This window comes from Prionailurus bengalensis, chromosome A1, assembly GCF_016509475.1.
Source record: "Prionailurus bengalensis isolate Pbe53 chromosome A1, Fcat_Pben_1.1_paternal_pri, whole genome shotgun sequence".
Lineage (NCBI taxonomy): Eukaryota > Metazoa > Chordata > Mammalia > Carnivora > Felidae > Prionailurus > Prionailurus bengalensis.
This window is the reverse complement of record NC_057343.1, coordinates 47,630,269-47,899,688: the sequence shown is the minus strand read 5'-3', so window position 1 is coordinate 47,899,688 and position 269,420 is coordinate 47,630,269. Positions and strand designations below refer to the sequence as shown.

Genomic DNA, 269,420 nt, shown 5'->3' with positions numbered 1-269,420 from the left:
GTGAACTCAACTTTATTCATTACAGATATGAAAGGTAACATTAAGAATAAAATTTTGGTAGAATGCCTTCTAAAATGTAGAAGAAAAAAGAGAAACATCACCATTTACAATCAACATCATACTAATTGATTCATGCAAGAATTAATGAAGGCTAAAACAATTGGATACAATTCTGATGAGCAATAAGATATTTACATAGTTGTAAAGTATTCCGCATAGATGAAGTATTAGTTACCATGGGAAAAACGGTAACTGACCAATGGCAAAACTTGGCAGACATTACCTTAAGCAAATTAACAAAATTAGCATCATTAGGAGCATTTGGCTGGCTCAGTCTGTCGAACACGTGACTCTAGATATCACGGTCATGAGTTCAAGCCCCACTTTGGGGGTAGAGTTTACCTAAAACAATTACATCATCATTAATGGGACAAACTGACTTCATGTCCTTCCTGATGTGATGAACTGAGAAGGATGCAACATTACTTACCTTGTATGCCTACCCAAAATTCATACCGTGACTCCGGCCATGAGGAAAGATCAGACAAACTCAAACTCAGGAACTTTCTACAAGCCCACACGTCTGTACTCTTCAGAAATGTAAATATCGTGAAAAACTAAGAAAGGTTCAGCCACAGTTTATTTTTTAAGTAATAGATAATCCTGATTGATCTCGGTGTGGTGGGGGAGATTGTCATAATAAACATTGTTGGGGTAACTACCAAAATTTGAATATGGACTGTAAATTAGCAAAATTTCAATGTGGGCTATAAATCAAATTGTCCTACACTTTGAAATTCTACTTTTAGGAATTCATTCCTTAAAATCACTTAAATGTGCACAAAGACTTACTAGAATCTTTATTGCAGCATTGTTTGTAATGAACATTATTGGGGAAATGAGCAAAATGTGAATATGGACAATGGTACATTTTTCAACTTTATAATGTAACTCTATAGAAGAGAATATCCTTAGGGTGCCTGACTGGCTCAGTCAGTAGAGCATGCAACTCTTCATCTCAGGTTTGTAAGTTTGAGCCCCATGCTGGGTGTAGAGATTACTTAAAAATAAAATCTTTTAAAAGTAGAGAATATCCTTCTTCTTCTTTTTTTTTATGTCCATTCATTTTTGAGAGGGAAAAGGGGACAGAGGATGTGAAGCAGGCACCGAGCTGAGAGCAGTGAGCCTGGTATGGGGCTTGAACTCATGAACTGCAAGATCTTGACCTGACCAAAGTCGGACCCTCAACCAACTGAGCCACCCAGATACCCTGAGAATTTTCTTGTTCTTAGAACATGCATTCTAAATATTTTCAGATAAAGGGCCATGATGTTTGCGGGGCACCTGGGTGGCTCAGTTGGTTAAGCGTCCACCTTCAGCTCAGGTCATGATCTCGCAGTTTGTGAGTTCAAGCTCCACATCAGGCTCAGTGCTGACAGCTCGGAGCCTGGAGCCTGCTTCAGATTCTGTGTCTCCCTCTCTTTCTGCCCCTCTCCTGCTCATGCTCTGTCTCTCTGTCTCTCAAAAAAAAAAAAAACCTTTAAAAAAAAGGGGAGCCATGATGTTTGCAACTAACAGAGGAATTAATCAATGCCCCCCCCCATAAAAATGTGTGTGGGGTGGGGGAAGAGAGAGAGAAACATAAAGCAGATGTGGCAAAATGGTGGGATTGGTGAATCTGAAGTAAAAGGTACATGGCAATTCTTTGTTTATTCTTGCAACGTTTTACGTAAGTTTGAAATCCTTTTGAAATAAGAATAAAAGTTTGGGAACTATTTGATTTACTTCAAAAGATGAGATCCTACTTTCTGGGACTGGTTTTCACAGACATTTATTTGTAGCCGACTTACAGTTAATTCCAGGAGAATCCATCACAAACCCACAAAGAAATTCCATCATAGCTAAAACACATCCCTTCCCTCAGCCTTTATGGACCTATCACTTCTCTGTCATGGTGGTCTTGATGTCCCGGGTACCATCACCACCATTGCACTTATCAAATTTATTTTCATTATATTCCATGTTGTGTTCATCTGTGTTTCCCCAGCCTGGTCTCTGCTGAGTAGAGCACTAAAAGAAAATATATGTCTGAATGAAGAGCACATACATGTGTATGTGCTCACACACAGGGTGAGCATTGAGTGAAGGTATGCATGAAACAAGATTGACCATGAATTAATAGTGGTTGAAGCAGGGGAACCTGGGTAGCTCAGTTAGTTAAGCAACTGTCTCTTGATTTCCACTCAGGTCATGATCTCATGGTTCGTGAGTTCAAGTCCCATGTCGGGCTCTGTGCTGACAGTGTGGAGCCTGCTTAGGATTCTCTCTCTCCCTCACTGTCTGCCCCTCTTCTGCTTGTGCTTTGCCTCTCTCTCTCTCTCAAAATAAATAAATAACCATGAAAAAAAAAGATGGTTGAAGCAATGAAATATCAATCTCATTTTAATGTTGTTTAGGTTTTGCCTTTTCATTTTGAAAAACAAAGAAATAAATCAAAAACTGCTGCTAACCAAAAGCTGCCAGAGTTCCTCTTCACTTGGCCCGTGTTACATCCCAACAAGCACCATGATTGTGTTTGAGAAGACAGAGCTCAGGTAACATGAAATAAAGACTTATACCAGGCAATTAGTTGGACTTTAGAGATGTGTCTTTCAAACTTGAAAACGACTAGATTCTTCTTTGTGCTACTAGAGAATTTTGAGGAAATCAATTCCTTAACATTGTTCACAATTTTATTGCTGAGGATTTGAAACCTAGACATTAAGAGAAGGTGTGACCTAATGACAAATTGTAACAAAAGACCAATCACACAAAGAAAATGAAGAAATGCATGGGCCCGTAGTATGTATGTAAGGGAGTAGAGAGCAGATTAAATATTTCCTTATTAAGTTTAAAAAAAGTTTTTTAATGTTTATTTATGTTTGAGAGAGAGAGAGGGAGAGAGACAGAACACGAGGTGGGGAGGGTCAGAGAGAGAGACACACACACACAGCATCCAAAACAGGCTCCAGGCTCTGAGCTGTCAGCACAGAGCCCAACACAGGACTCAAACTTGTGAACTGCAAGATCATGACCTGAGACAAAGTTGGATGCTTAACCAATTGAGCTACCCAGGCACCCCCCCCCCAACATTTTTTAAAGCAACCAACGAATATTTACTAGATTCCTACTATGTGTAAAACATGGAAGCTGTGGGGAAAACGAGGTCCTTAAGTAGAATAGCTTCCTACCTGGTTGAAATTACAATAAATGCACACATAAATACAAAATAACTTCACCATGTACAAATGAATAGTAAATAAGGAAGAGAGAGATCACTGTGGAAGTTGATTCTTGGATTGACCCTTAAAGAAAAGACGAGGTTCTGTAAAACCGTGGCTAGCAGGAAGGGGGAGGGAATCCCACACAAGAGCTGCATGGTGTTTAGGATCTAAATCACACACTGGATAGACTGGTGAGAGCAGTGAGCACATGGACTGATCAAATCCAATTTTTATTCGTTGTATAAAGAATTTATGTAATATAGTCTAACAGCCAAATCATGGAAAGAGCCTAAATGTCCATCAACTGATGAATGGGTAAAGAAGATATACAATGGAATACACATATGTGTGTGTGTGTGTGTGTGTGTGTGTGTATATGTATATATATACACAATGGAATTTACATATACAACGGAATACTACTTGACAATGAGAAAGAATGAAATCCTGCCATTTATAGCAACATGGATGGAACTGGAGGGTATTTGCTGAGTGAAATAAATCAGGCAGAGAAAGACAGATATCATATGTTTTCACTCTTATGTGGAACTTGAAACGCTTAACAGAAGACCATGGGGGAAGGGAAGGGGAAAATAAATAGTTACAGAGAGGGAGGAAGGCAAACCACAAGAGACTTTTAAATACAGAGAACAGGGGCGCCTGGGTGGCTCAGTCGGTTGGGCGTCTGACTTCAGCTCAGGTCATGATCTCACAGTCTGTGAGTTCAAGCCTTGCGTCAGGCTCTGGGCTGACAGCTCAGAGTTTGGAGCCTGCTCCAGATTCTGTGTCTCCCTCTCTCTCTGCCCCTCCCCTGCTCATGTTCTGTCTCTCTCTGTCTCAAAAAAAAAATAAAAACATTAAAAAAAATGTAAATATAGAGAACAAACTGAGGGTTGATGGGGCGAGGGAGAGGGTAAAATGGGTGATGGGCACTGAAGAGGGCTCATTGTTGGGATGAGCACTGGGTGTTATATGTAAGTGATGAATCACGGGAATCTACCCCCCGAACCAAAAGCACACTGTATACACTATATGTTAGCCAACTTGACAATAAATTATATTAAAAAAAAGAATTTATGTGATACAGTGTAGGAGAATGTCTAACAAAATGGAGAGTGTCATGAATCAATGTGACCATAATGATAAAAGACATATATATATATATATATATATGAAACTAAGTGTAGTTTCTCAATATACTGCATATATACTACAAGATATAATGCTAGTTGGAAAGAGTTCCCGAAAATAAATCAGCAGAGTCATCAGTATCATGCTTGCTTGAGACTTTTGCTAAGTCAATTTAGGGGATCCAATCCTTCCAATTTTCCTGTTTAATTATTTTAGGTTTATACTATCCCTGGACAATCTGTCTCTTTCCCAATACAGATATTTCTTTCCATATAGTCACTTTTTCCCCCACCAAACAATCTGTTATACTTCTCTTGGTTTAGTTAGTGAACTGGTGAAATGTGCTTAATTGTATGCCCCTGGTAATATGTCATCATTGGAGTTATTTGGCTCCTTTTAGGGGGCTTCATGAAAAATAAGTAGGGGGGTGCCTGGGTGGCGCAGTCGGTTAGGCGTCCGACTTCAGCCAGGTCACGATCTCGCAGTCCGGGAGTTCGAGCCCCGCGTCGGGCTCTGGGCTGATGGCTCAGAGCCTGGAGCCTGTTTCGGATTCTGTGTCTCCCTCTCTCTCTGCCCCACCCCCGTTCATGCTCTGTCTCTCTCTGTCCCCCAAAAAATAAATAAACGTTGAAAAAAAAATTAAAAAAAAAAAATAAGTAGGGAATAATTAATACCAGTGTCATGTCAACCCTGTGACATTCGATATACACGGGTTATCCTAACATGTAGCAACACAAATGTCGCACTAGTATGGGATTCTAAACCGCAGTCCGGTTCGTTTAATCAAGGAGGTAAGCCACTTCTTAGAAGTTCATGTTTTGCAAAGAAAGAGCCATAATACATTTTTATGATAGCTTGGTAAATCTCTTAAAGAAAAGGGAGAGGTTTATGATAGAAGTGGTGATAAAGCTTTAATTACATGTGTGTGGTTAACTCTGTTTCAGCGATTCGAGTTAACTTGTACCTATATTTATGGGCTTGATTGCATAATATATGAAGTTTGCAGGAAGTACCCGGAAGATAAGGTTACATGGACAAGTTATTTAAGTTTGAGAGCAAACCACAGCTCATGCTGGGAAACTAGTTTATAGACAGTTTTGTAACACAAGTGCATATGCCATTCGTTTTCTTTTAATTTTTGTCTTAAAGTTAACAGTAGGCGATTAATCATTATTTGTGCAGCACAGTAACTTAACAGAAGAATGCAGCTTCAGGGATTGATTAGCTGAAAAGTTAGTAAATTATATTGTAAAAATGAAGACAAACACTAGATGATGTTCAAACCAAGCAAAGGGATGATTTGTACATATCATGCTGTCCCACTAGACAATGGTTTCCTTCATGAACTTCATTCCGTAATGAGGCTCATTTCTACTGACAAATATTACTTGATCAATAGACCTTGCATTTGCCACACGTAATGACCTTTTGCGGTTAATGTATAACTGATTATTGTTCGTCCTCTGTAGTAGCCTACATTTTACAGTAGAAAAATACACCGTGCGCTAAGTACACTAAACCACTAAAACATGTCGAATGCTGGTGGTATACCTTCCTAGCGTTATTACGTTTGGCATCGTACAATGCTGATGATACATTTACGCTGCGCTCACCTACTGTTTCAGTCCGTGCTGAATGCAGTAAAACTTTTGCCATGTTATTTAGACACTTAGAAAAAATCAAGGATATTCTTCTTACACATTTGCAGGGCGGTGGGGGGGGATCTCTAATGGTGACAATAGAGGTGTTGAGTGATAATGTATGTAGGAGAGAAACGACTCCATTCTAATAAAAGCAAATTACCCTAAAATCTTTGTTGTGGAAAATTAAAACTAATGACCTGTTCATGTTGCAACGCAGAATTGCCTGTAACCCGATTTCCCAGTGTGAGATGCAGTTTATTTTCAAACGTAAATAACTTGTCCATTTAATAATTTGCTTTTCCCCATTACTGCGAGAGAGCCATTTACAACAGCCACCTTTCTATTCCATTAATTGTCAGCAACAATTTGAAGGAGTTCCATTATTTTCCCTCTGATAATTTTAACAGATTAAACGATTTTTAAAAAGGGATCCTATATCTGTGGGCTCTACCTCTGAAAGAAATGTCAACAAATGTGCCACCTTATGAAGTTTGAGATGGCCTGTTACCTGTTTTTCCTTGACCTTGTAGAGGTTTTCAGTGACAACTGAACTAACCAGGAGAGGGAGGTTCTTTGTGTGGGGGGGGGGGGGAGTCACACTCTATTGTGTGGGATGGCATCTAGCAAAGCATTTAGATTAGGCTGTGGAGGGAACAAAGCCAGGTATACCGTCTCCGGCTTCGGGTAAACAAGATTATTGTTCTCCATCCCTGCTGCGTGGAATGAATGAAATGCTGCAAAGCTAATTGCTGCCATAATTAGGAAACACACACACAAACACACACACACACACACGCATACATGCGCATGACTTGGAATGTGCTAATTCAGTGTGGCTTAAACTTCAGAGATATTTCCGCTGGTATACAGGTGTGCTTGGCTCTATCCACAGTTTTTAAGTGATAAGTTTAAATGTTAACACGATACTGAGACAAATCCTCTGTGTTGAAAGGTAGCAGCTAGTACCAGGGATAAGTGCTTAATTGTTGTGAGCCTTCTAGTCAGGTGAGGAGAAAAGCCCATTTTGGGATTCAATACGACATAAGATAACAAACCAATCAATGGAAAGGTTCTCTTAGACCAGGCCCTGCTTGGCACACAGGCTTTTGCCTCACACCATTTCATAAAATATGCAACTTTCAAACCACCTACGCGTAAGGAGATTTCGCTCTGTTGTTGAGAAACTCTTCCTCATATCTAGCTAAATCGCCCCATCTGCACTGTAGTAATCCCATTTCCTCACACCTTCAGCAACATCTAACATTCTATATCAACATATATTTTCTTGCAACGACAATGCAAAACTAAGCCTAATGCCATAAAGTTAAAATAGAACAACTTAACAAAATTCTTTCCTTTTCTCTATGCTGTACTCGTATACTGTGATGGGATTATTTAGTTGGTTTCAAATGAAAACAGCACAGTTTAGGAATTAACCATTGTTTAAGTTGTGGATTCCCATGGGGTGCTTTTAAATGTAAAGACTGGAGAAAACAAGACTCCTGAGCTGCCGGCAAAATTATGGTTAACAACGTTAGCAAGTACATCTCAGTTAAGGCTTTACCTTTTGTTCCGTGCTTTATAGGAAAAATAGGACATTTTACAGATTTAAATCTTTCTCTTCAGTAAGATAACTATTTTGACCGATGTGAACATTAATCAAAACACTAATAATTATAGCTTTTTACTGCTTGGCCTAAAATAATCTTTCTACTATAATTAGATTTGAAGGAGAACTAGAAAAGACCTTCAGTAAAATGCTGTCACAAATTCCCTCCAAAACTGCTTGCCTGTAATTAAGGTGCATTTACAGATCTGATATTCCTTAAAAGAAGTATTAACATTACAAAGGCCAATTATTCATGGTCAAACAAAGGAGATTCAGATTCTCTGATCAAAGCAGTAATCTCTTTTACAATTGTTATTTTTGAAGTATCTTCAAACAGAGCAAACACACATTGACTATGTAAACAGGGATAGCTGTGGGCTAATCTGCTGTTTCCAGGATCCCACCGTGTTCCCACAGGGCTCAGACTTGGTAGAGTATACCTTGCTTTCCATTCCCAGCCCCAGCCTGCCAATGCTAAGGAACCGTAACTTTATGGGTAACTTTATATGAATGAGGAAGGTTCATATAAATAAGAATATATGTTTAAAAATTTTTTTTTAATGTTTATTTTTCACAGAGAGAAAGAGAGAGAGACAGAGCATGAGTGGGGGAGGGCAGAGAGAGGGAGACACAGAATCAGAAGCAGGCTCCAGGCTCTGAGCTGTCAGCACAGAGCCCAACACGGGGCTCGAACTCACAAACCGTGAGATCATGACCTGAGCTGAAGTCGGTCGCTCAACCGACTGAGCCACCCAGGCGCCCCAAGAATATATGTTTTTAAACCTCATTGTATCTTTGGATAGACATCCTTGGAGTTCCAAAGAGTAAAAATTAAACACACACACGCGCGCGCACACACACACACACACACTAACACCTATAACAGTTTAAGCCATATTTGCTTCATGAAACTAGCTCTGTGGTCCAAGAGAGTTAGATGAGTTCTTTTCTAAAGGGCTCCTTGGAACCCTTTGAATCTCCAGGAGAATCACAGTTGCAAGAGCCGTATGCCCAACACTGGAAAGGACTGCTTTATCCTAAGGCTGTTGGAGGGACCAAGTGTTCCTTTGAAAAACACTTGGGGAATTGTTGCCTTCTGGTGTGCTGCTGATTTAGTTGGGTAGGGAGTGCTTACATGCTCAAGCAAATCTACTTTTTAGTCTATACCATTTGGTACGAATGAACAGTTAGTAGCAGAGCAGCAGACCGTCCTAAAATAAATCACAGCATAAGGAGTTTGCAACAATCTGGCACTTTGAGACAAGGTACCTCGCAGCTCCACCATTTATAACCTGAGTGACTTTAGGTAAGTTTGAAAATTTCTTCGAGTCTTACTAGTCTCATCTGTCAAACAGAGGTAACATTTACTGCATACGTTGTGCCCAAATCAAATACATGTAGTTAGCACAGTGAGCTTAATAAATGGTAGGTTTAATGTTCTCATTCTTTAAGAGTGACCTTCTCCAGGTCATATAGCAACTCAGTGACATTGTTAGACAGGGACCAGAATTTTGGAAACTGCTATTGTTTGGATTCACTTCCGCAAAATTCTAGAATAGTTTATTAAAGAGAAGATTTGTAAGAAGAAAAGGAACAGTCACTAGGGACCAATATTATTTCAATATAAACAAGTTGGGCCAAACTAAGACAAGCATTTTTTCTTTCCCAGAGGTGCTATTAGATTCATAGCCGGGGGAAGCCAGGGGCATGAGAAAAAAATATCTTTAGTTGTTCTTGTGCATAAGATGGTTATAGGTAAAGCAGCCTACAATCCAGCAAGATTTATTTATAATTGTTTGAAAAAACTATATCCAGAGAGTGACTTATTTCAACCTAGAAGGAAATGTTAGCATTTATCACAGGGTTCTCTCTTGAACAACATTTTAATCAATGACTTGCGGGAAAACACGTAAGAGCTAAGTTGGGAAGAAAAGCTTATACACGTTGATGGCAAAACCAGGAATCAGAAAAGTTCCAAAAGCCTAGGACGATGAGTAGAAATTAAAAATGATACTTCATACAGAAATTTAAAAAAGGCTATACTTATGTTCTGAAAAAATCCATTTGGGACTAAATCCCAGCGCTTCTATAAGGCCTGTGATGTAAGCAATTTAAATCTGATTTCTTACATCAAAAATGCAGGTAATAGCTACCTCATGAGTTGGGAGAATTACATCATAGAAAGGGGCCCATTTAAGGGCGCGTCCCAGTGCTGATCCTGACACATACAGGTGGTCGGGTCAATAAGTACTGACATTGGTAGTGGTATCAATAATGAGACTAATACTACTAAGAAGAGTAAAAAGTTTACGCAGAAAAAATTTAGGGCTTTTAACTGACTACAGGTTCAATAGTAGTGAATAGTCTTATGAGGATGACAATTATTTAGGTGAGTTCTATGTAGTTCTGGAACCCCATTATTATTATTATTATTATTAGTTATTTTATTTTATGTGTCCTTTAAAAAATTATTGTCAAGTTAGCTAACGTACCATGTACACACTGTAGTCTTGGCTTCCGGAGTAGATTCCCATGATTCATCACTTACATACAACACCCAGGGGCTCATCCCAACAAGTGCCCTTCTAGAACGTTTTTAGAGACACACAGGGAAATTAGAATACATTTATGTAAGGGTGGCCAGATGATAAAGAGCTGCGAAATCAAATCACATGAAAAGCAAATGACTTTGTAACACGCCTTGGGTAAATTTCTTAAAAACAAAACCAAAACAAACACTTTAGGGGTGCCTGGGTGGCTCGGTCGGTTAAGCATCCAACTCTTGACTTTGGCTCAGGTTGTGATCTCATTGTTCGTGAGTTCGAGCCCCGCATCCGGCACTGCACTGACAGGGCAGAGCCTGCTTGGGGTTCTGTCTCCTTCTCTCTCTTCTCCTCCCCCACTTGCTCTCTCTCTCTCTCTCAAAATAAATAAAAATAAACCTAACGAACAAACAAACACTTTATCAAAGTATGATTGGTGTACAAAAAGTTGTATATATTTAATACATACAACTTGATGAGTTTGGAGGGTAAACTCTTTAAATATATCACTTCCTTTAATCATCTCTATAACTCATTAGGCATGTATAATTATCCCAGTTTAAAGATGAAGACCTAAGACTCGGAGAGGTTAAGTGATCATCATCTAGTAAGAAGTGTTGCTGGAATATGAACACAGAAAATATTCATAAGGAGTGCCTGGGTAAGTGTCCGACTCTCGACTTCGGCTCAGGTCATGATCTCACTGTTTGTGAGATCAAGCCCTGCATCCAGCTCTGTGCTGAGCACGGAGCTTGCTTGGGATTCTGTCTCTCCTTCCCTCCCTGTTCCTCCCCGGCTCACATACTCTCTCTTCCTCAAAATAAATAAATAAACATCTTTTAAAAATGTTCATAAAATGTCCAAGGACACATTAAAGCAAATGGGGAAGATCAAAGTAGCATTTAATTGAAGGACAGTCTACAAAATAACTGCTGTGTACTCTTCAGAAACATCAGTGTTGTAAAAGACCAAGAATGACTGAGGAACTATTCCAGATTAAAGGAGATTTAAAAGATAGGACAATGGAATGCAGTGAATAATCAAGAGATTTTCTTGCCATCAAGGTCATGATTGGGACAATTGGTGAGATCTGAATAAGGTCTTTAGATTAGATAATTGTATTGTATCAATGTTAATTTCCTGATTTTGATCATTGTCCTGTGCTTATGTGAAAGAATGTTCTTGCTCTTACGAGATGCTCATTGAAACATTTGGCAGTGAAAGGAAATCGTATCTTCAAAGTATTCTCAAAGGTTCAGAACAACACTAACAAAAAAGGGGGGAGGGAGATAAAGCAAATGTGATAAAATGTTGACATTTGGAGAATATGGCCAAGGGATACATGAGAATTATTTGCATTATTCTTACAACTTCTATTTAAACTCAAAAAGTTTCAAAGAATTTAAAAATGTGTAGGGCAATGAAAAAAATAAAGAAAGAATATTCTGTAGACAATTGGTAACATGGGACTGAAAGCAGAGGAGGCTCCAAGTATCCTTTGGGCTACAGAGAGAATTTGAAAGTCACGTGACAATAGTTGACTCATTCCTTTCATCCATTTTCTGAGAAAAATACTTGTCATCATTTAGAATGTTAAAAAAAAAAATACAGTTGTACTAACAAATATATTTTACCGACACCTTTTTCCCAAAGTGATGAAGGCTTTTTGGTCTATTTATTTATTTATTTATTTTATTTATTTTTTATTTTATTATTATTAAAACCTTTTTTTTTACTGTTTATTTTTTTAATTATTATTTTTTTTTAACGTTTATTTATTTTTGAGACAGAGAGAGACAGAGCATGAACGGGGGAGGGTCAGAGAGAGAGGGAGACACAGAATCCGAAACAGGCTCCTGGCTCTGAGCTCTCAGCACAGAGCCTGACGCGGGGCTCGGACTCCCGGACCGCGAGATCATGACCTGAGCCCAAGTCGGCCACCCAACTGACTGAGTCACCCAGGCGCCCCTTACTGTTTATTTTTTAGAGAGGTACAGAGCATGAGTGGGGGAGGGGCAGAGACCGAGGGAAACACAGAATCTGAAGCAGGTTCCAGGCTCTGAGTTGTCAGCACAGAGACCAAAGTAGAGCTTGAACTCAGGAACCGCCAGATCCTGACCTGAGCTGAAGTCAGAGGCTTAACCAACTGAGCCACCCACGCGTGCCTATTTTATTATTTTATTATTATTATTATTTTTAATTTTTTTTTCAACGTTTATTTATTTTTGGGACAGAGAGAGACAGAGCATGAACGGGGGAGGGGCAGAGAGAGAGGGAGACACAGAATCGGAAACAGGCTCCAGGCTCCGAGCCATCAGCCCAGAGCCTGATGCGGGGCTCGAACTCACGGACCGCGAGATCGTGACCTGGCTGAGTAGGACGCTTAACCGACTGTGCCACCCAGGCGCCCCTATTTTATTATTTTTTTAAAGTAGGCTCCGTATCCAACATGGGGCTTGAGCTCACAACCCCAAGATCAAGAGTCACACGTTCTACTGACCGAGCCATCTAGGAGCCCCTTGTATTCTTCACTGACTCTTTTGGGAGAAACAAGTTCTGTATGTTTGAACAGAGACCAGATAGTTATCTCAGGAGGAGAAAGGGTGAAAAAGGCATTTTACACTATATCACAATATGAGTATACAGATCTCTTTCAAAGGAAAAAAAAATTCTGGAGTTCCTGGCTGGCTCAGTTGGTAGAGCATGTGATTCTTGATGTAGGGGGTTGAGAGTTCAAGCCCCATGCTGGGCATAGAGCTTACTTAAAATAAATAAAATAAAATAAATAAACAAATCTTTAATGTTGTGGAGATGTGTGGGGCTCAATAAATAGCTTCTTTCTGCCCAGGCAGGGTCTGAACAAATAGGTTAGGGGAAGAAAAGGCTAAGATTTAAAATACCATCTTTCTTATGGATAAATGCTATCTATATTGGAGGACATAGTTTAATGTGAAGGCCAAGTGAGCCCTTAGCCCTTACCTCTCTCCCACCATGTCTGACTTATCCCTCAGCCACACGGTGATGACTGTGACTTAGAATAAGACGGGCAGGGAACTGTCCCAGGAGTAGAATGGGCTGGTTCTTTTGTGGGCAAAATGAACAGGAAAAGGAAAGCAATACAAGCACAGCTCCTTAAATAAGACATACCAGGGGTGCCTGGGTGGTTCATTCGGTTGGGCCACCTGATGCTGGCTCAGGTCATGATCCCACGGTGGGCCGTGGGGTCGAGACCCACATCAGGCTCTGTGCAGACAGCTCAGAGTCTGCTTCAGATTCTGTGTCTCCCTCTCTCTCTGTCCCTCCCCCGCTTTTACTTTCTCTATCAAAAATAAATACACATTAAAAAAAAAAAGTACCAATTAGGAGGTGGAAAGAGGTAGGAATGTTTGGGGAAATTCCTCCTTGTAAAAGATGTGGAAGTGGGTGGGAGGAAGGCAAGGGAGGATACATTTATTTCTCTGTAATGCTTTTTTTCCTCAAAGAAGAATAGAGAAAAATAAAACACAGCACTCATGATTGAACATTGAGGAATGACTATTCAAGGGGCCAGCAGGTTGAGACAGGAAGTAGTGAGAGATGAAAACTTAGAAGTTAAGTAATAGGAGGTGTACTAAGCACTTTTTGGGAGAAGAGTCTTAATTTGGTGGTTTAGGCAGAAACCAGATTGTAAGGGGTAAATGAGAGTGAATAGGTTCTGCTTCCTATGTTTTTCCTTCCTTTGTCCTATCCTCACATGTCGGTATTTGTTGGCATTTTGTCCGTGGCCCTCTGCATTTCTTATTTTCCTGTCTTCCAGGATCCTCACATGTCCACCCATGGACTTCAGGATAAAGTAAAGAAGTACCAGTATAATGGTGTTAAGCTTGGAAGGGAGAAACACCTCTTCTTTTGAGATCAGGGGAAAAAGAAGATGTAAAGATAAAGAGATGAAAAATGACCTTGTTTTTCTGAGTAACATGGGAGGAGGGGTTAATTAATTCGTTACTAAATTTTTTCTGTGGAGCCTCTTGGTGGCTCAGTTGGTTAAGTATCCAACTCTTAATTCCGGCTCAGGTCATGATCTCACAGTTCATGAGTTCAAGCCTGCATCTGCTAACAGCACAGAGCCTGCTTGGGATTCTCAGTCTCCCTCTCTCTCTGCCCCTGACCCCCCACTTGCTCTCTCTCTCTCTTTCTCTCTGTTTCTCTCTCTCTTTCAAAAATAAATAAACTTAAAAAAATTTTTTTCCTGCTACAGCTGTTTGTTTTCCCCCAGAATTCATATGTTCAAATCTAATTCCCAATGGGCTGGTGGTATTTAGAGGTGGCACTTTGAGGAGGTGACTAGGTCATGAGGGTCAAGATCTCATGAATATGGTTAGTGCCTTTATAAAACAGACCCCAGAGAGCTCCCTAACGCCTTCTGCAGGTGAAGACACAGCAATAAGACACAGCTACCCAGGAACCAAGAGGTAGAACTTCACCAGACATTGAATTTTTTGTGCCTTGATCTTGGACCACGTAGCAGTCAGAATGGAGAAATAAATTTCTGATATTTGTAGGCCACTCAGTCTATGGTATTTGGACTAAGGCATTTTTTTAAACCAAAATTCAATATGAAAAAAAAAAATCAGAAAACAAGTGCCATTTTCCTTCTTTCCTTCCTTTCTTCATACCCTTCAACGCAATTTCCAGGAGCAATTTTTATGTGCTGGGGATATGGTAGGGTCAGATAAGATGGTCTGCTTTCATGGTATGTATGTCCTATTTAGGAGGGACAGCCTATGAACAAATAAAAGAAATAAGAATTTCAGATATTGCTCTAAATAAAAGAAAACAGACATGGAATACAGAGGGGCCATTGTGTATGTGACAAGGAAGGAAATGAACCCTAAGCTTCAAAATAGGAATTTAAGGAGTCTACATTTTGAATAGGTTAAAAAAGAACTTTGTATTTAAAAATTAAATTCAAGACTATTTGTGAGGTCAAAGAAAATCATATCAACATCTGTACAGTTCTGCTGAAACCACTTACTCCTGATCCTATAAAATCAAAACAAATAAGTATGCTTTAAAAAAACAAACAAACTTTTGGGGCGCCTGGGTGGCTCAGTCGGTTGGGCAGCCGACTTCGGCTCAGGTCATGATCTCGCGGTCCGTGAGTTCGAGCCCTGCATCGGGCTCTGTGCTGACCGCTCAGAGCCTGGAGCCTGTTTCGGATTCTGTGTCTCCCTCTCGCTGACCCTCCCCTGTTCATGCTCTGTCTCTCTCTGTCTCAAAAATAAATAAAAACGTTAAAAAAAAATTTTAAAAAACAAACTTTTTAAAATGTTTTTATTTTTGAGAGAGGGAGACAGAGCACAAGCAGGAGAGGAATAGAGAGAGAGGGAGATGCAGAATCTGAAACAGGCTCCAGGCTCCGAGATGTCAGCACAGAGCCCGATGCGGGGCTTGAACTCATAAACCGTGAGATCATGACCTGAGCCAAAGTTGGACGCTCAACTGACTGAGCCACCCAGGTGCCCCGTGTTTTTTCTTTAATACTCAATTCACCCGTCTGCATGAATAGTTGCTAGAATAATCACATGCTAAATTTTATTTCACCTTTATTGAAACAACAGGTACATAAAGAACTTGTGACTGAAGATCCCACATGGAGATGTGGTGTCTTTGGCCATACAATTTATTTTGATCAATGCATACACCTTGATCCTGGATGGAAAACTGGACCTGTTAAGTCTACAACTAATTAAAATACATATATATTTGGGGCACCTGGCTGGCTCAGTCAGTAGAACACGCAGCTCTTCACCCCCAAGGGGTTGTGAATCCAAGCCCCGCGATGGATGTCAAGATTACTTAAAAATAAAATGTTAGAAAAAAAAGAAATACATACATATTTGTGGGCATTCAGTGCCACACAAGGAAAGACATGGGTGTCCTCCCTCCCTGTCCCCAGATTCATTGATTCAACCATCCTTTATTAACCATTCAGCATGTGTAAGGCGTTGTTCTAAGCTCTGAGGATACCAGTGACTATGCCGGGAAGTTCTTTACCTTCCTAGCGTTTTCTCTAATGGGCATAGCATAGTCACCAAAGGTAACTGGAATTAGATACAGGTTTTTATTATTTGTTCCAGGTCCTTAGGATGATAACTTTGTAGTAGCTCCAAGGAAAAGCATCTTGAGGAAAAGCGCTTTTTACAATTTATAGAATACTAGAAGTAAGAAAATAAAAGTGGAAGTAACATTTTACAGAGCAGGTAGTATGATCCTGGAACTGTACAAGTAAGTAATCAGTAATGACGATCCAATCATACCAATAACAGTAAATCAAGATGATCATATCAGAAATAAATGGAAGGAACTGGAAGTAAAAGAGGCAGAAGATTTATGACTGTGGGTGCAGTACTGCAGATAAGTGAGGAGAGTAATGAGAGAGAAGTCATCAGTAGTTTAGAATGTCTAAACACATTTTAGAGCACAATTCTTTAATGTTAGTGACATTTCTGCTATATAAATTAACAACTTGCTTACTAAAAGCACTAACAGATGGTGTTTAAGGAATTACAAATGCTACGAACTTTTAAGGTTTAGGGGATAGGTATTTAATTTTAGATTCTCAGTAAATGTTTTCATTGTCCTATAGTTACTAAACAGAGAATCAAGTGTGATTAGATATAGAAAATACATATTCAATAAATACCTGATACAACAGGTCAAAGAAGATACAAAAACAGATCAAAGAAGATACAAAAGCAGACTCATTCTCATTCAGGTACCAATATTAACTAAAGGAAATTAAAAGAAGAAAGCTTCTTTTAATTTTAATTTTTTTTTAATGTTTATTTTTGAGAGAGAGAGAGACAGAGTGTGGGCAGGAGAGGGGCAGAGAGAGAGGGATGCACAGAATCCGAAGCAGGCTCCAGGCTCTGAACTGTCAGCACAAAGACCGCCTGATACGGGGCTCCAACCCACAAACCATGAGATCATGACCTGAGCCCAAGTCAGACGCTTAACCAACTGAGCCACTCAGGCGCCCCAGAAAGTTTTTTTTTTTGTTGTTTTTTTGTTTTGTTTTGTTTTGTTTTGTTGTAAAAGAAAGGCAAGATAAAGGAGGGAAGAAGGAATGGAGGGAGAGAGAGAAGACTTAATAAGTATATGACCATGGAGAATCTCATAGTACTTTCTTGAAAATGATGTCAGTGGAAATATATAACAGTGATATAAATAAATCCTATCACTTAAAGACAGTGTTGGGATGCCTGAGTGGCTCTGTTGGTTAAGCAATGGATTCTTGATTTTGCCTCAGGGCTTGATGTCACGGTTGGTGAGTTCAAGCCTCACAACAGGTTCTGCGCTGACAGTGCGAAGCCTGCTTGGGATTCTCTCTCTCTCTCTCTCTCTCTCTCTCTCTCTCTCTCCATCCCCCATTCATGCCTGCACACGTTCTCGGTCTCAAAATAAACATTAAAAATATTCTCTTAAAAAAAATAAAGACAATGTTTCTAAGATGACTAAAATGACTCACATTTCCATTGTATTAAGCGACATAGGTAAGAGGCACCTGCGTGGCTCAGTCGGTTGGGCATCCAATTTCAACCCAGGTCATGATCTCCTAGTTGGTGGGATCCAGCAGAGCGTGGAACCTGCTTCAGCTTCTGTGTCTCCCTCTCTCTCTCTGCCCCTCCCCCGCTCACACTCTGTCTCTCAAAAATAAATAAACACTAAAAAAATGACACAGGTAAGATATGAGGTACACTCTTCTTTTTTACGAGGGATGTTGAAACATTCGAAGTCTGAACGAGGACTTCGAAATCACATTACAACAGGAACATTCAACAACAGAAATGAAATAATCTGTGTGGCTGCTACGGAGGGGAGGTATCGCGGCACATGAGAATAAAGTAGTCCTCTGCCGGGGAAACGATAGACTCACCATTTCCTGCGTTAGAGCAGATATGCAACTGGAAGGCAGGTTCACGGGCCCCCAGAACGGAAGGACTGGACCGTAACCTGAGGGAAGAAATTAGCCTACAATGGCCGGGGTGGGGTCAGGACTGGCGATCGGAGACCTAGAAAATGAGAATCCGCTGGCAGTGCCCATCCTAGTGTTGTCTAGGGCAGTGGTTTGGAAAACTTTTGTTTAAAGAACTACATTAACACAGAACCCAAACCATTTTGTATCATGATCCCAGTTCTCCGGTAGTGCGAGAGCATGGGAAGCCGGAGATCTAACCGGAAAGGAGGGTGCGGTTTTCCAGGCGGAGGAAGAAGCCTGTGGTGAAAACCCTGAGAAAAGAAAGAGCCGCGGAGTCTAAGGAACTGTAAAAAGTAAGAGTAACGTAAGGAGTAGCTCAAGAGGAGTTGGAAGGCGCGCGCAGAGCTGCGCTCTCAGGGCCCCAGGAGTGTGTGGGTTCCAACCCATCAGCTTCCGCCAAGCAGCTCCGCAGGCACCTGTGCCCAGAGCCACGGTCGTGGTTTGATGCTGGCCACGGGGGAGGTATTTATGGCATCTCACCATGGAAATCTGGTCTTACCAGATCTGGGTCTTTTTTTCCTGGAAGCCGCTTGTTAAACATTCACGAGCACACCGTTCCCTAAGAGGGTAAACTTCTGTTCCTGTTTTTTACAATTACAGACAACGTGTCAAAGACCAGGCCGAGGTTTTACGAATCAACATGCTAAGTACAGGGTGATAGAGTAAAATTATAGTGTATAATAAATAAACAGTAATAGTATAATACGAGGTTTTACAAATATTTAGAAGTCACGACAAACAGTCCTCCCACCATCCCTGGCTTTACTAGGAAGGAAACTATAATGATAAATTAACTGAAAGGTGTTCGAAACGTTTCCCTAAAACGGCAAAGCTGATACTCAAGTTTTTTGATCAGCTTCTACGATTTATCCTCATCTTTGGGGGCTTACGTTTTGATTATTTGAAGGACAAAATTGCAATTAATTTTTTTTTCTCTGCTCTGAATCCATTTATTCCACAGGACAGGGCATTTTAGAAAAAAAAAATTCCTATACTTTCACTCTTTTTCTATGCTTGAAACTACACGTTATTAGTTTTTATGAAGTTGTCAGCAATAGAAACAACTGTTATATTATGTGCTGTGGAATTGAATGATTTAAAATGTTTAGAGCTTAACCCCCCCCCCCATAAGTGATATATAAGCATTTCCATTATTAGAAGAAAAGAAACATTTTATATTGTATCTGGGTTAAGAGGACAGTCATTTTTATTCTACTCCATCTCATTCCATTCGGGGCAATATGTTAGATTCTAAACTGCTTCTTACAGTTTAGAGCCTGTTTCATTAGTCACAGAATTAAATGTATTAGGTAGTGTTATGTTTTTGAATCGGAAAGTGCTCAACTATAAAATAAGAAAAATAAAAGTAAAGCCCAAAAGACAAAATAATGTATCAAAAATTTGTTTAAAAGATGTATGAAGATTTTTCTCATCTAAACTATATTCTCCTTGAAAATAAAGGAAGCATAACATACTTCTACTACAATAACTAAAAACACTGGCTAAATTTAGGATACTTTGGGGATCTATAGAGTGGGGGTAATGAAATACATGTTTTTGTCCATCTGTTTAGAAGCATTTACCTTAATATTATGCCAACACAGCAATCTTTTTAATTTGATTTTTATTTATTATTGAAGTATAATTTGCATACAATGTTATATTAGTTTCCGGCATACAACATGGTGAGTTGACAATTCTGTTCATTACTCAATGCTCAACATCTGTCACCATACAATGTTATTATAATTGTAACTATATTCCCTTTGCTGAACTTTTCCTTGCCATGATTTACTAATTTCATAACTGGAAATGTGTACCTCTTAATCCCCTTCATCTATTTTGCCCATACCCCAACCTACCTCACCTCTGGCAACTACTAGTTTGTTCCTTGTATGTAAAAGTCTGTTTCTGTGTTGGTTCACTTGTTTTGCTTTTTATATTCGACATATAAGAGAAATCATATGGTATTTGCCTTTCTCTGTCTGACTTATTTCACTTAGCATAATACCCCCTAGGTCCATCCATGTTGTTGCAAATGGCAAGATTTCATTTCTTTTTATGGCTGAGTAGTATTCCCTTGTTATGTATATACCACATCTTTATCCATTCATTTATCAATGGACACTTGGGTTGCTTTCATATCTTGGCTATTTTAAATAATTCTGCAATAAACATAGGGGTTCATATATCTATTCTAATTAGAATTTTTGTTTTTTGGGGGGTAAAAACCCAGTAGTGGAGTTACTGAATCAAATGGTATTTCTATTTTAAATTAATTAAGTTTTTACTTTTTTTTTTTTTTTTAACATTTATTTCCTTTTGAGAGATAGAACATGAGTGGGGATGGGACAGAGAAACAGGGAGGCACAGAATCTGAAGCAGGCTCCAGGTTCTGAGCTGCCAGCACATGGGGCTCAAACCCACGAACCGTGAGATCATGACCTGAGCTGAAGTTGTGTGCTTAACTGACTGAGCCACCCAGGTGTCCCTTAATTAATTAAATTATTAATTAAATTAAATTAATTCTTTGGTATTTCTACTTTTAAAGAGCTGCCATACCATTTCCCACGGTTGTTGCACCAATTTATATTCCCACCAACAGTGCATGATGGTTCCCATTTCTCTACAATCTCACCAACAGTTGTTATTTCTTGTTTTTTTGATGACTGCCATTCTGACATGTGTGAGGTGACATCTCATTGTGGTTTTGATTTGCATTTCCCTGATGATGAGAAGTGTTGAGCATCTTTTCATGTGTCTGTTGGCCATCTTATGTCTTTTTTTTTTTTTTGGAAAAATGTCTATTTGGGTCCTTTGCCTGATTTTTAATTGCATTATTATTATTATTATTATTATTATTATTGGTGTTGAGTTGTGTAAGTTCTTTATATTAAAAAATAACCCCTTATACAGTAGTTTTTAAAGTTAATTCTGGGAACTTGCTTATGGTTCACCATAGTTTTCTAGTTCCAAGTCACAATTTATCTGCTATTCCAGAACAAACTCATTTTGCTAGTACAAATCAAAAACAAAAACAAAAACAAAAACAAAAACAAAAAACATAGTTCTGAACTTCTAGTCTGTGAAGGTAGCAAGTGAAATACCTTTGGCAACTATTGAGAAATAAGTGTTACATTATGATCAACATAGTTAAGAATTTTAAAAATTGCCAATGATGTACAATATTATGATTAAAATTGCCATGATTGCATTAAATGAAAAATAAAATTATTCTCTATCTTATATGAAATCAATATTTATTATTTGTTTATTTATTTATTTGTTTGTTTGTTTGTTTATTTCAATCAATATTTAACATGGGTTTAGTAAAAATCAAGGCTCATCTATCTGGTCATTTACAATTTTGAATTAAATTTACTGAAACATGGCACTGTGCTCTTAACTTCTACCTCAGTTGCATTTTGTTCTGTTTTTCAAGTTCATGACTTATAAGTACTTATATAAACTGTAGATTAAACTTTAAATAAAAATTGTCGTATAAAAAAAGAAAAGATTGTTCTGTGGAGAATGGTTTGGAGAGAGGCATGAGTAGATTTATGGAGATCAGGTAGAATACTACTGATATAATTTAGGGAAGAGGACATAAGGGCTTGAATTAAGTTGGTGACAGAAATTCATAAACAGTAAATGAAATACAAAATATAAAAATCAAGAAGTTGAAATCTCTACAAAAATCTTAACTTAGATTGGATGTATCAATAGGAGCTTATGATTTCCCCCCTCCATTTAAGAACGTTAATTTCACAGCTCTATCAAAGAGGCTACAAATAAGGCCTGGAAACATTGAACATTCCAATACCCATAACGTCCTACATTCTGGATTTAGTCAGTTCCTTCTTCATAGTGTTATTCAGCTTGATCTATTTCTTGCTTTGCCTTTAGATTGAAGTTAGATCTGAAGACTTGATTTGATTCAGGGTAAGTTTGTTTTTCCCAAGGATACTGCATAGGTATTGTTTTATATTTCACATTATATCACATCAAGAGGCACATAATTTCTGCTTGCCCCACTTTTAGTGATAATAAGGTTGATCAGAAAATTTAGGTGATTATGGCCTGATGTAAAGTTCCCTATTATCCTTGTATCTCATTGCTTCAGCATTCACTGGTGATTGATGCCCGAATCATTTATTTCATTAGGGGTTACTAAGTAGTGATTTCCTCCTTTTCTTTTCAAACATTTTTAAGGTACAACTGACATATAATAAACTGCACATTTAAAAAAATGTACAATTTTATAAACCGTAAACACTCACGAAACCATTACCACAAACAGCATATCTGTCTCCCCCCGCTGCCCTGCCAATGTTTATGCTGCCCTTTTGTTTACTTGGAAATTCTCATAATCAAAATTTTTTTAAAAAGGGGAAATATTTATGAGGCAGATCAACAAGGCTGGGTGCTTGGGAGTTAATAAGAGAAGGGTCTAGAATGACTCCTACAATCATGCTATGAGCCATTTAGAGTACATAGATGGTGGTACCATTTATTGAGGGACTGGAAAAGAAACTTGGTGAGTTCAGTTTTGTTTTGGTTTTTTGTTTTTGTTTTGTTTTGGTTCAAGTTAGGTTTGAGGTCACAATGGGACATCCAAGTAGACACATCAAGTAGTCAGGTGTTAAAAGAAACAGTTTGACCTAGAGATATACATTTGGGAATATTGGCATATAGTAACTAAAGCCAGGGAGTAGAAATTATCAAGAGATTCAATACAGAACAGGAAAAAGATTTAAGGGGAAAAAGAAACTGAAATGTTCTCGTGTTTCATGATCAGCTAAAAGAGGAGGAAGGAGGAAAATGATGAGTTTACAGTATTGCAGAAGCCAAGGGAAAATAGGGAATGTTCCATCTGTGCCGATCATGGAGTTGTATTCTGTAGAATAGTTTTACTTCTTGCTCAAAATACATGATTAATACACCAGTGAGTGGGGGCATACTCTTGAAAGATGTCACCTTCAGTACCTTAAGTAATAAAATTAAGTTTCTGAGCCTGTAGAGCTGAGGCCTGGACTATGGACTGTTGTAAATCAACCAAAAGAAACGATACCTAGTGAGGACTCTTGATAGCTAGCCGCCGAGCTTTGTCTGGTGACCTCTAAGCCTCAGGAAATCTTTCTTTGAAGCATTTATAGTACTAATTACTTTCTAAACTAAGTAACATTAAAATAAATTATTTTCCCTGCCCCCTTTTTTGCATATTCTTAGCTTCGCAAGATCTTAGAATGAATGAAAGGGAATCTGACTCATTAATAGCTTCAACCTTCTCTAAGGGGTTGGGAATCCTGCTTTAAACTTTCTAACCACTGTCAGTATAATATGGTGAATTTGGAGTACTCATGGTCACTGGGTGATAGTTCTTTTCAGAAATTCTTACATTGAGGATAAGATAAAATCTCTTCTCTGGTGTTTGAGACATCATAGAATTCTTTTTCAAAGCCCTTTGGAAAAGGAAGAGAACAAACACTTCAAAGTTTGAATGCCTTACACATTTTAAGTGTTTCACGTTTGTCGAATGAATGCATGAATTAATTAATGCATGGATGATTTAGTTGGTTCTGAAAAGCTTATTATATACTATTAACTTAGTAAGAACTGTGAGAACACGGAATTCCTTAGTGTCAGAATCCTTTAACACTGGAACATTATCTTTAGGAATAGATCCGATACCTATAAATTTTTCTTGAATAAAAATTCAGCTATGCTACATCTTATCCATTTTTTTTTTCCCTCCAAAGAAAGCTGATAAATCAAGATTTTTCCCCCTCCTTTCTGTCCCACTGGGGTGGGGGTGGGGATAGGGAGTGAGGCATGAGAAGCAGTAGAGTATACTGGAAAGAGCATGGCCATTAGAATTAGACAGTCTTGGTTCAGATCCACTTCTATTTATTACGTGTCTGATCTTGGGCCATTAAGTTACTCTGAGTCTTAGTTTCTTCATTTTAAAAATGAAGATAATGCTTACTTGGCAAAGTTACTGTTTAGATTAAGTAAATTAAGGAATAGAAAGCATGTAACACAGCAACTGGCTGACAGAATGAGCTTGATAATGGTAGCCATTACTCTTACATTTGGGCAACGTTTCATAAAACATTTACCAGGAAAAAAAAGAATCTTATGCTAATTTTGTTTTATTTACGTTTTAATAAGAAAATGCCAAAGCCAGGAAAGGATTATGATAAAGTTAGGAAATAAGGAGATTTGTAATAGTCAAGAGGTGAAAGCAACCCAGATGTCCATCAAGGGATAAATGGATTAAAAAAAAACTGTGTTATATACAAACAGTAGAATATTATTCAGCAATAAATAAGGAAATTTTGACATATGCTACAATGTGGATGAACCTTGAGGACATTTTGCTGCGTGTAATAAGCCAGTCATAAAAAGACAAATACTGTATGATTCCACTTATATGAAATCTAAAGTAGTCAAATTCATAGAAACAGAAGTATGGTGGGTTGCTGGGGAGGGAAAAAGGGGAAATGAGAGGCTGTTTAATGAGTATTTCAGATTTGAGAGATGAGAAAGTCTGGAGGTTTGCTGTACAACTATGTGAATAGAGTCAATACTACTGAACTGTACATTTAAAAATTAAATGTACATTAAAAAAACTGTACATTAAAAATTTTGTTATGTGTTTTTTACCATAATAATAATAATAATAATAATAAAGAAATGGTAAGGAGGAAAAAGTGAAGAAGTGAAGGTCTAGAAATTTGGAGAAAAGGCAAGGGTTGTAGTGACATTAAGAAATGAGCTACAATAGATTTCATGATACTAAAAAAAAAAAACCTCTAGTTTTTAAGACACTAGTAAAATAAAAATTTACATCACTGTATCTCATCTCTGCTCAAATTCATCAAATAAACATTTCCTATTTAAGTTCAAGGCACAGTGCTAAATTACCGAGGACCAAAAAAGCCTAAGAAATAATTCTTGCCTTCAAGGAAATGGACAAGCATAAACAATTATTATAAAACATGGTAGGCAGAATTAAAGATAGATAAAGTACAGAGAATTTAATACAGATTATTATGGCAGAACAGATAAGACTTTCTGATAGGAGTGGCATCTGAATTAGAAATCCACAAAGGTCTTCCAAGAAGCTTTCATATCACAATCAAGCAGGAAGTTAAGGAATGGGTGAAATAGGTAATAGGGATTAAGAGGTACAATCTTCAAGTTATACAATAATATAAGTCATGGGGATATAATGTACAACTAAGGAATATAGTCAATAACATTGTAATAACTTTGGTGACATAGGGTAACTAGACCTATTGTGGTGGTCATTTCATAATGTATAAAAATATCAACTCCCTATGTTGTGCATCTGAAACTAAAAATTATAGTATGTCAAATATAATTCAATAAAAAACAAAACATTCTAACCCTGAGATTTATTAATAGATATTATGGTAAGAAATGATACTAGGAACTTTTCTTCCCCAAGGAATTATATCTAGTAATGAAAGGAAAGAAAGAGGGAAGAATATTAAGGATCTGGAGACAGAAAGACTTCCTCAATTTCTTCATCACTGCAGTTTCTATTTCTTAAATGAGCTCCTAATTTTCCTACTTCTGTGCCCTTGTTCACATCACTACTTTATTATTTGTTTATTTTTTAAAACATTTTTAACCATTTATTTTTTCCTATACAGCTTTGATTTTATTATTTACTTATTTATTTATTTTTTAAATTTACATTCAAGTTAGCTATCGTATAGTGCAACAATGATTTCAGGAGTAGATTCCTTAATGCCCCTTACCCATTTAGCCCATCCCCTCTCCCACAGCCCCTCCCCGTAACCCTTTGTTTGTTTTCCATATTTAAGAGTCTCTTATGTTTTGTCCCCCTCCATTTTTATTTTTGCTTCTGTTCCCTTATGTTCATCTGTTTTGTCTCTTAAAGTCCTCATATGAGTGAAGTCATATGATATTGGTCTTTCTCTAATTTCGCTTGACATAATACCCTCTAGTTCCATCCACGTAGTTGAAAATGGCAAGATTTCATTCTTTTTGATTGCTGAGTAATACTCCATTGTATATATATACATCTTCTTTATCCATTCATCCATCGATGGACATTTGGGCTCTTTCCATACTTTGGCTATTGTTGACAGTGCTGTAATAAATATTGGGGTGCATGTGTCCCTTCAAACAGCACACCTGTATCCCTTGGATAAATACCTAGTAGTGCAATTGCTGGGTTGTAGGGTAGTTCTTTTTTTAATTTTCTGAGGAACCTCCATTCTGTTTTCCAGAGTGGCTGCACCAATTTGCATTCCCACCAGCAGTACAAAAGAGATCCTCTTTCTCGGCATCCTTGCCAACACCTGTTGCTGCCTGAATTGTTACTGTTAGCCATTCTGACAGGTGTGAGGTGATATCTCATTGTGGTTTTGATTTGTATTTTCCTGATGATGAATGATGTTGAGCATTTTTTCATGTGTTGGCTGGCCATCTGGATGTCTTCTTTGGAGAAGGGTCTATTCATGTCTTTTGCCCATTTCTTCACTGGAATATTTATTTTTTGGGTGGTGAGTTTGAGAAGTTCTTTAGATTTTGGATACTAACCCTTTATCTGATATGTCGTTTGCAAATACCTTCTCCCATTCTGCCAGTTGCCTTTCAGTTTGCTGATTCTTTCCTTCGCTGTGCAGAAGCTTTTTATTTTGATGAGGTCCCAACAGTTCATTTTTACTCCTGTTTTTCTTGCCTCCAGAGGTGTGTTGAGTAAGAAGTTGCTGTGGGCAAGATCAAAGAGGTTTTTGCCTGCTTTCTCCTCGAAGATTTTGATGGCTTCCTGTCTTACATATATATATGTATATTTATATTTATAATAATATAAATATTATATATTTATATATTTATAAAATATATTTATATATTTAGAAAAAGTTGAAGTCTTTCATCCATTTTGAGTTTATTTTTGCGAATGGTTTAAGAAAGTGGTCCAAGCTCATTCTTCTGCATGTCACTGTCCAGTCTTGCCAGCATCACTTGCTGAAGAGACTGTCTTTATTTCATTGGATATTCTTTCCTGCTTTGTCAAAGATTAGCTGGCCATTCGTTTGTGGGCCCATTTCTCGGTTTTCTATTCGGTTCCATTGATCTGAGTGTCTGTTTTTGTGCCATCGCATCATTACTTTAACTTGGGTAATCAATCAGTATCCCTTTATATTAAAATATCATATAATAATGGATTGACTAAAATAAATTATAAAATGCTTTTAGATTAATAATTAGAATTGAACATAAGACATTTTCTATCATTTTAGAAGGAAACAAATTATGTCTACGAATTTAGTTTTAATGAATCATGTAAGTACTCTGGATTTTACATGCACGCCTAAGAAAGGTCATATTCACAAACCTTTGTTGCAGAAAGTAGTATATTAGAAGATGTTTAACTAAATGAAACAAAGAGGGGAGATGAGATTAGGGTCTTCAGGCCGATGATAGATTTGTAAGTATATACTATCATCAAAGGCTTTTTCTGTTCTCTCACTCACCTAACAGTCTGCACTATTGTGATTTTCAAAGAACACATTGAACAGATGGTACTTGTGTTTCACATCTACAGAAATCAACTTCCGTATCACTGGTTCCTCACTAGGAAATAGGGAGGGACTTTGCTACCCCCAGGACAGAGACGGTTCTGCTTAACACAACTGGGGGTGGTGGTGCTACTGTCATCTAGTGGCGGAGGCCAGAGATGCTGCTGAACATCTCACAATGCAGAGAACTGCCCCCACCAACTCCACCCGGAACGAAGAATTATCCAGCCACTATGTTCAACACTGGTTGAGAAAACCTGATTTATAAAAACATATTTTTCTTTTCTTTCACTATTTCCCTCCTTCCCCTTCTTCTTTACGTCTTATCTCTTGAATGAGAAATGGGACATATTTTGTATCAAGAAAAAGAGAAAGTATTATTCATCATTTTTTTTCTCACTGACTAGAAATGGGGTCCATACTGCATCTGAATCAGCACTGTTTAGACCAATGTACCAAGAGACTTTCTACCAAATTCTTACTTGACCAACGGAGTAACAGATTTTCTACTAGACTTTATTGATTAATGATCATATTATAAGGAAAAACAGAGCCCAAAGAAATAGTCGGCAATTCATATTCGCCTACATGATATTTGACCACCGTCACTGGGCATTTGAAGTGTCTTCTAATAGATTTCACAAATGATTCTTAATTTTAAAAACGTAATGTGTCTTGGTATTTGTGCTATGACATTTAAGCCTAGTATTTATATATTTAGAAAAAAGCTCCAAAATGTAAATCATAAGAGTATATGATATTTATTTTGTAACACAATAGATAAAACCAAATACAAAGTGGACTACTGTCTGCACGTTATACATTTTGATTCTTGGGCTGAAATCTCTTAATTTAACATTTGGTTAAAATAAGCTTTGGTTATTAAAAAAAAAAATGTCAAGTCCATGATTAAGATAAACTTTTTGCTCATCAGAGAAAGAACTTCAGAAGTAAATAATGATACAGCAAATCCATCCAAAACACTAGGTCTTCATCTTTTGTTTCTTAGACCACTCAGGTGCTTCTTTTTTGGTCTGTTAAAAACAAAAAAACAAAAATCAAGTAAAATGCTTATAAGGAAAATAAGAGAGGCCATTCAGAGAACCAAGTACCTATATATACTGGGGCTTTGTGTGTAAAATTGCAGGAAATAATTGCTTTTCTTAATTCGGAAGGATACTCAAAGGCAAAGGTTCAGAAATAATTTCTCATCTGGTAGGTCTGTAGAAAAAACACACATCTGTGTTTTCTGGCTCAAGGCTTGTACATAACACACACATAGGTAAGTATTTATGAATTGATTTTATTTTCAAAGAGAATTACAAAAAATCAAGGACATGGCTCTTTTCATTTGTCTTATGCATCTATATATGGGTATTTATCCACTCAATGGATATTTACTGAAGGATTAGTGGGGCCAAATCACTGTACTTTGAGCTTCTGAATTGCAAAGTATTTGCCAGAGTACTTCTTAAGCTTTACTGCTCAATTGTTTCAATCTAAAAAGTGTCTGGCTGTACAGAGTAGTAACAAAAAAGCAAGGGAGGTTGACCGTTACAGAATAAAGCACTCAGAACCCTGTATACATAAGGCACTGATTCCGATCAAAACATCCTATTTTATACAATATTACAATAAGTATACAGTGTACTTCTTTCCCACTTAGATCTGCTTCAAAGTAAGAAGGACCATATTCCTAAATATAGATACATATATGTATACATATGTGTAGGCACATAGATTAGTATGATAGCTTATGATTTTATCTTTTTTATATTGTTTTATGTTCCATAGCAGATGTACACAATGTTGGAAGTGACATCAATGATCAACTCCTCTTGACCTTATCTATGCCATTGGCCAGGTTCAATGACCACCAAATAAATCGGTGGACCCTCCTCCACCCCCGTTTTACACTGTGGCTCTAATGAGCTATAGACACTTTCACAGGATGGTTCCTACAGGTGACTAAAATTCAGTCTGTCAAAATGAACTCCCCCATCCCTCCATCGTCTCTGTCTTGGTGAACAGTATCATACTTTGCTCAATCATTGAAACCAGAAATATTTGATTCCTCTTCATCCTAGATTTCTCCTTTTCACTGACTACACCCATTATAAACAGGCTAAAACTTAACTTTTATTGAATACCTTTTTAACTTATTCTGTTCCTATCTTGACCTCACTGGGCCGTCATTGTTTCTAGCTTAATTCCTGTATGACCTCCTAATTCTGATTTGGCTCTCTCTTGTGTTCAATTAATTGTCCACAATCCTTCTAACCTTAGCTTTCTAAAATGTAAATCTGTATTAAAACACTTCAGTATTTCCTTCATTAAAACAAAGTTCAAAGTCCTTAGTACTAAAGGTGAAAGAGGGGTTCCTGGCTGGCTCAGTTGGTAGAGCATGTAACTCTTGATCTCAGGGTCTTGAGTTCAAGCCCCACGTTGGCCATGGAGCCTACTAAAAAAAAAAAAAAAAAGAATAAGGGGATCCTGGATGGCTCAGTTGGTTAAGTATCTGATGTTGGCTCCGGTCATGATCTCCAGTCCTCGAGTTCGAGCCCACATTGGGCTCTCTGCTCTCAGCAAAGAGCCAACTTCAAATAGCCAACTTCGGATCCTCTGTCCCCCTCTTTCTCTGCCCCTCTCCAGCTCTCTTGCATGCTCTCTCTTTCAAAAATAAATAAATAAAAAACATCAAAAGAAAAGAAGAATACAATGCACAATATTTAAAAAAAAAAAAAAAAGGTGAAAGAAGCTTCCATGGCCAAATCAGGAAATCATAGGGAAGGGCAGGTGCTATCTGCTAAGAGATTTAAAAAGTGGCAGAGGCTGGGGTACCTGGTGAGTTCAGTTGGTAGAGCATGTGACTCCTGATGTCAGGGTTGTGAGTTCAAGACACATGTTGGGTGTAGAGATTACTTAAAAAAAAATAAGATCTTTAAAAGCAAAAGCAAAAAAAAAAAAAAAAAAATGTGGCAGATGCCAACTAAATCCAAAAGAATCAGAATGCTAGTTTATTAACTGGTAATAAGAAATACAATTGTTGGAGCACTGGGGTGGCTCAGTCGATTAAGCGTCTGACTTAGGCTCAGGGCGTGATCTCACAGTTTGTGAGTTCAAGTCCCACACTGGGTGAGCCCCGCTTCTCTCTCTCTCTTCCTCTCTTTCTGCCCCTTCTGGGATTCTCTCTTTCTCTGCCCCTTGCTCACTTGTGCCCCCTCTCACTCCAAGAAAAAGAGAATAAAAATTAAAAAATTAAAAATATTTTAAATACCTCATTTAGCTTTAAATGCTTTACAGGAGGAATTCAGATATGCAAAAATAAAATCCACTTAAAAAAACCCCAACAGACTAGAATAGAAAAGGTCAGAGTACGTGCCACAGCTGGGGCAAATTCTGTTTTGACAAAGTGTGTGACGGTCACTAAGTCACAATGTGAACTGTTTTGTTTTGTTTTTTTTTTTTTAACTGTGGCTCCTTGACAAAAAAAATCTCTAAGCGGCTTCTGTAGACTAAGCTACAGCTTATAGCAAAGGGTAGATAATTTGTACACCTGTGTTTTTTTCAATCAACTGATACAAAAAATATTACTACTATGTGTGTATGGGAAGAAAGTAAATAAAACTCTTGATATTGAAAAGGAATCTTAAGACCCAAAAAGGACAATATAAGAATTTCAGTAGTAGACAGTTTTCCTGACTCCTTTTATCTGTCTGGTCCACTGCAGACCAAGTCCCTTCCATCCCCTCCCCATCAGTACTTCCTTTTAACAGATGTGCTAATGAAGTAGATTTGCCATAATCAAATGTACCTCTTTCCAGGCATTAGTGGCTTTTCCTCTTTATAAATTGACTTTCGAGATATTTGATCTCTCACAGTTTCCATTACATGAAATCTTTTTTCTATGTGTATATGGAACACAGCTTTAATTCTTATGTGCTGGTTTAGGCTAATTATATTTGCAATTTTATAAAGAAACCATACAAATCAGTGAAAATTTTGGATTATGAGTAGAGTGTTAACAAACGCTAAAGTAAGCTATACTCCAGACGTAGGGAGAGCTCAGAGGGCTGTGCTACACACAAATGACAGGATTAACTGGAAACCTATCAGGAGTAATCTACCACTACAATGTGAGTCTGGAGATAAATAACTGATAAGATAGGTACCTACTGTCACGGAGAAGCAGTCAACTAAAACATCAGTATATTACTCTGGGGGGCTTGGGTGGCTCAGTCTATTAAGCAGATTAAAAGTCTGACTCTTGATTTCAGCTCAGGTCATGACCTCATGGTTGGTGAGTTCAAGCCCTGCATCTGTGCTCTGCACAGACAGTGTGGAACCTGCTTGGGAGTCTCTCTCTCTCTGCTCCTCTGCTGCTCATGCTATCTCAAAAAAATTAGTATGTTACTTGGAGATTACAACAGATTGAGAAAGTATTTAAAATAAGAAAGAATGATGATAATGCAGGCATAATACACCTGGTAGATTATTCCTGGAATCTAGAAAAAGAGCTAGAAACTAAGAATCTATTAGTGCTCAACCAGTGCCACTTTTCTAAAGGAAAAAAAAAAAAGATGATGTCTATTACATATCATTACTTTGTTTTCCAAAAAAGATATAATCTTGGAATCACAGAAATAAATATTTAGAGTCTTCACAGGCAGGGCCCAATTTAAGTGAGTCTATCTAGGCAGCAGACCTGGCTTTCTTACCAACCAAATGAGAGATTCCCCAGATCGTTCAACCTTCACCACCCTCCTTCCATGTTCACAAAGAAATTCCTGACTTCAAAATTACCTTACCAGCTAAAGTACAACAGGAAGAAGCTGCCATTAGAATTCACAATGTTAGAATCAAAAAGTTACTTTTTAATTTTTTTGATTACGTAGGCTCCATGCCCAGTGTGGGGTTTGAACTCATGACCCTGACATCAAGGGTCGCACACTCTACTGACTGAGCCAGTCAGATGACCCCAAAAGTTATATTTTTTGAAATGTAAATGTTGCATTCACTCAATTACTATTTTATAAATAACTGCTAAACTCACTTTTGATGAATGAGGAGAAAAATTGTTTTTATAACCTATATACCTAGAAACAATTTTAAACTGTGGCAAAATACACATAACATCGTTATCATTTTTAAGCGTACAGGTCAGTAGTATTAAGTATATTCATGTTGTTGTGTGACTATCACCACCATCCATTCACCTTGTGTAACTGAAACTCTGTCCCCATTAAACAATAACTCCTCACTCCCCCCAGTCCCTGGCAGCCACCGTTCCCCTTTCTGCCTCTATGACTCTGACTACTCTAGGTATATCCTATCTACTTTTATTTCTCTTTTGTCCTAAGGAAAGTGTTAATGGATCATGAAGTGACTGAAGTGAGGGACAAGAATGTAGTAAGAAAGGAATAAAGTCAAGGTATAAAAAAACATGTAATAGACATCTTAATATTAAATATGGAAAGGAGCACAAATTTGAAAATACTTTGTCAATACTGTACTTTTTCGGCCTTTGGAATTTCTCTCTCTAACCCTACCTGTCACCTGTCAAAATCTTAGACATTCTTCAAGGCCAACCTCAAACACTTTCTGCGGGAACCCATCAACATCACAGTATCTATTCTTTTTTTTAAATTCCCATAGAACTTAGTATTTTCTTTACTTTAAAGTAGTCCACCCGATTTCATCTGTATCAAAATGATCAAATCTTCTATAATGTTAAGCATGGGTTCTTGCATATAGTCAGGATGAACTTGTTGAACTGAATTGTACTTATTCGAACATTTTTTTTGTCTTCCAGGTGACCACATGTAGCCTTCTAAATCACTTCTACGGAGAGAGTCATGTGCTCATATAAGCATTATGTATAAATTATATAAACTTACCTTACCATTCAGCAGATGCTAGCCATTGAGATAACCAATCTAAGTTAAGATCTGAACCCTACCACAAACTCATAATTTGGAAACTTCATACACTATGTACTGGTGCTACCCATTTTTTTTTTTAAGTTATTTATTTATTTTGAGAGAGACAGAAAGAGAGAGAAATAGAGAGTGAGTGGGGGAGGGGCACAGAGAAGGAGAGAGAATCCCAGTCAGGTTCCAAACTATCGGTGCAGAGCCTGATGTGGGACTCAAACTCATGAACCGTGAGATCATAAACTGAGCCAAAGTCGGACGCTTAACTGACTGAGCCACCCAGGTGCCCCTGGTGCTACCCATTCTTATTATGTTCCCTGCCCTCCCTAGAGCCTAAGGCTCTTTATTGTTTCAATGCTTACAATCCGTGTGGAGAAAAGACTAAGAACAGGATTGCTCATATCTGCATTTTTATTGAGAAAATAGTGACAATGATATGAATCCTGAGTAAAGATGCTGGTTTGGAAAAGGACGGTAGCAGAAAACTAGCAAAAGGTAGTCCCGTGCGTCTCTGGAAGGAAAAAAGAAAGTTGCTTCAAAGAGGATTAGAATAGCTCCAGTTTTCTTCTAGAAAGGAGATAGGTAAGGCTAGAGAAAAGGGGTAGCACAGCTAAAAGCTACATTGAGAGAGCAAGTAGATGATTAGTGGGAATGAATGGGGTGTTTGTGAATGACAGGGACTGAAATGGTGCCGCCTGTTGCAGAAGTGGCACTAACCACAGTGTGGGGACTAACCACAGACTTGGGAGCTGCCTCTTTCACTCTCCCTGTCCTTTTAGTTTTAACACTGAAGTTTCCCACCCAGTAGAGTTTTAACAGCAAAGAAGATAAGTAAATCAGGAAGGCACATAACCGTTTTTTTTTGTTTGTTTGTTTGTTTTTAAGTCCTCAATGAGCAAATATTTGAGAGTATCAGCTCTGTTCATGAGCTGTGCAAGGCAATGGAAACACAGCTCCTATCCTTAAAGCATTTATTGCTTCTCGGCCTTTTGGCTAAGATCAAGTGTACTATCCTTAAAGCATTTACATTCTGTGGTTCAGTCTAGTCTTTGTTAGTGCATTAAATGCCTGAAAAACAACTTTGCCATATCTGCGATTTCGATGGCCAGCACTTGTCCATAAAATGCACCTTTTGGGGCTGTCTTCTTATGTATCACGTGAGCACTGCAAAACATTCATTTGAATATAATAGCATACAAAGAAAAATGTTGCAAGCTCTTATTCTTCCTTCTCTTCTGTATCACAGCTGTACCTCCATCCCATTGCCCAGGCAAAAGTAGTTTTGTGTGTTTTCCTCATACAAAAATATGCGTGTATGAACACACATCCATCCATCTATCCAGCATTAAATCTGGTATCAGGGAAAAATACCAATAGCAAATAATTTCAGCCAAAGGATCTAGAAGCAAGTTAGAAATGTTTCCATTTTTGAGGACACCTGGATGGCTCAGTCAGTCAAGTGTCCCACTTCGGCTCAGGTCATGATCTCACGGTTCATGAGTTTGAGCCACACTTTGGGCTCTGTGTGGACAGCTCAGAGCCTAGAGCCTGGAGCCTGCTTCAGATTCTGTGTCTCCCTCTCTCTCTGCCCCTCCCCTGCTCACACTGTGTCTCTCTGTCAAAAATAAATAAACATTAAAAAAAATTAAAAAAGAAAAAAGAAATGTTTCCAATTTTATGGGCCGCTTGGGTGGCTCAGTCAGGTAAGCATCCGACTCTTGATTTCAGCTCAGGTCATGATCTTACAGTATGTGAGATCGAGCCCCACGTCAGCTCCACACAGAGCCTGCCTGGGATTTCCTCTTTGCCCCTCCCGTGTGTGTGTGTGCATGTTCTCTATCAAATTAGATAAGTAAACATTAAAAGAAAGAAACATTTCCATTTTTGCTATAAAACTAAGATTATTAAATAATTAAAACTTATTTTCAAATATTTGCATCATAAATTCCTTATTAACAATATCAGAGAAGATACAAGAAAAATATTGGTATGGAAAATTAAAAATATTCAAATAGAAACTGTAAAAATTATAATGCCAAAAAAGAATCATAGCATGTTGGTATACAAGATGTCCAGGGGTGCCCAAGTGGCTTAGTCGGTTCAGTGTCCGACTCCTGGTTTTGGCTCAGGTCAAGATCTCACGGTTTGTGAGTTTGAGCCCCATGTCAGGCTCCACACTGGGTATGGAGCCTGGTTAAAATTCTCTCTCTCCCTCTCTCTCTGCCCCTCTCCCCTGTTCACATTCTCTCTCTCAAAATAAATAAACATTAAAAAAAAAAATGTCCAGACTTCATCTCATATGATCTCCTCCCTAATTTTACAGACAAGAACCAGCTCAGAGTGTTTAAATGGTTTGCTCCCAGTTACCCAGTCAATTCACGTGAACAATTTTGCATTAGCACAAGGCCTTGATGCGACTGGTTTACAGTATTAGCTTTCAGTTTTCATTAGGGTATAGCTGAGGTCATACCTTGTTTTTGTTTTTGTTTTAAACTCATGGCCCTGAGATCAAGAGTTATATGCTTTATGGACTGAGTCAGCCAGGCACCCCTGAGCTATACTTCTGACAATTTTTCCCTTATTATAAAAGAAATTAAGTTTATCATAACCCCCCTAGAAAACACAGATAGGGAAAAAGAAGGAAATAAAACTCACCCAATTAATACTTTATATTTTGAATCTTCTTAATTTTGTTCTCATTGCATAACCTTATTTTGAGGTACTGGAGAAATTTTACTGTTAATTATACAATGGGTACAGTCAAGATATCAGAATCAGTTATCATCCAAAGTGAGAAATATAGGAGATCAGGGTTAGAAGGAATAGTTCATTGCTTGGAACAGAGAAGGGTCAGAAAAGCAGATCAGAGGGCGTGATAGGCTTTAACTATTTGGCTGTACCTCGTGGTTTTCATCTGACCTTACTTTTCCCATCAACATCTATGCAGTCAGTTTGTTCTTTTCTTATAGATTATAATATAATAGACATATCATATCGTCTGCCATAATCTTAGCCCACTTTCGGAGCCACGGTGCTTTGGAATAAATAGCTGTAGGCAGCTTTATTTGGTACCATGTGATCCCTGCTCACTAGTACGAGTGGCCATTCAATAGGCTGACTAATAACCTTAACAAGTCTCACCACAAAGGGGTATTACCCAACAAAAATAAGTTGCACCAATCAGATTCTTGTTTTTGGAACTTACAGAGAGAACTAGGTTATAACAGAGTAGATCTGAGAAGGAAACATGTCTCAAGACAAGGGGCCAAGTGCAAGTTGATGAGGAAGTGGAAACTATGAGTAAGCAGAAATTGGGAGAGAAACAAAGAGAAGCTGGTGTGCTACCAGAGGAAAAGATCCCAGGACACAGCTGCGGAAATCCGGAAATCCGTATAGCTGTCTCGTTTCCTGGCTGGTCAATCTAGGCTTCCTGTTTTCTCTCTCCTGTTAGCACAGCCTCCATTACTGCCACATGAATCCTTACAGTAATTATCCCTTATTTTGTCTAAATTGTAACTCTGTCATTTTTTTTTAAAAGGATGTTGCACCAAGTAATCACCAGATCTCATTGATCTTGAGCATTATCTGAATGTATACAGAAGTAGCTTAGATCAGAAACTCCTATACTTGACTAATTCTTACAATCATCTAGTTTTAAGTTTTAAAAAATGAAATTCTGGGGACTCACTAAATCAGAATATCATACAGAAATCTGTCTGGTTTTTAGTTTCTGTTCCGATGGTAAAAATCACATTTCTTCTGAGAAATTAAAGGATGGGAAATGATGTTGAAGTGTAATATTTAATAATGTTAATCCTGTTTGATTCTGTTGTCTTTTTATTCTTATTTTTATTTGTTAAAACACCATTTTCAGTATTTTCTGTATTATCAATCCAAAGTTTTCTGATTTTTTGTTCTCTGAATGATTTCTGTGCCTGTACATTTCTACCTAATAATGTATTTCAGTTTATATTAATATGATTGGTTTTATACTTTACGAAGAACCTCTTAGAGCAAAATATACTAATTTACAAATAAGAGGGGGCAGGTGATATTCTGCATTCCTTTTTATTCTTAAATAAATTAAAAAATTATACAAAATGTCTTCCTGATTCCCCTAGAAGTCCTGGAGGCTGAAGGAGGTAAATGCTACATTAAGGCTAATTTCTGGGCAAGTCTAATATATTAACTAAAAATATAAAACCCCACTATCAGCTGTAAGGTAGGTAACACATACATTCAGAAGCGGGATTAATACAGCTCTCTCGAGGCCTTTTAATAAAACGATTAAAAGTAGTTTAAAACCAATATGAATAAGAGGCAAGAAATTTAAAATATATTTATGAAAATCAGAGATATTAAAATTCTAAGTTAATTTCGATTGTACTTACAAAGAGTGTTGGTTTGGGTATAAATATATTGTCTTCATGTTCTCTAGGCACATTTAAAATCTTTGATTTATGATCTTCTGTCATATTTTTTGCTTCTGTTTTAGTAAGAAGTAACTGGTCCTCAGAACGCTTACTGCGCATATTGGTGACAATCTGTTTCATTGCCGCCAATTCCTGTTGATAAATGAAGATAGAACATAATGGCAAGAATGATTTTAGCAAGCAGACTAATCATGACTGATGTTAAAACATAACATGCCCATGTACAATGATGCACATAATAATCGATTAGTATCAATATTTTTAGTATAGTGAGTGATAAATCGGTAATTCCATACTCTAGTGGGTTCCTGATATTTCTGCATATTGGAAAAACCTGTGGCACTTCAAAAACTATTGATTCCTGTGCCCCACTCCCCCAGAGATTGTGAGTAACTGGGCTGGGATATGGCCTCAGCTTTGGAATTTTCTAAAGCTCGCCAAGTGATTCTAACAGACAAATTTGGGAACCGCTTACATTGCCATGTTCCACTGCAGTTTTTCTATACCTGTTTGGTGAGTAGATGAGTTAGGTACTTAAGTTTTTCTCTTCTGCCTCTTCAATTATCCCATTTCCTTTTGATGCCTTATATGAAGAAGGTAAAGGAAAAAGAATGCAAAACTTTTTTTCTTGCCTACTAATCACCAGTTCAAACCTTAAGTTCCATACAATTTCAGGATTTTTTAAACCGTACCATTCCCTCTTCTTTTACAAATGAAAACTGGGGTTGGCTTTAGCAGTGGCTGCTTGAACTATGAATTAATTATGCTGAACATCTTAAATAAGAGCACAGATCACAATTTTCAGTCATTTCCTCTTCCAAGTCTATTTTGTCTTTTATTTCTCCCCACACTCAAGCCTTCAGCATCTAACACTAATTAGTGGATATTTATGATTAATTACTAAATTCATTCAATGAAACACAAGCATTTGGAGGACAGACTAAACTTTTCTTTACCTTACTTCCGTAGAATAATGGTGGGCTGTGCTGGAAATAATTTTTTCCTATTATTTTATTTCATTTTCATGCCAAGACATAAGAGTTATGGAGGTAGAGAGATGTTCTGCTCCCTTCTACTAATCTGTTTATAGACATCAGCTCTGTGTCAGAGCAAGTTCCTACAGGCCTTTCCCCCCCCCTGGCTGTCATTAGTTCTATTTAGAACCATCTAGCTTGAGTGAGTATTTTAAAACATAGCTGTTGAGTTCAAGCCACCGAGCCTTAATAAATCTTAGGGCCAACAGAGGAGCTGGAAGAAATGGTGCCAGAATCCTTTTTCTCCTTTCTGCAGTACTGGGGTTGGCTTGGCCGCTGCACATGAAATGTGTATACCTTCAGACACTGCCAATCTGATAGAATATTATTTGAGCCTTTGGAGGGCTCTTTTTGCTTTCAAGATTATTTCATTTATATGTTCCCTAGAGTGAAGTACCTAATCACTGATTTGATGTTAAACATGTCTGGTATTATGGTAGATTTTAGCTCGTGTTCTACTTTCCATGGTAAGTAGAAGGGAAAGGGGAGATGATGGACTCTCAGACTATCAAAAGAAAACTTTCTATCTGAAAGAACCTAAATTTACTTGCCATAACTTTTGTATCATAGCATGAAGGTAAAATAATAGGAAAAAATAAGCTTTAATACAGCCTAGTACTAGTCTCCAGATTAACACAGTAAAGAGGATCATTCATATTTGCTGGGGAAGGGGACAGGGAGGGCAACGAGGATGAGGAGGGAGAACAGGAAGGAGTTGCAGGTACACTAGGCAGAGGGCTTTGGCTCCTAGGTGCCCTAGAGGAGCCATAATTTGGTTTCTCTTGGGCTTCCTTCTGCCGCCGGTATAGGAGCAGTTACAGGAAGCAGCTCATTCCTGATGCTGGTCAAGAGACAGAAGGGAAATCATATGTCGTTGCTTTATCCACACAAGGACCACTCAATTTATGGTGCTGTCATAGTCTACCTTTGTTCATCTGATTGCATTAAACAATGTTAGCATGGTTTCTGAAATCTAGATAAAGAACACTTTTTAAGCAACACAGTTCTGTAAAAATCCTATTAAGATGATATAGCTACAATGGATACCAAAAGAACATGTAGAAAAATTTTGTTCCGTTTTATTATGCTTGGTCATAAATGATCCACCCCCTTTTATACCAATGGTAAATTTGGGGAAAGAAAATTCCACTTTAACATCACATACGATCTAGAATAACATCATCTACTGAACACATAGAAAAGCAAGCACATGTACTGGAAATATTTTAGTTAGGTTAGAAGTCAAAGACATCTATTCCTGACTCTGTTATTAACTATGTAAATTTAGGCAATCTGTTCATTCTGTTCAATGAACTTCAGTTTCCTAATTGATAATATCTATGCTTGTGTTACTTTTTTGGATATTTGCCAGTCGGATAAGTGAATGTGTTTATTTAGCATTTCTTCTGTTGGGAGGTTAAGCAGCTTCTCCTATATTTAAAGATATTTCCTTTTCTGTTGATATCCTTGGCCCATTTTTCTCCCAGATGATTGGTCATTTTCTTCTGCATTTCAAGGAGCTCTCTATATGTTAGACCCCTTTGTAGTATGAGTGGCAGTTTTTCTTCCCCCTTGTTTATATTTTATTTGACTATGTTTACACTTAAAAATTTTTTTTTTTTGCTATGCAGAACTTTCTGATTCTGATGTAGCTGAATATATCAATCTCTCATTGTACAGCCTTCTCTGTGTTTTCTTCTTCCATTTTCCTCAAGATAGTTTTATGGTTTTTCTTTTCCTTTTCAAACATTTAGACCTCTAATCTGTTTGAAGTTTATCCTAGCTTATGGTGAAGGGTGTGGATTCAACATCTTTCCCCCATAGCTATTCTATAATAACATTATATGTTCACCCACTTCAGATGCTTGTCTTTATCATATACTAAATTTTCATATAAGTATATGATTTATTTCTGGACTTTTAAACTCTATACCAATAGTCTGTCAATTCATGCCCCCATGTCACACTGTTATAATGTTTAATGATTCAAGTATTTTTAGGGCTATATTCATAGAAATAGGGGTGGAATTATGTTAAATTACAAGAAAAACTTAGAACGGACTTATATAATACTGAGTCTTCCTAACCATGGCAATATTTTAATATATTTTTCACCTACATTTTTGGCATAAATTGTCATACCTTATTTGGTTGTTACTATTACAAATAAATGGTTATAGTTGTGAGATTCCAATTCTTAGACTGACAAAACGAAAACGAAAATAAACAAACCAACATAACGTACACGAGCTAGAAAACTTGCTTGTCACTATAAAACAGAATCCTTTGGTGAGATGAAGTCACCTTGAGATCTTCTGGTTTGTTCCTGATCTGGTTTGATTCTCACCATGTTCCTGCCTGGCTCCTGATCACTGGCTCCATCTCCTATTTAAGATTCTGCTCTTATTGTTTGGACTTGACTTTTGCATTTCATTTCTCTAGCTTTTGATTCTGCTTTTCTCTGCTCTACAACTGTCCTTTTTTGACTGGTCAGTAGGGTTATTTGTACTACTATGTAATGATTTACAAATACTGTTCACTGTAGAGCAGAGCGTATGATTAGATCCACAGGAAGGGAACCTCTGATGTTCAAAGGAGAATGTTTCAAGTATCATGTTCAACTGAATTATTTTTTCTTATACTGCATCTATTGCTCAAAATCATATCATTTACTTGTCCTGTTTGGACTCTGACGTTTTTTACAGATATTTCCCTCCCTCTTCTAGAGTTCCTGCCTTCTATTTTTTTTCCTCATTGATGGAAACAATATATGTGTTTTTCCATCTTTCCTAAGATTATCTAGTTTCTTAATAATGCTATTAACTGGACTCAATTTTGTACTGACCGCTTTTAAGACTGATGCACAGTTGTTATCCTGAAATTTCTTTTTATTACTTTATTTCTTTATTATTTATCTTGGCAAGTTCCAGTATTTCTTGTACTTCTCTCTCTCTTTGTTATTTGATGGCACACAATCTGGTAATTTTCTGAGAAGTTACTGTGGAATAAAATATTGTACTTTTCTTTAGGACTTGCATGGTATTGCTTCTTTGTTTCCTCAAGTCAAGTTTCTGGGGCACCTGGGTGCCTCAGTCAGTTAAGCATCCAACTTCAGCTCAGGTCATAATCTTGTGGTTCGTGGGTTCGGGCCCTGTGTTGGGCTCTGTGCTGACAGCTCAGAGCCTGGAGCCCCTCTGGATTCTGTGTCTCCCTCTCTCTCTCTCCCTCCCTGACTTGCTCTCTTTCTCTCTCAAAAATAATAAATATTTTAAAAAATTGAAAAAAAAATAAAGTCGAGTTTCTGAGAACTATGATGCCAAGCTGATTCCTATTTCTTTGTAGGTATTTTCTTTCTCTGGAATATTCTATGTTGTTTAACTTTTCTCTGCTAGTTTCCATCTTTTTTCCTTTTTCTAAATTTTAGGAGAGCTCGTTGACTTTTCCTCACATCCTGTCCTGGCATTTTTACTTACTTATAATAATTTCATGACTTTTAATTTAGCAATTTTGAAAATATCACCGTTTTTTTTTTGTTCACTGTTTCTTATTTTATGGAAATACTACTTTCTCAAATCTTTCTGAAAAAACTAATTATAGCTACTTTGTAAGTTCTTTTCTGCTATGGAATTTTGTTTTTGTTTTCTTTGGAGAACAGGGTCAGTTTCTCTGTTGATTGTGATTTTTTTTGTATTAAAAATTTTTAAATAAATGTTTTATATTGTTTTTGAGAGAGAGACAGAGCGCAAGCAGGGTAGGGACAGAGAGAGAGGGAGACAAAGATTTCAAAGAAGGCTCCAGGTTCTGACTGTCAGCACAGAGCCCAACACAGGGCCCAAACCCATGAATCGTGAGATCATGACCTGAGCCAAAGTCTGAAGCTTAACCAACTGAGCCACCCAGGAGCCCCTGTTCATTGTAATTTTTCCCCTCTTATGCTAATTATTTTCTTTCTGTTTCTGACAGTCTTTGGTGTATGTTCCAATTTATGAACAAAGAACCACATTAAAAGTTTTCTTTTTGTTTTTTTTGTTTCACTCATATGAATGAGACAGTTGAGTACAATCTCTATGTGGATGAGAGAAACTGTTTAGTAAGCTTCACTTGAAGGTCCTCTTGCAGAAAGTAGGCGCTCTTCTCCAAAATGACAAAACGTAGAGTGCCCTAATCCAGAGTCCCTTATTTTGGCAGGTTTAGCCTCTTCTTGGCAAATGTTCCATTAATTTAGAAAGCCATTTCTCAAAATATTTTTAAAAAATTCCTGTTTTTAAAAATGCTATTACTTGTTCATGGAAAAATTAAAATACTGTAAAAGTGCCATGCCCCAGTCCTCTTTCCCTTAAATCACTAGTTTGAGACCTTTAAATACTAATCTATAACATGGTCTGATTTATAATAATATTCATTAATTCTGATATACTCTTATACTGATTTCCAAAAAGTGAACAGTATTTATGTTACAATCTAGTATATCAAATACATAAAAAAATTACAGTAACTTCAGAATGAATGAACCATTCTTTAAAATTAACAACTCCAGAACTGCATCTGGCTGAACAATTGAGACTTAGGGTAAAACTGAAATAAAATGAAACAATACAAACCACATTGAAGTGAAATAATTAGTGTTCAAAATGGAAGAATTAAGGGCAAGGACATTCTTATAAAACTTCTAGATGATGATGATGAGGACGATGACGATTGTTACTGCAGAAATAATCTCTACAAACGTGATAAACTGCTCTCGTAAATCCAGAATCGTATATCTTGGCCATTTAGTAGAAACTATGCACAGAGAGTGGTGGTATATTAAAACAGCTCAACTACACAGCAGCTGCTTAACAGAATTGCGTAGTTGATGCCAATAAATTGCTGAAAGTTGTAAACTCTGCAAAGATGTTGGCAAGGGGACACATAGATGGCATTTCTTGATGAAAATAGCTCTGACAAGTATAATGCAAAGTATGTGCTCCACTAGAGGTCAAATGTAAGTGTTTTTACATACGAATAACAATGTGTCATGGCTACTAAGTCAGATAATTCTGTGCATCTTTCCTACTTGAGGTAAACACAAGGTAAAAACCAACCTTGTTTTAAACCAAGTACATACATATTTTGGATATTTAAATTTCATCTGAAAGGGTATTTAAAAAACATTTTATTATGGAAATTTTCAAACATACAAAGACGAGAGCATATGAAGCTCTCAATTTCTATTGGCTAACTATACCAATGATAAACATTTTGCCAGATTTGTTTTGTCAAACAGCTTTAATGAGATACAATTCACCACCATACAGTCATCCATTTAAACTATATAATCCAATGTTTTTTAGTATATTCGCAGACATTACGATTACCCACTATTACTATAGTCCATTATGAAACTTTTACTTCAAAAAGAAACCTGGACTCCTTTAGGAATCACTCTGCTATCCCACCTTACTCTCAACTTCTCAGCCTTAAGTAACCACTAATCTTTTTTCTGCCTGTGTAGATTTTCCTGTTCTAGACATTTCATATGAATGGAATCATAAAATATGTGATCTTTTGTTACTGGCTTCTTCCATTTAGCATAACATTTTCAAGGGTCATCCATGTTGTAACATACCACTACTTAATTCCTTCTAATGGCCAAATAAAACTCTATTATCTGATTATTCTGTATTTTGTTTATCCATTCATCAGCGGATGGACATTTAGGTTGTTTCCACTTTTTAAAAAAAAAATTTTTTTTTAACATTTATTTATTTTTGAGACAGAGCATGAACGGGGGAGGGTCAGAGAGAGAGGGAGACACAGAATCTGAAACAGGCTCCAGGCTCTGAGCTGTCAGCACAGAGCCCGATGCGGGGCTCGAACCCACGGACCGTGAGATCATGACCTGAAGTCAGCCGCTTAACCGACTGAGCCACCCAGGCGCCCCAGGTTGTTTCCACTTTTTGACTGCTGTGAATAATGTTGCTATAAAGATTCATGCACAAGTTTTTGTGTGGACCTGTTTTCATTTCTCCTAGGTATATACCTAGGAGTGGATTGCTGGGTCATATGGTATTTCTACATTTCTGTGTTTAGTTGTTTGAGGAAGTGCCAGATTGTTCTGTCAACAATGTTTTATCTATTCCCTTACCAGTTTTTTTTGAAACATTTCAAAGCAGATTTCAGACCTCAAATCATTTCAACTTGAAAATACTTCAGTGGAGATATTTTTTAAATATTCTTTTTTTTTTTAAGTTCATTTCTTTATTTTGGGAGAGAGAGAATGTGTATGTGAGCAGGAGAGGGGCAAGGAGAGAGGGAGAGAGAGGATCCCAAGAAGGTTCCGTGCTGTCAGCACAGAGTCCAACTCGGGGCTCAAGCTCAAGAACTGTGAGATCATGACCTGAGCCGAAGACTCAGATACTTAACCGACTGAGCCACCCAGGCACCCCAGGAGAGATTTTTAATATGTGATTTTTGAGGAATTTAAAATATACCTTGAATGCCAATGCCACTACACTCTAAACAACAGATAAAGCAGATTTTGTATGGCAGAACTGTTAGAGAACAGTAGCAGTATCTACGACTGCAAACCCCTCTTTTCCAGTCCCTCAGTCTTCCCATCAAAATACTTGTTCCCATTTGTAGGCTAACGTCTCCCTAGAGTGCAGGTCTTTCTGGGTTCAAAGCTGTCATTATTTACACAATAGAACATCTATCTTCTATCAAAGCCTTCGATACACACACTTTCAGGTTTGGAAGTGATCTTCAAGTTATTTAACCCAGACTCTATACAAAACAAAACAACACAACAACAACAAAGCAACAAAGCAACAAAGCAAAGGAAAACAAACAAAACATGTCTCCTTATGAGGTCTATCCTTAGGTTTTAATTCTAGCCTTTGGAGACATGTATAACAAGTCTATTACTGCTTCTTTCACATGCTTACTTTGAATTTCTTACATCTCTCTGAATCATTTCTTCTGTAAATACCCCCAGTTCATTCATCCCTTTTATGACTAAAAAGAATTCTTGAATTCTTTCACTATCCTGATTGTTTTCCTCAGATTATCTTCTAGTATTTAAAAGTTTTGGGCCTAGAACAGAACAAAGAAAAAAGTCTTGGCCAGCGAAGAGTAGAGTAAGGCTTATCTACTTCTTATTCTAATGTATTTAAGACGACATTCACATTTTTGGAACCATACCTTATCTATGACTGAAAGCTTAGCAAGAGCTCAAGTATTTACTTGAATGAGAGACTACTGTGCTGTCATAGCCTAAGGGATGTAACTAATCACCTGGTACATTCTTTCCTGAACTTGGATATAATCTTAAGGTCAGGCAGAAGAAGCTAGTGTTAATACAGTAGAGTAGGCCCCTGAGTTGAAATCACTGCCATTGTTGAACTTACAACAGAAGTATGGGCACTTTGATTCTGCTGATTGGTTTGTACATACCTTTATCTCGCCTGATTGCTGGGTTATACATCTTGGACTTCTAACTGCTCTGCTTTCTGGTATTCATGCTCTCTTGGTGCCCATCTTTCCCTCTGAAACAGTATTCATCTAGTTGCTGTCTAGTTTCTGGCCTTTACTCTCTTAGTATAATCTGATAGGTTTTTATGCATGTTCTAGCTGAAGTCCATCATCGACTTCAGTCTCTAAACACTGTGCTCTATTTTGAGGGCTGGTTTCCCGAGTGTGGCTCACTCCAGTGCCTATACTTTCTCAATGTTTTATTCTTAGTCTTCTTTGTGTTAGCTCCTTGATATGTGATCAGTGACTTGTTAAGTTACATCAAAATAGTGCTAATATGGTACCTAACAGGATTATGATCATAATTATCTCACATCATTGTTCACAATCTCTTGGTCACCACATATTTCCAGGGACTTATCTTATAGCTTTGCATTTTGTGCATCTCCTCATGTCCTAGAATTGTGTGGTTTGTTACAAACTGCTACAGTTCTAAGTCATAAAAACACAGGGTTAGAAATGATAGTAGGAGGTCATTTACTTGTCCCTTACTGATTAAAAAAAAGGTCAGAGAAATGAACTTACTATTTAAAAGAAAATATGCCAAACTTCTGAAATATAGTGGAAATAAAACATATTTCATTCTAAAATATTTAAAAAACTAGAAAATAACAGGTCTATATGATACCTAGTAGATATGAAAATATGATGTGAAAAAAGTTAAAAGGACATATATACGCAGATAAAATATTTTTATTTATTTTTCTTTTTTCAGATAAAATATTTTTATGATGAGATATATTGCTTCACACAAGACATAGTTTTGCTTGTAATATACAACAAAGATATTTGTAATTTTAAAGATGATGAAAGATTGAAGCCAAAATACTTATGAAAATCAAAATAAATTAAAAAAAATTTTTAATGTTTATTTATTTTTGAGAGAGAGAGAGAGAGAGAGAGACAGAGTATGAGTGGGGGAGGGGCAGAGAGAGAGGGAGACACAGAATCCAAAGCAAGCTCCAGGCTCTGAGCTGTAAGCACAGAGCCCGACGCGGGGCTCAAACTCATGAACCGTGAGATCATGACCTGAGCCAAAGGTGGACACTCAACTGACTGAGCCACTCAGGCACCCCAAAAATCAAAATAATTTGACCTAGTATTACTGAGTTCTGTACAAGTCCACATAAACACAGAGGTCCACCAGAGTACAATCTAAAAGAAATTCACATGTCTTTTATGCAATTCAAAACTGAGAAGAGTTATTAATTTTCTACAAAATGGATAACTGAGATTCAGTTGTTATTTCTGTGAAATGGGTAAAAGACCATTATAGGGTTCCTGTGAGGCTTAAATAAAGTAAATGAGTATAAAAAACTCTAAAGTAATATACAAATATTAAGCATTCTTATTATTAACTGAAAAGCACCTATTTTGGGAAAAAGTTCAATGCTCTTGAATTCTATTAAAAAATTTTTTTTTAACGTTTATTTATTTATTTATTTTTAGAGAGAGAGAGCTGTGGAGGGGCAGAGAGAGAGGGAGAGAGAGCATCCCACGCAGGCTCTTTGCTGTCAGCACAGCCCAATGTGGGGTTTGAACTCATGAAATGTGAGATTATGACCTGAGCTGAAGTCAAGAGTTGGACACTTAACTGACTGAGCCACCTAGGTGCTCCAGTGCTCTTGAATTCTAGAAGGCACAAGCAAAAGACCAGGTCTCTCAATATGAAGGAATAATTTAAAACGTTTGCTTTCTTTGATTCCATATTTCCAAACACACTTGGTTGAAAGCAATCTATAACTGATCCGTATGTATATTAGTATAACACAATCTGAAAATGTTGTAAACATTTTGGTAAAAAGAAGCTATAAAAATTCAAGATATTATTATTACTGATATGTAATAGGTTTGGTTCTGGCATACTTTTAAAAGTATATGTAAATTCGAGATTATCAATGAGTATTTTTTGCAATATTTTACTCCCTGAATTTCCTTGGACCTGAGTTCACATACCCTTATATGGAAAAAATAAGCATTCTAAAACTTTATAGAAAAAATATGACTTCCTTTGTATGTGTGCTTTAGGTTTTCACTATAATAATTGTCTTTCTTTAAAATACTCACTTAAACCCAGCAAATCAAAGCAAATTTTAACTGGAAGAGTACCACTAAGATGAGAAATGTATAAATCTGAGAAATAATTGCATTTTCATTTAAAGAAAAATTAACTTCTGCACTCGGTGTTTTTTTTTTTTAGGATGATGTAAAATGTAACTACAGAAGTATATAAAAAAAACATGTAAAAAAGGTACTCTTAAGAAAATGTCAAAACAGTGAAGTAGGAACCAAAAGGAATGACACACATATAGAAATATGTAATTTATTTGAACCCTTTATGAAGTGGATTGCCTAAGGGGCACTTGTGGTGCTGAAATGTCCCTGAAACTTTCCGAGAAATCACAAAGAACATAACGAGTTAGAATCCGGGAACATAAACATACCATAAAAGAATGATAATTATACTGTGACTTCACTTTTAAGAAACCTGGCTAACTGCAGGTTTGTTTTCTTTTTGTTAGGTGATACACACTGCAGTAAGGGGTAAGTTATCTGGGCTAATGGGACTACAACATTTAGGCAAGTATGGGGCTTTGCATATTCTATGTACCGTAGTAAGGAGTGGTTGGTTAATTCTGGTTAAATACAAACTGAAATGCCTGTACACCCTGAAAGATATTATTGGTAGAGGCACTAAGTGAAGGGGTAGAAGAACCTTACTTAAGTCTTAGAAATAGATACCGCCCATGAACATATACCATTCCTTAAAGGCTGGATACCCATAGAGGTTGCTGCATCCAGGGTTTTAGGAATAGCTTTACTGTAGACAAACTTTTCAAAGCTTTTTTTTTTTTTTTTAATTTTATTTTAGAGAGACAGAGAGCATGCGGGTGGGGGAGAGGCACAGAGGGGGAGAGAGAGAATCCCAAGCAGGCTCCACACTTAGCACGGAGCCTGACATGGGGCTCAATCCCACGACCCTAGGATCGTGAACTTAGCCAAAATTAAGAGTCAGACGCTCAACCGACTGAGCCACCCACGCGCCCCTAGACAAACTTTTCAGATAGGACTTCCTAGTGGCTACTTTCAGATAAATCTCTGAAATTGTTCTTGGGTGTAAGAGACCTTCCGTACTTCTTCAGTTAAAATGTTATCAGTTGTCAGAGTGTATTTTACTATCTGAGGGAAGGGGATGAGGATATATTAAAGGCTAGTTTCTAAAGCTTTCTATTTGACTATTCTGTTTGACAGCTTCAAGTGCAATTATAGTGGAAGACTGTAAAGGGCCATAACAAACATTCAACTGAGTACTTATTATGTGCTAAATACTGTGCTAAAAGGGTAATATACAAGGAAGAATGAAGTACTTTACTGGGAAAGACACATGCATAATTATGACATATAGTGATGTGAACATTAATAGAAATATTTAAAAAACTATTGGAAAGAGGTAGAAAAAAAAGATAAGTTTTTCTTTGTCAAGTTACAGAGAACTTCAAAGCATACATAACATATGAATTGAATTTTGAAACAGAAGGGAAAAAGAAAAAGGAACCACCTTCATAGAGTTAGGTGCCTGTGACATGCCAGGAATGTTACTACAGTATTTCATTCTCATATAGTCCTGCAAAGTAGATATTACTTTCACACACGAGGAAACTAAGTTTAGAGGGGTTCAATTCTCATCACAAGAATCCATGGCTGTCAAGTAGCAAAGCTGTGATATGAACTCATCTTGTCTGTTTAACTTTTGGCTTTTTCCACAGTATTCCAAATGTAGGTGACATAAAGAATATAAAGGTAATTCCAACCTTACAATTTAACAAGAGATCTGAACATGTATAATATGCATACCTAAGAGAAGGTGGAATGTAATTCTGGGCCAGTCCACCTGTCCATCTTCCCCATGTTGACACCTGGCATGCTGAATGCTACTGGAGAAAAATTACATAGAATGGTGGTACTACTAGAAACACATGGTGTTTCAACTTGGCAATTATTTGATGTTTCCATAATATATATCACTCATTTACTGTGTGGCTATTTTAAAATTCTATTTCCTCAAAACTGTGACATTAGCACATCTCCTGCCATTATAGTATAGCCATTAGACAGGAACTACCTAAATTCTTACCACCAAACCTACAAACTCACTTTTATCTTAACATAATCTTTATTTCTATCTTCAAAATGGAAAAGGTACAGCCCTCCTGTCTAAAGTTAAATCCCATCACTGAGCTCTGATCTTCTCCTTCCCTAACACTTTGCTCAGCTGATTATTTTCTCATTTGTATCTGCAACATCTATGTGCCTCCTTCCCATCACCATTTAAACTGGATACTCTCATCCAATGGAAAAAAAGACAGTCTCTTTAGCAAATGGTGCTGGGAGAACTGGATAGCAACATGCACAAGAATGAAACTAGACCACTTTCTTACACCATACACAAAAATAAACTCAAAATGGATCAAAGACCTAAATGTGAGACAGGAAACAATCAAATTCCTAGAGGAGAAAACAGGCAACAACCTCTTTGACCTCAGCCGCAGCAATTTCTTGCTCGACATGTCTCCAAAGGCAAAGGATTTAAAAGCAAAAATGAACTACTGGGACCTCATCAAGATAAAAAGCTTCTGTACTACAAAGGAAACAATCAACAAAACTAAAAGGCAACCAACAGAATGGGAAAAGATATTTGCAAATGACATATCGGATAAAGGACTAGTATCTGAAACCTATAAAGAACTTACCAAATTCAACACCTAAAAAACAAACAATCCAGTGAAGAAATGGGCAGAAGACATGAATAGACACTATTCCAAAGAAGACATCCAGATGGCCAACAGACACATGAAAAGATGCTCAACGTCACTCATCATCAGGGAAATAGAAATCAAAGCCACACTGAGATACCACCTCACACTGGTCAGAGTGGCTAAAATTAACAACTCAGGAAACAACAGATACTGGTGAGGATGTGGAGAAATGGGAACCCTCTTGTACTATTGATGGGAATGCAAACTGGTGCAGCCCTTTGGAAAGCAGTGTGGAAGTTCCTCAAAAAATTAAAAATAGAAATACCCTATGACCCAGCAAAAGCACTACTAGGAATTTATCCAAAGGATACAAGAGTGATGATTCATAGGGGATCATGTACCCCAATGTTTATAGAAGCACTTTCAACAATAGCCAAATTATGGAAAGAGCCTAAAAGTCCATCAACTGATGAATGGATAAAGAAGATGTGGTTTATATATACAATGGAATACTACTTGGCAATGAGAAAGAATGAAATCATGCCATTTGCAGCAACATGGATGGAACTAGAGGGTATTATGCTAAGTGAAATAAGTCAGTCCGAGAAAGATACCATATGTTTTCACTCATATGTGGAACTTGAGAAACTTAACAGAAGACCATGAGAGAAGGGGGAAAAAATAGTTACAGAGAGGGAGGGAGGCAAACCATAAAATACTCTTAAATACAGATAACAAACTGAGGGTTGATGGGCGGTGGGGGAGGGTGGCGGAGGAGAGGGGAAAATGGATGATGGGCATTGAGGAGGGCACTTGTTGGGATGAGCACTGGGTGTTGTATGCAAGTGATGAATCATGGGAATCTACCCCCAAAACCAAGAGCACACTGTATACACTGTATGTTAGCCAATTTGACATTAAGTTATATTAAAAAAAAAACAACACAACTGGATACTCTCTAGCTGTGGGAGGTAAAAGCACTCGACTTCATGCCTCCTGCCTGATCATGCTATATTCTCTGATTTAAATATCTTAAGGGCTGTCTATTTTTCCCACAGCCCACTTTTCAACTTCCGCTCACTCATCAATTCTCTGTCGTCTGCTTTTTAGCTCCACTGAAAGTGCTGTACCATCTTGTTAAATTCAATCGATGGTTGCTTTTTTATCTTTGTCTGACTTGTCTCGACAGTCCATGTCACTGGCCAGATTCTATTCTCCTTCTAAAGTTCCTGCTATCTTTATTGTCACCCTGCACTCTAATTTGTGTATGTACTTTTTCCTCTGCCCATCCTTTAAATGTTGGTACTCTTCAAGAGTATGGCCTCTGCCTTTTTCTGCTCACTCTATGTACTTCATTTATCAGTTCATTTAATGACTTCCATGTAAAGCACTATCTTTATGCTGTGACCCCCAAATCTCTACCTCTAGATGAGTTCTCTTTCTTAGGCTCCAGAACCTACATTTTAAAAAAATACATATTTTAAGCTTATTTATTTATTTTTGAGAAAGATAGAGACAGCGTGACCAGGAGAAGGGCAGAGAGAGGGAGAGAGAGAATCCCAACCAGGCTTGTAGCTGTGAGCACAGAGCCCAGTGTGGGGCTCGAACTCAAGAAACTGTTAGATCACGACCTGAGCTGAAACTAAGAGTCGGAAGCTTAACCAACTGAGCCACCCAGACGCCCCTCCAGAATCTACATTTTTAACTCTCTACTGGTTATCTCTACTTAGGTATTTCCTTGAGATTTTCTTCTCCAAATCTATTCCTCCCATGTGCTGTGTAGCACGACCATAAACCCAGGCCACAAGCCAAAACCCAGGCCATCAATTCTCATTCCTCCTCTCTTCAAAAGTTTCTGGATCTAATCACCACACTCTATGATTCTGCTTTCTAAATAGCTTTCAAATTAGTCCATTCTTGGGGCACCTGCATGGCTTAGTCAGTTAAGTGTATGACTTTGGCTCAGATCATGATCTCATGGCTCATGGGTTTGAGCCCTGCATCAGGCTCTGTGCTGACAGCTCAGAGCCTGGAGCCTACTTTGGATTCTAGGTCTCCCTCTCTCTCTGCCCCTCCCCAACTCACTCACAAGAGTGCGTTCTCTCTCTCTCTCAGAAATAAACATTAAAAAAATTCAAATTAGTCCATTTTTGCTTGACACCATCATCACTAGTCAAGTTCAAGATACCACCATCACTCACTGAAATACTGGAATAGCTTCTTAAGTGGAGCTCTTACCACTACCCTTAATATAGCTGCAAAAGAAATTAAAAAAGAGCTTTTACATCAGCTTTTTTTATTTTTTAAATGTTTATTCATTTTTGAGAGACAGAGAGACAGGGCGTGAGCAAAGGAGGGGCAGAGAGAGAGGGAGACACAGAATCCGAAGCAGGCTCCAGGCTCCGAGCTGTCAGCACATAGCCCTACGCAGGGCTCGAACTCATGAACTGTGAGATCATGACCTGAGCTGAGGTCAGACGCTTAACCGACCGAGCCACCCAGGTGCCCCTTTTACATCAGCTTTTTAAAATTATGCTCAGTATTCTATTAGACATTTGGCTGATTAAATATGATTTTCCAACTCTTGAAAACTTATATTCTAAGGGCGTATGATGAAATATACACACAGAAGCGCAGAATTAGAATTTCCAAATCAGCAAATCTTGTTTCAATGAGGCAAAGATGAGTGGATAAAAATGGATGAAACATGAAAAAGCCATTAAAGAAGATTCCTGATAGGGGCCTGGGTGGGTCATGATCTCACAGTTTGTGGGTTCAAGCCTCACATTCGGCTCTGCACTGGCAGTACAGAGCCTGCTTGGGATTCTCTCTGATGCCTCTCCCTGACTCGTGTTCTCTCTCTCTCTCTCTCTCAAAATAAATACATAAATTAAAAAAAAAAAAAAAAGAGTCCTGAGAGGTACACTCAACAAGAAAGAAGACATTCCAAGTCATCACATTTCTTTTACTCAAAACTGAATTATTTAGCTTGAAGCCCTGCTATGCTATCCAACAGTGGGGTCCTAGGAGTTGATCTTTTCCTTGACCTCCTTTTTACCTCATTATTTAAGATTGAATTATTTTATATTTTTACACCTCAGAGGTCTCAGTATATAAGTAAAGGCATTTAAGGGTAAAAAAGATCGCAACCTATTGAAAGAAACAGAGAAAGTTATTCTGAGGCATCAAAAGTGAAAGAGGAAAAAAAGATTATAACACCTGGATAAGATATTCAGCTCTGAGAGTTTTGGCAACTAAGACAAAAAGGAAACACATTAAATTACATAGTTTTCACTTTCTGACAAAAAAGAAAGAATATAACTTCATCTACAGTGGCAAAAATATTTCCTGGAACTAATGCAAGCAATAATTCATCATGAGGTTTTTGTCTAAATGGAACTAAGGAAAAAGATCATAAGCTTTTGTTTCAGGAAAAAAAAAAGGATTTTCTTTTAGTTTTGACAGTAAGTATATAATCATGGTTTAGTTTTTTTTAACTCTTATCAGCCTCAGTTTTGTCTGTAAAAGTGGGGACAATGATATTTAACTCTGTGATATTTAACTTAGCTACTTTTAAGCAAGTAATTTTGATCTAACACTAATTAATATAGAAAATAAAAACCCTCTATGGTCATGCCCCAATGTCTTAGAATTGTCAACCTAGAATTATCTCATCTGTTTTCTTTTTTCATTTAACGCATACTTGGATAATTATGTAAAGGAGTGGGCGATCTCATTTCATAATACAGGACCATCTAAAGTCTTTTTATTTTGGGGCACCTGAGTGGCTCAGTTGGTTGAATGTCTGACTTCAGCTCTGGTCATGATCTCAGTTCATGGGTTTGAGCCCCATGTCAGACTCTGCTGACAGCTCAGAGCCTGGAGCCTGTTTCAGATTCTATTTTTCTCTCTCTCTCTCTGCTCTCCCTAGTTTGCACTTTGTCTCTCTAGCCCTCAAAAATAAACATTAGGGGCACCTGGGTGGCTCTGTCGGTTAAGTGTCCAACTTTGGCTTAGGTCATGATCTCACGTTCCGTGAGTTCAAGCCCCGTGTCGGGCTCTGTGCTGACAGCTCAGAGCCTGGAGCCTGCTTCAGGTTCTGTGTCTCCCTCTCTCTCTGACCCTCTCCCGTTCATGGTCTGTCTCTCTCTGTCTCAAAAATAAACATTAAAAAAAATAATAAAAATAAAATAAAATAAAAATAAACATTAAAAAATTAAAAAAAAGTCTTTTTATTTTATTAAGTGTATTTATTTACTTTGAGAGGAGAGAGAGAGAGAGAGACAGAGAGACAGACAGAGAGAGAGAGAGGGAGAGAGAGAAAATGGGTGAGGGAGACAGCGAGAGAATCCTAACCAGGCTCTGCACTGTCAGCATGGAGCCCAATGCAGGGCTTGAACTCACAAACCATGAGATCATGACCTGAGCTGAAACCAAGAGTCGGATGCTTAACCCACTGAGCCACCCAGGCACCTCAGGACCACCTAAAGTCTTATTGGAACTAAGTGACACTTAAAAAGTTAAATTGTCCAGTGCAAAAAAGGCAATGAAAAACTTTAAAATGTGCATTTGATCACATGTGGATTTAAACAGAAAATTTAGCTGGGATTAAAGCAGTGACTCATACTAGACAATTTTCCCAGGGTCCTGCCTAGGGTGGGGCAAGCTCTCAGGTGCACTGTGCATGATCCTCAGAGTGGGCACGTCCTATATTTTGTGCCCTAGGTGGTTTGTTTGCCTCACCTTAGTCTCAGCCCCGATTTTCTTTCTTTCTTTTTTTATTAAAAAAAAATAATATTTATTTATTTGACAGAGGAAGAGAGAGACAGAGCACAAGCAGGGGAAGGGCAGAGAGAGAGGGAGACACAGAATCTGAAACATGCTCCAGCTTTGAGCTGTCAGCACAGAGCCCGATGCGGGGCTCGAACTCACTAGCTGTAAGATCATGACCTGGGCTGAAGTTGGACACTCAACTGACTGAGCCACCCAGGAGCCCCCTCAGCCCTGATTTTCACTTTCAAAAAATTACATTTATCAGAGGTATTCTTATCTGACTGTTATCTATTGGCTATTCTAAGCACTTGACCCATCAGAGCCATAAAATGAATAAATCAATTCTGTAGACTCTCTGTTTCATCAGGTAAATATTCAAGTGAATGGTCAAGCATTGCCCTGAGTCACCTGCCATTCCCTTCCATATAAGCAGTTTACACTTGCTTTTGTATCTGCATGTTCTATGCAAGTTGGCATTAAACTGTTTCTTAGAAAAAGATGAAAAATTGGTATCGTTTATTTTATTAAGCTTCAATTTTTATTTTGCTTTGAAAAGAAATAAAGCTCCTTTTCTTTAGATGTTTGGCATTAAGAAAAGTTATAATGTTGGATTATTAAACTGTGATTGCCAAAATGAAGATCCTATCAAATGCATGAAAATTAACTGATAATTAGACATGTATCCACGCACATTTCGTTGGTGTCATATAGCAGGAGTTTCATTTTGCTAGTATTTAATTTCCATGTTTAAACATATTTTCTTCTAAACTTACTCAATTCTCAACCCACTAAGTAGAACTTTGAGTTTTTATTTGGACTCATGAATAATGTGATTCCAAGCATGATGTATAAAATATATAAAGTTGCTCCTATCTTTTTCAGAGTGTAGCATAATCTTCTAAAAACAAATGAGAATCGCCATTCCAAAAACATACTTGTTATGCAGCTTTATGGAAAAAAAGGAGCTGGTATCGCTGAATGGACATCTGCAGTTACTATTTCCTAAATAGTCAATTTTGGAAAACATTTGTGAAAATTCACATAGTGAATGAATCAGGCTTCCACAGTGAAGAAACAACTATTTGAAGGCAGAATCTTAGGACACAAGTGGTAGTAGATGAGGCCTGAAAGCCAGAAAAAAAAGAGTAAGTATCTTCAGAGAAGCTCTTCCTAATCTATATCACCTGTTGTTAGATCTAGTTAGCTACACAAAAGTCATCTCTAAAATCTAGTCCAGGGACACCTTATCCCTTTCACCCAACATATAAAATACACCTTTAAGAGAACCTACTCCAAAGGCCATTTCTAAGACAGAGACAACCCTGCAATTCCCCTGACACCACTTCTAGGATATGCACTTCTGAACTGCTTCCAGTAATATTCCCCACTTCATCTCTCTCAATAATATCTTTCCAATAATTTCTTCCCAAATACCTGATATAGCTTTCCCAGACTAGGAAACAATGTCTTCAGGATACTTATAAACCAACGATCTGTTTTGAGCATTTCTTTCTCTGTTAGGATAACAAAATGGCAAAAACATGGCCAAGACAAGGCAGTGATAGTTCAATGGAAAAAATGCACTGGATTAAAAAACTAGGCTTCATAATACCAACTGTTGGCGAGGATGCGGAACAACTGGAACACGCATTCATTGCTGACGGGAATGCAAAAGGTGCAGTCACTGTGGAAAATAGTTTGGCAGTCTCTTATAAAGTTAAACATATACTTTCCATAGGACCCATAAATCCTGCTCCTGGGGTATCTACCAAGAGAAAAGGAAACTGACATTCACACCAAAACACGTACACAATCGTTTACAGCAGCTGTATTATTTACAGACGCCTCCAAATGGAAACAAGTCAAATGATCATCAACTGGTGAATGGAGTAACAAACTCTGGTATATCCATACAATAGAATATGCCTCAGCAACAAAAAGGAATAAATGACTAATATTTGCAGCAACATAGGTATATCCCTTTTTAAATTTTTGAGAGAGAAAGGGAGAGAGAGAGAGGGAGAATGAGTGGGGGAGGGGCAAAGAGCAAGGGAGACACAGAATCTGAAGCGGGCTCCAGGCTCCAAGCTGTCGGCACAGAGCCTGACAACGCAGGGCCCAGACTCACGACCCATGAGATCATGACCTGAGCCAAAGCTCAACTGATTAAGCCACCCAGGCGCCCCCTCGGTGTATCTTTTTTATGGTAAGTGAAAAAAGTCCAACCTGAAAAGACTGATAATTCATTTATTCAACATTCTGGGGAAATGTAAAATCTTTTGTTGGAAAAGGTAAAACTATAGGGACAGAAAATAGATAAGGGGTTGCTAGGACTGAAGCTGGGGAGAAGGGTCGACACAAAAAGGGCATGAAGGAATTTCCTGAAGTGACAAAACTATTTTCTTTATTGATTATGGTAATGGTTATGAAACTGGGTGTGTCAGTCAAAAATCATAGAAATGTATGCTTAAACAGGGCATGAATTTTACTGTGGGTATACTGTACTTCAATAAGTCTGAGTCAAAAAAACAAGAAAGAAAAATGGGGTTATCTCTTAGTTACTAACTGGCTTTGGGCAAGCCACTCAAAACTCATTTCTCCTTTGGGCAAGCCACTAGACATTCATTTGTCCTTTTATAAAATGAGGAAATTTTATTAGCTCTAAAGGATTTTTGGTGAGGAATAACAACAAAAAATCCTTTATGGACTCTAAAGTTCAACACAAATATTACACACTAGACATACATACAGTATATGGGCAATACAATGATGAATGAGACAGAGGTATGCTAAGGAAATATACTGTCTAGTGAGAAAGAGATAAAACAATTATTAAATAATGTGGAAATTCAATTCCAGATATATGAACAAGGCAATAAGGGGTCAATAACAAGGAGTATTCCAGGAATAAGAATTAACCCAAGAATAAAGTATAAATTAATTCACAACGAATAAAGTGTATCACATATTCAATATAAAGGACCAGATCACAATGAGACACAAACATGAGAAGTCATTAATGCACACGGACAACTGGGATCCAGTAATCATAACACAACACGGACTTTGAAAAAGCCTAAAGTAAAAATTATGACAACATAGAAAAAGTACCTCACGATGATTTAGAAGTTGTTCTAAATCTAATGCCATTTGATTCTTCATCTGTAGTAAAGCTGACTTTTCTTTATTCAAATTGCTGAAAAAAAAACCACCCAAGTTTTAAAAAGTCATCATATTGGTGTAAATCAAATTAATAAATAGAAAAAAGCAAAAGGCTAAAGACAAATATGATGGCTTGAATTAAAGAGAAATTAAATTTATACTCTATAAAGATATCTATCAGACCATCCACTATAATGTTTGATTTAACCAACAGCTAGCTATTTTCTAAGAAGACTTTTTCTTTTAATAATCATTTGACAGTGCAAATGAGATGTTTTCTGAGAATCTTTCCTGCCTAGTAGGGGTATAAAATTTGTGTTTTAAAGGTGACTATTTAATCCTGCAATGTAAAAAGATGAAGTGGGATTTATATAAAAGGTAACGTATGTATGGGCAAAATAGTAAAACTCAAGATACTAGAAGTCAAATTAAAAATTTAACCTTGGGGCGCCTGGGTGGCGCAGTCGGTTAAGCATCCGACTTCAGCCAGGTCATGATCTCGCGGTCCGGGAGTTCGAGCCCCGCGTCAGGCTCTGGGCTGATGGCTCAGAGCCTGGAGCCTGTTTCTGATTCTGTGTCTCCCTCTCTCTCTCTGCCCCTCCCCCGTTCATGCTCTGTCTCTCTCTGTCCCAAAAATAAATAAACTTTGAAAAAAAAAAATTAACCTTAAAACTAAAAGTAACATTTTATAATTTACTGCACACTAAATTACCAGGGATATAATTGAATCAGATAAATGAATCAGATATTCAGTATGTGGTAAACTTGGGAAAACAATTTTTGTCTCTATATTCTTAGTTCAATCTTTAATTTCCAAGTTTGCCTTGTGAATTTCCCTTAGATAGGACCTGTTTTCTGATACGAAAGGGTGAAAAAAGCCTAAATAGAAGAATATATTAATGTTTTAAAAGATAAATATTTGAGGCATGATTTATATTGTCTGGAGTTTTATTATTCAACATATAAAAACTAATTAGAACCGTTAAATGAAATACTCTTTGAAAGCCCCTGGAATGAATCTACTCAGCACTACAACGAGAATAAGAAAAGCCAACAGTGAATTAAAATACCGTAATTCCATAAATGTCAAAACAAAATCTGTGAAGGTAAAACCAGTGAGGATTATTTTGCTGAACAGGTAACATGTTTTAAGTTATCCTTTAACAAAATGGAAAGCCATCAATTTTTAAATTAGGCAGAAGTTTTTGTTTTTGTTTTTAAATTCAGGGAATAGTAGCAGGTATTCTGGAAGAACTGGTAATTCCAAGGTTTAAGAGGAAAAAGCTCACATTCTCTTTTTTCCTAGTAACCATGAACTTCCCCAAGGAAGCACCACAGTTTGTCCTCTGAGAGAAAACACAAGATGCAATTCTGACTTTTGTTTCCAACTGTGCCACTGACACAAGTGTGTGGCATAAATCACACCACATGACTAAGCCTCAGTTTTCACATCTGTAAAAGTGGAAAATAATACTCATGTATGTCAAAGCGATATATGAATTATCTAGTGAAATGATTATATAAAGAATTGAACACATAAAACCTGACATAAATGTATATGGTATTACTACTTTAGATGAAAAACAAGTATCACAGAAAAACAGTAATTAAATGCCATACAGGTTAGCAACTTAGCAGAAAAACAGATTTGACTTTCAGAATTAAGCATCAGAGATCTTACTGAGCCTTGGAGTTGAAAAGAACTAAATAATATAATGTAACTGAACGCCAGATTCTGCCAGAGTCTTCCAAAGCCTGGTAAAGATCAGATGTTTCTGTAACTGTTGAATTCGAATCTATCTTTAGCTAGAATCATCATGAAGAAGATAAACATTTTTCGAAATTAAAATAAACATCCAGTAACATAGGACTAGGATTTACGAGGAATAGAAATGTATTAATGTTCACACGCATGTTAATGTTCATATACATGTTACATACACATCGTATGTAAACATACACTCACATACAGTACACATATGCACACACACATACATACTCTCAAATACCAACAGGCCCTTAAAATGCAGTGCAACAGGAATGGAGGAATGTTGAGGTGATAAAGGATTTTGACTGGATAATTCATTAGAAATCCTTTATATGTAGTGTTCAGTGTTTTCCAGAATAAAGTAAATATTCCATATTTAAATAGCAAAAATGGGGAGCCTGGGTGGCTCACTTAGTTGAGCATCTGACTTCGGCTTAGGCCCTGAACTCACTGCTTGTGAGTTCGGACCATGTGTTGGGCTCTGTGCTGACAGCTCAAAGCCAATCCTGCTTGGGATTCTGTGTTTCTCTCTGCCTCCGCCACTTGTGCTTGCTCGCGTGCACACTCTCTCTCTCTCTCTCTCTCTCTCTCTCTCTCACACACACACACACACACACACACACACAAACATTAAAAAAAGTAAAAAAAATAAATAGCAAAAGTAACTGTATAATACAGAATAAAAGCTAGGTGTATAAATTGGTTTACAGAGCAACTCTGTTCTATCTGCAAGATGTGGGTTTATGACAAACAGTACAGACTCCTCAGACAATACTTGGGCATATATTTTCTAAGTCTCAGCCTTCTCTATAATATACTCTTAAACCACAAAGGAGGCCATCTTCAACACATGGGTCTCTAAAACTGAATATGACGATTATTATACTCTGTTTTCTTCCAGTATGTATGTAATTACTCAAACGAAGTTTAGTCTCCTTAAGACACATTTCACAACAGTGGAAATTTACCTTTAAAAATACAAAGCTTCCATGCGTGACTCATAAAGCAACTACAAAACAAATCTCCTTATAAGCACATCTATCGTGAATGGCTTATTACACCCATAATTGTTTAATTCACTGTTAATTATTACTCAGAAATTCATGTTTATGGCTCTGTGTCACCTGCTATATGAAAACATATTCCTGATATACTCTTCTTTAACTTCCTGGATCAGTATACCCTGACTTAGCTTTACAAGGCTAAGTAGTTTTTTCTTCTTAAACTACTAGTAAAGAATAAACTGAGAACTGACAACCGGGAAAGGAAATTTATGCTAATTATTCTCTTTCCATGCTTCGTTCAGTTGTGAACTATAGATCAAACAAACTATATAACCCAGACTGTCTCTTGTGGTTTGGTAGAAAGTTTACCAGTACTACTTTTAGAAGGGATTATTACTTTAATGATAGGGGGATTTAAAGTAGTTAATAGTGATATCTCATATGTTAGCTTTTAATGTGTTTATAATGATTTCATTTTAGTACATATTTAATCTTTCTACACATTGAATATGTATAGCTAAATTTGCAAGTCATGGGTGTGGTATAGTGGTATTGTTTTATTTTCTAAGAAAATGATAAAATTACTCAGTTCTTTAAAGAGCTTTTACTGAATAGAGAAATATTTAAAAGGTAATAATTTAACTGAAACCATAAAACTCTTAAAAGAAAGCATATGCAATAAACCCTTGGACATTGGTCTTAGCAATTATTTTTTTGGATCTGTCTCCTTAGGCAAGGGCAACAAAAGCAGATATAAACAACTGGGACTATATCAAACTAAAAAGCTTTGAAACTACAAAGGAAACCATCAACAGCACACAAAAAGGTAACCTACAGATAGATGAATGGATAAAGATGTAGTGTGTATACACACATGCACACACATGGGAATATTAGTCTGTTATAAAAAAGAATGAAATCTTGCTATCTGCAATAACATGGATAGACCTAGAGGGTATTATGCTAAATGAAGTAAGTCAGATAGAGAAAAACAAATACTGCATGATTTCACTTACATGTGGAATCTATAAAACAAAACAAATGAACAAACAAAATAAAACAGGAAGACTCATAAAAACTGGTGAAAATAGTCATAAGAACTGGTGGTTGCCAGAGGGGAGGGGGCCGGGATTTGGATAAAATAGGTGAAGGGGATTAGGTGGTACAAACTTCCAGCTATAAAATAAGTAAGTCACGGGGATGAAACGTATGGCATAGGGAATATAGTCAATAATACTGTAATAAGTTTGTATGGTGACAGATGGCAGCCACACCATGGTGAGCATTTTGTAACGTATCTAAATGTCTAATCCCTATGTTGTACACCTAAAACTAATATAATATGGCATGCCAACTATACTTCAATTAAAAAAAATAATCAATTAATATAAATATTCCTTACAATTAAAATCAACATGCAGCAAAAAGGAATAGGCATTTTCAAGGAACAACCACTCAGTAATCTTTTTGAATGGGTCATTTAATGTTTACATTTCAAATTAATGAAGGACAAACGGAAGGGAAGTAATATTTACCAAGTTTCCTCATGTGCCAGAAGCTTTATATAGGTCATTTCATTTCATTTTCACTTCTAACCCTTGATGTTCACGCTAAGATCTGTATTTTACAGGCACATTTACTATGACAAAAGAAAGCAGGCTGATGTGTGCTCAAAGCCCAGGATAATTCCACTACATCTGAAATGTCATCAGCTCAGAGTAGGAGTGATGGTAGATAGACTGCTGTATCTGACTCGTTGATTGGGCTATTTTTATGGTATTTCATTCATGTCATTAAGGTACATTTAACAGCATCTCAAAGGTCATAATTAACCTACTGAAAGCACCTTAATTTTTCACATTACAAGGTAGCATAGCTACTTCAACTAAGAGCAAGGTTTCATATCCTATGAAATACTAGTTCAGAATCTATTAAAATATACAGTAAATTTATGAAACAGCTTTAAAGGACTCAGATTTAAGCACAAAAATATTTTTATGTATTTATATTTTATGCCAATTTTTGTAATTGGCATAGTTTTTATGATTATTGTTGCTGTTACTAATATTGTTGCTGAAGCCCATTGCCCCAATCATAGGAGAGACGTGGAGATGAGGAGAACAGTGAAGTGAGGCTTTAATCAACATTCTTGCAAGAGCTGGTGTCTGATGGACAGATCCACTCAGAGGGGTTATAGCAGGCAATTTATCTCCTTGCAGGAAGTCCCTCCCCTGATTCCTCATTGGCTGAGTACTACAGAGGTTACAGCCTTACCCAGAAGTCACTTATGCCCATGTAAGGCCAAAAAGTAGCCTGACTGGAACAAATGTACATTCCTTGAGGTGACGCAGAGACTTCAGTTCTTTGGCACATGCTCATTGCAAAGCTGGTGAAAAATAAGCCCATGAAATGGAGAGGGGAAGAAGAACCAGGAAGTGAAGTGTCTAAGGGTTTGGGACTCGACTGTGTGTGTGTGCGGGGGGGGGGGGGGGGGGGGGGGGGAGGGTTTGTACATATTTCCAATAGGTTGTAAACCTATTGTTAACTAGACAGCACAGCTTTTATTTGGTATTCCTGAAAATGAATCATCTCACTTCTCACATTAAGGGAGTCCTAATTTTTGTCAAAATTCAAGATATTTTGAGAAATGTTACTTCTTATTTTTAAGGTAATTCTCAACATGAAAATTTGTTACATGTCAGACCAATACTCAAAAGAGCAAACAGTTATATAGCATTCATAATGTGTAGGCACAGTCCTATATATATCACCGAGATTATATCATTTAATCCTCAAAATGACTATATGAATTAGGTACTGCTAGTGCTAGAGTACTACTCTCAGTTCACAAATGAGAAAACTGGCTGTACTGTCCAATAACATAGCCATTAGCTGGCCATACGTGGTAATTAAGATGAAAAGGAATTTAATTAAAATTAAAAATTTAGTTCTTCATGTGGGTAGTGGCTACCATACTGGACAGTGCAGATATGGAATATATTTACCATTACAGAGAGTTCTATTGGAGACTAGAGGTTTCGAGAGTTTAACTGACTTGTTCTAATTCAAAGCTGAGTACTGAGCTAGATATGAACCCAGGAAACCTATCTGTAGAGCCTGTATTCCCTTTTAAACTCTGTTTTTTAAAAACAAGTTTATGTGGAATATTTTGAAAGAGAGAAAATATAACAAACCCACATGCATCCATCACCTAGCTTCAACAACTGTCAATTCATTAAAGCTCCAATTTTAACTACTCTTTTACACTTTTTTTTTTTTTTTTGGCTTCTCTTCCTTAATTACATTAGTTAACGAAAAATTACCCCTTATTCAGAATAGAACATAGGGAGGCAGTATAACATAATGTTAAGAGTATAGAATTGGAAAGCAGACAGATCTGAATTCAAATTTTGGCCCTACAACCAAACGGTATGTTCTTAGATAACAAGTTACTTAATTTCTCTAGGGCTGAATTTGTTCATCTTTATAGTTTCCTCCTACAGCTAACTATTTAATAATTAATATTATTATTTAATCTGTATCAAAGATTTTCAGCTCTCTTAATTCTTAGTTAAATAAATATTCAAATAAACTTACTCGAAGGTAACTGTGAAAGGTAATTTTTCCACAGGACTTTTATGTTTTCACTCCAAGATTAAAAAGGTAAAAAAAAGATTCTGCACAAAATTTCAAATATAACAGATGTATATAATATAGGAAGAAAAAGTTCTTCCCTCAATTTCCCTAAGATAACCAAGTACCCAGTGAGTGATGACATAATTTCTATTGCCCCTAGTAGCTATTTATAGAACTGATTAATTGATTGAATTATTTAACAGTTTCTTAATTTGGTTTATTTATTATTCAGTAAATTTAATGAATACTGGCTATACATATTCTAAATGTAATTAACTTCAAAATCAATCCAAAAATAAATTCTTACTTATATTGACATTTTAAAGCATAAGTGCGATTTAAAATTATTTTAACCTATCATTTTAAGATTAAAAAGATCAGGAATAAAGTTTTGGACCAATTATTTTGGTGGGATAGAAACAAGAGAAGGTGGTTATTCTGATTCATCAAAAAGAATACCCTCCCATACTTTACAGTTAATTACCAGTAGCTTTATACTTTGATTATATACCTTAGGAAATCTGAATTTAATATATTCTCCTTATTGTTTTCCAATTCCTTAATTTAACAATTTCTATTCCCATCTAATTCTTTGCTTCTATATTTATGAATTGGCTAATAATTTATCTAAATTATTCTAACAACCTTAAAATCCAAGAACTAAGCCAACTAATCAACCATCCATGAGTTAAAATCTTTCTTTCTATATAACATCACTCTTTTACTCCAATTTAAAAAGACTAAAATGATTGTATAGATGAACAGGTAAAGAATGTGAATGGTTATTAAGTGGAGCAAGTCCTTTGGATAAGGTGTCATGTAAGAAAACAATTTAAATTTAAGGAAGTGAAAGGGGTTTATTTATATTTAGGTGATTCATGGGTTACTTCATGTAAAGAGTCAGGGGAAGAAAACCCTAAAAAATTCCTTGGCAAAGTCAACAGAATCTAAGCAAATGTGTATATTTTATCTGTTTAAAAAGTTATTTTGTCTCCACATATGGCATCTGGTTATGTTCTCCCTCGCTTTGGTTAAACCCCATCCCACTAAAGAATTGTAGGGGAACAAGGACAGGATAGCTTTTTGCTTCCTAGGGTGGGGGGAGTGCTGTTAGTAAGCATAGCACTGTTAGGTCCAGGCTAAGACTTCTGATCACAAGGTGGAATGTGAGCACCTAACGTGACGTGACCTAAGTTTCTCTAAGATAATTACATTTAAAACCATGTTCATTATTTACCATATTATTTAAACCATTATTTAAAACCATATTCATTATTTTTTCTTCCCAATTTACAACCTTAGTTCATGGATAGCACTATTATGTTTACGTTGCCTTTATAATTAAAAAAAAAAAAAAAAAAGAACAGATGATTTTACCTGACATCTTTCTCAAGTTGTGTAACATGCTCTTTCAGCGAATCAATCTTAGAGTCTCTCTGACGCACTGATTCAATGAGATATCTGTAAGGTTGCTGAGTCTGGTTTAACAGAGAATTGGCCCTGTCAAGCTAAAGAAAAACAGATTTCATGAAAATCTACAACATTTTATAAGAAACTGAAGATTATTATTCTAGCATAGGTACAGTATGCCAAAACTCCCTTGCATGAGTTACTCAGAAGAGCTTTTCCTATGTAACTTTGAAGGTTTTCAAAATTATTAATCAATAGAACTATTCTTTATAATATAATAATAACAATATGTAAACACAAAGAAAAGTGTTAAATAAAATATGAATTATTACCAGTTTCAGGGACGGGTCACCTAAATGTTTTTGCCATTTGTTGGTTTGAGAAGATATGTGACAAAATTTATCTCCTTTTAATAAACATCCATTTGGGGCGCCTGGGTGGTGCAGTCGGTTAAGCGTCCGACTTCAGCCAGGTCACGATCTCGCGGTCCGTGAGTTCGAGCCCCGCGTCGGGCTCTGGGCTGATGGCTCAGAGCCTGGAGCCTGTTTCCGATTCTGTGTCTCCTCTCTCTCTGCCCCTCCCCCATTCATGCTCTGTGTCTCTGTGTCCCAAAAATAAATGTTGAAGAAAAAAAATTAAAAAAAAAATAAAAAATAAAAAATAAACATCCATTAGCTAAAAATAAAAACCTTTTATTTGAGCTTTATTTCTATTAAAAATAATATGACATTGCAATTTAGCATTTTTCTACATCTTCATATTTCCTTCCATCTTTATTTCTAAAACTGATAATTTATGAAACTAAATCACTAGGTATAATGAAGTTTCTTTTTAACAAAAATTGTAGGGGCACCTGTCTGGCTCAGTTGGTTGAGTGTACCACTCTTGATTTTGGCTCAGATCATGATCCTAGGGTTGTGGGATAGACCTCCTCAGTGTGGAGCTTAAGATTCTCTTTCTCGGGGTGCCTGAGTGGCTCAGTCAGTTAAGCATCTGACTTCGTGACCTCAGGTCATGACCTCACGGTTTGTGGACTGGAGCCCTGCACTCGCTCTGTGCTGACAGCTCAGAGCCTGGAGACTGCTTTGGATTCTCTCTCCCTCTCTCTGCCCCTCCCTGGCTTGTGCTCTATCTTTCAAAAATAAATAAATGTTAACAAAAGTTAAAAAAAACAAAGATTCTCTCTCTCTCTACTACCCTGTCCCCACTCTCACTCTCTAAAAAAAAAAAAAAAAAAAAAAATTACAGTTACAATATAAAGAATATAAAAGTCACCAGCTTAAACCATTGTATAGCACACAATTCAGTGGCATTACATATATTCACAATGTTGTATAACCATAACTAATCTCTATTCCTGGAACGTTTTTATCAATCCCAATGGAAAACTCTGTATCCATTAAACAAAAACACTCTCTGCAACCCCCCAGCCATTAGAAAACCTCTACTATCTGTCTCTATGAATTTGCCTATTCTAGATCTATAAGGGGAATCATATAATATTTGTCATTTTGTGTCTGCTTATTCCACTTAATGTAATGTTTTCAAGGTTCACCCATGCTGTACAATGTATCAGAACTTCATTCCTTTCTATGGCTAAATAATATTCCATTGTGTGTTTATAGTACATCTTATTTATTTATTCATCTGTTGATGAATACTTGGGTTGTTTTCACTTTTTTGGCTATTTTAATTAATGTTGCTACAAACAGTGGTATATAAATATCTGCTTGAGTCCCCATTTTCAATTCCTTTGAATATCTGCTAGAAGTGGAGTGAAATTGCTAGGTCGTATGGTAATTCTATATTTAACTTTTTAAAAAGTTAAAAAAAATTTTTTTTCTATAGTTAACTTTTTGAGGAACAGGCAACTGTTTTGCACAGCGGCTGCATCATTTTACATTCCTATTAACGATGCACTTGGTTCTACTTTCTCCACATCCTCACCAACACTATTATTTCATGTGCCTATCGGTCACTGTGTATCTTTGGACAAATGTCTATTCAAGTCATTTTTCCATAATTTCAATTATGTTGTCCGCTTTTTGTTGTGGAGTTATGGGAGTTTTTTTTTTTTTTAATTTTTAAAATGTTTATTTATTTTTGTGAGAGAGCGAGAGCGAGAGAGACAGAGCACAAGCCAGGGAGGGGCAGAGAGAGAGAGAGAGAGACAGAGAGAGAGAGAGAGAGAGAGACAGAGAGTCTGAAGCAGGCTCCAGGCTCTGAGATGTCAGCACAGAGCTGATGTGGGGCTCAAACTCACAAACTGTGAGATCATGACCTGAGCCGAAGTCGGATGTTTAACGGACTGATCTACCCACGTGCCCCTGGGAGTTAAGTTCTGGATATTAAACCCATATTAGACATATGACTTGCAAGTATTTTCTCCCATTCTGTGGGTTGTCTTTTCACTCTCTTGATTATGTCCTTTGATCACAAAAGTCTTTAATTTTGATGATGTCCAACTTACCTAGTTTTTTCTTTTGTTGCTTATACTTTTGGTATCGTTTTATTTTTTAACATTTATTTTGAGAGACAGATAGAGAGCGGCAGGGGAGGGGCAGAGAAAGAGGGAGACAGAGAATCCTAAGTTGGTATCATTTTTAAGAAACAACTGCCAAGCCCAAGATCATGCAAATTTTCTATGTTTTCTTCTATAGTGTTACATTCTTAGCTCTGAAATTTATGTCTTTGACCCAGTTTGAATTAATTTTTGTAGACAGTAGGATAAGGATTCTATTTCAATGTTTGACATGCAGATATCCAGTTTTACCAGCACCATTTGTTGAAAAGACCATTGAATGGTCTTAGCAATCTTACTGAAAACCTTTTGACCATATATGAAGGGTTTATTTCCAGACTCTCTATTTTATTCCATTAGTCTTATCTATCTATCCTTATGCTAGTACAACACTGTTCTTAATTTTTTTTCAACGTTTTTAATTTATTTTTGGGACAGAGAGAGACAGAGCATGAACGGGGGAGGGGCAGAGAGAGAGGGAGACACAGAATCGGAAACAGGCTCCAGGCTCTGAGCCATCAGCCTAGAGCCTGACGCGGGGCTCGAACTCCCGGACCGCGAGATGGTGACCTGGCTGAAGTCGGACGCTTAACCGACTGCGCCACCCAGGCGCCTCATTACAACACTGTTTTGACTACTGTAGCTTTGTGGTACATTTTAAAACTTGGAAGTGTGTCTTCCAACTTTGATTTTCCTTTTCAAGATTGTTTTGGCCATTCAGGGTCCCTTAAAATTGCATAGGAATTTTAGGATGGGTTTTTCTATTTCTTCAAAAAATGCTGTTGGGGATTTTGATAGGGATTATACTGAATCTATAAATTGTTTTGGGCAGTATTGTGATCTTAGCAATATTAAGTCTTCTAATCTATAAACATGAGATGTCTTTCCATGTATTAGGTCTTTTAAAGTTTCTTCAGCAAAGTTGTGCAGTTTTCAGTGTACAAATCCTTCTCTTGTTTGATTAAATTTATTCCTAAGCTTAGATTTTATTCTTTTTGATGCTATCATAAGTGGATTTGTTTTTGTAATTTCCTTTTGGATTGCTTTTTCTTAGTACATTATGTACAATCTTATATTAGACCTTTTCACTTTACCTTTATTATTTTTCCAAGCTCTCAGAGTAACTTAATTTACGATTTTTTAAAAAATTTTTTTTTTTCAACTTTTTATTTATTTTTGGGACAGAGAGAGAGAGAGAGAGACCATGAACGGGGGAGGGGCAGAGAGAGAGGGAGACACAGAATCGGAAGCAGGCTCCAGGCTCTGAGCCATCAGCCCAGAGCCTGACGCGGGGCTCGAACTCACGGAGTGTGAGATCGTGACCTGGCTGAAGTCGGACGCTCAACCGACTGCGCCACCCAGGCGCCCCTGATTTTAATGGCTACAAAACTGTCTAGGAAGCCAACATACCATAATTACATTGCTTATAGTAATAAACCTTTAGGATGTTATCAATTTATCAATTGCATCATAAATAATGTTCCAACAGACTTCAAAATTACTTTTTTCTTTAATTAATGTTTTCTTTGTGAAGTTTTTTCATAACAGAAGTTGCACTAAGTTTAAGGACAATGTAATGCTCTTGATACATAAGACCAAGATTCTTTTCTTAAGGATTTTATTAACTTATATATCCAACCAACCTTGGTTTTTGTTGTTGTTGTTGTTTATTGCATTTGCTCTTTTTTCCTAAGCAGATGTTAAGATGTAGGTCACACACAGCACTGTCAGTATCCGTAGGCCCCTACTTTGGTACCTAATGATTTCTCAGAAAAGGTATTCTAAAGTTGGATATGCAAAAACTGAACAAATCACTACAGAAGTGGTAAACACCTATTATAAGAATGAGGGGTGGGGAAGGGAGTACTTTATTACACAGAACAAAATTGCTACAAAATTCCTACTTTATGATCTTAAAATATTCTTTGCCAATAAAATTCTAGCCTTGTATATGTTTCAGTATTTTTTCCTCTTTCCTTCATAGTTCCTAACAAGTTCAATGGAGGCTAAAGATTTGCTCTTTTTCTGGGACAAGAAATGACTTTTTTTCTCAAGTGAGTTACATTTACAAGATTTATTATTTTTTTAACATTTTATTTATTTTTGAGAGACAGAGAGACAGAGCGTGAGCAGGGGAGGGGCAGAGAGAGGGAGACACAGAATCTGAAGCAGGTTCCAGGCTCTGAGCTGTCAGCACAGAGCCCGATGCAGGGCTCAAACCCACGAACCGTGAGATCATGACCTGACCCGAAGTCAGATGCTTAATTGACTGAGTCACCCAGGTGCCCCTACAAGATTTATAGGTATATATTTTAAGATCTAAACATATCATTTATTTTAGTACCCACATAAAAGAAATGAGCGACTAGCAGCCCAGAAGCGGAAGGTGTAGAGAACAGCAGGATGGATATAATGGAAGGTACAGAGGAAGGCAGAAGAATCAAAGGCAGAAACAATCATTGTTAAAGTGAACAGCCTTGAGGTCTAGGTGGATAAGGAGGAGAGTGAAGCCAAAAGGTGGTTGACCAGCTAGCTGCTGTAGAATATCTGTTTGCAGATTGAGGACTACTTTGTAAAAGTTATTTAAATGATTTGAGTAAATTATATTAAACATTTTCCTTTTGGTTACATTAGCCCAGGAAAAGAAATTCCTCAAAGATAAGGAAACGAACAGTGAAAAAAAGAAGACTTCATTTTTTGAACATGATTCATTACAAAGAAGCAATGCCATAAAGAAAAAAATACCATAAATATTTTCTATAGCTTGGGTTTTAGTGTCCTTTTTCCTTGCTTTGGTAACCATTCTTTTAAATTTATTACAATGTCACTGGAATCTTATTACTCTACTAAGTTACTTTATGAACATTCAAATACGCAACTGGACAAAAATAAAACTGAGTTCTTCTTACCTGTATAACCAGTTTCACTAGTCAATTAAATCAAACAATTGCCTTGACTTTGTTTTCACGGAACTGACCTTAACTGAATAAACTGAACTGACAAGTTGCTTTGTGTTTCAAAGTGCAGAACAATCGGGGTGGGGTGGGGTGGGGTGGGGCAGGGGGGTAGGGTGGGGGGCTGGGGTGCAACGCGAGGGAAGCATTAAGGGCATTTACAAATCGCAGTTAGCTGTAGTCTAGAATGTGCTATTTTTGAAACTTATTGGATCTAAATTCACCTGCATAAAAGAATAACAGCAGTCATTAGTCTTAATTATTTTAGTTCCATTTTTTTTTTCATCACAGAAATTACATATGTTAGGTTTCAGTACTGTAAACAAAATTAAGGGCCCCAATGCCTTACTTTTAAAAGGTATCTTTAATATACAACCTAGAAACTACTCCCTCTCTGGATAATAAAAATAACTATAGTGCTGTCAGTTTTAAGAACATATTTCTTTATAAACTTTTAAGATTCTAAATCCCAAAATGTATTTTAATTCCTCACGAAAAATACACGTTTGTCGATGAAAAGTGATGCTAATACCTATTTTTGAAATAAATGTAATTTGACAGAATTTAATTCCTCCAATGTGATTTTAAAAAGTCTTTCTGTAACCATAATAATTAGTATTAGAAGTTTCACAATCACTTACTTTGTCTATTGTTAGTAATCTTTTCCTTATAGGAAAGCCTTAGTAATTAGTGACTCAAGAATCATATACGTAATAAATGACTCAGGACTAAACCCATGACACAACATTTTACAGAATTGTTATTCCTCCTTTGTTTCAATAAATTGTACATATGATTCAGAGAAAAGCAACACCTGATTAAAACATAATTACATATATATATATATATATATATATATATATATTTTTTTTTTTTGGAGAGAGATAGGCAGAGAGAGGGAGACAGAGAATCCCAAGAAGATTCTGGACTGTCAGCACAGAGCCCAACATGGGGCTCGATGCCATGAACTGTGAGATCATGACCTGAGCCAAAATCAAAAGTTGGATGCTCAACCGACTGAGCCACCCAGGCGCCCACAGAATTGTTATTCCTCCTTTGTTTCAATAAACTATACACATGATTCAGAGACAAGCAATGGCTGATTAAAACATAATTACATGTTTTAATTCAAATCTTAACTTGTTCTTAGATAATCTAAAATTATATATTTTCTCTTAAAATTACATATATAAAGGTGATCACATTTTGTTGTGTTTTTCCTAAACGTGGGATTTTTTTTTCTTATGGAGTTTATTTTCAAAGAAACTTCTAGAAATGGAGCTCCTTCCTGCCAGAGACAAAATGCATTCTGTTGAATAGAATTTAATACTGAATTGATTTCTATTTAAAATATATACAAATGATACTTTCTAGTACTGGTGGTAGTTTGTGAGGAAAATTCCATATATCCTATCTAATCTTTTTGATGGTGCCAAGGAATGTAAAATACCTATTTGAGGTCCAATAAGGGGCAACACTTTAGTACTAATTCTGTGTTCTCAATCTAAAGCAGTTCTCAAATCTAGTTAAATCATCAGAATCACTGGGGAAAATGTTCAAAAATGGATTTCCGGGGCCCACCCCAGTCCCACTGAATCAAAATTTCTGATAATTGGTCAAATTTGGAAAGGACAGCTCTGGTCATCTTGGACTTGCTGCAGGCTATTCCATCCAACTATTTTAGCAGGTTTAACAGGACTGCACATCATCTTATATCCTGACTTTGCTATCCTTCCCATTAAAACCAGCTTCTTATCCTGTGTCTCACATGGTTAATTATCTCATCTTTAACAGGAGTGATATTTAACTGATAAAATGCAACCATTTAAGACGCCAGCTTTGCACTGGGGCAGGTGCCAGGTATGGTATCTCTGTTGGTGGATGGTGAGGAGGTCGCAGGGATCTCGGAGAGGTGCCAGTACAGACAGGAATGACACTCAGGACCTTGGGACAACAGCTGTGTGCAGCCTTCTTGCAAATATTTTGTTGTTTTAATAACCAAAAGTAAGTGCTAGTTGATTATCAGCCCTGCTCTGGTCCCGAGATTGTCAAAGTATGGTAATAAGGAGATATTAATGAGATAAAAGGAGAAAGAACAGATAATAAGATGAAATTCATGAGTAGGACATTAAATATTTCAGAGCAATCAATGATGGATACAAGGGACTATCTACTTATAAGTCACAGAATAGATAGGGCTGTGGAGTATTATTTTTCAAAGTGTGGCCATGCATCACTTTTATTAGAGTCACAAGATGAGCTTGTTAAAAATGCAGATTCATGGGTTTCATTCCAGACCTACTTAATCACAATCTCTGAGGGCAGGATCTAGAAACCCACATTTTATTTTATTTTTTTAAATGCTTATTTATTTTGGAGGGATGGAGGGAGGAAGAGAGAGAGAGAGAGAATGAGAATCCCCAGCAGGCTCTAAGCTGTCAGCACAGAGCCCGATGTAGGGCTCTATCTCATGAATCACATCATGACCTGAAATGAAATCAAGAGTTAGATGCTTAATCATCTGAGCCAGGTGCCCCTAGAAACCTACACTTTAAACAAGAATATTTGGTGATTCTTACATTCACTAGCATTTGAGAATCACTAGTGACATGTAAGAATAGGACAAAGGGCAGATATGTGAGGGACAGCTACGCTATAGGGTTGGAAGAAGATGAAGACATGGGAGAGGAATGGTGTTGTCAAGCAAAGAGAGAACAGAATTTCTAGCTTATCTATAAAATCTATAATGTCATGCCATAGATCAGGAGACTGAGAAGAGGACACTGTCAATTAGGAAGTCACTGGCGATCACTAACGGAGGGCAGAGAGAACAGAGGATCAGGGGGGACGGAAGGAGTAAGGTATAAAGAGAAGGGTTAATTTTTGAAAGTTAACTCTGTGTGTACACACACACACACGCACACACACACACACAAACACACACACACACATTCTCATTCTCTCTCATTTTTTTGAAGAGAAACCAAAAGGGGGAAAAAGAGAGAAAGTGAAGATACTACAAAAATCCTTGGGTGAAAGAGACTTAAGAGAAAGAAATTTAGATGACCTAATAAGGAAGATAGAGATGATGGAACTGATGGTTTTGAGTGGAAGTGACCTGCAATGAAGATAATGGGAAACAGGACAGATGCAGAAAAATAAAAACAGTGGGCAGTAGGAATGAGGTTCTGGTTGATGTTCAACAACATGAATTTGTAATGCTTTCAAGCAGTAACACATTTCCACAAGAAATTTTCAGCATATTACCCCAAAACCAAAGAATTTTCTCTCCCTCTCTCTTTCCTTCCATTAAGTATTTACAGGGTAACTATCGTTGCCCTGTCAGGTGCTATGTGAAAGGTAGGGATGTCAAGAAAAGCCTGATGGATGAATTAGTGACAAAGCAATCTAGGTGCTAGTGAATGTAGTGCTCAGATGGCTGGTAAGGTCACGGCTGGGTAGAAAGAAAAGTGAAGCCAAGAAGGGCCTGACAGATTGGAAAATACAGAGTATATGAATGTGGAACATGTATTGAGTGCAAATAAAGCACAGATTTAGTGAGAATGAAAGGACTGGGAGAGCTGGAAGGACAGGAGATTAGAGTCAGAGAATGGAATTTTCAAGTTCAAGTGTTTTAAATTTCTTGCCCCCTTAAAGCTCCCTCTGAGAAATTCATTTTAACGTGGTTCAACTGTATGACAATCCTGATGGCAGAGGGGAGGGCGCTGCACTGTTGAGTTGTTACAGCTCTTAAATGAGAAAAATGTAGTCATTCATGAGTTATCAAGGCACATCAGTAAGGTAAAAAGTTTAAACAATTTGTTTGATGTGTAAACAGGACACAATTTATAGATAAATCACTTTGTCCCTTACTTCAGTGGTGGCTGGAATTCGGTACACACACCCACTCACATGAGCTGGTGTGTGAACCTATAAAAAGCATGTTTACAGAACAAATTTTACTATATTATCCTGAATCCATGTAATTGAGTTTTTTCCACAATGAGCCATAACAAAGACTTCTTGGTTTAAGCACTTGGCAAGGTTAGACACAGAGCTGTTAGAAAATGAAAGGGAAATGTTTTGTCCGTAAAATAAATTAGTCATTCATAGGGTAGACAAATATATGTTCATCATTATTAAAATGTAAAGGCTAATTTATTAAAATTTTTTAATGTTTATTTTTGAGAGAGAGAGAGAGAGAGAGCAGGGGAGGGGCAGAGAGAGGGAGATACAGAATCTGAAGCAGGCTCCAGGCTCTGAGCTGTCAGCACAGAGCCCGACGTGGGGCTCAAACTCATGAACGGTGAAATCAGGACCTGAGCTGAAGTCTGATACTTAACCGACTGAGCCCCCAGGCGCCCCATAAAGGACAAAATTTGCATTCAGAGCAGTCAAAATCCAAATCAGTCTCAGGTCAATTTTGTGGACAGTGTTCTGTGGGCTTTATCACCTGGTGAAAATTTCAGATCTTAAGGGCAGAGGTATCATATATTACAGCACTCGATATGCTAACTGTGGCGACAGCGAATCCATGAAAAACCTAAGAGCAGATTGAGTAGACTTTGCATCTTGGTCATTCTTCTCCTTTGATTCTTCTCTGATACACCTTCCAATCTAATGGAAGCCTGCACTCACACAAAAGGGCTTCTTTGAGGCCTCAGGAAGCCTGGGAAGCTGGTAAACTCCCCTGAGTTTACCTCACACTCTGAACATACTAGTTAGCCCAAGCAATACTCCTATGGTTTCATGAGATAGTATGACTGGTATTAAAGCAAGCACTCAAAATAGCTGGCCATTATTTTATTTATTTATTTATTTATTTATTTATTTATTTATTTATTTATTATACATATTATTATTTTGATTTTAATGACTTATTCAAAACATTTAAGAGGCTATTTTCATTGCTATTAAATGTTTATCTTCATTACCTTATTACATATTGCTTACCTTTCGCTTTTCTATACAGATTCAGCAAATTAGGTGAATTTTATCAGTAATTCATGTACTCTGATTTAAATATAATGATTCTGGTTAAATTGAAGTTTTTATTAGCCTTAAAATACCCAGTATTCCATACTTTTCTTAAGATGATTAGTTTGTAGGGTGCCTGGGTGGGTCAGTTGGTTAAGTGTCCAACTTCAGCTCAGGTCATGATCTCACAGTCCGTGAGTTCTAGTCCCATGTCAAGCTCTGTGCGGACAGCTCAGAGCCTGGAACTGCTTTGGATTCTGTGTCTCCCTCTCTCTCTGCCCCTCCCCCACTCATAGCGTGTGTGTGTGTGTGTGTGTGTGTGTGTGTGTCTCAAAAATAAACTAAAAATATATAAAAAAAAAAGATGATTAGTTTGTATGCAATTAAATGTACTTTTACATTTGGGAAGAGCAGGTGGTTACTCTCCAGAATTGCAGTTTTACCACCATTACTTCACAAAATTACTTATATTGTCATTACAAAATCTTACCATGTTGTGTTAAAATTCATTTGGATGGTTCATTCTGAGTATTTCCACATAAGCAAAATAAGCATTATTTATTCCAATTGGGAAATTACTATTTCTTTAAAATGCCGTTTACTAATAAAAATACTGATTTTATCAATACTATTGCCATTAGCAGAAAAATAAATGAAACATAGAATTAAAAATCCCATCTGCATTTATTGAGTGATTTTTAAAAAAAGTTTAGTTTATTTATTTTGAAGGGGGGCAGACAGAGAGAGAGGGAGAGAGAGAGAGAGAGAGAGAGAGAGAAAGAGAGAGAGAGAGAAAGAGAGAGAGAGAGAGATAGCCAGATAGATAGCCGGGGAGGGGCAGAGAGAGAGGGAGAGAAAGAATCCCAGCCAGGCTCCGCACCATTAGTGTGGAGCCTGACTCAGGGCTCAAACCCACGAACAGTGAGATGGTGACCTGAGCCCAAACCAAGAGTCGGAAGCTTAACTGACTGAGCCACCCAGGCTCCCGAGAAAAAACTCTAGTGTTTTCAATAAAAGTTGATGATACTACCGATTCCATGTAACTAAAATATTTTTTTTCATGATGGTGGTGGGTGGAGCTGGTATTTATGCTGCTCTGGTTCCATATGTGACATAAAGCATATGATTGAGTCTCTGACACTTAAAAAGAAACTAAAGTTTTCTTTCTAATTAGCAGGTCTGATTTCTCCCTCATCCTCTGTGCCTCTTGGTTGGTACCTCTAATCTGCTTCAGGTTCATTCTAGCATCCCCCACTTCTCTTATTTACTTTGACCCATCAAAACCAGAAGTTATTCCTTCAACAAAGATCTACTTACTACTTACTAGAAACAGGCACTGTGCTGCTAAGCAGCTCAGACCAATAAAAAAGAATCCTTCCTCTTAAGAAGCACACAGACAGTTATGTCAACAACATCTCTATCTAAATATATCTTGGTATATATGGTATCATGGGGAGACATAAGTCATTTTTGCCTGGAGTTCAAAAAAGGCTTAATAGAGTAGGTGACACTTGATACTGAAAGACAAGCACCTGCGATGCAGACATGGGTACACTGGGCAAAGAGATTGGAGTGTGCAAAAGCACAGAGGCATGAAATAGCGCAGAGTGCTTGGAGAATTCAAGTAAAGCACAAGAAGTTACAAAAGTGGGGAGAAACACAAGTAATTGTATACAGAAGCATGGCTGTGTGTGTGCATGCGTGCATGTGTGGCATAATATCGATGAAACTGGGTATGTAGGCAGGGGTAGCACAATGGGAGGTCTTATATATTGTTATTTTTAGTGAACAGAGACAAGACTAACTGGGGGAGAAACAAAAACAGATTTTTATTTAGAAAGAGCATTTTGGCCAACAGGGTAGAGGACTAAACAGAGATAATGCCAATCTATTGGATGGTTCCAACCATTAGGATGGTTCCTAATTTAATTCAGATGATAGATAAGAGGTTGTACCAAGTCAGTAGCACTAAAACAGGAGATTGAGTAGAGATGTTCAGAAGGTGGTATGAAAAGAACAGGGAGAACCCGTTACTTGCGGAACACTCCTTTTGCATTCTTTCAATTCTGGTAATATCTATGCTGACTGCATAAATCTCTAACTTATTAAAAAAAGGCTACAATGAAGAGATATTGTAGCTGGTAGCTGAAGCCATGAAACACAGAGAACAGTGCCAAGACAGATGTCTGGGCTGTCCACATTTATGGAACAATCAGAAAAAAGTAAACAATGGAGACTGAGAAGTAGGAAGGTAACAGTGGTGGCAGCAGGAGCAAGAGACATGTTACTTGGGGTAGGAGGGGTTGCAAGTGAGGACTGGGGAGAGGGGAGGTAGAAGATGAGGATGAGAAGTAGGTTAGGATCAAACTGGCTTTCTTTGCCATGCTAAAGAATATGGACACTGTCTGGTAGGCAAGGGACCTTTTAAAATGAAATCACGATCCATAGTATGGAGGACAGTTCTGGGTAGAAGAAAGAATTTTGATGGACTGATAAACTTTACTTGCTAAATTAAAAAAAAATTCAGGCAGTGTGTTTATGTTTTAAGCCTTGTACTTATAATTTTTAAAAAATGCTTACTTATATTTGTTTTTTTTTTTAATTTTTTTTTTCAACGTTTATTTATTTTTGGGACAGAGAGAGACAGAGCATGAACGGGGGAGGGGCAAAGAGAGAGGGAGACACAGAATCGGAAACAGGCTCCAGGCTCTGAGCCATCAGCCCAGAGCCCGACGCGGGGCTCGAACTCACGGACCGCGAGATCGTGACCTGGCTGAAGTCGGACGCCTAACCGACTGCGCCACCCAGGCGCCCCAATGCTTACTTATTTTTGAAAGAGAGAGAGAGAGAGAAGGAGGAGGAGGAGGAGGAGGAGGAGGAGGAGGAGGAGGAGGAGGAGAAAGAGCAGCACGATTGGGGGAGGGGCAGAGACAGAGGGGGAGACATAGAATCCAAAGCAGGCTCCAGGTTCTGAGCTGTCAGCACAGAGCCCCACACGGGGCTCAAACCCACCAGCCGTGAGATCATGACCTGAGCTGAAGTCAGATGCTTGACCGACTGAGCCACTCAGGCGCCCCTAAGCCTTGTATTTCTAATGGTGAAATAAAAGCACTGTTCTTTATTAAAATGATTTTTAGGTATCAACAAACTTTCAGGAAAACACTTTGGGAGGCAAAGGGAACCCATAAATCATACTATTTTTCATCTTTTCTATGAAAGTGGAAGCCTCTTACAATCGCTGTTCATCAAGTCTGCACACGCAAATTTGATCTTAGCTATTTATACTTTGAATTCAATTGAGTTCTGAGTATGGCTAATCTGTCATAGGCTGAGTTTAACTGCCATTTAAAATGTCTCCAATATGATTCCGATGTGATTTGGCACATTCAGCACAAAGTTTATGTTAGAAGAAGAAAAGGATAGAAACTGTATGTAATATATGATAAGAGACACTGCTCAAAGTCTAAAAGAATGTGTGCTTAAAATTAAAAAAAAACATTAGAGTGATAATAAAGCATTGTATTGCAGTTTCATTGGAAGTATCTCCTGCTCTTACTCCTTGGTGGTACATAAAATAGTGCATTTTTTTCCTCACATCAACAAAGGCTTAGAGATACGGAAGGGAAGATTGGCTTTGAAGTTTAAAGAGATTTGGTGGTGTGGCTGGCAGGTGCGTCTCCCCCTTTAGAATACGAAGGTGGAGTTGTAGGACTGTGTGCTACAGACTCCTTCCTAGACGCTGGGTACACCGGGGGTGCTGAGAGAACACTCTCAGCAGTTGTTAGGTGATTCAAAGGACAAAAGCACATGTTTTACTCATTTAGATACTTATACTACGTTTGTAGAAATCATATATCCCAATGTTGCTGGTATAGAGTAGAACATACGGGCAAGTATTTCAAGGACTCCATCAAACAGAAACTCCTGTCACATCTTTTTTCCTTGCCTAAGCATGTATTAGACACCCTTTCTGTTGCCTTTTATCAGTCCTAAAACTTCCAAATGCGTATGTTATGTTTTTTTAGAGGCTTCTAAATTTTTCCTTTGTCTGATATTCTAGAACAATTTCATAGTCTTCTAAATACTTGCTCTTGATAATGAAATGAAGAAAGGAGATGAGGAAGAAAGGGAGTGGAGAAGGGAATACCACATGCACATAATAAGTAATTTAACCTAAAAAGAGGGAACGTACACTCAAAAGATCGCTTTCATCCATCTAGAATTTGAGTGGCCCTCCACTGTGATTATCATCAATGATGAATGATTTCTTTTGGTTTTTACCATTCCAAATATCTCTATGCATATATTAAAGCATATATATATATATATATATATATATATATGTATCCATATATATTTCCTTGGCAACAAAATTTTGGGTACAAAGAATATTGCTGGAATATAATCTGTTTATAAATACTGTTTATAGATGTATTTTAAAAAGTAGAATTTTGCCTCTTATTTTCATCTTTAGAAATCTACGTAAGTTTGGTAGATAAGGTATGTGAATGATCTATCTAATGCATCAATATTTACTTTATACCTGCTATGATTCAGATATTGTTGATCACCAAATCTATGCCTTAAAAAATTCCACGTGAGTTAGAATAAATTCAAGCAATTCAAAAATGCATAAGGTATAAATTGGTCATTCCGTACTTCTCAACTCCCAATCTCAGAGGTAAGCACAGTTTAATGTTTGAGAGACAAATATGGATGGTCCTGGAGGCTCATTTCCTATTCTACTAGAATAGGCTAAAAGAGATAATAACCCCCCAAAGCTCTCTCCTATTCCCATTGTTACTTAGGCAATTAGATGTTCCCTAACCTTCTCTTTAGGTGTGTACAATGTTCTGGTGTGGAGCCCCTCTATCAGGTTACTTTCTGTGGTGCATCCAGACTACCCACACCAGGCCTAAGCACACTTTTCTGTGAGAAGAGAACTTGGGGATGCTATATGCTCTGTGAATTCTTTCCCTGTAAGTTTACTCTGATAAAATGTTTTATTATTCATACAGCAGGACTAGTTGTATTTGTGTGCCCCTGGCATGACAGGTGTATATTATGTGAGCTCTTCCTTTTTCTCTACGCTTAGAAACACAATTGCACACCCTAGACACACACACACACACACACACACACACACACACACACACACTCAAAGGCCAAGCAGAGAAATACAATACAAATTATTCTGCAATTTTCCTTTTTGGAAAAAATTTATTAATATACATTATGAACATCTTTTAAAGTTAGTACACAGAGTTCTACTTTATTCTACGCAGGTATTTTAAAAATCTCTCTTAAATGTAGCAATCTAAAGCTTTGTAACAAATTACCTGGATTTCACTCAATGGCTTCTATGTAAAGAATTCCAGGTAACTGAACCTTGGCATTTGGTCACTTGAGATTGTGCAGATTCCATTTTCTAGACAACTTTTCTAAAATAAGTTAGTTATAACAGATAAATCTCTAAGTGCTTATTCTAGAAGACAAGGCCTTTGTGAACAAGACTGTACATGTTAAGATGTACATGTACTCTTTTGTTATCTGTGGTGGAGTATAGTGGGAGTCTGATAAATATTTACTAAATGACTAAAAAGATTAAGTAAGAGCAAGTGCCAAGAGTCAAGAAAGCTGAGGCTTAACAAGTCTGATGGTAATGTGGCATGCTTTATGATTTAGCTTAGATCTTCTTCCCCACATCGACACTCCTTTTTTCCCCTTCTTCTCTTTTAAAAATTGAGATATATTGACATACAGTATTATGTTAGTTTTAGGTGTACAATGTAAGGATTTGACGCTTGCACACACTGTGAAATGATCATCACAATAAGTCTAGTCACCATCTGTTACCATAAAAAGTTACAAAAATTTTTTTAATTAAAAATTTTCTGTGTGTGTGACGAGGATTTTCAAGAATCACTCTCTTGGCAACCTTCAAATATGCATGACAACAGCACTGACTCTAGTCACCACGTTGCACACCACATCGCCATGACCTATTCTTTTTGTAACTAGCAGTCTGTATCTCCTGACTCCCTCCCACTGCCAACCAACACTCTTTTCCATACCCAAGAGTTTTGTTTGTTCATTTGTTTTGTTTTTTAGATTCCACATATAAATGAGATCATATAGTATTTGTCTTTCTCTGTCTGACTTATTCACTTAGCATAATACCCTCTAGTTCCATCAATGTTGTTGCAAATGGCAAGATTTCATTCTTCTTTATGGCTGAATTGTATCCCATTGTATATAGACCACATCTTTATCCATTCGTCCGTTGATCAATGCTTAGGTTGTTTCTGTATCTTGGCTATTGTAAATAATGCTACAATGAATATTGTACCTCTTTTCGAATTAGTGTTTTCATGAATTCAGAATATTCTGAATAAATATCCAGACGTAGAATTGCTGGATCATATGGTGGTTCTATTTTTAATACTTTGAAGAACCTCCATACTGTTTTCCATAGTGGCTGTACCAATTTACACTCCTACCAACAGTGAATGAGGGTTTCCTTTTTTCCACACCCTGCCAACACTTGTTATTTCTTGTCTTTTTGATTCTAGCCATTCTGACAGGTGTGAGGTGATATCTCATTGTGGTTTCTATTTGCATTTCCCTGATGATTTGTGATGTTGAGCATCTTTTCATGTGCCAATAGGCTAGCTGTATGTCTTCTTTGGAAAAGTGTCTATTCATATCCTCTGCTTATTTTTTAAAAAAACACTTATTTATTTTTTGGGGGGGAGGGGTGGAAAAAGAGGAAGACACAGGATCTGAAGCAGGCTCTCCACTGTGAGCAGAGAACCCAATGTGGGGCTTGAACTCATGAACTGTGAGATCATGACCTAAGCTGAATCAAGAGTTGGCTGTTTAACCAACTGAGCCACCCAGGCTCCCCTATTTTTTTTTCCTTTGCCCATTTTTTTTTTAATTGGATTTTCTTTGGTGTTGAGTTGTAGGAATTCTTTACATATTTTGGATATTAACCTCTTATTGGATATACGATTTCTAAACATTTTCTCTCATTCAGTAGGCTGCCTTTCCATTTTGTTGATGGTTTTCTTTGCTGTGCAGAAGCTTTTTGTTTGATGTAGTCCCATTTGTTTATTTTTGCTGTTGGAGTAGGATCCAGAAAAACAACACCAAGACTGATATCAAGGAGATTACCGCCTATGAACACTCCATTCTTATTTAACCCAGTTGGTGGTTTCTTGAAAATTAGGTGATATACATATATACAAAAAAGAAGGCCAATAATTTTTTCTCTTTTACACTGAACGAATTAATGGAACAACAGTCTGAAGACACTGTACATCAAACAATGAAGAAGAGTGAACCCTGAGATATAGGAAACAAACAAGTTGAGTGTAACCCTACAGTTGCCCCAGTTCACTCTACGGAAAGAGTTTCCAGGCAGTAGTTAAGGAAGAGGGAATCAAAGCAGAGCCTGCCAAACTCCCTAAGTTAAGGATCTGCTGCTAGATGTAGACACCAAGTTGGCTACAGTTCCTATGGCAGAGTGCTGAAGAAAAGAGAGCTGTACAAAGACAGAACTCTGAAAATGTACACACATTCACCCTTGAGTATGCACCTGGGCATTGAATAGTGCATGTGTGTAAAGAAAATACCAGAGACTGAGATAGAACCACTGAAAATATTAGAAAGAACAATTTCTGAAGACCATATGGGCCAGGAATTTACTTATTCCCACTATCCAAAGTAGGAAACTTATTAATTCATAGGACGTGGGGTAGATTATTCAAAAGACTTTGGTCTCAGTAGTGGAGGGGACAAAAAAAGTAGCCTGAGCATCAATGCTTCTTTGCTTATAAAAGCTTAAAAGCAAGACTTAAAAGGGCCAAATCTTTCCCAAGAAACTTAACCATGTTGGGGAACAAAGCTAACACACACTTACAGGAATCCAAAAATATTTAGCAGTAAGGTAACATTCACATTTGTCATCCAGTGAAAAATTAGTAAGCATGCAAAAACACAGGATAATATGACACATATGAGACAGATCAATGTAACTGAAACTAACCAAGAAGTGGCAGCCACCATAACAGAATCAGTAGACAAGAATATCAAAATAGTGATTGAAACTGTATTTCCTATGCTGAAGAAAATAAAGTCTGAAAAGGTTAAGTAGACCTGGAAGATACAAAAGAGAACTAGAAATGAAAACTGCAATATCTGAGACGTAAAACACTAGAATGGATTAACAGCAGATTTTACACTGAAGAAATGACTAGTGGACTTGACATACTAAGAGAAATTATGCAAAAGGAAAGGCAGAAAACGACGGAAAACAATGAAGAGTATCTGTTCTGTTGTAGGACAACTTCAAGTGGTATAAATACATGTCTAATGGAGTGTCCGAAGGAAACAGAGGGTTAGGTAGAAAAATATATGAAGACATATGACTGAAACATTTCCAAATCTAATGATCACACATATATAAGACGTCTGATAAAACCCAAGCAGAGGAAACATAAAGAAAATCACAACAACCACATCGTAAATTGCTTAAGGCTAGTGAAAAAAAGAAAATCTTAAAAAATTCTAGAGACATTAGACACATTACCTAGAGAGACACAAAGATAAAGACAGCATATTTCTTGGCAGAAACAATGCAAACCAGAAGAGAGTGGAGCAACATCTTTCAAGTACTGAAAAAGAGACAGAGGAAATAAGAACCAATCTGGACTTTGTTACCCTGGGAAAATTATCTTTGTAAAACAAAAATGAACTCAGCAATTCCACTCCTAGGTGTTTACTCCACAGATTTAAAACAGGTAGACAAATATAATGCTTGTAGTTGAATATTTATAGCAACACTATTCACAATAGTCAAAAGGTGGAAATAACCCAAATGCTCATCAATGGATGAATGCATAAACAACATATGATGCATCTGTACAATGGGATATTATTTAGTCATAAAAAGGAATTAAGTACTGATAGATGATACAAGATGAATGAATCTTGAAAACATTATGCTAAATGAAAGCAGCCAGATAAAAAAAAGCCACATATTGCACGATTCCATTTATAGAAGGGTGTAGAACAGGCAAATCCATAGACAGAAAGCACAGAGTGGTTGCCAGGGTTGGGGGGGGAGGGGAGAATAGGGAGTGACTACTTAATGGGTACAGAATTTCTGTCTGGGTAATGAAAATGTTCTGTAACTAGATAGCGGTGATAGTGCAATGCTGTAAACACACCAAAAGCCACTGAATTGTACAGTTTTTATGTGTGAATTTTATTGTCATAAAAGAGTGAATCCTTAAATGTATACTTCCGGGGTTTTTTGCCTTAGTAAACATAACTGTCAGAAATACATTTTAATCTTAAATTCTGTTTAAAATAGTAAGACATATAAAAACAAGAAACAACAAAAAGAGGTGAAATAACTTTCTGCAACATACAGAAGCAGAAAGACTTCATTACCAGCAGACTTGTTCTATAGGTACTGTGAAAGGAAGGACATCAACCAGAAGCAATATAATACCAAATGGAAATTTGGATCTACACAAGGGAATAAAGAACACCAGGTATGGTAACTATTTGGTTAAATATAGTATCTTTTCCTCATATTATAGCTCTTCAAAAAATTGTCAATTGCTTAAAGAAAAATAATAGCAATGTTGTGTGCAGTTTCTACATGTATAAGTAAAATATATGACAACAGGAGCACAAAAGCTGGGCGGGGGGACAAATGGAACTATACTATTTTAAGGCTTTTAAACTATACATGATGTAGTAAATGAAATGAGATGATGTTAAAGATATATACTATAAAGAAAGTACTGTAATAATAGAGTTCAAGCCAATAAACCAATAATGAGATCATATAAAATGATAAAAATATTCAGCTAATCCAAAAGAAGGCAGGGAAAAATAAAAGGACAAGGGAAGAAAGAATAGATGGGATGAATAAAAAACAAATAGCAAGATGACAGACTTATCAAGAGACACATCAAATGTAAATGTTCTAAAAACTCCAATTAAAGTCCTATTTTGTTAGAATGGATAAAAAAAAAACTAAGATCCATCTACATATGATGCCTATAAGACAATTATAAAGACATAAAGAAGTTAAAAGCAGAAGAATGGAAAAACATAATACAACATTAAGATTAGTCAAGGGGCGCCCGGTCTCATGGTTCATGAGTTTGAACCCTGCATCAGGTTCGTGCTGAAGTGCAGAGCCTACGTGGTATTCACTCTCTCACCTTTTCTCTGCCCTCCCTCACTTGTTGTTTCTCTCTCTCAAAAATAAATAAAACAACTTAAAAAAAAAAAGACTAGTCAAAAGATGTGAAACTTTTACACTAAAGAATAAAAATGGCAGGATATGGCCAATTAATAGGATAGAATTTCAATATTATTAAGATGTCAATTTTCCCCACTTGATCTGTAGATTCAATGCAATCCCAATCAAAATCAAACCCAGCTTTTTCTTTTTTTCTTTGTAGAAATGATTAGAGAATTCATATGGAAATGCAAAGGATACAGAATAGCTGAAAATCTCTGAAATGAACAGAATTAGAGGACCAATGCTATCTAATTTCAAGACATTATAAAGCTTCAGAAATCAAGAGAGTGTGGTCTGGGCATAAAGACAGGCAAATTAGATAACTGGAAACAGAGAGTCTAGAAACAAACTCACACATTTATGACTAATTTCCAACAAGGTCTTTTCAGCAAATGATGTGAGAACAATTTGATTTCAATGTGCAAATAAGTGAATTTCAATCTATACTTTGCAAACAATACAAAAATAAACTAAAAATGGATTACAGACTTAAAACTACGAAACACCATGACAAAAACCCTGTGACCTTGGGTTAGGCAAAGATATTTTAGACACAACACTAAAAACAAAGTCCATAAAAGCACGAACTGATGAACTGGATTTGACAAAAGCTGCTCTTTAAACATGTTTAAGAGATGGAAAAACAAGCCACAGAGTGGGAGAAAATATTTGCAAATCACATATCTGATAAGGGAATTGTATCTAAAATCAATAAATAATACTCAAAACTCAATAATAAGAAAACAATGTGATAAAATGGGCAAAACATTTGAAGACACTTCTCCCAGTGAGAGCAGAGGGCAAAGAGCATCTGAAAAGATGGTCACTGTCGTGAGTCATTAGGGAAAATGCAAATTAAAACCATAATGAGAGACCATGACACACCCATCAGAATTGCTAAAATTAAAAACACGGACTGTATCAAGTCTTTGCAAGGATGTAGAAGAATAAGTACTTTCGCATGCAGCTGGTGGAAATGTAAAATGGTACAAATATTTGTAAACCAGTTTGGCAGTTTCTTAAAACATTAAGCAGACCCCTAGCCACATGATCCACCTAATCCACTCCCAGGTCTTTACCCAAAAGGAACAAAAGCATACGTTCGTAGAAAGACTGTACATGGATATCCATATATGCATTGTTTGTCACAGGCGAAAACAGCAAACTACCTGAATGTCCATCAACAGGTGAATGAATGCACAGCTGTGGTATACCCATAAATGGAATGTTCCTCAGCAATGAAAAGGGCTATGGGTGAATCTTGAAACGATCAGGCAGAGTGAAACAAGTCAGACCAAAAAAATGTGTGTGTATATAATATATACACATATTTTATGACTGTATTTATATAAAATATCAAAAACATGGTCAATCTATGGTGACAGAATGCAAGTCAGTGGTTGCCTGAGGACCATCTTGGGGATAGGGAATTTTGGAAGAGATTCCTAAGGGGCACAAGGAAACATCTGGGGTGATGTATGTGTTCATTATCCACATTTTGGTGATTCCACAGGTATACATGTGTCAAAAGTTATTATATTGTACACTTTAAGTATGTGCAGCTTAGTGTTTGTCAATTATACCTCAATAAAGCCACTATAAAAGGAATATTTGTTTTCATTTTGACTATTTTTTAGCATTCTCATGTTGGCAATTCATTTATGTTTAATCTCAGACATATTCTCAATAACATATTTAACAATGGTAATTCTAGCTTTAGTTATTTGTTCTATCTGTGTATTATCCTCAAAATTCCAAGCTAGTTTTAATATTTAAACTGTTTAAAAGAATATAGATCCTGAGAGAATTTCCTTCTCTATTTTTTTCACCATGTATCATGAATAGTCAGTTGTTATACTGACTGTACTAATACTATCATCTTTCAGCTAATTAGTTTATATATTTTCAATTTAAGCAGTATAATTTTTGTGAGGCAAAAACCAGTTAAATCGCAAGAATATTTCAAATTATAATACTTTATTTTCAATCTTAAGGGAAAAGTTATATACTATGGTAGCCATAAAATTTTTAAGATACGGTTACTGATTCTTTCTCCCAATGTCTTATGAAAAATTTTCAAACATACATAAAAGTACAGAATTGAATAACAGATCCACATATAATCTTACCCCAGCTCCAAACATGATTGAGATTTTGAGATTCTCCTTTGATTTATGAGCCCTTCCCCCACTTTTTACAGGGTATTTAAAAGCAAATTCTAGGTATCATACCATTTTCTATCACATGTATTTCAGTATTTAAATCTTTTTCTCAATATAAGCCAACAGCTTACCTTAAATGGGGGCGCCTGGGTGGCTCAGTCGGTTGAGTGCCTGACTTCGGCTCAGGTCATGATCTCACAGTTTGTGGGTTCGAGCCCCACACTGGGCTCTGTGCTGATAGCTCAGAGCCGGGAGCCTGTTTCAGATTCTGTGTCTCCCTCTCTCTGACCCTCCCCCACTCACACTCTGTCTCCCTCTGTCTCAAAAATAAATAAACAACAAAAAAAAAGTGTCTGACTCTTGATTTTGGCTCAGGTCATGATCTCAGTTTGCGAGATTGCCCACGTTGGGCACTGTGCTGACAGTGCAGAGCCTGCTTGGGATTCTTTCTCTATCTCCCTCTCCCTCTCTCAAAATAAATAAACTTAAAAAAACAATTCCTATTTCAATGAACTGAAGTGTTCAGGAAGGTAGTTTTATTTATTTTTTTTTAAGGTAATATTATGACGTGCATATATGTACCTATACAAGTATGGACAAGTTTAATTTTTTTTAGAAATATGTTTGATAGGTTATTCTGAAATTAAAACAAACATGAGTGATGTATAATGTATTAGCAAACAGAAATTTCTTTAACATCTCATTGGCTTCTGTAATCATTTATTTATCCTTTCATGGTGTAGTGGTGCTGGCTTACAGTAGTTTCTCACAGCTGACTAGTAAATTTTCAGGAATTTTGTGAGCTGAATGTTAATACATCTAATATTAAAAACTTTAAATTTATAATAAAATCAATTTTATTTTATTTTTAAAATCAAGACATGTTTTTCTTAAATGTTTATTTATTTTTGAGAAAGACAGACAGTGTGAGTAGGGGAGAGGCAGACAGGGGGAGACTGAGGTTCCAAAGCAGGCTCCATGCCAACAGCAGTGAGCCCGATGTGGGGCTTGAACTCATGAATCATGAGATCACAACCTGAGCTGAAGTTTGATGCTCAACCAACTGAGCCACCCAGGTGCCCCAATAAAATCAATTTTATTAAAAAAATTTTTTTTTCATGTTTTTATTTATTTTTGAAGGAGAGAGAGAGACAGAGCATGAGCGGGGGAGGAGCAGAGGGACACACAGAATCAGAAGCAGGCTCCAGGCTCTAAGCTGTCAGCACAGAGTCTGATATGGGGCTGGAACTCAAGAACCATGAGATCATGACCTGAGCTGAAGCCGGACGCTCAACCAACTGAGCTACCCAGGCGCCCCAGTAAAATCAATTTTATTAAAAAAAGGGAACAAATTTTCTTTTCTTTTTTTTTTTTTTTCAACTTTTTAAATTTATTTTTGGGACAGAGAGAGACACAGCATGAACAGGGGAGGGGCAGAGAGAGAGAGGGAGACACAGAATCGGAAACAGGCTCCAGGCTCTGAGCCATCAGCCCAGAGCCCGACACGGGGCTCGAACCCACAGACCGCGAGATCGTGACCTGGCTGAAGTCGGACGCTTAACCGACTGTGCCACCCAGGTGCCCCAAGGGAACAAATTTTCAAAGTCATGCATTTTTAATTATTTTACTATTATCTATGCTCTTCAGTTTATCCAAGTCTATTGTATCTGTATGGTGGGGACAATATGTAACAGTGTGCTACTGAGTATCTTTATTCTGTGTGCAGTGACGTGATGTTGGCAGCTCAAAGTTAGTCGCGGTAGGAATATTTATTCCACAGACACAAGAAATGCTCCAAATCTGGCTGTGCCTCGCACTCCTGCCGGCGGAGCTGGCTGTGGCACGACACTCTTCTGTCCCAAATGTAACTCTATGTCGGGCCCCATAGTAGGAAGTTATTTCTGGTCTTTTGGAATTTGAGCACACAAATCCTCCTAATGTCACATTATTAAAAGTATTTTAAAATTTTTTTTTTTTTTTTTTTTTTTTTTTTCAACGTTTATTTATTTTTGGGACAGAGAGAGACAGAGCATGAACGGGGGAGGGGCAGAGAGAGAGGGAGACACAGAATCGGAAACAGGCTCCAGGCTCCGAGCCATCCGCCCAGAGCCCGACGCGGGGCTCGAACTCACGGACCGCGAGATCGTGACCTGGCTGAAGTCGGACGCTTAACCGACTGCGCCACCCAGGCGCCCCTTAAAAGTATTTTAATAGAGGGTACTATAAAGGTAAATATGAACAGGTCCTTCAGAAAACAAAGAATACATGATATGTATTGATATACGCCTCTAAAAATCCCTTTATTATAAGATCGAAGTTTTAAATTATTAACAAAAAACTTGTTATGCTGAAACTCAGGAAATAAAAGGAATACTAATGAGGTGACATCTTTGGTTATACTTATTTTATTACTTGAATTTCAGAAGTACAGAAAAATGTAATTAGATGTTAAGTAAAAGGATTAAAAATACCATGTACAAATATGTATCTGTTTTAGATGACATAAGGCTAAGGAAAATAAGAAATATGAGTCTGAGTTTTAAAAGATACTTTGGGAACTATCATGTACCAAAGAATTTGAGAGCTTAAGAGTATACCAAGTTAAGTGTGTGTTTAATAGACAATTTTTCATCTCTTTAGAAGATGAGGTTTTAAACAGATGGCTACCAGAGGGGAAGTGGGTGGGGGTGGTGGTGGGGGAGGATGGGGGAATAGGTGAAGGGGATTAAGAGTATACTTATTTTGATGAGCACTGAGTAACGTATGGAAGTGTTGAATCACTATACTGTACACTTGAAACTAAGATAACAGTACATGTTAACCACACTGGAATTAAAATTTAAGAAAAAATTTTTAAGATGAGGTTTTATTAAAAAACTCAAAATGCCACCTAAAATCGCCAAACCCGTTTTGCCAGTTGATACTCTCAGAAATCAAAGCTCTGCCTGTCTAGTCTGCATTTATATTTAGTCTGGGCATTTAATCTCTTTTTTGATCTTAGTTTTACCATACACTGCACGATGTTTTATAAGGCTTTAACAGTAGGTTAGTTTTGTACGTTGTAACATCATTTTGTACTAGCAAACAGCTTATTTGAAAACTGCTCAGAAGACAGACAAAGGAGTAACAGAGAATTAAAATGAACACTGTGATTCTTTATATATGTTTCTTTTGTTTAAGTTATTTACCTCTTGTGAAAGCTGTGTTACTTGGTCCTTTTGATGTTCCAGGTCTTTTAAAACCAGTGAGTTTTGTTTTTCTAACTGAAGCACTCTTCTTGCCAAGTGGACACTAACGGAATGAAGTAAGAAAATTAATGCTTAAAAAGAGGAATGTTATCTAAGATATTAAAAATGTGTTTGTGTGCTTAAAAATTGACTTACCATTTCCTAGTAATTCTTAAATATTTACAGAAAAAATATGGAGTCAAATATTATCAGGTGTCAACAGTGGAAGACCAATATCCAAACAGCTCAGAATTTTGAAAGTAACATTAAAATCTCCATAATAATATAACTGTGATATATTGATTACTGCAGTAATGGCTTCTAGCCCTTGCTATAAAAGTAGAGTTACATTATACTTGCTTGAAAAGCCCACAGACGGCAATTTACAGCTTTCTCCATTTTTATAAAAATTTCCCATTTACAAACAAATCAGGCAATTAGTTGAAACAATAATAAGCCTGCACTTTGAAAAGCTTCAGTGTTTCCCTCACACAACCTAATGCATTTTATAATACAAAAAACAACTGAATAGAGTTTCTATTGAAAGTAGAAATGAAAAAGATGCATGAAAAATGGGGAATGTCTCAGTAGTAAAAGATCACCCTTTGACTATCACATGATCACAACTTACTGTACAGAGTGTAACCTTTAGTATTTAACATCACATTAAACATGAAATACCCCAATTCCACTTTTAAGACACAATTAAAAAAAAAGTTCAGTTATAAAATCATTCCTCCTAACAACTAGGGGGAAAAAAAGTGGTAGAATTCTTTAAAGAACTGCTAATACTGTTGAGAAGACATGTTGCTCCAAAGACCCTGTCTGTGATTCTAAAAATTCATAATTTCTTATTTATCATATTTTCATATTCTATATGAATTAGTCTACTGAATTGCAAAAGCTATGGAATCTGAGAGGCCAAGATGTTATATAATGACATGGCATAAAATATTTTCATTAATTTTTGAGACAGAAAGAGACCGAGCATGAACGGGGGAGGGTCAGAGAGAGGGAGACACAGAATCTGAAACAGGCTTCAGGCTCTGAGCTGTCAGCACAGAGCCCGACGTGGGGCTCGAACCCATGGACCGTGAGATCATGACCTTAGCCAAAGTCGGACGCTCAACCGACTGAGCCACCCAGGCGCCCCTAAAATATTTTCATTTTAAAGAAAATTATTTTATTTATATGTGGAACAGAAACAATTCCATTATATTTTTAAATATTTCCTAATCTTGGATAAAGGAATGCAGACAAAAAATTCTGAAAATAATGCTAACAATCATCCTATACATCCATTTCTAAGGCCTTGTTATTCCAAATGAAAAAGATGAGTTCTGATAAAAGTTTATACAGCAAATTGGGGAGTTTGTTTAGATATGCTCATTTCTAAATTTCTATCTTTCCAACTGGCATAAGATTTTGTCTTAATCAGCTAAAGTTAGAGGCAGAAAATACACAGTCCTTATTTTTTGACAATCATTTAAAAAATTTTTTTAACATTTATTTATTTTGAGAGAGAGAGATAGAGTGTGAACTGGGGAGGGGCAGAGAGAGAGGGAGACACAGAATCTGAAGCAGGCTCCAGGCTCCGAGCTGTCAGCAGAGCCTGATGCGGGACTCAAACTCACGAACCATGAGATCATGACCTGAGCCGAAGTTGGATGCCTAACTGACTGAGCCACCCAGGTGCCCTGACAATCTTTTTTTTTTTTTTTTTTTAAATAAAATACAGCTTTACTGACATATAATTTTATTGCTATGTAATTTACATATTATAAAGTCCATCCATTTAGAGTGTTCAATTCAATGGTTTTTAGTATGTTTAGAGTTATACAACTAACACTATAACCCAATTTTAGAATATTTTGATTACAAAAGAAATATTTCCCTGTTAGCATTGCTCCCCAGCCTCCTGCCAGCCCTAGGGAACCACTAATCTATTTTCTTCCTTTACAGATTTTACAGGTGTTTACGGTTTATGGCTACCCCATTTTCTATCTCCCAATCTAAAATATGCCAAGTTCTCTCAAATTTGACCCTAAAATAAGATCTCTACAAATAAGTCTTAATGCTAATTTTATGTTATGTTTACAGCTTTAATACATAAACATCAGTATTTTATATCATTAACTCTGTTTTTTACTAAGGTAATAAAAATCCTTGGAGTCATCTTCACTCATATTTTCATTTTCTTCCTCATCCTTCATAAATGTTAGGAATAAGTCTCCCACAGAAAGATGAGGGTCTTTTTGTACACAGTTAATTTCTCAGTAAATGGATGTTGAAGGTACAGACCATGTTTGTGCCATGCTCAGAATAGAACAATAACACAATCAAAGGCTACTACACAGAAAACAGTTGCGGATGACATTCAATGAAAGAAAAAAGGATGCGAGAAAATAATCAGATGCAAAGGTCACCCATTACCAACATTCTGAAGACGATAATGACTTGAAAACATCAAGTTTAATAACAGCAAGTAGCTCATTTGGTTTGGGTGCTTTTTGGTTTGTTTGGGAATTGAATAATGCTCTTACGCAGATATGGTGTGATACCATTTATCAGTGCAAAATATCACATGATATGAAACAGAGAATTCGAGAAATTCTTGACATGCTGGTGCCTAAGCCCCAATACCAGGGCTACCTCCTTCTACTAAAAATTGCCCTGATTTTGGTTGGGGATTCTGACTGAGGAAAATCAACTCTAAATAGAAGGGAGCTATCTTACGAGGCCTCGAAATGCTCCTAATGTGTTCTATACTGTTCTGATTACTAGCATATAGAACTATTTTATTGAGGGGTACGTGGGTGGCTCAGTCGGTTAAGCAGCTGACTCTTGATTTGGGCTCTGGTCTTGATCTCATGGTTTGTGGGATCGAGCCCTGCACTGAGTTCTGCACTGAGTGCGGAGCCTGCTTGGGATTCTCTCTCTCCCTCTCTCTCTGCTCTCCCCAGCTCACGCTCTCTTGCCGGAAGCCGAGCTATCCAACCAGCCTGAAGGCAGGGCCCGGGGGGTGGACGGATCAGGCCTGCAGGGCGGCCCACCGACAGTGAAGCTTCTTGTACTCCTGTTTTTATGTAATTTGGCCTTAATAAAAGTAGCTGGGAATTGTCTGTTGGGGAACTGCCCTCGACAGGCCCCCTGAGAAAAGAACCATTGGGGAAAGAAATAAGGTTCCACAAGGAAATTGTGTGGCCCTGCATTTAGCCCTTGCCACCCCCTATAAAGACTCCAGCCAAGGAAGGAACAAATGGATTTGAAAGCCCCACTCCGGTAACTAAGGAGTGTATCTATGGGCACAGGTTACTCCAACCCCTAGGCCCACTTGGCCCCCAGGACACTCTCTCTCTCTCTCTCTCTCTCTCTCTCTCTCTCTCTCTCAAGTAAATAAATATTAAAAAAAAAAAAAAAGAACTTTTTTATTGAGAAAAACTTTCTAAGAACTGATGCTGACAAGAATGACTGTGACTTTTACTATGAATGTTGGTATCACTTATGATACATAATATTTATAATGTAGAAGACATGGTGGTATAACTGGTCTCCAATTGATGCACTGATCACATTTAAAACATTTACCTCTAAGTCATTGTAAAGACAGCAGAACACATTTCTTCACAGACATTTCAGAAATGGTACTAAGTATTAAGGTTCTTAGATTGCCCTAAATGACACATTTAGCCCATGGATTATGGATGTTACAGAAACAAAACAAAACAAAAACAAAAAACACAAACAAAAATATTGTGAAATCTAGGACATGCAGAAAAAACGAGAAATAAAATTTTTGATCATTATCATATTTACAATGAAACAAAAATGATTCAAAAATTAGAATTTTTTTCTTGATCATAAATATCAATGTCTGTAGAAAAGCAGGTTGAATTAGAAGAAATGTGTTTACTAGCTCATTCACCAAGATATTCATGAACATTAAAAAAAAAATTATTAAAAGCCCATAACCTATATAGGTACCAGGAATACACAGTTTCTCCCTGGAGGATCTGATAGTCTCCTGAGGAAGACGGAAAAATAAATTACCACAGTGTGCTAAATGATAAGAAAGGGCACACTGAGGAATGAAGACTAATAGTAATCTGGAGAGGAAGCAGAGAAATAGCATTCTGGGTAGAGAGAAAAGCATAGGTAAAGGATGATGTGCAGGGAGGTATGCTGTGGATTGATAAAATGTATGGCTCGTGGTGAAGGCTGAAGCTAGAGAGACAGAGGCAGGGACATATGAAAGACCTTAAATGACAAGCTGAGTTTGGATTTTATCCTTAAGTCGGTAGGCATAACATGATCAGATCTGCACTTGAGAGAGTTCTCTATCAATACAGTGGAGAAGGAAGAACATTTGAGCCAATCAATTATCAAGTTAAGATCACAGTCTAGACTGGTGGTCTCCAAAAGCAATTACGTACAAAACAATCCACTGAAGTGTGGGAAATTTTATTTATATTTATTTTACTATTAAGTGTCTTTAAATGTTAATTTTCTATGTAGTTTTGTATTTTAACATACATGTTATTCATAGGATAGTACATGTATATAATTGAGAGATAAATACATGTATATATATTGGTGGGTGAATGTTCAATTTTTTTTTCCCCAATAGGGAGTCTCATATCAAAAAGTTTGGAGACTGTTGGTCTAGGTCAGTTTTGTCCAATAGAAACATAATGCAAGTCCACATGTAATTTAGAAATTTTTAGTAGCTATATTTAAAATAGTACACAGCCTTTACCTTATATGACATAAAAAAATTAACTTAAAGTATGTCAAAGACCTAAATGTAAACACTAAAATATAAATGCTTAGAAGAAAACACAGGAGTACGTCTTCAACACAGGAGTAAATCTTCCTGACTTTAGATAAAGGATTCTCAGATGTGGCACCAAAAGCACAAGCAACAAAAGAAAAATTAGATAAAGTGGACTGCATCATAATTAAAAAGTTTTGTGCTTCAAAAGACACCATTAAAAAAATGAGAAGATAACCCATGAAATGGAGGAGAACATTCCAAAATACCTATCTGATAAGGGACTCGTATCTAGAAAAATAAAGAACTCTTATAACTCAACAGTAAAAACACAATCCAATTATAGCAGTCACAGCAGTGCTATAGAAAATTCTAAATAATTACATAAGTTTATCTTTGCACACCTTGTACTGCCATTTCCTCAGAAAGCATAATGACTGTGTCAAAACACATGTGCATTACGGATTTTCAGACATTTCTCTCGAAAGATTGGTATAAATTTAAGTTCTCATGAACTACAATGAAAAGTTCTCCAAGGACTAGAATTTTTATTTATTTTGTTCTCTAATGTATTCAAAATACCTTGAATAATATTTGGTACAAAGGAAGTAGGTGTTCAGTAATAAACTGTTGAATGACTGAACTTTAAAAGACCTCCTGTTTCTTCATGCCCTAGTACATGGCTTAGGTCACGATCTCGTGGTTTGTGGGTTCGAGATCCACATCGGGCTCTGTGCTGACAGCGCCGAGGCTGGAGCCTGCTTCCGATTCTGTCTCCCTCTCTCTCTCTCAAGATTAAATAAATATTAAAAAACATAAATAAAAAAATAAAAATATGAAGGCCTTTTGTAATGTCAACTGAACCAACCTTATTTTCCATTAATGTCTACTCCACTTACTGTCCCATAAACATGTTTTATATATTCCTTGCACTATACGTCTGTTGGTTCCCCGTCTGGAGACGGCAGACTAGTTCACTGCTTGACAGATCCAACTTTTTCTTAAAGGCTCCTTGCAAGTTCTACTTCCTCCATTTCTGATCATGCTAGTCTTCACTGATCTCTATTCCTCTGACTGACATAGTCTAGCGTACAATACAGCTCTAAATTATACATTTTTGGATGTTTCTTAATATTCTTTGACATGTGTTAATCTTTTCTTTCCCAAAAGATGCTACTTACATGAAGACAAGGTCTTATCCCCTGTGGTGTGTACTAACGAAAGCAGCACTGAATAAATCCTTCTTAATCAATTTTGCTGTAAATGCACTTTGTTTACATGAACACACTGCTAGAAACCATATACTTAGGTTGCAGAGCTTCAATATTAAAGTATGACTAGTGCTCAGCAACTGAGCATTAAACTAGTAATAAAAACATACATAAAGTTGATAAGGGAAGGCAAATATTACAGATGCCAGTTCATTTCTTTTATACTTCAACCTCCTACATCTTTAAATGTGGCATATTGTAGTGAATGATTTAGTGTCACAGGTAGATTCTTTTTTTTAAAATATAATTTATTGTCAAATTGGCTTATAATTTTTTTTTAATTTTTTTTTTCAACATTTATTTATTTTTGGGACAGAGAGAGACAGAGCATGAACGGGGGAGGGGCAGAGAGAGAGGGAGACACAGAATCGGAAACAGGCTCCAGGCTCTGAGCCATCAGCCCAGAGCCTGACGCGGGGCTCGAACTCATGGACTGTGAGATCGTGACCTGGCTGAAGTCGGACGCTTAACCAACTGCGCCACCCAGGCGCCCCGGCTTATAATTTTTTTTAACATTTATTTATTATTGGGAGACAGAGGGACAGAGCGTGAGCAGGGGAGGGGCAGAGAGAGAGGAAGACACAGAATCTGAAGCAGGTTCCAGGCTCTGAGCTTTCAGCACAGAGCCCGATGTGGGGCTTGAACTTACAAACCGTGAGATCATGACCTGAGTCAGACTCTTAACTGACTGAGCCACCCAAGTACCCCTCAAATTGGCTTATATACAACACCCAGTACTCATCCCAACAAGTGCCCTCCTCAATGTCCATTGCCCATTTTCCCCTCTCCACACCTGCGCACCGCCCCCCCCCCCCCACCGCCAGCCATCCACCCTCAGTTTGTTCTCTGTATTTAAGAGTCTCTTGTGGTTTGCCTCCCTCCCCCTCTGTTTGTGCTATTTTTTTCCTCCTTCCCTTCCCCAATGGTCTTAAGTTTCTCAAGTTCCACATATGAGTGAAAACATATGATATCATCCTCTGACTGACTTACTTCACTCAGAATACCTTCCAGTTCCATCTACATTGCTGTAAATGGCATGATTTCATTCTTTCTCATTGTCAAGTACTATTCTATTGTATATATAAACCAAATCTTCTTTACCCATTCATCAGTTGGTGGACATTTAGGCTCTTTCCAAAATTTGGCTATTGTTGAAAGTGCTGCTATAATCATTGGGGTACATGTACCCCGATGCATTAGCACTCCTGTATCCTTTGGGTAAATTCCTAGTAGTGGTATTGCTGGGTTGTAGGGTCTCCACATTGTTTTCCAGAGCGGCTGCACCAGTTTGCATTCCCACCAACAGTGCAAGAGGGTTCCCATTTCTCCACATCCTTGCCAGCATCTGTAGTTTCCTGATTTGTTCATTTTAGCCACTCTGGCTGGTGTGAGGTGGTATCTCAGTGTGGGTTTGATTTGTATTTCTCTGAGGATGAGTGATGTTGAGCATCTTTTCACGTGTCTGTTGGCCATCTGGATGTCTTCTTTGGAAAAGTGTCTATTCATGTCTTCTGCCCATTTCTTCACTGGATTGTTTTTCAGGTGTGGAGTTTGGTTAAGTTCTTTATAGATTTTGCATACTAGCCTTTTATCTGATATGTCATTTCCAAATATCTTTTCCCATTCTGTTGGTTGCCTTTTAGTTTTGTTGATTGTTTCCTTTGCAGTGCAGAAGCCTTTAATCTTGATGAGGTCCCAATAGTTCATTTTTGGTTTTAATTCTCTTGCCTTTAGAGATGTGTTGAGCAAGAAATTGCTGTAGCTGAGGTTAAAGAGGTTGTTGCCTGCTTTTTCCTCTAGGTTTTTGATGGTTTCCTGTCTCACATTTAGGTCTTTCATCCATTTCGAGTTTATTTTTGTGTATGGTGTAAGAAAGTGGTCTAGTCTCATTCTTCTGCATGTTGCTGTTCAGTTCTCCAAGCACCATTTGCTAAAGAGACTGTCTTTTTTCCCCACTGGATGCTCTTTCTTGTTTTGTCAAAGGTTAGTTAGCCATTCATTTGTGGGTCCAATTCTGGGTTCTCTATTCTATTCCATTGGTCTATGTGTCCATTTTTATGCCAATACCATAATGTGTTGATGATTACACCTTTTAGTAGAGGCTAAAGTCTGGGATTGTGATGCCTCGCGCTTTGGTCTTCTTAATTATTACTTTGGCTATTTGGGGTCTTTTGTGTTTCCATTAAAATTTTAGGATTGTTTGTTCTAGCTTTTTTTTTTTTTTTCAACGTTTATTTATTTTTGGGACAGAGAGAGACAGAGCATGAACGGGGGAGGGGCAGAGAGAGAGGGAGACACAGAATCGGAAACAGGCTCCAGGCTCTGAGCCATCAGCCCAGAGCCTGACGCGGGGCTCGAACTCCCGGACCGCGAGATCGTGACCTGGCTGAAGTCGGACGCTTAACCGACTGCGCCACCCAGGCGCCCCTGTTTGTTCTAGCTTTGAGAAGAATGCTGGTACAATTTTAATTGGGATTGCATTGAATGTGTAGATTGCTTTGGGTAGTATTGACATTTTAACAATATTTATTCTTCTAATTCATGAGCATGGAGTGTTTTTCCATTTCTTGTGTCTTCTTCAATTTCCTTCATAACCTTTCTATAATTTTCAGCATACAGACCTTTTACATCTTTGGTTAGGTTTACTCCTAGGTATTTTATGGTTCTTCGTGCAACTGTAAATGGGATCAGTTTCTTTAATTCTCTTTCTGCTGCTTCATTGTTGGTGTATAAATATGGAACTGACTTCTGTACATTGATTTTATACCCTGAGATTTTGCAGAATTCATGTATCAGTTCTAGCAGTCTTTTGGGTTTTCCATGTAGAGTATTATGTAGTCTGCAAAAAGTGGAAGATTGACTTCTTCTTTGCCAAATTTGATGCCTTTTATTTCATTTTGTCATCTGACTGCTGATGCTAGGACTTCCATCACTATGCTAAACAGCAGTGGTGAGAGTGAACATCCCTGTCGTGTTCCCAATCTCAGCGGGAAAGCTCTCAGTTTTTCCCCATTGAGGATGATACTAGCTGTGGACTTTTCATACATGGCTTTTATGATGTTCAAGTATGTTCCTTCTATCCTGACTTTCTTGAGGGTTTTTTTTTTTTTTAAACATTTTTTTTTTTCCAACGTTTATTTATTTTTGGGACAGAGAGAGACAGAGCATGAACGGGGGAGGGGCAGAGAGAGAGGGAGACACAGAATCGGAAACAGGCTCCAGGCTCTGAGCCATCAGCCCAGAGCCCGACGCGGGGCTCGAACTCACGGACCGCGAGATCGTGACCTGGCTGAAGTCGGACGCTCAACCGACTGCGCCACCCAGGCGCCCCTCTTGAGGATTTTTATTAAGAAAGTATGCTGTATTTTGTCAAATGCTTCTTCTACATCAATTGACAGGATCATATGGTTCTTATCCTTCCTTTTATTAATGTGATGTATCACACTAATTGATTTGCAAATATTAAACCAGCCCTGCAGTCCAGGAATGAATCCCACTTGATCATGGTGAATAATTCTTTTTATATGCTGTTGAATTTGATTTGCTAGTATCTTGTTGAGAACTTTTGCATTCATGTTCGTCAGGGATATTGGTCTAAAATTCTCCTTTTTAGTGGGGTCTCTGTCTGGTTTGGGAATCAAGGTAATGCTGGCTTCATAGAATGAGTCTGGAAGTTTTCCTTCCGTTCCTATTTTTGGGAACAGCTTGAGAAGGATAGGTATTAACTCTGCTTTCAATGTCTGGTAGAATTCCCCAGGGAAGCTATCTGGTCGAGGACTCTTATTTGTTGGGGAGATTTTTGATAACTGATTCAATTTTTTCACTAGTTTTGGGTGTCACAGGTAGATTCTGTGTAGAAACCCGGGGTGTTAGAAGTGGGAAGAAAGAAATTCACTTTAACTATAATTCAAAGCAAGACAAATGAAGAATTTCTCCTCTATGTGGCTGAGTTTATATCTCCTTAAGCACAATGCACATAGAATGCAAACAAGTCCTTCCCAAGTTCTTTATGAAAAGTAACTATGGATACAGTCGGGAAAAATGACTCCTGCTAAAGGCTAGTTATTTATTTTGTACAGAATGTACTAAACTCAAGAAAGCTTTGCTTTTACAGGCTATCTGTTGAGACACTAAAGTAGGTACAACTTAACAATACTTCTTTGTAATTATATTAACTGCCATGTGACTGTGAATCCTACCTGTACCAAGATTAAGTTCAACATCAACTAAAAATGAATGCTACAAGACTATAGTTTTGTATTTAAGTATTAAATGAAATGGGGCGCCTGGGTGGCTCAGTCGGTTAAGTGACCGACTTCGGCTCAGGTCATGATCTCGTGGTTTGTGAGTTTGAGCTCTGTGTTGGGGTCTGTGCTGACAGCTCGGAGCCTGGAGCCTGCTTCAGATTCTGTGTCTCCTTCTCTATCTCTGTCTCTCCCCCGCTCACACTCTGTCTCTGTCTCTCTAACAAATAAGTAAACATTTAAAAAAATTAAAAAGAAATAAATATTAAACGAAAATTTCACCTGTTACTGGTAAAATTATTCCCGCCAGGGAATAATCCCACCAAGGTCATCTTTCAGCTCCCTCATCACTTCTTGACTCCAAATAAAACTTATTCTCTTAGATCTGTCAATGGAAGTAGCACTTCTGATTATTACGTAATTTCATAGTAGTAGAGCCCAGACGATACGGACAAGGTAGATCTTGATCTGTGTATGAGATGTCAAAGCACAATGGAGGATTGATGTTCTGCCTCAATTCCTTCAATCTTGGTATGGTTTTCTTAGTATCACCAAAACTCTAAATAAATATCTGTATTTATTTAGTTACTTGCTAATTAGTTACTTGCCTGAAATAGCATTTGGCTCCTTGATCTTTTTCAATTTTAGGAGGTCAGAGATTTATCTCTATTAGTATGACATAAAAAAAAAAAAAGGTTCCAAAAAAGGGGCACACGTACCAGAATGATTCTAGCTTCAGAACTCTTCACGTTGGCACCTATACTGCCTGCTCTACTGGTAATTATTGAAAACCAAATAATGGTCTCAAGCTGATTATCTATAGTCATATGACACTTTCTCTAGGTTCTTCTATAGGTTTAAACTCTCAAGTTGATCACGAATAGAATGGCTGTAACTTTTTAAAGGACTATTCCAAAAACAAACCCAAATAAGAACAACTTTCCCCAAGGACAAAAATGACAACTCACATACATGAGAAGAAAGAGAGAAAAATTTTCATTTTACACAAAAGTCTGCTAGAGGAAAAAAAAAGTTTTCTCAGCTTTAATATTTTCCTTTATTATAAAGTTCAGCGTACTGTGAAAATTTCGACTTAACACTCTTTATAAAACTAGACAGAAACTAAAACAAAAGGTCTGGAGTATGCAGTAAATCTCGCAGTTTGAAAGGTTTAAAAACCTTCAGAAAAGGCTCTTCATCCAGATCTGCCAAAGCAAACAGAGAAGCGCACACTAAGACCACGCTAGTGCCTGGCAGTTCCCCAATTAAGATGCAGGTTAAAGAGCATAACCAAAACATGTAACCAGAAAATCTTGTTTGCTATTTTCAAAACAATCATGACCGAAACAAAAACATTACTTCAGATTTTCAAGTTTAGTCAAGTCAAGAAGAGCCCATTTCATTTTAATCTACTTAATTGTATAAGCCCTTTTAACTTACTGCAACTTTGTCCCAGAAAGAGTTTAATGTGATATTTAGTTATTGTTCATATCTCCACTGAAACGTCAACCTGTGAGTAAGCTTATTTGATAATTACAACGTGCTTAAAAGACAGTTTTTGGGAGTTATTTTTCAAACTACAAAAGCTAATTTTGCTACTTTTTTTTATAGGAAACTGGCATTATAGTATATGTCTTAAGATTGATTGACAGATATCAAAAAAATCTCAAAACTGGTTTCATGTCCAGGGGAGTGTCTTGACTAATTATTTTAAAAAGTCTCATTACAATTCTCAAACAAAATGATTTTAATTAAAACCTTAAATTGTACCTAAAGTTTTTGGAACACTAGCTTTTCCTCTAAAATCAACTATGTAATTTACTCTAAGAAACATTAACTGGCATAACCAGTTAACATTTCCTAAATAACCCACTATGTGCCAGGGACTGTGTGGTGAAATTTGCATCCATTTTCTCACTTTAATTTCATAATATACCTTGAGTAGCAACAGGTAACCAATGAAAATTTTCAGTGACTATTGAATTTATTAACAACAACATGAAACTCAAAGCAGAAGGCCTAACAATTAAAGGTTTGGATAACTATTAAAAATTATCTTTTTGAAGACTATTCAGTGATACAAGAAACGTTCGAGATGGAGTTGTAAGAAAAAATATTAAACTTCCCATGTTTAATACCCTAAATATGCAAGAAGACATATGTATATCTATTATACATTTTTGAATGGTTACCTTTGGATGGTAGGATTACTAACAATCTTCTAAAATAAACATAATATTTTTATAATCGGAAATCTGTTCCAATTAAGTGTTAACCTAAAGTACCTAAACCTGGCTGTTGAATGTATGAGATTTCACATTGAACTTAGTATGAATGGTATAGTGTATAGCAGTTGAAAAGTAAGTTCCTTTGAAATTTTCATGTATCTTGGCGTAGACTAATATATAATGAAAACTTTATTATGCAAACATTTCATTTGCCGTTCTGATTGAGTTGTTTTATAATGCACCTTCAGTTTCTATTGCTTTAATTTTAAATGTGAAGAATTAAATATAGACTCTCTCAAAGGTTACATTGCTTTCATCTTAAATCAGTTAAACAGAGAATGAAGCCATTGACTTCTTTACAAATAGCTACTGAAAGTGAAATACAGACCTTGCAAACTTTGGATATGTGTCAGACCCTAAAAGAGGGATCCTCTTTGCCACTGCTCAATTTTACGCATATAGTAGGTACTCAATAAAAGATGTTGAAGGAATACATAAATGTCTTCTCTGGATACCTAGACTTACTTTCCCTTCACTCAGTTTAGATGACCTGAGAAGCACTTCCTCAAAATAACCCTCTGGTTCACCATGAGACGAATGCCTGGCACCAGCTGGTAGGAGATATTAATAGTATGCCCATTAGGCACTTGTTCAAGGCACACAGATAGCTCAGTGATAAAATCTTCAGAAATATTTGGATAGTTAAAATTATTCAGAATATGAATCAGTTGTGGTTCTTTGAATCTCCACTCTAATTATTAAGGAATCAACATCTGTTTTTGGAAATTCTTTTAAAAAAAGTAAGGTAACAGCAATAATTGCTTTCAATTTTAGAGGAACTCAGCATTTAGGGCTAAAGAAAAAAGCTTACAACAGCAAAATTCTTTTTTCCTTGTGAGAAAGATTCTTTTGAAGGATTCATATGCTAAAAAAGAAAAGAATAGACTTTTTCCTTCAAATTTCAATTTTTAGTATTTACCAAGCATTTACCACTGACCAAGAAGTCTCTTCCCCACAAAAGTGTATTTCTATTCCCCCCTAGGCAATATAACGCTCAAAAACAGTTATATGGGGAAAATTACAAAATAGCCTGGGTCATCCTTAATGACTCATGAGGGACTGAGCAGAGAAGGGGAATGGGATGGGACTACAGCTCATTTTTCAAATAATACATAATTTAGAAATACTTGCACCTTCACCAGACAGAATTAACCATTCCAACTATAAAATAATACTTGACAGTCATCTATCCTTGGTCTAAAATTCTTCCAGATATTTAGTTTAACCAGTAAGAGACATACATTCAAAGCACCCATTTGTTTTGTTATAAAATGGCCTATATCTTACATCATAGCGTTAAAGACATTTTATTCTCTTAGCCATCACTTCAAAGTTTCTACAAAACTATTAGAGTTCAGATGAATTGTTTTTCTTACATAGTGTGTAAGTCTCTAAACACTTAAATCAACTCAAATAAAAATAAAAGATAAACAAGCAGTTGGGGTGCCTGGGTGGCTCAGTTGGTTAAGTGTCTGACTTTGGCTCAGGTCATGATCTCATGGTTTGTGGGTTTGAGCCCTGTTTTGGGCTTTTTGCTGTCAGCCCACTTCTGATCCTCTGTCCCTCTCTCTCTCTCTCTCTCTCTCTCTCTCTCTCTCTCTGTGCCCCTCCCCTGCGTGTGTGCATTCTCTTTCTCTTTCAAAAATAAATAAAAACATTGAAAAAAAAAGAGAAACAAGCAGATTTGAATCCTCAAATACTCAGATGAACAGACAATTTTACTAGGTATCTTATACCATGCTAGGTAGAGACAGAGAATAAACAAAAGTAAGATATCATTGCTGACCTTCAGGAACCTTCCATTTGGCTGGGGAAATGATGTGGGAAACAAGAGCTAATGAGATAAGAGAAATGCTCTATTATGTGGTATGGAGCAAATAGATGTTTATAGGCATAGAGATAGACTACCCTGATTTTAGGTAGAGAGGCAAGGAAGGTTGGAGAGGTGGGGCCACGTGGAAGGGCCTGGAAGTCTGGCAGTAATATTTAGATGTGATACAGTAGCATATGGGACAGTCAGATGTTTTTGCATAGGAGGATGAGTTAAAGTGAGAGAAAGAAGTTAGATAAAAAAAAAAATTTAGCTAGGTCAACTGGAAAACGGATTAATATAGGTACAATTTTTCTCTTAGTGCACTTAAATTTTTTTTTTTTAACATTTATTTATTTTTGAGAGACAGAGATAGAGCGTGAGCAGGGGAGGGGCAGAGAGAGAGGGAGACACAGATCTGAAGCAGGCTCCAGGCTCTTAGCTGTCAGCACGGAGCCTGATGCGAGGCTCGAATTCACGGACCGTGAGATCATGACCTGAGCCAAAGTCGGACACTTAACCGACTGAGCCACCCAGGTGCCCCATAGTATACTTTAAACAGAATCTCACAAAATCACTAGTGGATCTCCCCCAAATTTTCTTGGTCTTCACAAAGTCTTTTATACTTTCTTTCTTTTTTCTTTTTTTTTTTTTTTTTTAATTTTTTTTCTCAACGTTTATTTATTTTTGGGACAGAGAGAGACAGAGCATGAACAGGGGAGGGGCAGAGAGAGAGGGAGACACAGAATCGGAAACAGGCTCCGGGCTCTGAGCCATCAGCCCAGAGCCCGACGCGGGGCTCGAACTCACGGACCGCGAGATCGTGACCTGGCTGAAGTCGGACGCTTAACCGACTGCGCCACCCAGGCGCCCCTACTTTCTTTCTTTTTTAATCTACATCCAAGTTAGCATATAGTGCTATGAATATTTCAGGAGTAGATTCCAGTGATTCATCCCCTATATAACACCCAGTGCTCATCCCAGCAAGTGTCCTCCCTAATGCCCCTACTTTTAATCATAATATAATGTGCTATCTCATCTCTCTCTCTGCGTCCCTCTTTCTCTTTCTCAAGTATGAGTCAAGGAATGTACACAGGTGAATAAAAAACAAGAGAAAAAGGAAGCCTATTTAATTTTAATCTGAAAACTGTTGGTACAAACGCATTTGTAGCACACTTGAAATTAATGTGAAAATAAAATCACAATGGTGTCATTATCACTGAACCTAATTCTAGGAAAATACTAATGTACACTTCTAGTTTATTGATCATTAAACTCACTTAAAAATACATGAAATGCAGGATTATAACTTACTGTGCTTTATTTTGTGAGCAATTTAATATTTATGCATACTAAGAATAAAGTAACTTTACTTTGCACATTATCAAAAAGCATAATGTAATTACATTTAGCTTGAGTAGATAAGTAAAACAAATATATATTGATTTTACCTTTGCTTTAGTCGTCTTTTGGCTGTTGTGGGAACATTAGCACCATAGCCATAGGAAAAAAGAACCCTTTCAGCTTCATCTTCATTTTCAACTGAAAAATATTAAAGTGTATGATGTAAAATAAGTGGGTTTTTTTCTTAAAAAGCACAGCAAAAGTGAAAATAAAAGAGGTCATACCAATGAATCAGGGAGCATAAGAACATTAAAAAGGGCTAATGCACAATCTCAAACAGTCCATTTGTAAGTAGAAGCATATTTCTTAAAGTATATGGTTGCTTAAATTTGTTCCATTTATTTTTAAAAGGTGTAATGGCTTGCATCATAGGACATGTTAAATTTTCTTGTTATAAAGCATAATAATTTAAGGGGCGCCTGGGTGGCTTAGTCGGTTAAGCCTCTAACTCTTGGTTTTGGCTCAGGTCACGATCTCATGGTTTATGAGTTTGAGCCCTGCATAGGCCTCTGTGTTAATGGTGCAGAGCCTGCTTGGGATTCTCTCCCCTCTCTCTCTGTCCCTACCCCGCTTACTCTCTTGCTTAAAACTAAATAAACTTAAAAAAAATTTTTTTTAAATAAAGCATAATAATACAGATGCTGTGATATTCTGAATGATTCTAGGATTTTTGCATGGAAAGTATGTTTTGTAATTATAAATAAGTAACAATAACATCAATTTCATTATTTCTCTTCTTGATAAAAGACATGACTGTTTTTTAAAATATTTATTTATATTTGAGAGAGAGAGAGACAGACAGACAGAGCATAAGTGGGGGACAGGCAGAGAGAGACAGGGAGACACAGAATGTGAAGCAGGCTCCAGGCCCTGAGCTGTCAGCACAGAGCCCGACACAGGGCTCAAACCTATGAACCACGCAAGATCATGACATGAGTTGAAGTCAGATGTTTAACTGACTGAGTCACCCAAGAGCCCTAAGAAATGACCACTTTTAATTAGGAAAGATGTTCACTATTTTATCAAACAAGTTAATTTTAACTTGTAATAATGAAATTGTGTATTTAAGTAGGCTACTCTGAGAAGAAAATGTGCAGTCCTGAGAATGTATTGATAGCCTTTTTTTTTATTACAAAAAAATACAGCAAAACCATTTACTTTTAAATTCTGCCACTGTCACATCACTCTTTTTCAGAAGGAATTTTAACTGACAGGTTAACATTATGGTTAAAAAGTTTAAATGCAATGGCAATTTTACTGTAACTTGGGATTAAAAAATAAAGTTCATAAAAACTAAAGGTTTACTAGCTCATATAAAAGCAGTCAATGACATTTAACAATTTTTATAACATTTTTTAACAGTCATATTTTAACATTAAAAAGAGAAACCTCTCAGAAATGTTTCAGACTTAAAACAAAGCCACATATTTTACAAGCTATTTGGAGGCCCATTACTGTAATATGCATATATTTGTTGACTGATCCTTTTACAGTATAGTAAGAATTTTAATAAGATTTTTCTTGTTGTCCTTCAATTTTATCCCTAGTTTTCATGGTGAACCAGGGTCAGTTTTCAGAAATAGAGTTATTAGTTGTCAGGTAAATGTAGAAGCAAGAGATGATATTGGTCATTGCCAATAGTGTTACCAGCTATCATAGGTCCAAGATGAGTTCTCCAATTCAGCTCTATCAGAATGGCAAAATAGCTCTATTAGTGCTGTTATTTAGACACCTACCTGACTCTTGTCTCAAAATTCAGAAGGAAGAGGGTAAATTCAGTTAATATCTCAAAAACCCATCAGTTAGAAATTGATGGACATCTGAAATTTGAGTTTAATACCTAATGGATTAGTAACTCATAGGATAACTATTCTATTGGTGATTTAATTATAGAAACAATGGTAGATGGTACTAAGGAGATATGAATGTGTCTTAGAAGTACAGAGCACCGAACATCTATATCTGAGTACCACCATTTTTCTCAAGCTAGAAGCATCAGGAGGCTGTGGGGAGACAAACGTTCACAGAAAAGGCACAGGAGGGCCTGTGCATGTGTAAAGGCACAGAGCTGTGACACTTTAGTAATTATGAGGTAAGTGGTTGGAGTTCACTTAGAGAACAACGGTAGTAGAAAGATAGGCTTAGTTCCAATTGTGAATGGAATGAAACTTTATTTGCTAGGCTAAGGAGTTTGGATTTTTATTCCACAGTCAACAAGAAACTAACAGAGATTAATTCAGAAAGGTAACATGACCAAAAGATCTTTGTTGTTGATGCTGATATTATAGAAAAAATTTCTAACAATGGGGAAAAGGATGGCAGAGAACTCCTCACAAGTTATAGTAATAATCCAGTTGAAGAACAGTCCAGAAAAGCAAGAGAGGATGAATAAAAAAAGTTAGATGCTAGACAACTGAATAGGTGTGGAGGTGAGAGGAGGCACTAGAGAGAATGAGGGAGACATGGAGGTTGACAAAAGCTGGATGGTAATTAGACTTTAACCTTACTAACAGATCAAGAATACAAGAAAATTAGTAAGTTTTACAGAGAGAAGAAAAAAAATAAATGTGAGAAATGTTAAATTAAAAAAAAATTTTTTTTAATGTTTATTTATTTTTGAGACAGAGAGAGACAGAGTATGAACGGGGGAGGGTCAGAGAGAGAGGGAGACACAGAATCCGAAACAGGCTCCAGGCTCTGAGCTGTCAGCACAGAGCCCGATGTGGGGCTTGAACTCACGGACCGTGAGATCATGACCTGAGCCGAAGTCGAACGCTCAACTGACTGAGCCACCCAGGTGCCCCGAGAAATGTTAAATTTTTAATGACTCTAGGAACTCTTTACAGATCTACGGAACATTAGCCTACAGACAATAAATGAAATTGTGGAAAGGGCTAGGATTATCCAGAGAGTAGGTAAGTTAAGTAAAAATTGAAGAGGATAATGGGAAAACCCTTGTGAAGTATTCGGTAGAGTTAGCTAGAAGAAGAGACAATAAAAGCAATGGAGAAGAAACAATCAAAGACAGGTGATTCGAGAAGCAAGAGAAGAGTCTTGAGAAATGTGACAAATGCCTAGCAGAGGTTACAAGTAAGATGAAATGGACAGCAGGTTCTAGAATCTGACAACTAGAAATCTGGTTTTCTTTTTATATTTGAATTTATTTAGTTTCTAGTCAATACTATTTTTAAAATTTTTTTTTTCAACATTTATTTTTGGGACAGAGAGAGACAAAGCATGAACGGGGGTGGGGCAGAGAGAGAGGGAGACACAGAATCGGAAACAGGCTCCAGGCTCTGAGCCATCAGCCCAGAGCCTGACACGGGGCTCGAACTCACGGACCGCGAGATCGTGACCTGGCTGAAGTCGGACGCTTAACCGACTGCGCCACCCAGGCGCCCCTAGTCAATACTATTTTTAACAAATGGATGAGGTCTTTGAAAACTAAACTCCTCAAAAATCCAAATAATATACTTAATTATAAAAGGCAATTCAAGTGTGAATAGGTTATGTCATTTGACATGGTGACATCTTAACAAATGAAGTCTAACCCTCTTCATATCAGGTGAAATTTTCTGTATTAGATGGTGACCCTTTGAAAATCATACCCACTGTAGTACTAAAAAAGAATGTTTTGTACTATATCTTTGACGTTTTCATTAACAAGTATTCTTTAAATAAGGATAGGAACATTTTAATTTCTGGGGCATCAGGGTGGCGCAGTCAGTTAAGTGTCTGACTCCTGATTTCAACTCAGGTCATGAACTCCCAGTTTGTGAGTTCAAGCCTTGGGACACGCTCTGCACTGTCAGCATGGATTCTCTCTGCTCCTCTTCCCGTGACAGAGCACATACGTTCTCTAAGTAAATAAACAAACTTAAAAAAGAAACAAGGAATATTCTAATTCTAATTTCCATTGTGAACATATAGACATGAACTTACTTTCTTGATATTCCAAGTATAAGTAAATATATTTTATTCTAAGATGATTTGAAGATGGTTTATACGATAGCATAGAAAAAATTTATTTTTGTATTAAAATTTTTTTTTTAATGTTTATTTATTATTGAGAGGGTAGGGGGTAGGGTTAGAGAGAGGGAGACAAAGAATTCAAAGCAGGCTCAGGCTCTGAGCTGTCAGCACAGAACCCAATGCGGGGCTCGAACTCACAAACCGTGAGATCATGACCTGAGTCAAAGTGAGATGCTTAACTGACTGAGTCACCCAGGTGACTCTATTTTTGTATTTTTTCTAAAGATTTTACTAAGAAAATATTTGCACATGTGGAAGAGATGAAAGATGTCTATAGCATTCACCCATATACTCAACATCTGGATTCTAAATTAAATGTTGCATTGTATGTAGTTTATCACATATCTGTCCATCACTGTATACACCCATAAATCTATCTTACTTTTTTGATATTTAAAAAAAATTTTTTTTTTTTTAAAAAATTTTTTTTCAACGTTTATTTATTTTGGGGACAGAGAGAGACAGAGCATGAACGGGGGAGGGGCAGAGAGAGAGGGAGACACAGAATCGGAAACAGGCTCCAGGCTCCGAGCCATCAGCCCAGAGCCCGACGCGGGGCTTGAACTCACGGACCGCGAGATTGTGACCTGGCTGAAGTCGGACGCTTAACCGACTGCGCCACCCAGGCGCCCCTAAAAAAAATTTTTTTTAATGTTTATTTATTTTTCTGAGAGAGAGAGTGGGTGGCGGGGGGAGGGAGGGGGACAGATGATCCGAAGAGGGCTTTGTGCTGACAGCAGTGATCCTGACATGGGGCTCAAACTCATGAACCTGAGGTGAAGTCAGCTGCTTAACTGAGCCACCCAGGTGCCTCTGATATATTTCCAAATAAGCTGCAGATATCTGCCCCTCATCTCAACAATTCAACACGTATATTATCAACTACAGTTCAATATTTATAGTTTTTTAAAAAAAAAATTAAATTTACATATGGTAAAAAAAATTAAATTTACATATGGTAAGAGGTACAAATCTTAATTCTACCATTCAATGAGTTCTGAGAAATATACACACATGTGTAACACAAGCCCTATTAAGATACAGAACATTCCAACAACCTGGAAAGTTCCCTAATATCTTTCTTCCCAGTTAATTTTTGGTGACAACCATCCTTAGAGGCAAACATTGTTCTGCTTTTTTTCCCCACTATAGTTTTCCCTCTTCTAGAATTTTATATAAATTTAGTCATGAAAGGTTTCTTAGACTAAACATAAAGTTTTTCAGAATCATCCATGTTGTTGAGGAATCAGTAGTTTGTTTTTATTGCGGAGTAGTATTCTACAGTATAAAATGTGTGATGGTTTGTTTAGCCATTTTCCTGTGATAGTTGCTAGGCCTGTTGCCAGTTTTTAATGATTATGAATATAGCTCCTGTGAATATCCTAGTATAAGTCCTTTTGTGTGCATATGCTGTCTTTTCTCTAGGGCAAAATACATCAACATAGAATTGCTGGATTACTGGATAGGTTGTTTGGTTTTATAACAAATTGCAGTTGTTCTATATTCTCACTAACATTGCTATAGCCAGTCTTCTAATTTCAGTCATTCCAGTAAGTGTGTACTGTTATTATTAAAAGTGGGCCTTTTAAAAGGCCCTTAATTTCCATATAAATGGAATATAAAAAATATTTTAAATGGCATTACAATGTTTAATGTAAGTTATAAAAATAGAAATCCTGCCTTGTACTATCTCTTAACAGGAAGGCATTTAATATTTCATCATTAGGTATGATATTAGCTGTAGATTTTTTGTAGATATCCTTTATCAGACTGAGGAAGTTCTGCTCTACTCCTGATTTGTTTAGGCAGAGGGACATATGCAAAGTTATGAAGATACGAGTATATGGAAACTTCAAATAATATGCAATGACAGGAAATGGAAAGGCATAAACTATAAAGAGAGTGTATAAATAAAGTCATGCTAAGGAATATGACTTTATGCTGTCTAAAGATGATGACACAGAGGTATTAAAGCAGGTGTATGCTACAATCAAATCTATTTTCTGAAGATTACTCTCGGGGCGCCTGGGTGGCGCAGTCGGTTAAGTGTCCGACTTCAGCCAGGTCACGATCTCGCGGCCCGTGAGTTCGAGCCCCGTGTCGGGCTCTGGGCTGATGGCTCAGAGCCTGGAGCCTGTTTCCGATTCTGTGTCTCCCTCTCTCTCTGCCCCTCCCCCGTTCATGCTCTGTCTCTCTCTGTCCCAAAAATAAATAAAATGTTGAAAAAAAAAAAAGATTACTCTAACTCCAGCAAAGAAACTGAGGACAAATTTGAAAACTGTTGCAGTTATCAGATACTGACCCTAAAAGTGGAAAAAAGATAATGATAGGAATGAAATGTTTTCCTTTTTTATTTATTTTTAAAAAAAAAATTTTTTTTTTCAACGTTTATTTATTTTTTGGGGACAGAGAGAGACAGAGCATGAATGGGGGAGGGGAAGAGAGAGAGGGAGACACAGAATCAGAAACAGGCTCCAGGCTCCGAGCCATCAGCCCAGAGCCCGACGCGGGGCTCGAACTCATGGACCGCGAGATCGTGACCTGGCTGAAGTCGGACGCTTAACCGACTGGGCCACCCAGGCGCCCCTCCTTTTTTATTTTTAAATTTAAAAAAAAAAAAGTTTATTTATTTTTGAGAAAGAGAGACAGAGTGTGAGTGGCGGAGGGGCATAGGGAGAGGGAGACACAGATTCTGAAGCAGGCTCCGGGCTCTGAGCTGTCAGCACAGAGCTTGACGCAGGGCTCGAACCCATGAAAGGTGACATCATGAATTGAGTCGAAGTTGGATGCCCAACCAACTGAGCCACCCAGGCGCCCCGAAGTAAGTTTTCCTTCAATTGGCCTACAAATATAACAAACATAGCCTTTACCAGAAAATGTGCCCGAAACAGATTCAAATTCAACCTCAGCTTCAATTGAAGTTTAAGTCCACTTTTATAAGAATGCCCCTGACATTTCTGACTTTTGAACAAAAATAATGTGCTGTAGCAAATATCTCAGTCAGTAGTGAAAGGTTAATTTAAAATATTCCCTTACACTGGCTGGCTTAGTCAGTAGAGCATGCAACTCTTGATCTCGGGGTCACGACCTCAATCGAGCCCCATGTTGGGCATGGAAGCCTACTTAAAAAAATAAAAATAAAAAATAAAATAAAATATTTCCTTTAAGTCCAGGATAACAAAGGAAGCTAGCATAACAAGAGGAAACAAATATAAATTAAAGGTCAAGGATTACAACACAGTACATTCAATAAATTTCTATTTTTCAAGACTTAAAGCATCAGTCATCTCCCCTCTTAGGTATTGTACTCCTCACCTTAAAGGTAGAATTAACTTATGACTGCTCCTGTATTTCCACTGCAAAATGACTATTTCTTGCTAACAGCACATATCTCACCACTTTAATTATCTTTAATATGCTTGTTTCTTCCAGGGGTCTAGACTAGCAAGAATTATCACATGAACTCCATGGACCCATATCCTGGCACATGTAAACATTTAATTGTTCAATGAGGGAACTAAATAAATGAAAAGATAAAATCTACTGTACTTAACCTATTTTAAAAAAATGGTTTTTTAATGTTTATTTATTTTTTAGAGAGAGGGAGAGAGAGAGAGAGAGAGAACGCCAGAACACGAGACACAGAATCTGAAGCAGGATCCAGGCTCTGAGCTGACAGCACAGAGTCCGACATGGGGCTCAACCCAGGAACTGCAAGATCATGACCTAAGCCGAAGTCAGACACTGACTGAGCCACCCATATGGTCAACCTATTTTTTAAATGCCAACTACTGAAATTGAGATCAACTAATTATTAAAATATAAAATACATATTTTTCAAAAGTTACCAATTGGATTTTAAAGAAATATATTAGTGTTTTTAGAAACAATACCAGGTTCCTTGTGCTGCCAGAAACAAAGCTGTGTGTGTGAGGTGGTGGGCGACTTACTTTCTGCAGTTTGCATTATTATTTCATCAAGCTCTTTTTCCAATCTCTCATAAATGTCGAGCCTTGCCTGATACTCAGAGTTCCGTGCTTGAAGTTCAGTAATGCGTTTTTCAGAAGAGCCTTGGAGACTATAAAATTCTTTAGTTAAAACCTAATAGTGGAAGAAAAAAATTGCAAAGGCAGAATTAAAAAGATTAACAGTTAAGACAAAAATGTTGACACAAAAATGCCTTTTGAATTTTTTCCTCTAATGATTTAAATATGAGGAGAAAGTAGCTCAACTGAGATAACTGAGGAAGCTACATTTATTTCTAAGGTACATAACTCAGTTGTTTGTAACTGAAAATTACGAACCACTTTACTGCATGAACTGAATAAACAACAAATTTAAAACTTAGAAATAGTTACAGGAATAAGAATAGCATTTGCTTGTTAGAACTAAAAAATGCAACAGATGCTATTCTTACCTGGAGGTCATTTATTTGGCAACTGCAGCAACGGGCAAAAGGCTTGCAGCTTAGAAAACTGGGTGTGAAAACGATACACTCACCCTTCAGTTTTCCATCAGAGCTTACTTCATCTATGCTTACCAAGGTTGTAATAAGATTTCTGGCTTCTTGAACAATCATAAATTCAAAGCAACAAACCAAGATGAGACATATGAAGTGCCACCTGGGGCAGTATCAGAAAATGCCTTTATATAGAAAGGAAGGACTTAAACAATTACTAAAAAAGATTTAAAAAGGCATGGAAATTGGAGTTATTTTGTGTAAGAACAAAAAAATTCTACATTCTTTAATGGTGATTTGTTGAAAGAATCACTATGTTGATAACGAATTCACTTAAAAAGAGACACTTCTAATGACAAAGGAAATGTTTTAATTCTTAAATTCCAATTATTTAGAAAGTTTACTAACTAGCAAAGATTAAATTATGGAGTGGTATTACACTTGCTTTCCAATACAGCATAAGTAATGTAGTATTTCCTTAAAAGCAACAGAAAATTATGGTTAAGAATATGGGTTGTAGCCAGAAAGATTTGGGTTTCAATGCTGGCTTTGACACTTTACTAGTTTCAGATCTTAGGCAATTAATTATTCTTTCTAGGGCTCCCTCAAAACATTGTTGGAAGGATTAGATAAGATAATAAATTCACAGTGCTTAGCAGAATGCCTAGAACACAGTGTTTGAAAAATATCATTACTGCTATAAGAATTATGAGAACTTTGTATTAAATGGTGCATAGAAATAAAGATCCGCTGGCCTAATTACTCTGAATTATCTATAATTAAACAGTTTTTAACACAACCTATTTCCTTTAATGACACAAAGTTCATCTCAACAAATGTACATGATTGTGTGCTTTCTTTGATGTGGAAAAAGGAGAAGATAAAGATTTAGTTACAGTTTTAACAAGCAGAAGTTACAATTTAATTTTCCTTAATCTATTCTATCTTATTTTCCTTCAATTATTTTCATCAAAATTTCCCACTCAAATAACTTAAACATTATCTCCCACCCTCCAAACTTATTCCTTTGGGGGATAAAGAAAGAATAACATGGGAATAATGATGATAATTACAGGATGATTTTTAGTGTCCCTGATTGGATCAACAGAAGAAAATTCATCTTTTAGTATTATTTCTTCTTCATTCTTGTCAGTTGGGAATATGTTTTCTAGAGACTTATTAATTCGTTATAACTAAATTATTAGACAGTGAAATAATCTGGAGCTTTCATAGAATTTATTATACTGAGATGTAATTCATTAAGACTTTGGTGGCTGATGACACTAATTCCACAGTCAAAAGAGAGTATCGGTAATGACGTTGTTAAATGACTATTCCCACAGCACAGCTGATACTATTTGTTTGTATTCCAACTCCTTCAACAAAAACCACAGAAGGCAAAACTGCAGAAATGGATATTGCAGGAGATAATCAAAATGTGGAAGATGGGATATTTCGTAAAGTATTATTTTAAGATTTAAAAAATACTATTAAATTGAGAGATGTAATTTAAAATTCTCTCTTCATAACAGAGGAGAGATCCCCAGAAATAACCAACACCTCTGGACTCCATGGTGGAGAATTCTCTTTTACTATGGATTTGCCTGAGTGGTTTCTATAAATAAACTTATTATTGTTTCTGAAAAGCCAAAAAAAAAAAAAAAAGCTTGATTACTGGACCTATGGCAGGCTATTATATTAAAGATTCTTTAGGAAAAACCAATATATGAACATTTGAGTTTGACCACGAATGCACAAAACAGATCAGCTGCTTTTAGAAATCCATTATATACTAAGCTTTCACAGTGGCTATTTCTTTACTTTAAATAATCGAATAATACAGAATTATATAAAATTATATGTAAAATTAATAATACAAAACTGTAGGTCAATGACTGCTTTAAAAAGACATAAAAGGGGCACCTGGGTGGCTCAGTCGGTTAAGCGTCCGACTTCGGCTCAGGTCATGATCTCACAGTTCATGAGTTCGAGCCCTGCGTTGGGCTGTGCTGACAGCTCAGAGCCTGGAGCCAACTCTGGATTCTGTGTCTCCCTCTCTCTCTGCCCCTCCCCTGCTTGTGCTCTGTCTCTCTCTCAAAAATAAATAAACATTAAAAAAATAAATAAATAAAAAGAGATAAAAATATAAAGCCAGTGTTTTGGCAGGCTTTGCCAACTGATAATTAAAGTAAAATAAATAGTCGCCAAGTTATAAATCAATGAGAATACTGGGTAAAAGCCATAGAAAAGTGCATGAATAAAATAATCTTTATCCTTTATAAGATTATTTCTCCCCCAAATTCATTATAAATAAGAATGGTCTTAGAAATACCTTCCGGTACTTCAGAAAAATGGATTCTAACAACAGTGCTATACTAACATTCATCAAACCATTCATTCACTCATTATTTATTGAACATTCACTATGAGCAAAGCACTGTGTTAGGTGTAGGTGACACAATGATAAATGAATAATCTCTATCCTCTCAAGACTCCTAGGTTTAACAGAGGAGGAAATGTAAGAAATACCCCTAATGCCTCAGTTTTATCAATAGTTTTTAGAAACATAATATTTTTGGGGGCATCTGGGTGGCTCAGTTGGTTAAGTGTCTGACTCTTGACTTTGGATTAGGTCATGATCTCACGGTTTGTGAGATAGAGTCCTGTGTTGGGCTCTGTGCTGACAGTGTGGATCCTGCTTGGGATTCTCTCTCTCTCTCTCTCTCTCTCTCTCTCTCTCTCTCTCTCTCTCTCTTTCAATAGATATATAAACTTGAAAAACAAAACAAAACAGTATTTTTTACAGAGGTGTTTCTCCATAACCCTTACACACAAAAAACAACAACTGCTAGTCAGCTGCATTCACCAACCCAGTGGCTAGAGGTCTATGGGAGACTGGCTTTCATATTGCAAGTTGTAACCTTTAAGAGGTCATGAAATCAATTCAGATTGCAACCAGCTAAAAATAATAAAACAGAATGGTTAAAAAAAAAACAAAACAGAATGGTTTAGTAAACATCAGCACTGTGTGTTGTATTGTTTAGTGAAATGCTTGTTTCAGAAGTAGAGAGAGAGAGAACTGCTTCCCTCTCTTCCTATATATACCTCTCATTCCCTTCCACCTGCCCCAACACACATCCTTAAGCAGTCATCCAATCTGGAAAAAAAAAAAGAAGGCATTTTGCTAGGAATTATGAAATTTTAACAATAACTTGCAAAAGATGAATTCCAAATCAGAGCTGATCTAATTCAGTCAAATTGAAAATGTGTGGGAGAATCTGCTGTTGCAGATTATGACTGCAGTAGGTTCCTGAATAATATATTTGAAAAAGTACTAAATGCTGAACACTGGTTTGCTTTAGAAGTAAACAATAAACACTATCTATAATTTGTCTGTTTCTTTACATATATATATGTATTTAATATCATTTTTATATTTTTTCTAAGGCTTTATTTTCTTTGGGACCCTTTATCTTGTTAATCTTAGTTTTACTTGTCAGAATACTTCCCAGAAATGTAATCTCTGAGACATTATTGTAATGAAAACTTACATCATTAGCTAATTAATCATGTTAATGACATTATTATACCTATTTCATTTAAATTTTTAAATGAGCATTTTCCACAAATCTAAAATATTCAGGAATATTATTACATGTAACCATATAATACATGAATATAGCAAAATATAGAGTTTAAAATCTACCAACCGTAAATTGTTTATTATTTGAATAAATAACTTCCAATTTTTACTGTAATATTTAGTGCTGCGAGTATGCCATTAATATAACCCTCTTATTTCCTCAGGTAAAATTCCTTTAAAATTACTGGATCAGGGGCGCCTGGGTGGCTCAGTCGGTTAAGCGGCCGACTTCAGCTCAGGTCATGATTTCGCAGTCTGTGAGTTCGAGCCCCACGTCGGGCTCTGTGCTGACAGCTCAGAGCCTGGAGCCTGTTTCAGATTCTGTGTCTCCCTCTCTCTGACCCTCCCCCATTCATGCTCTGTCTCTCTCTCTGTCTCAAAAATAAATAAATGTTAAAAAAATAAATAAACAAAATAAAATTACTGGATCAGTTTTTTAAGGACGTTAACACAGGTTACCATACTATCCTCCCCAAGAGAGGTTCCATTTTCTAAGCGCATGAGATTCCCCCTTTAAGGGTACTCTTGCCAGCAGTTTGAAAACAACAAAGAGACCTAGGTAAAGGTAGAAAAAAGTTTAAATTTATATTTCTTTCATTATTAGGGAGAATACATGTTTTCATCTATTTCTCAACAATTTTCATGTGTTTTCTTGGAAAGAGTACAATCCTTCTACCTAGTCTCTAGAAGAGGAAGAAGGTATGTTCTCTTGGTAAGAGACCTTTCAAAAGTAAGGACACAAGCCCTTTCTCCTACATAACACAAGTATTATTTTTCAGTCTTCATTTATTTTTCCTAAATGGTTTCTTCCCCTACTTTTAATCAACAGATCAACAGATTAATCCCCAGACAGACATAATCTAAAATTTCATCTGTATTTACTTTTAATAGCTTTATAGTTCTGTATTTACATTTACATAGGATCCATCTGAGTTTTATTCTGATATGCAGTGTGAAATATGGAGGTAATTATTTTCTCGAAATACTCAAATGATTATCACAGCACTGTTTGTTATCCAATCCACCTTTCCCCGTAATTTGCAAAATAAGCTTTACAACGAATATATTCTTGAGCTTTGTATTTGATACCACTTATGAACTTTTTTTTGTGGGTTTTAATTGTTCTTGCCTCAGAATGCATTTCAAAATGTGATACGTATTTCTTCTCATTATTTCTTTTTATCAATGTCTTCAAAAATTGATTACTTTGTTTTTTTCCTTCTAGTTATATTACATAATTACTTTGTTCAGTTAAAAAAGAGCATGCTAGCAAGTAATATTACTTGATAGAAATAAAAAAATATGTAATATTGAATATCGCCTTCCAGGAACATGGGGTTTCTTCTTATGTATTAGTGAAGTTGAATGCTTTTCTTGATAATAGCCTCTGTACTATTCCTATTAAAATTATTACAAGTAATTATATATTTTTGGTTGTTACAGTGGATGAGATTTTTTTCTTTTTTTGTGTGTTCTAACAATTCCAGTCCTTTGTGGTACACATATTTCTGAAATATATTTATCTTGTGTGTGCATGTGTGTGCATGCACGTTGCGTGCACGTGCAGGATAGGGCTAAGTCCTACAGTAAAATAAAGCTCGACATGATACAGACCTTGTACTAATTGAGCTCACATGCTATGCTCTGCTATTTATTATTTTTTAAAATTAGACTATGTCCAACATGGGGTTCTACCTCACGACCCCGAGATCCAGAGTTGCATGTTACCACTGGGCCAGCCAGGCGCCCCATGTTATGCTAATTTTAAAAGAAAAGTTTGTACATGTACCTCTATTTTTTTTTGATATTTTTCACATTCCAACTGGCACTGTGTGAGATTTCTTGCAGTTTCCTCCTGTATAAGTTGAACACGCTCACTTTCAAAAGATTTTAATTTACTTTGATGGAGATATTCTGTGACTTTGCTTTCTGAACTAAGTTGTAGTTCTCTGTACCTGAAAAAAGCAGAATGATTGTAAGACTGTACAGAAACTGCAATGATTATATAAACATAAATATTACATCTACTTTTTCTATATTCCCATCTTATTATGTAGTTAATAACTTATATATTTATTCAGCAAAGCTCTTGTAAATAATTTAGATAGCCATATGTATGGAAATTTGATAAATCTGGAGAACAAAACACACTAATTAAACTACCTCTATGGTTCCTTTATTTTTATCCCTTCCACCCCCAAATAATTATTGCCTAGTATTAATATTTTGTAAGACATTTAAAATAAAAGAGTAAGTTTCAATTATATTGCTTAAAATGATTTAATTTCTATATATTTCGAAGGTCTTCTTAAATCTACAGCAAAACTGTTTCCAAGCTTGCTATTTCTTTCTAAGTCTAAATAATGTCAGATGGAGGATAGCATGAAATATGCACCCTGAGCTGCAAATTCTTAGGACTTTTAGAAAATAAAATTCTAAGTTAGTAAATGTATACATGTATACATATCTATATATATATATATACACACAGATATTACAGGAAAACAGAATGTACAAATTACAAATAATGTACAAAATGTATAACAAGTAGTCTATTGTCACACAGATAAGGAACAGTTGCTTCATTTCATAGGTCTAACTAGTAATAAAGCCTTTTCCATATATAAATCACCACATATTATAAATCTGAAAATGCTTCAAGATGATTATGTTCTAGAGAGGAAAACACAGACACATTATCCTGTCTTAGGGAGCTATTATGAATCCAATACAATGCTAGATATGTTATTAAAATTCATTTATTCAAATATTTTATTCAGCTAGTCACTATGCTAGACAAATGTATATATAATGGTAGACAAAATGTCCCCCCCTCCCTTAAACAAGTTAGCTTTCTGGGGAAGATAGGCAAATAAACATGAAAATTCAATAGAGTATGGCAAGTGCTTCAATAGGGTAATCCCTAGGTTCAATGGGAACGTGAAGGAGGGAGACATAACTTGGTTTATATAGGTGTGTGCGTGTGTTTGTGACGGGGGTGGGAGTGGGGGCGGAGTGTATAATGTTTGGGATGGGAACCATCATAGAGTGAAGAAATAAGAGTATATGTACGGCAGGGAAGCAGCAGAGAGAACAGTCTGTTTTATTCAGGGTATCTCATTTAATCCCTACAACAACCCTATTAGGGATTTTTTGCCAGATGAGGAACCTGAGGCTCAGAGATGTCGAAGAATTTCTTTAAAAGGCAGAAGCTGCTAGTACATTTCAGGTTGGGTTTGAAGTCCAGGGGCGCCTGGGTGGCGCAGTCGGTTAAGTGTCCGACTTCAGCCAGGTCACGATCTCGCAGTCCGTGAATTCGAGCCCTGCGTCAGGCTCTGGGCTGATGGCTCAGAGCCTGGAGCCTGTTTCCGATTCTGTGTCTCCCTCTCTCTCTACCCCTTGCCTGTTCATGCTCTGTCTCTCTCTGTCCCAAAAATAAATAAACGTTGAAAAAAAAAAATTGAAGTCCAGCTATATTTGACTCTACGGCAATGATCTTTCCACTACTACGTGATATTCTTAACTGACATTTCTGAGACCAGATAAGCTTTTCAAAGGTCATTTTACCAAGTGACAATAACAATAACATTCAAAGTATAATCAGAGAAGACAGGTAGTAGGTATTTGCTCCTGGCTACTTCACCCTTGGCACTCTTTTAGCTTTGATGAAAACACCTGGCGTTCAAATTGGTGGAAGGTCAATGTATACTGGTACATATGATTTAATATACAGGAAGGCTTTCAGGTGAATGTCAGCTTGTGGGCTTAATTTTTTAACTTTTTGGGAAAGCTTATATATATATATATGTGTGTGTATATATATATATATATATACACATATATATATATATGAAGAAAATTATAAGAAGTTATATATAGATATGTATAACTATAGGTATATAAAAATATTCTTTGTATGGATAAGCAAACATTGACAAAATTTTTTGAGACATAATATATACACCATAAAAGTTAACCTTTTAAGTATACAATTCATTTTTTTTTAGTTTTTAGTATATTTACAAAGTTGTGTATCACCACTGTCTAATTACAGAATGTTTTTATTACCCAAATAAGAAATTCATATCAATTTAGCAATCACTCCCCATTCCTCTCTCTCCCCAAGCCTTGCCTACCACTGCCCTAGTTTCTCACTCTATGGATTGGCTTACTCGGGACATTCCATATAAATGGAATCGTATAATATGTGGTTTGCTGATGTTTTCAAGGTTCATCCACGATGTAGCATGAATTGGTATTCTACTCCTTTTTATATCTGAATAATATTCCATTGTATGGATATACCATATTTTGTTTATCCATTCATCAGTTGATGGACATATGGGTTATTCCCACTTTTTTGGCTATTATGAGTAATGCTGCTATGAACATTTGTGTGTTAAGTTTTTGGGTAAACGTGTTTTCATTTCTCTTGGTTATATACCTAGGAAAATAATAGGTTATATACCTAGGTCATATAGCTACCCTATTTCTCAGTTTTGAGGAATTGCCAAATTGCTCTCCAATGCGGCTGGACTATTTTACATTCCCACCAGCAGTTATAAGGGTGCCAATTTCTCCACATCCTTATCAACACTTATAATTATCTGTTTTTCTTTTATTATAGCCATGCTCATAGGTATGAAATGGCAAAAAAAAATCTTTCACTCAAACACTTATTAATTCAACATTTTACTGACGTGAAAATACTCCCTGGGGAAGGTGGTTTTATAAATATAATTGTATATGCTGTGAGAAATCAGTATGTATTTTGTATGCTAAACTAGGGAAGACACTAGACTGCATTATACAAAAAAATTCTAGTGAAGTCATTTAGAATGTGATGTTGATCTTTAAAATTGCTTTGAAAAGATTAAACTGCAAAGTCTGCCTTTTTATGGATTCAAGACATTGTAGGTAATCAATGCCAACTCCAAATAGGAAATTAAAGCCTTAGCTTTTAGCTCCACCTGTTCTTATTTATTACCCAACACTTGAAAGTTACTTTCAGCACTATTACTCTCCCCCCATATTGAAAACTTAAAAAAAACAATAGTTATCTCTGAGAAATTTGAGAGCACTACGTTTAATAAATTGATAATTCTGTAAGTCAAATGATAATTCTAAAGGACTAGTCTACTCCTACATTGTTTGTACAATGAAAGAATCTGCTTCCGATCATCATGCCTGTGTAATAATTAATTTATTAAAGTGAACTGTGACGATGCTGAAGAAGCATCAGAGCTGCAGAGGCAGTTCCAGCAGTGAGGAACGGACCAGGACAAGAGCACAGCCTAACAGTCTCAGTCTCAGGTAATTCCCGCTTTGTGTTTTGCTAATGTAACCTGTCACATTTTACTTTGCTGACTCAGACTTCTCATCTTATCCTCATAATATGAACATCTTATTTGAACTAAGTCATTATTATTCACATGTTAACAACCTTATGTTTGACATTCTAATTCAGCACAGTTACTTTAAGAGGTTTAATTTCCTATAAAGTTAAAAGTATAATCAGAATCTTCAAGAATCCTCACAATGATCTCATCCCAGGGCTCAATTTATCTAGGTTACGCTACATTTGTAACTGGGTTTTCAGTTTTCATAAGACTCACCCATATATCACACACTACTTTAAAAAACAGTAATATAAAGTCCTAGAATTAATTTTATTTGCTCTTATGGAATACACTACAACAGATTAAAAAAAATTTTTTTGTATGTTTTTATATATTTTTGAGGGGAGAGAGAGAGAGAGAGAGAGAGACAGAGAGACAGAGAGACAGAGAGACAGAGAGAACGTGAGTGGGGGCGAAAGGGCAGTGAAAGAGAGGGAGACACAGAGTCCAAAGCAGGCTCCAAGCTCTGGGCTGTCAGCACAGAGCCCAACGCGGGGCTTGAACTGATGAACATGAGATCATGACCTGAGCTGAAGTTGGATGCTTAACCGACTGAGCCACCCAGGTGCCCCTACAACAGATTTTTAAGCTGGACATATGAGGAGAAGAAAGGTGAAAAGGTGAAAACCACCTATTAAATAGGGAGCTGCCAACCTGCTGACCCCTAGGAAGTGCCCTCAGGCCCTGGCCAATTCACCCCAAGCAGCACAGCAAATTCTGCAACCCTGAGAAATAACTGGGAGAGAGGAGCGTGGCAGTCAATCCTCAGAAATGGGAGAATGAATTTAAACAAAAGCACTGTCTAAAATACTGAGTAACAAGAGGTTTTTATAACAGTATTTACATGAGCAGACTTAACATACACACTACGGTGAAGGTTTTGCGCATTATACTCCGATGCATTAAGCCAAGAAGTGTATATGACTTATTCCCAACTCTAGCAACAAGGTTATCATTGGGTAAAATGGTGAAGGACCTATGTAATTATTAACCTTTTATTTAAACTCAGTTTTTATTTTTCAACAAGAAGCAACAACTGATCTTTGAATTTTGTCCACAAAATGTTCATGGCTATCCGGATATTAAAAGTGGATATTGATTTGGAATCATTATCTAATCTCATTTGATAGATAGCCATTCTAAGGCAAAATATCCAAAATAGATTGTATTCAGTCATGAGGTTCCTATAATCACCAGGACCAGGAAGTGGTCCTTCCATTAAGAAATTTTGAAAGCTTGTTCAATCTGGAGGGAAGGCGGAGCAACCGTTGAGGCAAGCATCTGTCTGCATGCCAGAGGACAGCTGTGTGCAGAGAAAGAGTACAGGAAGTAAAACCTGCACAAGGAAGATTGGCAAAAGAAGCTAAGCAAAGTAATAGGATTTCCGGTTACTGGCAAGGGTTCAGGGAAGGATTTTTAGGAGTCAGGCATTAGGCAGATTAACTGAGAGAAAGGACTGAAAGGTAGTCTGGGTCAATACAGAGAATATACTGTGGGGCTCAGAGGAAGACATGGGAGCAAACAGTCATATGACTGGACCACTGCATCCTTTGTGCGAGGGGGATAATCTAATTCTAAATATCACAAGCCAAGGGGGCTGAGGCTGCTGATTAACTTGCTACATGTAAGAGGAGTGCTTTGAAACAGAGATGGGACCCGGGTCTCCAGATAGGAAGGCTTTGGTGGAATTTGTTGTGGGAAATGGAAGTTGACAAGGGCAGAAGCTGACCTCTCTAACCACCTGAGAAGCCATCTTGCCCACACAGGTGGGCTACAAATCCCATTTTACTTTGCTGTCTCAGATTCCTCTTTCTGCTTGTTCTGTTAATAAGGCCTCAGTGAGTTGATGTTCAGTTCCTTTTCAAATTACTCATTTTGGTGGAGCTAATAACTAATCCATACCTTAACTACTTTTGTGCCTGCTATTTCTAATTCCCAGGGGTAAGACTCATTTTCATTCTTTTTACAGAGAATTTTGGTTGTGTTTCTTTTTTTTTTCCTTTAAAAAAATTTTTTTTAATGTTTATTCTTGAGAGAGAGAGAGAGAGAGAGAGCGAGCATAAGCTGGGGAGGGGCAGAGAGAGAGAGACAGAGAGAAAGACAGAGAGAGAGACAGAATCCTAAACAGGCTCCAGACTCTGAGCTGCCAGCACAGAGCCCAATGCGGGGCTTGAACCCACGAACCGTGAGATCATAACCTGAGTCGAAGTTGGATGCTTAACCGACTGAACCACCCAGGCGCCCCTTGGTTGTGTTTCTAGACTTGTACCACACGCATTTCTAGACCTGTATCACATGTTCAAAATGCCTCTGGATAAATTACTGAGTAATTAACCAAACTCTAAGATTCACTTACTTGAATTAAGAATGGGGGATAAAACTGTTGCTTTGGATTTTCTGCTTCTGTGGCTGAGGAAAAGCTAACTGCCTTAGGTTAAAGATACAAAACCAGTAAATTTTCCATTATGTCTAATGTTTTGTTTTTTTTTTTTTCTGGTTCTCAACATTATGTATCTGTATATATTTATAGATCTATGTCTAATAGAACATTAACTAGTGTTCTACCAACTATGTATTTAAAGCATACGGAGTATGAGGTACAAGAAGACATGATTCTTTTTACAAAAGTATATTTTAAATTTCTTCTTTTAAAATTGCTATTTTATATAGGGTTAACTTTGCATTAACCAAAATATTTCATTCATCAATACCTAATTCACTTAAAAATATTTATTGTGCACCTAACTGTGTTAGGTATCAATTATTAGGTACCAGTGAACCACAAATAGCATCACTATTCTTCAAAGAACTTACATTCTAATGGTGGGAGATAAACAAATGGAGGGTGATAATGCTAATAAATTCTAATTATAATAATAATGTAGAGTGAGGGAATAGGGAATGATGTTGATATTAGTGGTGGTCCTATTTTAAAGAGGTTGGGCAGGGAAGGCATTTCTCTGTTAAGGTGATATTTGAGTAAAGACAAGCATATTAGGTTCACTAAAACCTGTATTTAGAATTTAACTAATTGATTAATAAGAAAACATTTACGGGCCATGCATCATATTTAAAATTTATATAATATAGACACTTTCTGTTTAAAGAAGAGATAGGATATCAAATATATGAAGGCAAAAGAAGTCATTCACTCCTATTTGAAACTTGGTAACTTAAACCAGTAGTTAAAATTATGCACCAAAACTACACTAATGGATTTATTAGAGAGTCTAATCTACATGAATTGCAATTAAAAGAAAGAGGCGGGGAGCATGGATGGCTCAGGGTTGAGCATCCTACTCTTGATTTTGGCTCAGGTCATGATCCCAGGGTTGTGGGATTGAGCCCTGAATCAGGCTCTGTGCTGAGTGTGGAGTCTGCTTAAGATGCTCTCTCTTCTCTCTCTCTCTCTCTCTCTGCTTTTCCCCTGATCATGTGCGTGTGTACGTGCATATGCACTCTCTCTCTAAAAAAATAAAAAATAAGAAATAAATAAAAGAAAGAGGACCCAGTTTTCAAAAATGAACTGGTGATAATCAGGATGAGTGCAACTATTTTATAGGGCTAGGAAATAGATACTTATTTGAACAAACAATTCTGTTACTGTTTCATTTTTATACTTAGGTAATTAATAAGCTACATAAGAAATGTCCTTTCACTGTTTATAACCTGTGTCTTTTTAAAAATGTCTTTTTAATTTTTGTACTGATTATATAATAATAGGAGAAAAATATCATTTATAAGCTCATAATGGTAACTGCTGTTTAAATTGTTATATATTTCCTTCTCATCTTTTCTGCACAATTAAAAATTTTCAAATTTATCTTCAATTCTGTAAGTACTTTATCAAATCCATTCTTCAGAGTGAAAGCTTCAAATATTACAAATAACAATTAAAGACCTTTTCATCACCACTCTCAACTTCATTTCTCCTTTTAGAGATAAACACTGTTACCAGTTTTCTGTGTATTTTTCCAGAGTTTTTTTAAAACAATGCACATGTATTATACACAGAAGGATATATCGGTCTCTTTTTTCTTTTATTAAAAAAATGGCATCATGTCACAAATACTCTATAAATTATTTTTTTCACTTAAGAATATGTTCTGGGATCTTTCCCTGTCTGTACCTCACTCTATAAATTATTTTTTTTCACTTAAGAATATGTTCTGGGATCTTTCCCTGTCTGTACCTCATTCCTTTCATTTGCTATAGAGGTGATCACAATGCAGACAGATTATTTAATTTCAATCCATTTATTTAATTCTAAACTGATGAATGTTCAGATTATTTCCAATTTTTTTTATTACATACAGTGCTTTCAAGACTATCCTAAATGATGCTTCCCATGCACAAGTAAATGTTTTTCTAGGAGAGAGATCATGAAGTAGAATTGTTGGGTCAAAGGATTTAATTTTTTTTTTTTAATGTTTATTTATTTTTGAAGGAGAGAGAGACAGAGTATGAGCTAGGGAGGGGCAGAGACAGAGAGTATGAGCCGGGCAGGGGCAGAGAGAGAGGGAGACACAGAATCCGAAGCAGGCTCCAGGCTCTGAGCTGTCAGCATAAACATGGGGCTCGAACTCACGAGCCGAGCAGTGAGATCATGACCTGAGCTGAAGTCACGCGTTTAATTGACTGAGCCACCTAGGTGCCCCTAGGTGAAAGGATTTTAAATTTTCATAGATTTTACCCAATTTTCTCCAAGTAGCCATATAGTATTGAAACATGACCAAAAGTGTATGAAATATGGTTTCTCCACATCCTCACCAATCTTTGATATTCTCATACATAAAATGTTTACTATGCACATTATATATGTAAATCATACCTTCATATAGTTTGAGGTCCTTGTTTTCACTGATAGAACTTAAAAGGCTTCTATGCTTCTAATCCCCTTTCATAAGTAGTATTGGCCCCATAATTTTCCGTTGAGTATTTTTCTATTGTTAGACATTTAAATTCTCCCTAATTTCTTACCTCATTTTTCACACCAAATAGTAGCACCCAGTTTATTCGCCCACCTAATGCAATGGTTTTACTCTGAATTTTCAAAACAAAATATATCTTTGAAGGAGAATAAGGCCTTTACAGTTAAGGGCTGCTGCAAGGACTATGAAGTAACCCTACTGAGCAATGCCAGGATGGCTGGGAAAAGTGTAGGGGCCCCAAATATGCCTGTTTTAGTAGAGGATATTCTCTTTTGGATCCATATATTCTAATGTGTTTCTTTAAAACATATAAACTTGGGGCACCTGGGTGGCTCAGTTGGTGGAGCATCTGATTCTTGATTTTGGCTCAGATCATGATCTCACAGTTTTTGAGTTTGAGCCCCACTTCGGGCTCTGTGCTAGAGCATGGAACTTGCTTGGGATTCTGTTTCCCGTTCTCTCTGCCCCTCTCTGGCTTGCTCTCTATCTCTCTCTCAAAAAATAAAAATAAAAATAAAAATAAAAATAAGCTTAATATATAAACTTGACTCATTACTTAACATACATATTTAGACATGTACTATGAATATATCTAAAATCATATAAGGATACTCACATTTATGTAAAAAGAAAAGAAAAAGCATAAATCTTAAAAAAAAATGGTACCACTGTAGGTAAAGATATCTGGGAAAAGGGAAGTTGTTGTAAAAGTTGTTTTTATATTACATGATTTTTTTTTGACTTAAAAGTAATTTTCCTAACGGCAACTCAGAAGTCTTTGATATAGGCAAATTTTAAAAAATGAAACATTATCTACTTTCAATATAAATAATTCTGGTTCAGATCTATTTTACTTCTCATAATAAAGTGTTATTAACCAAGTAAGGTATGAAGTATGTAGTATCAACGTCTAGTAGAGTAAGTCTTGGTTGGTTAGTTTTTTAATATCCTGAAACTGTATGAGAGATCTCTGATCCCAAGAATAAGCACTGGTGTTCTACCACACCCAATCTACAGTACTTAATGGGTACTTCAAAAAAGCGAAAGCAAAACAAAACAAAACAAAAACCAAAAACCAAAATGCTCCAACCCCTGAAACACGCAAAAAACAAAAAACAAAAACCCTAAAGCAAACAAACCCCACGACAATTTGTACATATTATTTATCTGAAATTGCTTTCTTTTCATTGAGATCAAAATAGAAAATGTTATTTTAGAGATTTTTTTGCATTATTGTTATTTGTTCCACCAACTACTTTCTCTCACTTATTGTCATCTTGATACCAGTAAATTTTAAAATATATTCCTTGATACCGAATCACAACTATTTTTAATAAAAATCAGGAGAGTAATTACTTAAGTTCAAAAATATGCATATAAAATTATAAAGAATCAGAGTTCTGGTAATTCTGATCTTTTCCTTTCAGTTGTTAAATTTTCTAAATTGAAAAGAAAGCAGATAGAGAAAATTTATAAAAATCATCATCATTGTTGCAACACTGGTTACTATAGGACAAGAGAAAGGAATTTAAAAGGCACTTGGGTATTTCTCCAAATGTTTCTGCCATTTAGATGATTTCTTCAGCAAGTTCACTGCTCAGCTGTAATACTACATCTGTCATTTTTGGCTTACAAACTAATTCTTACATGCATGTGAGAAATCTTTTTTTGCTGGGTTAAAAACGCTGAGTATGTTTAACAACTGCACCATGGATTTATAAGAATTTCAAGCATGCATTTAGAGTAATTCAATGCATCTATCATATCATGATCAAATAAAATATGTAATGTCATTAATAAACAATATGTGGTAATATTTGGCCATCTTATAAAGGCAAAAAATAGGTACTGCAGGTATGTGAGGATAAAAGTACTTAAGTGAAATAAATGAGAGGAATGTTGCCTTAAAATAAATCAAAGCATGCATGAGATAAAATTAGAGAGAAATATTTTATAATAGTGTTTGTATGGGTAGCTATTTTGCCTTATGTGGCAACGTGACAACAAACACTTAAAATTGAGCTTGAATCATCCTCCAAACCAAGAGTATTTATTACATCAGTGCTTGACAGCACTCAAACTATTTCCTGCTCCCTTTAATATATACTGCAGAATGTTAGGGTACATTAAAAAAATCAGAATATATAACACGGAATCCAAAATAGTTATAGGATCTCTGTAGTTTCTTCTTGATTTTGCTGTGAACCTAAAACCACTCTAAGAAAAAAAAGTCACAAGAAAAGGTGCTTTTAGAGGATGCTTTTATGAACTAGTATCAAGTATGAACAATAGAAGGGAGGCCAATCATAGTTTTCCATTATATATAGCTCAAAGAAGGAAATCAATTTACCACAGTTGTAAAAGATATTTATTTAGACCAACTTCCATTTAAAGCTGCAGCTCTGGTTCAATATTCGCAAATCAATCAACATGATACACCACATTAATAAAAGAAAGCATATGAACCATATGATCCTCTCAATAGATGCAGAAAAAGCATTTGACAAAATATAGGCTCGTTTCTTGATAAAAACCCTCATCAAAGTAGGGATAGAGGGAACATACCTCAAGATCATAAAGGCCATACACAAAAGACCCACAGCTAATATCCTCAATGGGGGAAAAACAGAGCTTTTTCTCTACAGTCAGGAACAACACAGGGATGTCCACTCTCACCATTGTTATTTAACATTGTACTGGAAGTACTAGCTTCAGCAATTAGACAACAAAAAGAAACAAAAGGCATCCAAATTGGCAAGGAAGAAGTCAAACTTTCACTACTCGCAAATGACATGTAGAAAACCCAAGACTACACCAAAAAATCACTAGAACTGATACACGAATTCAGAAAAGTCGCAGGAGTAAAATCAATGTACAGATATCTGTTGCATTTTTATACACCAACATTGAAGCAGCAAAAAGAGAAATCAAGGAATTGATCCCCTTCACATTTGTACCAAAAACTGTAAGATATGTAGGAATAAACCTAATCAAAGAGGTAAAAGATCTATACTCTGAAAAGTATACTTCTGAAAGAAACTGAAGAGGACACTAAGAAATGGAAAACATTCCATGCTCATGCATTAGAAGAACAAATATTGTTAAACTGTCTATACTACCCAAAGCAATCTACCTATTTAATGCAATCTCTATCAAAATACCACCAGCATTTTTCACAGGGCTAGTACAAACAATCCTAAAATTTGTATGGAACCACAAAAGACCATGAATAGCCAAAGCAAACTTGAAAAAAACAAACAAATAAACAAACAAAAACAAAAAACAAAGCTGGAGGCATCACAATTCTGGATTTCAAGCTATGTTACAAAGCTGTAGTGATCAAGACAGTATGGTACCGGCACAAAAACAGATACATAGACCAACGGAACAGAACAGAAAACCTAGAAATGGACCCACAACTGTATGGTCAACTAATCTTTGATAAAGCAGGAAAGAACATCCAATGGAAAAAAGACAGTCATTTCAGCAAATGGTGTTGGGGAAACTGGACAGCAACATGAAGAAGAATGAACCTGGACCACTTTCTTATACCATACACAAAAATAAACTGAAAACAGATGAACGATCTAAATGTGAGACAGGAAACAATCAAATTCCTAGAGGAAAATACAGGCAGCGACCTTCATGACTTCAGCCGCAGCAACTTCTTACTAGACACATCTCTGGAGGCAAGGGAAACAAAAGCAAAGACAAACTACTGGGACTTCATCAAGATAAAAAGCTTCTGCACAGCGAAGGAAACAATCAGCAAAACTAAAATAGACAACTGATGGAGAAGATATCTCCAAATGACATATCTGATAAAGGGTTAGTATCCAAAATCTATATAACATTTATCAAACTTAACACCCAAAAAACAAGTAAATCCAGTGAAGAAATGGGCAAAAGACAAGAGTAGACACTTTTTCAAAAGAAAGCATCCAGATGGCTAACAGACACATGAAAAGATGCACAACATCATTCATTATCAGGGAAATACAAATCAAAACCACAATGAGATACCACCTCACGCCTGTCAAAATGGCTAAAATTAACAACACAGAGAACAACAGATGTTAACAAGGATACGGAGAAAGAGGAACCCTTTTGCACTGCTGGTGGGAATGTAAACTGGTGTAGCCACTCTGGAAAACAGCATGGAGGTTCCTCAAAAAGTTAAAAATAGAACTACCCTAAGACCCAGGAATTTACCCAAAGAATACAAAATACATTCGAAGGGATACATGCATCCCAATGTTTACAGCAGCATTATCAACAGTAGCCAAACTATGGAAAGAGTACAAATGTCCACTGACTGATGAATGGATAAAGCGGTATGCATGCGTGTACGTACACATACACACCCACACACCCCCCCCCACACAATATGGAGTATTACTCTGCCATAAAAAATAATGAAAGTGTTTTTGCAATAACGTGGTTAGAGCTAGAGTGTATTATGCTGACTGAAACAAGCCAGTCATAGAAAGACAAATACTGTATGATTTCACTCATATGTGGAATTAAAAAAAAAGAACAGAACAGATGAGTAGAGGGGAAAGGGAATAAAAAGCAAGAGGGAAGCAAACCATAAGAGACTTAACTATAGAGAACAAACTGAGGGTTGATGGAGGGAGGTGGGTGGGGTAATGGGCCAAATGGGTGATGGGTATTAAGGGGGGCACTTATTGTGATGGCACTGAGTGTTATATGTAAGTGATAAGTCACTAAATTCTACACCTGAAACCAATTTTACCATATATGTTAACAAAGTAGAATTTAAATAAAAACTTGAAAAACACCAGGCAAACGCTACAAATCTTAACACAAAACTATTCTGAGAGGATACAGAATTCCATGAGGATTCTAGGAAACTCCTGAATAGGGATTTAGAAACCAGAGTCCTGGGTAGAGCTGAACCATTAGCAAGACTTTCTCTTTTCCAAGGGTGAGCACGACCCTAAGCTTCATTTTATCTCCACCAACCAAGGATAACCAACAGAACTCCTTGTGGAACTTCTAAGAACTCTAGATGTCATGACTCTACCTTAGACCTACTGAATCAAAATCCCTGAGGACAGACTTGGGAATGTTGAGTTCTGAGTGATAAAATGGGCTAATATAAGTAAAATGCTCACACAGTGCCTTGTACAATTAAAAAAAAATGTAAGTTACTCAAGTTCAAGACTGTTGTTTAATGCACCTTTGGATTCTTAGGACCTAGTATATCACCTGGTATATATCACAAGCTTTTAATGAATGTTTACAGAATTAAAGAATGAAGTCCTATTAACCATTTTTTAGGTGTCATACAGTTTAAATTACTAAATATGTTCAAGCCAGGGTAAAAAACACTAAAGTATCATAAATTAATTGGATAAGGTGTAGTCTTTTCTGAAGTATGACAAAACCAGTGAATCAACATGATTATTTCCAGGTTTAGGTGTCAGTGTAGGATGAAAACAAATTATAGGGAGTGAAGAAAAAAGAAACCAAAATGATTACAGGATAGGTATAGCTGAACTACAAAAAAGATTAAAGTTTCTAACACTGTACAGTTTGGTTAATGACTAACGTGTTGGAGACATGACAACATTTTAAAAACATTTTAAAAACAAATGCAAAAGAGGAAGCAAAGTTAGTGTGATATGACAGTGAGATACACCTAAGATTTGTAATGAGTTAAAGTAGTGGCAAAATGTACACACAATTTTAGGAATGTAAGCGCAACTCACTAGCTTACCCACAAGAATATAACGAGGTCTATCATGAGGGCATGTAAAACAGAATGAAGAAAACATAAGACAATAATGAAAAGAACTACATCACTTTGTTAGGTGTACTTCCCCATCTCTAAATTTCTCTCATCAGGCTTAATGGACTAAACAACTGCTTATTAGTTTTTCTGTAAACTACTACCTTGGGATTTTCAAGAAAGCAGATACAAAATATACTATTATGCCAGTTTACACAGTTAGTTAACACATATCATGTTATAATCAGATTTTTATTTTCTATAGTTATTTATCAAATGAGAACGCTTATAAAATTCTGGAAAATGTCTACATCCCAACGTATCTATTTAGCAATCTATTTATGGCTACATGCATACATTCAGGATAAAAATGAAATAATAAAGTACCCAACATAATCAAAGAAACTCAATAAATAGTAATTGAATGAAAATAGTAACATTTTAACATCCTACAATTATTATTTTGAAGAAATGCCTTTTCCTCTTAAATATTTTCTTAGCCCTCACTCTTCTCCCTACACAGTTCCTATGCTTCCCCATCTCAAAAACTATTGCTCCTCCTTTCTAGGTTGGTAGAAAATTGGTGCTTTTATTATTGCCCTGTCTCTTCCTTTTCTCTCACTTGCTTTTGTAACCAAGATCCAAAGAAGTGGTTGAGGGACCTGTGGTCACAGAACCCTAAAGGCATTTATGAAGAAAAAAATGTGAACTGGTATGGCTTGTCAGCATGTGTAGAGATCAATACAAAGGAAAGGCACCGAACACTGCAGTGCCTTAGATTTATATTTGCTTTCCATATATATGTATTTTTCTTTTCATGTAACCATCTCTAAAACTCTAACATAGAATTTAGGATTATTCTTTTTAGAAATAAAATGACTCAGAAAGGTTAATTAATTTGCCCAACTAAGTAGTAATGCTGGAGTTTGCATCCAAGACTGCCTCAAATTTCTGGGTTCTTACACCTTAACGTACTGTATCCAAGAAAGAAAAAAATATTTTAACAAAGTTAAAATAAAGCATGTACCCAAAACCCACACACAATGTTTCACAACACACCATTGGCAAGTACATATGGACACAGACAGCTACAGGAGGAAGAGACTAGAGACAAAGAACATGACTGAAAGGTGAACAGAGAAGAAAACAGGTGAGGGCTCCCACAAAAAAAATAAAATACACAAAGGCTCTACCTGGGCAGAGGAAAACCTGTGTGTTAGGTCAGAAGTTTAAGGAAGGTTGAAGGTCATTAGAGGGTGCTATGGCTGTCACAGAAGGAAGTTGAGAGGTTATTTCCCTTTGCTTTGGCTCTGTGTCTTACCAATTAGGAGTGAATGTAAGATAATGCTTTTCCTTCAAAATTATTCTTAAGACAAAAAGGGGGTCACTTTTTTGAGTTCTTATAAAATCTGAGTATTCTCTCAACTACTTTATCTTGAAAAAATAAAATACTTTTTAGGGAAGACACATTGGCTTGCAAAGACCATAATCAATGCAAATTCTGAATGCTGATACTGTTCATTTGAAGGAATCTATAAACACGAAAACAAAGACATTTCTCATTGGTTTCATAAATATTTCTAGGATGCAGCTTTACAACTACACTGGAAACAGGCTTTAAGGATTACTTTATTTATTTATTTTTAATTTTTTTTTAATGTTTATTTATTTCTGAGACAGAGAGAGACAGAGCATGAGTGAGGGAGGGGCAGAGAGAGAGGGAGACACAGAATCAGAAGCAGCCTCCAGGCTCTGAGCTGCCAGCACAGAGCCCGACGCGGGGCTCGAACTCACAAACCATGAGCTCATGACCTGAGCCGAAGTCAGTCTCTCAACCGACTGAGCCACCCAGGCGCCCCTTTAAGGATTACTTTAAAAAGATATCTAAGTCAATCACATTCTGAAGATCACAAACATACCAGAAGAAGAAACAAAATTTTTTTATTTGAATGGATACTTGTGGCTAAAGATAAAAATTCAGTGACAGTATCACCAAGGGAGTCAGTGAAAAAATTTAAGAAGCAGTAAAGGTGACGTGTTTTGGAAAACTGTGTAAGACAATTCAGAAAGTGCCTCAGGTGATCTTGAAGGTTCATGTGATGAGACTGAAGAGTTTGTTTACATAATATAATTTTACATGTTTACATGTAACTCAAGTAAGCAAGGATTCTGAAGCCAGATGTGTGGGTTCAAATTCTACACCTGCCCCTTACTACCTGTCTCAGTTTGTGTATCTGTAACATGGGGATAATAACAACCTTATCATAAGAAGATTAAATGAGTTAATATTAGTAAAATACTTAAAAGTGCTGGTACAGTTAAGTACTATGTTAGTAGTTGCTGAATAAAATGAAATATTCAAGAATTCCATAAAGATTCCTTAAAAAAAAACAAAAACAAAAACAATAAAGCTGGTTGTGGGAAAAATGATAAGTGACCTTACATGCTTTTTTTTTGGCCAAACAGTTCCATTTTTCAGTCTAGCCAAAATGTCCCATCATGTTTCATATGTTTGCCTATGAACAGTGACATGTTTTAATTGTTTAAAATATGGAAATTTTAGATATTTGATTTTAGAATTTGATTTTCTTCCAGTTGGTGGAATGTTAAGTTAGCCTTACCAGGAAGCAGAACTGTCTTCAAAGTCATATACTTTTCCATTTCCTCAACATGGGAAACAGCACTGCTGATACCTGGGAAGGACTCTATAAATGGTGACGTATCTACTAAGACCTGTGAATGGTTGTAGAGGAAGAGATGGATAACTGGTTAGTGAACACTGCTACTTAATTTCAGCTGTTGGAAAGCTGGCATGAATGCTTTAGATAAATGGGGCAGCAAAGTTTTTCTATAAAGGGCCAGAGGAGTAAAAATGTTAGGCTTTATAGGCCATATGGTCTCTGTTGCAACAACCCACCTGTGTACTTGTTAGCACAAAAGCCAAGTGTATATATATATATATATATATATATACCAATGAGTATAGTTGTGTTTCAATAAAACTTTATGGACACTAATATTTGAAGTTAATATAATATTCATGCATTATGATGTATTCTTCTTCTTTTGATTTTGTTCCTAATAACTAAAAAATACAAAAACCATTCTTAGCCTGCAAGTTGCAGAAAAACAGATGGCAGATTGGATTTGGTCTGCCTCTGGTTTGCATTGTCAATCTCTGATTTGAATTAAAAGAAGCTGAACATTAGTGACAGCATGCTGATCAAGCCCATGACCTGGCTCTTACTGCTGCTTAGAATAAATTTATTCACATCTATTAGGCCACTATATTCTCTCTACTGGTTGTTCTAAAAATTGTTGTTTTTTATTAAGTCTTTCAGATCATTCAGAGCCCACTTCATTCTTATTTGGCTTTCTCTTCATTGAGATCAGTATCTATCCAGCAAAGGTTCCTTCTGGTTCCCTTCTAACTCAAAACCTCTTATATTTTTAAAAAGTTTTTTGAAAATGTTTTATTTATTTTTGAGAGAGAGGAAATGTGAGCAGGAGCGGGGGGAGAGACAAAGAGAGAGAGAGGGGGAACAGAAGATCTGAAGCAGGCTCTGAACTGACAGCAGCAAGCCTGATACAGGGCTTGAACTCACAAACTCTGAGATCATGACCTGAGGCCATGTCAGACGCTCAACCAACTGAGCCATGAAGGCGCTCCTCGAGGAAAAACCTCTTTTTACCCTGTTTTCCTTTCTTTTCCTACACTCCTATATAACACTCCTTCTCTGATTCAAGGATCACAATTCTCCATTTAACCTCTTGATACTGCAACACTTTAACTTCTCAATGATCACTTCCTGATTACGTTTTCAAACTTTTCCTTTCAAAGTGCCTCTCTTCTGCTCACAAACATGCTTAGTAATCCTGTGTCCTAAAAAAGAGTAAAAAGCTCAACTTTTACCTAACTCTGTTAAGCTATCCTATCCTGTTAAGCTAATGGTCCCTCACCCCTTTACCCATCTGTTTACAGTTGCTGCTTCTGTATCTTCACAATTTAACCTCTTGCAAGCTAGTTTCCACTTTCAAAAGTCATCTGAAAACAGAGATCTTAAATTAAAAAAAAATTTTTTTTTAATGTTTTTATTTATTTTTGAGACAGAGAGAGAGCATGAGCAGGGGAGGGGCAGAGAGAGAGGGAGACACAGAATCCGAAGCAGGTTCCAGGCTCTGAGCTGTCAGCACAGAGCCCGACGCGGGGCTTGAACTCACAGACTGTGAGATCATGACCTGAGCTGAAGTCGGACGCCCAACCGACTGAGCCACCCAAGCGCCCCGAGATCTTAAATTTTTAATGATTTTTTTGGTTTACCCTCCCACCCCTGCCATAAAAGTAGAGATTTGAATATTGGCACAACCATCCACTGCCTATTCTTTTTTTCCCCTCACTTAAAAGCTTTATTGGGATATAATTTACATATGTAAAATTCACCACTTGTAAGTGTACATACAGGTCTATGAATTTTGATAACATGTCTACAGTCACGTAATTGTGACCACAACAATCATGATACAGAACATTTCCGTCATCTCCCCCAGATTTTCTGTGCTGCTTTGAAGTCAATTCCTCCATCCTACTTCTGGTTCCTGGCTACCACTGATCTGCTTTGTCATTAGTTTTGCCTTTTCTAGAATGTCACATAAATGGAACCAAACAGTATGTAATCTTTTGTGTCTGCTTCATTCATTCAACAAAGTGCTTTTTAAAAGATTAATCCATGTTGTTGCATGTATGAGTAGTCTGTTCTTCTTTAATGCTAAGCAGTAGTCCACGATGGTATGTGCCAAAATTTGTTCATTCATTCGCTAGCTGATGCACGTTGGGTTGTTTTCAGTTTGGGGCCATTACGAATAAAGCTGCCAAAAAGCACTGACATACAATTCCTGTGTGGACATGTTTTTATTTCTCTTGGGTAAGTAAATAGAAATAGAATCGCTGGATCATACAATAAGTATATCATAAAACTGCCAAATTGTTTTCCAAAGTGACTGTACGGGTTATGCATTCACACAAGCAATGGATGGTCCAGCTGATCCTCAATCTTGCCAACATCTGGTAGTATCAGTCTTAAAATCTAGCCATTCTAGTAGTTGTAGTGGTATCTAATTGCGATTTTAGTCTTCATTTTCCCTGATGTTGGGCATCTTTTATTTTGCTTATTGGTCATTTACATTTCTTCTTTTGTAAAGTACCTATTCAAACCCTTGGCCATTAAAAAAATTTTAAGGCAGGCAGTTTGTCTTCTTGAGTTGTAAGAGTTCTGGATACTTATCACATGTGTATTTGGCAAATATTTTCAAGTCTGTGGCTTGCCTTTTCCTTTCTTATCAGAAGAACAAAATATTCTTATTTTGATGAAATCCAATGTAACAAAAGTTTTTTCTTTATGGTTCATGCTCTCTGTGTCTATGTAATCTTTGTGTGTGTGTGTGTGTGTGTGTGTGTCTATGTAATCTTTGATTAACTTAAGGTTACTAAGATTTTCTCTTATGCTTTTTCTAGTTTTCTTTTTTTTAATTATTTTTTTTAATGTTTGCTTATTTTTGAGAGAAAGAGACAGAGCATGAGTGGGGGTGGGGGGGCAGAGAGAGAGAGGGAGATGCAGAATCAGAAGGAGGCTCCGGGCCCCGAGCTGTCAGCATGGAGCCTGACGCGGGGCTCGAACTCACAAACTGAGAGATCATGACCTGAGCCGAAGTCAGACGCCCAACCGACTGAGCCACCCAGGCGCCCCTGCTTTTTCTAGTTTTCTAAGTCTGACTTCCTGTATTTAGATCTGTAAGTGATTACAAATTAATTTTTGTATTTTATGTGAGGTAAGGGTTGAGGTTCAATTTCTTGTATATGGATATAAAAATATTCCAGCATATTGAATTCAACAATTCCTTGAATTATCCTGGCACTTTCATTCTTCTTAAAAAACTCTTTTGGATATTCTGGGTCTGTGAATTTCCATGCATATTTTAGGTTAGCTTGTCAATTCTACAAAAACAAACAAACAACTTGCTTACTTTTTCATCAGGATTGCACTTAATCTGTTAATCAGTTTGGGCACACCTGATACTTTACCAACACTGAATGTTTCATTCTATAAACATGGTTTATCTCTCCACTTATTTAAGTCTGCGTTACTTTTTCTCAGCAATATTTACTAGTTTTCAGTATACAGCTTGTGCTTGCTTCTTAATTTATTTCATCTTTAAGTTTTTAATATTTTTTAAGTATTTATACCTACTTAATACTTACACTATACTTAAATACTTAATATTTAAGTATATACTATAAATACTTAATACTAAGTATTAATACTAATTATTAATATTAATGCTATTAATACTTAATATTTAAGTATATACTATACTTAAATACTTATACTATAAATACTTAATATTTTTAAGTATTTAATATTTTTTAATATTTTTGATGCTACTGCAAATGAGATTTTTAAGAACTTTTAATTTCCAATTTTCAACTGCTTGTTGCTAGTATACAGAAACACAACTGGCTTCTTTCAATAATGACCCCATATCCTGCAATCTTCTGAAGTCACTGGTTTGTAGATTCCAGCTAAGACATTTTAAGAAAACTCCCTTCAGCCTTCATTTCCTCCCTTATAAAAACAGCATTTGTGAGAAATAAAATTGAGAATAAAATTACTCAAAGAAGGAATAAAACCCTCAAAACATTTAGCACAGTATCTGCCCCACAGCAACTATTCAGTACTTATTAAATCCCTTCCCAAATTTCAGAGTTCTTACTGTAAGTTTTAGCAATGTCGACATATCCCAAATCTTTATCTCCAGGCTGAAATCATCCTCTAGGCTTGAGATCTTTATTCCCATTTATCTACTGTATTCTTATACATGAAAGGTGCCTAGAACTTCAAGTCCTAAATCAAAATCATAACCTTCACTCACCCATGAATCACTTCTGCTTTCTGAAGAAGAAATGATTCTTCTTTTAAGTTGTTATCTCAACTACTCAGTAAATTCGGTAAACTCTCCAAAGACACACTGAAGTCTAGTCAGTTACCAACTTTAGTAATAACCACAATAGCTAGTATTTAGTAATGTTTATGTGACAAACATTATGTCAAACACGCATTTAATCCTCACAATTATATGTTACTATTATTTTCTTTATTTTATACATGACAAAATTGAGACACAGAGAGGCTAAAAAACTTTCCCAAAGTCAAGCACCTGGTAACAATATGCCCAGTATCATAACCTAGGCAATTTATCTCCAGAAAAAGTAATCTTAATATATATATTTAACTATATCGCCTCTAATGCATGCAGACTATAGGATCTACTTGTTTGTGATGATAGTGGGATTGAGTGCTATTGGATGATATCTGGGAAAATCCATGAAATGCCCAATGCTTCATTAAAATAAGCATCTCTCACCAAGATGTTCTTGAAAGCACAGGTACAGAGGGAGTAGCAAATGGGAAATAAGACTATGTTAATAGCTGAACTTATAGTAAAACCCCAATTCAGAGGTTTCTGGTAGACAGGGATAGAGAATGTGATAGGTTTAAGATAGCCCACTAAGCCCCAATCCCATCTTAACACTGGGTGGGCCCCTAGAGGATACATTAGAGTATATATATATTGCAGAAGATGGAAAAGAGGTGCAAATGAGCCCAACCTTCTGCTTTGTTCAGTCACAGGAAGCTGGACTCAAGATTGTGACCTTTTAGCTAGAGACCACCCAATTAGAAATGTGGCCCAAACTGTGTCTTAGAATGTGGTCCAGACATATCAGATATTTCTTCTCTATGCGTGAGTAGAGAAAAGGGTAGAAAAAGCTCCATCATTCATCATCCTCCAGCTACATTTCTAAAACCAAGTTTCCCATCTATTCTTTATGCCATCATACTAATAGAGGCCATTGTTGCCTCTCGTCTAGACTTTAGGAACTACTGTTCGGGGTATCTTGGACTACCCTGAATATATATCAAATATTACTGTCAAGTTAACTCTAAATGTGATTTTTGACATGATTTTTGTCATGTCACCCCTCATTTCTCACTGGAGTAACTATAACTCTTTTTTCCTGACATTCTAGGCCTACCAAAATATGAAACTACGCCTACCTACTTGAACACTCCAAATCAGGTGACTGAATTATCTGTTGTTTCCTGACAATCCTTTATTTTTTTCTTTTTGCCTCCTGTATATAGGTTTACAAAGCTTTTGGAATGTCTTTCTCTCAGATCTACATATCAAATGGGTGAAAAAGATAAAGAGGATTCAGAGTACACTTTTCGTAATGAGCACTGAGTAATATGTAGGTAGAATTACCTGAAACTAATATACCACTGTGTGCTAATTATACTTCAACCAAAAAAAAAGTTAAAATTCATACATTAATTGCTTGTATCATATACCATCTCCTTTAAACGGTCATTCCTGATACTTCCTTAACATGGATACGTTCATAGTCCAATATGGACACCTTAAGATATACAGCATTTTGCTTTAAAATATAAATATGTATACATGTTTATTCTTTCAGCTATTTGGAAAGAGAAATCACATTTCAATTTTTTTATTCTTCTACAGCGTCATGCACAAGGATTCAATGAATATTGACCTAACTTTAAGCAAAATTTATTAAAAAAAAATTTTTTTTAATTAAAATCCAAGTTAGTTTACATATGGTGTAATTTCAGGAATAAAATTTAGTGATTCAACACTTAATTATAACACCCAGTACTTATCCCAAGAAGTACCCTTCTTAAAATGCCCATCGACCATTTAGCCCATCCCCCCACCCAAAACCTCTCCAGCAACCCTCAGTTTGTTCTCTGAACATAGGAGACTTAAGAGTCTCCTATGGTTTGTCTCCCTTTATGTTTTTTTTTTTTTAATGTTTATTTATTTTTGAGAGAGAGGGAGACAGAGTGCAAGTGGGGGAGAGGGAGAGCGAGAGGGAGAGACAGAATCTGAAGGAGGCTCCAGCTCTGAGCTGTCAGCACAGAGCCCATCTCAGGGCTTGAACTCACGAGCTGTGTGATCATGATCTGAGCCGAAGCTGGAGGCTCAACCGATTGAGCCATCCAGGCACTCCACTCCCTCTCTGTTTTTATCCTATTTTTGCTTCGCTTCCCCTACGTTCATCTGTTTTGTTTCCTAAATTCCACATAGGAGTGAAATTATATATTTGTCTTTCTTTGACTGACTTATTTCACTTAGAATACACTCTAGTTCTATCCACGTTGTTGCAAATGGCAAGATTTCATTCTTTTTGATGGCCAGTTAATATTTCATTGCATATATATATATATATATATATATATATATATATATATATATACATACATCTTCTTTATCCATTCATCAGCTGATGGACATTGGGCTCTTTCCATATTTTGGCTATTGTTGATAGTGCCGCTATAAACATTGGGATGCATGTATCCCTTTCAAACAACACTCCTGTATCCTTTGGATAAATACATAGTAGTGCAATTGTTGGGTTGTAGGGTAGTTCTATTTTTAATTTTTTGAGGAACCTCCATACCATTTTCTAAAGTGGCTGCACCAGTTGGCATTCCCACCAGCAGTGCAAAAGGGTCCCCTTTCTCCACATCCTCCCCAACATCTGTTGTTGCCTGAGTTGTTAATTTTAGCCATTCTGACAGGTGTGATGTGGTATCTCATTGTGGTTTTGATGTGTATTTCCCTGACAATAAGTGATGTTGAGCATCTTTTCATGTGTCTGTTAGCCATCTAGATGTCTTCTTTGGAAAAGTGTCTATTCATGCCTTTTGCCCATGTCTTCACTCGATTATTTGTTTTTTTGGATATTGAGTCTGGTAAGTTCTTTATAGATTTTGGATATTAACCCTTTATCTGATATGTCATTTGCAAATATCTTCTCCCATTCTGTCGGTTGCCTTCTAGTTTTGCTGACTGTTTCCTGTGCAGAAGCTTTTTACATTGATGAGGTCCCAATAGTTCATTTTTGCTTTTAATTCCCTTGCCTCTGGAGACATGTCAAGAAAGAAGTTGCTGCAGCTGAGGTCAAAGAGGTTGTTGCCTGTTTTCTCCTCTAGGATTTTGATGGCTTCTTGTCTTATGTTTAGGTCTTTCATCCATTTTGAATTTATTTTTGTGTATGGTCTAAGAAAGTGGTCCAGGTTCATACCATTTGCTGAAGAGACTGTCTTTTTTCCATTGGATATTCTTTCCTGCTTTGTCAAAGATTAGTTGGCCATATATTTGTGGGTCCATTTCTGGGTTCTCTATTCTGTTCCCTTGATCTGTGGGTCTGTTTTTATGCCAGTATCATACTGTCTTGATGATTACAGCTTTGTAATACAGCTTGAAGTCCGGAATTGTGACACCTCCAGTGTTAGTTTTCTTTTTCAACATTACTTTGGCTATCTGGGATCTTTTTTGGTTCCATACAAACACCACAGAGAAAATTTAGAGAAGAATTTTAGTTCCTATTACTCTTATCATCGTCAACCCTCCATCAAGGAGAAATGTGAACAGAACACACATTTTTCTCTATAATCTGTGAAATCTCTTTTGCTTTCTGATGTATTTTATAAAGTACAGAGTTCATAATGTTGGTTCTCATTTATAATAAAATGAAATAAGGCAAGCAATGTTACACATTTGGAACTGACAAGAAGGAAACCTTAGATTCATCCACACATTAATGAATTACAGAAAGCAGGGAATCATTCATAGAACTGAGCTACAGAGAGTCAATTCTCACAGGGAAGAGTCAGTCATGGCAATTAATTAGGTTCAGTTATAAAACGGTAAAGGAAAAGGAACCTACCTATATGGAATTTTACTTCATGTATAATTTTGTAGGTATAAATCTATAACATTTTTCAGATGATATCTAAAGTTAAAAATTCATAATTATTTATAAAATTAAACCATAATTAAAAAAAATAAAAATTCATAGGGTCACCTGGCTGGCCCAGTTGGTGGAGCATGCAACTCTTGATCGTGGGATTGTGAGTTTGACCCCCCCACACTGGGTGTAAAAATTACTTAAAATTAACATCTTAAAAATAAATAAATAAAAATAAAAATTCATAAAAAGGAAAAAAAAAGTTAGGTATCTTTTCCACAGTCCTATCCAAATGAACCCCAAGAAGTACTACTGCTATTCTTTTTACTTGAAGTTCATGAAAAGCTTGAGTCATTTAATTCAACGCCACTCTAGGCCTCTCTATCATCAAAGAAATATGTTTGGCTAAGGAGACATAAACTTTAGCTAAACCTTGGTATAACTTATAATTTGTAAATGTAATACTGTCTAAAATTTGTGAGATGAAAACGGGTACATAAGCCTGCAGAGAAACCCAATCAGAGCTTACAAATTTCTTATAAGTGGAATACTTAATATTTAAGGGGACTATTGTAGTGATGGGAAGGGGTAGTTTCTATAATGAAAAGAGGCATCATTGGCTATACTGACTACCAAGTGGAAGTATAAAGCAGCTAGAGACCTGGAAAACTGGCTAACAAATTATTTTCCTTTAGAAGCACTGAGTTCATAGTTTTCATTAAAAAAAATTAGAGATCAGTGCTTTAGTTAAAGAATCTAATACATTTTACAAATGCTATAACTTTGGGCTAACACAACCTGTTTACTATATACAAATGATTGAATTTCACAACACATATTTCTCATTTAAACATCTGTTGACTTATTTCTGGATCAAATGCACAGTTTAACCAATGGCAAAAGATGACAAATGAATATGATTAGACATGTTTGTGGCACAAGCATACAGAACATTCCATTCTCATAAACCATATCTTGATTTTCCTGTAAACTACTTTAAAAACCTGTTTCAAAGCTGACATTTTATTGTCATTTATAGGTACATGAGTTCCTTTACAGGTTTACATATGAACAGCCTATCTGATTAGAATGATCTGGGTGCGCTCTTGGCCTGGAGGCAGGGAGATGTACCCTTTTGGTCATTTCCCATCATTGGACAAAAAGAATTTTAGAAATGATAGGCATCAGAATGTCTGGAGTACCTATGAATAATCTAACTAATAGAAATTCACATTTGGGGTCCCAGTGAATTAAAAGAAAATATCTGAGTTCTAAAAATAGATAAGTGGATGTCAGTTAAGTTTTGCTGTTTAAAGACGCATTAATTCATTTCCTACTTTTTACAAATATATAGACTTTTCATTTTAAAAAGGAAAAAAATATTGGCTTTCAGTTTAAAAATTCATTTAAAAATACATGGGATATATATTTTTTAAACTTACAAAAATGCAAGGGAAATCTCAATAGTATAAATTATTAATAATTAAATAGTAAGTTGAAGAAAGGGACCTCCTTCAGAGAGCTTTGTAATAGTGAAGTTTATCCATCTGCATGAAATAGTTTTACCAGATCTGGTGGTCATAGTCTGCCCCTAATCTTTTACCTTTATGATGCTGAAAGAGAACACAGACACGTCTTGCTTTAAAAATCAACCGGATGATGATAGTAAATAATAGCTAACACTTATTGAGAACTTAAAATTGCATATTAAATCTCATTTAATTGTATAAAGCACAGAATTATATAATATAGAGTTTTTGTTTCTTCTTTCTTTTACAGTAATACACTTTAATGGCGAAAAGGAATTCAGAATATCTTCACAGCTAGTAGAATGATTTCTATGGAAAAAGAAACCAAATGATCACATTTCTGGCATATACCATAGAAATACACAAGTTACACACAAACATTTACTAAAACCAGGAAGGGCTAAGAGTTTGCCAAATGAAAAAAGTAAGTAGAACAAAAATAAAATATAAAATAGTCATTATATTATTGAAGCATCCAAGGTCTTATTTAATGAATCTCAAATACAGTAGAGCAAAATTTAATTGCTATACAAAAAAAGCCATTAAAAGTCTAAATGGAGTTAATATAGCTTACCTTAAAGCTATATTTTTATGCTGTGTCTTAAAAATGTCCAGCACTGTTTCTTTAACCCTTAATGTCACTGCCATGATGTTCTTAAAAAATCTTACTAAAAATCATGTAGGATGGCTTTTCATTTATAAGTCATAGATCATACGGTACAGCATCTGGAATCTCTAAGGTGCTATTTGTTCAAGAGCTGATAATTTGCTTAATGCCATGTTGGAAAGTTAAAAAAGCAAACCAACTTTATAGCATTTTAACAACTCCTAAAATTAGGTGACACCTTATAAAATTCTGGTTGGAAAATGTAAAAATAAAATGTTACTCCTATTGAAGAACCTGAATAAATACTAATTCAAGTGACTTAAAAGTCAATTTTTTAGTGCAGTGGTTTGAATGGTAGCCCTTTTCCAAGATACATGTCCATGTACCAGTCTGTAGAACCGTGAATATTGTTATTTGAAAAAAGGGTCCTTGTAGATGTGATTAAATTAAGCATCTTGAGAGGAAGACCCTGTCTTGGATTATTTGGGTGGCCCCTACGTGCAATTATGTGCATCCTTATAAGACATACAGAGGAGAAGGTAACGTAAAGACAGAGGCAGAGACTGGAGTGAGATGGCCACAGGCCAAGGAAGTCCAGGAACTCCTGGAGCCCTCCAGAAGATGGAAGAAGTAAGGAACAGATTGCTCCTAGAGTTTCTGGAGGGTATATGGCCCTGCAGACACCTATCTGAAGAAGTTGTATAACCTCTTTAGATTTGTTACCTCATTTTCAAAATGAGTTGAATGTTTTCAATGATCTCAAAGTTTTTCCCAACTCTAAACTTTTGGTAACTTTTGAAGTGTTAAAAGTAATAAGACACAGTATAAAAATTGTAATAGTGGGGTGCCTGGAAGGTTCAGTCGGTTAAGCGTCTGACTTCGGCTCAGGTCATGATCTCATGGCTTGTGAGTTTGAGCTCTGTGTTGGGCTGTGCTGACAGCTCAGAGCCTGGAGCTTGCTTCAGATTCTGTATGTCCCTCTCCCTCTGCCTCTCCCGTGCGCTCGCTCACTCTCTCTCTCTCTCTCTCAAAAATTAACATTAAAAAAATTATAAAAAATCGTAATAGAAAAAAAGGATATTAAAATAGTAACAACAGACAGGTTGGTCAACTGAAATCTGTCAGAAGATTCACAGGATTGCACAAATACTTATCAAGAGTTGGCAATAATATGTGGGGTGCCTGGGTGGCTCAGTAGTTGGTTAAACATCTGACTTTGGCTCAGGTCATGATCTTGCAGTTCTTGAGTTCAAGCCCCGCGTCGGGCTCTGTGCTGACAGCTCAGAGCCTGAGGCTTGCTTCAGATTCTGTGTCTCCCTTTCTCTTTGCCTCTCCCCCACTCACACTCTGTCTCTGTCTCTCTTTCTAAAATAAGAAAAAAAAAAAAAAAAAAGAGCTGGCAATATGTAAAATTCTCTAAGAAGTAATTAGCTTTTAGAAGCAGTCATGCAACTCTAGTTAGTTATATGGCCAAAAATGTGCCAAGCTCCATGTATTATAATAGAAAAAACCTGAATGATTTATAGAAAATAAATAATACTTATTATGTGGGCATTAAAAAAGTTAATACATATAAAACACTAAAATAGTGCTAGGTATAGTAAGAGATTAATACATATTAACTTTATTGTCTGGGATAAATCTTATCTTTTCTTCTTTTAAGTATCATCTATCCATAAAAAGGCTTTCGAACTACAACTGTTTTAGGTAATGTTAAAAGAAGTTTATATAGCAACAAAATTTTTAAAAGCTTAACTATCTGACTTTTATTCAGTGGTAACCATTCTTTTGCTCCTCTAAAACACACACTTCCAATCAATCCTGTTTCCTTTTTACTGAAAGAACTTTTCATGATGACTGCAATACTGAAGTATAATTTAGAAGCAGTCTCTAAAACTGGAAGTAATGTTCATCTAAATATGCCTGCCAAGTTTAAAAATGTATTAGGAGTTAAACTGAAACATGTTGAAAATGACTCATTGTGGACCAGAATATACACTGTAGGAAATAAGAGCTCATTTACAAGTGGGAGAAATATACTCACACTTCATCTGTGGTAATTCTCTGGACTTTCCTTCCAGTAAACATCATATTTTAAAATAATCATGGAAAATATCTTACTTTTAACTGAAGTTTTTATGAGTTGATTTAGTTAGCTGGCATTCCAATTTTTATACATATCTTTTTTTGGACATGGATATATTTACCAAATGTAAATCTATGAATATTTCCCCCAAAGCAACAGAGCAACAGCCTACAAAAAAAGGGGGGGGGGGTTATATAAACGTATATACACACTCTCTCTGGTTCAATTCACATACATAATGACCAACTCTGACTCTAGACTTCTAAGAAAGCATCCTAAAAATCGTGTAAACATATAATAATGTGCTTTCCTTCATTTGCAAACATGATGTTATTGATAAGTCACCAGGAGGGCATGTACTTGAGTTCTTTTTGTAGCAGTACTTACATATTTGTACTGATTGTATCTACTCTCTCCACTTTTTACACATATATGAGGCAGCTGGCTAGACTCAGAAAAGGCCACGAAACTCACTAGTCCTTCCACTTTGCCACACTGCCAAAGGTCTAGAAGATGAATGAACTTGAAATCTTGGTTTTACTACCAACATTCTCTTTAAGCCAGTTAATGTGCTGAACACTTAAATATATCTTTGTTTGTAACTTTACTGTGGCCTTAAGATGGATTCAGTGAAAAAGTGCTTATGGACTTTTTAAAAATTTTCTGAGCTTTGTTTCTTTATTTCATCAACTATTTATTGATTTCTATTATAATTCATTGTAGTATCTGTTCGGCACCCTTTTACCTAGGAATTTTATCTAGAAACTATTCCTACACATTGTGGGTTTTTTTTTTTTATTTAATTAAAATAATTTTTAACGTTTATTTTTGAGAGAGAGACACAGAGCATGAGCAGGGGCAGGGGCAGAGAGATAGAAGACACAGACCCGAAGCAGGCTCCAGGCTCTGAGTTGTCAGCACAGACACGGGGCTCGAACCAACAAAAGGTGAGTTCATGACCTGAGCTGAAGTAGGATGCTTAACCAACCGAGCCACCCAGGCGCCCCTACACATTGTGTTTTTAAAACGTGACCATCACCTCTGGTAACAATTGAGTCGTCTGGGCATGGACATATAACCCAAACTGGCAAACAGCCAGTATATTCATTGTGTATACATTCTCAAGATCCTGAATTCTTATTTTAAAACAATGTTTGTAATTTTTTTAAATGTTTATTATTTTTGAGAGACAGACAGACAGACAGAGCAAGCAGGGCAAGGGCACAGAGAGAGAGGGAGACCAGAATCCAAAGCAGGTTCCAGGCTCTGAGCTGTCAGCAGAATCCAATAAGGGGCTTGAACTCATGAACCATTAGATCATGACCTGAGCTGAAGTTGGACACTTAACTGACTGAACCACCCAGGAGCCCCTAAAACAATTTTCAGTAAATTATTTATTGTCCAAGTTTTAGACTGTGTTACTTTTCCCTTTTTATCTTTTGCATCTTTAAACATCCTTAGTCACTTATGGATGTGATTTTTGACCCAAACTGTATTTCTTTTTATAATAGCATTTCATCACATTTACAATTGTCAGAAAACATACATTCAGTCTTCTGCCATCTTAATAATTTATGTGTGTGTGTGTGTGTGTGTGTGTGTGTATATATATATATATTTTTTTTGCTCTTCTGCTGTTTGCTTTGTCATATATCTTTTGTTACAAGGTCTGTGCTTTCTTGTTGCCATAGGAATGTAAGTTCGACTAAAAGAGGGACCCCTTCATCTTGCAGAATATCACAAAAATGCTGTTACAAAATCTTCAATTTTAGAAGTATTCCATTAGCTTAACATTTGAGTTCCTTTGAGTTTCTTTAATAGCAAATTCCTCTTTAGACCATAGGTCTGAGTTTCCTAGCCTTTAATTTTTTGCAAAACTAGCCAACTTACTTACTCCCCTGTTAATCATTGGGAATGGGAGGAGGGACATCAAAATGGGTATGTGACAGGTAAAAGGTGCTCAATTTATTAACTGGATGAAGGTGTGTTTAAATGTAAAATTTGAAAAGACTTACCCACTGGGCTCAGTGTGAAATCTAGGTTTAACCAATCTGATTTAACCAATGACTGGTTAAAAAATAAGTAAAAAGCCTGAAAGCATTTAATCAGTAATGTTCCTCTAGGTTAATCTACTAATCAACATTCTTTGAAACTCATATTTAAACTGCTTTCAATTCATCATTTTTTTACAGTGTCATTGACTTCACATTTTTCCACATGTTGACCAAGATATTCTTCATCTTAATAAAGTGTCTTGCTGAAATTAGAATACCTTCTGTCACTGACATTCTCCTCTAGAGGTTCTAGTAAATACCTCAAAACAAGAGAAGTAAAAGTAGTTTGTCAAGACTTTAACAGTTAACTAACAGTGGCTTCTCCATCTCCTTTTCTAAATGCTATCTTTTTAAAAATCTATTTGAGAATGTTTATGGTGAATTCAAGTTTATTGGTAAATAGTTTCTGAAATCTTTCCTCCTCAACCATTCAGAGTGAGGATATTTGCTTATTTCCAGACTTCTGGTACTCAATCTGGTAAGTGTTTGAAGAAGATAACTAATACTTCCTCAACTTCTTTCATACCTTAGGGTACTAAAGCTTTAGTCTTAATGATAAATGGCAATAACTAATATTTCATTAATACTTAGTTTACAAAGTGTTTTCAAAGACTATTACACAGTGGTGTTTCCTCAACATTCAGAGTCGAGGAAAGGATACATCAGGATCATTCAGGTAACTTTCTAGGAAGTATAAATTCCTGGGTGCTCTCTACAGGGGTATTTATTTACTAAGACTCTTAGGGAGGCAAGGGAATTATGTCTTCTAGAAAAAAAAATTCTGTAGGTGATTGTAGATTTGGGAACCACTAATGCAGTAATATAAGGAAGAGCCCCGCACATTCTTTCCAGCATTCAAACTGCCTTCACAATGGACAATTTTAAGTCAAAATGAATACAGAAAACTCTAATCAGTTGCAACTGATAGTCATTTATTGTGAATTACTTATCAAAGACACTGTGTAGAGGCTTTACTAGAGAAACAGGATGGGGAAGAACAAAATCTCTAACCTCAAAAAAACCCCCAAATACTTCACAGGGAGAGACTAGTAAATAAACACACAACTAAAATATAACACTAGAAAACTGAGAGAAGAGACTACAATGTTTCTGAAGATTGCACAGAAGATGTGATCACTGAGTTCAATCTTATCAAATGAATGGCTATCTTCCTAATAGATGAGTATGATATATGAACAAGGGAAAAGGCCATTCCTAGCAAAGGACACATATAAAGGGATAAGAGAGAAAGCACCATACACTTACAAAACTACAAGAGATCAATTTGTCTTAAGCATGTGGAAGAGAATAAAAAAAAAAGATCTGAGTCTGAGAGGATAGGCAGGGTGTCTGTGAATGACTTTAAATGCTAAGCTGTGCAGTCTGGATGGCATCCTGTTGAATGACAGGATCAGAGTTCTCAGTTTTAGAACAATTACTCTGGAAGAGTGAGTGATGAAACAGAGAGGACTAAACTGAAAGCAGAGACAGTTCAGAGACTATCATAAATAGTTCAAGCAGGGAAAATACAGACTTAACTAAAGCAGTGGCACCTGGGATTAAGAGGAGGGGAATGATTAGATATATTTAGAAAGGAAAATAATATGACATTTGCTTAGCTTAAATGTCAGAGGCCTTTCTTGACTATCCTCTCATGGTATACCCTGCCCAGTCCATTATTCTTCCTCACATGATCTATCTAGTTCATAACAATCATGAAAACATAATAATAATTAGTATCTAACTGCTTATTTTTTTGTCTTCCTCAAATGGACTCTCACTAGGGCAATCTCCAGTTTACTTACTAATATATACTAGCATCCACCATGGTGAGTGGCACATGGTAGTTATCAATAAATATTCATTGGCTGAATAGATGGCGTGGGGTGAGGGGAAAACAAAGTAGTTGTGAATCACCAGCTTTCTTGTTCAAGTGCCTGGGTAAATGATTATGTTAGTCAGAAGGCAAAATTATGGGAGGAGAAACAGGTCTGGACAAGAGGATTAACTGAGTGGGGAGAGACGGAGCAACCAATTAGGAGTTTACTGTACACAATTTCAACATGACACCGATGCTGATCCAGTATAGTGGCAAACAGGAGGGAAGAGGATTTCAGAGATACCACAGGGGTAAAATGTAGTGGGGGCAGAATGACAAGTGATTACACAGAGCAGCAAGGGGGAAGGTCTACTATTCTAAAGGTTCAAGCAGAAATGGCTTCAAAATGGTGGTACAATTATGGAACTGAAGTCAGTTGAAGCAATTTTTTGTTTTGGGAGGAGTGAATCTGGAGGAAGCGGAGTCTGTTTCAAAAATACTGAGTTTGAAGTTCCAGAAAGGCATTCAGATAAAAATGTACAGAGCTAGCTGGAAATCCAAGACACAAAAATGGTATGGTTTGATCTTTTTTTTTTTTAAATTTTTTTTTTTCCAACGTTTTTTAAATTTATTTTTGGGACAGAGAGAGACAGAGCATGAACAGGGGAGGGGCAGAGAGAGAGGGAGACACAGAATCGGAAACAGGCTCCAGGCTCTGAGCCATCAGCCCAGAGCCTGACGCGGGGCTCGAACTCCCGGACCGCGAGATCGTGACCTGGCTGAAGTCGGACGCCTAACCGACTGCGCCACCCAGGCGCCCCATGGTATGGTTTGATCTTAAAATCACTGTTGGTCATTTCCTGAAGTTACAGTTTGAATAGATGAGCTCTCACAAGGAAGATATAGATGGTTGACCCCTGAACAATGAATGTGGAGGTTTGGGGTGCTGACTGCCCCATACCACCGAAAATCTGTGTGTAACTTTTGACTCCCCCAAAACTTAAGGAGTTGCTTACTATTGACTGGAAGCCTTACCTATAACATGAACAGTTGACTCATGCACAGTCTGTATGTTGTATGTGTTTTATAGTGCATTCTTACAATGAAGCTAGAGAAAAGCAAATGTTATTAAGAAAAAAATGAGGGGACACCTGGGTGGCTCAATGGGGTTAACCATCTGCCATGATTTCATCTCTGGTCACGATATCACAGGTTCAGGGGTTTCAGTCTTGCGTCAGACTCTATGCTGACAGTGCAGACCCTGGTTGGGATTCTCTCCCTCCCTCTCTGTCCCTCCTCTGCTCACGTGCATGCTTACTTGCTCCCTCTCTCTCAAAGTAAATAAATATTAAAAAAGAAAAAAAGAAAATCATTAGAAAGACAAAATACATTTAAATAGTACTGGACTATATTTACTGAAAAAAATCTGCACATAAGTGGATCTGTGTAGTTCAAACTTGTGTTGTTCAAAGGCCATGTGTATGTGTGTATACATATACTGACAAAAATGGATAAAAGTATTGCTATCAGTGTTGTGTTGCATTTGATAAGTGTACTGTGGTTATGTAAGAGAACATTCTTACTCTTAGGAAATAAACTGTGAAGAAGTAACAGTAAACAATGCAATCAGTCTATTAAATTATTCAGAAAAAAATTGTGTGTGTGTGTGTGTGTGTGTGTGTGTGTGTGTCTGTGTGTATGGGTAGGGGGAGAGAGAGAGAGTGAATAAGAAAGATACATGTAGCAAAATGTTAAAAAGGAGTCAATCTGTATAAAAGATATGCAGTTGACCATTGAACAATGCAGGGGTCAGGGGAACCCACTGCCTGTGCAGTTGAAAATTTGCATATAACTTTTGACTCCCCAGAAACTTAAGTACTAATAGCCTACCACTGACTGGAAGCCTTACCAATAACAGTTGACTAACACATATTCTGCATTTTATATGTATTACATATACTGTATTCTTACAATAGAGCTAGAGAAAAGAAAATGTTACTAAAAAAAATCTTACAATATGGGAATGCAAGCTGGTGCAGCCACTCTGGAAAACAGTATGGAGGTTCCTCAAAAAACTAAAAATAGAACTACCCTACCACCCAGCAATTGCGCTACTAGGTATTTATCCAAGGGATACAGATGTGCTGTTTCGAAGGGACACACGCACCCCCATGTTTATAGCAGCTCTATCAACAATAGTCAAAGTATGGAAAGAGCCCAAATGTCCATCAATGGATAAATGTCTAAAGATGTGGTATATATATACAATGGAGAATTACTCGGCAATCAAAAAGAATGAAATCTTGCCATTTGCAACTACATGGATGGAACTGGAGGGTATTATGCTAAGTGAAATTAGTCAGAGAAAGACAAAAATCATATAACCTCACTCATATGAGGACTTTAAGAGACAAAACAGATGAACACAAGGGAAGGGCAACAAAAATAATACAAAAACAGGGAGGGGACAAAACAGAAGAGACTCATAAACATGGAGAACAAACTGAGGGTTACTAAAGGGGTTGTGGGAGGGGGGATGGGCTAAATGGGTAAGGAGCATTAAGGAATCTACTCCTGAAATCATTGTTCCACTATATGCTAACTAATTTGGATGTAAATTTAAAAAAATAAAAAATAAAATTAAAAAAAACTTACAATAGAGCTAGAGAAAAGAAAATGTTACTAAAAACATCATAAGAAAGAGAAAATACATTTACAGTACTATACTGTAATTTCTCAGAAAACATCAGCATATAAGTTGACTCGTGCAGTTCAAACCCATGTCGTTCAAGGGTCAACTGTACAGGACTTCTCTGTCCCATTCTTGGAGCTTTTGTGCCATGTATGAAATTTGAAATAAGAAGCTGAAAAAGGATATGAACCAAGATAGACTGTGAGAGCACAGTGTTGATTTTATAAGATAAAAAGGGAATCGATGCTCTGGAAGTGACATTCAGTTATTCAGGAGTGAGAAGAGGTTTATGTTGGCAGGTATGGAAACAGTGTTTCCCTACATCAATTGTTCCATCTACACAATAAAATATGCTGATAATTCTAGTCCATTAATGTATAAAGATGTTCTGTCCCACAAAATTTCAGGTAAAAACGCTGGCATTCATCATTAATTCTCCTGATAGAGAGTACATATCCCTTTTGACCACAGAAGCCCCCAGTTCTTTTTTTTTTTAAGAAAAAGGACTGATGGAAAATAATACCAAATTGCTCAGTATGTCTGTATGTATTTTGACTCGCCACACAAAAATATTCAATATATGTTCTTTTGAGGTGAAGAATAGGCATATCATTTTAGAACCAGCACCTTCTAAATCCAATTATAAGCAATTAATTATCCGTGAGTGGCTAAAGGACTCTCTAGGCTACTGTTTCTGGTGGGACAAGGAATTTCAGATCAGACCAATACTTACTAAAGAAAAAGGAAGACAGATTGTACGTGGCATAAAATAAAATTCACACATTGTGATATGAATATGAGAGTATCTTACCAGTTCCTTTCAGAATCTTTTGTCCAGAGTAAAAAGGAATACATATTTCTCATCTCAACAATAAATTTCTTAATGCTTTCATAAACACTATAATAGTACTAATACTGAAGCCTTTACTGGGAAAAAACCAGAATCACTTAAGATGTAATGAGTACTGCTTGAGATATAATTCTATGCAAGTGGACGAATATATGTCGAATGGTATAGCAGCTTAGAAGCAAAGAAAAATTTTAGAATGACACAGGGCTAGACTATTTCAATATAAACAAAGAAAACATATGGGCAAATAGAACAGTACAAAGAATAAGAGAAATTAAGTAGTAAAGAAAAATTTTTAATTCTGGAAGATTATTAGAGAGGTCCACTAATGAGAGTTTTGCAAATTATCAAGCAAAAAAAAAAAATCAAATACTAAAAAATTTCATTTAAAAAGTAGTAATTTATTGTATTCTTTCTTTCATAAAGAAGTATGACAAAAGAATAACTTAATTTAGGATTGAGAATTAGGAATTTCTTCATTCAAATAATAAGTATGATGTGAATTACTTTGTGTAATCATGAAAACTAAGAGTAATACGAATAAAGTTATTGTAATTTATTAAGAGAATCAGAGTTTAAGTACAATACCATAGCTTTTATTTCAAATCTTAGTATCCTCCATTCATTAAATTTATTTTGCAAATGCCACAAACATTTACTTGCCTGCTGAAGAAGCCAGTAACAGATTAAAAGGCAGATAAACAGGGGCGCCTGGGTGGCGCAGTCGGTTAAGCGTCCGACTTCAGCCAGGTCACGATCTCGCGGTCCGTGAGCTCGAGCCCCGCGTCAGGCTCTGGGCTGATGGCTCAGAGCTTGGAGCCTGTTTCCGATTCTGTGTCTCCCTCTCTCTCTGCCCCTCCCCTGTTCATGCTCTGTCTCTCTCTGTCCCAAAAATAAATAAACGTTGAAAAAAAAATTTAAAAGGCAGATAAACAAAGAAAAAACAATATACGAGTATGAAAAAAGGTAAAATGAGGTAGGCATGTCAAAACTGTTCTACTCTTGGGGAGATAGCACTGAATGGAAATTCAGGATTTCTGTATAGAAATATTTCTGTATACAGAAATACAGGCTTCTGTATCAAGCTTTAAACTAGCCTAGTATGGCATAAAAATCACTAAGTCTATGTATCAGATCTATTCTTTCTTATTTTTATCTTCTAGGAGTAAAAAAATGAGAACAAAATCTACCCATTACCAGAGAAATTGTAGGGACTGAAAATAATTTCAAGAAATACTCATTTAAAGATACTTATGGACTGAAAATGATTCCAAATTTATTTCAAAATATGGAATATATATATTTAAAACAGTTAAAACAACCATAACTGAAAAAAAATACCGTTAAAATTAATTCTGGATTGGAAAGCTTTCCCTTTACACTCATATACAGACTTCTCTGTAGGCTCCCGAAGTTAAGTCTGTTCAACTTATTCTACTATTCACACTGAGTTTTAAAATTTACCCATTTTGGCAGAAAGAATCCTCAGAATGTGTGCAGATTCAGAAGCAACAAAACATGAGATAATAACTGCTTATGTACATGAAAACTGGGTATTTGTTACTTATTATTAAACCAGTGAACTTGAATTGCTAGACACATAGGTCTTTTATATGCCTGAGAAAAGTACATTCTTTTATAGAAAACTGAAGTAAAAAGGCTTTTTTTCATTCATATTTGAAAGTGGCATACTACTTCCTTACATTTTTCTTTATAATAACAAAAGTCATTTAACCCTTAAAGGAAGACTTTGATAAAAACTTTTAACATAAATGAAGTTGAGGCTAATTATATTTGACTAGAAAATTGTGTATAGGCATGCCTGAAGCCTTAATTAAGCATGACTCAGGGAAATCACAATCCATCTAAGGATTGAAACACATTTACTCCAATTTCAATACAAAGGGAGTCAGAATCACATTCTTTTTTTTAAAGTAGGCTCCATACCCAGCATGGAGCCCAACATGGGGCTTGGACTCACAACCCCGAGATCAAGACCTGAGCTGAGATCAAGAGTCAGATGTGTGGGGGCACTTGGTTAGCTCAGTCGGTTAAGCGTCTGACTTTGGCTCAGGTCATGATCTCATGACTTGTGGGTTGGAGCCCCACGTCAGGCTCTGTGCTGACAGCTCAGAGCCTGGAGCCTGCTTCCGATTCTGTGTCTCCCTCTCTCTCTCTGCCCCTCCCCCACTCACGCCCTGTCTCTCTCTCTCTCAAAAATAAACATTAAAAAAAATTAAAAAAAAAAAGAGTCAGATGTATAACCAACTGAGGCACCCAGGCACCCCAGAATCACATATTTGACTACTAAAAGCTCAACCTCTGAAAAATAAAACAAAAAAATTATTCCTTGGGTTTCACTATATACAAAAAAATATATTCTCAAAATATATAGGCGTTCAAATATTTCTAAGAAATTTACACTCAAAAGAATTTGTGGATATTAAACAAAATGTGTGTGTGTGTGTATATATGTGTCCTTTTCAAATAATAGGCCTCAACACTAGGTTTTTATTTTGAAAAAAATAGGAACTGCAGAGATTTTAAAAACAATATTCTCAAAAATAGCGTGGGTTTACCATTCCTTTTGTAAGGTAACAAAACCAGTGTATTAACTCTTTTGAGTTGTCACAGATAATTTCAAGATCCAAAGAGACTCCAAATTCATCAAATTACCCACTTGATGTTTCAATCCTCACGAGCATATTCCTACTGAACACCTGGCCAGTTGATGCCTAAACAGCTGGATGGAGAATATATTAGATGCTAAGACATTTTAAAAAATACTATTAGAAAGTTTATTTTTACTCTTTCTTGTAATATTTACCCAGTGGTCCCAAGTCTACTACCTTAGGTCTTACCAAGTAGAGCAACCAAGATCATTCACATGAGAACTTTCCAAATACTTGTAGTCAGTTTTAACACAGCACTAAAAGGACTTTAAAAATCTTTACACCATTTTGGTCATTTTCTTCTTAAACCCTTGGGTTTAAAGCTTGGGTGCCCAGATTCCAGCATGATTCTATAGATAAGGTAATCACAGACTACATCCTAGATACAAGCGGTGGGTCTTTCATATATGGCTTTATGACCTTGAGATATGATCCTCCAGATATAGACATACCTTGGAGATATCATGGGTTCAGCTCCAGACCACTGCAATAATGTATCATTTTAAAGCAAGCCAAGTGAAATTTTTGGTTCTCCAGTGCATATAAAATTATTTTTATACTACACTGTTGCCTATTAAGTATGCAATAGCATTGTCTAAAAAACACAATATATATACCTTAATTAAAAAATACCTTATTGCTAGCCATCATCTGAGCTTTTACTGACTAGTAATCTTTTGCTGGTGGAAGGTGTTGCTCAAAGTTGATGGCTGCTGACTGATCAGGCTGGTAGTTGCTGAAGGTTGAGGTGCCTGTGGCAATTTCTTAGAAAAAGATAAGTTGGCTGCACTGATTGGCTCTGCCTTTCACGAATGATTTCTCTGTAGTATGTGATGCTGCTGGATACCATTTCACCCACAGAATTTCTTTCAAAATTGGAGTCAGTCCTCTCAAACTCCACCATTGCTTTATCAGGTAAGTTTATGTAATATTCTGAAATCTTTGTTAATGTTTACAATCATCACAGCATCTTTGGCAGGAGCAGACTCCATCTGAAGAATCCAACTCTTTGATGAGCTCTAAAAACTCATCCCTGAGTTTTACCACAAGACTGCAGCAATTCAGTCACATCTTCAGGTTCCACTTCTAATTCTAGTTCTCTTGCTATTTCATCACTGAAATGACTTCTGCCAGTCAAGTCGTGAACACCTCTAGGTCATCCATGCCAGATGGAATCAACTTCTTCCAAATTCCTGTGAATGTATTCTGACCGCTTCCCATGAATGAATGATGAATGTTCCTAATGGCATCTAGAATAATGAACCCTTTCCAGGTTTTCAATTTACTTTACCCAGATCCATCAGAGGAACCACTACCTATGGCAGCTTTTCAAAATGCATTTCTCTTTATTTTATTTTTTGAGAGAAAGAGAGAAAGTGTGCGTACAAGCTGGGGAGGGACCAAGGCTTAGAGAAAGAGAGAATCTTAAGCGGGCTCCACACTTAGCACGAAGCCAGATGTGAGGCTTCGTGATGACCTGATCTCATGACCTGAGCCAAAATAAGAGTCAGATGCTTGGGGCGCCTGGGTGGCTTAGTTGGTTGGGCGTCCGACTTCAGCTCAGGTCATGATCTCACGGTCCATGGGTTCGAGCCCCGCGTCGGGCTCTGTGCTGACAGCTGAGAGCCTGGAGCCTGCTTTGGATTCGTGTCTCTCTCTCTCTGCCCCTCCCCTGTTCATACTCTGTCTCTCTCTCTAAAAAATAAATATTCAAAAAAATTAAAAAATAAAAAAATTAAAAAAAAGACACTTAACCAACTGAGTCACCCAGACACCCCTACAAAATGTATTTCTTTTTTTTTGATTTATTTATCTTTGAGAGAGAGAGAGAAAGAGAGAGACAGAGCATGAGCAGGGGAGGGACAGAGACACAGAACTCAAAATGGGCTCCAGGCTCCACACTGTCAGCACAGAGCCTGATGCGGGGCTCGAATCCAAGAACCGTGAGATCACGACCTGAGCTGAGTTGGACACTTAACCGACCGAGCCACCCAGGCACCCCACAACATGTTTTTCCTAAAAAAGATGGCTTGAAAGTCAAAACGACTCCATCCATGGGCTACAGAATGTATGCTATGTTAGCAGGCATGAGAACAACATTAATCTCATTGTATATCTCCATCAAAGCTCTTGGGTGGCCAGGTGCACTGTCAATGAGCAATAATATTTTGAAAGCAATCTTTTTTTGAGCAATAAGTTTCAACAGTGGGCTTAAGAGTCAGTAAACCGTACTGTAAGTAGATGTGCTGTTATCCAGGCTTTGTTGTTACATGTATAGATCACAAAAGAGTAGATTTAGTGTATAATTCTTACGGACCTCAGGATTTTAGGAATGGTACATGAATACTGGCTTCAACTTAAAGTCACTAGCTGCGAGAGTCAGCCTATCCTTTGAGGCCAGGCATTGACTTCTCCTCTCTAGCTATGAAAGTGCTAGATGGCATCTTCTTCCAAAAGAAGGCTGTATCATTTATACCAAAAATCTGTTGTTAGTGTAGCCACCTTCATTAATGATCTTACCCAGATCTTCGTACAACTTGCTGTAGTGTCTATATCAGTACCTACTGCTTCATCTTGCACTTTTATGTTGTGGAGACAGTTGCTTTCCTTGAACCTCATGAACCAACCTCTGCTAGCTCTGCTAACTACAAACTTTTCTTCTGCAGCTTTTTCACCTCTTCTAGGCTTCATAGAATTGAAGATAGGGCCTTGATCTGGATCAGCTTTGGCTTAGGAAAATGTTATGGTTGGTTTTATCTATCCAAGACCATTCAAACTGTCTCTATAACAGCAATAAGGCTGTTTCCCCACCCCCCCTTTTCTTTAATCATTTGTGTGTTCACTGGAGTAACATTTTTAATTTCCTTTAAGAACTTTTCCTTTGCATTCACAACTTGGCTAACTGTCTGGTACAAGAGACCTAACTTTCAACCTATCTCAGCCTTAGACATGCCTTCCTCACTAAGCTTACTCATTTCTAGCTTTTGATCTAAACTGAGAGAAATACAACTGTCTTCCTTTCACTCGAATGCTTGCAGGGCATTATAGGGTTATCCACTGGACTAATTCCAGTGTTGTTGTGTCTTAAGGTGTAGGGAGGTATATACTACCCACTACCTACGTATGTAGGTAGTGAAATAGAGGTAAGTAATCTCCCTGATAAAGAGTTGAAAGTAATGGCCATAAAGATGATCACCAAACTTGGGAGAAGAATGGATTAGTAATACAGGGAGAACTTCAACAAAGAGAAAACGTAAGAATATACCAATCAGAGTTGATGAATACAATAACTAAAATGAAAAACATAAGAGGGAATCAACAGCTGATTAAGATGATACAGAGAAACAGAAGACAAGTGGTACAAATCACTCCATCAGAACAGAAAAAAGAAAAAGAATTTAAAAAATGGGGATAATTTAAGGGACCTCTGGGGACTATATCAAGTGTAATAACATTTTAACATTTTGTATTATAGGGGTCCCAGAAGGAGAAAAGACAGAAAGGTGCAGAAAACTTATTTGAAGAAATAATGTTTGAAAACATTCCTAACCTGGGGAAGGAAACAAACATCCAAGTCCATGAAGCACAGAGAGTCCAAAACAAGATGAACCCGGAGATCCACACCAAGACACATTATAATTAAAATGTCAAACATTAAAGATAAAGAGATAATCTTTTTTTATTTTTAATTTTATTTTTAGTTCTTTAAAGTTTATTTATTTTGAGAGAGATAGAAAGCATACACACATGGGGGAGGGGCAGAGAGAGAGAGAGAGAGAGGGAGGGAGAGAGAAAATCTCAAGATGATGGCACGCAGCCTGATGCAGGGCTTGGTCCCATGAACCATGAAATCATGACCCAAGAGGAAATCAAAAGTTAGACGCTCAACTGACTGAGCCACCCAGGCAGATAAAGAGATAATCTTAAAAGTAACAAGAGAAAAATAACTAGTTATGTACCAGGGAACCCCCATGACACTATCAGCTGATTTTTCAGCAAAAACTTTGCAGGCCAGAAGGGAGTGACATGACATATTCAAAGTGTTGAAAGGAAAAAAACTTACAATCAAGAATACTTCACCCAGCAAGGTTATCATTCAGAATCAAAGGAGAGTTTTCCAGACAAGCGAAGCTAAGGTAGTTCACCACCACTAAATCAGCCTTTCAAGAAATGAAGAGACTTCTTTAAGTAGAGAAGAAAAAAGTTATAACTAGAAATAAAGTATATGAAAGAAAAAATTGCACTAACAGAGGCAATTGTAGTTATTAGTTATTATATATAGTTATTATAATATAGCTATTATATAATACATATAATATATAATATTTAATATAGTCATTATAAAATATAATGTAAGTTATAATATAGTTATTAAGAGGCAAGCAGTTATTAAGCTAATATGAATGTTAAAAAGAAGAAGTGAAATCAAGTATATCTCTAATAATTAGTTAAGGAATATACAAAATAAAAAGATGTAAAATATGACATCAAAATACAAAACATGGTAGGGGAAGAGTAAAAATATGCTTTTAGAATGCATTTGAACTTAAGCAAACACTGACTGAAAATAGACTATGAGAGAGAGAGAGAGAGAGAGAGAGAGAGAGAGAGAGATGGTAACCACAAACCAAAACCCTGTAATAGCAAGAAAAATAAAGTGAAAGGAATACAAACATAACACCAAACAAAAGCATCAAACCATAAAGAAGAGGAAGAAAAGAAGAAAGAAACAGAGCAACTACAAAAACAGCCAGAAACCAATGAACAAACTGGCCATAAGTACATACCTACCAACAATTTCTTTAAATGTAAATAGACCTAGTTCTACAATCAAAAGACAAGGGGGGTGGCTGATGGATAAAAAACAGACAAAAACCGAGGCCCATCTGTATGCTGCCTATATGAGACTCACTTTAGATCTAAAGATACATATCGACTGAAAGTGAAAGGATGGAAAAAGATATTCCATACAAATGGAAACAAAAGCTGGGGTAGCAATACTCACATTAGATAAAATAGACTTTATTCTTTTTAAAGCTTATTTATTTTGAGAGAGAGAGAGAGAGAGAGAGAGAGAGAGAGAGAGAGAGAATGAACAGGGGGAGGGGCAGAGAGAGGGACAGACAATCCCAAGCAGGCTCGATGCTCAGCAGAGCCTGACGTGGGGGTTCGATCTCACGACTGCAGGATCACAACCTGAGGCAGTATCAAGAGTGGATGCCCAAACTGACTGAGCCACCCAAGGACCCCCTCACCGTTTTTAGACAAAATAGACTTTAAAACAAACTGTAACAGGACACCTGGGTGGCTCAGGCGGTTGAGTCTCTGACTTCGGCTCAGGTCATGATCTCATGGTTCGTGAGTTCGAGCCTCACATTGGGCTCACTGCTGTCAGTGCAGAGCCTGCTTTGAATCCTCTGTCCTTGTTTCTCTCTCTGCCCCTCCCCTGCTCTCTCTCTCTCAAAAATAAACATTAAAAAAAACTAACAAAAGAAAAAGAAGAGAATCATACAAGGATAAATGGGTCAATCTAACAAGGGGATATATTTGTAATATTTATGTACCCTATAATAGGAGGCATCTAAATATATAAACAGACATAAATATCAATACACATAAAGGAAGAAATTGACAGCAATATAATAATAGTGGAACACTTTAATGCTATCTATCAATGAATAGATCAGACAGTAAATCCAGACAGCAAGGAAATACTGGCCTTAAACAATATAGTAGTAGACCACATGGACTTTACAAAACTAGAAATCAATTTTAGGAAGAAAACTGGAGAAAAACCACAAATATGTGGAAACTAAACAATATGCTATTAAAGAACCAAAGGGTCAACAAAAATATCAAAGAAAAGACAAAAAAAATTCCTTGAGACAAATGAAAATGGGAAAACCACGTTCCAAAACTTGTAAGATACAGCAAAAGCAGTTCTCAGGGGGAAGTTCATACCAAAATAGGCTTACCTCAATAAACAAAAACGTCAAATAAACAATTTAACTTAACACTTGAATATACTAGAAAAGTAAGAACAAGCAATGGCCAAAGTTCAAGAAGGAAGTAAATAATAAGGATCAGAGTGAAGATAAATGAAAGAGAGGCCAAAAAAAAAAAAAAAAAAAAAAAAAAGAAAGAAAAAAACAAAAAAAAAAAAATCAGTGGGAGCACTTGGGTGGCTCAGTTGGTTAAAGCATCCGATTCTTGATTTCAGCTCAGGTCATGATCTCACAGTTTGTGGATTTTCATTCTCCCTCTCTCTTTGCCTTTCCCCTGCTCATGTGTACTCACTCTCAAACATTTAAAAGAAAATTAAAAAAAGAAAAAAAGAAAAAAAAGAAAAAAATCAATGAAACCAAGAGCTGGTTCTTTTAAAAGATAAACTAAATGGACAAACCCTTAGGCAAGACTCATCAAGAAACACAGAAAGAGGGCCCAAATAAATAAAATAAAAAATGAAAGACAACTTACAACCAATGCCACAAAATACAAAGGCTCACAAGACTACTATGAACAGTAATACACTAACAAATTGGACAGCTTAGAAGAAATAAATTCCTAAAAACATACTATTTCCAAGATTAAATCATGAAGAAACAGAAAATCTAATAGACCGATTACTTACTAGTAACGAAACTGAATTAGTAAAAAACAAAAACAAAAACAGAAAACTCCTAATGAACAGGAGTCCAAGGCCTCTTAGATAAATTCTACCAAACATTTAAAAGAGTTAATACCTATTCTTCTTAAATTATGTCAGGAAATTGAAGATGCTTCCAAACTTATTTTATCAAGTCAGTATTACCCTGATATCAAAACCAGACAAACACACCACTAAAGAAGAAAATTACAGGTTAATATCCCTAATGAACACAGATGTAAAAATCCTCAACAAAATATTAGCAAACCAGGGGCGCCTGGGTAGCTTGGTTAGCTAGGCATCTAACTCTTGATTTTGGCTTAGGCCATGATCTCATGGTGATGAGACTGAGCCCTGTGTCAGGCTCCACGCTGGGATTCTTTCTGTCCCTCTCCCTCTGCCCCTTCTTGCTTGTGTGTACTCTTTCTCAAAAAAAAAAAAAAAAAAAAAAGGATCATATACCATGAACTAGTAGGATTTATCCCAGGGATGCAAAGATGGTTCAACATCCACAAATCAACCAACATGATATGCCACATCAACAGAATGAGGAATAAAAAATCATATGATCATTTCAATAGATGCAGAAAAAGCATTCGACAAAATTCAACATCAATTGATGATAAAAACTCTCAACAGAGTGAGTACAGAGGGAACGTACCTCAATATAATAAAGGCCATATATGACAAACCCACAGCTAATATACTCAATGGTAAAAAGCTAAAAGCATTTTCTCTAAAATCAGGAATAAGACAAGGATTCTTATTCTCAGCACTTTTATTCAACATAGTATTGGAAGTCCTAGCCACAGCAATTAAAGAAATAAAACTCATCCAAACTGAAAAGGAAGAAGCAAAACTGTCACTATTTGCAGATGACATGATATTATATACAGAACACCCCAAAGACTCCACCAAACTATTATAATTAATAAATGAATTCAGTAAAGTTGCAGGATACAACATTAATACATAGAAATTTGTTGCATTTCTGTACACTAGTAACAAACTATCAGAGACAGAAATTAAGAAAACAACCCTATTTATAATTGCATCAAAAAGAATAAACTATCTAGGAATAAATTTAACCAAGGGGTTAAAGACCTACATTCTAAAACTCTGACACATTGATGAAAGAAACTGAAAACAAATAAATGGAAAGGTATACAATGTTCATGAATTAGAAGAATTAATATTGGTAATTTGTCTATACTACCCAAGGCAATCTACAGATTCAATGCAATCCTTATCAAAACATCAAGGATATTTTTCACAGAAGTAGAACAAATTATACTAAAATCTGTATGGAACCACAAAGGACCCTGAATACACAAAGCAAAATTGAGAAATAAGAACAAAGCTGGAGGTATCACAACCATATTTCAAACTATACTATAAGTCTATAGTAATCAAAAAGTATTGTACTGGCACAAAAACAGGCACACAGATCAATGGAACAGACTAGAGAGACCAGAAATAAACCCATGCTTACATGGTCAATTAATCCATGACAGAGAAGGCAAAGATATATAGTGAGGAAAAAAAGAGTCTCTTAGTAAATGGTATTGGGAAAACTGGAAAGCATGCAAAAGAATGAAACTGCTTTGTTACACCATGCACAAAAAATAAACTCAAAATAGATTAAAGACTTAAATGTAAGACCTGAAACCATACATCCTAGAAGGAAGCATAGGTAATAAGTTCTTTGACACTGATCTTAGGAATATTATTTTGGATCTGTCCCCTCAGACACAAGCAACAAAAAGCAAAACTAAAAAAAAAAAAAAAAAAGGAACTACATCAAACTAGAAAAGTTTTTACACAGCAAAGAAAATGATCAACAAAACAAAAAGGCAACATAGTGAATGCAAGCAGATATTTGCAAATGATATATATAAAAAGGGGTTAATATCCATATATAAAAAGAACTCATACAACTCAATATTAAGAAAACAATCCGATTAAAAAACGGGCAGAGGACCTGAATAGACATTTTCCAAAGACATACAGATGGCGAACAGGCACATGAAAAGATGTTCATCATCACTAACCAGGGAAATGCAAATCAAAACCACAAAGAGGTTTCACCTAACAGGTGTCAGAATGGCTATTATTGAAAAAACAAGAAATAACAAATGCTGGTGAGGATGTAGAGAAAAGGGAACTCTTGTGCACTGTCGGTAGCAATGTAAATTGATATAGCAACTATGGGAAATAGTACGGAGGTTCCTTTAAAAATTAAAAACAGAACTACCATATCCAGTAATGATCCAGTAATTCCACTTCTGGTTATTTGTCCACAGAAAACAAAAGCACTAATTTGAAAAGATACAGGCACTCCTATGTTCATTACAGCATCTTTTACAATAGCCAAAATATGGAAGCAACCCAAGTGTCCAAGCGGGGCAAATGGATAAAGAAGATGTGATGTGTATGCGTGTGTGTGTACATGTGTGTACACACACACAACAGAATATTAGTCATGAGAATGAAATCTCGTGACTTACGGCCTAGAGTGTATTATGGTAAGTGAAATAAATCAGAGAAAAATACCTTATTTCACTCACATGTGGAATCTAAGAAGCAAAACAAATAAACAAACAAGAAACAGGAATAGACTCAGCTGCAGAGAATAAACTGATGGTTGCCAGAACAGAGGGAGGGTAGAGGGATGAATGAAACAGGCAAGGGGGATTAAGAGGTACAATCTTCCAGTTATAAAACAAATAATACACAGAGATGTAATGTACAGCATCAGGAATGTAGTCAACAACATTTTAAAACCTTTAAATGGTGACAGATGGTAACTAGACTTATTGTAGTGATCATTTCGTAATGTACATAAATACTGAATCACTATGTTTTATACCCGAAACTAATATAATATAGTATGTCAGTTAAACCTCAATAAAAAAATGAGCTGTTCGTTTATTCAAAATTCTAGTGGAAAATGATTTTGAAAGATCAACTTTTAAATAGCAAAATTTCAGTAAACAGAACTGAACAAATTATTTTATAATAACAGCATACATTTCTGTATCACTACTTATATGCAAGACACTGTTCTACATGCTTTACAAACATTTAAATGATTGAATTCAATTATTCAAAAGATACCTTTAAGTACTAAAGCATCCTATGGCCTTTAGGATAAATACCAGTTGTTAGTATATGGACAAATAAGGATTTTAGAGTGCCAGAATCTAGGACATAACAGAGTTTAGTATAAATATATAATAGCCAAGTATAATGGGGCGCCTGGGTGGCTCAGTCGGTTCCGCATCCGACTTTGGCTCAGGTCATGATCTCGCAGTCCATGAGTTCGAGCCCCACATTGGGCTCTGTGCTGACAGCTCAGAGCTTGGAGCCTCTTTCTGTTTCTGTGTCTCCCTCTCTCTTTGCCCCTCCCCCATTTGTGCTCTCTTTCTGCCTTTCAAAAATGAATAAATGTTAAAAAAAAAAAACAGCCAAGTAAAAAAAATTCTTTTTAATGTTTATTTATCTTTGAGAGAGAGAGAGACAGCGTGATCAGGGGAGGGGCAGAGAGAGAGATGGAGACACAGAATCCGAAGCAGGCTCTAGGCTCTGAGCTGACAGCACAAAGCCTGATGCAGGGCTTGAACTCGCAAACCACGAGATCATGACCTGAGACGAAGTCAGATGCCCAACTGACTGAGACACCCAGGTCCCCCTACAAGTTTTAAGGTCAGATTTACTACTATTCTCTTTTCTCCAAATTCACAAAAACATACCAAAGCTAGTAAGTTATGAAATTCTGCCTGAATATAAGTTCTGGTTTACTAGTTAAAATCTTATGCTTTCTTGGGGCATCTAGGTGGCTCAGACAGTTAAGTGTCTGACTCTTGATTTTGGCTCAGGTCATGGGATTGAGCCCTTCATCAGGCTCCATGTGAATGTGGAGCCTGTTTGGGATTCTCTCTCTCCTGCTCTGTCTGCCCCTCCCCTACTCGTGCACTAGTGCGCTACCTGTCAAAATAAATAAATAAACATTAAAAAAAAAATCTTACACTTTTTTTTAAAGTTTGTTAGTTTGGGGGCACCTGGATGGCTCACTCAGTTAAGCATCTGACTTGGCTCAGGTCATGAACTCACAGCTCGTGGGTTCGAGCCCCACGTCGGGTTCTGTCCTGACAGCTCAGAGCCTGGAGTCTGCTTCATATTCTGTCTCTGTCTCTCTCTCTGCCCCTCCCCTGCTTGTGCACTCTTGCTCTCTCTCAAATATAAATAACCATTAAAAAAAATAAAGTTTGTTAGTTTGTCCACAAATATTATTCTAGAGCCATTCCTAAATACGTCACGTTCAAAACATCAACAAAGAGACAAATCTTTTATGTAAACCATATAGTTTTGTAAATGGAAAGATTATACATAATAAAAGATTTTAAGGTTATAACAGCACTCCAATAAAAACAGCTGACTTAGAAATTTATTTTAATATAAAATGTTCAGATTTAGATACATTTCCACATTACAGAAAAGATTTCTCTAATATTGTATTTACTAATGTATCATGTTTATAAAGTTGATTTGAATTCAGAAGTTTAATAATTTGAGTCATTCTACAAGATTTTGGTCATAGGTTAATTATATGAAGAGTTGCCTCAATTTTTAGTTTCATGTATTGCTAAAATCACAAATGAATCTGCAAGTCTTCATTTAACACAATTAAAAGCTCCATTCAGTTATTTTCTAAGTTTATCAGTATATGAAAGGTGTATGTACTTGATGTACTATTCTACTAACTTTTCTGTCTGAAATTATTTTCAAAATAAAAAGTTTTTTTAAAAAGGTAACCATTCTATTTGCATGTAGTCAAACCACGGAAAGTCTAGGCTGTTCAATGAGGCAATGGTATTTACCTTAATACTCATCAGTGATTTTCCTATTAACTAGACTATTAAAAATAATATACTTTTCTATTGATAAATTAAAGACAAATCATTTTCTCTCTTCCCCTTCCTCCAACACACATAAACCAGAACATACAGATTTTTAAGAAATGAACTGGGGAGTATATAATGAACTTAATTTTGGAGTTAAGTTCAATAGTTTCTTTTGTTTTTTTAATGTTTATTAATTTTCTTGCGAAACAGTGCAAGTAGGGGAGGGGCAGAGAGAGAGGGAGACACAAAATCCAAAGCAGGCTCCAGGGCTCTGAGCTGCCAGCACAGAGCCTGACGCAGGGCTCAAACCCATGAACCATGAGATCATGGCCTAAGCTGAAATTAGATGCTTAACCAACTGAGCCATCCAGGCACCCCTCAGTAAGTTCTTTGAAAGTAAAACATCCAGCTACTTTATGACTAGCAATTCCAGTGTTAGAGAAAATTTATCTAAGACAAATAAAAACATATGCCCAAAAGACTTTATAGAAAATTTCACAGCAACTTCATTCATGATAGCTCCAAAATGGAAACAACCTAAATGTCCATTGACAGGTGAGTGAATAAACAAACTGTGGTACATTTCTACCCAGCAACAGTAAGGAATGAACTACTGATACAACAACAAAATAGATGAAAATATAATGTGGCGTGAAAGAAGCTAGACAGAAAAGATTACATTGTGTGCAATTCCATTTATTTTCAATCCAGGAAGAGTGAAACTAAGCTATGGTGACAGAAATGAGGAGGTGTTTGTCTCTTGAGCAGCAGTGGTTGAGATGGACAAAAGGGGTATAAGGAAACTGGACAGTGACTGAACTGTTCTATTATCTTGTTTTAGTATATACCAGTTATATGTTACAAAAACAATGCATGTAAACTACAGTTCACTTGAAATAAATATACTTCTTTTAAAAATATTTTTTCTAAAATCAAAAGTAACAGGAACAAAAATCAAAGAGTTTTAACATTTCCAGACATGCAGGATGCTTACCTGTCTAAGAGCTGATCATGTTTTTCTAAAGCATTCTTTTCAGCCATCACTGCTCGTTCCTTTTCAGCTACAGCATTGTCCCTTGCTTCTCGGAGATTTCTAAAATTTAAGTATATACTCAATTATTCCAAATACATAAGTATCTATTTCCTAAAGATTCATAAATGTACTTGCTTAGAGTGGACTATCTGACAATCTTAAGGACCCACTTGAGGTTGGTGACCTAAGGTGGATATTATATGAATTTACCTGGCTTGGTATTTCTGTAGCAACACACACTAGTACAGGTGCAAACATGGTCTACCTCTAAATGTCCCAGTATCTTTCTCCATAAATTATCTCTACGTGGGTTAAAGGTAGGCTAAACACTTTGTATATATAACTTGTTTGATCCTTACCATAATCTAATGAGGTAAGTATAATTACTCACACGGTACCCATAAGAAAACTGAGGTCTTGAGAAGTTAATAAATATTCTATAAAATATTTTATTTATTTAAAAAAAATTTTTTTTTCAACGTTTATTTATTTTTGGGACAGAGAGAGACAGAGCATGAACGGGGGAGGGGCAGAGAGAGAGGGAGACACAGAATCGGAAACAGGCTCCAGGCTCTGAGCCATCAGCCCAGAGCCTGACGCGGGGCTCGAACTCACGGAGTGTAAGATCGTGACCCGGCTGAAGTCGGACGCTTAACCGACTGCGCCACCCAGGTGCCCCATATTCTATAAAATATTTTAAATGAAAAAATATAACATAGAGATCACAAGTGTCAAAATGGGAACAAATGGGATATGAGCTAGCTGAAGCGATGACCCTTGGGATCTCACTTACAGAGGAATGGAAGAGAAGAGAACTGAGGGCTGATAGGTTAGGAAGAAGCAGAAGAGACAAAGGACATGTAGTCCTGATAAGATGACAAACAGATAAATGTAGTGTACAAAGAGGATAAAAGACTAGAGATTGCTGCTAAAGAATGGTGATTTGGAGGTGGAACAGTACTTCCCAGGATAGAATTTTAGTGGATACCAAGATCCAGGGTGTAACCACTGAAGTAGCTAAGTGAAGCTACGTCGATATTCCTGTAGGGCTCAAGAAAGTATGAAGTCAGAGCATTAGGTGAGGCACCCACTAATAGTACTGATGATAGCAGGAACTGAAATTGAACGACACATTTAATAACATCTAAGGGTAATGTCCAAAAAGCAGAAGGTAACAAGAGTGAATAATTAGGTTATGACACAGCAAGATATGAGCGCCTTTAAAGATCAAATCTTGTTTTTTTCTTAAAGTGGAAGTCTGGATCAAGAAAAATACCAACAGTAAGCTTTTTTCAGAGACCCACTTAATTTTTTAAAAATCCACTTCTCTAACATAGTTATATATAAATATAGAGTATAACATAAATAATTTTGCTCATATAATTCCTACAAATCCCGTATGTTTATTTTCTAACCATTTTTTATAGTGAAGTAAACTATAACTTCAAGAGCTTAAAGTACCTAGTTCTAAGTCACAGCCTATGTTAAAGCTCTAATTTGTGTCCAACCATGTCTACTGCAAACAAAATGTTTTTTTAAATATAATTTATTGTCAAGTTGGCTAAAGCAAGTGTTTTTTTACATCATATTACCATATCTCCCATAAAGACCTGGATTGGGTATTAGAGTTTTGTGTTTATTATTCATGGAGAATATCAGTAGAAAGTCATGAAAATCCACATCGTTTAAATAAATCTATGTAATAACTATTGGACAGAAATGCTTACTTGCTGTGCCAGTATGAAATGTCATCTTTTACATTGTGATATTAACAACAAAGTTAAAATTTAAAACGTATCAACCAATAGAGACTCCTCAATCAAATGGTTTATGAACCAGAAATAAATAGTTCACAAAAAACTGGAGTACAGATAACTTATTAAGAAGAAAATAGCTTTTATATATTATTCTCTAAGTGGAAGTGCATTTAAAAATAGATATCACAAAATGGCATGTCATTATTTTCTGACATCATCCTGATTGCAATGATCTTCAAAAAATATTCTATCATCAAACTAACGGAAACATGAGATTTAATTTTATAGACAGAATTAAATTATTTAAGTATATTAAACAATGATGTATTTTTCATTCCTAGATGATCTATATATTTCAGTCAGTAAGTCATCATAAACTGGTTGCAATTTTCATTTCTCAAAGATAGCTTCATTGTTCTGTAAGTTATTTCAATAGCAAAATTCCAAGTAGATTGCCATTATAGTACTATTAATCATGAACAGTTAGTAGGTGGAGAAGCTTCAGTCCCTAACTATATTTCCTTTCTGCAATAATGGGCATTAGAAGTAAAAGCAAGTCACAGAGAATGAAATAAAACCCAGAATAAACTAACAAAAGGGCTTGTGAAGCAGAGATATGATTAGAAGGTCCTAGTGCATTCACCATGCTACAATCTATATCATCCAGCTAACTATAGTTAGTGCTATATTAAAGCACAAACAAAATTCCAAGGCCACAAAGAAGAGTTGATTATTTTTAATTGGAGGAAGAGAGGTGAGTGTATGAAGGGAAGGTATGTAAGTTGGACCTTGAAGGACAAAAAGGGCAATTTAAAAAAAGAAAACTAGGGGTACTTGGTGGCTGTTTAGCATCTCATTTTGGCTCTGGTCATGATCGCGCATTCGTGAGTTCGAACCACACATGGGGCTTTCTGCTATCAGCACAGAGCCCGCTTCTGATCTTCTGCCTCCCTCTCTGCCCCTCGTCTACTCGCTCTCTCTCAAAAATAAATAAACATTAAAAAAAAAAAAAAGAAAAAGAAAATGAGTCTGAAAAAATGCTAGAGGCTGAGGTTTCTACCAACAGGCTCTCTCCTAGATGTCTGCTGGTAAGATTTCTGTGTGAACCTAATCTCCTAACAGTTTCCATACCTTCCACATCTCCACTCATACACAACCTGCATACAAGAAGGCTCACAATTCCTTTTAACATAAATATAGAGATACAGTACTTAAGCCTTTAATATTATCAATTGACTTTTAAGGTGTGTGACATAAACCGAATATATTCCACTGACAATCATAGTAATAACAAACATATAGATGTTGACCACGTGCTAGTAACTGTTTTAGGCATTTTACGTACTATGACTCATTTAATCTTCACAACAACCCCGCAAAGTGTAGGTTGTCTCATTATCTTCATTTTACAAAGGAGAAGACTGAAACACAGAGTAGTTATCTACCGTCACACAGCAAGGGAGTGATGGTGCCCAAATGTAAACCCGAGCTGTCTAGTTCTAGAGTGCACGCTCCTTATCATGTCACGCTGCGTTTAGTAAGATTCCCTTTGTGTCACAGAAGTTGTCTCCTTGGGAAGTTCTGTCATTATAAGATTTAAATGGTCATCTCGTAGCACAAATGTTAAATTAAAGATAAGCTTTGTAAAGACTGCGACTATATTACATAAAAACTTCTTACAGCCCATGCTCCTTCAAACTTAGACTGTTTTCTTTTTTTTTTTCAACGTTTATTTATTTTTGGGACAGAGAGAGACAGAGCATGAACGGGGGAGGGGCAGAGAGAGAGGGAGACACAGAATCGGAAACAGGCTCCAGGCTCCGAGCCATCAGCCCAGAGCCTGACGCGGGGCTCGAACTCACGGACCGCGAGATCATGACCTGGCTGAAGTCGGACGCTTAACCGACTGCGCCACCCAGGCGCCCCATAAACTTAGACTGGTTTGATAAAACACCAGAAGGATTATATTCTGGCCACAGATAAAACCATAATTGCCATATAACTAATAAATTATCCATTTAAAAATGTTAAATGCATTAGAAATGTAACAACATACAGTTTTGGAAGAGCAAGAATTCTAATGTTCTTCAAAAGACTAACTTGAAAAATTGATAGAGACTATGTGCAGCATGTATAAGTTAAAGAAGCCAAAGTTTTAGAAGTCCAAATGAATATATAATCAAATGTAATGAATAATAATAAAGAATGATGTTGGAAGTTGGCCAAATGGCCAGAATTAGGATGTTTTAAATACAAAATTAAAATATTTCATTCTTAAAAATGCGTTTAGAAAGCTAACATTTTTTTTTCATGTTTTTCACGATTCTTTCATGTTACATCCTACGAAGTCCATCTCTCATATGGACATATCAGAGATACACATACTTATCTCTCCCATCCACCCTGCATTTATGCACATGAGGCAGAGAGGAAAGATGGTAGAAAAGGGAAAAGAAATCCCATCATTCCTATGTAAAGCCAAAAGTGAGAGCCCTAGTATAATAACTAGTGTGCAAACAATGTATTTTTCAACTTGAGGCATTTTTAAGAGTGAAAGAGGGTGCAATTAATAACTATGTCAGAGAAATAAGCATAAAGCAGGAATTACGGGGACAAAAACTGGAAGATATCGTCATTTCAACTATGACCTTCAAACAAGAAACTTGAAGAGTTAAGTATTCATTACTTCACTAAATAAGAGAATTGTAATATTACAATAAAACAGATGTATTTCCTATGCAAACTAATGTTTCAAAACTTGATATATTAAAGTTTATCCAGAATTATCTTACAACCAAAACCTGAAACCTCAGTACAAAATGTAACAATGTATTTCTGTACATGGAACATACTTTCCTACTACTAGAAGATAAATTTCATGGTGCCAATATGACAAATCAAATTTATACTTGAAAAGTTTGGCAAGAAAACTTTCTCATTTTGCAAGAATGAGAAAAACGTTAGGAACCTTTGAAATTCTAACAGGAACAAATCAGAGTTTGGGAATGCCAAGGGCATGCTTGGCCTGAATAAACACCACTGATGTCTCAGAACTTGAAATTTACCAAGAATAAATAGTGAAAAAAACATGGATGTCAGAAGAGCTCCCTAGGCACAACTAAGCAACCCATTCTCCTGCCTCCATGTAAAAATATTTTTGGTTAATAAAAGTGAATACATTCTTTCCAGTTTGAACAAAAAGGGGACTGAAACAGGCTATTTACATGACAAGCTTATTTACAGGGAAAGTATCTGAATTAATTACTTCTGCCTCCAGATGAGTCTTCCTGGACAACATATAAAACTGCTCATTTCCATATCTGAAGCCATTGTTTTTAAGATGGCATAAACAAGAAGGATTGCAAGTGGATTATCTGCCGTTTATAATCAAATGACCAATAATTGTTCCTTTACTTAACATAGTTGTTGAAAAGTGATGACTAGGAAGGATATAACAAAAAAAAGCAAAGTGGAAATTGTATGTAACATAATTTCTTGGGGGGAAGCTATGCATTTCCAGAGAAGAAATTTTTTGAGATTCCTTTTGACTGAACATACTATATTTTCCTATCGTTTCAATTTAGTTGGTGCTCAAGCAAATTTTTTGTTCATTTTATAGATGTGAAAACTTCATCCTAGAGTAGATAAATATCTGACTCAAATTATGGTTTAAAAGAAGTTATGAAAAATGTAAGCATCAAAATGCAAAAACTTATTTAAAATCCATTTATGTGTTAAGGTTTAAAAATTAGCTGATGGGGTGTCTGGGTGGCTCAGTCAGTGAAGCATCCAACTTCGGCTCAGGTCATGATCTCAAGGCTCGTGAGTTTGAGCCCCACGTCAAGCTCTGTGCTGATAGCTCTGAGCCTGGGGTTTTCCTCAGATGCTGCCTCTCTCTCTGTCCCTCCCCTGCTCACGCGCTGTTTCTCTCTCTCAAAATAAATAAACATTGGGGCGCCTGGGTGGCGCAGTCGGTTAAGCGTCCAACTTCAGCCAGGTCACAATCTCGCGGTCCGTGAGTTCGAGCCCCGCGTCAGGCTCTGGGCTGATGGCTCAGAGCCTGGAGCCTGTTTCCGATTCTGTGTCTCCCTCTCTCTCTGCCCCTCCCCCGTTCATGCTCTGTCTCTCTCTGTCCCAAAAATAAATAAACGTTGAAAAAAAAAAAAAAATAAATAAATAAATAAATAAACATTAAAAAAACTTAAAAAAAAATAGTGTGAAAGAAATCAAAATATGTTATTAAGTCCTGAGTGCCCTGGAGAAAAACAAAGCAAAGAAGGGGCTAGTGGGCAGGAGGTGTGGAAGGATGAGGAATTCCACAATTTTCTACAGGGTGGTCAAGACAGACATCAGAAAGCAGGTAACATCTAAAGACATGGAGAAAGTAAGGAAACAAGGCTCTAGAATACCCAGGAGTGGAAGGTTAAGCAGTGGAAACTGTAAACACAAGGGACCTGAGGAGCCTGCCTATGGGTTAAGGGAACAGGAGCAGTGTGAGTAAACAAGGGACTAGAATAGAGTAGTAAGATGAGGACGGGATAACTGGGAACTGATCACGCAGTATCCCAGGGCATGATAATCATTTAAACTTGTACTCATTTGGATGGGGAACCTTTTCAGTTGAACAATAATTCAATTTGATTTACAGTTTAACAGGAACTGCACTGAGAACAGACCTGTGAGGGCAAGGAAGGAAGCTGGGGGGCCACTTAAGAAAATCTTGCAGTAATTCTGACAAGAGATAATGGTAGCTTGGATCAAGATGGTGTCTGTGAGATGATAAGAGAATCATAAATTTTGAAGACACAACTAAAAGCATTTGCTGATGAATAGAAGACAGAATGTGAAGAAAGGGAAGAGGTTGATGACTTCAAAATTTTTGCTCTGAGCAAGAGGAAATGAGTTATCTGTAACTGATCTGGGGCAGACTAAAGGTAGAGCAGGGTTGGAGGGACAGAAGTGTGCTTTTGCACATATTAATTTTTTTTTGCACATATTAAATTTAAAATGCTTACCAGATAAACAAATAGAAATGCCATGAAGGCAGCTAGCTACAAAAGATGACAAGGAGATGAAGAGGACCAGAAAAGAGAGTGAGTAGGTATAGCCAGTAAGAAAGGGGCAAAATCAAAGTATAGTTATCTTGAAAGTCAAAGATATGTTTCCAAGAGTGAGGAGTGGTCAACTGTATTAAATATTGCTGACAGGTCAAGTAAGATAGGAACTGAGAAGGTGACAACTAGATTTTCGGCAACATGAAGGTCTCCGGAGTTTTTGATAAGAATGGCTTTGTTAGAGTGGCACAGGGAAGCAAAAGCTTGGTAATAGATTTTTTTTTTTTTTTTTTAAGTAGCCTTCACACCCAGCATGGAGCCCAATACGGGGCTTGAACTCACAACTTTGAGACCAAGACCTGAACTGAGATCAAGAGTCAGACACTTAAACGACTGAGCCACCCAGGTGCCCCCTTGGTAACAGATTTTTTTCTAAACGAGGGTAAAGAATGAATATATAAAACTGCAGGTATTTGGTTACAAAGGGAAACAAAGAAATGAGCCAGTGGCTACAGGAGGAAGTGGCAATAAGTTTTTTTTTAAAGATGGGAGAAATATGGGGCGCCTGGGTGGCGCAGTCAGTTAAGCGTCCGACTTCAGCCAGGTCACGATCTCATGGTCTGTGGGTTCGAGCCCCGCGTCGGGCTCTGGGCTGATGGCTCAGAGCCTGGAGCCTGTTTCCGATTCTGTGTCTCCCTGTCTCTCTGCCCCACCCCCGTTCATGCTCTGTCTCGCTCTGTCCAAAAAATAAATAAAAACGTTGAAAAAAAAAATTAAAAAAAAAAAATAAATAAAGATGGGAGAAATAATGTTTGTTAGTAACAATAGTTGGGAATAGTTGGTAGAAAAGGAAAACCTTTTCCTTTCTTCAAAGGAGATAATTGTTGGAGCTGTGTCTTTGAGCAGGAGAACATGCTCTTGTTACAAGTGGAGGTTGGGCTTTAGGTAAGTAGTAAAGAGAGATAGATTCTGTAAAAAAAAATCATACTATTTTATGGAAAAATAAAGGCCTATTTACTAATTTTCAAAATTATAAATGCCTTTATGAAGTTCTAATGATTCACACTCAGCCCTGAAGTATAAAGTGGGGTTTGAAACTCTCTTAAAAAACAAATTTCTTTCTCAAATAAATTACCGCCAAAATTACCATTTTGCTAAGAGATCTTTTATCAGTTTTTACAGCCTTGACCAGTAACATGGGAATCTGCATTGCACTGTAGAATCAGACGTATCTAGTTTTACCATTTAAATAGTCTGTAATCATAGGCAAATCACACTCACTGTGTCTGTTTCTTCATTTCCAAAACAGGGATACTAGTACCTACAACCTCATAAAATGTCCCATTTAATTCTCTCTACAATGTATATAGAGTGTTGAGTACAACGCTTGATATGTAATAGGCACCCCATAAACAGTAGTTAGTATGTTATCTAAAGATGAAAGGCTACATTAAAAATTATGAAGATGGGGCGGCTCAGCTGGTTAAGTGTCTGACTTTAGCTCAGATCATGATCTCATGGTTTGTGGACTCAAGCCATGGGTCAGGCTCTGTGCTGACAGCTCAGAGCCTGGAGCCTGCTTCAGATCCTGTGTCTCCTTCTCTCTCTGCCTCTCCCCTGCTCATGCTCATGCTCATGCTCTGTCTCTCAAAAATAAACAAACGTTAAAAAAATTTTTTAAAAAGTTATGAAGATATTCATTTAGAGAATAATAATTAGGGTTTATGCTTCTCAAGGTTTTTTTATTGTATAAAAAGAAAATGACAATATATACAAGGGTATCCTGCAGAAACAGAGAAGACTGCTGGAAGGGCTTCAGCAGTTTAATGCCCTTCTTGCACTTTAGGGCTGAGGGGAGTGACATCTGGGATGCAATACAGAAAAATTTCTGGTACTAAATGTCATCTCACACAAATACTTTTAGGCTTGGTTAGAGCTGCTGTACCTGTGAAAAATCAGGAATGGTTATTCTCCTTTCTAAATCTTGTCTGAAACCTTGAGTTACTAGCTGTGCCTGACCACCCATCTCTCTGAGACCGGCAAAGTAGAAAAGATGAAGTCATGTCTGATGTCCACTTCCTGTCCGTCATCAGGTGGTATCAATTCTTTCACCCAAATACTATTTAAAATCAGCTTGTATTCTCTCCTTCCATTTCTCAGCTTCACTTAAACTTTGCAATACTCTGTTAACCAATCTCCCTGCCTCTGGGCCCTCTTCAATTATAATCCTCCCGACACCGTAACTAGTTACAAAAAATGAATATATCACATTACTCTTTTTCTATAAAATTTCCAAGAATTCCCTATTAACATCAGGGCTTTTAAAAACCTCACCCTATCCTGAATGTTACTACCTCCCTTGCTACCCTATGAGCTATATATACACAATAGTTATATTTAAGTTCTTGCATAACCTGAACTCACCTTACTTCATCTCTGGAACACCCTGTACACCTTGAAATAATTAAATATTATTAATTAAGCAGTGAACACATATGGTAATCACTTATAGGCATGAAAAGATAGTTAATAATAAAATATAGCTAACAATAAAATTTCATTTGTAACTCTTTGAGAAGATCCTGAGTTATCTGTAAAGCCATATACTTCCAGAATAATCTAACTAAAAAGACACGCTGAATATTCTTAAGTTTTTCCATCTAAGAACTTAAAAAATTATTCAGACACCTGGTCAGACATGAACAAAAGAAGTTTGTTGAAGCACCAATTGAGGACATACACTTTTAAAATGATGAATGGAGCCTGCATATACTGGTTCAGATTCATCTATTCTTTTTTAAAATTTCTTGTTAACATTTATTTATTTTTGAGAGACAGAGAGAGAGAGAGAGAGAGAGAGAGAGAGAGAGAGCGCAAGTGGGGGAGGGGCAGAGAGAGAGGGAGACACAGAATCTGAAGCAGGCTCCAGGCTGTGAGCTGTCAGCACAGAGCTCGATGTGGGGCTTGAACCTACGAACTGCGAGATCATGACTTGAGCCCAAGTCAGATGCTTAGCTGACTGAGCCACCAAGGGGCCCCTCGATTCATCTATTCTAATGCATTATATATACTCAACTAACCTTTGTAAATAAACTTAGATTGAAGATATTTAATATCACTCCAAGATTTGACACAAACTTCAAGTTTATGTCATTAAGTTTCTTCTTGAGTACTTTTGGAAGATGATAAATTCCGATCAAGATGGATTTTACTGATATGGTGGGAAAATAAAATCACTAAAGCAATACCGTCACATTTAAAAGCATATTTTTGATCTCCCTTTCCGTACTGGTTTGACTTTTTCAAAAGCGTAATAAAATACTTGTAACAAACTCATTCTCTTTTTTACAGGATCACTATGAGAATAGTTCTTTCTGGGTTCACAATAATGAGACCACCTTAGGTCAAGGTAGTTTTACTTTTGGAAAAACTTAATCAGCTGAATTTATTTCCTTTTTGTTACCTCATAGTATTAATTAGGAACAAATAAGTTAGCATTTTATGTAGAAATTTAGACTGAAACAAAGGGCATGCAGACCTGCATGTCTGTATCATGTCATTTAAGGAAAATGGTTCAATGCTATGGAGATCAATACTTAAGATTTTTTAATTTATTTTTTTTAATGTTTATTTTTGAGAGAGAGAGGGAGAGAGAGGAGGGAGAGAGAGCGGGAGAGGGAGGGAGAGGGAGGGAGGGAGGGAGGGAGGGGGGGAGAGAGAGAGACAGAGAGAGAGAGAGAGAGAGAGAGAGAGAGAGAGAGAGAGAGAGAATATGAGTGGGGAGGGGCAGAGAGAGAAGGAAACAAAATCCGAAGCAGGCTCCAGGAGCCCGAGATGGGGCTTGAACTCACAGACCACGAGATCATGACCTGAGCTGAAGTCGAACGCTTAACCAATGGAGCCACCCAGGTGCCCCAATACTTAAGATTCATTACATACTTTATAGTAGTGCCTTTTAATGATAATAATTTCATAATGTTATCAGTGACTTTTATACGATCTTCATTATAATACTGTCAACAAATCGATAAAAGAAAAAAACTTAAAATACTGCCTACAGATAAAAGGTATCAGAATAAGTACTACGTATACATAGCTTTGTAATTTATAATGTACTTTTCATATACATTATCTCATTCAGATCTTACAGATCCCTCTGTGAAACAGTACTATTAGCTCATTTTATAAAAGAGTAAATTAAACTTCAGGGATATTAAGCAGATTTACTGGCAGAGCCAGAATTTAAGTTTAGTCTTTTGATCCAAATCTTTTCCATAATATACTCCCTGTTCAGGAATAAAGCTTTTCTTCCAAATGTATAAGAGGGTCTGTACATTTCAGTCACAAAATACCTACTAAGCAAGAAGTTATTTATAGAAGAATCTCACCACCAGAGTGAGTTTCACTATTTCCCACAGCGGCAAACTAGATTTTAAAGCAACAGAAGAAGACAAGAAGCCTAACTCCCAGACTGAGCAAAGCATATATACATACACATTATAATCCCAACTACAGTACTTTTGATGTATCCAAATACCCAAGTTCTTTCTTTGCTTATTTCTGCCTTTTCTTAAGTCTTTGTCTCTTGTGCTCTCTTCCCCTTCACTTCACAAACTACTGGTATGACTGCAGGGATAGATGCCAAGATCAGCTGGCATGTGTTCCATCTTTCTCTTACACATCTAAGAGGAGAAAATAAAAGGCACTCTCTTAATATCCCCCAATGTATAGAAAACAAACCAAGGCCATAAAATATTTCTTTAATCTTATTTAATTTTCTTCTAAAAATGTTTATGGGGGGAGAGGTAAAAAGACTAAGTACAAACATGCAAGTGTAAGTACTTCGTCTGTTTTAACTCCTATTATGAGATTTCGAAGGAAATAATTTATAATTTATTTTTACTTTATGAAGACTAGTGAGACATAAGCTCTAAGTACAGTTAAATCCTGCCATAATGAAGAAACTGTGATTCAAAAAGATTCAGCCATATAAAATACAGAGTTGGATTACTGTGAGGTTAAAAAAATGACAAAGGTGAGCCCTACAGCTAGGGGTCCTTGTGCAATTCAAATCCATTTGGATCTGGGCTGCAGTCTGGCGCCACCTGGTGGCAAATTCCCACTCTGGTTTCAATATCCATGGGGTCATTCTGGGTACAGTGGCTGCCCGGGCTTCCAGGGCAGAGGCCGGGATCCCAGGAATTTCCTGGTTAGGTGGTATCCATTTTGATGTGGACATGGAGGCAGAACAATATTGGGGAAAAGGAAACCTGCTTTTTGTTTCCATGCTTCTACAAATAGTTCTGTCAGCTATTTCCCAACCTACCTGTATCAAGCATCCTAGAGAATAAGGGCTAACTTGTCTAAATCTATGTTGCCATGCATTTTAAAGGATTTTTAAAAAGAACAAAAACTGAAAAATCAGGAAATTCTCAAAATGATTGTAATACCAAAGTTTATGTGCTATGTGGGTTATCTGGAAATAATTATGCATGTTATCAAAGAAACAATCCCATATATTTTAAGGTTAATAAGTCAGTCAATAAAAGCGTATAAAATCTGTAACAGAATTGAGTCACAGGACTAAAAGAAAGACTTATGTGTAAAACAGAAATAATATCACCTATGCCACAGGTCTATCTCATGCCCAGACCCTTCTCTTGATATTCAGAACCTTATACAGTCAATTTTTCTGTTTATATTACACAAAAACTTTATTTAATTTTTTTTTTAACGTTTATTTATTTTTGAGACAGGGAGAGACAGAGCATGAACAGGGGAGGGTCAGAGAGAGGGAGACACAGAATATGAAGCAGGCTCCAGGCTCTGAGCTATCAGCACAGAGCCCGACGCGGGGCTAGAACTCACGGACCGCAAGATCATGACCTGAGCCGAAGTCGGCCGTCCCACCGACTGAGCCACCCAGGCGCCCCTATATTACACAAAAACTCTAAATAAAATAAAACTAAATTTACCTTGTTTTCCTATTAAAGCCTTATTTTTTCCCCTAATATTTTAAAAATTGCATCACCATCCACATTAGCTACCCAATCCAGAAAATTGATGACATACTTAACATCTTCTCACTCCCTAATCCAATCTAGTCACTGAATCCTGTTGGTTCTGCCTCCCAGAAATGTTTTCAATCTGGCCCATTACTCTCCATCTCTATTGCTATAATCCCGTTCTGTCATTTCTCATTCTGGTAGCCGAACCAACCTCAAAAAGTGGCCTTTATGTCTGTGGTCATATACTTTACTTCTCTACTCTCTCCACTCTCTACTCTCTCCACTTCTCTACTCTCTTTTTTATATAAAATTGGATCATATAATGCATATTCTTAAAATCTTTCCATTGTTCCCCACTGGTCTTACTTAGACAATGATCCAAATACATGATCTGGACCTCTGTTTCCCTCTTCTGTTTTATCTCTTAGAACTCAGTCTACACTCAAGTCATATGGAATTATTTTCAGTTTGTTCAAAAAACTTCATATTGTCTAATCTCCAGGTTTTATACATGCTGAACATTCATTGCCCAATTCCTTTCCCTTCCCTAACCCGCATCTTACACTTAGTCATCATGCAGGTATCAGCATGGGTATTTCTTCTGCCGTGACGTCTTCCCTGATTCTATATGGTCTAATCCTGTGTTGTTATTTTCTCCATTATCATCATACTTATAATTATTGTTTCTCTACTGTCTTTATGTCTATTAGAAAACCAACTTCATGAAGACAGAGGTCCCTGATGTATCTCTGGCATATGGTGGATCTCAACAAATGTTTGCTAAATAACTGAATACAGTGCTGGGAGAGCTCAAATGTAAACTTTTCTAACATCAACCTTGGTATATAGTAGGCTTATATCTCTTCTTTTGGTCTGCATTTTGAAACCTACCAGCAAGTGACCACAAGGTAGAGGAAACTTTTTACCCAATACAGGGCTGAGACTAACCAAAATTTTGAAAACGATGGAAGAATTTGTTTTGACATTCTTTAATCTCTCTGTATGCATCTCTCTCTAATCTCCTAATGTCCTTGTTGTCCTAAGCATGAATTCATAAAAATGGCATACTTTAGTTATGACCATGAACAGCTAAATGCAACAGCATATGGATCTTTAAAAAAGGTTACATGAAGAATCACATATAGCCACAAAAGAATACATACAGCATGATCCCTTTATGTGACACTAATATAATATGAAAACTAAACTATATTTCTCAGACATATATATTTACTGCTAATTTAGATAATAAAAGTACAAGAAAAAGCAAGAAGGTTATTAGTATAAAAATCAGAATAGTAGTTATCTTTATGGAAGGAAGGAGTTAAGCAGAAAGGCTCTCAAAGACATTTTTGTGGTGCTGACACTGACTCTTGATTTGGATGGTGGTTAAACAGGTATTTAATTTGTAATTACTTACTAAATGTACATTTAAAAAATATAGTTTATATCCTCTTTGACTGACTGAATAAACACACAAATACATCAAAAGATACTCCATGCTCATGGATTAGAATGATTGGGAAAGTGTCCACACTACCCAAAAACAAGCTATAGATTCAACGCAATCCCTATAAAAATTCTAATGGCATTTTTCACTAAACTAGAACAAAAATCCTAAAATTTGTATAGAACCACAAAAGTCCCCCAATAGCCACAGCAATCTTGAGAAAGAAGAACAAGGTTGAAGGCATCATGTTCCCTGATTTCAAATTATATTACAAAATGAATATAATCAAAATAGTATGGCACTGGCATAAAAACAGACACATAGATAAATGGAACAGAATGCAAAGCCCAGAAATAAAGGAGCCTTTTCAGTAAATGGTGTTGGGAAAACTGGAAAACCATTTTTTGCTTTTGTTGTCAGATTCAAAAAATCATTGTCAAGATTGGTGTTGAGGAGCTTACTGCCCAAGTTTTCTTCTAGGAGGTTTATGGTTTCAGGTCTCACATTCAAGTCTTTAATCTATTTTGAACGAATTTTTATGTGTGCTGTAAGATAGTGGTCTAGTTTCATTTTTTTGCAAGAGGTTGTCCAATTATTTAACTGCTCGAAAGGATTTCAACATTATCATAAAAATCTCTCTCAATCTGTTTTATTAAAATAACAATTTAACAGCGATTTAAAAAGTTATCTTTGCTGGTTTTCTACCCAAAGGCTAATTCTGCACATGTAGTTATTACAGATTTTCCCTAGTAGAGGCCAACTACATTAACAGAGTAGGTAAAATTCCAGCTTTTTTTGCCTGGAATTGAGGGGAGGAACCCTCAAAGTTTTTGCTACTATACTCCTAGTAGAACAACATGTTACAGTGATAATTATAGAATTAAGTCTGATTTTTTTTTTTAATTTTTTTTTTTTTCAACGTTTATTTATTTTTGGGACAGAGAGAGACAGAGCATGAACGGGGGAGGGGCAGAGAGAGAGGGAGACACAGAATCGGAAACAGGCTCCAGGCTCTGAGCCATCAGCCCAGAGCCCGACGCGGGGCTCGAACTCCCGGACCGCGAGATCGTGACCTGGCTGAAGTCGGACGCTTAACCGACTGCGCCACCCAGGCGCCCCAGAATTAAGTCTGATTTAAAGTCTTGCTTGTTGGCAAACTTCAAAATATCATACACTCAAATCAGTGCTGATAAACTAGTATGAGACAAGTCAATTTCAAAACAATTTTCCCACTAAAATATAAACTTTCAAAAGCCATATGAAGTATAATCATAGTATAATATAGTATAGTGATAGTATAATGAAGTATAATGATGGTGAAAAAAAAAAAAAAAACTACTGTTGAAATAAGTAGCATTTATTTCACCCTAACACTGCCAATCACTGACTAAGGGAACCGTATACATACTAATCTAAAAGTGATTAAAATGAATAAAAATTATTCATCTTCAAGATTATTTAATATATCTGTCAGGGCCAGCAGATAATGAGGCATATGTAATATTTCATATTATTATTCCAGTTTTAAAAAATTTCTTGCAGAAATCATTGGCATGTTATGGGAAGAACTACTGGCATCTCTTATTCCCTTTTCATCTCTGTCCTCAATATGAACCCTTAAAGGCAAAAAGACAAGTTCCCAAGATAATGAAGAGATAATGGGAATACCTGAGTAAAGAGGCTTAACTTAAGGTCTGATAAACCCTCTTCTGAGGTAGTTACCAAAGACCTTAGAGCTTTAATGTTCCATTTTATTTAGATTTGATGTCATAGAAATAGTTTAATAAGCTTCAAAGAGAAATAATTTTCCTACTTCTTTTATACCTGTTTTCCCGTTCATACATTTCCCGAGAGGCACTTCGAAGTTGATCAATTTCTTGATTAGTTTTCAATCTGATTTGTTCCAGTTCATCATGTAGTTTATTTTCATATTCTGTTTTATAATGGTCTCTGCAAGGAGTCAAAGATAATATCCATGAATTTTGTTTCTGTAAAAGAAACGTACTTTTACGCTTCGTGTTAGATTTATTATCTTATGTCAAGTAAGTTCTATATACAATGTTATCTGAAAAACATAGTTGTTAGATATATTGCCTCAAAGGCTTAATTACTATATAAAATGTACTCATCCTTAAAAATATCATATTAATAGTTTTTAATGCATATGGCTAAAGACCTGAAAACTGATGTATATAGAATGCCCTTGATTTAAAAATAATCTGGTGTTGTACACGTTGAGAGACAAAATTAAAAACAAAACGAAATGACTCTAATTGACTGTAAAACCTTTCCTTCTAAAGCACAACAACCACAACCACTGTGATTGCTGAGCAAAGTCAAAGCATTACCTAGGCCATTAGCAGGAGCACAAACACATGAAAAATTCCACAGACTAGGGAAAAAGTTATGAATGTGTGAAGTTTTAAAGGATTAAATTTTAAATTTGTTTTAGTTTTGGATGTGCTGATAAAAATAAGTATCTCAAGGATTATAAGGACTATACATACATATATATATATACACACACACATACATACACACACACATACATACATGTATATGTACTATATATACTATATATATACTATAACTCTAATAGCTTATACATCTAGTTGAAGAGAGAAGACAGGATCAAAATGCAGGAGTCTGATTCCAGAGCGTGTATGCGATGCCGTCCCTTCATTCTTCTTAGGTTTCACATAGTCAGGAGAAGGTCAGCTTAGGCTCTGCACAATTAGACTGTTTTCAAAAGATCCTTTCACAGAGATACTTACATCTTTTCTTTCAAAAAACACTTACATAGAGATCTTAGTTGTAGACAAAAAGGTTATGTCATAACAACAACAAAAAAAGAATTATAGCATATATACACCGACCCAAAAGAAGTAGTCTTTTCACTATTGGGAAAAAAATAAAACTATGTCTTAAGAAAAAGTCAACTAGAATAAGAATATATTAAAAGGAAACAAAATGAACTGTTATTTTAATATAGTCCAATATAATTAAAAAAAAAAAAAAATCACTGTTCTTCCCCAAAGCTAAGAGTTCCCTCAGAGAAAATGGTGCTAATTTGTATCTATTTATGTGAAAAATAATGTAAATCTTGCCTGGATGTTACATATTTTTCATACATCTCTTCTCTAGCCTTTTTGGTTTCTTCAAGTTGAGCCTGAAGTCTTTCAAGGCGATCCTCTTCATGGGCACAGCGCACACTAAGCTCCATGTTTTGGCGACTGAGATACTCTTTATCCTTTTGCAGTAAAGTAACAGTTTGTTGTAAGGTGGTTACCTACATATGTGCAGAGACAGACAGTGTCCAGAGCAACTTCGTCTTACTTTTCAGGGTTTACTGTAATATTTTCTTTCACTTATGCTTTCACTCACCACATAAAAAGCTAATTTTTACTTTGCAATTTCCCATTCAAACAGAGCTACTGAAGTCCCTTTTTCTGTTAACTACATCAAAAAGGAAAAATGTCCCTCCCACAATTCTGCCCTGGGCTGTGCCCACAATCACCGTATGATAAAATACACATGACTCTATAAGCTTACCTCTTTTGATAATTCATTTCTTTCTTTAGCTTGAGTTATGTGAGAGGCTTCAAGTATTTCATGTTTTCTCCTTAACTCAATTATTTCCTGTTCAAGGGCATCGCGCTCACTATAAAATTCAAATACACTTATTTTTACTAAAATAAAATTCAAATACATAGGTACATTTTATATCCAATTTTATAATCAACATTTAAAATGGGCTGGGGGCACTGGGTGGTGGCTCAGTTGTTAAGCATCTGACTTGGGCTCATGTCATGATCTCACATCATGATTCCTGAGTCGAACCCCTCATTGGGTGAGCTTGTGCCCTGCTTCGGGTGAACACAAGCTCTACTTTGGGTGAGCACGAGCCCCACTTCAGGTAAGCCCTGCTTCTTTCTCTCTCTCTCTCTGTCTCTCTCTGCCCCTCCCTCACTTGTGCATGCTCTCTCTCTCTCTCAAAAAAAAAAAAAAAGAAAAAGAAAAAAAAAACAACAACCAAAAAAACCCCAAAACCTAAAAACAACAACAACAAAACACCAACAAAAAAAGGGGCTGATTTATGTTTCAGGAAACCAAAGAGAAATACCAGCAGTGGGGCTTTAGTGTCATTTTGTGAACAATAAAGTGTCTGCTTTTCAAAGCAAGGTTTTAAGACTGTTCATATATATAAATGTAAATTTGTTATCTTTAAAAAATAAATATGTAAACTACACTACCCAGTAAAATACATAAGAATACCTTCTAAGGTACACCGTGGTATCTTTTCACTAATCATCATTAATCTTATCTTGAAGCCAAACTTTTAAATAATTTATATGTGGCTCTAGGCTTTCAGTTCAGTTAGCATCAAAAAGCCCCTAATTCATCACTCAGATTGCATAGCAGATACAAAAGGAGGGATTCTTGTGACTATTTCATTCATAAATTGTTTAAGATTGCCCAGAGATTCTAATTTCCATTTGCAGACAAGCTCTTGACCCCAAACAGTGAAACCAAGAATTAGAACAAACCTACAACAGGCATCTTAAAAAGTAAGCAGAAATAAAGACTTCCTAACTCAATTTATCTTCTCTAGTCAGAATCAGTTCCTTTGTACTTCACAGATTTCATCTACCCACCTGGTATTTCCATGCAGATGGATGTTAAGAATTGTTTTTTGTTTTTCATTAGATTTTCAAAACTGGTTTAGAAAGATACTGTTCTTTTGGTTAACAAAGTCATGTTTATTGAAGAAAAGTGAGCAAAGCACAAGTTATAAAATAACGATTATCCATAAACTCACTAAAGATGACTGATAGTATCAATATTTTGGTATACATTAAGTGTTTTGTGCATTTACAGCAAATGTTTGTATTCTCACATGGTAATGATCATGCTTCCTTTGCTATGATTTTTCAGTGTAAAAAATGAGTACAAAACACGATATAGCAAAACATCCATGACCTCACTATCCACAGTTGAAAATAGTTAACATTGGTCTCCATTTGCATTAAAGTTTTATTTTGCTTTTTAAAAAGATAAGACACTATGGTAAACTTAAAGTCCTACATATTCCTCACTGTTCCTTTATCATCCCCTAGACACAACGATAAATTTAGTGTCTCCATATTGTTTTTTTAATACTTTTACTCAGGGTGCTTGGGTGGGTCAGTCTATTAAGCATTGGGCTCTTGATTTCAGCTCAGGTCATGATCTCAAGGGTTTGTGAGTTTGAGTCCTGTGTTGGGCTCCACAGTGCCCTGTGTTGGGCTCTGACACTGCAGAGCCTGCTTGGGATTCTCTCTCCTCCTCTCTCTGTCCCTCCCCTGCTTGCTCTCTTTCAAAATAAATAAATAAACTTAAAAAACAAAAAAACAAAAAACTCTTACTCACCAAATGTTAACATTTTGTCATATTTACTTTGTAATATTTACTGAGTATTACTTTGTCATATTTATTCTCTCCCTATTGTTCATATATGTGAATGAATATAGATACATGCATATACACATATACATCACTATACACGCAGACACGCAGACATGTGTACAATTTTTCCCCTTAACTATTTAAGAGGTATATGCAGACATTAAATCCCTTTATCCCTGAATAATTTGGTGTGGATTTTCTAAGATTAAAAAAATTCTTTGATATAATCCCAGTATAATTAGCCCTAATACAATATCTAATATATAATCCATTTTCCAATTTTGTCAATTGTCCCAATTGGCATTTTCCCTGTATAGGATCCAATGGATTATCATACATTGCATTTGGATGTCATGTATCTTTGGTATCCTTTAACCCTGAGCAGTTCCTTAGTCAACGTTGTAAAAGACAGAGAAAGTCTATTTGGCCAGTTGTTTTATGTCACTTAGTTTTCATTTGTCTGATGTTTCCCTGTAATTAGATTCAGGTTAAGCATTTAGGGCCGAAACACTACACTTGTGATAATGTGTCCTCAGTATGTCACATAGAGTACATAAAGCCTTAGTACACAGAGAGGCACATAAAGAGTACATAAAGTCTTAGTACACAATGCAGCCATGATGTCATTATGTCCTATGACTGGTGAAAATAACCTTAGTCACCTGTTTAAAGTGGTATCTGCCAAAGTACTCAAATATAAAAGTACTTTTTTGCCCTCTGCGATTAGAAAGTAATCCGTGGGAAACATACTTTGAGAATATATATTTTGCTCCTGAATATACTTTTACCCAATGGTTTTAGCTTCCACTGATGATTCTGAATCAAATAGTATTATGAGGTTACAAAACGGTAATTATAATATGCATATATATTTATTGGTTGGCATTCCACTGTAAAAAACTCTTATTTATTATTAGCATGCACTCAGGATTCTTATCCTAGTCAACAAATTATAATTCATTACTGTTAATATTCATTTTGATACTCAAGTTGTACCATATTTGGACAGTTGAAGCCCCTTCAATTAGCTACTATGGTACTGAATTGGAATTAGAGGTATTGGTATGATTTTATCTGTACAGTGTTAAGCCATCCTCCCAACTCCCTCTCTAATCACCTCTTTACTGAAAGGGCTTAGAAACAATGACCAATGTATCAATGACCAGCACCCAAATCTTAATTTCTAAATAGTATTCCTCACTAAAAGGAACCAGGACTCATAGAGGAAGGTCTGAGGCAATGAAATTAGAAAATAAACCTGAGAAAATTATGTTATGCCAGAAAGTAAGAAATTGCTTTAAAAAAAAGGTGGACACATCTTTTTAAAATAAAAAATTTAGGGCGCCTGGGTGGCTCAATCAGTTAGACATCAGACTCTTGGTTTGGGCTCGGATCACGATCTCATGGTTTGTGAGTTTGAGCACCACATTGGGCTCTGCACTGACAGCGTGGAGTCTGCTTGGGACTCTCTCTCTCTCTCTCTCTCTCTCTCTGTCCCCCCCCCTCCCACCCCCCCAAATAAATAAACTTAAATTTTTTTTTAACTTAAAAATTAAAAAAAAAGATGGATACACTTTTTAAAATATAGTATTCCGTTTGACTTGTCCATATAGATACACCCAGATCTAGTTTAATGATTTTAACTGCTACATTGAATTACATTATAGAAATAAATCATAACTGATTTCCCATTCTGCTACTGAAAAGCATCTGAATTCTTTTAATCTAATTATAATTAACATCCACATGCCGGTTTCCTTTTGCACATGTGTAAGAATTTATCAGGGACACAAGAGTGATTCCCCCCCCCCCACCCCGTTTTTCTTATATTTTTGTAATCAGAACATTTCTTTAATCTCTTCACCCTATTGAACGAACTGAAGAGTTCACAGTTTGAGCCCCTCTTGCTTGTTTTTCGGTTCCATTTCTAGCACATAAAGATGTTTATCATATTTTTGATGAGGGCTATGTTTTTCCTTCCTGGGTTTTTATTACAGAAAGTAAAACATATATATAAATAGATATGATATAATGAACTCCCTTGCTCTCATCACCTGGCTTCAACAATTACCAATAATTACCATGACTCATCTTTGTTCATTTATCCTTCAAATTCATGGCCACTCTGATTATTCTGATGACTTGGCTTTTTAGTTTTCTCTTTTCATGTTTTATCTATTACTGCTACAGTTTTATAGTGGCAGAGAGTACATCAAAACACCAAATCAAAGTATTATCTTACCATCACAATCTACTTACTTTTGAAATGATTCTTTCAAAATCCAGCTTTATTCAAGAGCCACTGATTTCAAGCTCCAATAATTACCATATTTTAACATTTATCCATACATAATAATACACGCAGCATGTCAGTCATGCTGGAAGTAGGAATACCAATCTGATCTTTGAAATTTATTTATGTTGCTATGTAATTTTTAAAGTGTCCATTTGTTTAATAAATATTAAGTGACTACTATATTTCAAGAATCATTTTGGGTGCAGGTACAGACAGCAGTGAACAATTAGAATAATGTCTCGATCTATAAATATTTGCATAAATATTCCTTTACTTGATCTTGCTTTTATGGTACAGTTACTAGTATCAACACCATCTCATGGATGACAAAACTTTGGTTTAGAATGATAACAGATGTACCTAGGGACATATAGCTAAGTAGTGGCTCATTAATGTACAAACAACAGAAAAGTATATTCCAGTAAAAGGAAAATTCTCTGCTATAGCTACTTAGTAGCACTGGCAAATATTCTCAAGAAAAGTTTTATCTTTTGAAGGTATATATGTCCTTTGTCAGAAAGGAATAGTTAAAAAAACTTCAGATAAAACTGAAGTATTTAAATTGGTTCCATAAACAAAAATAATCATCAAGTGAGATTTCAAAAATATTTACACACATGGGACTTCACTGGGTCTCGATCTTCTAAGACATTACATTTTAAAAGACAGCAGCAACTTCCAAATAAAATAAAAGTGGATATAAAAATACAATCTAAATCCAACAAACTGCCAAAACCACATACTTTTTGTGCAATGCAGAATAAGGTATACGTCAAGACAATGAAAAGACAAGCCATAGAATGAGAGAAAATATTTGCTAAAGGCATACCTGATGAGTACTGTTATCCAAAATATACAAAGAACTCTTAGAACTCAACAGTGAGAAAACAAACAACCCAATTAGAAAATGGGCCAAAACCTTAATAGACACCTTATCAAAGAAGATACAGATTGCAAATAAGCACATGAAACGATGTTCCACAACAAATGTCATCAGAAAAACGCAAAATAAAACAACAGTGAGATACCCCTAAATACCTATTAGAATGGTCAAAATCCAGAATGCCAAATACTGGCAAAGACATAGAACAACAGGAACTCTCATTCACCTCTGGTGGAACGCAAAATGGTAGAGCCACTTTGGGACAAAAAGTTTAGTGGTTTCTTACAAAACTAAAAATACTTTTTTTTTTTTTAATGTTTATTTTTGAAAGAGAGGGAGAGGGAGACAGAGTGCAAGTGGGGGAGGGATAGAGAGGGAGACACAGAATCTGAAGCAGGCTCCAGGCTCTGAGCTGTCAGCACAGAGCCTGACCCATGGCTTGAGTCCACGAACCATGAGATCATGACCTGAGCTGAAGTCGGACACTCAACCGACTGAGCCACCCAGGTGCCCCGAAACTAAAAATACACCTACCATACAATTGTGCTACTTGGTATTTACCCAAAGGAGTTGAAAACTTATGTCCATACAAAAACCTGATGTGGATGTTTACAGCAGACTTAGATATAACTGACAAAACTTGAATCTAACCAAGATGTCCTTTAGTAGGTGAATGGATGTATAAACTGTGGTACATCCAGACAATGAAATATCACTCACCAAAAAGAAATGAGCTATCAAGCCATGAAAAGACCTAGAGGAAACTTAAATGTATATCACTGAGTGAAAGAAGTCAGTCTTAAAAGGCCCCATATTGTATGATTCCAACTATGACATTCTGGAAAATTCAAAACTAGGGACCCAGAAAAAGAGTAAGGTACAAAGTGGAATTAACAATGTTGATGATAACAATTCAGGTGACTTTGATGCACACACACACACACACACACACACACACACACACAAAAGAACTACTGTAGCCATCTTAACTACTTACTTTTTGACTTTACCATAGTTTTCTTGACGGTAGTCCCCTTGCTGAATTAACTGTTTTGTGTCAGCTAATTCTAAGGCCAAACGTTGACATCTAATTTGAAGTTCAGAATAATTTCTTCGATCTTCCTCATAAGTCTGTAAATCAAAACAATAATAAAACATTTCAAGCTAAACACAGTTGACCAAATTCTTTTTTTTTAATATGAAATTTATTGTCAAATTGGTTTCTATACAACACCCAGTGCTCATCCCAACAGATGCCCTCCTCAATACCGATCACCCATCCTCCTCTCCCTCCCACCCCCCATCAACCCTCAGTTTGTTCTCAGTTTTTAAGAGTCTCTTATGTTTTGGCTCCCTCTCTCTCTAACCTCTTTTTTTAAATTTTCCTTCCCCTCCCCCATGGTCTTCTGTTAAGTTTCTCAGGATCCACATAAGAGTGAAAACATACGGTATCTGTCTTTCTCTGTATGACTTATTTCACTTAGCATAACACTCCCCAGTTCCATCCACGTTGCTACAAAAGGCCATACTTCATTCTTTCTCATTGGCATGTAGTATTACATTGGGGTACAGGTGCCCCTATGCATCAGCACTCCTGCATCCCTTGGGTAAATTCCTAGCAGTGTTATTGCTGGGTCATAAGGTAGATCTATTTTTAATTTTTTGAGGAACCTCCACACTGTTTTCCAGAGCGGTTGCACCAGTTTGCATTCCCACCAACAGTGCAAGAGGGTTCCCGTTTCTCCACATCCTCTCCAGCATCTATAGTCTCCTGATGTGTTCATTTTAGCCACTCTGACTGGCGTGAGGTGGTATCTGAGTGTGGTTTTGATTTGTATTTCCCTGATGAGGAGCGACACTGAGTATCTTCTCACGTGCCTTTTGGCCTTCCAGATGTCTTCTTTAGAGAAGTGTCTATTCATGTTTTCTGCCCATTTCTTCACTGGATTATTTGTTTTTTGGGTGTGGAATTTGGTGAGCTCTTTATAGATTTTGGATACTAGCCTTTTGTCTGATATGTCATTTGCAAATATCTTTTCCCATTCTGTTGGTTGCCTTTTAGTGTTGTTGATTGTTTCCTTTGCAGTGCAGAAGCTTTTTATCTTCATGAGGTCCCAATAGTTCATTTTTGCTTTTAATTCCCTTGCCTTTGCGGATGTGTCAAGTAAGAAATTGCTGCGGCTGAGGTCAGAGGGGTTTATTTTTCCTGCTTTCTCCTCTAGGGTTTTGATGGGTTTCCTGTCTCACATTCAGGTCCTTTATCCATTTTGAGTTTATTTTTGTGAATGGTGTAAGAAAGTGCTCTAGTTTCATTCTTCTGCATGTTGCTGTCTAGTTCTCCCAGCACCATTTGTTAAAGAGAATGTCTTTTTTCCATTGGATATTCTTTCCTGCTTTGTCAAAGATTAGTTGGCCATACTTTTGTGGGTCTAATTCTGGGGTTTCTATTCTATTCCATTGGTCTATGTGTCTGTTTTTGTGCCAATACCATGCTGTCTTCATGATTACAGCTTTGTGGTAGAGCCTAAAGTCTGGATTGTGATGCCTCCCGCTTTAGTTGACCAAATTCTTTAATGAATTCTTCTGTTATGCTGTGAATGTCCTTGCAATTACAAAAAAAATTTCAGGGGCGCCTGGGTGGCTCAGTCAATTGAGCGTCCCACTTCAGCTCAGGTCATGATCTCACAGCTTGTGAGTTCGAGCCCCGCATTAGGCTCTGTGCAGATAGCTCAGAGTATGGAGCCTGCTTCAGATTCAGTCTCCCTCTCACTCTGCCCCTCCCCCGTTCATGCTCTGTCTCTCAAAAATAAATAAACATTAAAAAAAAATTAAAAAAAAATTTTTTTTTCAATTCTTCTGTGTAGTATTTATTTCCCCTACTTGAAGACAAATTATCTTAAACTGACAGAGTAGGTTGTAAGTTTGTTTATTTAAAACTTGAGCTCTAGTTTTCATAGAAAAAAATAGGGCAACTGCTTTGGTTACTAGAATAACACATAAAATGACTACCAATGTTAAATGGCTGTTTTTTGTTTGAGTAACCATTAGACACTAAAGACCCAGAAACAAATAAAACACAGCTGCTGTTCTTGAGGAGCTCACAACTTAGAGATGAAGAGACACCTGAAGATCCAGTATCTACAGTGAAAAATAGTTACTGAAGAGATCAGTCATGCATCTTCAGTGGTGGTATTCAGCAAAAGAAGGAATTTTGTGGCACTTGGAAAGTTCTTCCGTGTCAATCTTCCTTTCACCCACCAGACCACTATAGGAGAGCGGTTATTAGAAGGGAACATCATCGGGGCGCCTGGGTGGCGCAGTCGGTTAAGCGTCCAACTTCAGCCAGGTCACGATCTCGTGGCCCGTGAGTTCGAGCCCCGCGTCGGGCTCTGGGCTGATGGCTCAGAGCCTGGAGCCTGTTTCCGATTCTGTGTCTCCCTCTCTCTCTGCCCCTCCCCCATTCATGCTCTGTCTCTCTCTGTCCCAAAAATAAATAAATGTTGAAAAAAAATTAAAAAAAAAAAAAAAAAAAAAGAAGGGAACATCGTCAAAAACCACAACCTAGCCTGGCTTACCACAAACCTCCTATCTCATCATTTCTCATATTCACCTATCACCCTCCAACCCTAATGAAGAGCTGAAGTTTGTAACATGGCATGCTTCCTCTAACCTGTTCTCACTGCCTAAATAGCTGCATATTATCTGAACTTTTATTTGTCACCTCCAGAGCACCAACTGCACTGTAGCATCAGATTAGTTTTATATGTACCTCACCAGAGTGTAAATGTCTTAAGGGCAGGGCTTTGTCTTATTCACCACTGGATCGCCATCACTTTACAAGGCATTTAATATACAGGAAAAATCAAATGAACGCTTTTGAATAAATTAGGAAATAAATGAATATGGAAATGAGAGGAAAAACAAAACACAGAGAGAGAGTTCCTCCTTATTTCTGCCCTTTGAACTTATCAGATCTTGCCAGCGACTGTCAACTCCACCCCCAGAACCTGTCATGATTAATGCATCCTGTTCCAAGTCATTCTTTAGTAGCAGACCAGGTAAGCGTGGCCACATTCATTCCACAAATACTGACTGAATTATTTCTATATGACTATTCCTAGATGAGGCTCTGTACACACAAAGATGAGTAAGATACTCTGCTTTTGTCCTTTTCAAACTATTAAACATAACTTTGAAATGTTAGCTCCCAAATTTCTATCCAAGGGCTGTCTGAGAAATGCATTATGGAAAAACTATCATGGTGTGTTTTGTTTTGGTATCATATTATGTTCTTATACTGAGAAGCTCCTCCTAAGACTGGAATGTTACTATAGTATTAATGATAGGATCATAACTGAAGATACTCTATCATACCCCCTACGGATTATCACATACATCATTTTAGGCCTAAGTCCCAGAAGATACTTCAGTTCCCCTGAAGAATGCTTTATCCTTCTAAATGCTATTAATCATGTAGCTGCTATGGAACAGTGTATAGTATGACAGTTGGGAAGGCAAGCTCCAGAATTCACATGTCTAGAACCGAATTACCTGCAGTTAAGACTTTGGGCAGGTTTACCTCTCATGTTCAGAGTCCTCATCTACCTCACAGAGTGTTGACTATATCAAGTAATACATCTATAGTGCTTACAAAAGTGGCTAAAAATAGTATATAATCATTAACTATAAATTAATATAGTACTTCAATTTTACTTTGGCTTCCAGAGAGATTCGAGCCAAATTGATAGCTCAACTTTAAAAACTGCACAAAGACCAAACAGAATCCTGGAGGAATATGAACATTTAAAGGGTGGCCAGAGGACAAAGAGCAGAAGGCACCTGAGGGAGTATTCACAGAAATAAAGGGTATTACACGCTATGACTGTGTACAACTTCCAGGTGAAGGCTAAAGGGAATAGGGAAGATTACTTTGTATCATCCCTATACATCCTTCCCTGTTTTGAACTCAACATCAACTTATTTGGGAAGACTCAAGCCCCAAATCTGAGTTTGATGTTTGTCTTATATTTTTCCATAGCACCTGGTTCTTTCTGTCAGAAACCCTATCATATGTGCTATGAGCAGCCATTACTTGCCTTCTACATCATAAGAAAAAATTTAAGGAGGTTTTCCATAATCCTAGTACCTAGTACTCTGCCTATTATACTAGAGTTTGCAATTAATGTCTGTGGAAAGGAGCAAAAGAGGACATTGAAGTGACTAAAGCAAAAGAAGTAAACAATATTTTCAAACATAAAGGGGCACACATAAAATTTCCAGTTATCAAACCCTAAGAGAGAATTTCCATGTTACAGTAAACCAGTTAACAGTGTCTCAATTTCCTTTTATAATAAAGAAAAAAAAGTTATATGGGAAAAATAAGAACAGTCCAAGTCACTGAGAAGATTTAAACTGTTTGACAGGTTTCTACATATCTAAAATGGAACTGATTTTGACTGCCAGGATTAATGTTATCTTTTCCCTCTTCTATATTATTCATATGAGGAAATAATAGAAGGCTATCTCCAGACTGAAAAAAGTAAATGTTATTGTAATTGCATGTTTTCTTCTCTTTCCTATAACCCTCATCCTTCCTCACACCCACCTAAGACGTGGGTTTCCTTGAAGACCTGCTTTATCTCTGTACACCAAGTAACCTTTCATAGTAGTTATACTAGAAATATTCGCAAAAGGAACTAATGTTGAAATATAAATGGACCATGTATCACTAGCATTTAAAATAGTTTCAGATGTAGAAAAAATGACTTTAAAAGTTAAGTATTTAATACATTATCAGTTTTCCAAGTGAAATTACAGAATACTATCATAAATCTGCAAATAATACACGCCTTCTGAAACAATAATATCTATGCAACATATACGCGGAATTTTGAGACAGCACAAAAGGAGCTTTTATTCTTGATTTGGGTGGTGGATGTATTCATTTTGTAAAAATTCAATTAAGACTTTTTTATGTAGGTTACACACATTTAAAAAGTGAAACAGGGGCACTTGGGTGGCTCAGTCAGTTGAGTGTCTGACTTCAGCTCAGGTTATGATCTCACGGTTCAGGGGTCCGAGCCCCGCATCGGGCTCTGTGCTGACAGCTGAGCCTGGAGCCTGCTTCAGATTCTGTTGTCTCCCTCTCTGTCTCTGTCCCTCCTCTGCTCATACTCTGTCTCTATTTCTCTCTCTCTCTCTCTCTCAAAAATAAGTAAACATTAAAACAATTTTTTTTTTAGGTGAAATAAGAGGCTTCAAACAGGAAAATGTTAACTGGGGAGAAGTTCTTCAAGGGTGCCTGAAAAATAGGAATGGAAAGCATGAGATGTGATAATCACATCAAAGTGGCATGAGCAGGATGAAAGTGGGTAGTGAAGAGACTCACTTTTTTTACTCTATGTATCTCTCTACAGTTTGTTTGACATTAGAAACTGAAAATGTTATATTATGTAATGTTTTGGCAAATTTATCTATTAGAACTTTCAAATTTATAATGAGATGCCCTTTCTTTCCAAAAACAGCAGCTAAGCATTTTATTATTTATTTATTTATTTATTTATTTATTTATTTTTTTAATGTTCATTTATTTTTGAGAGAGAGAGACAGAGGATGAGTGGGGGAGGGGCAGAGAGAGAGGAAGACACAGAATCCGAAGCAGGCTCTAGGCTCTGAGCTGTCAGCACAGAGCCCGACACGGAGCTCAAACTCACAGACTGTGAGATCATGACCCGAGCCGAAGTTGGACGCTTAACTGACTGAGCCACCTAGGCGCCCCAAGCATTTTATTATTTTTTAATGTTTATTTATTTTTGAGAGACAGAGAGAGAGAGAGCACGAGTTGGGGAGAAGCAGAGAGAGACACACACACAGAATCCAAAGCAGGCTCCAGGCTCTGGGCTGTCAGCACAGAGTCCGATGCGGGGCTCAAACTCACGAACTGTGAGATCATGACCGAAATTGGACGCTTAACTGACTGAGCCACCCAGGTGTCCCACAGCAGCTAAGCATTTTAGATTTACAGAATTTCAGAGATGAAAGATAGCCTGGAGATAATCTACTACAATCTTATTTTCAAGATAAGAACATTAAAGCCTAGAGGGGTTAGAAGATGTGTCCAGGATTCCAGGGCTAGGAGAGGCTGAACTAGAATCTATGTTCTCAAATTCATACATACTTCATGCTTTTACTTTCAAGTTTCTGGTTTTTGAAGAATCAATTCTCTAGAAACTATAAAACCATTGTTGGAAGTTAATATTATTATTTACTGTTCAAATCTAGGGTGCTGAAATCACTTTAATTGCAAATTTTATGGGTTCGAATATGGCATATGCATAAATCAGTTAATTTTGGACTCCCTTCCTTTAAAACAATTACTACACTCATTTCTTAAATACATAGTAAGAACCATTTGACAAAATAACATCAAATCTAAATGTTTTCTAGAAAAAGTTAAAAAGTATTCAAAGATGCAATTAAATAGGCACATTTTAAACAGTCAAGCTGCTGTGTAAACCAAAAGGCAATTACTTTAGGTATAATGAATTTCTAAGCATCATTTAAATCTTTTGTCTTTCACACCACTTAAACTGAGAACAGAGTGGTAACCTATGTGTTAAAATAAATCTTTAATAAATGAGGTAATCTCCTGCCTGTGGGGAGATAGGGCAGTTAAGGAAATTGGAAAGGTGATATGGTGACATTTACCTTAAGGTCAATGGTTCAAATCAGAAGCCGTTTACACTGGATAGCAGTTTAATGAATGAGAAGAAATGGTATGGTTAGCCATTCTGGGAAAATGAGAATTCATTCCTCAGAATTCTCACAAGTTTCACATTATCTATAATCTACTCCAAGCAACTAAATATGGAAAAGAACAAGAAACCTAATTAACCTTTGACTGCTATAGACTGACCTTTAAGTAAGTGTCTGTTTTGTGGCCAGAGACTACTATTTGTTGTTGCTATGATCCTCAAGAAATATATTATTTACACATTTTTTTTACTCCTTCTAAAGTCTTAAAAAAGACAAAACTGAAGTATTAAAAGTCTACCGTGCATTAAAAAGAAAACAAGAAGATTTAATGATTTTTTTGTTTTACATGATAATATATATTTTTTAATAAATGATAATAAATGATAATTTTTAATAATATCTATTTCAGCCAGTAAATGTGAATTCAAACATGAAAGCTTAAGCTTTTCTAAAGGAAAAATTAAAAAATTTAGAGGAATGACGAAAGGTGACTTCAAGTGTGGTGGAGGTTAGATTGGGATAAAGAGATGTGGGTTCAAATCTGTCTGCACTGGACTTTTCTAGCGAGTCAGCTTCTCTGAATCTTAACTGCTGCCTCCACAGAGTGAGTACACCAACTCATTTAGTGGTTCATTAATTTTCATGTGTCTACTACCGCAGGACACGTTATATTACTATTACTCCCAACTAGCTCATGGATCTAGCAGAACCCTCCACTGCTGAACAATATGTTGTGTTGGGAAGCAATTTTTATAGCTTACATTTTATTCAGCAAACTACTGAAAGAAATTTGAAATACTGTTTTTTTCAGTAGGTATTGACCCAAATATGATTGAATCAAACAAATTTAAATCCTAACATTTTAAATGAGACCAATTTGCTAAATTATCTTTCAAATCTCACTGATTATTCCAAGAATGTAAGTATATCAATTTAAGAAAGTATGGCTTTCAATGCCTTTCAAGGGATTTATATAAGCATTAAAAGTATGAATGCAGTACAACATGATCAAGATCATACCTTGCTATGAGATCAGACAATGCTATGAAACTCAAAATCAACAACAAAAAATTTGGAAAGACCATAAATACTTGGAGATTAAAGAACATCCTACTGAAGAATGAATGGGTTAGCCAAGAAATTAAAGAGGAAATTAAAAAGTAAATGGAACCCAATGAAAATGAAAACATGACAGCCCAAAACCTCTGGGATGTAGCAAAGGTGTGAAGTATAAGAGGGAAGTAAAATATAGCAATCCAGGTCTTCCTAAAGAAGGAGTCTCAAATCTCAAATACACAACCTAACCTTAACACCTAAAAGAGCTGGAAAAAGAACAGCAAATAAAGACCAAAACCAGCAGAAGAAGGGAAATAATAAAGATTAGAGCAGAAATCAATGATATTGAAATTTAAAAAAGTCAATAAAACAGGAGCTAGTTCTTTGAAAAAATTAACAAAATTTATGAACCCTTAGCTAGACTCATCAAAAACAAAAAGGACTCAAATAAATAAAATCATGATAAAAGAGGAAAAATCACAACCAACACCACAGAAATACAAACAATAGTAAGATAATATTATGAGCAATTATATGCCAACAAATCAGGCAATATGGAAGAAATGGACAAATTCCTAGAAACATATAAACTACCAAAACTGAAACAGGAAGAAATAGAAAACTTGACCAGACCTATAACCAGTAAAGAAGTTGAATCAGTAATCAAATATCTTCCAAATAAACAAGAGTCCAAGACTGGATGGCTTTCCAGGGGAACTCTACCAAATATTTAAAGAAGAGTTAAAACCTATTCTTTTGAAGCTCTTCAAAAAACAGAAATGAAAGGAAAACTTCCAAACTCATTCTATAAGGCCAGCATTACTTGATTCCAAAACCAGACAAAGACCCCACTAAAGAGGAGAACTACAGACCAATTTCCCTGGTGAACATGGTTGCAAAAATTCTCAACAAAATACTAGCAAACTGGATCCAATGGTACATTAAAAGAATTATTTACCATGATCAAGTGGGATTTGTTCCTGGGATGCAGTGCTTGTTCGATATCTGCAAATCAATCAGTGTGATACATCACATTAATAAAAGAAAGGATAAGAACCACATGATCCTCTAATATGCAGAGAAAGCATTTGACAAAATACAGCATCCTTTCTTGACAAAAATCTTCAAGAAAGTAGGGATAGAAGGATCACACCTCAAGATCATAAAAGCCCTATATGAAAGACCCACTGCTAATATCATCCTCAATGGGGAAAAACTGAGGGCTTTCCCCCTAAGGCCAGGTACACGACAAGGATGTCCACTCTCACCACTGTTATTCAGCATAGTGTTGGAAGTCCTAGCCTCAGCAATCAGACAACACAAAGAAATAAAAAGCATTCAAGTCGGCAAGGAGAAGTCAAACTTCCCCTCTTTGTAGACGACAAGGAGAAGTCAAACTTCCACTCTTTGCAGACGACACGATATTCTATGTGGAAAACCCAAAAGACTCCACCAAAAAACTGCTAGAACTGATCCATAAATTCAGCAAAGTCACAGGATATAAAATCTAATAGTTTCATTTTTTTAGTGTTTATTTTAGTTTTGAGAGAGCCAGGGAGGGAGAGAGAGGATGTGAGTGTGTGCATGAATAGTGGAAAGGCAGAGAGCAGGAGTGAGAGAATCCCAAGCAGGCTTTGCGATTAGCTTGGAGCCCGATGAGCAGCTCAATCCCACGACTGTGAGATCACGACCGAAGCGGAATCAAGAGTCAGACACTTTATTGACCGAGCTACCCAGGTGCCCTATTTTTATAATTTTTTATCTCTTTCTTTCCTCTTTGCCCTACATCCCATGTAACTTGTGTTTTTCTCTATTTTCCTTCATATACTTCTCCATGAGTTCATATACTCACTCGTGTGGATGCTCAGAGGAAGGAGGCATTGCTGGTTATTAGTTTCCTGATCAAAAGAAAAAAAAAAAAGTGGGGCACCTGGATGGCTCAGTCAGTTAAGTATCTGTCCAACCAGACTCTTGATTTTTGCCTCTGGTCATAATCTCACAGATGGTTGGGGAGATCAAGTCCTGATCCACACCCCCATCGGGCTCTGCCCCCATCCGGCTCTGCATTGACAGCAGAGACTGCTTGGGGTTCTCTCTCTCTCTCTGCCCCTCCACCACTTGCTCTCTCTCTACCAAATCAATAAATAAAGCTTAAAAAAAAAAGGGTTGAATATTTTGTATCCAGGTTTAGTCATTTAGCAATTTACCTTGTGAAAATCCTAAATTAACTGATATTCTCCAGTTCATTCTACAAATTCCTGCACAATATTCTATGGTATAGCCTGTACCATGGTTTTTGTAACCATTTCCTTGCTATTGTATTCATGGGCATTTATTTTGTTTCCAGTCCCTCCTTTCCCCTTTCAGTGCTTGTTGCCAGAAACAGTGCTGCAATAAATCTCCTTATACAAATATCCTTTTGCACTAGTACTTCACCCTGTGGGACCCAGTCTCAGTAGTGAGGTTACTATGTTGAAGGATGCTCACGTTCCATTTTAATTGACATTGCTAGATTTCTTTCCAAAGAATGCATGTAGCAGTTCACTTTTCCACCAGCAACATGTTTATCTTTTTCCTTTAGAAAAAGGTACACATATTTATTAGGTCTTTTACATTTTTGCCCACCTGAGTTCTCACTGATACTTTAATTTTATTTCCCCCAATGCTACCTAGTTCGAGCATCTGGCTATTTGAATTTGCATTTTGTGAAATGCCTATTCATAGTCTTTGCCTATGTTCCTTTGGGCTTGTCTTTTTCCTATTAATTTATAAGAGCTTCAAATAGTGCTAGTATTAACTTTTCATCATCTTCATTCCAATTTTTCCCCAAATGCATACTTTAAGCATTAAACTTTGCCTATGCTTTATTATTATTATTATTATTATTATTATTATTATTATTTGTCTTATTCTTTTAAAGCTTTTTTGTTTCCTTGTCCTGGCTGAGATTACCCCAACCTCTAGGACAGCACTGTCCAACAGAACTCTTCTTCAATGAAAAAAATGTTCTGTGTCTGTACCATCCACTATGGTATTCACTAACCACTTGTAACTAGTAAGTCTGAGGAAATGAATTTTAATTAACTTAAATTGAAATAGTCACTTGTGGCTCTGACTACTACACTAGACAAGTAACTTCCAGAACTTAGTTACTCATACAAAGTTCAGTCCACTAACTGGCATTGGACAATGAGCACTAGTAACATCTGTGAACATGCTAACTGTGAACAGTCTTAGGCCTTATCCCAGAACTATTATATCATTTTCATTTTAACAAGATCCCCAGGTGATTTTTATTTACATTAGAGTTTAAGAAGCACTGTTAATATTCACTTAAATTAGGGATTCTTAATACTTTCTTGTGCCATGGACTCCACTGGCATTCTAGTGATGCCTGTGAACCCTTTCTTTTTAAAAAATTTTTTTAATGTTTATTTATTTTTGACAGAGAGAGAGAGAGAGAGAGAGAGAGAGCGCGAGCGAGCGCACGAGTGGGCGAAGGGCAGAAAGAGAGGGAGACACAGAATTGGAAGCAGGCTCCAGGCTCCGAGCTGTCAGCACAGAGCCCAATGTGGGGCTCAAACTCACAGACCGGGAGATCATGACCTGAGCCGAAGTCAGATGCTCAACCGACTGAGCCACCTAGGCGCCCCCCCATGAACCCTTTCTGAGACTGTTTCTAAAAGCAAAAATTAAAATTTGCAGAATTATGAAGGAAACAAATCATACTGAAATAAAACTATCAAAGTATTTTTAAGAGTTATGTAATATGTCCTGGGGCGCCTGGGTGGCTTAGTTGGTTGAGCACCCGACTCTTGATTTCAGCTCAGGTCATGAGCTCATGGTTGTGGATCAAGCCTGGCATTGGGCTCTGTGCTGAGTGTGGAGCCTGCTTAAGATTCTCATTCTCTCGGGGCGCCTGGGTGGCGCAGTCGGTTGGGCGTCCGACTTCAGCCAGGTCACGATCTCGCGGTCCGTGAGTTCGAGCCCCGCGTCAGGCTCTGGGCTGATGGCTCGGAGCCTGGAGCCTGTTTCCGATTCTGTGTCTCCCTCTCTCTCTGCCCCTCCCCCGTTCATGCTCTGTCTCTCTCTGTCCCAAAAAATAAATAAACGTTGAAAAAAAAAATTAAAAAAAAAAAAAAAGATTCTCATTCTCTCTCTCTCTCTCTCTCTCTGCCCCTCTCTCCCATTTGCTCTCTCACTCTAAAAATAAATACATAAAATAAAAATAAAAATTGCTCATCTAAAAAAAGTTATATGTCCTTCTTTATGAATGCATTAAAGGTAAACTCGGCGAGGGGCCTAGTAACTACAGTAATATTGAAGTAGTGATGAGCACAACTCTATTTAAAGATTTCTGCAATAACTAATATTGTGATGAAAATATGTGATTTCTAATGTTGACAGAGTGTCATAGGTAGCAGCAGTCCTACTGTGGTTTTTGCTTATATCTGTTATTGAATTAAGAGCCAACTTTTAGTTAGAAGTGAAAATAATTTTCCATACCACCTGAAGGCATGTGGACCCGAAGAATCTGTGTTATTGTTCAAGTAATGGCCTAGATTTTCTTCTAAAAATTTTAATTCAACGGGAATTAATATTGGTGAATGGTATAAAATGTGAGGACACCTTTTTTTTTTCCCTTAAACAGATGAATATCCAGTTATGCTGGGACCCTTACACCAAATAACCATTCTTCTTCAACTGAATTAAACTACCACTGTTGTGGAATATAATTAGATCTACTTCTGTATTCAGTTCCACTAACGTTTGTTTGTTTCTATGCCAGTATCACATTTAGTTTATATATTAATTTTGAAGTATATAGTGGGATCTTGGTTGGACTAGTACCTCAACTTTCCCCACCTCTCATCTTTTTTTTCCCACATTTTTCTTGCCAATTCTGAGACACTTATTTTTTCGTATAGACTAATTTATCCAATTCCAATCCTTGTACAACGCTTCTCCTCTCTACCAAAAAAATAAAAAACAGAGGCACCTGGGTGGCTCAGTCAGTTAAGCTTCTGACTCTTGGTTTTGGCTCAGGTCATGATCTCACAGTTCATGGGATCGAGCCCACGCAGGGCCTGTTTGGAATTCTCTCCCTCTCTCTCTCTGCCCCCCGCCTACTTGCAGTCTCTTTCTCTCTCAAACTTTATAAAAATTAAACAAAATAAAAAACAAAAAACAATAAAAGTATTGGGATATAAACTAACTGCATCTGATTAATATATTAATAAGAAAAAAGTAATAATTTTATGATCTTAGTCTCCCTCCTAAAATATGGTGCTTCCAAATTCAACTCTAAGATTTTATAGTTTTCTTCACAGAAGTCCATTACATTCCTTACAAAATGAAATATTTTTCTCCTGTGCCCCTCTATAGCAGTTATTGAGCAGTTATTTCTCTAAGCCTAGAGAAAGACTGATTATATGTTAATCTTGTATTCAGTCACAATATCAAATTTCTGCATTAATTTCAGCTGTTTTTCAAACATAACACAGAAAAAATTTTAAAATCTCCTTTCAAATTTATATATGGATAGTTTTTTCTTCTTAGTGCATCTGCTAAGGCCCTCCAAGACCATGTTAGTTAATAATGAGCAACCCAATCTGTGTTTGGTTACTGATGTTAACAGAAGAAGGTTTTATTGTTTTGCCATTTAGGATAAATATTTTTTGGTTAACATTTTGTTTGTAAATATTTAAGTGTCTTTAATAGGAATAGTTGCTAGATTTTGATTTATCATCTTTTATCATCTACTTATACAATCATATGATTGGTTTTTCTCCTTCAACTTGCTAATGTAATAGATTATCCCTTCTATCCTAGAATATACTTTAATCATAAAGTATTATTCTCTCAATACAATGCTATTCATTTTATTTAGAACTTTTGCATGTGAAGTAATAAGTAAAACTGGCCTATAGATTTGTTCTGTTTTGTTTTTGCACCATCTTTCTCAGAGCTTTCCATCTTTTTCAATAGTTTGGTGTAGTTTAATTAACTGGAATCAGCTCTCCTTGTGGAAATTAGCTGTGAACCTATCTGGGTAATCCATCTGTGAACCTAGTAATTTCGTCAGTAATACATCTTTACTCACTTTCTAATGCCTCTATAGTGATTATTCAAGTTCTCCACTTCTGTTGATTTTAGTCATCTATATCTTGTTGGGACATTTCACTTTTCTTTCAGTTTTCAAGCTTATTACCACAGAGCTATATTTTCTTAACATACAATCATTCTGTACTCCTTGTTTTTCTTTCTTTCTTAAAATGACTACTGCATGTCTTTATTTTTCATCTTTCTCTTTAACAGTAAAGGCATTTTAAAGCTCTAGATTTTCCTCTTGCACAACTTTAAATGTCTCAAGGATTTTGATGTAAAATGTTCTCTTTTCATTGTTTTGTTTTACTTTCTCTTTGATCTAGAAGATATGCTGAACTTCTCAGTAAGTTTATTTCCCCCACCTTTTAATTATCTCTAGTTTTACTAAATTATGATTTTTAACAGGAACTATAAAATCTGTACTTAAAATGTGGTCAAGTTTATACCTGATAGTTTTGTAAACTTCCTAGTGACAAAAAAAATTCTGATTAGAGAACATTGAGCTTTGTATATAGTAACTAAATCAAAATTATTGACTGAATTAATTCTTCTAGTCCTTACTTTTTTTAATCTATTAAATCAATCTACTTCTGAAGAAAGTAGATTATAAACTTTCCCAGCATTATTACTTCATTAAGTTCTTGTTTTTCTAAAAATTTTTTCTTTATAATTACTGTCATTCGATATGCAGAAGTTGATGACTATAAAAATCATCTTTTATTATTTTTTGTTAATGTTTTGTAGTTTTTATCTTAAATTATATCTTATCTGATATTAATATTACATTCCTGTTGTCTTTTTTCATAATTGTTAGCCCATCCCTTTATTTTTCAATCTTTATCAATATAAATTAAGCATTTTCTCAAGATAAATAAAACTGTGTTTAGTTTTAAAGGTCAACATAAAAGTCTCTATTTCAATAGAATACTTTATTCTTCAGCTTTCTGGAGGCAAGGGAGATTGTATTCATCTTATTTGGGGTGGCGGTAGGGAGGAATTCATAGATTTTTACAGACTAACTTCTGCCAATAATTTTCCTGATCTTGCTTAAGGCTCTCTCACACTGTCTCCAGGCTGTCACCAGGCCAGGGGAGAAACACCCCAAACCTGCTTATCTCCAAGATGGCCTCTATCAACTTCTTCCCTTATATGTGGCAAGCTATGACCCGCCTGAGAAATGTAGTCTATTCCTCTTAATGGTTTGCTTGACTAAGAATATGCTGTAAGTGATGTTCTGAGACTTCATAGTTAGGTCCTAGGAAGCCTTTAAGTGTTGGCCTGAGTTTCTTGAATGCTTGAATGCTCACTCTGGAGGACTCTAGTTGCCTTGTGCTGAAATAACCATGTTGAAGGATGCCTAAACTAGTCATATGGAGAGGCTAGGTGCAAAGAGAGTGCTCTGACCCCAAATATGTCACTGAATTAGACTTCAAATGATTCTAGCCTCAGACAGGCAAGCAACAACCAGCTGAACCTATCAATCTTCAGAGATGTAACAAATAAATAGTTTTAAGTCACCAAGTTTTAGTGTAGTTTGTTATGCAGAAATATACAAATGGAACACCAGTTTTCCTAAAGTCCAAAACTTCAGTCAGATCCAGCTGCCTGCTAGCCCAAGTGGCAGATTGCTAAGAGGCAGATCACTGGAATTAGATGAAAGGAAAAATGAAATGAGGTCTCATTTAGGTTGTCAGCTCCTAGAATCCCTTTATTTCCTCCTTTTTCAAGTAAGCCTAAACAGCAACGCTTGTTCTATTCAGTAGTTTGTTGACTACATAATGTAACTTTAAAATGTTAGAACATGTAGAAGTTTATTTAGTTTTGAGTTTTGCATAGCTATACCAGGCATCAAGTATGATGACTCAATATCGTGACTGTTTTTCTCTATGTGAACTGTGAAACCTGTATTCATACAGTAATCCATGACAGCATCTGGCCTTTATTTGGCTGAAGTGTGTATTTTACATATTAAGTTGATGGCTATTTAGAAAAATATTTTTAATGTTTACTTACTTTTGAAAGAGAGAGAGACAGGGTACAAGTGGGGGAGGAGCAGAGAGAGAAAGGACACAGAATCTGAAGCAGGTTCCAGGCTCTGAGCTATCAGCAGAGCTTGACGCGGGTCTCAAGAACCATGAGATCCGACCTGAGCCTAAGTCGGACACTTAACCCACTGAACCACCCAGGTGCCCCAGCTGATGGCTATTTTTAAAATTATCTTTGTGGTGCCATGACAAAATTAAATGCAAACATGGGCACGAACATCATAGTGATTACACTCTTAGTATAAATTATTTGTTCAGATGATCTAGAATATGCAGTTATTAATTAATTTTTTAGATCATAAAGTTATCTCATAAAATTAAAAATGACCAAAAAGAACTCTTAGACACCCAAATATGTTTGTGGAATCTGGGCTGAGATGTAGATGAAAAGAATGAAGTGGTTACAGTGTATCTTGATACAAGTTGAGCATTTGGTAAGGTCCCTCATGAGTTTTTTTCCTGTCATAATATGGTGATATACCATCTTGGCCACCGGGTTCAAGAGTGTGTTTCAAATGCACGAAGCTGCCACATTAGAATCCCAGGCCGTTCATTAAAATTGAGATTCTTAGTTCTACCTCTGACCAAAAGAGCCTACAAATGTAACGATAAATCAAAATTTTGAGAAGTGTTTGTTTACTTTAACATAGGGGCAAAACTATTATTGTTTACTGATACGTTTGTTAGATAGGATAATTATAAATGACAGATATCATCTTAAACATGTACCTTAAAAAGTAATTTAAATCTCATCAGTTAAGTCGGGTAAAAAAGAAATTTCAGAAAATTTAATGTCCCTGAAATATAAAAACCTAAATAACAAATATGTATCATACCTCATTTTCATACAGTTAAAGTCAACTGGATTACTCATATACGAATACCTACGATGTACCTAAAATGAGCCTCGAGGTAATCTTGCAGAATTTTTCTTAACAAACGTCACTATGTTTCTAAACGAGGAAGTTATCTTAAACAAAACACTCTTCTTGCTTCCTAGTTACCAAAGTTCTCATAAGAAAAAAATTTTTCACCATTTCCTCATGAAACGCTATAGCTTCATTCAGGGCAAACTCATTAATTCCTTACATAGTACTGTTAACATTTCTTTCTTCTGAAACAAAACTTACATACCGAAATAACTCTACAGCAGCAAAATAGCTGCACATGGTTTAGCTACATGCATTGGAACAAAATTTGACCTGTTACAGATTTCATAAGTAGAAAATAAAAGTACAGCACTTATGAAAATACTAAGTACCGTACACAAGCTTATACACACAATACAGCTCAAAATACGTTAATTTTAGTCATTACTGACACTTACAAACTCCAAACTTGAAGTAGAGGGTGCAGCCCCTCAAAAAAATAAATAAATTTGAAGTAGAAGATGAGCCCTATTTTCCAGTGTTAGTGTCTAGATATTATTTCCAAATTTTATTACAGATCTGGAAAAAAAAATTATGAAAGAAGATCCCAGAAATTCATTAATATTTGCACGTCAGGAAGGGTGACTTCATTTTTAAAAATCAAAAATCCTTTTTTTTAAAAAAAATTTATTTTGAGAGAGAGAGAGAGAGAGAGAGAGACAGAGAGACACCCAAGCAGGCTCTGCACCGTCAGCACAGAGCCCAATGTGGGACTCGAACCCATGAACCATGAGATGATGACCTGAGCTGAAACCAAGAGTCGGATGCTTAACTGACTGAGCCACGCTGGTGCCCCCCAAAATTACTTTCTGTTAAATTTCTAAGATAGTTTTCATGTCATATCGGCTATGAACCAGATTATATAAACAAAAGCAGAGTTAATGGTGTACTTACAGGGCTTTAACATCTCTAAATATTTTTATTAGGTATAATTATGAAATCAGTATAATAATCGACACACCTTTGGTCTGAAGAATATGTGTTATGCCAGGAAAGTTAGTTTTTATACTTTTGTCTTCCAGTTATAAATCTGAATTATTAGGAAAAAATCGTATTTGACTGGTTTTAGGCAGTGGATATGAAGTAAGGAATAGAAATGAAAATAAGGTGGACTCCTGGCTGGCTCAGTTGGTTAAGTATCTAACTTGATTTCGGCTTAGGTCATGATCTCAGGGTTCGTGAGTGCAGGGCCTGTGTGGGATTCTCTCCCCCTCTCTTTCTCTGCCCCTCCCCCTCACTCTCCCAAAATAAATAAATAAATAAATGTAAAAAAAAAAATAAATGAAAATAAGGTTACAAGGTAACACTTTGGCCTTTAGGTCAAAAATGACAAGATTTTCTGAGCAGACCAAAACAGGTTAAAGAAATAGATGAATATATGCTGCCACCATGTGGTGAAAAAAATTAAGACCATTTTGGAAACTACTAACTCAATCTAGGAAAGTCTTATTTACTAAAGTACAAGATTTGTTCTCCTAGTTGTCAGTCTCAAACTCAGAGACACAACTAACAAATATATTAGTTTCTCTTACTAAACAACAATGAAACTGTCATTATTGTCATTTTTGAAGCATCTATATTTGTTGGCTGTTCTCTCCTCTTCCAAGTTTCTATTAACTTACTACTTGTTCTATGACATAGTACGCACCTTCCTGGATTTGTCTTGAGTTTAGCCTCTTACAAATTTTTTTTTTTTTTTTTTAAAGTAAGCTTCACGCCTACCACGGAGTCCAACGCGGAGCTTGAATTCACGACCCTGAGATCAAGACCTGAACTGAGATCAAGTCCAATGTTTAACCCAGTAAGCCACCCAGGTACTCCTATCCTCTTGCAACTCAATCCTCATCTGTATTGTGATTTTAGAAACTTCAACTGCATTTTTTCCTAGCTGTTGGTGTTCATTCAACACATCCTAGTTTTCATATATCTCCAGAGAATGAACTTAGCTCCCTGATTACCAGATTTTAGTTTCTAAACTCCAAACTCTATTGCTTTATCAGGAATTCAATAATTATCAGTAGGTAAGAAGTGCAAACAACCAAAGTTACAGTTTTCAAAACTGCACACTTGTTTCAAGGTCTAGTAATATGTTTTCTTTTGCTTCTAATATTTTTCTTAATAGCGCCGGACACGTCACCATCCATGTCAGTACAAAGCCAAACATGTTGAGAAAAAGTGTCTCCCATGGAGCTAAGGCCCTTTTTAAAAAAAAGTAGGGTGATCTCAAAGTCAAATATTCTATCTGCATAGGTTAGATTTTCTCTTTCTTCACCTACGCTTAAAACAAAATTGTAAGCAGTTCTACATCTGCTAATGGCTCTGTAAGTTCCCACTTGAACAATTCTAATGTAGAACAAGCATAAATTCTGGACAAAATATAAAACAACTACCTAAGGGTACAGAAAAGTGACCCAAATTAGGCAAATTCTAAAGCGGAGTCCATCTGCACAAGGAAGAAGCAAATTTTCCTAGATGAGTCTCCTGGTCTTGTCTGACTTTTTTTAAAAGGGTTTTAGTTTGAGGGGGAGGCCTACTCGGTGCCAAGTTGCAGCAGAAAATCCTTCATCTTTCTAGCTTGAAGAATCAGAAGACAGAGTTTAGGGCAACTCAGATGCTCTAATGTAAGGACAGATTCCAGACAACCAGAGAAAGGGAACCTTGAGTTCTATGGACAATCTCAGCCAAATCTCTGGTTGACCTCTGAACAACGTATGTGTAGGAGAGACCCACGAAGCCATACTAACGCCCAAAAAAGTTGAACTGAAATTTGAGATGCTGCCCAAGAGACACAGTATGCAGCTTGAGTACAACCAGGTTAATTTCTGCTACAGTAAAAACAAAGGCACTATCTAGAGGAACATAAAATGTAGTCTCCACAACAGTCACATGTTATGATCGAAGTTTACCCTACGTTTTAAATAAACAATTTACAATTACTTGACTTCTGAAGAAACAGAAAAACGTAACCCATTTTTAAAAGACAATGAACAGAGATCAACTCTGAGGTGACCCAGATTTTGGAATTAGCAACAAGGCTTTAGAGCAGTGATTTAACTATTCTCAATGGCATAAAGAAAAATACGCTCACAATGAATAAACAACCAAATGGAAATCTAGAAGTGAAAAATTCCACTTTTAACATTTACCCCTGAAAAACAAAAACATGCCCACACAAAAGCCCATATTCAAATGTTTGAAGCAGCTTTATTTATAATGGCTCCAAGGTGGAAATAACTCAAATGCCCATCAACTGGTTAATGAACACATCCATATAATGGAATATTACTCGGCAATTAAAAGGAATAAAATATTCATACATGGAAAAAAAGGCTTGACAATTTCTCATAAGACTCAATATGACTGGTGAATGGATGGATATATATGTGAGTAGGACAGGTATAATAAAATGTTAATGGCAGAAATTAGGTGATAGATACACTGGCATTCCCTGTAAGATTCTTTGAAGTTATCTATTCTTGAAAATATTTTAATAAAATGGAAATATATTATACTCTCTAGAGCCGGTGACCAATTTTGAACATGCTAATTTGGGGATTATAAACTGAGAGGTTATAAAAAAGAAACCACACAAGTTATAATCAGTCCTCTTATCTCCTGAGATCTTCCTCCAATTTGCCTTACTAGTTTTTTTATTCTACTAAGAAAAACTTTACTGTCTCCAAATTTGAGATTCTCCTCCGGGCTTCCTTTCTAGTATAATGCTTTAAAATGTTAAATATTTAATAAGATTGGACTTAACAGTTATCTCCGGACAGTTATCTCCGGACTTTATGATTTTTCATAAAGTTTCTTTTATTTCTACTCTCTGGCTCTCATTTTTCAAACACTGAAGAGAAAGCAATTCCCCAAGTACTCATAATAACAATTCTTCAGAAGTCTGTCAAAATTTTTAAAACTACAATTTAGAAGTCTGTGAATGGCTTTTTGGAAGTCTATATATTCCATCATGTACAGGTATCACTCAAGTAAAATACTATATTTGGTTTGTTCCTTTATATTCATTTAACAATTTTTTGTTGACCTTCTCCTATAAGTTTACACTTAAATAATTATTCAGTATCCTAGTCTTCATGCATTCTGCAAGCTCAGGAGGAACAGAAGTGTCGTTTATCCAGTTTGTAGTTATCAAGGTCCTTAGTTTCTAAGGATGGGTAGACAATTTACCATCTCTCAAGCAATTAAATCTACTCTAACTGCTCCATTTGAATAACAAGATTATACATTTGCTGCCATTTCAAGTACATCCTTGAAGTCCTTTAAAATTCTTGGGTGAATACCATCTAGTCATTTTTTTTTTTTCAGAGATTTTATTCCTCTTTAAAATTACATAGCATTGTGTGTAAGACCCATGTTACTTCCCTTAAGGTATCCAACCCTAAATGTATATAAAGATAAAATGTTTGCTGAATTACTATATGAAAAGGTCAAATATTATAAAAATTTAGACTCATGACTTACTGAATATCAGTAACTTCATAGTGATTGCAGCCATTAACACCACGACCTTGTCCCAAGGCTTACTGTGGCACTGTATCTTACTGCTTATTGAATGAAGTAATACTTCCTTACATTTGTCAAATTTAGGAGAGTTAGAAATGGATACTATCTTTCACTGGATGCATTTTCAACTTGTCCTCTATGAAATAAAATATTTATTCCCCTTAGGAAGGAATCCAAATTTTCTCTCACAATAGTTAAGAAGAAAATTTACTTTTATGTATTGAGACCTAAATTAATGATACCACTAGAAAAGTAAAAAAATTTTGCTACTCCATTTGTATATGATGGGCATTTTTGAGTTCCTAATTACCTGCCTCAAACCACCAACAATAAATTACTCTACATACAGCACACATAATGAAGAGGAAAGAATTATGAAACCCACTGGGTAAAAAGCACCGAAACGAGAACATTTCAAGTAACAGAACCAAAAACAGAAATCTGCACTTAAAAACAATTTCATTTAGTGCTTTAAATAAACTAGGTGCTTGGGAACACTTAAAAGTCCTCGAGACAATGACTCTCACTGATGACAACTGAACTCCAGTAACCTGGCAATCTCTGTTACCTCTTCAACCTAACTGAATCCTAATGCAATGATTTTTGATAAACTTCCTGTTTACAAACCTTCCTTTAATGATCATAATCTTCTCTACCTTCCTTATATCTGGTTATATTCACATTCTTCAGTTGTTTTTTAAACTGAGTCCCATCTTTTGGTAAAAAGTTCACGTAAAATTAAAACTCAAGCCATCAAGAGCTAAGTGATTTACTCTAATAAAATTATTATTTTAAAAGCCATTACGTGGAATACGAAGATAAAATGCTTTAAAACTCAAGAGTAATTCAATCAACAAACACCACTGAGTTCTAACACTTTCTCCCAAATATGTAATTACTGGCTATGCCCCAAACACAGATGATTCTTTTTATCACATGGATCACACTGACGTGGTGAGCCTTAGACACAAGTATACCCTGATGTCCAAGAGCACTGCCTACACTGCTGGTTAGCAATTAGATGAATGTCTGTTATTGACAACGAAAAAACTTCTATGGTTTAACAATGTAATTTTGTGTATATTAGTTATGTTCTCTCACCTTAAAAACAAATGCCTCCCTTGACCCTACTTCTTCTGTCATCTTCATCTCTATCCTGATGTTCCCTTATGCAATCAAAGCTCTACAGAAAGAGTTGCCTAGACTTGTCTCCGATTCCTTTCCTCTACTCTTAAACACACTGTAATCAAAGTTTTGACCTCATCACTCCACCAGTGATGGATTCACAGTGATTCACAAGGTTATCAATGGCCTTATTAAATATAATGTGAATTCCCAGACTTCATCATACTAGACCTATGGACAGCATTTGAAATAGTTGACTCTCTTCCTTGACAAACTTTTCTCCCTTGGCTTCCGGGACATGAAATTCTCTTGGTTTCCTTTCCTCACGGATAAATCCTCCTTCTCTATTCTACAGTTCAATATTGAACTGTCCTAGAACTCAGGACCTAGCCCCCCTCTGTACACCCTCCTGTGGTGATCCCATCCTGGCTTTAAGTATTATTCTTTATGTTAACAACTTCCAAATACATAGCTTCCCAAGTTCAGACTTGCATATCCAAGTATTTTCAATTGTACATCTAACAGATCTCTCAAACTCAAAACAGCTAAAACCTGAACTCTCTTTTAACCCTAAATCTGCCTCACCCACAAGCTACCATCTCAGCTGAATGTAAATCCATCATGATTTCAATCCCCAAACATTGGAGTTGATTTGGACTCCTATCTTTCTTTCATGTCCTCCATTCAATTCATCAGGGAATCCTAACGGCTCTACTTTTAGAATACGTATAGGGCCCAACCAGTTCACAGCACTTCTACTGCTGCTACCCTGATCCCTGATCTGAAGCACTACCCCCTCTCACCTACATAACTACAACAGCTTCATAACAAGTCTGTTTCCATCCTTAGAGCTCTATAGTCTGTTCTCAGCAAAAATCCATTTTCTGGGTCATTAACAAAGCTCTTTAAAACTCTTTGAGGGTCTACTATGTACCAGTCAGAATAATCCTTTCACAATATGTCAGATCATGCCACATCTTCCCCCAAATCCTCCAATGCTTCTTTTCACTTATGGTTAAAATCAAAGTTGTCACAATTACCTCAACAAACCCATTACCTCTCTGATCTTATCTAACTATTCTCTCCCTTCAACCACCAGTCATATTGGCTTCCTCACTGTTCCACAAACACCAAGGCACCCTCTTGCCTTTGCATTGGCTGTTCCCTCCACCTGGAAGTTCTTCCTTGAGGACTCTGTTGTCTCCCCCACCTCCAAGTCTTTGTAAATGTCTAACCTCCTCAATGAGGCCTATTAGCTGACCCTACAGAATTCTGAATATAGTTTTTTCCCTGCTCTCTATGAACCATTTTTCTTTTGCCCTTTGCTGTTATCACCTTCTATCTCTATGATGTGCTTATTTATAATGCTTACTATTTGTTTCCCTGTACTCCTTTTAAAATATAAACTCCATGAGGCCTGAGAGCACTGTTTTGCTCACTGAGGTATCCCAAGCACCTACAACAATGCCTGCCACATAAGAGATGTACGATATACATTTACTGAGTGAATTTCACTCTTATTAATAATGGCCATATGAGGAAAGTGTTATATAGTCTCATCCTATTTAGTAGATGGAAAAGTTGTAAGATTAGGGGCAGGGAGAGTAAAGAAGACTAAGTTTTTTGTCCAAGATCATCATGCCATTGTCAAGTTGCAAAGATGGAATGTAAACCAGTATCTGTGAACTTTCCAAATACCAGGGCAGTAAATAATTTAACAAACCATTTAAAAAAAAATCCCCCAAATATATAGTTAAGCAAAATTTCTTTTAACGTTAAATATTATATTTATTGTTCACTATATCCTTATAAAAGTCTTTTAATTTAAAAATATTGTTTACTTTTCTTCACTGTTGGGCAAGTTGACCTGTATTAGCCCTTAACAGAGGAGAAGAATCAAACTTTATGAGGCTTTAATATAAAAGTAAATTCTGTTCTGTCTAAATCACATTCTCTGGGTTTTTAAGCCCTTTTATTAAGTAGACAAGACACTGCTTCTTTTTTCCTGATTGTGATTCAATTCTCTGTTTATATGATTGTTAAATTTAGGAAAAGGTTTAAGACAGGATATTTTCAGCTGAGAAATGATAAACCTTTAAGAAACAAACTTACACATGGAAGGGTTCTGTGATGGTTAATTTCATGTGTCAAGTGGTTAGCCCACAATACTCAAATATTTAGTCAAACATTATTTTAGATCTTTCTGTAAAGGTATTTTTTAGATGAGAGTAACATTTAAATCAATAGACTTTCAGTACAGCCAATTACCCTCAATAATGTGGTAAGCCACATCTTTTTTTATGTTATTTTTTTATTTTTGAGAGACAGAGTGAGACAGAGCACAAATGGGGGAGGGGCAGAGAGAGAGGGAGACACAGAATCTGAAGCAGGTTTCAGCCTCTGAGCTGTCAGCCCAGAGCCTGACGTGGGGCTCGAACTCACAGACCGTGAGATCATGACCTAAGCCGAAGTCAGATGCTTAATTCACTGAGCCACCCAGGTATCCCGTGGCGAGCCACATCTAATCAGCCAAAGGACTTAATAAAATCTGACCTCCCTTCAGCAAGAAGGAATTCTGTCAGCAGACTATCTTTGGACTTGAACTGCAACTCTCCCCTGAATCTCCAGTCTGCCAGCCTACCCCATCAGATTTTGGACTCATCAAGTCTCCACAATCATGTGAGCCAATTCCTTAAAATAAACCCTTCTTTCTCTCTCTCCTTCTCTTTCTATATATATCCTGTTTGTACCATATCTCTGAAGACGTCCAATACAGGTTTACAAACAAAACTGTTTCTTCGTTCAAGAATTATTGGTGCATTAAAAACACTCAGGAACCTATGAGTCAGACCAGTGTAAATTATCTAGTGTTTTCCTATCAATAAAACACTAAAAGTGCTATTCGCAAGGTTGAAACAAACAAACAAAGATCTGGGATACAATGCCATTATTGACCCTCGAGAGTTGGGATATCTGCTTTACCACACAGTAAAAATATATCACATACTAATAATAATTCTAGAGTTGCAAGTTTTTTTTCTTTTTGGCCCAAGGAATCTTTAGTTCAAAAGAAACCATTCTTAGAATCCACCAACGTTAAAGTCATTAAAGAAGAGGTAGCTTGATATAAACAAGGTTAGGAAACTTTTTCAGTCCTCCTCCTAAAAAAATAAGAAGTCTCTGAGGGAAGCTGAGGTACCATGAGGTGCTACAGAACTAAGTCTGAAAACCCATCTAACTGCCTTGTCCCCAGCAAGTCCTGTGTTTCCACCACCGCCATCCATTTTACAGAAAAAGAGATTAAATGATTTGGCCAAGCCTGCAAAATTAGCTAGTAGCCAAACTGAGGCCTTCAAACTTTGCCCTTTATTATTCTGACTATAGATGAAAATTTTTAAACATTAAAAGCTATCTTTCTCAAGTGTGCAAAATACTTTACCTGCACAATGTAGCAGGTTATCAGAAGAAAAAGAACAAACCCAAAATAGAACCTTGTAGTAGGGTTCATATTGGCACATATGCTTCTCTGCCACCACTCCTGCTGACTTAATCACTCCTGTGAGGAGAGGAAGAATATGAGCCTTCATTTGCCTGTAATATTGGCTCTACATTAATGATGGAAGTAGATTCTGTCCAGAACTCACAGAACAGCAAATTAGAGCAATGAAATATAAATTAAATTTTAATTATTTATTTCTAGACAATACATCTTCGGTAAAAGCTGCCCTTGAAAAAGGACATAAAAATATTTATATGCGACTTTGCGAAAAATGACATTTTTACTTTGAAACAGAAATATGAGCAGTTCAATGGACATGAATGGACAAACAGGGTTATCTTCTCTCTTTACTGACAGAGCAGTAAACATTAAACGGCTTATTCCAAGTTACACAGAAAAATGGCAGTGTCAAGATATCATCTAAGGTTCTAACTCTATTAGAGTGCAAACCCTAGAAGGGCAGAGCCTCTTGAATCCCCTGTTGCCAGTACGCGGCACAGGACCATGCACATCACTGGGGCTGATGCTTCTATCAAAGCACATGCTCTGAACAAGCATCAGGAGAACTAATGTATTTAATGAAGGGGCAAAATGATAAATGGATAGCAGCTCCCTTTCGGATCACAAACAAGGCTCTAGTGTAACGAAGACTAAGAATGAAAGAGTTACAACAAAATACTCAACCACAGACTACGAGTCAACAGCACAGACTGACGTTGCCAATCTTTCAGACGACCATCTCCACTTTAACCTTCCCACTACTTGAAGAATCGCAGTAGTCGGCATCACCCAGTCCCATTTTCTGATCATTGACTTTTATATTCCTGATCACAAATCTTGAGGAACTCTCTATTAAAAAAACTTGGAGCTTCTCCCACAAGTGATCAAAATCATACAAACCTCTGTCAGTTGTTTCAATTGGCCTTTATTTTCACTCAATTCTTCTAATAGGTCATTCTTTTTCACTTGCAGTTCAGAGATTTCCTTTCTTAATGGATTTACTAGTTCATAGAACCGAATCTTTAAAAACAAAAAATCAAGTTAATAAGCCATTTTAGAATCCAAGTTACCATTGAAATTAGCTAATTTATAGTACCCTCAATTATCAGTAATAAAAATATGAAAGTAACAAAATGAAAAGTGCTAAAAAGTTTCAGAATATATACCCGTACAATAAACATTTGTTTGTACAAAACAGAAACAAGACTGTTGTTAACTGACTTTGACCACTAACATTAAGCCTTGATGTCCGATTCAGTTTCCTCAAAGTCTAGATTATCTGTAATTCTCCATCCCCGGCACAGTCTCTCTTCTCCTCTATCTATACTCCATTTACTACTTATTCTCCATTTCCCACCACTGCTCATTCCACATTATCTGCTTATTACTTCCTGAACACATTATGTGTCCGAGTTTTGCCCTTATTTCCTCTGATAGAGGAATTTTTTCCCACATACAAATGCATAGCTCATGCTTTCACTCCTTTCAGGTCTCTGATCAAATGTCACCCTATCAGTAAACCCTCCCTAATCCTCCTAACCTGATTTAAAATAGTATCCCCACCTGGTGGCAGTTTCTATTCTCACCCCTGCTCTTTTCTCCATAGCACTTACGACAAACATTCTACGTATTACTTTTAATTTATCGTCTATAATGCTCCACTCCTATAGGCAGGAATTTTTGCCTAGTTTGTACATTGCTCTCTCTTTATTGCCTAAACATATGGTGAGCCTACATCCTAGGCTCTTGGGGAAGCTCTACTGCTACCACTGCAGTGTAAGCGATAATCAGGATGAATCAGGGGTTATCTTTCATATCACTACTTCCATTCAGTTCAGATCTCTCTTCTCACTCATAATTCTCAGGGGAATTTGTCTGACCTAATCTAGTAAAGTGTTCCATCTGACAAATTCCTATGAAGTTAAGAAGCCATGAGCACATTTGGAAAGGGTAATTATGCCTATTTATTATATAGGCATGCAATCTGAAATTCCTTACTATATTGCTGTATCGCAAGAGTACCACACCTGGCAAGAGGCAAGTCCTAAGGTTAGTCCTCAACACAATGAATCTGTGTATAACTAACTAGTTAAGATAATACCATCTGTGAAAACAAAAGATAACAAAGAACATTAACAAACCAGGGAACAAAATTATGTATAACTGCTATTAGTGGGATACTTGATACTTAATATGGAAAAAGCCTCAACGACAGCACTTGAGACATCTGTCTTAGATAGTACACTTTGGACAGAAAAAAATTTATTTGAGCTATATAAATTAAAAGATGGACAGAAAAGTAACACTTCTTTTTAGAAGAAATCATTAATCTGGAAACCTTATGCAAATGAGAACCAAGGGTAGCAATCACCACTCCTGCAAAAATGATACTACGTTCTAAGCACAGTGCTAATAAGCATTTTACATACATATTCACAGTGAATCTTCACAATGACCTCAACAGAAAGGCACTATTAATATTACAAACCCTTTTACATATGAAAAAGTTCAAGCCTCTAAGGGTGAAATAACATGTATAGATCACAAACCAGAAGTTTTCGATGTGTGGTTTAGGAGCCCCTGGTAACCACTCTGCCACTTTGAGACCCTTTCAGGGAATTGATGAAAGATGAATGAAAGATGAAAACTATTTTTCTGGTTATACTAAGATTTTTTTTTTTGCCTGTTTTACTCTTGTTCTCTTATGCTTGTTCAGTGATGTTTGCCAGTGGCTATCTAATGTGTGATGAGATCATCGCCTTTAAGGCTAATGGAATATGCGCTTATGTATTCCTGTGTTTTGAAAATGTCTCAGGTTAATTTCCACTATGGTAAACACTAATAGATATAACCCGTATAAACAAAAGCTCCTTGGGGTCTTCAGTAATTTTGAGAGTGTAAAGGGATACTGACATTAAAAAATTTGAGACTACTGCCATAGATGAATCCTATGTGTAGATTTGTGTAACCAACACCGCAAGAGATCCTGAACTATCCCTAACCCCTGGCAACCACTAATCTGTTATCTCTATAATTTTGCATTTTGAGAACATTATAAACTACCGGTTTATGATAAAATGACTCATTTCCATGGACTATGCAGCTATTAACTTCATAGCCCTATTTATTCTTGACCTTGGAGGTCAATGGTCAAGACCCTTTAAAATTTGGTGATCTGAATATCATTCACCATTTTCAGAGCAGGGCCATAAAATAATAAAATTATTAATTGGTACTTCGAAGGTTATGGCTATTACATAAATGGCATATTTTAATTTGAAAATATATGCAGTATTTTTGGGGGGCGCCTGGGTGGCTCAGTCGGTTAAGTCTCCCACTTCGGCTCGGGTCATGATCTCATAGTTCTTGAGTTTGAGACCCACAAGCACAGAGCACAGAGCTGACAGTTGGAGCCTGGAGCCTGCTTCCAGTTCAGTGTCTCCCTCTCTCTCTGCGCCTCCACTGCTCACGCTCTGTCTCTCTCTCAAAAATAAATAAACATTAAAAAAAATTTTTTTTTAGGGGCGCCTGGGTGGCGCAGTCGGTTAAGCGTCCGACTTCGGTCAGGTCACGATCTCACAGTCCGTGAGTTCGAGCCCCGCGTCGGGCTCTGGGCTGATGGCTCAGAGCCTGGAGCCTGTTTCCGATTCTGTGTCTCCCTCTCTCTCTGCCCCTCCCCCGTTCATGCTCTGTCTCTCTCTGTCCCAAAAATAAATAAACGTTGAAAAAAAAAAAATTAAAAAAAAATTTTTTTTTAAATACATGCAGTGTTTTTTAAAAAAAGTGATACAACACACTTACAGATACATATTCAGGAATAGAAAGCTGATCTTCAGGAAAACCTTTTAGTTTCATATATTGCTCCTCTGTCAACTCAAAGTCACGCAGATTTCGACGAATATCTCCCGCCTTCTCCCTTAGCTGAGTATTTGTCTCTTCTAGTTGTTTCTGTCTCAATAAAATCGTTTCCATTTCTTGTTTCATTAGTTCTTGATATTTTCTAAATTAGGAAAGAGTTTATGGCAAGCTTAAAAAAATCTTTGAGATTTAATTTTCTCAAAGATACCTTTTTATAGTAACATAAAATTAGGAAATGAGAAGCTCTGTAGTATTTTTAGCTCCAGCTAAATGCTTATTTACTTCACTAGTTAAACATGAAGACAATTCTATACTTATTCTAAATGTGTGGCCACATAAATTGTTAAATAGAAAATTGATATTCTTAAAAAATAATTTTCAAAATCAAATTATAAAATTATACATTTACTCTGCTTAAAGTTTTAGTTTTATACATCTGTTTTGGACCCTACTCAATAAAATAATTTTCATTTCTTTTTCTCTAGGTATTCTAAGGCATACCTCTTAAAGATGGCAACGCTGAACCACCATAAAGTATTCATTCAACCCATGAACTAATGAAAACAGTAATCTGTACATAATCATTCTCAAAGAACACATGCAGAAGACATTGCTATCGTTAGTTGCCAATTCTGAAGGTTTTGAGTAGGAAGGGACAATTGATTCTTTCCCCTCCCTACTGTATCACACCCATCAATATACACACATGCTGTTATTATTACTCCTATCCCCCCCAAAAATGAATTGAGACCCCATTTCACTGCCTCCTTTGTTTGGACTTCCATGGAGCAAAACTGCTCACAAGTTGTCTATACTCACGGTCTCTGACGCCCTTCTTTTTAAACCCATGCCAATTAGGTTTTCATCCCTCCTACAGAAATCTCAAGGTTACTAATGACATCCAGATTGCTAATGATCAATTCCCAGTTCTTTTCATCTATGACCTAATGATTACTTGACACATGCTCTCTCCTTCCTTTATACACACTCTCTTCGCCTGGCTTCCAAGTCACTTTACTTTTGTCATTTTTCTCTGGTATTTGCTCCTTCTCCTTTTCTGGTTTGTCTTCATGTTTGGAGTATTTGGCCCTCTTCTCTGTCTATATTCACTACCTTGAGGAATTCATCTAGTCTTATGACTTAAATGCTACCATCCATATCCTAATGACTTCCAGATATATAGCTCTAGACCAAACTCTTCTATTTACCTACACATGGACTTCTAGTAAGACAACGCTAACCAAACACGTCCTAAACTGAACTCCTGCTCTTTGCTCACAGACCTATTCCGCTGTGGTTTCCCCATCTTAGTTGACAGCAATTCCACCCTTCATTTATTCAAACCAAAATATTGGCACAATCCTTGACTCCTTATTTTTCTCTTAACCACATGTAATTCATTAGGACATCCTATCAGCTCTACCTTCAAAATACATTAAAAATCCAACCACTTTTTACCAACATCAGCTATCAAGAGGATTATTGCAGCAGCCTCTCAATTGCCCTCTCAGCATCATTTAATCTGAAAAATGCCTCAAGAATTTGAGTAGAAGCCCTACCATTGAATGCAGTGGTTCCCAACGTATTGTCCCCAGACCTACAGCATCAGTATCACCCAAGAACATGATAGAAATACAGGTTCTCAGGGCTCACTCAAATTAGAACATCAGAGGGTGGGGACTAATAGTCCTTCCTAACAAGCTCTCTACACAGTTCTGATGCATACCAAAGTTTCAGAACCACTGATCTAACGTGATACTGCCTAGTAACTGGTCAGATAATTTTTAAAAGTATCAGTTAATGAAATCTTTTAATTTTTTTTAATGTTTATTTATTTTTGAGAGACAGAGAGAGAGACAGAGGGAGAGAGAGAGTGAGCAAGCAGGGGAGGGGCAGAGAGAGAGGGAGACACAGAATCCAAAGCAAGCTCCAGGCTCTGAGGTGTCAGCTCAGAGCCTGACACAGGGCTCAAATTCAAAAACTTTGAGATCATGACCTGAGCTGAAGTCAGATGCTTAACCGACTGAGCTACCCAGGCACCCCAATAATGAAATCTTAAAGAAAGAAAAGTACTGTATACAGTTACTTCTTTTTTTTAATTTTATTTATTTAAATAATCTCTACACCCAATGTGAGGCTCAAACTCACGACCCTGAGATCAAGAGTCACACGCTCTAATGACTGAGCCAGCCAGGCACCCCTACACATTCACTTGTAGTTAAAACACAGAAAACAGCATTTACTCGCCAAATTTTCTACGTAGGCTTCAAATTTTTTTAAATATAAAGGTATGCTTTGTTTTTGTGAAAATCATTGTTCATGATTGCCAAGTTCAATTTCTTTAAATTTTTTTTTTCATGTTTATTTATTTTTGACAGACAGAGAGACAGCATGAGCGGGGAGGGGCAGAGAGAGAGGGAGACACAGAATCAGAAGCAGGCTCCAGGCTCTGAGCTGTCAGCACAGAGCCCAACGCGGGGCTCGAACTCACAGACCACGAGATCATGACCTGAGCAGAAGTCGGACCGTTCAACCGACTGAGCCACCCAGGCGCCCCGGCCAAGTTCAATTTCTTTACCTTAAAAGACACTTGGTAAGAAATCTGAGAGGATGGTTTTTATGGATTTGATTTTTGTTCCCAACTTTTAAATCTGTCTTGCTTTTATTTACTTTGATGATTATTTTTTAAAATTACTCACTTTTATTAATTGTCCCAAAGAATTCCTTATAGTTTACACAGAAACAGCTTATCTTTCACTGGTTACATCATTCTTAATTAAATTATATAACTGTAGTAAGTACAACCATCATAGGCATATTTGATGGTAAACACAATGGACTCTTGGTAAGTAAGTACACAACTGAGCTGGGAGAAAGTATGCAGGCAAAACAGAAGATAATTTAAACTTGCAGAGTTAAATGGGCCACAAGAATTAGTGTGTTTTACAGAGGAAATGAAGAAAGGTTAATCCAGAAAGCATATTAAGTGGTGCGGAGTTTACAGAACTTCCATTGTCATTTACGGCTCACTTACATCAGCACAGTTTGTTGAATGAACGTTGAATTTTGACTTTTTGTATTTTGTGTATTGTATCATATCAAATAACCTACTTTTTTTTGGTTGGCCTGGATGTAAAAATTCTTACCTTTACTGACTTAAAATTTCTTTCTTTATTTTAGCTTGCAATCACATGCACGAACAGGTAATGAAATTACTTTTAACGGCTAAATAGGTATTGCTGCTTTTTAAAAACTTTCTTACCTGGCATCCTTCTGTTGAAAAGTCAATTGATTGTCTAATCTCAATGTCAGTAGTTGCTTCTGGTGAAGAGCATCATTAAGTTTCTCCTCTAGTTCTTCAATCTTCATAAAAAAGAAAGAGGTAAATTACATGGTCAACTTTCAAATTTATCATTAAGAAATGTTTGAAAAATACTAAACGTAAAAAAAAAAAAAAGGCTACGGGGCGCCTGGGTGGCGCAGTCGGTTAAGCGTCCGGCTTCAGCCAGGTCACGATCTCGCAGTCCGTGAGTTTGAGCCCCGCGTCAGGCTCTGGGCTGATGGCTCGGAGCCTGGAGCCTGTTTCCAATTCTGTGTCTCCCTCTCTCTCTGCCCCTCCCCCGTTCATGCTCTGTCTCTCTCTGTCCCAAAAATAAATAAATGTTATAAAAAAAATAAAAAAAAATTAAAAAAAAAATTAAAAAAAAAAAAAAAAGGCTAAAGATGAATAGAGGTTCCTTTGCAATGGTTGTGTCAACAAATTACAGTCTGTTCATACAAATGGTTTTGAAACTGTGGTTTAAACTGCTGCCACATAAAAGTTTTTTTGCCAGGCTGTCCTCTAGTTCTGGTTTATTGAGGTCACTGGCTGGAGCCTCTGGGAAAGCTCTTTAATTGAATCCTTTGGCATGTGCCTATTTTCCTATTACCCTTCTCATGTCTGCCTGTAACATGGATACAGTGCCGGAGGTAGATCAGGCATCTGTGAAAACTACATGCTTAAAACAGCTGCAAAAACGTTAATAGGAACCTGTGCTCCTAACAATATCAAGGAATAACCATACCAAGCCAACTACCTATTTTCAGATTCCTGTTAAAACAGAGAAACAAAATTCTTATCCTGTGTAAGCTACTGTTTCCACAGTTCTGGTCTAGGCAGATACCATTTTCTAAATCTCTGGTACTAACAGCTGGTATTAACAGTGTTAATCCCTAAAACACTGGACAGCTGATCCAACCTTCTTCCACAGCAAAAATACCTATATCATGACATTTGACCTTTCAGGATTACTTGAATGCTTCCAATGACAGGAAGCTCAGTAACTTCAATCAGACCATTTAAATGTTAATAGCAAAAACAGGTTTATAGTCAGCAGAAATCTGCCTTTCCTGTGACTTCTATTATCAGGGAGTGATAATCTGATGAGGGAAATTTTTTTGTAATGCTGAATAATGAGATGTTCATCTCGTAACCCCAATGCTCAATGTATTGGTAAACCTTAGAGAATAAATAAGTGGCTAAAAATTCTGTTCCTTCAGAACCTAACTTCTTCACAAATTACATCTCTGAAACTGGAATGCATTTTACAATCTCTAGCACGTAACAATTTAACTTGGCAGTTCTTAATCTCAGTGATACAAGTAAGGGTCCACTTTACAATCAAGTTGCCTTGGATTTGATGAATTACAGAAGTGTAATTCTTCTACCGTATTTTTCCATATATTTGACAGCAAACATCTTACTCCCAAAGGGTCTCTAAGCAAAACAACCCTACTGCTCATGGACAAAAAAGCATGGTAATGTAGTGGAGGCAGCTATTCTGGAGAGTAATTTGACAGTACGCTCAGTTTAGTTAAGTCTACATATACCCTGTGAGCCAGAAATTCTACTCGTGAGTATATATGCCAAAGAAATGATCACACAGGTCCAGAAGAGAAATGTCTACAGAAGGCCCATGTTGCATGTGGTGGCAAAGAGTTGGGCGGCATCCTAAGTGCCTATCACTGTGGTAGTGGATGGATAGATTGGTAGACACACACAGAAATAATTATGTTGAAGTTAGAAGCAGAAGACTAGATATACCATAGTAACCATTATGATTTCAAAAGCAGCACTGAGTTGGGAAAAAAAATAAAAACTATGAAAGAGATAAACTCTAAAGCAAAACATGCAATTTACATTTATGTAAAGGAAAAAAATACCCATTTTCAAGAACAAATGTTTAAAAAAAAACCATTAAAACGGTTGCATAGAAAAGGGAAATGAGGGGCGCCTGGGTGGCGCAGTCGGTTAAGCGTCCGACTTCAGCCAGGTCACGATCTCGCGGTCCGTGAGTTCGAGCCCCGCGTCAGGCTCTGGGCTGATGGCTCGGAGCCTGGAGCCTGTTTCCGATTCTGTGTCTCCCTCTCTCTCTGCCCCTCCCCCGTTCATGCTCTGTCTCTCTCTGTCCCAAAAATAAATAAACGTTGAAAAAAAAAAAAAAAAAAAGAAAAGGGAAATGAGCCATGGGAATAAAAAAAGTACACAAAATAAAAAGTGGCCTTGGGGCGCCTGGGTGACTCAGTCTGTTAAGCATCCTACTCCTGAGCTGGGCTCAGGTCTGATCTCACAGTTCGTGGGATGGAGCTCCATGTCGGGCTCTGTGCTGACAGTGTGCTGACTGAATGAATCCCTGCTTGGGATTCTCTCTCTCCCTCTCTGTCACTCCTGCGTGAGCATGTGCTCTTTCTCTCTCAAAATAAATAAGTAAACATTGAAGAAAAATAAATGGCCTTGGCAAGGATCAGTGATGATTAGGTGACATAAACTCAGGAATATGCTAATCCGGTTTTCTACATTTGCGGTCCAACTGGAAAACCACAACAATAAAAACTGTACTAAGCACTACGTGGTACAAAAATAATATAGTGCTGAATAAGTATAGTAGCTATAGTTACTTATTTTACTGCAGGTATCATGAGCTATGTACATTGATTAATTGAATCTTCCCAACAACTCCATGAAGTAAATACTACTATTTTTCTTATTTTACGGAAAATAAGAGACTAACAAGTTAAGGGATCTGCCCAAGGGCAGACAGAAACAAATAGACAACAGGAAACAATCAACAATAGGAAACTATTGTAACAGATAGAAAACCACTGGACACACTGGTAAAATACCAAGTGACCTAGACTAGACCAAGTCACCTAAGTAGGTGACTGTACAGACAACCTAAGAACATGTTAGGAGATTCACTAAGAGTATGGGCTTTAGATCTCTTGGTTTGAATCCTACCTGGCTCCATCACTTCCATCTAAATGGCCTTCATATGCTATTAACCACTTGTGATTCTGTTTTATCCAAAGTGAAATGGAGTTCAGTCCCTCATTTAAGAAACAGTTGCATACTTACGACGTGTCAGGAACTGTTTTAAGTGCTGGAGATGATGAGACACAAGACTACAAAGAAACCCCTGTTCTCATGAACCTTACAGTCCATTAAAAGAGACAGATACCAAAAAAAGTCAGGTAGTTCCTATGAATACACATATAAAGTATAAAAAATAAAATGGGTGAAAAATGAGGATATTATTTTAATAGGCAATAGCAACAATAACTAATATTGTGTGCTTTTACCAAATATCAGGAAGTGGGCTAATTTATCATATTGATTCATTTCATGTTAAGGGGCAGGGAAGATCCTCCTAAAAGCACTTACACCTCACAGAGTTGTTGTGAGGTTTAAATGAGGTAACACATGAAAATCTCATAGAACAATGTATGGCACAGAAGAAGCACTCAATAAAAGTTAGCCATTAATGTTTTTAAAAAGTGTACCTAAATTACTTCTTTACTTCATGAAGATGTTGGGGTTTAGGACACCTCATTTTACTAGGGAGGGATGGTCAACAATTTTTTCTAGTGGCAAGATACTGAAGTATGTTGGTATAATTGGCAAGAGCTAAAATAGGAGGCTGACTTAACAGGAAAGAAAGTGTAAGTGAAACAACAAAATGGGGGCGGGTAGGAAGAGGTGGGATCAAGAGTAAAAGTGGAGAATCTACTGTTGGAAAGAAAAGATTTTTCTCAGAGACAGAAGTAGTAAGAATTAAGAAGTGTCTCCTATCTTTCTGAAATCACTGTAAATTTCTTAGAACTAGTGACAATTTTACCAGGTCTTACATAAAATACTCCATACCTATAAATAAACACACAAGAGGAAAAAAAAAAAAAAAAAAAAAAAACAAGGACTAAGACATCCCTTCTTATTTGGCAAAAACCACTTGTTAAACACTATGGTAACTGAAATTCCACTTGGTTCTAAGACACACTAACTATCAAACAGAAACAAATCAAAGAAACCAAATCCCCTGGACAGAGGACTATACAGACTCACTAACCTAATTATGATCTTGATTGCCCCTATCAAACTAGTTACATCAGGGTCAATTCTCAATGAAGCAGAAAACAACTTGGCTGGGAAAAACACCTAAAAAGATATACCTCACACATGCTAGATTCAAAAAATTGGGTTTACAGAGGCAATTCATCCCTGCCCAACTTCAAATCATCCCCTCCTTCAGGGATTTTTGTTCAGTACACAGCAATATAATTCACATCCTCTCTCCTTCCAGAAAGTTTTTTTTTTTTTTAACTATGCAAGAAAATATAACTTACTTCTTGAAATGATAAGCATATCAAGTGCAGATTACATATGCATAATTTTAATTCTTATTTCTCTGCAGTTTGAAGACAATAAAGCACACAGGTAACAAAAATTACACCAAATCTTACCTTTGTAAGATAATCCACTTTCAAGTTGTCTATCATCATATTTTTCTGGGATAGTTCTATTTTCAGTAACTGAATATTATGAAGTAGTTCTTTACGTTCAATTAGTTGCTGGGTGATTTTAATTTTCCCATCTCGTTCTTCTGATGATGAAATATCATCTGTAGGAATTGTTGTTTCTAGACTAATATCTTCAGATTCCAGAGAGCTAGAGATGTTCACCTTTTTTGATGCCTTGGCAATTTTTCGAGACATCTTTTTTATGGGTCAGTTTTCTTCTCCAGTTCTATTTCAATTTCCTGAGGGTTAAAAATATTTATTTAAATGTACTCAAACATTCTTAATGGAAAGCATAAAGAATACTAAAGAGACACTAAGGATGCCTAAGTAATTATTAGACAATCTGGAGGACCCCTCGTTTAGGACAGATTAGTAAACTATGGCTCAAGTCAAACATTAAGCTCATTAAGCCTGACTATGAATTTGCGCTTGATGAATAAAAAACCCTGGTCCTGGGGGCCGGAATCTTACTTGGAGGAAACAAAGAAATCTTGGACGTAAAGGATAAAAGCCATAAGTGAGTAGTACCCAGGAACACTATCAATAAAAGGAGCACGCATTCGAGATGAGATTAGCCACTTCTGAGTTGATAGGTGGAAGGTTATGTAGAAGTAGGATTTAGAGCAGTAAAAGAAAAAAAAAAACAAACATGCAGGAATTAAGGTTGGCGAATATACCCAACATCAGAAGATAGTGGTCGTTCGGCTGGGGCCAAGTCTTTCTGAATTTGAGTAGGACTCGCCCCACCCCTCATATACAAACACACATACGACCTTAATAATCGAGATTCCAGAGAATCCTCAAGTGTCAAAATGTGTCCGAAATTTACTCCACAATGAGGCAACACTGAAGACTTTTAAAAAATGGGAAGACAGTGAAATGAATACGTTCTAATAGACTTCCACATAGAATAAAAACAAGAATGTAGAAAAGAAAAATTCAAGTGTTTTAAATCGAATTTCTTACCCTTTCACAAGGGTTTTAGAAATTCTCGTGTTTTAATACTAAACGACATAATAAGTTATTTACGGTACTACAGATATCAGCTTTTCTAAACTGAATGATCAGAAAAAAAGATGTATGGAGGGGAAACGGCACCCCTCCTTTCAAAGGAAAGAGGGTAAAGAAAGGCGAAATCAGAGAAAGGCAGCATCTGGGTTACAAAGGACCAGCGCCTGGGACTGCCCACACGTGCGACAGTGAAGAAAAACCAAGCCTGGCAGCCTAGGATTCCCTACCCCGCGCGGGAAAGGAAGGGCCAGCGCGGCGCGCTACCTCGAAAGCTTCAAATTACTCCACGTCGAAGGCTGGACCAGCCACCCACCCACCGCGTCCACTTCAAGGACCTGAAAGCGTCTCGGAACAGAAGCTCAGGTTGCAGCCCCTTAACCAGTAATCTCAGGTCGGAGACCGTTAGGACCCGTCACCAAGACAACCACTTCCGCGCCCCGAGGAGGACGGAGGAAGCGGCAGCGTACAGTCGCCGGAACTCAGACTGGATCCACCCCGACGCGGGAAGCAACGCATGCTGGGAGCTGTGGTCCACAGGCGGGTCCCGCCTAGATCGTGGATGGAAATGGCTCCGAGATCTGCCAATCCTCCCGAGTTTCTAGTTTTTGCCCAATCCTCGCAGCCCTCAGAGAGCCAACCAATGTCAGCCTCGACGTTTTCCCGCGAGAGGTATTTACTAATACCCTGGAGCGGGAAGGGGTGAACTTCGGGGTAAAGTACAGTCGTGCGGTAGGGCTGCTGCTTGTTACTCTTCACCGGAAGAGCGCGGTAAGGGTCGGGATTCTGCGCTGCCAGCAAGATGCTCAAGTCCAAGACTTTCTTAAAAAAGACGCGGGCAGGTGGCGTGATGAAGATCGTGCGCGAGCATTACTTGCGGGACGACATCGGCTGCGGCGCGCCCGGGTGCGCGGCGTGCGGCGGTGCCCACGAGGGGCCGGTCCTCGAGCCGCAGCCCCTGGATCCGGCGAGCAGCCTGTGCCCCTGGCCGCACTACTTGCTTCCTGACACCAATGTGCTGCTGCATCAGGTGCGTCCGAGGGCGGGAGATCCGGGGTCTTTTCGGCACCACCAGGAGAAGGGGGTGTGACAGAATAGGGAAATTGAGGCCCAAGGAGGCGCGTCTTGGAAAAGCATTACCTACTTAGGGAGAGGCAGACCCTTGCCTCCTGTCCCCCAGGCCAAGGTTCTTTTCTTTGTATTGTGGGTTTTTTTGTGTGTGTGGGGTTTTTTTTTTTTTTTTTTTGAGTTCTTGGAGTCATAAGAATTTTAGGTTATTTTTCTAACTCCTGGTGTCTCTTCTGCCTTAGATTTTAAGAGTCTGGAGGCCGGGGACCTGGGCTTCTGTGGCCTCCAGCCTGCGACTCCCAGGCAGCTTGTAAGTGCCTACGAATGAAAACCATGTGGGCCAACGTATTTATTTATTTATTTATTAACGGTCTTAATTCTGCGAAGTTTTGTATTTAGTCTGTTTAATATGTGCTATTCTCTAATAGACCCGAAGGGTTTTCTGTAGCAAAATAGCTCCTTAGTTTAACGTATATTTAGTGTTTGTTTTTTTAAATCGACACAGTTTTATGTTTGGCAGAAACAGCTTATCAGTGAACATAGGAAAGTTTAACTTTACTTATTTTTTCATTCTTTTAAGATCGATGTTCTTGAAGACCCAGCTATCAGGAATGTAATTGTACTGCAGACGGTTCTGCAAGAAGTGAGAAATCGGAGTGCTCCTGTATATAAACGAATCCGAGATGTGACTAATAACCAGGAGAAGCATTTCTATACGTTCACTAATGAGCACCATAGGTAGGGGAAATTTTTATGTTAATTATCAGAAAACCATACAATTGGCTAAATTTGGGGAAGAGTTCCTGCCAGTAACCGTGACATTGTCAGAAAACATGTGGTAAGTTTCATACTTATGGGAGTGTTATTTGATTGTTACACAATTGTACAGACATAATGCTCAGTGGACCTCACTAAGGTCATATAGTCATTAGTTCAAACCTAGAACTAAGGTCTCTGGACTCCTAGGCTGCAGTCAGTACTTTTGTTTCCAAAACGTTTTCATTTTGAGTTGGTTTTAGCATGAGTTGAGCAATAAGAATCTTGGAAGATGATGGGGTGCCTGGGTGGTTCAGTCGGTTAAGCGGCTGACTTTGGCTCAGGTCATGATCACGTGGTCCGTGGGTTCGAGCCCAGCATGGGGCTCTGTGCTGACAGCTCAGAGCCTGGAGCCTGCTTCGGATTCTGTGTCTCCCTCTCTCTCTGCCTCTCCCTGGCTCGCGCTCAGTCTCTTCTCTCTCTCAAAAATAAAAACATTAAAAAAATTTTTTTTCAAAGAATCTTAGAAGATGAGATTTTCCTAGGTTCCTAGAATACTGTGTTATTTGATGTCAACATAGATTGATAAAATGTAAGAGTTTATGAAAGAGAGGGTTTAACAATATAAAGCAGATTTATTAATGGGTTTTTAAAAGTTAAACTAATACCTTATAACTGATCACATTGAAGAAGATAAGGTTAAGAAACAGACTTCTTTGTTGTATTTCAGATTTACACCCTTTCAGCATAAGGGTGTGAAAATAAATTGCTACTTCTCTCCCCCCCCCATTTATTGTTATTTGTTTTGTTACATAAATAATCTGGGTTGACATATAGTATAATTTTACTACATTAAGGCTTCTCAACCTGCCTTAGCACTGTTGACATTTTGGACTGAATAATTCTTTATTGTGAATAGGCTGTCTTTTACATCATAGGATGTTTAGCAGTATCTTGTGCTTCTACATGCCTGTAGTGACCCCCAGTCCCCCTCTATTCACAGAGTTGTAACAACCCAGAATGTTTCCAGACATTGTCAAATGTTCCTGGGCAGCAAAATCACCCTCAGTAGATTAGACGGTAGAATTCTGGTAATGAAATCTCATCAGAATATGCATATTTGAAAATACTTAATTTCTCAATTTTCTCTTATTTATTTATTTTTTTAAATTTATATTCAAGTTGGTTAACACACAGTGTAGTCCTGGCTTCAGGAGTAGAACCCAGTGGTTCATCTCTTACATATGACACCCAGCACTCATCCCCAAAAATGTTCTCCTTAATGCCCATCAACCATTTAACCCACCCCTCCAGCAACCCTCAGTTTGTTCTCTGTATTTAAAATTTTCCTTTGGTTTGCCTCCCTCTGTTTTCATCTTGGTTTTTTTTCCTTCTCTTTATTTTTATAGCGCCAATTTAGGTATTATTCTTGTAAAAATCATTGGTAAAGCACTTGTAGTCATCTTATTCTTAGCTTTTTGAAATTCAGAAAATTTACTTGTTTTTCAGTGCAGAAAGACCAAGTTTTTGTGGAGCATTATCATCAGATTCTTCATCAGAGGTTAGCAGTTTTTCTGCCTAAGTGCAATGAATATAGCTTAGCAATACTGGAGTTGGTGGGAAGAATCTTAGGACACTTGGGCAAATCTCATCCAAGATTCTATTGCTCAAGTCAAGCTAAAACCAATTCAGAAATTAATGATTGTGTCTAACTGATAAGCTTAAAGCATTAGCAGGGGCATTTAATGGTGAGGAATGAAGCAGTTCTGAAAACTATTAATACAAGTCTAAGATTCTAAAGTTGAATCTATTACTTGTAAGTACTAAAAGTTTTGCACTAAATTTTGTTATTTAAATTTGGTTTTGAAAAGCAATTTTAAGGAAGTAAGTATGCCAACATATTTGGGAATTTAGAGTGGATAGACTAGGAAGGAATATGCAGTCATTATTTGTATGTGGTCTTTCAGTCTTTAGATAACCTCTTCCATTTTATTAAGTGCTTACTGTTGGTAATTTATATGTGTTGTGTATTTAATGACTGTAGAATCATATGATTAGAACATCCTCTTTGTAGCTTTTGAGAATTACTGTTAATCTGTACTTCAAATAATATCTTATCAAACCTGAAAAGTTTTATTATAGTTTTTACAATAAATTGTTATTTAAGATCTCAATCTAAAATATAAATTCTGCTCTTGAATATTTTTTTGTGAAGTAAAATTGTTTTAGCCTTTTTATAGTTTCATTAATAACATGATTGCCTTATTTTTCAAGCAATCATTGTCTTAAAAACTATAAGGTTCTCATATATTTCCTGAGGCATGAATCTGAATGCGCTCAAGAGGAAAATACGTACCATGGACTTTTAAGTTTAGCATATATGTCCTAAGCCTTTGTATATTATTTCTGTTGGTTTTCATTTATTTCATTTTCTCCTTTGTATTTAGAGAAACTTATGTAGAACAGGAACAGGGAGAAAATGCTAATGACAGAAATGATAGAGCTATTCGAGTAGCAGCAAAATGGTACAATGAACACTTGAAGAAAATGTCAGCAGAGAATCACCTGCAAGTTATCTTCATAACAAATGACAAGAAAAACAAAGAAAAAGCCATAGAAGAAGGAATACCAGCTTTCACTTGTAAGTCTAAATGTAGAAACTGTTAATTTTTTTTTTAGTTTATCTGTTGTTTTTTTGTTTTTTGTTTTTTTAAATTTTTTTTTTAATGTTTATTTTTGAGAGAGAGAGAGAGAGAGAGGGACAGTGTGAGCGGGGGAGGGGCGGAGAGAGAGAGGGAGACACAGAATCCAAAGCAGGCTCTAGGCTCTGAGCTGTCAGCACAGAACCTGACGCGGGACTCGAACTCACAAACTGTGAGATCTTGACCTGAGCCGAAGTCGAACGCTTAACTGACTGAGCCACCCAGGCGCCCCTCATCATTTGGTTTTGAGAGAGGGAGAGCACATGCCAGTGGAGGAAGGGCAGAGAGAGAGGGAGACCCCAAGCAGGCTCAACACTGTCAGTGCAGAGAGTCCAATGCAGAGCTCGAACCCACAAACTGTGAGATCATGACCTGAGCTGAAATCGAGTGAGACACGTAACCAGTTGAGCCAGTCAGATGCCCTGAAGCTGTTAATTTTTATAGGCATTTGCAAATATGAACTACCATCAGACCCTTGGTCAGATGGTCACTTGAATATTTAATATTTTCATGTTTCTATATAACTTCATGTGATATTTTGCATTTTTAAATTTCTCAGCATTTCTCAGCCAAGTAAGTTGTGGTGGCCAGTGGCTGGTAACTTTCCCCATCACCCTTTGTACTTGGTTTTGTAATAAAAACTCATAGATATGCTTAACCTGATACTTCTGCTTAGACATGACCATATCAACAGATGCAGGTTTTAAAAAGAATTGATAGATGTAATATAAACAACATTATTCATGTTTTCTTATCTAAAAAAAATCACTTGATTTTATTGAGAACAACAAAACTTACTTTTCAGGTGAAGAATATGTAAAGAGCCTAACTGCTAACCCAGAACTCATAGATCGTCTTGCTTGTTTGTCTGAAGAAGGGGTAAGTTTGAGTTTGTTTTATTTTGTTTTTGAAAAGTGAGAGTATTAAAATGGCCACTTTGGGATATTAGATTTACAGTTAAACAAATTAAAAAATGGGAATATCAGTAGGTAAGCTGGAGTTCATTAGGAGCTGGGTTATAAACAAGAGTGACTATAATAGGCTTATTAAAATAACATTAAAAAAATTTTTTTTAATGTTTGTTATTTCTGAGAGGGAAAGAGAGAGCGGGGGAGGAAGAGAGAGAGAGAGGGAGACAGAGGATCCAAAGCAGGCTCTGTGCTAACAGCAGAGAGCCTGATGGGGGCTCGAACTCACGAACCTTGAGATCATGACCTGAGCCGAAGTCTGATGCCCAACCAACTGAGCCACCCAGATGCCCCCAAAAATGCCATTCTTAAAGAAAGACTTTCTAAACTAGCATTGTTCATTAATACACTCTCAGCAACCTGAGTAGGACCTGTCACGTGGTGGCACCATTAGAATGAATGGATAAAGGAATCCATAGCTGGTTTGTGAATAAGGCATAAGGATTTGACCAATAAGGAAGTAGTGTGCAGTGCAGACAGAGAGCATAAAGCTGTAGCATTAGTCCTGAAGGAAGAAGGGAAGGAACCATAAGAGATAGCACAGGAAGGGTAGGGGCCATCTAACAAAGGTCTAGAATTTATTCTGTAGGTCAGTAATTTTTAAACTATCTTATTCTAAAGGACTGCTATGAAGAGAAAGATAGCAGATAGGATTCTGGGCTTCCTACCTCATAGGCAGGCTGAAAGAAATTAAGAGTATATGAGAGTATGCCTGGGAGGAATGGGGGAGAATGATCAGAAATGTTATTCATTGGAAAGACCATTCTGATTCCAATTTGTAAGATGATGCATTGTATCAAGGGCAAAGTTAGAGGCAGAAAGAGGAATAAAGGGATTCTTACAATAGTGGGATATGGGAGGGCATGCTAAGTGAATCAGTGAACCTCATGGGCACTCACTTCCTTATATATAAGGTAGATTTAGCAATGACTTCATAGCATGGTTATAAGAGTCAAATGAAATAACAGTATTAATAAAATTCTTATTTCACTGCATGGCACATAGCTACGGTAAATGTAAATGGCAGCTATCGTTATTATAGAAACATATTTTATGTGATAGGACATTAGACAGACATCCAGCCTTTCCTTCACCCTGCTTATCTTCAATCATGATTATTTTACAAAACTAAAACGAAGTGAGAAAATAAAAGGTGGGCTTGATATTTTTTTTAGAATATAGATTCAGAGACTGCTCTAACAGGTAGCCACTAGTTGCATCTGGCTGTTTAAGTTTAATTCAGATTTAAATCAGTTTAAATCTCAGTTGCATTACTCACCTTAGAAGTGCTCACACTTGTGTCCCATGGCTACCATATTGGAGATCACAGAAAGCATATTCCTATCTCAAAGTTGTTTTGGATAGCACTGGTCTAGAAGGAGAAAGAAGTAATCTAACATTGGTAATGTATAATATTTGATCAAGGATTGTTTTAAGGTTAGTGTAGGATAGGGTGAAATTCCAGCCAGTTCTGTTGTAATACAACATGTATATTCAAGTTCACTGTGTCATGCAAATTCATGTATTAAAGGCAGCAGAGCTAATGGGAAAATGAGCTTGGGGCACACTCAAAAACTGAGTGAAGTGGTGGAAAGAGAGTTATCTATATTTGGACAAAAAGTTGTTAGGTACGTGAAGATGATGTGGAATCTGAGGTAACAGACGTTGGAGAGGTGAGTGTGTTTTGCGGGTTCCTGAGCGGCTTTGTTCAGCTAGCTGCAGTTTCCTGTGTTCACCCAGTATCTTTTAATATGTTAGTTGCATCAGAGCCCATTCATGTTTTCAAAACAAGCATAGGAAAACTGACTGTACTTAGTACCTAATCCAGATTTGTGATGTCAAGGCTTCCTGGTGCAAGTAATGTCTAAGCTGAGATGTAAAGGATACTAACTAAGCAAATTTGCTTCAAGACAGGGACGTTTTAGTTGAATTATGTTAGGGCATTAGCCATGTTAGTAACTGGGGAAGAGCATTTCTTACAGAAGAAGGCTAGCAAGTTCAAAGGCTCTGAGGTTAGAATAAGTTGGCAAGATCCAGAGACAGTGAAAAGTGTGCCTAGGATAGAGTAAGCAAGGGAGAAAATGTTACAAAGGAAGTGAACAATAAGGCAGGGATCAGATCACGTAGGATTTGATGAGTCATGGTGAACACCTTAGATTTTAGTCCATGAGTGCTGGACAGAGGTTGAATGGGAGAATAATAAGATCCATCTGGCTGCTCTAAGAGAACAGATTAGAAGCAGGGTCCTCTAGTCAGGATATTTTAGGACTCGGCAGGGTAGAAAATTGGACCATGGTAGTAAGCAGTTAAGGTAGTGGGAAGTAGTCAGATATTGGGTATATGTTACAGATAGATGTTTTAGGACTTGGTGTAGATTGGTTGGGGCTATGAAAAATATGGATGACCTTAGGTGTTTTACCTGAGCAACTAGGTGGCTAGTATTGCTTTATTTACACAGGTTGAAGGGAGCGAGTGAGATTGAGTGAAAAATCAGAGGTACGATTTCAGACATTTAAGTTTGAGGTAACTGTTAGAGCTGTCGGGCTTTATGGTATGAGTAGTTGGATATGCAAATCTGTAGCCCTTGAGAGAGTTTAGGACTAGACATACAGACATACTAGAGAGATGAATGTGGATCTCATCAACATACAGGTGGCGTATAAAGCCACAAGACCAAATGAGAATATGTGAGGCCGGGATTGGCATAGACGACTTTTTTTTTTTAAATAGGTTTGTTGAAGTGTAAGTCCCATACCATGCAACCCATCTATTTAAGACGTACATTTTTTAGTATAGTTACAAGATTGTGCAGCCATCACCACAATCCAATTTTAGAACATTGTCTTCTCTTCCAAAATAAATTCATATCCATTACCACTCGATCTCAGTCTGTCCCTGAAATGCCTTTGCTTTAGCCCCACCCAACTGCTAACCTATCTCTGTAAGCTGTCCCATTTCATATAAATGGAGTAATGTAAAATGTGGTCTTTCTTGACCACTTTTGTTTCTCTTTGATACATAGTTAGGTATGTGCAAGTGGACTTGATTCATCGTATGGTAATTTTACGTTTAACTTTTTGACGATCTGCCAGACTGTTTCCCAGTGTGTGCCGCAATTTACATTTCTGCCAGCAGTGTATGAGAATTCCAGTTTCTCCATATTCTCGTCAGTACATGTTGTCTATCTTTTTCATTATAGCCATTTTAAAGAGTGTCAAATGATACCTCATTGAGGTTTTGATTTAATTTGCATTTCCTTAATAACAGGGTGCTGAACAATTTTTCATGAGCTTATTGGCCATTTGTATATTATGTGTAATATATTTTTTAATTTGTATATGTGCGTGTACATGTCTATTCAAATGCTTTGCTTGATTTTTAGTTGGGTTGGCTTTTTATTACCGAATCATAAAGGTTCTTTTTTATAATCTGGATACAAGTTTCTTATCAGGTACATGATCTGCAAATATTTTCTCCCTGGCAAGCTTTTTTGGTAAAGGATCAGATTGTGGATTTTTTTTTAGCTTTGCAGGCTATATGGTCTCTCTCACAAATTCTGCTGTTGTAGCATGAGAGCAACTATCAATAATAGATAAATGAGTGAGCCTGGGTGTGTTCCAATGAAACGTAATTTACCAGAACCAGGCAGCGGGTTGGACTTTGGACTTGGTGTGTGGGCCGTAGTTTGAGTGGCCCTGATATAGGGAAATGAGCGTAGGCTGAACAGAGAAGAGGTCCAAGAGCCCTTGGGCTCTCTAAGAAGAAGTCAGAAACATGAGGGGAACCAGTAAATGAGATACAAGAGGAAAAGCAGGTGAGTGTGAAGTTCTTGGAAGCCCAGTACAGAAAACGTTTCAAGGAGGAGGGGGTGATCATTGTGTCAAATGTTGCTAAGTCAAATTCATGGGAACTGATGATTGGATTTAGCATAATGACATTTGTGGGGGTGAGAGGTACTATCCAGAGTAGTTTTGACGGTTAGGAGGCAGAAGTTTGACTAGAATAGGTGAAAAAAATGGGAAGAGGGGGATTACAGTATTACAACACTTCTGATGCTGCCATGGGAAGGAGAGAAAAGGGGTGGTTTTTGGAGAGTAAGAGGGGTCAAGAGGTTTTGTTGGTATTGTTTTAGGTGGGAAGAAATGACACGATGGGGGGAAATGATCTGAGAATAAATACGGATAAAGAAGAAAAGAGACTGTAACCAAGTCTTGGGACAGTCCCAACATTTAGTGATCAGGAAAAGGAGAATGCACAGAGGAGCCTAAGTAGGAGCTGCCAGAGAACTGTGACAAACCCAAGGAAGGATGATTTGGATGCTAAAGGGTCTCAGGGAAGGAAAGGTCATTTGAAGAAGTCTTGGTCAGACTGAGAATGGAGCACTGAAGTAGCTGAGACAATATATTATTAGCGACCTCAACAGTAATGGCTTTCGTTGACTGACAGTGAAACTTGATTATAATGGATTCCTGAGGGTGCGGGTGAAGAAGGAGATACACAGCAATTACAGATAATGCTTTGGTGGCATACTGGTGTCAAGTGGAACAGAGGGTCAGGCCAGAGAACCTAAAATTAATTAACTATATTTACTAGGTTATTCCAAGTTGATAGGATGGTACGAATGTTGTAGTGGGGGTAAGGGGGGAGTTTGACCCTAGAGAGGAGATCATCACAGGACAGAGTCCTTGAATGGAGCAGAGGAGATAGTAGCGCCCAACCAAAAGAACAGAATCATTCTATTCATTGTCACAAGAGAGAAATCTGAGGTTTTGGTATCGATCAGGTAGGTGGACGGATGCAGTGGTTGGAGGATGAGGTAGGTCTCTAGTGACTGCTTTTGATTCTCAGTATGGAGATTGAAGTCACTCATCTGAGTGAGGCAGGAAAACAGGGAAATGGGAGAGTTAAAGATAAAAGGAGAAGGAATAAAGTTATCTCCTTGGAAGGTGGAAAATTGTGGGAGATGAAAAGGGTAGTTAAAGGAGCCAAGCAGAGCGGGTTTTGGATGTTGAGGTCTCTAAGAATCCTAAACAGGTGTTGTGGCAGACTTGAAGCACTTCCTGACCTGCTTCTATCTTATTTCTTAACTATTTAACATGTCCAAAATAGAAACAGCTTTTCTTGTAAATGCACTCTGTTCATGGAACTGAACCTTCAAAAACACCTTACTTACCTACCCACTCATCTGACTTGCTAACTACACACCTTCATTTTGGGAGGCCTGGTGTGGGAGGAAAGGACACGCAGAATTTATTAGTGACATCTGTGGCTAAACGCCTGATTGTAATGAAATTGAAATAGTTGTGTAAGTTGCCCTAAGAATAGAATTTTTTTCTTACTGTGCTATATTCGCTCAAATTCATAGAGCTGTATATTCCATAATGCGGAAGGTCTTTTAAAAACAATACCTGATAGTGATAATAATAGTTGTGTATGGAGCGTGTGGAAGATTCACATACTAACCACATCTTTTGGTTTGCTTATTTCACAGAATGAAATAGAAAGTGGAAGAATAATATTTTCAGAGCATCTTCCTTTAAGTAAGCTGCAACAGGGCATAAAATCTGGTACATACCTTCAGGGAACATTTAGAGCCAGCAGGGAAAATTACTTAGAAGCTACAGTGTGGGTTCATGGAGATGATGAAGAAAATAAAGAGGCAAGTGTTGTGTACATAAATTCCATATGCAGTAAAATAGTTTTTGTTCATGATTTCTTTCATTGGTGTTTAAAATTTTGTATGAGAATTTAAATTTACCCTTCAAAGTGTATCAGCTTAAAGGCGGCTATGTGAGAGATCATAGATAATAGAATGAATCACTATTTTAGAAAACTTCTTATTGAAGAAAAGAACTTTTTATTTAGCCATTTTTAAGAAAATGAAAATTTAATCAAAAGGTAGGCTGCGCCTGTTTTCTGAATGATGGCTAGTTATGTGACGTGCTGTTTACATAACATAGAATTGCTCCAGAGGGCTTCACACACTTTAAAGCAAATAGTAATCATTTTTGGGTGCTCACTATTTGCCAGGTAGTCTTTTAAATGCTTTGAATACCACATTTCACTTAATTTCCACCTGTGCTTATGAAAGCAGGTACTCTTTTTCATGCTACCTGTCTGTACCCTGAGATTTAGATTAAGAAATTGTCCCAAGATCTTTTGGTACTAAAGTAAGAGTTATTTATGGTGGAGCCATGAACACAGCCCCTACTTTCCGACTTGATATTCTCAACTTGATATTGAGAAATTGAGAGGATAAAGGGACACTATAGAAGAGGAAAAAATATAAAGGAGAACTGGAGATACATAGAAACATTCAGGATATCTCTTCTGTGAGGCAGCCTTCCCATTCTTATATTGTCATTAAAAATATCTGGACACATGTCATTTGCTGTTTTACACAGATAATCTTACAGGGACTTAAACATTTAAACCGAGCTGTTCATGAAGATATTGTGGCTGTAGAGCTTCTTCCGAAGAATCAGTGGGTGGCACCATCTTCTGTGGTTTTACATGATGAAGGGCAAAATGAAGATGATCTGGAAAAAGAAGAGGAGAGAGAACGCATTGTATGAAACCAAGCAGGTTTATCTTTTGTCTGTGTAGCTTTGTTTAGTCCACTTATGTTTTAGCTTTGCAGAAAATGAAACAAGTTTCACTGCTTTCAGATTTACTGATTAAGATTATAGTTCTGTGCGTTTAATACATTTTATACACATAGTTGACTATTTTCCCTGTTAAGTATTTAAATAGTTTTCTTTTCAATTAATATCTTAGTTGGCTCAAATAAATGGGTTTAAATGCAAAACGACTGTAACTTGCTTATGAAACTTTAATTTTGCCATTCAGTTACATGATCTGTCTGAATTAGTGAGGTTTAAGTAAATACAAATTTGAAATTTTCTGAGTTGCTTTTAAGTAATATTAAAATCCCATCATCATAATAGATGTACCTATAGGCCCTCACATAAAGGTCTTTTAATTCCTTCTCTGTTACCATATTTACTGTGACGAGAATGCTTTCACTCATTTCTCATGATCTAAAGTCTACCTGATAGGACTCATTTATTTCTGTATTTTAGAATTATAATAACACAAATAATTGAAATTCACATGTTAGTAGTTCTTTTTCTATGAATTATTTTCAGTGTTCTAGAGTTTTGCTGTTAACATCCTTGCAGAGTCCAGGCCATAGGAAAGCGTTGAAGTTGAAAGACTGTAAAATCCCTCAGCTATTTCTTTTTTTTTTTAATTTTTTTTTTTTCAACGTTTATTTATTTTTGGGACAGAGAGAGACAGAGCATGAACGGGGGAGGGGCAGAGAGAGAGGGAGACACAGAATCGGAAACAGGCTCCAGGCTCTGAGCCATCAGCCCAGAGCCCGACGCGGGGCTCGAACTCACAGACCGCGAGATTGTGACCTGGCTGAAGTCGGACGCTTAACCGACTGCCCTCAGCTATTTCTAAAAAATACTTTTTATTTAGGTTTTTATTTTAGATCAGGAAGAACCTCTAAAGGTATATCTCTTTGTAATGAATTAATAGTTGCCACGTAGTTATTTAGTGCAAACTGCTACTAAAATCCTAGTCTGTTAATTCCCAGACCTGTGTGTGTGTATGTGTATGTCAGTAAATCCTCGTATTAAAACTGAAGAGTTGAGGGGTGCCTGGGTGGCTCAGGTGGTTATGCATCTGAGCATTTCAGCTCAGGTCTTGATCTAAGGGTCGTAAGTTCAAGCCCTGCATTGGGCTCCATGCTGGACATGGATCCTATAAATATGTGTGTGTGTGTGTGTGTGTGTGTGTGTCTATAAACTGAAGAGTTGAGTTCTAACGTATTCAGTTATATTTATATTTTTTCTTTGTTTTTTGATTGTTTTTATAGTGCTTTATTATTATGGAACTATTTCCATGGTTTGGTTTGGCATGTTCTCAGAATTTTGAGGCATCAAGATTCTGTAGCTCTATGTCATAATTTACTGCCTGAAAGTATTAATATTCATATTCATATTCTGATTTTGAAGAGAAATTGTCTCATTATACTTGGAGGAAAATAACTTGAATATTTTTATTTTTAAATCTCAGCTTAAGACTGCTGTAAATGAAAAAATGTTAAAGCCTACAGGTAGAGTTGTAGGAATAATAAAAAGAAATTGGAGACCATATTGTGGCATGCTTTCCAAGTCTGATATTAAAGAGGTGAGTAAAGAGTATGTTAATGTAATTAAAAGTAATACCCATTAAAAGAACTTAGAAGCCTCCCCATGCCCTTATCCTCAAATTTGTATGTCTGTATGTAAAATCTACTGTCCTGATTTTCTTTAGTCAAGAAGACATCTGTTTACCCCTGCTGATAAGAGAATCCCTAGAATTCGAATAGAAACCAGACAGGCTTCTACATTAGAAGGAAGGAGAATTATTGTTGCTATTGATGGTTGGCCCAGAAATTCCAGATATCCAAACGTAAGCTTGAATGATTTATTTTATCTTAGAATATTAAATTAAGAATTGGATATAAAATTGCTTCTTTTAGTTAAAGTAGAATCTGCTTTTGTAATAAAATTCATACTGGAATGTAGGAATATGCCACAAAGTTACCTAATAAGTGGTATATCCTGTTTGAAAATTAATGTCATGAAATTGTAATGTAAATCATTTGATTGTTTTTACTCAAATTTCCTAACAAATAGCTTTTGATAATGGTGTTTGAAACCTTAGTAGATTCTAATACATTTTGAAGCTACTGTATTTGAAGTACATTTTAAACTTTAAAGATCATTGGAAACAAACAGACACTTTGCTGTATAAAAATTGGGCCCTCGGGAAGTCTCCATCCTAAATCATTTGAGATTTATAGACTCATTTTTAAAAAGCATTGGGGGATGGGGGGGCGTGCCTGGGTGCCTCAGTCGGTTAGTGACCGATTTCGGTTCAGGTCATGATCTTGCGGTCTGTGGATTCAAGCCCCGCATCAGGCTCTGTGTGCCTCAGTCGGTTATTGACTGATTTCGGTTCAGGTCATGATCTTGCGGTCTGTGGATTCAAGCCCCGCATCAGGCTCTGTGCTGGCAGCTCAGAGCCTGGAGCCTGCTTCATATTCTCTCTCTCTCTCTCTCTCTCTCTCTCTCTCTCTGCCCCTCCCCCGTTCATGCTCTCTCTCAAAAATAAACATTAAAAAAAAAATTTAAAAAGCATTGGGGGACACCTGGGTGGCTCAGTTGGTTAAGCATCCGACTTCAGCTTCTGCTCAGGTCATGATCTCATGGTTTGTGAGTTTGAGCTCTGCATTGGGCTCTCTGCTGTCAGCACAGAGCCCACTTCAGATCCTCTGTTCCCCCCAATCCCCGCCCCCCCGCTTCTCTGTCCCTTCCCCATCGTACACACATTCTCTCTTTCTCTCAAAAATGAACATTAAAAAAAATGAAAAAGCGTTGGGAACATTTAGAAATTCTAAGGTGATATATAAATGTTCCAAGAGTTTAATGTAATAATAAAACATAAATGACCAAACAAAAAGCTGTTAAATTCACCTTTTTAATAATACTTTTTGGCCTTAGGGACACTTTGTAAAAAACTTAGGGGAAGTTGGAGATAAAGAAACTGAAACAGAAGTTCTGTTGCTTGAGCATGACGTTCCCCATCAGCCTTTTTCCCAGGCTGTTCTTAGCTTTCTACCAAAGATGCCCTGGAGCATTACTGAAAAGGTAAGTTGAAAACAATGTAATGACTTTATAAATTACTCTGTCTGGGCTAATTTGATTTCTGTATGTGTTTTTAAATACATAGAAACCATAGTCCCTTACTCGCTTGCATTTAGTTAGATATAGAACTCTTAGGTATTAAAAAAATCATTGGTTTTATTCAAAGATAATGTTTTTCTGGGAAACCAACACTAGCTTATGTCAAATTGTTCAAAGGTGAAGAAACCATACGTTACAGATCATAATGTGTGGTTATTTTTAACAAAGTTTCCTTTAACATGTATAGAGATTGTTGATTTTGTAAGAGCTGTTTGATTTGTACTATCAAAATAGTTTTTTATTTCTTAATAATGTGGCATCTTCTAGGACATGAAAAACCGAGAAGACCTAAGACATCTGTGTGTTTGTAGTGTGGACCCACCGGGATGTACTGATATAGATGATGCTCTGCATTGTAGAGAACTTGAAAATGGAAATTTGGAGGTATTCTTCTAGTGATGCTCTTATCCAAATACATAGTTCTGTTTTTGAGTTCATTTTCTTTTGACCCATTGTAGAATTTGTGAATTATTCATGCCTAGTCAGTTATAGCTGCAGTGACTAATGGGCATGTGTCAAAGTTGAAACGGTAAACGTGACTGTGCTTTGTCAGTTTTGCTATGTTTCTTTTCATTTGAATTCCATTAGTACATTTATCCAATTAAACCTGTAGACATCCTTTTATTTTTATCTTTTTAAGGTTGGTGTTCATATTGCAGATGTTAGCCATTTTATTAGGCCAGGAAATGCTTTGGATCAAGAGTCAGCCAGAAGGGGAACAACAGTGTATCTTTGTGAAAAGGTAAATGAGTTAAATTTAAAATGGAATTTTGACACATGCTTGTAACTTTTTCATCATCTGTTTTATTTTTTTTTTATTTGTATTTTTATGTTTATTTTTGAGAGAGAGTGAGTGGGGGAGAGTCAGAGAGAGAGAGCGAGACAGAGGATCTGAAGCAGGCTCTGTGCTGACAGCAGAGAGCCCGATGTGGAGCTCGAGCTCACAAACTACGAGATCATGACCTGAACCAAAGTCAGATACTCAGGCACCCAAGTGCCCCTGTTTTATTTTTAATAGTAAATCATCTGAGGTGTTTCCTGAGAAGGGTGTATCCAGCCTCAGTATTTAGTGAAATAGGATGAATAACTATTATGTGAGTTGTGCATTGTTAGTCTGTAAAAACTACAGGCACTTCTGAATTCTTAACAGTCTGGAATAATACGTGAATTAGCTAAAAGGCATACATAGAAAAAGGTGACTTTAAATCAGTGAAGATACTGCAATGTGTTTTGTTATTGAGTGGCCCAAATAACAAGTAGATTTAGTTAATATAAGTTGTTATGTAACATAGAACTTGTTAGCTGTGGGTAACTAAGGTATTTTCTGTTGCTTTTAAAGTTAAGTCATGAGTGTATTTTGTCATAATTTGCCAGTTCTTCTTTTTAAAGTAATCTTCCATAACCTACAGAGAAAAATTGTGAAAATAGAAAAGAAAGTTAAGCTTAGTCTATTACAAATTCATTGTCAAGGTTCTTCCATGTGACTTTTTTTCATAAAAATTTTGTGGCACCATGAAACACCATGTGGTTTCAGTTGGGCATTGGAGGAGAAAGGTCCAGTCCTAGAGCTGTTAAGGCTTATGTGTGTTACCTAGTACAAACTTGCTGTACAGAGCAGAGATTGCAAGCTCGGAGGACAGCTCGGTGGCTGTAGAGAGCACTTCTACTTACATCCACTGACATGAAGTCCAATTTCCTTTTATTGCTTCCCATTTATAACAGTTGTGTGGAAATACTTTTTCTAGAGTTAGACTTATTTCATATCTTCTCAGTTTTATGCACAAAGACTTTTCCCCCTTGTTAAATTAATGCTATTTGAGAATAAAACCTCAAATACATGTATGGCTATAGCTAAGTAGTCTGCCACTCTTTTTATTTTCTGTTCCAGAGGATTGACATGGTTCCAGAGTTGCTTAGCTCTAACTTGTGTTCCTTAAGATGTAACGTTGACAGGTATTTATGCATGTTTTTTCATAAGAACATAATACTTACTACTTTGACTGATTCCCATTAACCAACACTGTCTACTTTCCCTGTAGGTTGGCATTTTCATGTATTTGGGAAATGAGTCACAATGCTGAAATCTTAAAAGTGAGGTTTACCAAAAGTGCCATTAATTCAAAGGTTAGTTTCATGGTTAGTTTAACGTTTAAAATCTTGGGTACTTTTCACAGTATTCTAGATGGTTTTGGAAAAGTTGGGTTTTAACAAATTAAATTTTTCCCCAGTGCTGCAGCAAAATCTAATTTTTTCCAGTTTTCTGCTTAATTCTTGCTGCAGTTATTTTGTATTCAGAAACTTGCAAAGCCTGGATACTTGAGAAGACTAAATAGATGATTTTTTGCCTCAACTCAGGAACACTACCATTTGAAATGGTTCCAACTTACAACCCGTCAGTATTTTCAAAGTTGGCATGTACACCGTCTTCTTTTACTCACATTTTTTCATAGAAATGATGTTAGGAATTATGGTTGGATTTCAGCAGAACTAGCCTAAGAGCTCAGGTCAGACAAAAGGGAGCCAGGCTAACTTTCTCATCCTTCCCTTTATTGGCAATCTACCCAGATTCCCTTCTCTTCTCCCTTTGCCCTGAATCTTCGCCTGAGGTTTGCCATCAACTAGTTGCCTTCAGCAGTTCTGGATGAACTAGTGGTTGGAAAAGAAAGCAGTGTTGGGCTGACAGCCACGTGTGAATGATTGAAGCCTTCCTCAGTTTGTATTTTTTAAAAGGATGAGTTTATTTTTCTCCCAGACTTGGTCAGTGTAACAAAATCATATGAAAAATAAAATTTAGTGAATATACAACAGAAAACGTTTTTAGAAGGGGAACTCCTAGTTCCTAGTAGGTAAGTTGGCTCTCCCCAGAATCTGACCTGGCTGGTATCATCCAACTCTCTGATGCTATTCCTGATTTTTACTTGCGAAGGTGCTTTTATTTTTATTTTTAGTTTTAAATAAGCTAAAAAATGGTAGTTTTCGATGAGATGTGAAATAGGAACAGAAGTACTATTTGTGTGTTCAGATTATAATTAGAACTTACTTGAAATCTTTTTTCCTACGATGGGTCTTATTTTTAGATACTTACTATGGGGTATTTCGTAGATTTTCTGTAAAACATGTCTACATTATTATAGTTTCTTAATTATTTGCCATTGAGTAAGGAAGCAGTGATCATCTGGAAAGGATTTCACGTTACAGTCATTGTCCGAGAACAATATAACTTCCTTTTTTATTTTATTTAAGCATTACCTAAGTATTTATACGTTAACTGAACTATGAAAGTAATTAAAGTTTAAGCAATTTATTTATCAATGAATACTACTGTTTTGTTTTAACATGAGTTTGCTTATGTTGTGTGTTGCATCAGATACAAAATAATGAGCCAGAGGTTATAGGTGTGGAGTATAAATAGTATAGCTAGGAATCTAGCTATAAGTATATAGTGGAAGTGTGAAAATATAGTAAACTGGTTTTTATAAGAGTTATAGTAACATCTGATTTCTTTTTTAGGCTTCTCTTACGTATGCTGAAGCTCAGATGAGGATTGATTCCACAGCCATGAATGATGATATTACCACTAGTCTCCGTGGACTAAATAAACTCGCTAAAATTTTGAAAAAAAGAAGAATTGAGAAAGGGTACATTTCAAAAATATTAAGAAGTATCTTAATTTAGGGGCACCTGGGTGGTTCAGTCGGTTGAATATCCAACTTCGGCTCAGGTCATGATCTCACGGTTTATGGGTTCAAGCCCCACATTGGGCTTGATGCTGTCAGTGCAGAGCCTGTTTAGGATCCTCTGTTCTCCTCTCTCTCTGCCCCTCCCCGATCGCACTCTCTCTCAGTCAAAAAAAAAAAAAAAAAAGTATCTTTATTTATTCTGGTAATATAACTTGTGAACTTTTTAAAGTGTTTTGTCACAGATAATGATTTATTTAATGAGCTGAATAGAAACTCTTAAGTAGAGACATTTCTTTTTCTTTTGGCTACTTTTTAGGTTTGCACCTTGCTTGATTCTGAACTGATGTTTGTTTAGTAGTTCTGTCTTTGTACTTTATTGTGCTAAAAACTGATACATGTGCGGGGCGCCTGGGTGGCTCAGTCGGTTAAGCTTCTGACTTTGGCTCAGGTCATGATCTCACAATTTGTGGGTTTGAGCCCCGTGTCAGGCTCTGTGCTGACAACTCAGAGCCTGGAGCCTGCTTCAGATTCTGTGTCTCATGCTCTCTGCCCCTCCCCCCTGTTCATGCTCTGTCTCTCTCTCAAAAATAAACATTTAAAAAAAAGAAAGACCTGATATATTTGAGCTAAAGATCTGGAAGAGATTCTAGAGAGGCAAGAGCTCCTTAAGACTGTTCTGCAGATTGTTTCTAATTTTAGTTAGAAATGAGTTTCCATATTGAATATTGGTTTTCAGATGCTTAAATAAATGTGGATGAACTTATTGCACTTTAGAGTTTGAAGTGATTTTAGAGATTATTTAATCCAGTACCTTCATTTTTTAAATGATTAAAAGTTACATAGAAGCAGTCTTCCCAAAGATCTGATAGCTAGTGGCAGGTATGTGTCTCTTAGCTGTTATATCATTGGATTTGCCTAACTGCAACAGTGTGAGATATAGTATCCAAGTACCCAAACGTGTTGAGATAAAGTAGGTAAAAGAAATTTGATTTCTAAAAGACATCCTTGGGGCGCTTGGGTGGCTTAGTCATTTAAGCATCTGACTTCAGCTCAGGTCATGATCTTGCAGTTCGTGAGTTCGAGCTCTGCATCGGGCTCTGTGCAGACAGCTCCGAGCCTGGAGCCTGCTTCAGATTCTGTGTCTCCCTCTCTCTGCCCCTCGCCTGCTCACACTGTGTGTCTCTCTCTCTTTCACAAATAAACATTTAAAAAAATAACAAAAGACATCATCAACCATCAGAGTGAAGCAAGTACAGCTGGCTTCCAGATGTTGGTCTATGGGTAACCATGCCCAATGCCCATCAGGGTAGGGTTACAAGCGGCTACTTGTTAAAAGTGCTTTTTTTGAGGAGCACAAGATGTTCTGTGCTGTGTCATGAGATGTGCCTATTTAAATTAAAATCCATTACAACTAATGGAAATTAAGAATTTAGTTTCTGAGTCACAGTAGCCACATTTCACTAGTCACTTATGGCTAGTCTACCATAATGGAGAATGTGAATAGAGAACATTTAAATCCCTACTGAAAGTTCCATTGGACAGTGTTGTTCTCTAGGTAGTTGCACTGAGCCATCCCTGTCTCTTCACACAGGTGAGTTTTCTGGGAATATTTCATATAATCCTAAATAGAAAACTTAAAACTGTGTAAGGATAATTTGAATGCAGTGAAACCCAAAGAAACTAAAAAGGACACCACACATTTTCCAGCAAGTGTTTATTCATTGAAGGTTTTTAGTATGCCAGACATCAGAAGAGAGTGTGTAAAGATAACTTCTAGAAAGTTTTAGGGGCATTTGGGTGGCTAAGTCAGTTAAGCATCTGACTGCAGCTCAGGTCATGATCTCACAGTTCGTGGGTTCGAGCCCCACGTTGGGCTCTGTGCTGACAGAGCTTGGAGCCTGCTTCAGATACTGTGTCTCCCTCTCTCTGCCCCTCCCCTGCTCATGCCCTGTCTCTCTCTCTCAAAAATGAATAAATGTTTAAAATTTTTAAAAAGTTTGTTTTAAAAGCAAAATGAATAAAATGCAAATTGAAACTATATTCATTTTGGTGGTTTTAAAGTAAGGGAGAGAAATTTGTACTTGTAACATAGCTTCTCTTAATTAGGACAGGAAAGATAATTTTTAATGTCAAAAACAGTCTACTTAATTTTATAACTAGACAGTCATTTCCTGGTAAAAACACATCATTGAATCTTCTCAGTCTTAGAAAGAATTGCTTTTTAGGCCAGATGTATTAAACACAGACTAAACGTAGTGTAGAATCTTGTTGTAAAGACTGCGTAGCAAGAAAGGAAAATTGATCAAGATTCTCTCTCTAGTATTCCTTTGGTTGTTCTTCTAATAAAATTGAAGAATTGAGGGAAAAGGTGAAGAATTAGCTTGCACCATTTCATCTTTTTTTCCTTTACATTTCCCCCTTTTCCATGATTGTTTAGGGTTACCCAGCTTCATTAAAATTCTTTAAAAAAATTTTTTTTAACATTTATTCATTTTTGAGAGACAGAGCATGAGCGGGGAAGAAACAGAGAGAGAGGGAGACACAGAATCCAAAGCAGGCTTCAGGCTCTGAGCTGTCAGCACAGAGCCCGACACAGGGCTCAAACTCACGAACTGCAAGACCATGACCTAAGCCAAAGTCGGACGCTCAACCAACTGAGCCACCCAGGCGCCCCTTCATTAAAATTCTTTCAGTTGGTTTGGAGCTGATGAAAATAGCATCAAGGTATGAAGAAACATAAGATTTTCCTTGTTGGAATTTACTTTTCACAGGAGAACTTGCTAACTCATTAAGTGAACCATGCACAGAAAGCACTTAACATAGGGTGTTGTCTGACATGTAGCATTCCAGATCAGTAGCTGTCAGTGTGTGTAGCATATCAGGGTAGTAGTTTATCAGTCCCCTCTATGTTGGCTGAGTGAACATGGAGGTACTTTTGAACTGTGGGTCTTCTGATAGTACTCATCTACACATGGCAGCTTCTCTTTTGCCTCTCTCTGTCATCCCTTTCCCCAATACATTATTTTCAGTAGTAAATAAAACCCTACCTGTTATCTTCTTCATTTATAAAAGTGATTATAGACTCCTGTAGCTCAATAAAAGCCCATAGTTTGGGTACAGAACATACTTAGATTCTCAGAAGCACAAGGACTCTTATTGTCTTGCTATTGTCCTTTTTTTTTTTTTTTTTTAAGTTTTTAAAAATGTTTGTTTATGAATTTTGAGAGAATGAGAGAAAATGTACATGAGCAGGGGAGGGGTAGAGAGAGAGAATCCCAAGCATGTTTTGTGTTGTCGGTACAGAGCCTGACGTGTGGCTCAATCCCACAACCATGAGATCATGACCTCAGCTGAAATCAGGAGTCAAACACTTAACTGACTGATCCACCCAGGCGCCTCACTATTGTTCTCTTTTTAAATACATTTTAGATCTGTAAGATACAAAGCTTTTTATAAAAATAGAACATAAAACTTAGCAGGTTGACCTTAAAGCCTTCAGAAGGAAAACTGTTAATGCTTTTGTTATAATCATTTTCTATTTTAAAAGCATCACTTCTGGAATTATGTCTGTTATTGGCTCACTTGACTAATTTACCTCTTTGATTTTTATTTAGGGCTTTGACACTTTCTTCTCCAGAAGTTCGATTCCACATGGACAGTGAAACTCATGATCCTATAGATCTGCAGACCAAGGAACTTAGGTATGTAACTTTTAATGGGCATTAGATAAGATTTTTATCTTATCTTAAATGTAATATCTAGTATATATAATAATAAACAAAACATATTTATACCCAAAATACCTATTTCTAGTAGGGCTGTGATTTCTGTAGTTTTTTGACTTACGATATATAGAGAAAAGTAAGTATCATTTTGCTTTTTAGTCTATCTTATGTAAAATTGAGAAGTATTATTATAATAGAAAAATTTTCAACTTGAATTGGTCTTGATTCAACTTGATAATAGAACTTGACTAGTAATAGTTGTGGTAAGTAAAAGATTGCCCTAGTAATTTAATATTTAATGTAGAAGAGAATAGTGGTCAAGATCACGTGCTTTGAAGCCAGACTACCTAGGTTTGGATCTCACTTTCTCCAATGGCTCCAGACAAGTTACTTAACATTTCTATACCTCTGTTTGTTGTTAAAATGGGATTGAATGGTACCTATCTCACAGGGTGTTAAGAATACTCATGTTATTGTTATTACTGTTGTATTGATTTAGGAAGAAAGGCTATTTTTGGTTAAATCAGAGTTAGGCCTCTTTTCCATGCCTCTTACCAGGTAATTCTGACATTAAATGTATACTTACACTTTTTTCTATTAGATAAACAAGGATTAAAAATGAGCATGCACTCAGGTTTCTTAGGACCAGAAATTTGAGTACATGCTCATTTTGTGCTTTATAAAATTATAAAATTAGAGCTACAATTAAAAAATACTTTTGGGTGAACTATTGGTCAAATATAAGTAATGTTAATATGAATAGTAAGCCTATTACTAAGAGGGTTTTTTGAGGAAAATGTTGAATCTAACTTTGCCAAAGTAGAACATCATCCATTTCTTCTTACCAAGCAGAAAAAACAAATTTCTAACAGATTGTAGTTTTAAAGGTATGATTAGAGGCCTTCCTAATATTTAAAAAGTAAAAGGAATCTAGTCAAGAAGTTCTAGGATGTTGTTAAAAATGGAAACATGAATGAAAGATTAACATAATGCATGTTAGTGACTTGGGAGAAAGAAAACACAGTGTAAACAGAACACAGATAATTTACTAACCTAAGTTGTAAATAGATATGGACTAACGATATAGAGTGAGAGGACTAGGAAATTGGTTAAGAGTTTTGAAGTCAGATTATGTGGGCTTGGGTCTTGTTACTACTAACTCCGACTTTGAGCAAGAGAATAATGCTACACATCCTTAGTTTTGTCATCTGCAAAACAGGACTAATGTCTGTGTGTGTGTGTGTGTGTGTGTGTGTGTGTGTGTGTGTGTATGGATATAGATAGATATCTTACAACATAGTGCAATGTCTGGCCTGTAATAAATACCCAGAATGGCTAATGTAAATATAATTTCTTCATTTTTGTGATTTATTGGTGAAAATTTTAATTTTTTAAGCCCAAATTGATCTGATCTAAATAGCTTTTAATTCTTCTTAGTAAACTTTTTAAATGCATTTATAGTTAAAAATCTCTTCAGACTTAGTGAAAGAAGGTGAAATGTTCAGTACAGTTTAGATTTTATATATTACTAGAGTTAGTAAGCTTTATTCATTTATTTTAAAGTTTATTTATTTTTGAGAGAGAGAGAATGAGAGCAGTGAAGGGACTGAGAGGGAGAGAGAGAACCCTAAGTAGACTCCACACAAGCCCGATGCGGGGCTCCATCTCCGAACCCGTGATATCATGACCTGAGCCAAAATCAAGAGTCAGATGCTTCACTGACTGAGCCACTCAGGTTCCCTGTAAAGCTTTTATTTTTTAAATGCAGTTTTAAAGTCTCTCACATGAGATTTACTCATGTAGTAGATGCATAGTAAGAGATTGTTAACACCACAGCTGAAAAATGAGAGTCAGAAGTTATTAAAAACAAGCATGTGCACACACTATGAATGTTTACATAGGAAGTATGTTTATTGTCTCCCTGATAGAGAAGATAACCTGGGAATAAATGTGATATCCTTATTTAATGATTTTTCTGTTGGCAGAGAAACAAATTCCATGGTGGAAGAATTTATGTTACTTGCCAATATCTCTGTTGCAAAAAAAATTCACGAAGAATTTTCAGAACATGCCCTGCTTCGAAAACATCCTGCTCCTCCTCCATCAAATTATGAAATTCTTGTTAAGGCAGCTAAATCCAAGGTAAGGTCACATAGTTTGCAAAATCATCTGTATTTGTGTTGTGATCTATCTGTTGTACTATATTATCTGTATTTGCATCTACAGGAAAGTTGCATTGTTTTTTGATACAAAAATATGACAGGAGTATCTTTGATTTAAAAAAAAAATTTTACTTAACTTGGGTGTAGTCGTCTCTTCCCACACTGAAATCATTTGCTTAATAAAATTCTTTAATGTCCTTAAAGAGCACCCTATGCTACAGCCATAAGTTCCACACTAAGTTATTTGCAATATTCTGAACATATGAAGCTCTTCCATATTTCTTTGCCTTTATACATGTTCTTTATGCCTGTGTTATTTCATGCCTCCTCTGAACTGCCTAACTTTAGAGACTTAGAAATAATTTTTTCCCTCTTCAACTCAGTTAAGCCCTCTTTATTTATATCATGTCTCTAAGAAGTAAGTCCATTTACTGCATACATTAGGGAAATGGAAATATCTAGAAAGGGTATTGTATCCTCCACCGCATAGCTTTGGTTAGTGGACTTTCATTTAGGCATAATTACCCTTACCCTTGAGGGGACTACGGTTTACATTGGTTTTCTTTGGATCACTTATTCAAGTCCAACCTTTCCTGCCCAGAATAGAGCTGGAAGTAGTATTGGGCCTCAGGGTATTATTCTAATGGAATGGTGTTGGTTTCTGATTTTTCAAATCTTTCTGGTGGGCCTACTACTCCTATCGTCTCCATAAGAATAGAATCAGCTTCTCTGCTGTAAGGCTTGCACTGTAAATTGGGGAATTTTCTCTTACTGTCTTATTTCTTCCTAAGATCTGGGTAAAGGAAGGAGGATTTAAGTATTTTTGCCTCCTCTCCCACAATAGAACAAAGCAGTTACTTTGATGTACCAGCAGATTGGGCTTTAGTGACCAATAAAGTTTTAGTTTGCTTCTGGCCTTTACTTCTACTTTGAATGGAAGGAAAATAAATACCTGCAGGGGAAATCCAGATATGCTGACAAGTATCCAGATCTGCTTTGGTTTTTTTTTTTTTTTCCTATTGCAACAAAGAATAGGCAGGCACCAATTGGACTTGGAGAAACGGAGCTACTGCTACCACCGTCCATTTCCCCTTTGAAACTTCTGCAGGAGGTTGATACTTAGTACCTTTAAATGCATTCAGAAAATTTTCAGCTTTGATGTTACACAAAATAATCATTACTTTTTATAAATTATTTGTAGTTCTCTTAGGTTAAGGAAAAAAGGTATAAATACCATCTGGTCAAGACCACCATATTTATTCAATATAATTTGTGTTTTGAAGACATGATGGTACTGATTTTAAAATGTTTAATATGATGCTCTTTCCCCTTCATTGCTCTTAGAATTTGGAAATTAAAACCGATACAGCCAAGTCCTTGGCTGACTCTTTGGACCGGGCTGATTCTCCTACCTTCCCGTATCTGAACACTCTCTTAAGGATATTAGCCACTCGCTGTATGATGCAGGCTGTGTACTTCTGCTCTGGAATGGATAATGATTTTCATCACTATGGCTTAGCATCCCCTATCTATACACATTTTACTTCACCCATCAGAAGGTACTTTTTTCTTATAAAATTATAGGAAATAGAGAATAGTTGATTTTCAATTGTGAAAAGATGCTTTAATGCTAACATAGTATGATTTTTTCTTTCTCCTTCATGTGTCTAGATATGCAGATATCATCGTTCATCGGTTGTTGGCTGTGGCTATTGGGGCTGACTGTACTTACCCAGAGTTGACAGACAAACACAAGCTTGCAGATTTATGTAAAAATCTTAATTTCAGGCACAAAATGGCTCAGTATGCCCAGCGTGCATCAGTAGCTTTTCATACTCAGGTATTTGCCCTCTGTCAGTAATATTGGAGAGATGAGGTTTTGTTCACCTTTAATTTAATTTCAGAATGCTTTTTGTTAATTTCCAAAAAAAAATACTCTAAGATAATCCTTAATAATGTTATATGTTATTTTACAGTTGTTCTTCAAAAGTAAAGGAATAGTAAGTGAAGAGGCCTATATTCTATTTGTAAGGAAGAATGCTATTGTGGTGTTAATTCCAAAGTATGGTTTAGAAGGTACAGTCTTTTTTGAAGAAAAGGACAAACCAAAGCCAAGGCTTATTTATGATGATGAGGTATAGTATTTCTAATGTTCTTGTTTTGTTTTTTTTCTGGAGGGGGCACTTTTTTTAATGGTACCTAAAAAGGATAAAATTATGTTTTGTATGCTACAGTTACTTGTGCCAACTAAGTTTGTTCTGTTCATAATTTCCCACCTCAGTGTATCTTCTCACATACAAGTGTTGTCCTTGATTTTACGTTGTGTAGTTTCCCCCTCCAAGGAAAACTTGAATTATGCTTTGCACTAGGCAGACAGATGCATTAATGGAATGAATGATTGCTTATAGCCTGGAGGAATTTTTTAAACCTCTTTCCAGCATCTCTTATCTGACACACTCCCTACTTCCCTAACCTTAATACAACTACGAAACAGCAGACCTTGCCCACAGTACCTTTTCTTCTAGTAGACCAACAATTTGCTGATGAATGGGGTGAGAATCCTGAGATGAATGAATGTATACAGTGGGACCATTTTACTGAAAATGGGTAGTATGCACATAAATAGGCCATGTATATGTGAAGCTGCTAGATTGGTGGTTTTGTTATATTGAACACCTAGATGCTTATTAAATATGGAAGTAATTATTTAATGTAAACTTTTAAATCAATGTGAAAGATAAAGAACTAGAACAAACCTCAGCTGTATGAAAGCAGTTTAAAAAGCAGTAAAATGTGTTTTGTTTAGATTCCTTCACTTAAAATAGAGGATACAGTGTTCCATATTTTTGATAAAGTTAAAGTGAAAATCATGTTAGACTCATCTAATCTTCAGCATCAGAAAATCCGAATGTCCCTGGTAGAACCACAGGTAAGACCAAACTTAAACTGTCCGTGTCGTGATGGGATATAGCACATATTGTGTGAAAGACAGGAGTGTGGTCATAAGTTATTTCTGTTCAAGAATAGAGAATTGGGGAGCCTGGGTGGCTCAGTTGGTTGAGCCTCCAACTCTTGATATCAACTCAGGTCGTGAACTCATGGAGGTGGCATCGAGCCCTGCATAGGGCTCTGCACTGAGCATGGAGCCAGCTTGGGATTCTCTCTCTCCCTCTCTTTCTGCTTCTCTCACTCTCTCAAAAATAAATAAAAATAAAGAGGATCTTATAAATAGTGTAGAGGCCAGATATTTGCATAGCAAATTTATTTTCTGACTGATTTTCCTAAGCTGTGGGATCCCAGGTATTGGGGATTCTTTGGAAAAGGTCCTCAGTATCAGATGTTGAGACATCTCTGAGATATCCTGCCTGGTCCCTTTTCACTTTAATTGGTTTTGAAATCTGAACTTTTGAAGATTAAGTATGTTTCCCCCTAAGATACTGGTTCTTAACCTTGTTCTGTCCCAACACACCTAAGGCCTCTGATGCTGAGTGTTACAGGGGCCTAGCTAGGGTAAACTGGAAGTGTTCAAGTTCAACCACACTTTACAAATGACAGTGACAGTGTCACTGACAGCTTGCCATCCAGAGACTGTCTACCTTTTACATTTTAAGCCACTATTTGTGTGTGAAATATGTATACTTTGTATGGAAAACCTTTACTTTCTTCTCCCTCTCTACCCCTACATCCTTTTAAATTTGAAATTGTTAGTGGGGAAGGGGAAGATGAGAATGAGATTTATTCTTATTTAATGCTTTTACTGACCTTTTTTTTCCCTGTTTGCATTACTTTAGATCCCAGGAATAAGCATTCCGGTTGATACTCCAAACATGGACATTAATGAACCAGAGAGAAAGAAGAAGAAACGTGAGAAATAGCTACAGTCAACAAAAAAACTTCAAACACTGGTTTCCTTAAAACAAAAAAACAAAAAAAGAAACCTTGAGTGAACACTTTTAAACCTAAGAAGTGTGTGATACAGTTTGTTACTCTTAAGTACATTTTAATGGTTTTAAAAATTTGCATTTTTATTGAACTGTTTGTTGACTGTGTCTGTCCCATCATACTACTTCATTTCTGAATTGAACAGAACTACTTATGCATAAAAATTCAATTGAATATCCATCACGTAAATAGTGACAGGATAGCAACTTCAAGGATCTGTAAATATCATTTAAATAGAGCATTCGTCTGCTTGCTAAAGAACAGATTAATTTTAATAAGTAATTTGATTATTTAATATTGATAGAAAAAAACTATCATTTTCCTATGGAGGAGGATAGAACATTTGAGAAGTCAGGAACAATCTGTTCTTTCTAAATCTTGAAAGCTGTCCGTGTTTGGTGTGGCAGTTATTAGACTGCAAGACAATGAAGTCAAGCTTTGTCAAGGAATTTAGTCCTTTGCCATCTTTAATTTACCTCATTTATTTTAAGTATTCCCTTACTGTTGAAAGCTTCCGGTATTTTTATTAGTGGTCCTTAAACAGCTGTGAGTTTTTGGGAATTGGATGTTGTAGGAAGGCAAGAAGTAGGATATTTGGATCTGACTGGAAAAAGTTTTTTTTTAATACCAAGAAGTGTGATCACCATCCTTGACCTTAGAGCTCACAGTTTCACCTCCACCCCTCCAAGTAAGGCACTGGGACTCAGAGAAGAGAGAGGGCACATTAAACATGTACATTATGTTTCTTATAAAAAGTAGGTCATTAATGGCTTTTAAACTGCATACATATCAGGTTCTATAGGAAAGGGGGATCGTGTTAAGGACATATTAAAGGGAACAATTGAAGTAAGTATTAGTTTGGTATGCCTTGTTAACCACAAAGATTAGTAATGATTATTTTTTAAGAATTATTTTGAGATATGGGGCGCCTGCCTCAAATATGAGATATTTGAGATATGGGGCTGTCGGTTAACGGTCCGACTTCGGCTCAGGTCATGATCTCGCAGTTCGTGAGTTCAAGCCCCACATCAGGCTCTGTGCTGACAGCTCAGAGCCTGGAGCCTGCTTCAGATTGTCTCTTTCTCTCTCAAAAATAAAGATTAAAAAAAAAAAAAGAATATTTTGAGATAGAGTTACCTTAAAAAAAAGATTTTACTTAGCTTATCCAATTTCTAAAGTACTTACAATGTACCATGCTCATCACCACATCAGGTAAGCTATCTCTGCCTTGAAGTAGCTTGTGGTGCAATGCCAGACTGGCAAATATATCAGCAGGCATACTCAGTGGGAATAATTACAATGTGTACAATTTAGGCACTCTAGTTTCCTGTTCCTGAGGAAAACATCCCAACATTGAGGCAGAAATTGTTCCAGTTTAAAGAAAATAACTTGGAGTGGTCTTGGGTCCAAGTAGTAAGTTAACACGCAAGAGCAGGTGCCAATAAGCCATTTTCTGTAAAGGCCCAGCCGTGTTCGACGATGCTGGACAGTCTGTGTTACAACACGGTACTCAACTCTTCCATTGCAGTGCGAAAGCAGCTACAGACAGTATGGAGACAAGCCTGGCTGTGTTCAAACAAAACCTTGCATTTAAATATCACAAACTTCATGTGTCACAAAATATTACTCATTTGATCTCCACCGCCCCACCATTTAAAAATCCTTTGCCAACAGCCCGTAGTTTACTTGCGACAAAAGGAAATGGGGGCTTCTTGGTTAAGGCAATGGCTAACCTTCTACTTTCCAAGTTTGTTTTCTTGTGTGTCGTTTATGAGGAAGACCTAATTCAGGAATTAGTCCTTATTGGGTAGTTTAAGATGACCAGAAACCAAATTTTCATCCTAAACGCTTCACCTTTGGTAATCTAATGCTTCTAGTGCCAGTTATTAGGCGAAGTAGCATATGGGGAATATTACACTTAAAAAGCCCTATTAGATAAAACCACTTTCCCCATTTAATAGATGAGAAGATGAAGGTTTTATGTCCCAGATCAAGTAGTAAGTGATGATGGATTCGAACCCAAGCTATAATCACTATCTTATTTCTTGTGCTATTAAGAAAACATAGCCAGGGAACCGAATTCCTCCTACTGCACAGTAGTTGTTAAATTTAAGTTTATATTGATTCTAAAGCCCATGTGCTTAAGGACTCCATTTCATAATAGAGTCTTGAGCAGTGGACCTAGTGACTAACCGCTTAATGGTTAGTGTGCTGGGGGAGAGGAATCAGGTACACAGGAAGAAATGGTCTTTTTGCAGGTTAGCAATAAATTTATAAGGTGCAAAAAATAAAGAAAATGACACAATGATAGTATGTTTTTATTTCCTAGGGCTGCATATGAATTATTCCTCCATCTTTTGAATAAGATAACTTTGAAAAGGTGATTTGCAAATATGCATATACATTCTCCAGAGGTAATGTGTTCAAAAAATTTATACTTCCCTTCTACTCCCAACGTGAACTTTACGATTTTAAAAAATCAGTTTTGGGGCGCCTGGGTGGCGCAGTCGGTTAAGCATCCGACTTCAGCCAGGTCACGATCTCACGGTCCGTGAGTTCGAGCCCCGCGTCGGGCTCTGGGCTGATGGCTCAGAGCCTGGAGCCTGTTTCTGATTCTGTGTCTCCCTCTCTCTCTGCCCCTCCCCCGTTCATGCTCTGTCTCTCTCTGTCCCAAAAATAAATAAACGTTGAAAAAAAAATTAAAAAAAAAAAATCAGTTTTGTGTCTGCCCAACCATAATTTTATAGGCCTAAAGTCATACAGGAACTGTGTCACCCAGTCCCCACTGATTTATTCCTCCCCAGCCAAACTTGAGCTGAAAACAATGTTCCAACCCTAGGGATGGAGATATATTCTGGGCATCCCCACTAATAATGT

The 269,420-nt window shown here is 36.8% G+C and overlaps 2 protein-coding genes and 1 pseudogene across 4 annotated transcripts; 2 read left to right on the top strand and 1 right to left on the bottom strand.

Annotated features, from left to right (window-relative positions):
- Positions 1-28,528: 28,528 nt before the first annotated feature.
- Positions 28,529-238,263, bottom strand: PIBF1 (progesterone immunomodulatory binding factor 1). The gene is made up of 18 exons (XM_043580403.1): positions 238,008-238,263; positions 236,676-236,971; positions 232,162-232,262; positions 228,843-229,041; positions 225,942-226,061; positions 199,001-199,134; positions 192,932-193,040; positions 192,487-192,668; positions 191,204-191,329; positions 175,072-175,170; positions 123,092-123,257; positions 117,151-117,301; positions 109,216-109,306; positions 93,342-93,444; positions 67,180-67,310; positions 59,344-59,428; positions 38,115-38,288; positions 28,529-28,824 (listed from the first exon to the last, which is right to left on the bottom strand). The coding sequence occupies exons 2-18, from the start codon at positions 236,925-236,927 to the stop codon at positions 28,774-28,776; spliced, it is 2,274 nt and encodes a 757-aa protein (XP_043436338.1). The 5' UTR covers positions 236,928-236,971; positions 238,008-238,263; the 3' UTR covers positions 28,529-28,773.
- LOC122496926 lies at positions 34,697-34,845 on the top strand (annotated as a pseudogene).
- A 215-nt stretch (positions 238,264-238,478) lies between the features above and the next one.
- DIS3 (DIS3 homolog, exosome endoribonuclease and 3'-5' exoribonuclease) lies at positions 238,479-266,634 on the top strand. Of its 3 annotated transcripts, none has more exons than XM_043580388.1 (21): positions 238,479-238,770; positions 239,051-239,118; positions 242,012-242,205; positions 243,072-243,145; positions 248,726-248,893; positions 249,639-249,803; positions 251,320-251,433; positions 251,560-251,697; positions 252,792-252,938; positions 253,302-253,418; positions 253,675-253,776; positions 254,923-254,987; positions 255,074-255,158; positions 256,545-256,672; positions 260,329-260,415; positions 262,425-262,581; positions 263,946-264,160; positions 264,273-264,441; positions 264,578-264,736; positions 265,408-265,530; positions 266,393-266,634. In XM_043580388.1, the coding sequence occupies exons 1-21, from the start codon at positions 238,543-238,545 to the stop codon at positions 266,474-266,476; spliced, it is 2,787 nt and encodes a 928-aa protein (XP_043436323.1). In that variant the 5' UTR covers positions 238,479-238,542; the 3' UTR covers positions 266,477-266,634. The 3 variants fall into 3 exon arrangements, with proteins under 3 accessions (XP_043436323.1, XP_043436302.1, XP_043436313.1); XM_043580367.1 differs by lacking the exon at positions 239,051-239,118 and adding an exon at positions 239,389-239,546 and having other exon boundaries at positions 238,530-238,770; XM_043580378.1 differs by lacking the exon at positions 238,479-238,770 and adding an exon at positions 239,389-239,546 and having other exon boundaries at positions 239,055-239,118.
- Positions 266,635-269,420: the final 2,786 nt, after the last annotated feature.

What these genes read in the sequence shown, in the direction of transcription:
- PIBF1 (XM_043580403.1), bottom strand. Translation starts at nt 236,927, where the DNA reads ATGTCTCGAAAAATTGCCAAGGCATCAAAAAAGGTGAACATCTCTAGC. An exon ending in CTATTCCTGAATATGTATCT is followed by an intron (nt 226,062 to 228,842) that starts GTAAGTGTGTTG and finishes TTGTTTTTAAAG; the next exon opens with ATTCGGTTCTATGAACTAGT. An exon ending in TAACACAGCTTTCACAAGAG is followed by an intron (nt 67,311 to 93,341) that starts GTAAATAACTTA and finishes GTTTTTCTTTAG; the next exon opens with CTTGACAGGGCCAATTCTCT.
- DIS3 (XM_043580367.1), top strand. Translation starts at nt 238,543, where the DNA reads ATGCTCAAGTCCAAGACTTTCTTAAAAAAGACGCGGGCAGGTGGCGTG. An exon ending in CCAATGTGCTGCTGCATCAG is followed by an intron (nt 238,771 to 239,388) that starts GTGCGTCCGAGG and finishes CATTCTTTTAAG; the next exon opens with ATCGATGTTCTTGAAGACCC. An exon ending in CAGTGTATCTTTGTGAAAAG is followed by an intron (nt 253,777 to 254,922) that starts GTAAATGAGTTA and finishes TTTCTGTTCCAG; the next exon opens with AGGATTGACATGGTTCCAGA.